Source organism: Leptopilina heterotoma, unplaced genomic scaffold (genome assembly GCF_015476425.1).
Source record: "Leptopilina heterotoma isolate Lh14 unplaced genomic scaffold, ASM1547642v1 Lhet_31, whole genome shotgun sequence".
Taxonomy (NCBI): Eukaryota; Metazoa; Arthropoda; class Insecta; order Hymenoptera; family Figitidae; genus Leptopilina; species Leptopilina heterotoma.
The window spans coordinates 1,692,684-1,961,326 of NW_025111011.1; the positions used below are offsets into that span (position 1 = coordinate 1,692,684).

Genomic DNA, 268,643 nt, shown 5'->3' on the forward strand with positions numbered 1-268,643 from the left:
ATTGCATTTTTCGAGAAATTTGATGAAAATTGTATAAAAAATAATTGAAATTTTGCCAAGAATTTTATAAAAAATTTTGAAAATAATTGAATTTCGGAGAAAAATGTTATTATTTATAAAGATAATTGAAATTTTGACGAGAATTTTTGTAACTTTTTAAACATAATTGGATTTCTGCGAAGAATTTTATTTAAATTATTTTGTAAATAATTAAATTGTTACGCAAAGAATTTCATTAAAATTTTTGAAAATAATTTTATTCTTTAAAGAAATTTAATTAAAAATATATTGTAAATAATACTTAAATTCTAATAAATAAATTGTATCTAAGTTTATTAAAATAATAATATTTCTTTCATAAATTTTAATAAAATTTTTAAGAATAATAACTTTTTTCGAGGAATTCCATTAAAAATTTAAAATTGTATTAAAAATAATTGAAATTCAGCATTGAGTTTTATTATTTATGAAAATAATATTTATAATATACAATATATAAAAATAATTTGTAAATAATTGAATTCCTGTGAAATTTCTATTATTTATGATAAAAATTAAATGTTTGTGTTGAATTTTATTAAATTTTTTTTAAATAATTGAATTTCAGCAAAGAATTTTGCTGTTTATAAAGATAATTGAAATCATGACAAGAATTTTTTTTAATTTTTGAAAATAATTGAATTTCTGAAAAGAATTTTATTATTCTTGAAAATAATTTTATTCTCGTGATTAATATAAGAAAGATTAATATAATAAAGAATTTTATTAAAATTATTGAAAACAATTGCATTTCTGTGAAGAATTTTAATACTTTTGAAAATAATTGAATTTCTCCAATAATCTGTAATTACTTCAAAATTCAATTTGTTTTAATGTTTAAATAATAATATATATAAATATAAGTTAATAATATTATCTAATTTGTAATATTATATGTCACAATATTATTCAATATTTTTATATATAATAATTATAAATATTTATTTTGAAATAATTTAAACAATTTTTGTTTCTAGCATATGAGAATGAGCTTGCGAGGCAAATGCTGAGAAGAAAGAAATGTAATTATCAAGGTCAGGATGTCATTATCACGTGATAGTAGTATAACAGGACCGCGAAATTACGATCAAGGTCGGACTCCTGCTTTTTTTCAACTCAACTTTATACAATCACATTAAGTGATGACACGTGGAGAATCTCAGTTACATACATACAGCAGGCCTGTACAAATAATTCTTCAAAACCCAGAAAAAAACTATGTAATAAATTTCGAAATCAAGAGAGAAATATTTTCGAAATAATTTTAACAACACTTTTTGTGAAAAATTTGTTTTGAATAAATATTTATTTCTTTTTAATTTTATCTCTAGTTTTCTAATTTAATGATAATGTTTCTGAAATATTTTTCTTTAAGTCTAATTTTATTTAAGTATAATTTATAAAATAATCAAATTATAATTATTATTTTATAATCAATTTCAATACTATATTAAAGAAATAGGAAATAAAACTTTTTAGCAGAAGTGGAAAAAAAATTTTCACTTATTTTACTACCTACACTTCAGGTTAATTTTATATTTAGTTTTCGTTATATCCGAAATATTCCATAAAATCTTTTTTTTGTTTTTAGAAATATAAAGACTTAATTAAAATATGAAATAATAGTAAACATAACCTGTCATTTTTTGTTCCTTTTTTCAGAGGCTTAATATTCTAACCTTTTTGTTGAAAACTATATTCAATAACTAACCTAGAAGTTCTTGTTGTTTGTCCTCTCCTGTTCCTTCTTTTCCTCGGGCCTTTAATCCAATCGTTGTTTTCCACCAATTCCATTGTTGGCACTATATTTGATACTTGTTTACACTATTCTTGCTTTCCTTATGCAGCAATTCTTTAGATTCACAGGATTCACAAGATTCACAATCACAATTCACTGTTTTGTCTCTTTTACACAAATCTCCTTTGCGAGGTATTTTAAATTTAAAAATTACAGTCTTTCCACCATTGTAATATTTCCGTCACTGTAGACTAATTTAAACCGAGAAAGAATTGAAAAATACTCCGTTACTGTCTTTGTCTCAATGTTCACGAACCGAAGGATACTTGATTATGTTATTTATTTCAAATTCATTTAACATCAGATGAATCAAATTTGTAAAAAAAAACGTTTTTCCACATTTGATGAAAAACAAAGAAAATTAAAGTACAAAACAAGAGCTACCAACAGAAGGAAAAAAAACAACTATCGGTTTCGTTCACTTTCCAACAGATGGCGCACAAGTGCTTCTAGAAAAGCGCGCCAAAAGTTGCCATCAACCGCGACCACGCGACAATTTATCAAATTTCAACTAAAATTCTCAATTAATATTCGATTTTACTCAAGGACTTTATAATTGAACAATTTTTCCAAGTGAAACAAATCTTCACCTACTTTAGAGACAAACAAAAAATTGTTAGACTCCAATTTACTCCAAATATTGTAAAATGCCGAGTCTGCCGAGTTAAGAGACATGTTCGACGCGTACCTTCCATTATACGAATTTTATTAATAAATCTCAATTATTACCGTCATAATTACTGTAATATTTTCACGACAATGTTAAATTAATGAAATAACGCGAAAAACACGTGACCAAATAACAATCAGAAAGCTACTCCGGGTATTTAGACGAATTTGAACATGGCAACCTAACATCACTTTTGACTTGACCAATTTTTCAACTCTTTTGAAACAAAAAAAAACATAATTTAATACCTTTTTTACGAAAATCTTGTTCGGAAACAATAATAGAATATTTCGAATATTAATTTGTAGGCTATTAACATGAAAATAAATTTTTATGAGAGAAAATTACAGAGCACCATGTGCTTTGCGGCGCGCTACTTGCGAAACTGGAATTGAACCAGAATGCATTGCGCATGTTGAGCGTCGCTCTCACACGCCCGCGAAATTCAAATTCAAAAATTTGAAAATTTCCACATTCAGTCGTTATATGCTAGTACACATTATTATAATAATAATAATTATTATTATTATTATTATTATTAATATTATTAATATTGTTATTATGAATATTTTATTATAAATTATTATTAGTATTATTATTGTTATTAATTATTTCCTATTATGATTTTTATTATTAAAGTATTTGATTTTATCACTCGGTTGTTTTAATTATTTAATAAAACATTGAATTTAACGATCATTCCAAGTCAGTAAATATGTAAATAAAAAATAAATATTAATTAAATATTAAATCTTAAATATTATTAAATAAATATTAAATATTTTTATTATTGTTGTTATTAATTATTAACTATTATTATTACTATTTTTATTATTTTTATTATTATTAAAAATATTATTAATAAAATGTTAGCTATTATTTTAATATTTATCTTTAATTTTCGATTAATAAATAATTTTTAAAAAAGAAATAAAAGATTAAAAAATTATCTCTTTAAAAGAGATTGAACAAAAAATGTTCTTTCTTTTTTAATAATATTTCCCAAACAAATAAATAAAAAAATCAATATAATTAATTTTTTCAAATGAAAATAAATATTATTTATAAATTACTTGACAAAATATGTTATAAGGTTTTTTGTAATTATATTTATTTGTTCAAGATGAACTAGTAATTGCTATACGCTTAAATACAGGATTTCTATTACAGAGAAAGAATATAGGAAACTTATTAATGTACATACTATTGATTGATCTTTTTTTTTAAATAGAATATTTATCTTAATCGATTACATCTTCCGATGATTGGTGGCATTATTATATATTAATTTTCTCATAACGCACTTTGCATTTGAATTATTCAAACGCAAAGGATATTATTGCGTGACAAAAGTACAAAAAGAGGGGAAGGACTTGGTAATTTCTACTATACAAGAATAATCTGTAACAGAAAAAACACTATCGATGAAAATTTCCTTAGAAATTTAACACATCCTATTGTACAAGTCGTCAAGATAATACTTTTCTTTTTTCTTTTTTTTTTTTTTATTAATTTTAAGGGGAGGATATTACACACTACAAAAATCATTCATTCATCGTTTCTCTTATTTTCATGTTTCCCCTCTCATTTATTCGACAAACACTCACAGACACTTGCGAGATTCACGTCTTGTACGATAATCGCTACCATACACTAAAAAAAAATCTTATAACAATTTTGCTGCATAAACAAAAAAGAAACAGAAAACAGCATTTGAAACGATTAAACGCTAAATGTCATGCGGTACGCGCACTGTGTTCGGCAAAAAAAGAATATTTTTTGCCGGTTAATGAAAACTTTTCATTTACAATTATGCCTTATTTTCTTTTTTCTTCTATTTTCCAAAATAAAAAGAAGAAAGACATTCAAAAAAACTTGTGTAAATGAAAAGAAACTCTTTAAAGAATTCTTTAGTAATAATTTTTCTTTTTTTGCAATATTTTAATATTATTTTATTTATAATATTCTATTTATTATTATTATTATTACTATTATTATTAATATAATATTTTAATATTTTTTAATTATAATATTATAATAATACAATAATAAAGAATTCTTTAAAAAAGTTGTCCGATGAAATTGAAAAATGACACAGGCAGTGAAATATCTTACACGACTTTTTTTTCCTTACAATTCTATAGAGAAAATTTAGCAAAATTTTTACCCATTCAAAATTTGAAAATAGACGATTAAATTCAAATATTAAATATTTTTAAATTAAATTAAAACATTGAATTTTAATTTAATCCTAAGGATTTAATTTGAATCTAATCTCAATTTCGATTCAATCGTAATTTAATTTAAATCCTAATTTAAATTAAATGTTTACAAATTTTGTATAAAATTATCGATAAATAAAGGGAAAAATTCTGCTAAATCTACAAGGAAGAATTCTCTTTTATCTTTGGTAACAACTACGAAATAAATATTTTTATCGCATTTAGAGTATATTCGCTTTGATCGAGACGATTATTTTCATTTGTTTTGTCCCTAAATTCCGAGTCGAATCTTCTCTCTCTATAATTTCGCTTTTTTTTTTAATAAGAAAGAAAAATAAAAATTTAATACATTTGCTTTGCTAAATCATGGAAAATTCTTTTGAGTATTAAGTTTTACATGTTTATATTACGGAGATTCAACGACATAATAATATTGAAATATTGTGCGTTATAGGTGCTAAATATATTTATATACAACAAAACATTCTTTCACTGACTATATAATATATAATTCTTAGCTGGATAAATGAAATTTTCCAAAAAAGAAAAAAAATTTCCTTTCTTTTTATCAAAATTTGACTAAATTTCTTTTTTTTGTAATTAAAAGCAAATTTTGTTCCAACAGATCATTTGTTCACTTGTATTAATCGCGACAACAAGTTTACGTAGAACGAATTGTGTCACTCAAAGGACGGTCGCAAAAAATCTCAAAAAGTCGTATGTGCCTAACTCTAATTGACAAAAATCGTTTCTACCTATTGTTTATAATTTCACAGGTAGCCTCTAAAAATTGTCGAGGCTTAAACACGTCGGCGATATAAAAAAAAAATTAAAAATAAAATTCAATAAAAATTGAATTAACATTAAAACAATAATTGTCTCATTGTGTTGCCAAAATTCAAGATAAAAACAAAAAAAAATTCTTTTTCGGGAAAAAAAAATCCCCTTGGAATAAATAATTTTTTAAAAAGTGTATATAAAATGAGACAATTTCTTTTTCTATAATCATTCCCAGAACGAAAGAACGTAAGTTCTAATTTCTAGGTTCTATAAACCTAGTTAACAAACGTTTTTTTTAACATAATTTATACAAAAAAAAAAAGACTGGAGAAAAAATATCGTTCTCCAGATATGAGAAAAAAAGTGAAAATTAATAAAATATTTGGAAAATTCTACAAGAATCGAGAGCTATTTTTTTTCGTCGTTTTCTTCTTCTCGTGAAAAGCTCAACATGAGGAGCTTTTTAATTCGCCGATATCGGCGATATTTTGAAGAAGTGACGCTGCTTCATTATTGGGCTGGGCCTTGGTATTGTAGCGTTGCTTGAGGGAGGTTAATGCGGACAACAGTCTTGTATTCGACGACATAAGGCGATTGTTTGCCGCATCCAGGGCAGCTATTTGCTGTTCCTGCGCGTCGATCACGCGCTGCTTGTACGACAATGCCGCCGACATCTTCTGTTGTTCGCGACGTAGTTCCTCCTCCACAGAGATTAACCTAATTATGAAAAAAAAGAAACAAAAAATACTTTAGAATCATTTTTTGTAGAAAAAAATTTATTTTATTCAAATTGCAAAAAAAATCCTCCTTTTTTTTGCAATTTCGCTGAATATTTAAAAGGGGAAGCAGAATTTTTCAAAAATAAAGCTGAAAATTGCAAAATACTTTTTTTTTTCTTTTGACTAAACTCGCGAATTTTCACTGCAAAATTCAGCCTCGCATAAACTGGAAAAATAGCAACTAAAAAAAAGCAGTAACATTTCTGGTGCAAATTATTCGTAAAATATTTTTTTGCGACTGTGTTAATTAATTAATTATTAATTATAATTTTGTGATTATTCGTGAATAAATTTCGACAATGAAGTGTGTTGAGCGTGAATATATAGATAATTAGCGACAAGGATTGATGAGTCCAATTGGCAGAAGCGATGAGTACCAGATCGTTTCTTCTTCTTCTGTTTTTTTAAAAATAATTTTCTTTTTTTTTTAAATCAAGCGAGTGGAACTGGCGCGATAAATGAAAGTATACAATCAACGGCTAAAAAGTCGTGTACGTAGAAAAAAGCTTAGAAATATAATTGACTCTTACACCAAGATCCAGATCAAGCAGCGGAAAGAATGCACAGGAACACACAATCAATTAAACATACATATTAGATTAGGATTTTCACTTGAGAAAAAAAATATTAAAAAAAGAGAGAAAAAGAGAGAGAAAGAGAAACAAAAATTAAACCCAAAAAAAAATCTACCACTTAAATTAACAATTACTAAATATTTCGACTATTATTTAAATTCACAATTTCTACTCTCGAAAAATAAATTTATATTTTCCTTCTTTAATTATTACAAAAATTAAGACTTAAACTAAACAAAACTAAACTAAAAATTTACAATTAATTTACAGAATTTACAAAATTAAAAAGCAAAATTACAAAATTTATTACAGGAAATTCCGAATATAATATTATACAGAAAAATAAAATTCTCCACATGCGAAATTTGACAAAAAACGCTGAAACTAAATTCGGAATTCCTCGAATAGAAGTAAAAAATAACGTAAATTCATAATCGAACTTAAATTTAAATAAAAATTGAATATAAAAGTAAAAAAAAAAATATTTTCAATCCTAAAGCGCTAGAAAATTCACTTATAGAACTCCTAATTGTTTTTCTATAATATAGAAACTTAATTTAATCGAAATTGTCTTCACTTGATTATAACAATCAAAAAATTGCACAACTCACAATAAAAACAAAAATGAGATCCAATTTTAAAACTCTAAAAAAATCATAAAACGCAGTCATTAATTTTGCAAAACTACAGAAATCAAAAATATCCACAGAATTCAAAAACTCCTCGATGATCACGCAGGTCCTAAAGTTGGAGCAAAAAAAGTGTCGAGAATTGCAAAAAAAAAAAAAAATCATAAGAAAGAAAAATAAAAAAAAAGATGGAATAAAAAAGGAATGTTGAAAAGAGAAAAAAAAAATTCACAAGAGAAAACGATTCTGATCCGCGGCAGAGATGATGACATTCAGGCAAAGATTCGTATATAACTAGCGTAATTGCGAGAGATAGAGAATTATGATCATGATGATGATGATGATATACCTGGAGATGATGCTCTTCATTTTTGTATCGGGACCAATGCCATCTAATTCCGTATCATCAGTGGCGGCTAATCGCGCTCGCAAACGATCCACGTTGCTCTGTAGCCTTTCAATTTCCACCTCGTACTGGAAATTAATTTTTTTGTTAGTTACAAAAGAGAGAACAATTATTAGATAATGATAATGACAATGATAATATAATGATAATGATAATTACAATGACAATGATAATACAATTAACAAAATTAGCAAAATGAATAGAATGAATAAAATGGATAAAGTAAATAAAATGAATTTACAAAAAATGATCGTTTTTCTTTTTTGTTATAAGTTTGTAAAATTCATTTTTAGTTTTGTTATTAACATGATCATTGGCACCATCAAATTATATGATCTGTCAAGAGAGAAAATTTATCACTAAAAAAGAAAAAAAATGTTCCTAAATTTCTAAAGACTCAAATAAAAAAAATTTATTTCTTATTCGAATTACAAATTTTATTATTTTATTGTCGCCAGTAACAAAAATTAAATTATAAAGGTTTTGATTGTTTAATTTACGCTTTTGCTTTCTATTGCAGCCAGTAATTTTGTTCAATAATTACATATATAATTATAATTATACAATTAATTAATTATAATTAAATTATAATTATACAATTAATTAATTATAATTAAATTATAATTATACAATTAATTAATTATAATTAAATTATAATTATACACTTAATTAATTATAATTAAATCATAATTATACAATTAACTATAATTAATTACTATTGAATCAAAATTATATAATTAATTAATTATAATTAATTATTAGTGAATTGTAATTATAAAATTTTCTTTCATATAAAAATGAAAATAAATAAGTAAAAGTAAAAAATTTCGTTCATTTGGACCTTCAGAAATTATGGCTCATACAAGAAACAAATAAGTGAAAAATTTTATACAAATAGATAAGGAAATAATTTAGAGAAAATATAAATAACGAATATTTACAGAAGATTAAAATTTGCAATCTTTTGATTTTTAATTGGAGTGCTTGAAAATTACTGTTTGTCAAAATTGGCAATAAATAAAAATATAAAATAAATCAGGTGTTCTTAATAATTTTTCGTTTTTTAAAACAAATTGTAATTTTATAATTTTTATAATTATAATTTTAAAACGATTAATAAATGACTAATATTTGTGAATATAACTAAATTGTTTAGAAGAAATTCAATTAAAATTTTACTGAAAATAATTAAATTCTTATAAAGAATTATTTAAAAATTTTTTATTATAATTAAATTTCTCTAAAGAATTCAATTCTTTATAAAAATAACTGATTTATTTATTTTCGTTGAATTATATTCAAAATAATTGAATTCATATGAAGAATTTTATTATTTTTTGGAAATTATTTATAAAAATACTTAAATTTTTGGGAACAATTTTATTAAAATTTATTAAAAATAATTCAATTGTTTTCGAGAAATTTCATTAAAAGTGTATTTAAAATAATTGAATTCTTATATATAGAATTTTATTAAACTTTTTGAAAATAATTGAATTCCAATGAAATTTTTTTTTCTTTGAAAATAATTGAATTCTTGCAAATTTTTTTATTAACGAATTTAACTTAAATTGCATTGAAAACAATTTAATTCTAAAAAATACAGAATTTTATTACAATTGTATTGAAAATAATTGAATTCCTGTGAGAAATTTTTATTTTTCACGAAAATAATTGAATTCTTGCAAATTTTGTCAATAAATTTAATTAAAATTTGTAATTTAATGGAATTTAATTGAAAAAAATTCAAATCTTGAATAAAACTTCATTAAAATTGTATTAAAAATTATTGAATTCCTCTGAAAAATTCAATTATTTTTTACGAAAATAATTGAATTTTTGCAAATTTTATCAATAAATTTAATAAAAATTTGTAATTTAATTAAATTTAATTGAAAAGAATTCAAATCTTGAATAAAATTTTATTAAAATTATATTAAAAATTATTGAATTCCTCTGAAAAATTTTTATTTTTTCCGAAAATAATTTAATTCTTGCAAATTTTGTCAACGAATTTAAACAAAATTGTATTGAAAACAATTCAAATATTGAATATAGAATTTTATTAATAAATTTTAAAATAATTGAATTTCAGCCAAGAGTTTTATTAAAAATTCAATTCTTATATAGAATTTTATTAAAATTTTCCAAAATAATTAGATTTCTGCGAAGAATTCTAAAAAATGTCTTTCTTTCGAGAAATTTTACTAAAATTGTTTTGAAAACAATCGAATTTTATTGAGGAAAAATTTTATTAAAATTTGTGAAAAATAATTAAATTATTCTGAAGAATTTTATTTTAAATTTTTGGAAAATAATGTATAATAATAATTTATTAGTTAATAAATGAATTTTAAAAAATTTTAAATCATAAATTATTCAAAAATTGAATATTTGAATATTTTAAGTTAATAATTTAATAATATATTTGAAAATAAAAAATTTTATAATTTACATAGATAATAATAAATTAAATTCTTCGTTTTGCGTGTAACATTCACTGTTTTTTAAAAAATTGTAAAGGCAATTCTACTAAAATTAAATATTATTTTCTAAATTTTTAAAGAAAAATTATTCGCTAAATAATTTATAAGTAATTTTATGATAATTTTTCAAGAATTGAATTATTTAAAATAAATTTAACATTCTTCAAAATTCAATTATTGTCAGAAATTGAAAGAACTGTATTAAAATTTGTGATTTTTAATTTATAAAAACTTTAGCAAAACAAGAAAGAAAATTCAATTTTTGTCAAAATTTGTATTGAAAATTTAGCCTTTTTCAATTAATAGAATATTTTAATTTAGTAACTTAATAATATTTGAAAATAAGAAATTTTGTAATTTACATAGATAATAATAAATTAAATTCTTCGTTTCGCGTCTAAAATTCACTGTTTCTTAAAAAATTGTAAAGGCAATTCTACTAAAATTAAATATTATTTTCTAAATTTTTAAAGAAAAATTATTCGCTAAATAATTTATAAGTAATTTATTTTATTATAATTTTTCAAGAATTGAATTATTTAAAATAAATTTAACATTCTCCAAAGTTCAATTATTGTCAGAAATTGAAAGAACTGTATTTAAATTCGTGATTTTTAACTTATTATAAAAACTTTAACAAAACGAGAAAGAAAATTCTATTTTTCTCTATTTTCATCCTCTTTCAATTAATTGAATAAATTTTGATAAAATTCTCTGAGTTTTCTTTTATTCTCTTGACATAGTTTTCCCCTCTGACAACCCTGTTTAATTTTTATTTCTTTTTTATTTATTTATTTAATTTACTTTCTTTAATTTTAATGTTTCAAATTTAATTCGTAAATTTCCTTTATTTCAATTTAAAAAATACGGACTTGTGACAAATATTTAATTAATTTTCAAGCGCCCCAATTTATTTTCTCTTTAAAATGATCTAACCTGATCTACCTGATCGATACTGCGATGACTGCGCGATTTACTCCTCCTCGTGGCGCAATTCTCCTCCTCACTTGTATCGGACAAATCCCTCGTCGAATCGAGTGACAAACGTCGTCTCAATTTAGTGCAACAATTTTGCGTTTGCTCAACATTCGTACGATGTCCCGTATTATTCTGCCGCCATTGATTCTGTCCATTCCTCTGAATGACATTCCTCGAATTTTGCTGCGGTGGCGGCGATGGACTCAAATCAACACCGCGAACCGTCTCAATACCAACGCCCCTCTCTCTCTCCTCGGAACTGCTACTTCCACGACGACCACTCCGACTCGATTCCATATGATAAACTGGATTTGCAAATGCAAGCGGCGCCGCACTTATGATATGAGTATTCGCATTATTGCTACTCAATTCCACTGGACTTGAACTTTGACTATAGGCGGCGAAACTCTGATAACCCGATGAGGCGACATTACTCAATTGTGAAATGGATATTTGCGAGCCTTTTTGGGACTTTGATTCGGAGACCTCGTCGTCGGCGTAGCGTAATAAATCGGAGAGATCGTCGAGATTTCCATTTGTTGTTGTATTTGTTTTGGTGTAATTATTATTGGGTAGGTGATGATTAATCGAGAGGGTGAGATTTGTCGTTGGATTTGCGTTCACTGTCGTTTTCGAGACATTGTTGTAATTTTGCTGTTGGGTTTGATTCGCGTTCTCCTCCTTGTGGAAATGATTACGATTCGACGATTTGGAAATATTGTAGTTGTGATTGTAGGTGTCGTCGGTTCGTGAATCGTGAATGTCGAGATTCTGTAGCCTTGTGATGTTGTGGCGGAGATGTTGATTCACTTGGTTGCCGTGGATGTTGATGTTGTAGTTGGAGTCCTTGAGATTGCTGTGACTCTCGGATCGTGTGGGACTTGTTGGGTGGGTTTGGCAGTGATTCACGTTGGCTAGACTTGCGCTGGCTGTGAGTCGATAGCCAACGCCGGTGCGATTGTTGATGACGGGCCTGTGTTGGCGGACGATTGGCGTTGGTGATCTTGAGACGAAGGCTGGCGGTTCTAGGGGATAGTCGTCGGTGTTGATTTGCAGCTGGAGTTTGCCGTTGGTGGGGAGGTAGGCGTTACGTGGCAGTGTCGCGGCGCGGACGACGTTTGGACTCCTGGTGTTATTGTGTCCTAGGGTATTTGTTTGGAGGACTTCGTTACTGTCGCGAATGGTGCCATTGAGGGTGCTGTGATTGCTCAAAGTTGATGTGGCGGAAATTGAGAGATTTGAATTGCTGTTGGTGATTGTTGGATCGTTGAAGCGAAATATATTGTTCTGGAGATTCGGATAGCGATGGAGGGTGGATATTGGACTTGGTCCCGGTTGATCGAGAGCCGCTGAGATTTTGTCCAGTATTTCGGGGAGTCGCGATGGAGGCGAGGAGGGAGACGTTGACGCTGTCGCGGCCACACTCTCTCGAAGAAGCGCGTGCAGCAGCGAAAGTTGCTTTCCAAGGTCTATGTAGCCGTCGAATTCCAGCGAATTGTTGGCCGACGTTTCTTTCAAAAGTGGACTCTGCAAAAATTCTCTTATCAGTATTTTTTTTCTATTTTTCTAAAATTAAATAATAATTAAATAATTTATTAGCATCACATCAGGTTCCTACAGAAATCCGAATTTAAAATTCCATACCTTTTCCATGATTTCCAGGTCAAATTTTTAGGAAATTCCAGTGGAATTTTAAATTTAATTTCCACGTTGTATAATATAAATTATATCTTAAAATTTCTAATTGAATTTATATTGAAGAGAAAAAATGGAAAACAGGAAAAATTTAGAAACTTTTAAAAATTCCAGACTTTTTCCATGATTTCCCTGATTTACAGAAGCCTTTTAAAAATTCCATACCATTTCCATGATTTCCAGATTCTGTAGGAACCCTGAATTCACATATAGTTTTATCACGAAGAGAATATTTATCTTTTATTATTTTTATTATTATTATTATTATTATTATTCAGGGTTGCCACAAATATTTAATTTTATTTTTCCCTGATTTCCAGACTTTTTCCTGACTGATTTTGCCTTTTCCCCTGACCCTAAAGAATATTTTGATTCACTCTAAAAATTATTAGAAACTCAAAAAAATGTTCTATTACATTTATTTACAAATTTTATTAATTGTAAAATTATTCAAAAACATCTTCTTTTTAAATAAATATTTAATCATTATTATTTTTCCGTAGGAATTAAAATTCTTCAAAACATTCAAATTCAAACCTTTTTGAAATTCAACAACTTATAAGAATATTATTAGAAAACATGAAGAAGGCGATTACTCCAAGTCTTCGACTCGGAGTAATCGCCTTCTTCATGTTTTCTAATAATTTAAATTACCACAAAATTTTTCAAAAAAAAGTTAATTATTTACAATAAATCCTAATAAAATCCTTCGCAAGAATTAAATTATTTTTACAAGTAGTAAAATTTCTCAAAAAAATACAATTATTTAAAAAGAATGTAATAAAATTCATTGCAAGAATTCAATTATTTACATAAATAATAAATCGATTATTTGGTAATTCATTCACTGAAAAACTGTTAGGAGAGCTGTTCGCCCAATGCGGTGAACTGCTGCGTTAAAAAGAAACGCACAGCTCACTTTATTTTTGGGCGAGTTACTCTCCTTTTTGGGCGAGCAACTCTCCTTTTTGATAGAGCTGCTGCCCTTTTTGTCAAGCAGCCGCTCGCCAACGCCATTGGTAGTCAAGTTTAGGAGAGCAACTCGCCTAATTTTGATAGAGCTGTGAGTTTAAAGTTAAGTAGCGCTGCACAACAGTCAATAGCGCAACTGCTCTACCAACAGTTTTTCAGTGTTTTTAAATCAATTTTTATTAGAAAAGTCTAAAAGAATTCAATTATTATTTAAATTAAAAAATAAATAATTTGTTGAATAATTAAATGTTTGTTAAAATTGAATTCTCATAAAGAATTTTATCAACAAATTTTTAAATAATTGAATTCTTTTGAAAAATTTTAATAAAATTTTTAAGAATAATGACATTTTTTTGAGGAATTCGATTAAAATTGTATAAAAAATAATTAAAATCCTGCGATAAGTTTTATTATTTATGAAAATAATTCAAATTTTCCCAAGAATTTTATTACAATTTTTCTAAAATAATTGAATTTCGGAGAAGAATTCTTTATTATTTATAAAGATACTTGAAATTTTGACAAGAATTTTATTACTTTTGAAAATAATTTAATTCTTCCCGCGAATTTTATTAAAGTTTATAAAAATATCTGAATTTCGGTGAAGAATTTTATTATTTTTGAAAATAATTTAATTCTTCCAACGAATTTTATTCAAGTTTATAAAAATAATTGAATTTCGACGAAGAATTTTATTATTTATAAAGATAATTGAAATTTTGACGAGAATTTTTTTTAAATTTCTGAACATAATTGAAATTCTGCGAAGAATTTTTATAACTTCTGAAAATAATTGAATTTCTGGAATCATTTGTAACTTTTCTAAAATTCAATTTTTTTTTGTATTTTTAACTAAAATTCTTCTATTAATCTAGTATTTATGAAAATTGTAAAAATTATTCATTAAATAATTTATATGTAATAATTTTATGATAGTTGTTGAAAAATGAAGTTATTCGAAAAGAAATTATTGTAAGTTATAGAAAAAATTGAAGATTTTGTATCAAAATTCGTGAGAATGTTATAGTTTACGAGGCAAACAAAATAACATCAAAATTCAGAGTTTTCTCATGAATTTTAAAAATTCAATTTTTTCCAGTATTTTTACTAAAAATTGCTGACATTTCCCTGATCAATTTTACTTTCCCTGAATTTCCTGAATTTCCTGAATTTCCTGACCTGTGGCAACCCTGTAAATAAGTGCCAGTTTCATTTTAATTTTTCAACTCACGCTGATCAGTTGCAGGAAGTCTTTCATTGAAGGTGCCTCTCGTTCCAGAACATCGTTCATAAATTCCATAAAGTTCTCCTTTCCTTGGAATCTCGTGAAATTGGCCAGAGTTTGTAGAGTCTTAGCGACTAGCGTTAAATTCCTCGCCGCCTTCTCGTTCGGATATTCTAAAAGTCGACAAGAAAATAAATTAGCGAAAAATTTCCATCTATCGGAATATTTTATTGCTACGCAAAATTTTTCAACTCTCCTGGGAAAACACAGAAACTCCTCCCAATTTTAGCTACATATCAAAATTGAAACTTGAAATTAAAATCGAAAAGTATTGAAATTCAGATGGAATTAATTAATGTTAATTAATTTAATAATAATAGAAATGAATATTACCGTGAGTAATATTGAAGAGAGACGGACTGAGAATCGCCGGACAGAGGAATCGGAGGAAAATTGATGCGGAAATAAGATTATCGGCGATATCTTCGCGGCCCATTTCCGCCAATCTCTCGCGAAATATTCGGAAACATTCACGCAATTCGAGTGGAAAATGGGCGTGACTGGTGAGTATCCGGCTCCAGGCGAGTTCGACGGCAGCGCGAAGATTTTGCTGTTGTTTGTGAAGTGCAGCTACCGAGGCGACCTTCATCGGATCCACCTCACAATCACCACCTTCAACGGCGCCACGCACCACTGCCCCCAAGGTCTCTTGCAGATAACGATCACCCGTCAATTTTAAATAAGCCTCCATCGCTTTCGTCGCCAACGAGTTGCCCCTGAAGGTCAACCTCTCGTCGTCTGGAAAATACACGTATCCAAAAAAAAAGCGTTAGACAATATCAATAAAATTCTCAATAATTCTACAATTTTATCTCTCTCTCTCTTTTTCTTCTTTCCTTATCAGGGTTGCCACAAAAATTTAATTTCGTTTTTCCCTGACTTTTCCCTGATTTCCAAACTTTTTCCTGACTGATTTTGACTTTTTCCCTGACCTTCAAGAATATTCTGATTTACTCTAAAAATTATTAGATACTCAACGAAAATGTTCTATACTTTTATTTGCGAATTTTTCTAAAAGTAAAATTATTCAAAAACATTAATAACTTCTTTTTTCAATAAATATTTATTCATTACTATTTTTCCGTAGCAATTAAAATTCTTCGAAACATTTAAATTCAAACTTTTTTGAAATTCAACAACTTATAAGAATATTATTATAAAACATGAAGAAGTAGATCACTCCGAGTCGAAGACTTAATCGATTTCTTCATGTTTTTATAATAATTAAAGATAACTCAGTGAATTAATAATAAAATAAAATAAATTCTACGCAGAATTATTAGTTAAAAGTACGAAAAATTCTGATTATCAAAGATTTTAATTCGAAACCTTTTCAAAATGCAATTATTTCTAAATATTCCCCCCTAATGCTTTTTGTAATATTTAATTATTATCTAATACTTTAACTGAAATTATTCACTTTTAAATCAATTTTTATTAGAAAATTCTACGAGAATTCGATTATTTAAATACAAAAATAAGAAGAATTTTTATTAAATTTCTTTTAAATAATTGAAATTTTGACAAGAATATTATTCAAATTTCTGACAATAAATTTAATTCTTGAGAAGATTTTCGCTATGTATTTATAAAAAAAGAAATTTAATTCTAAACGGGAATTTTTAAAAAAATTTGAAAAGAATTTAATTTTCGGAAAGTATTTTATTAATTTTCAAAAGAATTGAATTCTTATGACGAATTTTGATAATTATCGAAATAATTGAATTTTGGAAAAAAATTTTATTAAACTTCCTTAAAATAATTGATTTTATGTGAAAAACTTTGTTGTTTATCAAGATAATTGAATTTATTTACAGAATTACTTAAAAATTTTTGAAAATAATTAATTTCCTTTGACGAATGAAAGTTATTAATGAAAATTATTGAATTATTTCAACGAATTCTATTATTTTATTGAATAATGGAATGTTTCTTAAATTCGAATTTATTTAAATCTTAAATTTATTTAAAATTCTATTAAAAATATTGGAAATTCTGCGATGAAAATAATTGAATTCCGAAATGAAATTCTATCATTTATGAAAATAATTGAATGTTTACGTAGAATTGTATCAAAAATTTTTTTTAAATAATTAAATTATTTGATAAATTTTATGAAAATAGAATACAAAAAAAAAAATAATTGAATTGAGAAAAACTTTTGAAAATAATTGAAATTTTGCGAAGAATTTCATTTAAATTTTAGAAAATAATTGAATTTTTGGCAAAAAATTTTGTTATTTATAAAGATAAGTGAAATCTTGACGAGATATTCGTTAATATTTTAAAAAATAATTGAATTTCTTCGAAGAATTTTATTACTTTTGAAAATAATTGAATTTTTGTGATGAATATTGTTATTTATGAAAATAATCGAATTTTGTAAAGAATTTTATTAAAATTTTTTAATATAATTGATTTTATGTGAAAAACTTTGTTGTTTATCAGGATAATTGAATTCATTTACAGAATTACTTAAAAATTTTTGAAAATAATTAATTTTCTTTGACGAATAAAAAGTTATTAATGAAAATTATTAAATTATTGCAACGAATTTTATTATTTTATTGAATAATGGAATGTTTCTTAAATTCGAATTTATTTAAATCTTAAATTTATTTAAAATTCTATTAAAAATATTGGAAATTCTGCGATGAAAATAATTGAATTCCTAAATGAAATTCTATCATTTATGGAAATAATTGAATGTTTACGTAGAATTGTATCAAAATTTTTTTTTAAATAATTAAATTATTTGATAAATTTTATGAAAATAGTAACTAATGAAAATCATTGAATTGCGAAAAACTTGAAAACAATTGAATTTCTTCGAAGAATTTTATTACTTTTGAAAATAATGGAATTCTTGTGATGAATATTGCTATTTATGAAAATAATCGAATTTTGTAAAGAATTTTTTTTGAATTTCTAAAATTAATTGAATTTTTGTAAAGAATTTTGTTATTTATCAAAATAATTGCATTAATACTTTTGAAATAATTAAATAATATTAAAAAATTCATTCTAATCAGAATTAGAAAAAAATTATGAAGGTTTTGTTTTAGAACTCGTGGTAATTTTTATAGTTTATGACGCAAACAAAAAAGGAAAAAGTCACAAAAAATTCAGAGTTTTCTTATGAATTCTACGAATTAAATTTTTTTCAGTACTTTTAATAAAAATCCCCGACTTTTCCCTGATTTCCCTGACCTCTGGCAAACCTGAATTTATAAAAAACTCTTGTTTTTACAAATCTGTCAAAAACTATCAAATTTGTTTTCACTTTATGACAAAAGAATATATTTTCTGCAACGAAAGTTGTTTCAAACATTGGTAAAGACCAATTGGTCTTTACCAATGTTTGAAACAACTTTCGTTGCAGAAAATAAATTGTAATTGAAATTTAAATTAAATTAAATTTAATTTAATTCAATTGAAATTAAATTCTTGCTAAATATTTGGCCAGAGGAATATTCACCTATTCTGTGAATGTCCATCATGACAAGATCGGCAAGAAACTGGGGAGCCTTCTTTTCACGTTGCATGACAGCGACCAAAGCGGTGGCAATGTCCTCCTTGGCCTTGACGCCAATCACTGGCTCCAATTTTTCGCAAAGCGACGCGTAATCAGTCTTGAGATACTCGAGGAATTCTTGGTAAACCTGAACCGGTAAAATGTCAACCGATTGAAAGCGACACTTGACACGAAGTGCCGGTGGCTCTTTCAGTGGTCCCTTCTCGCCGACGACCGTGTACCATTTTTCCGTGAGATATCGGGACGTCACATTATGAACCGGAATGCTCACCGACCCTGAAAATATATACAATAATATTCAATTATTTGGGGAAAATAATTAAATTCTTGGGAAAAAAATTTCTTACAATTTTTTAAAAATAATTTAAATCATCCAAAGAATTTTATTTATTTATGAAAATAATTAAATTCTTGCACTGAAATTTATTAACATTTTTTTTTTCAAATAATTAAATTTCTGAATTTTATTAATATTTTTTTAATTGTTTCTAAGAATTTTATTAGAATTTCGGAGATTAATTTTTTATTCCAAACAAATTAGCGAATTTAAAATAGTTGCAAATTCTTAAAGAAAAATGTAGAGTTTAGTGTAAAAAAATCTAAATAATAGCAAATAGTAGGTTTTAGTAGATGAAGTTGGTTCGAATTTTTTTGCCACTTGGAAATTTTAATTTATGGAGTATATCAAAAAAAAAAAAAATTTTATAAAAAAGGGGGGAAGGCGTGATTTCCCTTACCGATCAACACGTTTTTGTCCCTCTTCTTTTTTCTGTCGGCCTCACGGTAAAGATTCACCTGGATGGTGTTAACGGATGGCAGGTGATGAAAGTCGAAGTGCTCTCCCCAAAAGCAAAGATCTGCCTTTAATTTTGCAGTAGTTCTTGCGTACAATGTACTGTCCAAACAAACTTCACAAAAATATCGTTTCTTCACTGGCACGCCTTTTGCCTCTAATAACCAAATTTGCAGTGAATTGTCCGTGCGACGTGTTTGCTCAGCATCCGGTTGGACCGATTTGCGTAAACTGGAGAAAAAAGACAAGAAAAAAATTAATGAAATGTAAGAAAAATTTGTGTGTGGAAAAATATTTTTTAAAAATTATTAATAGCAATCAAATTTTATTAATTAAATTGAAGTTCGATAAAATGGTGGCTCAATTCTTCCACTTGAGAACGCCAAGGCCACCACCAGATGGCAGTGAAAATTCCAAGAATTGTGAACTGCCATCTAGCGGTGACCTTGACGTTCTCAGGTGGAGAACATCATCTCCATATTTAATCTCAATCTTTTCGTAAAGTTCATAATTTTCGTAAATTCTTTTAATTATTTCCAATCGGAAAAAATCCACTAATTTCGAAGTTTGACAGAAAAATTTAAAAATGCCAGCAAAATTTATTTTCTTTTTCATTTACTGACCTTTGAAGCCATTGATCTCGCTCGTGGGCAGTTCTGCAGCTGAAATATTTCGGTCCACCATTGCTGGGTGTGACCTGAAAACAATGGGGACGTCCAAGAAGACTTGGATGCAACGGTGTGACCGCGGCGAGATCCATCGAGGTCACGGCCTGACCGCATAGAAGAGATTCGTGCGATCGACAACCACGGAGACCGGCACCACGTTGTTTCTGTCTCTCCAGTTTTGTCACGCTTTTTGTCCTCTTCAACGGATTCGATCGGAACGACCTTTTCGAGAAGAAGTTCTGCAAAAAAAAAAAAAGAAACCAGTTCTTTCGTTAATAAAACAAATTTACTAAACAAAACATTTTTTATATTTTTAACAACAAAATAATATTCTACAAAATAAATAATAATTCAATTATTTAATCATTAAAATTATTTAAATTATTAATAAAATTTGTCATTATTCTCTAATTAAAAGGACTAATTTGCGTCTTTTTATTACAAAACAATTACAAAAAATGGTTTTAACGAAAATTATTATTAACAATAATAAAGTACACGTTCCGGTAATCTGTTCGCAGTTTGAAGTTAGTTGTTGTTTGCTTTTTTGTTACTTAACATTTTTATAATTTTTGTTTTCAAATATTTTTAATTTTAAAATTAATGTTTTGAAAATTACGAAGTCGAAGTCCACAACGTTTATCAACGAAAAAAATGTATTTAATGCATTCAAGTATTATTTTTCATTTAATATTTAATTGTAAAATAATTATTATCAAAATATAAACATCAATCTTTTTTTTATAAATATTTTTGTGTCAATATTCTCGCAAAGAATTTTATTAAAATTTTTAAAAATCCTAATTAAATTCTTTTGAAGAATTTCTTTGAATTTTAAAATATTTTAAAATATTTGAATTCATCCGAGGAATTCAATTAAAATTGTTGTGAAAATAATTGAATTCCTGCAAAGGATTTTACTATTTATGAAAGTAATTGAATTATTGCGAAGAATTTTACTATATTTATAAAAATAATTGAAATATCTTCAGAATAATTGAATTATTTTTAGAGAATTCTAAATTCTTATTGAAATTGAATTTTAAATTTGAATTAAATTTTTGAAAATAATTAAATTCTTTCGTGTAATTTTATTTAAAATTGATTAAAAATAATTTAATTCATGCAAAAAATTTTAGTATTTAAATCAAAATAATTGAATTGCTTAGAAAAATTTATTAAAATTTTATGAAATAATTGAAATTTATGGAAATATTTAAAAATATTCAAAAACTTTCGAAGAATTCAATTAAAATAATTGTTTTAAAAATAATTGAATTCCTACAAAGATTTTTACTATTTATAAAAATAATTGAATTATTGCGAAGAATTTTACTATTTTTAAAAATATTTGAATTTGTTAGAAGGATTTATTAAAATTTTAGAAAAACTTGAGATTTTTTCAAAACGTGTTAAAATTTTTTTAAAAAATTGAATTATTTTTAGAGAATTCTAAATTCTTATTGAAATTGAATTTTATGGAAATTTTTGAAAATAATTAAATTCTTTCGTGTAATTTTATTTAAATTTGATTAAAAATATTTTAATTCATGCAAAGAATTTTAGTATTTAAATCAAAATAATTGAATTCCTTCGAAGAATTTATTAAAATTTTAGGAAATAATTGAAATTTATGGAAATATTTTAAAATATTTAAATTCTTTCGAGGAATACAATTAAAATTGTTTTGAAAATAATTGAATTCCTGCAAAGGTTTTTACTATTTATAAGAATAATTGAATTATTGCGAAGAATTTTACTATTTATAAAAATAATTGAAATGTTTCGAAAAATTTATTGAAATTTTAAAAAATAATTAAATTTCTATGAAGAATTTTATATAAATATTTGATAATAATGAAATTTTTTCGAGAAATTCAATTAAAGTTCTTTCGAAAGTAATTGAATTTCTTTAAAGAATTTTATTAAAATTAAATATATATTCAATATAATTGAATTCTTTCAATTTTTTTGACGAATATATTTAAAAATTGCATTGAAAGCAATTCAATTTTTATATAGAATTTTTTAAAATTATTTTGAGAATAATTGAATAATTTTCAGAGAATTTTAAATTCTTGTTGAAATTGAATTTTATGGAAATTTTTGAAAATAATTAAATTCTTTCGTGTAATTTTATTTAAATTTGATTTAAAATAATTTAATTCCTGCAAAGAATTTTAGTAATTTAAATAAAAATAATTAAATTCTTTCGTGTAATTTTATTTAAATTTGATTTAAAATAATTTAATTCCTGCAAAGAATTTTAGTATTTAAATCAAAATAATTGAATTGCTTCGAAGAATTTATTAAAATTTTAGGAAATAATTGAAATTTATGTAAATATTTAAAAATATTTGAATTCATCCGAGGAATTCAATTAAAATTGTTTTGAAAATAATTGAATTTCACTGCAAAGGTTTTTACTATTTATAAAAATAATTGAATTATTGCGAAGAATTTTACTATTTTTAAAAATAATTTAATTTTTTCGAAGAATTTATTAAAATTTTAGAAAAAATTGAATTTTTTTTAAATGTGTTAAAATTTTTTTAAAAAATTGAATTCTTCCCAGGAATTTAATTAAAATTGTTTGGAAAATAATTATTCTTTCGTGAAAATTTATTAAAATTTTTTAAAATAATTGAACTGTTTAGAAGGATTTATTAAAATTTTATACAATAATTGAATTCTTTCATGAAATTTTATTAAAATTTTTGAAAATATGAACAGTAATAATTAGTTTTGTATTTAATAAGTATGTATTTTTAAATTTTGATTATGAAATTTTTAAAAAAATTTATATTTTTGAAAATAAAAATTTTGTAAGTTGCATAACAAAAATAAATTAAACACCACGTTCCACGCGTAATATTTGCTATAGTATTATAATAAAATTAGTTACCTACTATTTTTTTATTTTTATTAAAATATTTAACAAAATTAATTGCACCTAATATTTTTTTTTAATATTTAGTATAGAATTTATTTCTCCATTTTATTTATTCCAAAAAGAAACTTCATTATTATTATTTTTATTATTTGTTATTAACATATTATCATTATTATTAAATTAAAAAGTGTTTCATTAAAAAAATAATTAAATACAATGAAATAAAATTTGATAAAAATAAAATTAACAACAATATAATTATAATTATTGTTGTTCTTAACATATAGTAAACATAATAAATAATAATAAATGTAATAAATATAATTAATATTGTAATTATCATAATTGTTGATATTATAAAAATATTATTAATACAATTAAAATTTAAATACAAAGTGACTCACTGTGAAGAAGGGAACAGATTATTGATTAATTTTATAATTTCTTTTTCTTAAATTAATTTTGAAAAATTAATTTTTTTCTCTTTTAAAAATGGGAAAATTGCGGATCTTTTTTTCTATGCACATTACCCATCGGGCAAAAGATGACACTTGACTGAACGCGCGGGAATCAGAAAATATTTTCAATTACATTGCGAGTGAAAGGTTTTTGTCGGGGATACTTTCGTTTACAACATTTATTTTTTTTTAAATGCACACACATGCCATTCGAAAGTGAGTCAAGCGTAAAAGTTATTTGTGACCTTGAAAAAAAAATTCAAGTTTATTTTTGAATTTTTTCTATAAACAAAAGTATCTTTTTTCCCCTCAACAACGATTTACGCGATAAATACAACTTTCACTTTATATTTTACCATTTTCAGTTCATTTTTATTATTTTTCCTTTATTTATTTTATAAATTTATCAAATTATTCCAAAAAACTTTCTCTAAACTGAAAACGATTAGAAAATTTAAAGAAACAAACAAAGAAAATGAAAACAATGTACAAAAGAATATAAAATTTAATTTCGTTTCTTTTCAAATATCTTTCTTTTTTTTTAAGTCCGTTTAGCTTGTAAATAAATAAATAAATAAATCGAAATATGTAAATACAAAATTTATTTATTTATAAATAATTTAAATATTTTATAAACCCGTTTATCTTTTTAGTAAATAAATAAAAAATAAAGTGAATGAAATAAAACATAAAGTAAATGAAATGAATAAAAAATAAATAAACAATAAATTAAATAAATTTATAATAATAATAATAATAATGAACTATTATAATTATTTAAATTTAATCGAATCCAAAATTTGTAAATTATTTTTTTGAATAAATAAATCAATTTTAAATAAATTGTAAATAAAAACACTCGAAAAAATAATACAGTTGAAAGAAAAATTCTCAACTAGTTACGAAAATGTAAATAAAAATGATTTACCCTCGTGGTAAAATAATTAAGAATAGCGCTAACGACTTTTTCATCTTCATCCTCGTCCATTTCCTTTAGGCACATTCTCTTCCCTCTCATTTAGAGGGAAAAGAGTAGAAATTAAATTTAACCGACACAATATTAATTTTAACATGAAATTAATTTTTCACTAAATTCTTCACTATGATTTTTTAATTCCCCAATTAACACCAATGTTTTTCTTTTTATTTTTCACACTATATTCTTCTCTTTTTTTTTTTTTTTGCCACACAAAGAAATCAATTTATTTATTGAAACGGAAAAATCGTTTAATTTTGTTTATTCACTGTGTAGTAAATTGCAGACTTTTTTTTATTCCAATAACTATATATAATTTCAAAGGGTTATTTATTTTCTTTTTGAATGATAGCTGTTTAAAAATCCTAAAGAGTCGTTGGGACACTCCTCACTTCCGGTTTTTACGTTGCACTCACACATTGACAATTTTTCGTCGTTTCACAAAAGACACATGACGTGCTTGTGTTGCTTTGTCATGCAGAATTAACGAAAATAAACCACGTTTTGTAAATTTTAACCGAAAACAATTTTCCGTTTTTTGTCAAATTATCCCCACTTTTCCTTTTTTTTGGATTGTAAACGTATTTTAATTTTCACTTTTTGTTTCTGTAATTCAAATTTACTTTTTTGTTTTAATTTCCACAATATTCTGTATTTTTAATTTCTACGTAAAATTTGGATAATTTTTTTTTTCAAGGGAAATATTTAAACAGAAAATCTGTTTTTTTTTTAAATTTGTTTAGTCTTTAATTTACACTTTTGTTAAAGTTTTTTTGACCGACAAATTTTGTTATATTAATTTACAATTTAAATAATGTATTTAAATATTTTTAAACAAATTTTGATATTTTAATAGACAATTACCGTTGTTTTTAAAAAACAACTTTTTTTTAATAAATATAATTTTTAATATTGATATTAAATTTAATATTTGATATTAATATTTAATATTAATAAATATTTTTATGTAATTTTAAATAACAATTATTTTTTTCAATTTCAATATTTTTCTTTAGTTAGTAGTATAACACTTATTCACAGAATTAATTAACTTTTCAAATTATTTTAATTAACAATTTTTGTTAATTAGTTTTTCTTTATTTTTATATTTATTTAGCACTATAGAATTAAATATATATATATATTAAATATTTTTATATAGATTTCGAATTAATAACACAACACTGTATAATTAATAACAAAGACTTGAAAAAAAAAATTGTTTACAAATTAATTAAATTAATTAAATTTTTTAGAAATAATTGAAAAGTCGCACTGTATTTTATATACATAAAAGTTGTGAGCCCGGCAAAATCTCGTGGACGACTGGTGCAGATGGTTTCTGCTGCTCATCCGGGTAGTAGAGTTGAAGTCAAGGGATCCTGAAGGGGGGAAACTCAGGGCGCGCCACCTTTTGTGCTACCGAAAAATTCTGCCCTTTACAATATTCAGGTGAGAGAGAGAGTGAAAGAGAGACAGAGAGAGTCCCCCCTTTATGGGCCCTTATTTCCAAGGACCAACCACTGACGATATGCCAGGGTCCCAATTTTATTTTACTATATAAAAACGTCTTCGAGGGGTTCTCAAAACGAAAAACGTGTATTTATTCAAGGGTACACGCGTGTTCAGATTATCCTTCAAAGATTTTAACGTAACATTTAAAGATATCCCGTGTGTTTATTCTCATTCACAAGAAAGAGAAATAGGTAAAAAAAGAAGGTATTTTTCGAAAAAGAAAGAGAGAGAGAGAGAGAGAGAAAAAAAAATAAAATTATGTTCAATAGGATCGTAAATATCGGTTTAAATGGACACGAGATTCTTTAAGTCCGTCTTATTTTAAATATCTAAATTTATTCATTTTACATCTTCCTCTATTTACTTTATTTCTCCAGGAGGTTTTTTTATTCTTTTTTCTATTTTTCCGCAATTGTTACTAGCAGTGATTGTAACCACCTATATATTTAAATTTATTCATTTTTTTTTTTTATTTAATTTCCCTAGGCATTTTTTTAATTTTCTCCATTATTGCGCAATTACCAGTAATTGTAATTACCAGAGATTGTAATTACCAGTTATTGTAACTACCAGCGATTGAAACCATCAACGATTGTAACCAACGGTGATTATAATTGTCAACAGTAATAATTGCTGGTGGTTTCAATCGCCGGTAATTAAAATCACTATATAGTAATAATTATAATCGCTGGTAATTAAAATTGCTGGTAATTATAAAAACTATTAGCGATTTTCATTACCGACGATTGAAACTACCAACAATTTTATTTACCAGCGATTGAAATTACCCAGCAAGTTTAATTACCAGCGATTTTTTTTTTACCGATGATTACATCTGCCAGCGATTTTAATTACCGGCGATTGAAACTACCAGCAAGTTTAATTACCAGCGATATTATTTACCGATAATTGAAACTACCAGCAATTTTATTTAGCAGCAATTTTAATTATCGGCGATTGAAACTACTAGCGATTTTAATTACTAGCGATTGAAACTACCAGCAATTTTAATTACCAGCGATTTTATTTATCGACGATTGAAAGTACCGGCGATTTTAATTACCAGCAATTTTATTTACCAGCAATTTTATTTATCAGCGATTTTATTTACTGGCAATTAAAACTACCAGCAATTTTATTTATCAGTGATTTTATTTACCGACGATTGAAACTACCAGCGATTTTAATTACCAGCAATTTTATTTACCAGAGATTGAAACTATTTGCAATTTTAATTACCAGTAACTGAAACTACCAGCAAGTTTAATTACCAGCGATATTATTTACTGATAATTGAATCTGCCAGCGATTTAAATTTCCGGCGATTGAAACCACCAGCAATTTTAATTACCAGCGATTTTATTTACCGACGATTAAAGCTAAAAGCGATTTTAATTGCCGTCGATTGAAATTACCAGCGATTATTAACGTTTAAAATTTTAATTATTGTTTGTTATAATCGCTGGGGACAATAATTGCTGGTAATTACAATCGACGGCAATTAAAATCGTTTGTAGCTTTAATCGTCGGTAAATAAAATCGTTGATAATTAAAATTGCTGGTAGTTTGAATCGTCGGTAATTAAAATTGCTGGTAGTTTTAATCGCCGGTAATTAAAATCGCTGGCAGATTCAATCATCGGTAAATAAAATCGCTGATAATCAAAATTTCTGGTAGTTTCAATTGTCGGTTAATAAAATCTATGGTAATTGAAATTGCTGGTAGTTTCAATCGCTGATAATTTTAATTGCTTGCAGTTTCAATCATCGGTAAATAAAATCGCTGGTAATTTTATTTACCTGCGATTAAAAGTACCGGTTATTGAAACTATACCAGCGACTAAAACTATCAGCAATTTTAATTTTTAATTTTTTCTTTACCTTTGATTAGAATAATTTTAGAAAAAATAAATATATAATTAAATTAAAAATGGTAATTAAACAAAAAATTATTCTTCATTAGCTTAAATGAAATGAAGAAGAAGAAGAATCATAGAATAGATTCCTTGAAATTTTAATAATGGTCATGGAATTATAAAAAATGAAAAAAGAAAACAAAATATACAGTATGTACATATATAAAATTGAGATTCACCAGGAATTAAAATTCTTCAACTCTATAAATTTTATAAATCATGAAGTGTATGGTTAGATTGTCTGAGGAGTCGCATTGCACGTGTTTCTTGGTGCATAATGCACGTTCATAACGGCCTGGCTATATAGTAGACAGTTGTCACAGGGCTCCGATCGAAACCAGTTCGCTCCATTCTTTTGTTTTTTTTTCTTTCTTTTTTCGTTTTCTTTTTTCTTATATATATATATATATATATATATATTTTCTGGTTACTTGTCTAGAGGAGCGAGAGACCGCGCCAATCCAGGACAAGGAATCCAGATTCGTTCATGTTGCTGTTTGTTGTTGTTGTTGTTGTTTTTAAAGAGGCAATTAGAATTCGGAAACTCTTAGAACTTCTTTATGACACAAAGAAACAACCGACGATTGTATATTTTTTCTCTTGCGTTGTGTATATATACAACAACAAAAAATAACATTATGCGTTTGGAAATATGTTTGTTTTTCACGACTAATTAAAAATTAATGTTAAATATATAATCGTAAAAAAGTTCCTTTTTTTATTAAAGGGAATTTGTAATTTTTTTTTTTTTATTTCAAAACACGAGAAATTGACCAGTGATTTTCTAAAACTACCAGCAATTGAAATTGTTAATAATTCTAAATTCCAATAATTATAATCATCAGAGATTGAAACCAGAAACGAATGTAATTATCATAAGTACTAGCAATTATAATTACCAGCGATTATTATTTTTTGTGATAACAAAATCATTATAATTACCGGGGATTGTAATTACCAGCGATTGTAATTAGTAGCGATTAAAACTATCAGCAATAACTACCAGTGATTACAATTACCGGTTAATATAACTACCAGCGATTGAAACTACCAATTGTTTTAAATACCAGTAATTATATAACCATCAACGATTTTCACTGTCAGGAATTTTTAATCGCCGATAATTAAAATCTCTGGTAGTTTAAATGATAATAGTCATTAATGTTTGTAACTACCAGCGATTGTATAACAACCAGTGATCATACTGGTTACAACCAATTCTAAATTCGACTCGAAATTATGACTATCAATCATTCCAACAACTAACTATGATTTTCACCAACACCACCAACAATAATAATAATAATGATACTTGAAAATTGTAAGTTAGAAATGAAAAATGAGAAATAATTGTAAAGCGTTAGTTGAAAGTATATATAATAAGAGAACTCATAGATGAATAGAAAAAAAACACCCTTTTTCGTGAGTTTAAAGGAACACTTTTTGAAGAATGAGAAATGAGAGCAACTGTCGAGTATTTGAGAAACACGATCGATATTCGCATTCATTCATCTTTGAAAAATCGAGGTCCTTGAATTAACCGCAATTTATAATATATATTCTTTTGAAAATTTGTCACGCGCTCTTATTCTTTCCGCGTCAATAATAAAATAAAAATTTTCCTTTTCTTGAAAAAACAGAAAAAGTTGTAATAAAAAAAATTAAAAAAATAAATTAATTAAAAAAAAAAAAAAAAATAAAATAAAATAAAATTTAAAAAAAAAATAAATAAATAAATAAAAAAAATAAAAATAAAAAAATAAAAAAATAAATAATAAAATATATATATATTTATATATATATATATTTATATTTTATATATATTTTATTTATATTTTTATATATATATATATTTTAATAATAAAATAAAATTAAATAAATTAATTAATTAAATTTAAGAAATAAAATATAAACGAAATTATAGCTATAATAATTTAAATGTTCTTTCATTCATTCACTTCTTCTGTCCCTCACACTCTGAAGTTGTCGTTTGTTTATAATTTCTTTTTTATTATCTTTATATAAATTGTACATTATATTATTGTTTTATAAAAATTTTAATTTTCATAAAATTTTTCAAAAAGGTTAAATTATTTACAAAAATTATAATAAAATTCTAAGCAAGAATTCAATTACTTTCATAGATAATAAAATTCTTCACATATGGTTTCAATTATTTTTAATACAATTTTAAATAAATTTCTCGAAAAATAAAATTATCTTCAAAAATTTTTTGCAAGAATTAAATTAAAGGTACATTTTACAAATAATGAAATTCTTCGCTGAAATTCAAAAATTTTCAAAATTTACATTTTTAATACAAGTTTTCAAAAGAATATATAATTATTTAAATAAAATGTAATAAAATTCATTGCATAAATTCAATTATTTTTACAAGTAATAAAATTTTTCACATGAATTCAATTATTTAATAAAAATTGATAAAATTCGTTGTAAGAATTCCATTATTTTCATAAATTATAAAATTTTTCTGAGGATTTCAATTATTTATAATACAATTTAAAGTAAATTTCTAGAAAAATTAAATTATTCTCTTAAATTATTTGTAAGAATTTAATTACATTTCACGAATATAATTTTATTAAAATTCTTCGTTGAAATTCAAATATTTGCAGAATGTACTATTTTAATAAAAGTTCTCAAAAGAATTCAATTGCAAGAATTCAATTACTTTCATAAATTAATAAAATTCTTCACAAGGTTTCAATTATTTTTAATACAATTTTAAGTAAATTCTTCGAAAAATGTTTCAATATTTCAATAAATAAATGTTTTTCGAAACTAAGTTATCATAAAGAATTTTATCAACAAATTTGAATTTTTTCGTGAAATTTTAATAAAAATTTCCGAAATAATTACATTTTTCGAGGAATTCAATTAAAATTGTATTAAAAATAATTGAAATTCTATAATTAATTTAATTATTCATGAAAATAATTGAATTTTTGTAAAAAAATGTTATTATTTATGAAAATAATTGAATTATTACAAAGTTTGCTTAGAATTTTATCAAAATTTTTGTTATTGAAATAATTGAATTCTTTTGAAAAATTTTATTAAAACTGTAGATATTGAAAATCATTGAATTGAGAAAAAATTTTTGAAAATAATTGAAATTTTGCAAAGAATTTTATTAAAATTTTTGAAAATAATTGATATTTGGAGAAGAATTTTATTATTTTTAAAATTACTAATTTTATTTAGAAAAGGCAGCAAGAAGTTAGTTAATTGTTGCTACTATATTTAAATTCAAATATTATGTAATAAATAATACATTATAATAATCGTAAGTTTCCTTTCCGTTAGCAAATTATCTGCATTCATTTTTTTGCTTTGAAAATTAATTTTTGTGGGTTATTGTCATTTTTTTTTGTTTGTCAAAAAAAAACTCGTTTTATTCACTTCACAAAATTGACAAAAATTCCATTTTATATTTTTATTGTCCTGGCTTTTTCCTAATTTTCATCAAAAATATTTACTTTTTCTTATCCTGCTTATAAATTTCAATTACGAAATTTATACTACGAATTTTATTATTATTTATTATTCATGAAAGAATTTAAAATATATAAAAAATAATTTAATTCTTGCGAAGAATTTTATAAAAAATTTTTAAATAATTGAATTCTGTTTGGAAATAATTTTATGAAAATAGTAGATATTGAAAATCATTGAATTGCGAAGAGTTTTTAAAGATAATTAAATTTTACAAAGAATTCTATTAAAAAAATTGTCAATAAGTGAATGTTTGTGGGAAATTTTATTAAATTTTTTTTTTTGAAAATAATTGAATTCTTGCTAACGATTTTTTTTCTGAATTTTTAAAATAATGTAATTCCAAGAGAAAAATTATTACCTACTTTAAAAACTAATTGAATTATTGTTATGAATATTCTTATTTATGAAAATAATTGAATTTTCGGGATTAATTTTCATATTCGACATAACTGAATTCTTAGAAAAATTTTAAATAATAATTGAATTATTTAATTAAAATTGTATTTAATTTAAAACAATTAATTTCTTTCGAACAATTTTATTAAATTTTTGAAAATAATTATTCAATCCTTTCAAAAAAATATTTTAAAAAAAACAACATTTTTTTAAATAATTGATTTTCTTGAGAAATTGAAATTAAGTTTTTAAAAAAATAATTACATTTTTGATCAATTCCTGTAAAATTCTATTAAAAATAATTGAAATCCTGCTATGAATTTTATTATTTATGAAAATAATTGAATAGTTGTTAGGAATTTTATTGTAATTCTCTAAAATAATTGAATTAAAGCGGAAAAGTTTATTAAAATATTTAAAAGAACTGAATTTCTGTGAAAAAATTTTTTTTATTATGTTTAAAAGTAATTGAATTCTTCACAAGAATTTGATGAACATTGTTTTAAATAATTAATTTTTTTTGATATATAATAAATATTATGTAAATTATGTTAGTTTAAACAATTTGAATTCTTGTGGAAAACTTTATTTGTGATAATAACTGAATTTTTCGATTATTAATTTAAAATAGTAATAAAAAAAAATTGAAATTCTTCGATGAGTTTTATTATTTAGGAAAATGATTAAATTCATGCTTAGAGTTTAATAATTTTTTTTATTGAATTTTCATGAACAATTTTATTATTAGTGAAAGTAATTGAATTATTGTGCAAAATAAATTGCATAAAATTTTGTTAAAAAAATTGATTTTTTTGAAGTTTTGTTTTTGAAAATTAGCGAATTAAAAGTAGTGGAAATTCTCTAAAAAAAAAATTTATTATTTATATTCTTTGTACAGAAAGTCAAATATATAATCATTTTTTTTCTTTCTCTATTCTTCAGAATAATTAAAATTTTCGTAATGAAAATTATTTTTAATTTACGTATCAAATAACAATTATTGCATAATTCAATTTTCCTTGTTACACTTTTACAAATAAGAAAGTTTAATTATTTTCAATTTTGAAAATCTGATGACAAATTTGAAATTATCATCAAAATAATTGTTAACGTTTTTTTTATTATACTTTAAAGTTTGAAAATATAATATAATTTGAAAATTTAATTCTTTTTAGTTTTTCAGTTATGTGTCTTAATAAGTATTTTTTAAAAATGACTTGAAATTGTTTACAATAAACAGCGCAACACAACATTCCCGCGCGCTTGCGCGCGGATAATTTGGCTAGTACGTAATAATAAAGTAAGGCATAAAAAAAATAAATATAATGAACAAAAATGTATAAATATAACAAATAATAGATTATAATATTATTAATAATAATAATAATAATAATAATAATAATAATAATAATAATAATAATAATAATAATAATAATAATAATAATAATAATTTTATTATTAATATTTATCTTATTATTATTTTTTTTATTATTATTGTCATAAATAAATGTTTAAATACTCGTGTAATAATAAAAAAGAAAAGAAGAAGTTTTTCTTTTTTTCCCTCGACGTAAGTCAGACTATAACTTCCGGTTGAGAGAAAAGATTCTTTTAAATCTTTGAAAAGTTACGCGGGATGAAATGAAACGTGAGAAGAAGTTGAAAATTTGGATTCGTGCTTTGCCCACTAAATATATAGAGAATGAAAAAGGTATACATAAGTCGAGAAAAGGAATGCAAGGACGATTTTTGTTGGAACGGAAATATAATGACAGGTATAACACTTCCTGTTACCTTTTGATAGTTTACCATTCATAGAAAGAATAACCTATTCAAATGGTTTTGCCATTCATAAGAAAAAATGAATTTCACCCGCAAAAAATTTACATTTCTAATTCTTTATTTTTATTTTCTTTGTTCTTTATCCTGTTCGATTGTTTTATTCACTTTACTATTATTATTTATCTAACATTTTATTGTTATTTTTTCATGTATTTTTTTCGAAGTGTATTTTTTCACTGTAAAGACATTTTCATATTTTCTATTTTTACATTTTCTATTTCTCTACTTTTCCATTTTTCTATTTTTTTACTTTTGCAATTTTTCCATTATTCTACTTTTCCAATTTTTCTACTTTCCCATTTTTTAATTTTTCTATTTTCCCCCTTTTTATTTTTCTACTTTTTCATTTTCCAATTTTTCTACTTTCCCATTTTTGAATTTTTCTACTATTCCGTTTTTCAATAAATTTTTCTATTTTTCTATTTTTCTATTATTCTACTTTTCCCATTTTTCTACTATCCCACCTTTTAATTTTTCTACTTTTCCCCTTTTTATTTGTCTACTTTTTCTTTTTTTCAATTATTCTACTTTTCCAATTTTTCTACTTTCCCATTTTTTAATTTTTCTACTTTTCCGTTTTTTATTTCTTTACTTTTCCATTTTACAATTTTTCTATTATTCTACTTTTTCAATTTTTCTACTTTTACATCTTTTAATTTTTCTACTTTTCCCTTTTTTATTTCTCTACTTTTTCTATTTTTCAATTTTTCAATTTTTTTATTTTTCTATTATTCTACTTTTCCAATTTTTCCACATTCCCATTTTCCAATTTTCCTACTTTGCCATATTTTTCACTTTTCAATTTTTCTACTTTTTTATTATCAAATTTTTATTTTTATTATGGAAAAGTAAAAAAAATGGAAAATTTTTTTACCTTTCAATTTTTCCAATTTTACATTATTTTTACACATTTTTCTTTTAAATAAAACGTGATTTAATATAATACACGTTAATTAATAGAAGCGGAAAAAAAATAATCTATCATCATTGTGTCTGAAGAGAATGACGGGAAAATGAAAATAAGAAGAAAATTTGTGTCTATATCCCTGTTATATAACAGTGTTAATTAATTCGAAAGTGACGGGGAAACGATGCACTGTAAAATTGACAGGACTAAATCAATTAGTCGCTCGCTATATTCCTGCGATAATTAACCGTTCTCGATGCCCTGCGACCCTGTTTCATTTCAGTCAGAATCAACGGGTCCATTGACCCATCAAGTTAAGTATTCAACGTTTAAACTTATAATAATAGACATTTTGTTCTAAAAAAGAAATATTACAAAATGTCAGAAGGAAATTCCTTAAATAAATTCATAATTTAATAATTAATTTAATTTTTAATTAAAAATATTTAAATTAATATTTATTATAATATTTATAATATTAATTATAATATTTCAATTCATAATTAAATTAATTGAAAATTCAGTAAATTAATTAATTTTTGCAGAGTATTTATTTTTTATTATTTATTTACTATTAAATAAGTACACACTTTCTTCATTGGAATAAATTAGGCCATTTATAAGGTACGCTCATAAATAATAAATTAGCAATTTTTTCTAGAGCATCTCTTTTTTGAAAATTTGCATAATAAAGAAGATTTTTTCTGATAGAATCTGCGAGAAATTTAGAGGATTTAAAGTACAGATTTAAAGGAGATTATAATAACCTGATAAATTTTTTTTTTATTTTTTGTTTTTTTAAGGGGAGAGAATATAGTGAAAAATGCAGAAGGTTAAAAAGGGTTAGAGGAGATGTGACCTGAGAAATAAACGTAATTTTTCAGTCTTTACTCATATATAAGAATGCAAATGTGCGATAAGCCAATCTATTAAAAAAATCATTCGGGTTTTTCTGGGGTCGATCCCTTATTCCTTTTTGAACTTTTGTGAAACTAGTTTTGTCGTTTCCAGTCTCATCGATCAGTATCTCTCACTCTCCCCATTTTATTTGCAACGTCTGCCTTTTGAATTTCGTCTACAATGATGTTTTTCTTAGCATTAAATTCCTTTTCATTTCAATTTTCCGTTTTAATTCTTTATTTCACATTTCGATTTCAATTTTTTTTTTCAATTTTCTATTTCAATTTTCTATTACAATTTTCAATTTCAATTTCAATTCTTAATTTCAATTCTTTATGTAAATTTTCAATTTCAATTTCAATTTTTAAATTAAATCTTTATGTAAATTTTCTATTTCAATTTTCGATTTCAATTCTTTATTTCCATTTTTGATTCAAATTTTTAATTTCAATTTTAATTATAATTTTTTACGTTAATTTTCCAATTCAATTTTCTATTAAAATTTTTAATTTCAATTATTCTTTTTTATTTTCAATTTTCTATTCCAATTTTTTATTTCAATTTTTAACTTAAATTTTTTATTTCAATTTTAATTTCAATTTTTAACGTTAATTTTACATTTCCATTTTCTATTTAACTTTTTAATTTCAATTTTTGTTAATTTTCTATATTTCAATTCTATATTTCAATTTTCTATTTCAATTTTCTATTACAATTTTAAATTTCAATTTTTTATTTCAATTTTAATTTCAATTTTTTACGTTAATTTTACATTTCCATTTTCTATATTTAACTTTTTAATTTCAATCTTTGTTAGTTTCCTATATTTCAATTTTGTATTTCGATTTTCTATTTCAATTTTCTATTTTAATTTTTTATTTTAATTTTTGATTTTAATTCTTTATTTCAGCTTTTGATTTAAATATTCAATTTCAATTATAATTTTTTACCTTAATTTTCCAATTCAATTTTCTATTAAAATTTTTAATTTCAATTATTCTTTTTTATTTTTTATTTTCAATTTTCTATTCCAATTTTTTATTTCAATTTTAATTTCAATTTTTTACGTTAATTTTACATTTCCATTTTCTATTTAACTTTTTAATTTTCTATATTTCAATTCTATATTTCAATTTTCTATTTCAATTTTCTATTACAATTTTAAATTTCAATTTTTTATTTCAATTTTAATTTCAATTTTTTACGTTAATTTTACATTTCCATTTTCTATTTAACTTTTTAATTTCAATTTTTGTTAATTTTCTATATTTCAATTCTATATTTCAATTTTCTATTTCAATTTTCTATTACAATTTTGAATTTCAATTTTTTATTTCAATTTTAATTTCAATTTTTTACGTTAATTTTACATTTCCATTTTCTATATTTAACTTTTTAATTTCAATCTTTGTTAGTTTCCTATATTTCAATTTTGTATTTCGATTTTCTATTTCAATTTTCTATTTTAATTTTTCATTTTAATTTTTGATTTTAATTCTTTATTTCAGCTTTTGATTTAAATATTCAATTTCAATTATAATTTTTTACCTTAATTTTCCAATTCAATTTTCTATTAAAATTTTTAATTTCAATTATTCTTTTTTATTTTTTATTTTCAATTTTCTATTCCAATTTTTTATTTCAATTTTAATTTCAATTTTTTACGTTAATTTTACATTTCCATTTTCTATTTAACTTTTTAATTTTCTATATTTCAATTCTATATTTCAATTTTCTATTTCAATTTTCTATTACAATTTTAAATTTCAATTTTTTATTTCAATTTTAATTTCAATTTTTTACGTTAATTTTACATTTCCATTTTCTATTTAACTTTTTAATTTCAATTTTTGTTAATTTTCTATATTTCAATTCTATATTTCAATTTTCTATTTCAATTTTCTATTACAATTTTGAATTTCAATTTTTTATTTCAATTTTAATTTCAATTTTTTACGTTAATTTTACATTTCCATTTTCTATATTTAACTTTTTAATTTCAATCTTTGTTAATTTTCTATATTTCAATTTTGTATTTCGATTTTCTATTTCAATTTTCTATTTTAATTTTTCATTTTAATTTTCGATTTTAATTCTTTATTTCAGCTTTTGATTTAAATTTTCAATTTCAATTATAATTTTTTACGTAAATTTTCCAATTCAATTTTCTACTTAAATTTTTTAATTTCAATTATTCATGTTTATTTTTTATTTTCAATTTTCTATTTCAATTTTTTATTTCAATTTTTCTTGTTAATTTTTTACTTTCAATTATTAATGCTAATTATCTATTTAAATTTTTTATTTTAATTTGTAAGTGATCTTGGTTTTCGTACAGTAAAAAAATAATAGGCACACATAAAAAATGTTAACAGAAAATATATTTTTTTTCATTATTAAAGGACTAAATTAAATTCGAATTAAAATTGTAAACGGTTTGGAAGTGAATAAAAAAAGAAAATTTATCATGATTGATGAAAGTGAAATTGATGGATAAGTGTGTAAAAATAAAATTTCCATATTTTATTTTCTTCTTAAATTACTTTCGTAATTTGAAATCTATTAATAAAAAAAATTTTTAGACATTATTTTCATTCTGTTATTCACTGTCACTCATTTTATCAATATTATTATATTAAAATGATAGACATTTAGTTATTAATACTTGGGGTGAATGCCCTGAAAATTCATTGAAATTAGAGACTGACAGAAAATCAGTATAACAAAAATAATATGAAAGAAAATCGATCTCTCTATTATTTTTTTAAATATATTCCTAATTTCTCTATTTATAAAAAAATAATAATTATAATATTAATTATAACAACTAACGAGTAAATAATAAATTTTGTTATTATTTTATATTTTACAATTGTTTATAATACAATTTATAATACAATTGTAATAAAAATAAATTAATAACTATTATTTTTATTTCCACTCATTTTTATGACTATTTTATTTTATAAACAATTTTTTTATTTTATTACCTATCTATTTATTTTTTTATTTTATTTATTATTTTGTTATTGATTTTATTTATTATTTTGTTTTCTATTTTATTTTTTATTTTATTCGTTATTTTGTTTTTTATTTTATTTATTATTTCGTTTTTTATTTTGTTTTTATTTTATTTATTAATTTTTACATATTTATTTATAGAAACAGGGCCATTTTATTTATTTTATATTTTAACAATTATTGGAATTTTTTTATCGATATTTTTAGGAGAAGAGAAGAAATCAAGTGGTACTTACGACAATTCGATTGGGAGTGACGTCGAGGGGTCTTGCACCCAGAACAGGAGTGGCTGGTGCACTTCCTCTTCTGCAAGCCTTTTCATACGAGGTATCTGAAAATTAAAAAAAACAATTCATTAAAATTTATTTCGCGAAACAAGAATTTACTATTTTTTTTTGACAAAATTTACTAAAATGTACTGGTTGCTACAAAAAAAAAAGAAAGGAAAATTAAACAATTGATAAATTTTTTATTATTTAAAACCAAAATTTTTAATAATAAATAGAGAAAAACGATTTAGGGGAAATTATTTTCTAAAGGAAAAAAAGAAAAGGCGAAATGATACATTTAACCTGTTTGTGTACAAAAAAAAACGTTTTCATATTTTTTCTCACTCTAAAAAGTCAAATAATATTTCAGAATCACATCATTGATCATATATAGATATATAGATTTCTATTCAATATTAAACATATTTAAATAGGGAAAAAAATGATCGATATATTTTTTGGGGTAAAGGGAGAAATGTTGTTTAAAAAAAAAAAATTCTAAAAAAAGGGGGGGATGGAAATTATTTACAAATATAGTCAAAAAAAAAAATTAAGCACAAAACCGTTTTTTTAAATTTATATTTATATGCTGGTTTTTTTGACATCTTTTTATACGATCATTATAGGAATACATTTTAAATGCTGTAATATTATCGACTATGCGGGTTGTTCTGAAAAGAAGAAACAATGCGGTCCTCAGGAAGAAATCGACAAAAGAAGGGAGAATCCTGCGATATGTGCGACACTAACTCTGCTCTAAATGGTAAATTTTTTCGGAAGTGAAATAAATAAAAATAAAAGAAAATAAATGAAAATAAAAGAAAATAAATGAAAATAAAAGAAAATAAATGAACATAAATGAAAATAAATAAAAATAAATGAAAATAAATAAAAATAAATAAAAATAAATAAAAATAAAATAAATAGGAAAAAATGAAGAATAAATAAAAAACAAAAAAAATAATAAAAAAAATAACTAAAATAATAGAGAAATAAAAAAATAAATAAAAAATGTAAAAAAATATAAACCGTTAGAAAATATAAGAAACAATAAAAAAAACTAAATAAATAAATACAAGAAACAATAGGAAAGAAACTAAAATAGAAAAAAAAATAAAAAAAACATGATAATAAAAAATAACCAAAGAGAAAATAAATAAAAAACAAGAAACAATAAAAAAATTAATAAAGTAAGAAAAAAAAATGTAAAAGAAAAAATGAAATACGAAATGAATCACAAAATATAAAGAGTAATATATGAATTAAATAAATATAATAAAAAATAAAAATTATAATACTTATATGCTTACAATTAAAAGCAAAAAAAAGTGAGCAAAAAATTATTCGAAGCATTGTTATTGTGAGAGTATGCAAGGAATGCAAGTATTTTTTTATCATCATTGGCATGAAAATTCCACCGAGTTAAAGTGTATATTTAAAAAAAAACACAGACTTTCTAATTTTCTAATTGATTATTTGTTTCTAACTTTCTAAGCCGGGGTCACTTGCAATTAGTATACGAAACTGAACAATTTTGCGGAATCTTAATAGAAACAAAAAAAACCAATAATAATTGAATTGCGAGAAAAACATTTGCAATTCTAGTGGTTAGAAGTCGGTTAACAAAAAATTTGCTTGTTACTGCGATCATTTTCAAATGAGTGTAAAAAACGTGTCGAAAAAACTATTATTTTTGCAAATTACAATTTATTCAAATTATTATTTTTTCAAACAAAAATTTATTGTAACTATCATTTTTTCGAAATAGAATTTACTCAAACTATTATTATTTTTTCAAACTAGAATTTATTGAAATTAGTCTTTTTTCGAAATTAGAAATTATTAATTTGTCGAACTAGAATTTATTCAAACTATACAATTTTTTTAAACTATTATTTTTTCAAACTACAATTTATTAAAAGTATTTTTTTTTCAAACAAAAATTTATTTGAAACTATTACTTTTTCGAAATAGAATTTACTCAAATATTATTGTTTTTTTCGAAATAGAATTTATTGAAATAAGAATTTTTTCAAAATACTATTTTAATATTTATTCAAACCATTATTTTTCTAAACTAAAATTTGTTCAAAATAGAATTTACTCAAACTATAATTTTTCAAACCACAATTTATTCAAACTATTGTTTTATCGAAATAAAATTTATTGGAACTACATAATAGAATTTAAAAATTTTCTAATTTAAATTTTTGTTGAAAACACTAAAAAAAAATTCAATTTTGAAGAAATTACAAATAATTACAGAAATTCAATTATTTGCAAAAAAAAAAATAAATAAAATTCTTCTTATAAAATTCAACTATGTTCAAAAATTGAAAAAAAATTCTCTCAAAAATCCCAATTATCTTTATAAATAACAAAATTCTTCTCCAAAGTTCAATTATTTTCATAAATATGTCAAAAAAAATCTTGTCCTAATTTCAATTATTTTCAAAAATAAAATGCATTTTTCTAATTTCAATGATTTTCAATATCTACTATTTTAATAAAATTTCCCAAAAAGAATTCAATTATTTAAAAAAAATTTTTAATAAAATTGTATGCAATTTATTTAATTATTTTCATAAATAAGAAAAATTTCAGAGAAATTCAATTATTTTTATAAAAAATAATTTAAAATTCTAGAAAATAATAATTGAATTAAAATGATAAAAATAATTTTGATGTAAAAACATCACAATAACTATACAGTAAAAATATTCTTATAATATAAAATAATGATTTTATCTCTCGGTCATCTTCAATTATTAGAAAGTAAATAACAATTTTCTAATTTTGTTTAGAAGTAAAGAACAAAAATCTGCATAATTTCAATTTGACAAAACATAATGTTTAACAATCTTTTAGTCTTTCAATGAAAAGAAGTGAAAAAAAATTCTGATTATTTCTATTTGTCATTTCAATTTTGAATTAATTATAAAATATAAAAATAATTATAAACATAATAATAAAATATACAATTTATCTAAAGTTAACAAAAAAAACAAAATTATAAGCAAACGACAACTTCAGAGTGTGAGGGACAGAAAAAGTGAATGAATGAAAGAACATTCAAATTATTATAGTTAATTAATTAATTTTTATTTATTTAAAAAAATTTTTTTTATTTATTTTAATGCAAGAATTGTCATGTGTTTCAATATCACAAAAAAAAGTCTCGTTAAATTTACGAGAATTCTGGTTAATCTAATCATAATAAAATGTTAAATATACCCTTACAACATTTTTTGATTAAAAGTTTTAAATTTATTTTTTGATCAGAAACAGTATTAGTAATCTGGATTAAAATTTCTAATCAATTATCGTTAAGCGTCATTTTTGGAAATTTCTCGGATTACTTAGAAATTAGAAATGGAAAGTGAAAAATCGAAATGTATTTTTTTAAGTTATGGAATTTATTTTTTAATATTAATGTAAAACATTATTTTATTTAGATACAGTAAACAATAACATCTTTTTTAGTTTACAATTGTTTAAGTTCTTCCATACATTACTCATTTACATTTCATGAAAAAAAGGTGAGTAAGGACTCACAGAAATATAATACTTCACATTTGTTAGTTATTATTTTTAAGTTCTTGGAATCTTCAACTTTTTTCTAAATTCATTCTTTGTTATTTCATTTAATTTATGTGAACATGTTGTTAACAATGAGCGGATTTTTGCTTGTACGCCATTAACAAGACCATTTACTACAGTAGCTATATAACTCATTCTCTTTGTTTTAAGTATAGAATCAATAAATTTAATTAGGCTTATTTTATTCTCCAATTTTTCGTTTTTGATGTAATTTTTCAAATTATCATTAATCATTTTCAGAATTTGAATTTTAACCTCTGCAACAGAATTATTGTCTAAAGAAGTTTTCAAGCTTTCGTTGATTCTATTCAAATCGGCTTTATTGGTTTGTAAAGTATTAGTATCATTGGATTGACAAAAAGCAGAGAACGAGTTGTTCAGTGTAGTCTCAAATTTCAAAATTTCATTTAAAGACATCAACTCCTCATTCGCACTTAGTAGGCAAAGTTTTGATTCTTGTGAAATTGTTAAACCTATATCCTGATGAGATGGCTTTTTTATGCTATCGCAGTTATTAATAGCTGGAATAATATTATCATCGATGTCAGAAGTAACTCTCCCTACTTTTTTCACTTTCCTGAAGAAGGCTACTTGTTGGTTATGTCTTATTATATGACGTTCAAAGTCTTTTAAAACTTCGGATACAGACGATTGTGAGTTTGATAATAAACTCGTATTTAATTTTTTATTTATGTATTCATAATTGACTAGAAATTGAAAATCATTCACGTGAGGTGCTTCTGAGATAATTACTGATATACTTGGAAAAAAGTTTCTAAACCTATCAGTAAAATAACTTTCTAAAGTATTTAAAAGTCCTTTAATCCATTCAATATTGTCAGTATCAATGTCATCAAAATTGATAACTAAAATAAATTTCAGAGAATTAACTTTTCTTGTCAAATGATACAGATGAAAGGAATTATTAAAATCTTGCATTACACCTCTATTGTCCGCAAATCCAGCAGTATCCCAGATGTCCAAATTCTGTAATGCTGACCTTTCTGAGTTCCATCTTGTGGGAATTGTAGTCACTGACACTGATCCAGCACCAATTTCTGGTCCTCTGACATTATTGTTAGCTTTTTTTATTTTTATTTCACGTTTCTCTTTATAAGCAATCAATGCATTTCCCATCAAGTAATTAATTAATGTACTTTTGCCACTTCTTGCACTGCCTATGACAATTGCCGCATTTCCACTTTGACCTCGAGTTGCTGCTTCCATTCGACGTTCAGAATCATGGAAAAGTTGTCTTAATTCATCTACTTCATCAATATTGAAAATACATTCTTCGCTTCTGATCATCGAAATTAGGAAGCAGATTATTGCTAATCTTATCATGATTTTAAACAGTATATTGCAACTTTTTTCAGTTAATACTTAAAGCTCTGAAAGTATAAAAAGTTATTGACTAGATTAATTGTAATTAAATTTCAGTTTCTATTGAGTAAGAGAAAATTAATAATAAAATAAAAATTATTAAAAATTGGTACAAAAAAAGGAGCACTGTTTCTGTTATGTTAAGCAGTACTAATTTACAATCTGTAAATATTACTAATAAAATAATTGGAATAAATATTAATTTGATTGTTAAAATTATATTCGCTTACCTTCTTGGTGTCAAACACAGGAATAATCAGACGAACTTCAAGATTTCTTTTTTGTTTCAAACTTAGTGCCACGTAACCAAAGACTAAATGTAACGCAATTTGCCAACTTTTGTTATTTGTCATATTTGGTATTATAAATTTAAAATATCTCTAAATTTAATGTTCTATTCGCCAGTAGAAAAACTACAGGTGTAACGAGTTGAGCTTGAAAGCAAATTCTTTATCAGTGAATAGATTCACTGTTGACCAATAGGAAGAATACAAGTGCAACGAGTATATAGATTCGAAGAGAAAAATATTATGATTTAGAAAGAAGATAAAAAGTTTTTTCTTCAGTTAATTTTAATATATCAAAAAAATTATTTTTCATATCCAAAAGAGGATTTTTAATTAAAGAAATGTTTAATTTTAATTATTTTTCTTTTTGGTATCACTATAATTTTTTGAAAAATATTTAAAGAGAAAAAAATTTTTGATCATTTAAACGAACGAATCATTTGATTAAAATTTTAGAGACCAAACATTTTTGGTCTTCTAAAATTTTAAAATTTTTATTGTTCAAATCATTTTTACAAAAAAATTAAATGATTTCAAGAATCACCTAAGTAATTAAAAGAAATATTACAAGGATCATAGGCTTCACACTCATTTACTAAAACCAACTAATTACTACTTTTTTTTACGATTTGCTACTATTTGAATACTTTTTTTTAGATTTGTGACACTAAAAGCAACTTTTTTTTCTTTTTTCTTTAGAATTTTCACTGCTTTAAATCAGCTAATAATTAAAATAAAAAATTATTCTCAAAATTTTTTTTAATTTCTTTGAAACGATTCAATTATTTTCAAAAATTTTAAGAACATTTTTCGTAAAAATACAATTACTTTTCCAAATAAAGAAAATCTTCGCTGAAATTAAATTATTTAAAAGAATCTTAATAAAATTCTTTGTGAACATTCAATTATTTTCATAAATAATAAAATTTTTATAGGAATCAATTATTTAAAATACAATTTTCATTGAATTTTTTCGAAAAAAAATCAATTATTTAATTTAAAAGAATTTTTATAAAATACTTCTCGGGAATTTAATTATTTGAAAATTTTAATGCAACTTTTCGAAGAAATTCAATTATTTTAAAAAAAATTTTATTAAAATTCTTTATATAAGAATTGAATTATTTTCAATAAAATTTTAATTAAATTCGTCGAAAAAAACTTGTAAGAATTCAATTAGTCAAGTAAATAATAAAATTCTTCGCTGGAATTCAATTATTGTCATAAATAATAAAATACTTTAGATAAATTCTATTATTTTGAATATAATTTTAATAAATTTCTTCGCAAAAATTTAATTATTTTCATAGATAATAAAATTTTTACAGGAATTCAATGACTTAAAATACCATTTTCATAAACTTTTTCTAACACAATCAACTATTTAAAAAATTTTATTCTTTGCAAGACTTAAATTATTTTTATAAATTATAAATACGTTTCACAAAATTTATATACGTGTATAAATTTTGAATTTTAAATAAATTCCTCGAAAAAATGCAATAATTTTTAAAAATGTTGTTAAAAATCTTTATAAGAATTCAATTTTAAGAAATATTCCATTATTCAATCAATTATTTATTTTTATAATTAAATAATTGAATTTTCTTAGAACTTTATAAGAAAGAGGTGATTTAAAATTGAATTTCAATTTAAAATTTAGTTCATAATTAAATATTAGAAGTGTTATTATATTATAAATTTTTAGAAATAATTAAATTTCAAAAGATTTCTAAATTATAATTTTTGAAAATTTTCCAGAAAAATCTAATTATTATAAAACAGTACCAATATTCAAGTTTTTATTTTTTTTTAAAATGTAAATTTATTTTTTTCTTAAAAAATTATTAAAGTTTTGAATAATTTTAATTAGAAACCTCAATAAAAAAAAAATTATTGAATTATGAAAGAATTGCAGCTGCAATTTTTAGAAATTGTTATATTTCAAAAAAGTATTTTACACAGTAATCATATTTAAAAAAAATTGCAATTTCTGTGGATAAATAAATAAGTATTTAAATATTTATTTAACAAAAATTATTCAAGTTTTGAGTGTAATTTAATTTGAAAATTATGAAAAATATTTGTCTTTTGAAAAATTGTAATTAAAAAATGTTTTCAAGATAGTTGAATTCCCGTACATTATTTTAAAAAGATTAAATTATATTTTCAATTATTTAGAAATATTGTCAAATTTAATTGAAATAAATTGTACATTGAAAAAAATTTTGTTTTCTACATTTAAAAATTATTTTTAAATATATAATTGAATTTTTGTTGAATTTAAAATTAAAATTTAGAAAATTATTGCATTTTGTAAAAATTAAAAATTTACATTATTAGCAAGAAAAAATGTAAATATTTTTTATGGTAATTATAAAAAAAAAATGTAGAATTAAATTTTTGTGATTTTTCTGAATCATTTACGAGTTGTTTTTTATAATTATAAAAAATTAATTGACTTTGAATTTTTTTTAACAATGAAATTAATTTTTTTACAAGATTGGAATTATTTTCTTCTCTTGTTTTTTTTTTCGTCTGTTAAAATAATTAATCGGACTCTTTTGTGAAAAATTTTCAAGTGACTTTGAATAAAGTGAGGGGCTATTAGAGGGTAAAAATATGAAAAGTCGAGGACGCACGTGCGTTCGAATGTGCACCATTTGAATATATTATTTCTTTTTTTCAATTGGGGTGCGATATTATGTAAGTTGGACGCACCCGTTGCATAATATGACCATTCGAATCGAGACCTTGCACTCACGGTCGATCTTTATCTGAAAGAAAGGGGCCTAAAAACACTTATTTGCTCTCATTCCAAAAGTATATCAACAGAAATCAAACAGAGAAAAAAAAATAAAATGAAAAGAAAAAAATTAACTCTATAGAACAAAATTTCCACTGAACATTTATTATTCATTCTAACCGACTATTCTCATACTAAAATAATAATTTTTTTATTATGACAATTACAATAACTATTATTGTTATTATTATAAAAATAATTTTATTTATTAAAAATTTTTTTATTAAAACCCAAATATAATTTATATTTGAATTAATTACTAGTATACTTGTCTCAGAAACTAAAAAATAAATTTTTTTGGTTTAAATACAAATTTTATTCCGTAAGTGTAAAATTTTCAAAAAAAAAAAAAAAAATGTTATTCGATAAAAATAAAATTTTTATTTAAAGCGAAATCAATAATTTTGAAGGTAAATAAAAATGTTATTTAAAACAAAATTGTACTATAATTTTGTAGGTAAATAAAAATTTTATTTTTACCAACTAAAATTTTCATACGAACCAAATGGAATAGAAAAAAATAAAATATACAATTTTCTTTTTCCGAATAAAGATATTAGACATATAAATGATTTCCTTATAATTAAGATATATAAAATGATTTTAAAATAAAAAAAAAAATAATAATTGTAAATAATTGCTCAGCGCCTAATAAGCGGCAATGTGATGAACGTGAATGCCAAGAGGGTTCTCCTCATATAGTTGACCGAAAATTTTTTAAGAATGACGTCCTTCGCGCGTCGTACTGCAAAAAAGAAAATCAAGATCAACGACTTCTTTATTGTCAAAAAAATACCGCCAAGCACGAGATTACACTGTCTCTCGACAGTAGCATTATAAGAAGCTTTGCGTTTCGTTCTTCCTTTTTTTTGCACGTGTTTCAACTCTTAAAAGCTCTTTTAATGATATTTATGCTTCTACGAATTCATACAGTGCGAATAAAAAGAAATTTGCTCGATTTTCTTTCGTCTCTTTTGTTTTTTTTATCCTCTGCGTCTAAAAATAAATATATAAAAAAAATATTTATTTTTCTATTAAAGTTTCTTTAAAGTTGTCAATTTAATTTATTTTATTGATATTCTCAATTATTGTCTTTCTTATAAATAATAATAAATAAATATTGTTATATTTTTTTAAAAATTTTAATTTATTTTTTCATATTTTTATCAAATTTTTTTTACTACTTTTACATTTTTATTACTTCCTATATTTTTATATTTTTTCATATTTTTATCTTTTTTCGTATTTTTATTAATTTTTTTATTTTTCTACATTCTTTTCATATATATATCTTTAATGAATTTTTTTATTTTTCTTCATTCTAGATTTTATTTTTTTTAATACTTTTTTGTTTTGCGTTTCTATTTTTTTATATAATTTTCTAAAAAAATAATTTAACTAATTTTACACTATATTGAATTAATATTTTTTATTTAAACATTTTTATATTTTTAATTTTTAATTTTTAATTTTTGCAATATTACAATATTTTTGTTATATAAATTCCTCATATTTATGTGTTTTTTTTATTTTATTTCTCATTCCTTGTCTTCTTCAAAACTAATTTAACTAATTTTCGATTTATACAGCAAAAGTATAAAAATGAAAAAATTAATATTTTTATAAACTTTTATCTAAGTGTCGAATTTCTCTATTTTTATAATTTTTTGTTTTCTACACTGAAAAAAATGCATTCGATTCAAACAATCAATTAATTTTGTCTATTATCAAATAAATATTTATTTGAATCAAATAATTTTCATCTAAATCAAATAAATTGTTTTTCAAACTTTTAATTTCAAATATTTAAATATTCGAAAATTTCCGTATTTGAACGAATAATTACAAATTTAAATTAATAATTTCAGTATATATTTGAAGCAAATACGATTTAATTGATTTGATCTTTAAAGAAAAATTATTTGGTACAATTATATTTGATTAAAAAAGTAAACATTTCAAATAATCATTTAAGAAAACATTTAATTTAAGTCAAAGTAATCGGTTATTTGAATCAAATAAATTTTTTTTTTCCATGCTCAACTAATTGAATTAATTTTACAGTACATTGAATTAATATCAATAAGATAAGTTTATATTTATCGCTGAGAAGACTCAAATACCAAAAAAAAGAGAAAAAACCTCAAATACTCTTAAAATATATTTCTATTTCATTATCAAGTTTTTTAGTCGATAGTAAGGGGAGATAATGCAAATGTAAATTCCACTGAAAGGAGGTCTCCTTGAAATCAACTTACGTTTCAAATGTTGCTACTACATATATACCTATATATACCTACTAACGCACTTAACCGAACATGATTTCATTTATTTCGAATGTTATCACTTACTATACATTGATTTCAGTTTTTTTTCTTTTTTTCTTTTTTTTAATAAATTTGTAATAATTCGTTGGCCTTAATCGATGGCCTACACTTAAAAATAATACTCCTGTGTTACATTATTTAGTCTCTAAATTTGAATTAGTAAATTTTACTAATAAATTTGTAGAAATGACTCTTTATTAGTGAAATTTACTAATTCACTTACATTTTACCTTTGAATTTGTAAATTTTACTAATAAATTAATAGAAATTACTATTTATTAGCAGAAATTATTATTTGTTAGTAGAAATTACTGTTTATTAGTAAAATTTACTAATTCGAAAGCAAAAATTCAGTCACTAATTCAACTTACTTTTTAAATTTGAATTGGTTAAAATGTTTAATAATTTGAATTAGTGCAGGGTTGCCACAAAAATTTAATTTCGTTTTTCCCTGATTTCCAGACAAAATTTTGACTTTTCCCCTGACCAAAAAAGAATATTCTGATTCACTCCAAAAATTATTAAATACTTCAAAAAAATTCTCTTACATTTATTTACGAATTACTTTAATTGTAAAATTATTCGAAAACATCAACAACTTCTTTTTTAAATAAATATTTAATCGCATTATTATTTTTCCGTAGCAATTAAAATTCTTCAAAACATTCAAATTCAATCGATTTCTTCATGTTTTTATAATAATAATTAAAGATATCCCAGTGAATTAATAATAAAATAAAATAAATTCTACACAGAATTATTAGTTAAAAGTACGAAAAATTCTGATTTTCAATAAGATTTGAATTCGAAACCTTTTCAATATTTAATTATTTCTAAATATTCCCACTTAATGCTTTTAATATTTAATTATTATCTAAAATTTTAACTGAAATTATTCATTTTTAAATCAATTTTTAATAGAAAATTCTACGAGAATTCAATTATTTAAATACAAAAAAAAATTTATTGAATATTTAAATGTTTCTTAGAATTTAATTTTTACACAGAATTTTATTAACAACTTTTGCAAAATAATTAATTTCTTTTAAGGAATTTAATTAAAATTTTACCAAAATTTATCATATTAAAGAATTTTATAACAATTTTTTAAAATAATTAAATTCCTAAGAAGAATTTTCTTAATAATTTATGAAAATAAGTGAATTCATGCGATAAATTTTATTAAATTTTGTTTAAATAATTGAAATTTTAACAAGAAGTTTATTAAAATTTTTGACAATAATGTAATTCTTGAGAAGAATTTCGCTATTTATTTACAAAAAAGGTAATTTAATTCTTAACGGGGATTTTTAAAAAAATTTAAAAATAATTTAATTTTTGGAAAATATTTTATTAGTTTTCAAAAGAATGGAATTCTTATGATGAATTTTGATATTTATCGAAATAATTGAATTTTGGAAAAGAATTTTATTAAAATTCCTTAAAATAATTGATTTTATGTAGAAAACTTTGTTGTTTATCAAAATAATTGAATTCTTTTACAGAATTACTTAAAAATTTTTGAAAAACAATTAATTTCCTGTGACGAATGAAAAATTATTCATAAAAATTATTGAATTATTGCAACGAATTTTATTATTTTATTGAATGATGGAATGTTTCTTTAATTTGAATTTCTTTAAATCTTAAATTTATTCAAAATTGTATTAAAAATATTGGAAATTCTGCGATGAAAATAATTGAATTCCTAAATGAAATTTTATAATTTATGAAAATAATTAAATGTTTACGTAGAATTGTATCAAAAATTTTTTTTTTAATAATTAAATTATTTGATAAATTTTAAGAAAATAGTAAATAATGAAAATCATTGAATTGCGAAATACTTTTGAAAATAATTGAAACTTTGCAAAGAATTTCATTAAAAGTTTGGAAAATAATTGAATTTTTGGCATAAAATTTTTCTATAATTATAAAGATAATTAAATTATTGACGAGATATTCTTTCAAATTTTTAAAAATAATTGAACTTTTTTGAAGAATTTTATTACTTTTGAAAATAATTGAATTCTTGTGATGAATATTGTTGCTTATGAAAATAATCGAATTTTGTAAAGAATTTTTTTTTTAATTCCTAAAAATAATTGAATTTTTGTAAAGAATATTGTTATTTATCAAGATAATTGCATTAAAACTTTTGAAATAATTAAATACCTAATATTAAAAAATTCATTCTAGTTAGAATTAGAAAAAATTGTTGAATGTTTTATATTAGAATTCATGGTAGTTTCATTGTTTATAAGGCAAACAAAGAAGAAAAAAGACGCAAAAAATTTCAGAGTTTTCATATGAATTCTACAAATTGAATTTTTTCCAGTACTTTTAATAAAAATTGCTGACTTTTCCCTGATTTCCCTGAACTGTAGCAACCCTGTTAGTGACTGACTGTTTGCTATTGAGTTAGTAAATTTTACTAATAAATTAGTAGAAATTACTATTTATTAGTAAAATTAACTAATTCGAAAGCAAAAAGTCACTCACTAAATTAGAGAAAATTATTATTTATTATAGTAAAATTTACTAACTTAAAAGCAAAGTCAGCCACTAATGCAGAAAAGTAAGTTTTACTAATTTAAAATTAAGCGAGTATTTACAATAATTCTATACTTCAACAGAAAAAAATTACTCTAAATTATTCATTTAAAAATTCACAAAATTTCCATTTTTCTATTAATACCTCTTTTTAATTTTCTTTTATTACTTTATTTAAATATTTCTTTATTTATTATTTTAATTCTATTAATATCTATTATGACGAACGCGAATGCGGTAAAATACGAGAAGAAAAAAAAATACTCAACTGGAAGAGAATAAAGAGAATGGATAATTTAGAATGTGGTCTAGTTGAAAACGTGACTAAAGCAATTAATAAAATTATTGAACATTGGCAAATTATGGTTTCTGATTGGTTAATGATTTACTGGTTCCCTTCAAATGATCATAAATAATATTCATGCGATTGACTGTATATGATAATATAGTTTAAAATCTATAACCGGAAAAGGGATTAACAAGCATTATTATATACCTATATATGTATAGGTTTCATTATAAATGTATATATGTATATATGTATACGTTTGAATGTCAAACGTTTACGCATAGATTCGAACTGTAATTTATTAACGAGCTGCTTCCGAAGTGCCTTTTTTATGATCCTCATAAACATCCATAGTAATTTCTATACAGTCATTTCTTTTTTCTCTCTCTCTTTTTTTTTTTTGTTTGTGCGCTACCTGATAATTAATTTCAATTTTACGATCGCGCAAAATAAGGCGAAACTATATTCAAAACAACTGCATATTTTCCCACGGAGTTTTTTTTTATGAATAATATACTTTAATGGGTGATTCTTCACTCAGTGGTCACTTTTGATTTCTCCATTGTTGTTCCCTATTTGATAATTTTAAAAATTATTTTCAAATCGAAAAAAATATTTTTTTAAACGAAAGTTATGATTTAATTAGAAATGGTTTAAAAAAGCACTTTCTTCTATATTATATTATTGGCATTTGAAAAATTAGAAATTTTGAAAAAATAACTTTTTGTGGATTATTGGTTCTAAATTTTCAATAATGCACGAAAATAATGCAATACATAAAATTCATAAAATATCATTTTTACGAAGAAGCAAAGTGTTCATAAAATGAATACCAAAATTAGAATTTTAACTTTGCAGCGATTTTTATTTTTGTTTTTAAATAATTAACTTTTCCCAGGATTTTCTAGAAAGAATTGATTAAAAAATAAATGCAGTTAAAATTTTAAATAATAATTGAATATTAGAAGTGTTGTAGTATTATAATTTATGGTTAGTCCTTAAATTGTAAATAATAAAATAATAAAAGAAAAGCATAAGAAAGAATACAATTTTTAATTTTTTTAAAAAAAAGTTTTAGTTGTACTAAATGTTTAAAAAAACATTTTAAAAAATTATTCAGTTTTCTCAACTAAATAATTTGGTTTGTTAAATACCGACCATATTTTTTTAATCCACTGGCAAAATTTTTTTCAATTGTATTATTTACGAATACAGTACCGGCCAAAATTGTCAGTCCACCCATTTTTGAAGTAATGAAAAAAATTTTTTAACATAAAATTTATGAAAACTCAAATTTTTTTTGGTTTATATTTTGAAAGACGATAAAATTTTGAAAAGAATAAGACCTCACAGAAGTCATTTGGCAAATATTTTTTCAAGATATTCTTAAAAAATCGTCATTTTCAATGTTTTACAAAAATTTGAATAACTTCTAAAATAATGAACGCTTTTTAATAATCTTAGGCTTATTTTAAAGGTCATTTTCTACAGAATAAGAATTACTTATAGGCATTAACCTGTCATTTTTAACTTGGAATAAGCATGACGTCAAAATTAGACAAAAAAATTGGAAAAATTTGAAATCAATTTTTTGTACTAAAAACTATTCTAGAACATATATAAAACATGATATGGTGTAGATTCTTCAAGAAAATTTAATAAAAAAATATGTTTGAATTTCAAAAATTATTTTTCTTTTAATAATATTGTTTCAAATTTTTTTGTCCAACTTTGACGGCATGCTTATTCCAAGTAAAAAATTACAGGTTAATGCCTATAAGTAATTCTTATTCCGTAGAAAATGACCTTTAAAATAAGCCTAAGATTATTAAAAAGCGTTCATTATTTTAGAAGTTATTCAAATTTTTGTGAAACATTGAAAATGACGATTTTTAAGAATATCTTCTACAAATTTTGGCCAAATGACTTCTGTAAGGTCTTATTCTCTTCAAAATTTGATCGTCTTTTAAAATATAAACCAAAAAAAATTTAGTTTTCATGAATTTTATGTTAACAAATTTTTTTCATTCCTTTAGAAATGGGTGGACTGTCAATTTCGGACGGTACTGTATATACTTCATTTTTTATTATTTTGTTTTTCATAAAAATTTGTATCTAGGGGATTATTGGGGCTTTGATTAAAAATAATTCGAACATATTTCTAAAAAATATATTTTTCACATAGCTTTCATAAAGTATTGTTTCTAAGGATTTTAGAGTTATTTATTAGAAATTCGAACTTATTTCTAAAATTCAAAATATCAGTTTTAAAATAATATATCATTTAATAGACCAATAAAAATGGTTAAATGTTGTTTTCAGGAATTTTTAAGGTTGGTGATTGTAGATTAGAAATAAAAATTGAAAATGTTCTTTTTTGAATTATGGAATAGATATTTTAATAAAATGATTGTTTGTTTGTTTAAATGCTTGTTTATTTAGATGTTTGTTTAGATACAGTAAACGACACTATTTTTTTTAGTTTATAATTATTTCATTTATCCCCTAACTGCAGCAGCTGGGTTTGCACGAGCACATTCTGCATAAAGACGAAAAAATCTTCTCCAAAAGCCTTCTTCTTTTTTAGGTTTTTTTTCGTTCCTTATTCGTTCTTCCATTTCCTTAATTCTTTCTTCTTGCAATGTTTCGAATTCTCCCTGTCTTCTGTTAAGTTCATCGATATCAATTCTATTCTCCTTAAGTTCACACGATGAAATTAAAAATGATGTTCTGTCAACTAGTAATTTAACAATAGCCTCCAATAGAATGTTTATTCGTATTATTTTTCCTGACATAATTATGCTATCAATAAATTCAGTTAGGCTGATTTTATTCTCTAAATTTTTGTTCGTTATGAAGTCTCTAACAATATTATCACTCTCTTCCAGAATTTTAATTTTAAACTTTGCATCAGAATTATCCAATGAAGAAATATTAATTCGACTGTAGATTTGCTTAAAACTGGATTTTTTTTGCAATAATACACTTTTATCTAACGTCCTGTTCAAATCATTGTAGTTATCAATGTACCTGTTATTCACTTTTAAAGTTAAATCTGTAAAATCATTCATGTTCAGTAAATCATCATTAGTCCTTTGCAGGCAAAGTTTCGATTTGACTGAAAATGTGAAACCTATATCCTGATGAGATGGCTTGCGTATGCTATCGCAGTTAGTAATAGCTGGAATAATATTATCATCGATGTCAGAAGTAACTCTCCCTACTTTTTTCACTTTCCTGAAGAAGGCTACACGTTGGTTATTATTTATTATATGCCGTACAAATTCTTTTGAAACTTCGGATATATCCAATTCTGGACTTGATAATAAATTTGTATTTAAATTATAATTGAGGAATTCAGAATCGACTGGATAATCATTATTAATTTTGTTAGGTGCTTTTGAGATAATTACTGATATACTTGGGAAAATATCTTTAAACGTGTTATTAAAATATCCTTCTACAGTTTTTAAAAACGTTAAAATCTGATTAATATTTCCACTAGTAATCTCACCATAGCTGATTACTAAAATAAGTTTCAGAGAATCGACCTTTTTTGTCAAATGATACATATGAAAGGCATTATTTATATCTTCCTTTTCACCTCTATTGTCCTCAAATCCAGCGGTATCCCAGAAGTCCAAATTCTGTAATGCTGACCTTTCTGAGTTCCATTTTGTGGGAATTGTAGTCACTGACACTGATCCAGCACCAATTTCTGGTCCTCTGACATTATTGTTAGCTTTTTTTATTTTTATTTCACGTTTCTCATTATAAGCAATCAATGCATTTCCCATCAAGTAATTAATTAATGTACTTTTGCCACTTCTTGCACTGCCTATGACAATTGCCGCATTTCCACGTTGACCTCGAGTTGCTGCTTCGATTCGACGTTCAGAATCATGGAAAAGTTGTCTTAATTCATATACGTCATTAATATTGAAAATACATTCTTCGCTTCTGATCATCGAAATTAGGAAGCAGATTATTGCAAGTCTTATCATGATTGTTAAAGAATATACTTTTAATTTTCCCAGTTGATATTTAAATGTAATCGACCGCAAACACTAATACAATCTGTAAATATTACTAATTAAATAATTGGAATAAATATTAATTTGATCTTTAAAATAATATATGCTTACCGCCTTACGGTGTCAAACTTATTCGTATGTGTAATACACAGGAATAATCAGACGAACTTCACTATTTCTTTTTTGTTTCAAACTTTAATGTCACGTAACAGAAGGCTTTAAAATAGCGTTTAAAAATCATACGCGATTCTCCAACTTATATACTGTTCATGTTGAATATTATTTAAAATATCTCAGAAATTTTATGTACTGTTTTCCAATAGAAAATGTACAGGTACAACGAATTTAGATTTGGGGGAAAAAAATATTATTTATCAAAAAATAGATGTACTGTTGACCAATAGACAAACTACAGGTCCAATGAATGTATAGATTAGATTATTTATTAGTGAATAGATAGAATGAACAAAAATAATTAAATTTTCACATTAGAAATTGAATTATTTAAATAAATTATTAATTTAGAATCATACAATTTTTTGAACGAAATTAATTATTTGGAAATTTTTTTTATAAAATTCTTCGAGAGAAATTAAATCATTTTTAATAATTTTTATAAAATTTATTTATAAGAATTAATCGACTTTCAATACAATATTATTGTAATTTATTTTTCTCAAAATAATTTTATTATTCTCAAGGTTTTTAAATAACAATTTTTCAAAAAAACATTTTGTTATTTATTATAAATAAATTTTTAAAATAATATAGTATTATTTTTAAATTTAATTATTATTATTATTATTGTCATTATTATTATTATTATTATTATTATTATTATTATTATTATTATTATTATTATTATTATTATTATTATTATTATTATTATTATTATTAAAATAAATTTTTAAATTATTCGTTGCAAGAATTTAATAAACAGAAGACTAAATGTATAACGTTTTTAAAAATATTATACAATTATCAAACTTTAGCATTGTGCATATTTAATATTATGTATTTCAAATATTTCTATTGTGAAAGAACAAATTGTGTATTTATCACGATACTTCACAAATTATAACTTTTAACAGTATGAAAAAAATATTTTTTAATTCCTTATTTCTTCAAAATATAGTTTATGATAAAATAATAGATTTAATATGCAAGTTATTTTTGAAAATAATTTTTTAATTTTTTGTCAGGTTATGAACATGACAAATGAACGAAGCATAAACAGAAAAAAGGTTACAAGTTTCAGGTGCAATTATAAATAATATTTCTGTGTGCATAATCAGGAAAATATAAACATATTTTTATAAATATCTTGAGATCATAAAGAGTTTTAGGGACAAATTTTTTTTTAAATTAGGTTTTTAATTAGGTTTTTGAACCTAATTCAATGATAAATTTTGAAATTATTGATATTTTAAAAACCAAAAATTGTGGAAAATAATATTTTCTTAACTTTTTTATTTGAAAACTTTTCTTTATCTATTAAACTATTATAATTATCTTGTAGAGTATTAAAAAATACGTCGATTTTTCTAAAATTTAATCACTTTAATCATATTTATAAAAAGTTATTCATATATTTCTACTATTATTATTATCTTTATGAGGAAGCAACTCATTAAAATTCTAAATATTAATTATGGTATATTTATAAAATTTGTATCATAGGCTTCAAATTCTATAGGAATTTTGCTATTCAAAGCATATATTTAAAACAAAATTCATGAATGGTAATTAAAAGTAAAAAATATCGAAAGTATATCTGTGGAAGAAAGGCATAACAGCATAACTGACATTTTTATCAAATTTGAGATAACATCAGATTTGTATATATTTAATATTGCTCTTCAAAGTTCAATATAGCTGAAAAATCATTAAAATGGTTATTAATGTAGAAAATAATGGAAAACATAATCGCATAATTGCGTTTTTGACAAAAGGAGACCAGCATAATAACATAACTGCATTCAGCTTAAAAAACAATTGACATAATTAAAAATGAAAATAACCTTTATGAATAAAAACAATAAGAATTTTGTAATAAAATGTTTTTAGTAAAATACATTTTTCGTACTTTAAATTAAATATATTTATTTTAATAAAACTGTAACAAATTTTTTATAGCATAAATTGTGCATTTAATTATGTACTAATTTTTAAGGGTATTTCTGTTCTAAAAAATTTTGGAAAGTATTTCAAAAAATAAATTGAAAAATTCTTCAAGTTCAACAGTAAAGTAAATTTTTTCTTCGTTTCAATAAATTAAAAATATTTTATAAAAAAATAAATTTTATAACTAAATAAACTCTTATAATTTTTTCTAACGAATTAATAGTTTAATTTGTCTTTGTATGAAAAATTTTTTTATTATGACAAATCAAACCAAAATAAATTGTGACATTAAAAGTGTCTGAAGTTAGACTCATATACAATCTGAACTTGCATAACCACATAAGTGCAATAAAACTCATGATTCCGATGAAAAATTATCAAAATTTATATCAAATCGTGTGTTTTATTAAATGTTATAAAAGAATTTTGAAAATATATTAAATAATAATACTAAATGAAAAAGACCGAACAAATCTGTTGATTTTCTGATTCTTTGAGTCATTCATTATACAAATTTGGGCTTCTAATATTCAAAATATTCAACAAATAGAAATTATTACATGATGTGGTTTTTAAGAATTTGTAATAAGGTTGATGATTACCGAAATATGCCAACTAAATTGAAAATAAAAATCAAAATGTGTTTTTTGAAATTATGGAATTTATTTCTTAAGAACAATGTAAAAACTTTTGTTTAGATACAGTAAATAACAACATCTTTTTTAGTTTACAATTATTATAATGGATTCAAATTATCAATTTAGTGAAATCACCAATTATGAATTAAAATATTAAATATGTAAAATTAAAAAATGTAATTTGAGTAATTCTGAAAGATTGTATTTTAAGTCATGTAAAGTTGGCACTACTTTTTTGAAAAATTAAAAATTTTACAAGAGTTCTGGGCACTTTGACAATAGTTCTAAAGTTCTCTAACGATTATTTAAATAGTTCTGATAATTAACAATAAAAAAAAGCGACAATTGAAAAATCATAGTGCTAACTTTGCATAGCACTATGATTTTTGCAAAAAAGAGTTCTGACCTAATATTCTGAAAGAGAATAAAGAGTTCTAGAGTTCTCTACCAAAAAAACAAGAGTTCTGCAAAATTTCAAAAGTTATTAACAAATTAAAAAAAGTTATGAAAATAATATTTTGCAAGTTCTAAATAGAGTTCTGGCATCCTTGCGAAGAGTTCTATAAGTATGTCTAATGACATTTTGTTCTAAATCAAAAATCAAAAAAGTTACGGGACTTTGAAGTTTTCTAAAATTTTCAAAATTTAAAATTTAGAGTTCTGAGAGTTTTGTAAAGAGATCTGGCATCGTCATAAAGAGTTCTATAAGTATTTCTAATCACATATTTTGTTTTAAATCCAAAATCAAAAAAGTTACAGGACTTTGAATTTTTCATAAATTTTCAAAATTTTAAAATTTAGAGTTCTGAGAGTTCTGAAAAAGGTTCTGGCATCATCATAAAGAGTTCTATAAGTATTCCTAATGACATTTTGTTTTAAATCCAAAATCAAAAAAGTTACAGGACTTTGAAATTTTCATAAATTTTCAAAATTTTAAAATTCAGAGTTCTGAAAGTTCTTATTATTGTTCTGGCATCATTGCGAAGAGTTCTAGAAGCAATTCTAATGACATTTTTCTCTAAGCCCAAAATCCAGAAAATTACAGGACTTTAACCTCTTAACTGTTTGAGGAAAGTGCAACATGATTGTCCCAAAATTATTAAACATTATATTCTCAGAATTCAGAATTTTTAATTTTTTAAATTTCTTGAAATCTTCAAAGTCCTCTAACTTTTAGTATTTTGCGTTCAGAGTAAAATATCATTAGAAATTCTTATAGAACTCTTTATAACGATGCTACAACTCTTTTCAGAAATCTCAGAACTCTAAATTTTAAAATTTTGAAATTTTTTTGTAATTTTCAAAGTCCTGTAACAATTGGATTTTTTGTATAGAGAAAAATGTCATTAAAAATACGTGTAAAACTCTTTATGATGATGCCTGAACTCCTAATCACAACTCTTGTTTTTTTTGGTAGAGAACTCTAGAACTCTTTATTCTCTTTCAGAATATTAGGTCAGAACTCTTTTTTGCAAAAATCATAGTGCTATGCAAAGTTAGCACTATGATTTTTCATTGTCGCTTTTTTTATTGTTAATCATCAGAACTATTTAAATAATCGTTAGAGAATTCTAGAACTATTGGTAAAGTGCCCAGAACTCTTGTAAAATTTTTGATTTTTCAAAAAAGTAGTGCCAACTTTACATGACTTGTATTTTAACTTTATAAAAAAATATGTTTATGTTTCCAGATTGCGATTTTATGGACAAAATTTTAAAACAATAAAAATTGTATTTTCAAAATATTTTCAAAAATATTAGTAAAGGACGATTGAAAAGTTGATAAATCTAACGAAGCATAAAAATAATATTCGACTTTTATCAATACATTGCTTAGAATATAAAAGTAGTTCTTTTAATGTTCCTAATGCTTTAAATGTTCAAATAAAACGACAATATTTTTTTACTGTTTTAAATGAAAATTGTTTTTTTACACAAAGTACACTCGAAGAATTAATTTTTAACTAATTAAAAGTTTAATTATAATTATTTTTTTATAATATTTTTTTTAAATAATTTTTTATAGATATATTTAAAATTTCTAAATAGACAAATAATTTCGTTCATTTGAACTTTCGAAACATAGGAAAATTATTTATAAAACTTTACGATTGCTTCAGTCATTTTATTCTTTTAGTAAAATCCCATAAGAATATTAAAAATATTATTATGTTAAAAACTTTTCTATTTATTTGTTTTCCACAAAAGTGTTTAATTTATTTTTTCTACCATAAATCGTTAAAAATTGATTTGTGTTTAAATATTTTGTAATATTACTTAATTGTCACAATAAGCTTATTGCTCAGAATAAATTTTATTCGTTTTTCTAAACTATTTATATTATTAATGGACAAAACAAAATAATTATTTTCAAGCTTTATTAAAAAGATCTGCATAGGAAATTTAAAGAAAAAAATTATCTTCATAGAGAAAGGATTGTATTTTAATTAAAAAAAAAAGTTACGACTTTGTAGAGAGTAAGTTTTGATACATTGAAATTAGCTGTGATTGGATAAAACTTATCATTCTTTTATTCAGATTCAAGTGCGGTCCGTTTCGGTTATTGTATAAGCAAGAGTAAAAAGGGGGAAAAAATAATATTATTTTTTTCAGAACAGTATAATATAAGAGATATTTAGAAAGGGTATCTCTATATAGTTCTCATTTTGAAGTGAGGGGGTTAAAATATTGACATACAACCACCCATTGTGAATGTGGAACATTAGCCCCGCGCACTATATGATGTCCTATCATAGGGCGCAAAAATCCATAATAGGAACGACAAAATGTGAAACGTTACTCTCCGGGTATTTTTGCAAATACAGCTGGCAACCTCCTCCCTTTGCGACAGAGTCAGCGACGACGAGTGACAATCACAGAAATAGGTTGTCGTCTCGCTTTCATAGTCGTGCCAAATGTACAACCCGAAACAGAATATGGCATTAATTTAGCAACAATTGAAAAAAAACCATCAATATTTTCATAATTTATACATTTTTTTCCACCTTTTTCATTATTCGTGTCAATTTTATTTGATTCAAGTAAATTTTGATCTATTCAAGTAAATTTTATTTGGTTCAAGCAAATTTTGCTTAATTCAAGTAAATTTTATTTGGTTCAAGCAAATTTTGTCTTATTCAAGTAAATTTTGCTCCGATTGTACTTATGAAGCTGAAGTCCGCAACGTTTTTAAAAACGAAAAATCAAAAAAGAATTCTTTTCCAAGTTAAATTCAACTCTAATTTTCATGTTTCTTAATTTTTAAGAAATTAATTGTTGCTTAAGATACAGTTATTAGAAATTAACATGATTTAGAATCAAAAATAAAAAAACCGTCCCTTTATTTTTTCGTTTTCGTTTTTAAAAACGTTGCGGACTTCAGCATCATTTGTACTTGATATAATTGATAAAATATCCAAATAATACTGTAAATTACTATAATTTGTTTAAAATAAATAAAATATGAATTTATTTCTAGTAAACAATTTTCCAGCTTAGAGCGAGGTTTGTTTTTCGTTTTTTTTTTTATAATCTATAATGCACGTGCCGTTATTGTTTCAGTGCGTGATGGTATTTTCTGATGATCTATTAAACGATCGGAAGCCAATTAAATGCCGCTTGGTATGTGATAAAAGTTTCTTTTTCTTTTTTCTTCGACAGATTCTCACGCGAATTTTTATTTTCTTCTACTTTGACAATTATGGTTTAATTGAACTTTTAACAAAATTACTCAATAATAAGCGAACAGGTGACATACTTGCGGAGACGGAAGTTAAGAGTCGTTAAATTACGTCTTGAATCGTTACGTGTTTTGCAAGATATATTAATAACCGTTATATATCTATATATAGTGCTTTCATACTTGAAATGCGAAATCACAAACTTGAAAATTCGAGGGCAAAAAAATTTGCTTTTTTAATTTAGGAAACATTAATTAAGAGTGATTGCCACCTGTGGAGTAATATTATTTTATTCGAAAATTTTATTTGTAACAAGTACAGACTACGCACTCGATAATTAATTTTTAAAAAATAGCTTTCAAACTAAAAAAAGTGGTTATCGAAAAATTAAATTTGATGACCAAAAAAACACGTTTTAGACACTTCACAAAACTGACAAAAATTTCATTCTATATTTTATTTTTATGACTTTTTCCTAATTTTCATCGAAAATATTTACTTCTTTCCTATCCTACTAATAAACTGAATTCCTACAACAAATTTTATAATTCATGAAGAATTCTATTTAAATTTTTGACTATAATTGAATATTAAATTTTTTTGAAAATAATTGAATTCCTAAAAAGTATTTTATTATTTATGTAAATAATTGAATTCTTAGGAAAAATTTGATTAAAATCTAAAAGAATAATTAAATTATTTAAAAAAAATGTAATTAAAATTGTATTTAAAATAATTGATTTCTTTCGAACAATTTTATTAAAATATTATTGAAAATAATTGAATTTCTGTGAAAAATTCTAATATTTTTGTAAATAATTGAATTCTTCAAAAGAATTTCTATAAAATTCCTTGTAAAATTATGCAAAAAATAAGTGAAATCCTGCGATGAATTTTATTATTTATGAAAATAATTGAATAGTTGCTAAGAATTTTATTAAAATTTTCAAGAATAAAATTATTTCAAACAAATTTTATTTAAATTATATTTTAAATAATTGATTTCTTTCGAACAATTTTATTAAAATATTTGAAAATAATTAAATTCTGGTGAAAAATTTTATTATTTGAAAAAATAATTGAATAATTGTAAAGAATTAAAGAAAGAATTCATCAATTATTATAAAAAAAAAATCAAATTTCTGAGAAAAATTTTATTATCTATGAAAATAATTGAATTCTTGGGAAGAATTTTATTAAAATCTAAAAAAATAATTGAATTATTTTAAAAAAAGTTTAATGAAAATTGTATTTAAAATAATTGATTTCTTACTAACAATTTTATTAATTTTATTAAAATATTTGAAAACAATTGAATTTCTATAAAAATTTCTAATATTTTTGTAAATAATTCAATTCTCTCAAAGAATTTAAAAAAAAACATTTTTTTAAATAATTTATTTTTTCGAGGAATTGAAATTAAATTTTTAAGAATAATTACATTTTTTTAGCAATTCCTGTAAAATTATATTAAAAATAATTAAAATCCTGCGATGAATTTTATTATTTATGAAAATAATTGAATAGTTGCAAAGACTTTTATTAAAATTTTCAAAAATAATTGAATTTATGAGAAGAATTTTATTGTTTATGAAAATAATTCAATTATTGCGAACGATTTTATAAGAATTTTTAAAAATAATTGAATTTCTGTGTAAAATTTTGTTATTTTTAAAAATAATTGAATTCTTGCTTAGAATTTTAATAAAAATTTTTTTAAAATATTGAATTTCCATGAAAAATGTTATTATTAGTGAAAGTGAAGAATTGAAGAATTGTTTAAAAATTTTGTTAAATAATTGATTTTTTCGAAATTCTTTTGAAAATGGTTTTTTTAATTAATTGTATTCCTGTTGAAATTTTATTATTTATAAAAAACCGCTGCCAAGTTGTATATTTTTTTTATAATTTTGGTGCTCATTTCATGAACACTTTTTTTCCTCATATGGAGATAAAAATAATAGAAATATATGAATAACTTTTTATAAATATGGTAAAAGTGATTGAATTTTGGATGAATTTTATCAATTTTTTTTTAAATAATTCAATTCTTTTGCGAAATTTTATGAAAATACTAGATATATTGAAAATAATTGGAGTTTCTCATATTTTCTGAAAATAATTGAATCGTTTTAAAGAATTTGATTATAATTTTTGAGAATATTTTTTTGATTTCTAAGTATTAGCGAATTGAAAGTAGTGGAAATTCGGAAAAAAAAACTTTTAGTGGTTGATATCTAAAAAAAACATTACTTAGTCACAGGTGAGAAAAATCATATTCTTTAGGGTCAGGGAAAAAGTTTGGAAATAATTTAGGATCAATAAAGAAAGAAATTTGAATTTCGAAATTTATTATTCCTCATACTCGGCGTGTAAACCACGCACGCCGAAAAAGTTACGAAACAAGCATTATAAATATAACCCGAAGAGAAAATAATTGTACCGCAATAGAAAAAAATGGGAAAAATTCATTTTATGAAACGTGTATATAATATGAGAGTCTGAGGTTTTTTCTTGCATTCGTAACGATTGGCCTACATTCTGCATTAATGATCATGATCGTTGTTATTTCTCCCGCTGTGAATTTTTTCTCTCTCATTTTCAACTCTCCGGATACGCAATATATGCAGCTGCAAAAAAAAAAGTATCCAAGGGAGGCCGACTGCACCACACACGTGAGAATGAAACTCTATCATATATAAAAATTTATATATACATTTGTACTTTGAATTGAAATTGAAACGAAATGGAATTCAAGAAGGTATTAATAACTACTGTATATGACCACTGAGAGGGAGGTTCTAGAAGTCTCCCCTTTCTCCCTCATTTTCAATAGTGAAACGTAAAGCACTATCATTAATGACATTTCTTTTTATACTTTCATTTTCTCTTCAATGTATATGTACATAATTCCTTCGTCTTTTCATTTACCATTGAATAATAACTTCAAGATTAATATCGTTAAATAACGTTTATTGAAATCAAGAGTTGGGAAATAAAGAGGTCTCGAAATAAATTCACAGATGGATTTGATTTTAATATGATTGTCGATTAAAATAATCTTTTCTTACTTGAATAGAAATTAAAATCATAAGTTTTACTTCCAACTGAACAAATTAATTCTAAGACTAAAAATTAACCCCTAAAAATAAATAAGTAAAAATAAAATTAGACCATAAAAATAACAAATTAAAGTGACTTCAAAATTTAAATCCATATATTAATTGTCAAACTCTCTAGATTCATAAAATCAGTCATAAAATTTATAAAATCAAAAAAGTAATAAAAATAATAATAATAATAATAATAATAATAATAATAATAATAATAATAATAATAATAATAATAATAATAAAATTATGATTATTGACGAATAGATTGAGATTCAATATGGAGACACAATTCTCCACCTGCGAACGCCAAGGTCACCGCTAGATGGCAGTTTACAATTCTCGGAATTTTCACCACCATCTGGTGGTGAACTTTGGCGTTCTCAAGTGGAGAAATTAAACACCATTTTATCGAATAATTTCTTTTAGTTAAAAAATAGTATTTTACAATAAATAAAATAAATAAAATAAATAATTCGAGAATCAAATAAATAAAATTAGATGATATAATATAGATAATAAAATAAACAGAAAATATTTGAAGTAATTTATTTATAAACCAGTTGGATGGTGTAGAAATAACGGAATATAAGATTAATTAAAAAAGATGACGTTTCATTTAAAAAAAATTTTTTTAATTCGCTTCTGTGTGAGAAGTATATTTTCCACCCCGCGATATCAAAGAGGGTACCTCGATGATTTATGACGTGTGAGAATGAGCTTCAAGTACATAAAAGGACATGTAAAGGATTGTATAGAGTCGTTGGTTATCTCTCACCAGATTTTTTTTCTTTTTTTCTCTAACCTACGAGATATAATGACTTAATCCCACAACGACAAGTTTTCTATTTTCATTCATGTATATGACATCTTATTAATTCGGAATTTTTAATTCAATTTTAATCGAGAACCATAATTGAAAAATCAATAGTTCTCTATGACGTGTAACCAAAATCTCATTTAGATAAAGATGTAAAAATGTTTTATTTACTTATATTTAAATAATATTATAAATATTTATTTATTTTTAATTTTTTATAATTTTTGGCAAAATTTGTTATTTTTATTATTATTATTATTATTATTATTATTATAAATTTTTTAAAGTTATCATAAATGAGATTTTGGTTATTTACGAAAATGTGGTAAAAATACGGTGAAGTATGATATTTATTAAAAATAAAATTTAAATTAAAAATTCTCTTGTACAACAAATCGCACGAAATGACTCGAATAATTCGTGATTGAAATATAAAATTCAAGGTTGACCATTTAAAGCATTCCACAATATTTTAGTGACGTAATTGGAGCTCTCTGAAGTCGTATTTCATTTTTCTTCGACATCTTGGGCGAAATACATTTTCGAAATACAGAAAATTGATTTCGAAAATTAGAGACGCAAAAAAAAGGGGGAAAAAATGGAAAATAAATAAATAAAAATTCAATCGATCGAAGCTTAAAGTATTTAAGTTATTTTCAATAATTTCTCGATATTTAAATAAATTTCTCGATTAAAAATTATCGAACGACTATAATTATGTTAGTAAAAAAAATGTGTTATTCACGATAACATTTTTTAAATAAAAAAAAAAAATGTTATAATAAAAAGGTGGCCTAATTTCTTCACTTGAAAACGTCAAGGTCACCACCAGAGGGCAGTAAAAATTCCAAGAAGGAACTGAACTGCCATCTATCGGTGACCTTGACGTTCTCAAGTGGAGAATAACGTCTCCATATTGAATCTCAGTCTGTTTGTAAAATTTTCATAATTATTTATAATAATTATATATTATATAATTATTATTATTATTATTATAATTATGAAATTTCAAGTTTGACAATTAATATAAACGGATTTCAATTTTTAATTCAATTGAATTTACTATTTTTACAGATGGTAACATTAAATAAATATATTTCTTTTTTCCAAACATATAACTGATTAAATTGTCTTATCAAAAACCAAATACCTATTACTTTCACAAAAAAGTATAATAGTAGTAGTAACATTTATTTTTCAAAAAAGTTGCAAATGACATTTTGAAATAATTTACAAAATCAAATAGAAACGATTTTTTATAGATTACTATCTAAAATGAAAAGAATTTATATACTCTTTATTGAATTTCAATCTCGTAAGACATATATATATGCGTAATACTTTTTTTTTCTATGCGCGAGATAAAATAATCTGAGAACTCCGATGTTGAAACATGCTTTTCATATATCAACACAATTCGTTTTCATAATACAATTCTTGTGTGTGAACACACAATTTCCGGGATAAATGTTGCGTGAAAATTTTACTGACTAACATACATGAAACTTTTTTTTTCTTCCAAATAATAAAATATTTTTTTACCAACTTCTGAAAAATTGCTTCATTCAGTTTATTTATTGTCGCATTATTAATATTACTCACGATATTATGAAAAATTAATCTCCTTCAAATTCGATAAAAAATTTCTAATTTGAAACTTTTCAAATTTTTACAAAATACAAGGAAAAAATTTTACTCAAAAAAAAATGTTCTGTTACATTTATTTACGTATTTCTTTAACTGCATAATAATTCAAAAACATCAATAACTTCTTTTCTAAATGAAAATATTTAATTATTATTCTTTTTCCATAGGTATTGAGATTATCAAAAATTTTGAATTATTTTTTATGAAAATAATATTGAATTATTGAGAAAAAAATTATCAAAGATTTGTGTAAATAATTGAATTTCTGTGAAAATCAAAATTTTTTATTATTTATGAAAATAATTAAATGTTTGCGTATAATTTAATTAAAATTTTTTTTAAATAATTAGATTCTCTTTGGGAAATTTTATTAAAATAGATATTGAAAATAATTGAAATTTTGCCAAGCATTTTATTATTTACAAAAATAATTAAAATTTTAAAAAGAATTTTTTTTTAATTCTTAAACATAATTCAATACTTTTGACGAATTTTAATGCAAATCTTCAGAATGTTTACATTTTTCGAGGAATTCAATAAAAAATTGTACTAAAAATAATAATTAAATAATTGGAATTTTGCGATGAATTTTATTATTTATGAAAATAATTGAATTATTGCGAAGAAATTAATAAAAGATTTGTGCAAATAATTGAATTTCTATGAAATTTTTATTATTTACGAAAATAATTAAATGTTTACGTACAATTTTTTTTTAAATAATTAAATTCTTTTTGGGAAATTTTATTAAAATAGTATAGATATTGAAAATCATTGAAATGAGAAAAATTTTTGAAAATAACTGAAATTATGACAAGAATGTTATTGACATTTTTGAAAATAATTGAATTTCGGAGAAGAATTTTATTATTTATAAAACTAATTTAAATTTTAACAAGAATTTTTTTTTTAATTTTTGAACATAATTCAATACTTTTGACGAATTTTAATAACATTTTTTAGAATGTTTACATATTTCGGGTAATTATTGATTAAAATTGTACTAAAAATAATTAGATAATTCAGTTTATTTATTGTCGCATTATTATTATTATTCACGATATTATGAAAAATTAATCTCCTTCAAATTTGATAAAAAAATTTCTACACACAAAGTAAACTGAATTTGAATTAGAAAAGAATTGAGCAATTAATTGACATAGTAATTTTTCTGGAAAAATTTTAATAAAAAAAGTTGAAAGTAATAAAGTATTACTATTAATTGAGAACAGTATTTATAATTAATAGGTATTTTAATTATCAGTAGTTTCAATTAATAGTAGTTTTAATTCAGTGGTTTAAAAGTAACCTTAATTATCAATAGTTATAATTAATTAACTTGGAGTAGTCAATTAATAATTAATGATTAATTATCAGTAGTTTGAATTATTAGTAGTGTTTAATTACATTACCAATATTGATATCCTAGGCCTTCAATTTTTTTTCATTAATAAAAAAATTGATTCTCACCTGAAACAGAAAAAGAATTTCATTAGTTAAATATTCCTTGTAATTTATTTTTTAAGAAAAATTTTTTACAATATAAAAAAAATTTCAAGAAGTGAATTTAAATTAACTAATGGATCGAGGGAATTCGAGAGGTAAAAATGAATCAGTATAATAGATGAAAATTTGAAGGGGGGCAGTGGGACACGCGTCTAATATCAAGGACCCTGAAAGACCATATAATTTCTCAATGACCATACAGTGGACCCCAAATTTTTATTTGTCGACGGTTTTATATTCAATGAAACCTTTTCCTTCACCTTAAATCTCAACTGAAAAGCACGCAATTAAATGTCACGAAAATAACCTAAGGGCTAAGATCAAGTCCCAAACTATAAAAATTTTTACCCGACGCGACGCATGACTCATAAATTTTTTTTTCACATTCTTATTTTTATTTCTACTTTTTTATGATTTTCTTTGTCAGTTTTTAGCTTTAGTTAACTTTAGAATTTTAGATAAAATTGTTTTTAGATTTTTTTTATATAAATTGCAATTTTATAAAAAAAATTATTATTTATACACAAAGTGGAATTTTCTAAAAAATTATTATCTTTACATAAATTGTAATTTCACTCTTTTACATAAAATAGTAAAAATTTTACTTTTTTTCTCCATAAATTGAGATTTCATGTAAAATTATTTTTATAGAAAATTATTCTTTAGACGAAATAACAAATTCGAATTAAAAAAAAAAATTTTTTCTCATTTTTCGTATTTTACTATTTTTTTTACCCATTTTCCACTGAATTCTTTTTTTTCGATTTTAATACCAAAATTTTATTCCCTCATCTTCGACGAAAAAAGAACAGAAGATAAAAAAAGTTACATAAATTCATGTCCAGAGATTTGAAAACTTTGGGACGTGACTGAGAAATAAAAAAGTGATTTTCAAAAAAAAAAAAAAACCTGATTTCATGTAGAACTGGAAAAATTGAATTGTGATGGAAATTGGAAGTTTGGAATGTGGTGTAAAAAAAAATTCTATAGAAAAAAGGCAAAATTTGTTATGGCACTCTCGTATATATAGTGAGATTTTCCTCTCTCACTCACATGATGCAGGTAGATTTTTGTCACGATCATATAACGAGACAGTGAAATCGTATAATGCCACTCACATAAAAGTGAACTCGTAAAGAAATAAATGACGAAGTTTAAAATGTCATTTCTCGTTCATCGAGATTCATGGCAAAAACATGCGCTCATCATTTTAGTTTTATATTAGAATTCATAAAATATAAGTGCAATATGTTTGAAGCATTTCATAATTTATAATAAAATAATATTTGAAATTAAAAAATTTTAAAAAATTATTAACAAATAAATTTTGTTTTTTTCAATAATTTTTTTATAACAAATTTTCGTTTGACTGATCTAAATTATGCAAATTTTTCTCCTTTCTATTTATAAAAAATGTAATTGTTGATTGATTTAAAAAATAGGAAATAAATACTCATTTTATGCATAATTTTTATTTCTCAATAATATTGATCGAAAACTGATTCTTTTCTTTGGAGGAAAAAATATGTCATATTCCCGTTTCATAATATTTTTGTAGAAAATTTTCAATTTTCATATGAAATTTGAATCATTTTTATTTCTTAATAATTACAATTGTTTAAATAAAATTCAAAGTTTTTTAAAAAAAACAGTAAAAAATGTTTATAAATTCTATATGTTAATTACAAATTTTAATTTAAAATGAAACTTTTTAAATCTTTGGAAAATAAAGGGAAAAATTTTACTCAAAAAAATTTTCTTCGTTTTAATTCAATTATAATTTTCTAAAATTTTTAAATTATTTTTTATGAAAATCATTGAATTATTGCGAAGAAATTTATAAAAAAAATTTGTAAATAATAAAATTCCTGTGGAATTTTTATTATTTTATGAAAATAATTAAATGTTTGCGGAGAATTTTATTAAAAAATTTTTTAAATAATTAAATTCATTTTGGGAATTTTTAATAAAGTAGTAGATGCAATTGAAAATAATTGAAATGGGATAAATTTTTTAAAATAATTAAATTTTTGGCAAGCATTTTATTATTTATAAAAATAGTTAAAATTGTAACAAGATTTTTTTTTTTATTTTTGAACATAATTCAATAATTTTGACGAATTTTAATAAAATTTTTCGGAATGTTTACATTTTTCGAGGAATTTGATTAAAATTGTATTAAAAATAATTAAATTATTGGAATTCTGCGATGAATTTTATTATTTATGAAAATAATTAAATTATTGGGAAGAAATTTATAAAAAAAATTCGTAAATAATTGAATTCCAGTGGAATTTTTATTATTTTATAAAAAGTAATTAAATGTTTGGGTCTACAATTTTATTTATTAACATTTTTTGAAAATAATTAAATTCTTTTTGGGAAATTTTATTAAAATAGATATTGAAAATAATTAAAATTTTGTCAAGCAGTTTATTATTTACAAAAATAATTAAAATTTTAACAAGAATTTTTTTTTTCAATTTTTGAACATAATTCAATAATTTTGACGAATTTTAATAAAATTTTTCAGAATGTTTACATTTTTCGAGGAATTCGATTAAAATTGTATTAAGAATAATTAAATTATTGGAATTCTGCGATAAATTTTATTATTTATGAAAATAATTGAATTATTGCAAAGAAATTTATAAAATTTTGTGTAAATAATTAAATTTCTGTGAAATTTTTACTATTTATGATAATAATTAAATGTTTGCGTACTATTTTTTTAAAATAATATTAAATTTTTTTTAGGAAATTTTATTAAAATACATAATTGAAAATAATTGAAATGAGAAAAATTTTTTGAAAATAATTGAAATTAGGACAAGAATGTTATTGACATTTTTGAAAATAATTGAATTTCGGAGAAGAATTTTGTTATTTATAAAGATAATAATTGAAATTTTGATGATAATTTTTAAAAATTTTTGAACATAATTGAATTTCTGCGAAGGATTTTATTACTTCTGAAAATAATTGAATTTCTGCAATTATATGTAATTAATTAATTTTTCCAAAATTTAATTTTTTAGTGTTTTTAACAAAAGTTTGTAATAAAAATTTTTATGTTCTATTATTTTACAAAATTGCTAAATTTATTTTTAAAAAGTAAGGACGAAATTAGCTAATTTTGTTGCTAGTTTTAGATAAATCTAATAATATTTGATAGAAAAAGGACAATATTAATTTATATTAAACTTTAATAATACAGAAACATAGAAAATCGTTATATCTATGTTACAGTAATAGTCTACTTCTAAAGAAATATGGTGTATCATAAAAGAAATTTATTTTAAATTTAAAAGTTTATTCAATTCACCGTGAAATTGTTTTAGAGTCAAGTAAAAATATCTTTAGCGCTTTTTTCCAACTTTTTTTGACAAGTTTTATTAATAACAAGAACAACCTTTTATTAATTCTAATATAATTTTTCTTTATTACTCACTTTTACATTAAATCACAAATTATTCTTCTCTGCGCAAAGAATTTATTTAAATAATTTTTTCCTCCATGTCATTAGTTATACTGACAACTGAAATTATTGTCAGTCAGAAAATTATAAATATATAATTAGAAAAAATCGATAAATAATTTTTCTTTTTTTGCGGTAAATCCGAGAAATTTTTTTTTGCATGTAATAATTATTATTTCAGTGCACAAACCAGTTTCCACTGGACTGAGTTGAACTTTATACGCAAGGAAGGCGACATTCACGGGCCATTAACCCCATGATGACTGTTAACGCGCCCAAAAAGCGATCTGGTTCAAAAACTTGTAGTCACCTATGCTTTAAATGGGGGTTATTTTTAAGCTACATACATACCACTCTCTTAATTTATTGCTTTATTATTACGCCTTATGGGGCGCTTCAAAATTACAATACACGAACCATTAACGCACTGCCGGGCGCAAAAAAAAAATGAAATAAAAAAAAGTGCGTGTCAATTGCAGTACTGATTTAAGACGTCATTAAAATATGCTTTAGTTTGTCAAATACTCTGAAAAACATTTTGTCGTACAATAAGAATTTTAATTAATTTTTCTTCAACAGATATATAATATAAACAATAAATAACATAAAAATTATCACGAATTATGAAAAAAAACTTCAATTTTTTCTATTCCTGACAATAATTTTGTCTTTCAATAACTCAACTCTTGAGGAAATATATCATAAAATTATTACTTATAAATTATTTAATGAATAATTTTACTCAAATATTTCTGAATTAATTAAATTTTAAATTAAATTTTAATTCGTAAATTTATTAGTTATAAATTATTTAATGAATAATTTTAGTTAAATATTTCAAAATTAATTAAATTTTAAAATAGTTGTTAAAAGTTAAAAGAGCTGCGTTTAAAATTTTCATAAATAGCTGAAGGTTTTAATTTGAAATTTTAGAAAATTTCTATTTTGAATACATTTAATTTGAAATTTTAAAGAACTTAGATTTTTGAAAAATTCCAATAAATTAAAATTCTTCTGAAATTAGTTTAATCTTTAAATATATATTTAATTAATTATTAAAAATAATGGAGTTTTAAAAGAATTTTAGTTAAAACTATACTAAAAAAAAAATTGAATTTTGGAGAAGTTTGCAAAAAATTGCAGAAAATCAATTATTTTCAAAAATAATAAAATTCTTCGCAAAAATTCAATTATATTCGAAAATTTTTAAAAATTATCGTCAAAATTTCAATTATCTTTATAAATAATAAATTTTTTTTTCAAAATTCAAAAATTTTAATAAAATTCTTAGCAAAATTTCAATTATTTTCAAAATTCAAAATTATTATCCTCAATCAATGATTTTTAATATCTAGGTACTATTTTCATAAAATTTTTCAAAACAATTCAATTATTTAAAAAAATATTTTGATAAAATTCTACAAGCAAATATTTAGGAATTGATATCACAAATAATAAAAATTTCACAGGAATTCAATTATTTACAAATTTTTTTTATAAATTTCTTCACAATAATTCAAATATTTTCAAAAATTTTTCTCAATTCCAATATTTTCAATAATCTATTATTTTAATAAGATTCTATGCAAGCATTTAATTATTTTTATAAATAATAAAATTCTTTTTAGAAATTTCAATTATTTTTATATATAATAAAATTCTTTTTAGAAATTTCAATTATTTTTATATATAATAAAATTCTTTTTAGAAATTTCAATTATTTTTATAAATAATAAAATTCTTTTTGAGAATTCACTTATTTTCATGAATAATAAAATTCATCGCAGAATTCCAATAACTTAATTATTTTTAGTAAAATTTTAATTGAATTCCTCGAAAAGTATAATTATTCTTAAAATTTTTTTCAATATTCATCAAAAGAATTCAATTATTTAAAAATTTGTTAATAAAATTCTTTATGAGAATTCAATTTTAAGAAAAATTATTTATTTTTGTAGGTATTTAAATAATTGAATTCTCATAGAATTTTCTAATAAAATTTCATTTAAAATAGAATTTCATTTTTTTTTTAAATTTTAGATAATAATTGAATATTAAAAGCATTATTGCATGAAGTTTTAGAAATAATTGAATATTGAAAATCTGAATTTTTTCATACTTTTAATTAACAATTCTGTAGAATTATTAATGTTTTTGAAAAAGTTTAATTGAATTTTTTTTTCAGTTATTTGAAGTTTTTATTTCCTAATGTATATTTGATTGAAGAAGTTCCAAATAATAGAAATTTTGTAAAATTAAATTGTAAACAATTGTATTTGAAAATTCTCTAAGAACTTATTTAAAAATTATAAAAAAAATAATTTATTTAAAGAAGAATTTTATTTAAATATTCTAGAAAATAATAATTGAATTGAAATGATGAAAATTATTTTGAAGAAGTTTTTTTAATCATTTTTAGAGTGAATCACAGAATGTTCTTGAAAGTGAGGGAAAAAGGCAAAATTTTTTCTGGAAATCAGGGAAAAACAAATTTTTGTGTCAACCCTGAAATTGTTATCCGAAAAAAGTCTAAATTTAATTAATTTCAAAATTCCTTATGGTATTTTTCTCACTTTTACCCTTGAAAAAATCGATTTTGATAAAATATTTTTCAAATTTTTAGTAAATTTTCCTTTATACTGGCCTTCCGACTAAAATTTTAGAACCCTTTCCAGTATCGAATTTTAAATATTTGGATTTAAATATTAAATTCATGTCAAAATAAATTTTGAACTCCTTATGTTCTTAACAGTAATTGTTTCATAAGTTTTAATTTTTGGTCCGTGAAGTCTTTATTTTTAAATACTCTCACTTGGTTCAAAAGCCCTGGCTGTTCTAGATAAATTTTCCCTTTTCCGAGTTCAAGTATACCAATTGTTATAGTTAAAAAAAATTTCATACTTTTGTTATTGTTATTAACGAACGACGATTAAGCAGTGGTAGTTTAAAGATAACGAGAATTTAGGGTTGGAACCTAATTTAAACGTTGGTTAGAAAAACCGATTCGAGTTTAATGGTCCGGCAGACCGCTCTTGTGAAATGCACAATCCGAATTGTGAAGGGTTTTTTCGATGTCTCTCTCTCTCTCTCGTCTCAATTCGTGCGAATCAACTTGAAGAGTATGTATATATGGGCACAACACAAAAGGATCTCGAGAGTCCTCGCTCTCTCACCCTCTTCTATCTGGTTATATATTGTATATGTATAGGTATACACTCTTCCATTTTCTCTCGGAAGTGAGAGAGCCATTCGTGTCCTCGAATCGAGTCCCGTATATATATATGTATACCAATCGGCTGTACAAAGTGCCAGTTGCCCGCGGGGTGAACATTGAACGCGATAGCCTTATGTTAAATGACTTATATTATAGAGCTTCACCACAAATTACTCTGCAATATTCCTTACATTGTTCATTCGTAAACTATTTATCTTGTATTTCATGAAAATATTAGAAAAAGCATTTAGCGGAAATCTAATGATTTTACTACAGGAATCAATATAAAATAAACATTTTGTTTTTTGTTTATAATTGCTTCCTCATAGAGGAAGGATTTTATTAGCAAAATTTTCGATTGTGATTTTTTGACATATTTATAAACTTATTTTCATTATACCTACTCTTTTAATACTTTATGTACGAATAGGCACTGCCCGTATAAATGTTAGAAATAAATAAAAATTTCGATGTAATTTGTTCTCAGAAAATTTTGTTGAATAATGTAAAAGTAACTTTAAAAGTATCATTACCAACTTGTAGATCATTAACAAACGCTTCGATTGACCTATATTTTTGAACCTGATTCGGTCAGAAATTATGAAATTATTGGTATTTGAAAAATCAAAAATTGTGGAAAATATCATTTTTTCAACATTCTTGTTTATTAACTTATGTGTAATTATTAAACTATTATTACCATCTTATAAATCTTGGTAAAAAAAAAACACATTTTTTGGACCAGGATTTAATGATTTTTAACCCTTTTACAAAAAGTAATTCTTATATTTCAATTATTATTATTTCTATGAGGAAGCAAAGTGTTCATGAAATGAACACCAAAATAATATAAATGTACAACTTGGCAGCGTTTGTTTTTCTCTTCTAATCTACAATATTGTTGCACCTGTTGTATTTTTATTCGTCAGCAGAACATAAAATTTTATGAATTTTATGTATTGCATTATTTTCGTACATTATTGAAAATTTAGAACCAAGAATCCACAAAAAATTATTTTTTCAAAATTTCTAATTTTTCAATTGTCAATATAACTTTGGCTAACATTTCCAAAAAATGAAAGTAATTATAATTTTGAGAAAAATTTTATTATAATTTTATTTTAAAATAATTGAATTCTTTTTAATATATATAAAACATTAGGTTTTTAGAATATTTGATAATTTTTTAGAAAAATATTTTATTTATGTTCATTCTATCAACTTATAAATAAATAACATTTTTCTTTACAAATCTATAATACATTCGTTGCACCTGTAGTTTTTCTATATTGGTCAACAGTATGTACATCAATACACTGATTAATAATAATAGTTTTTTCTTCCAATCTGTAAATTTTCTATTGGTTAACAGAACATGTATTCACTGATAAATAATATTTTTCTTTTCGAATATATGAACTTGTTGCACATGTAGTACTTCTATTCGTCAGCAGAACATAAGATTTAGAGATATTATAAATGTACAAAATTACGACCTAGTACGTTATTTATTATTTTCTTGAAATTTAAGTTAACTGATAAAATAACAGAAATAAAATTCTCAGCAAGGACCTTAACATACCGTAAATTTGTACATAAAAAAAATTTTTAATTAAAAAAAAAAATTAAAAAAAAAAAAAATTAAAATTTAAAATTTTTAAAAATTTTAAATTTTTACATATATCCATTATTTGTAGACATATTATAATAAAAAAAAATGTTCTTATCTAATCTGAAATTGTTACACCTGTAGTTTTTCTATTGATTAAAAGTACATCTATTCACGATAAATAATATATTTTTCTCCTAATCTTAATTCGTTACACCTGTTAATTTTATATTGGGTAACAGTACATAAAATTTTGAAATATTTTAAATAATATTCAACATGAACAGTATATAAGTTGGAGAATCGCGTATGATTTTTAAACGCTATTTTAAAGCCTTCTGTTACGTGACATTAAAGTTTGAAACAAAAAAGAAATAGTGAAGTTCGTCTGATTATTCCTGTGTATTACACATACGAATGAGTTTGACACCATAAGGCGGTAAGCATATATTATTTTAAAGATCAAATTAATATTTATTCCAATTATTTTATTAGTAATATTTACAGATTGTATTAGTGTTTGCGGTCGATTACATTTAAATATCAACTGGGAAAAGTAACTGTATATTCTTTAACAATCATGATAAGATTAGCAATAATCTGCTTCCTAATTTCGATGATCAGAAGCGAAGACTGTAACTTCAATATTAATGACGTATATGAATTAAGACAACTTTTCCATGATTCTGAACGTCGAATGGAAAGAGCAACTCGAGGTCAAAGTGGAAATGCGGCAATTGTCATAGGCAGTGCAAGAAGTGGCAAAAGTACATTAATTAATTACTTGATGGGAAATGCATTGATTGCTTATAATGAGAAACGTGAAATAAAAATAAAAAAAGCTAACAATAATGTCAGAGGACCAGAAATTGGTGCTGGATCAGTGTCAGTGACTACAATTCCCACAAAATGGAACTCAGAAAGGTCAGCATTACAGAATTTGGACTTCTGGGATACCGCTGGATTTGAGGACAATAGAGGTGAAAAGGAAGATATAAATAATGCCTTTCATATGTATCATTTGACAAAAAAGGTCGATTCTCTGAAACTTATTTTAGTAATCAGCTATAACGACATTACTAGTGGAAATATTAATCAGATTTTAACACTTTTAAAAACTGTAGGAGGATATTTTAATAACACGTTTGAAGATATTTTCCCAAGTATATCAGTAATTATCTCAAAAGCACCTAACCAAATTAATAATGGTTATCCAGTCGATTCTGAATTCCTCAATTATAAATTAAATACAAATTTATTATCAAGTTCAGAATTGGATATATCCGAAGTTTCAAAAGACTTTGTACGGCATATAATAAATAATAACCAACGTGTAGCCTTCTTCAGGAAAGTGAAAAAAGTAGGGAGAGTTACTTCTGACATCGATGATAATATTACTCAAGCTATTAATAACTGCGATAGCATAAGAAAGCCATCTCATCAGGATATAGGTTTCACATTTTCAGTCAAATCGAAACTTTGCCTGCAAAGGACTAATGATGATTTACTGAACATGAATGATTTTACAGATTTAACTTCAGTAGTGAATAAGAGGTACATTGAAAACCACAATGATTTGAACAGGACGTTAGATAGAAGTGTATTATTGCAAAAAAATTCCAGTTTTCAGCAAATCTACAGACGAATTAATATTTCTTCATTGGATAATTCTGATGCAAAGTTTAAAATTAAAATTCTGGAAGAGAGTGATAATATTATTAAAGACTTTATTACGAAGAAAAAATTAGAGAATAAAATCAGCCTAACTGAATTTATTGATAGCATAATTATGTCAGGAAAAATAAAAAGAATAAACATTTTATTGGAGGCTATTGTTGAAATACTATATGACAGATTATCATTATTAATTTCATTATGTCAACTTATGCTAAACAATATTGATAGAGTTGAATTTAACCGTAGAATGATAGAACTTAAAAGATCGCAAGAAGCAGCAGTTAGGAAGTTGGAAGAAAAAATACGAAATATAGAAATACCTGAAAAGGAGAAAAGCATTTGGGAAACAATATGGCAGTATATTTCTGGTGCACTGTCAAATCCAATAGTATTAGGATAAATGAAATAATTGTAGACTAAAAGAGATGTTGTCATTTACTGTATCTAAACAAACGTTATTTTACGTTGATATTAACCTGCGGTTTTATCATTTTTCAATTTTGCAGGATATAAATGTATAATTTTGTTAAAATTAATTTTGACTATTTTATTTTTACTCTGATATTAAATACAACTATTTGGCTTCAAGTTACACTGCGAGTTTTATTTATATGACTCTTGAATTAATTTTTTTTAAATAAATAAAAGATACACCCGAGTATACTCATCGGGTTAAAATGTAGGGAGGTTAAGAAAGAAATTCGATAATTTCAAAAAATAAATTTTTATTTTTATTTCCAATTTAGTTGGCATGTTTTGGTAATCATCAACCTTATTACAAATTCTTAAAAACCACATCATGTAATAATTTTTATTTGTTGAATATTTTGAATATTAGAAGCTTAAATGTGTATAAAGAATGACTCAAAGAATCCTTAGATAAAAGTAAAAATTATAGTCGTGAATGAAAAATAAGATTATTTCATGAGATTGACAATTTACTTAATAGAATACAATAATAATCGAAACGGATCCTCTAATTATGTATATTATATATACATAATTTATACACTAAAAGTAATTCATTACATTTATGTCATTGATAATTGGTCGCGTGGCCGGCACGTGACATTGCCAAATGGTGTGCGGTTGTGTAAACTAATAACAGGGCAAATGTTACTTTAAAATTCCATATTATAGTAAACATTAATAATACTTATTTTTTACCGGACAAGAGAAATATTCATTTTTCAGTTTATCGAACCTTGACACATTTTATAATTCGCAACAGCAATATGAATACGCACACGACTTCCGCTTTTATTTACAATGCACATTATTTTATATTTAGAGGCAACAATTGTTTAAGCATTAATTAAAAAAGTTTGGATGAAAATTGAAAAACAATATAGACAAATGACAATAATTGAAGAATAATAGTTTTTTCAATTAATGCTGTCATTTCTTTTGGATTTTTTAAATTTAAACTTAATTTTTATTATGTATGATGTAATGAAAAAATAAAAAAAAAATACTGTATAGATTTAATGTTAGTATTAAAAAAAAATTATGCTAATAAATTCAGACTAAAGCAAGTGCTACAATTTTATCTCATAAGTACATGTACGGTATAAAGTTGCATCTGCTCTTCAGGAAGTGTTTCTTTTTTCAAAAAAAAAAAAAAATTAATCTCGTCACGTCATTATTTCCATGATACGTTGATATTTAACGTGTGTAGCAATATTTTTACACACTTACACACGAGTATCTATCTATCTATACATGAGACCCGAAGAACAAGTTTTTGTTGTTTATCGCATATGAGAAACTTCCTTCTATACATTTGCTATAGCGGCTTATCACTCTTCCTTTTTATGCAATTCGCTTTAGTCAAACAGCTGTGTGTGGGAGAAGAAGCATTTTTGTTGTAATTGCAAAAAATTAAGAGAAAAAAAAAATGGGGAAAAAAAGGAAAAGTTTGAGAAAAAAAGAAGGGAATTCCTACAAAGAAGCAAAATATTCAAACCGAAGACGCTCGACACGTTTCTTTTTTATCCATTTTTTACTATACGCGTTATACACTCTCGTGTAACAGTAACTCCGATCCCACGCTCTTTTGCTCAACGTGACTGACCTACCACACTACACCTAATGCCATGTTCCAATCGTAAACCGAGAGTTTGTTATTTCTTTCATTCAATTTTTTCCTCTGCGTGTAGTTTTCAATAATTAATCTTTCTTGTTTTTTTTCTACAACCAGTGGATGCAAATATCATTAGTTGAAGTGATTATAGTTTGCAATTAAAGAGTTGCGACAAACATTTAATTTTGTTTTTCCCTAACATTTCCCTGATTTCCAGACAAAATTTTCATTTTTTCCCTGACCCTAAAGAATATTCTGATTCACTTAAAAAACGTTTACATAAATTCAATTATTTAAAAGAATGTAATAAAATTCGTTGCATGAATTCAATTATATTCATAAATTAAAAAATGTATGAATTTAATAAATTTATTTATTTATTAAATTTTAATACAATTTTAAATAAATTCCTCGAAAAATAAGATTATTTTCAATAATTTTCTGCAAAAATTCAATTACATTTTACAAATAATGCAATTCTTTGCTGAAATTCAAATATTTTCAAAATCTACTATATTTTAATAAAATTTCTCAAGAGAATTCAATTAATTAAAAAAAAAAAAATGTTATAAAATTTCTTGCAAGAATTAAATTATTTCCATAAATAGTAAAACTCAGGTCAGAATTTCAATTATTTAATAATTAAATTTTTTTTAGGACAATTTTAATCAAATTTCTCGAAAAATGTAAATATTCTGAAAGATTTTATTAAATTTCGCCAAAATTATTCAATTACATTCGAAAATTTAAAAAAATTCTCGTCAAAATTTCAATTATCATTATAAATAATAAAATTCTTCTCTGAAATTCAATTATTTCTAAAAATTTTAATAAAATCCTTTGCAAGAATTCAATTATTTTACAAGTTACAAAATTTTTCACATAAATTCAATTATTTAGAAAAATTTAATAAAATTGGTTGTATGAATTCAATCATTTTCATAAATAATAAAATTTTTCATTGAATTTCAATTTTTTTTAATACAATTTTAAATAAATTCCACGGAAAATATAATTATTTTCAAAAATTTTTTGCAATAATTCAATTACATTTCACAAATAATGAAATTCTTGGTTGAAATTGAAATATTTTTAAAATTTACTATTTTAATACGCAATTTCTTAAAAGAATTTAATTATTTTTAAAAAAGGTAATAAAATCCTTCGAAAGGATTCAATTATTTTAACAAGTAATAAAATGTTTCACATGAATTCAAATTATTTAAAAAAATGATAATAAAATTCGTTATAACTTATTTTCGTAGGATTTCAATTATACAATTTTTAAAAAAATTCCACGAAAAATATAATTATTTTAAAAAAATTTTTGCAATAATTTAATTACATTTCACAAATAATGAAATTCTTGGTTGAAATTCAATTTTTTTCAAAATCTACTATTTTAATAAAATTTCTCAAAAGAATTCAATTATTTAAAAAAAAATGTAATAAAATTATTTGCAAGAATTTAATTATTTTAAAAAAAGTTATAAAATTCGTTGCAAGAATTCAATTATTATTTTCATAAAAAATAAAATCCTTCACAGGATTTCAATTATTTAAAAAAATGTAATAAAAATTTCTAGCAAGAATTCAATTTATTATTCTTCTAAATAATTAAATTATTCACGGGATTTCAATTATTTTTAATACAATTTTAAATAAATTCTTCGAAAAGTGTAGGTAATTATTTTTAAAAATTTTATAAAAATTCAATTTACAATTTATTTTAATTTTTTTATTAATTTTTGCAAAAGTTCCTTGAGAATTTTTAAATATATTTTCTTACATTTCAATTTTACGAAATTTGGATTATTCGACAATTTTTAAATTAAATATTTAGAAAATAAAAACTTGAAATAACTTTTAAAAAAATTCAATTAAACTTTTTTCAAAAAAATTAATTCTGCAGAATTTTCAGTTAAAAGTATGAAAAATTCAAATTTTCAAAGATTTAAATTTAAAACCTTTTCAAAATTCAATCATTTCTAAAAAATGATTTGAAAATTGAAATTTTGCTAAGAATTTTATTAAAATTTTTTAAAATAATTGAATTTTGGTGAAGAATTTTAGTATTTTTAAAGATAATTGAAAGTTTTACGAGAATTTTATTATTTTTTAAAGATAATTGAAATTTTGACGAGGATTTTCTTTAAATTTTTGAACATAATTGAATTTCTGCGAAGAATTTTATTAAAATTTTTGAAATAATTGAATTTCTGCGAAGAATTTTATTATACTTTTGAAAATAATTGAATTTTCGTGAAGAATTTTATTATATTTAAATATAATTGAAATTTTGACGAGAATTTTTTTAAATTTTTGAACTTATAAATGAATTTCTGCGAATGATTTTATTATACTTTTAAAAATAATTGAATTTTGCTGAAGGATTTTATTATTTTTAAAGATAATTGAAATCTTGCCAAGAATTTTATTAAAATTTTTGAAAATAATTGAATTTTGATGAAAAATATTATTATTTTTAAAGATAATTGAAAGTTTTACGAGAATTTTATTATTTTTAAAGATAATTGAATTTTGGTGAAGAATTTTATTATTATTTTTAAAGATAGTTGAAATTTTGACGAGAATTTTTAAAAATTTTTTAACATAATTGAATTTTTGCGAAGGATTTTATTAAAATTTTTTAAAGTAATTGATTTTCTGCGAAGGATTTTATTATACTTTTGAAAATAATTGAATTTTGGTGAAGAATTTTATTATTTTTAAAGATAATTGAAATTTCGAGGAGAAAATTTTTAAATTTTTTAACATAATTGAATTTCTGCGAAGGATTTTATTATACTTTTGAAAATAATTGAATTTTCGTGAAGAATTTTATTATATTTAAAGATAATTGAAATTTTGACGAGAATTTTTAAAAATTTTTTTAACATAATTGAATTTCTGCGAAGGATTTTATTATACTTTTGAAAATAATTGAATTTTGGTGAAGAATTTTATTATATTTAAAGATAATTGAAATTTTGACGAGAATTTAAAAAAATTTTTTTAACATAATTGAATTTCTGCGAAGGATTTTATAATACTTTTGAAAGTAATTGAATATTTGCAATTATTTGTAACTTCTCCAAAATTCAATTTTTTCCAGCACTTTAATAAAAAAAATCCCTGACTTTTCAGTTTTCACTCAATTCCCTGATTTCTCTGACTTGTGGCAACCCAGAACTACTATCAGAAGCCTCGGATTCAAGCAACTATTGATACTTTTTTCATCATATACAAATAATTTATAGAGAAATTTTTTTTCGAATTGAAATAATCGTAAAATTAAATCAAGTCGTAAATAGGATGCGTTTTATTGTAATGTTCAAACTTATTCTCTAAACAGTGTGTTAACATATACATTTAAAGAAAAGGACGACAATGTAAACTGGGATACTGTATGACTAATGCTCTTATAATCTTGTTTTTTTATTTTTTTATTATTCACCCTTTTTTTTTATAGTGACTCCTGGGTCAGTCAATCGAAAAATAATTCCGATGAAACGAGTCACATACAGTTCTCTTTGGTGACGGTGGTCGTCGAGCGTTCTGTGCGCAGTTTTAAGGGCGTTCAGCTGTCCTTACATCACGTCCATTGTCCTGAGAATATTTATAGCCAAAGGATGACCAAACAATTTAGGTTTGGATTTCCATTTCCTGGTGGAAGAGCTTTGTAACAATCAAGTATGTGTAATAAACGACTACCCGAATTTTTATAGATATCTTTACGCGTGTCAATGAAATGCACCCGATTTTAGCTTGTTTACAAATTTTAATGTCTGGGGAGAGGGGAAGAGACAAAAATGCATCAACGAGCGGGAGAGTTCATTCATTTAAAAACGCTTACTGACTTTTATTTACTGGGGAAACTCCAATGCTCATTTGTAAACGATAAATTTACCTCTTCCCCTCCACGAGTATAAGTGATAAATAAATAAATTCACAACTTTGGGGAATTTACTCCTATTTTCTTTATTTTTACCTTTTCCTAATAGTTTATTGAATTTTTATTTCATTTTATTTTTTTATTTTATTAATTCAAATTTTTCTATTTTATTCCTTTTTTTAAAAAGTCTTCATCATTGTTAAATTAAAATAAATAATTTTTAATAGTCTTCATCATTGTTAAATTAAAATAAATAACCACTTACAATTAAATTTTTATTTTACTCTTTAAAAATTGTTCGATAAACATACAAAAAAAAATTTTTTTTTAATTGTTTGATAAAAAAGGAAAGGAAAAAAAAATTGCAACAGATTCTTCGTTAGGGAGGGAAAAAAATATGAATCCATTGAGTTTCCCGCGCCCTTAGCTTTCAATCTAAAATCATTCGTCTGTAAATGAAGTTAAATTGCTTTCTGACGCAAATCATTCGTGTCAAATCATTACACTTTTCGTCCTACCGCCATTATACCAGTATTTAATACAAAAGACCGCGAATTGATCATGCCTCAATGAATTCATAGAAATCGCGGCAACAATACACATACGTCGCTTATGGATACATATTTCAATAACGCTGTAGTAATTTTTGTCCTCTTCCTTTTCCCCATTTTTTTTTTTTTTGTCTTTCGTATCAAGTGGGTCAACAATAACTGCCAATCAAAATGCAACAACTATATTCAATTCCAGTCGTTTAAAGAAAAATATAATTATTAACAACTAAAATCAGAAAATACTATAACAACTACTACAACTTTAGAAAAATAAATATATTGTTCAAATGTTGCAGAATTATATGAAAACTGATAAAATAAAAATTAAATCTCTCTGTAACGACAAAAAAAATTTTTTTCACTGAATTAACCTTACTCCCCTCCCCCTTAATATTTCTGTACGGAATTTCTGCAAATATTTCACATGGTGAATTTTTTTTTATTAATTTTATACGAAAAAAAATTCTTAGCTGATAAAAAACTGTTAAATTGTTACCAACTCCAATATTGGAGTTGGTAACAATTTAACAGTTTTTTATCAGCTAAGGTTTTTTTTCTGTGTAAAATTAAAAAAATTGAAAATTGAAAAATATAAAAATAAGGAAATATTAAAAATTACAAAAAAACTGTTACCAATTTCAATTGGAGTTGGTAACAGTTTAACAGTTTTTTATCAGCTAAGGATTTTTTTCCGTGTAAAATTAATAAAAAAAAAATATAATAACCATACAGATGAAGTCGAAATGAATGTCAGTTTAATAATTTTAACCTGCATAGTTTTTCTATTGGGTAAGAGAAAATAAAATTTAGAGATAATTTTAATTATATTGAACATGGAAAATATATAAGTTGGTGAATCGTGTCAGATTTCTAAACGTTATTTCAAAGTCTTTCGTTACGTGACAATAATAAGTTTCAAACAAACAAAACAATATATTGAGATTCGTCCAATTTTTCCTGCATATCAAATATACGAATAAGTTTCACACCAAGACGGTAAAAATTTACAATATTAAAGATCAAAATACTTTTTCAAATATACACTACGAATTTTTATGCGATTTTATTAAAAAAAAATAAACTGACACAATCATACATTTTTAAAAATAATTTGATTTTTAATTGTTAATTGTTAAAATAAAAAGAAATTTTTTTCTATTGAAAGAAACAATGTATTAAATACAATATATTTAAATACTAGATTTAAAAAATAAATCTACTAAAGTCCTAATTCTTTAAATATTATATATAATAAACATTCTTATATTCATAACATATGTCAAATATCCAAATAATAATTTATAAACTGACACATTTAAAATTAAATAATTTTAAATAAATATAATAATATTTGATAAAAAAAAGGACAATATTTGAGTAAAAATTCCTGAAGTGTGACAGCAAATTTTGAGATTTACTTTATGTACTTGGTAATACATGAAAATGAAACATAATTATGAGATAATTAAATGCCAAGAAGGATTTTTCAAAAAAATTAAATTTCACTTAGTTATAAACAATTGAAGTTTATATACAGCTGTTGACGTAATTCTAAAGCCATTAGAAAAGAAACAAATTTTGTTCTACTATAAACAAGCGAGCTATTCATTTCTTAATTTAACTTAAATTAAAAGTTGCTTAAAATTATAAAAAAAATTTTTATTGTCGAAATATCGTTTTTTGTCCTCCATAAGTTTATTACTCATAAGATTTACGCAATATCGAGAAGAAACAATTTTTTTCCTAATATAAGAGAAGAAAAGCTATTAAAGTCATCATTTATTTGTTATTTGCATTAAAATAATAATAATAATAAAAAATCGAAATTCTAAAAAGTGCTTCCTTATGTTTCTTAAACATTTATTTTTGAGTGTGTGCCCAGCAGAAAAAAATGAATTAGTTTGCTCCTAATTGCAGGACACTAAATTTGAATTGTTTATAACTAAGAACAATTTACAGGGTTGCCACGCAACCTAGAAACCTGGAAAACCTGGAAATGTCAGGGAATTTTCTAAACCTTGAAAAAACCTGCAAAAGTCAGGGAATTTTGATCGGAATCCTGGAAAATTATTGTTTTCTAAAGTAATTGTGCTTATTCTTGAAATCTAATTATTCATAAATATTTCAAAATTAATTCAATTTTAATATAATTCAATTATTTTCGTAAATAATCAAATTTTTTAAACAGATACAATTATTTTTATAAATAATAATACTCATCGCAGAATTTAAATTATTTTTAATACAATTTTAATCGAGTTCATCGAAAAATGCAATTATTCTTAAAACTTTTATTTAAATTCGTCAAAGGAATTCAATTATTTAATAATTCGTGGTTAAAAATCTTCACAAGAATGTAATTATTTTCAATACAATTTTAATTAAGTTTGTTGAAATAATTTAATTATTTTTAAAAGTTCTTAATAAGTCTTCAAAACAAATCAATTCTTCTTAAAAATTTTAATAAAATTATTCCAAGAATTCAATTATTTGCAAAAGTTGTAACAAAATTCTTATCAAAAATTCAATTATCTTCAAAATAACAATTTTGTGCAAAAATCACATTATTTTCAAAAAATTTAATAAAATTCTTCGAAAGAATTCAATTATTTTCGTAATTCATAAATAACAAAATTCTTCGCAGAAATTCAATTAGGGTTAAAAGTTTATAAAAATTCTCTTCAAAATTTCATTTATCGTTATAAATAATAAAATTTTTCTCCAAAATTCAATTATTTTCAAAAATGTTTCAAAAATGTTAATAAAATTTTTTTGTCAAAATTTCAATTATTTTAAAAGCTTTTCTCAATTCAATCAAATTTTTTTACAGAGATTCAATTATTTTTAATACAATTTTAATTTAATTTTTTGAAAAATGAAATTATTCTTAAAAATGTTATTAAAATTCGTCAAAAGAAATTTAAATATTTTAAAATTTTGTTGATTATAAAATTCTTTATGAGAGTTGCATTTTAAAAAACATTTAATTCTTCAATAAATTATTTATTTGCATTTTATTTGTATTTAAATAATTGAATTCTCGTAGAATTTTCTAATAAAAATTGATTTAAATATGAATTTCAGTTAAAATTTTAGATAATAATTGAAAATTTAACTCTCTAAATTTGAATTAGTAAAAATGTTTTTTAATTTAAATTAGTGACTGACTTTTTGCTTTTCAATTAGCAGATTTTACTAATAAATAGTCGTTTCTACTAATTTAATAGTAGAATTTATTAATTCAAAAGTAAAAAGTCAGTCACTAATTACAATTATTTAATAAACATTTTTACAAATTCAAATTTATCAAAAAAGTATTATAGTGTGAATTTTTAGAAATAATTGAATTTTGAAAAGGTTTCAAATTACAATCTTTGAATGTTTGAATTTTTCATCATTTTAATTGAAAATTGTGTAGATTTAATTTTTTTTTAAGTTATTTGAAGTTTTTATTTTTTAATATATATTTGATTGAAGAATTTCCGAATAATCGATTAAATTTCATAAAAATTGAATTGCAAACAAAAGAATTTGGAAATTTTCAAAAATGATTAAAAATAATTAATTTAAAGAAGAATTTCAGTTAAAAATTCTCAAAAATAAAAATTGAATTGAAATGATGAAAATAATTTTGAAGAAGTACAATATTCTTTAGAATATAAAATAATGATTTTAGCAGTCAGTCATTTTTAATTATTATAAAACATGAAGATATTGATTGCTCGATTGAATGATCGATTTCTTCATGTTTTATAACAATTTTTTATAAATTGTTTAATTTCAGAAAGGTTTGAATTTGAAATTTTTGAAAATCTTAATTCTTATGGAAAAATTATAACTTAATTATTAAATTTTGTAACATATAAATGTAGTTTTAAAAACCTGGAAAAATTCCGTTTTTTAACCTGGAAAAGTCAGGGAATTTGAAATGAGCAAAAGCGTTGCAACCCTGAATTTAATTTTTTTTTAAATTCTTCTAGGCATTTAATTATTATCTCATAATTATGTTAAATTACCAAGTAAGTGGGGTTTAAATTTCGACTCAGGGAATCATCCATATATAAATGTCCGGTATGGCAAAGATTTTAACATAGACTATAGTCTCATTATTGTTCTATAGCCAATAACTTTGTATACTTTTCAGATCTTTGAATATCAACTGGGAAAAGTAACAATATATTTGTTAACAATCATGATAAGATTAGCAATAATCTGTTTTCTAATTTCCATGATCAAAAGCGAAAATTGTAACTTTGGCATTGATGATGTAATAAAATTGAGACAACTTTTCCATGATTCGGAACGTCGTATGGAAGAAGGAACTCGAGGTCAAAGTGGAAATGCGGCAATTGTCATAGGCGCACAAAGTAGTGGTAAAAGTACACTAATTAATTACTTAATGGGAAATGAATTGAAAGCTTATAAAGAGAAAGGTGAAATAAAAATAAGAAAAGCTGACAATAATGTCAGAGGACCAGAAATTGGTGCTGAATCAGTGTTAGTGCACTGAAAAAAAAAGTTCATTGAATCAAGTAAATGCATTTTCTTGACCTGATTTATTTGAAACAAACCCATATTTTCTTATTGGAAGAAATTTATTTTCTTGTGTCAAGTAATTTTGAGCATTGATCAAAGTTATTGGAATAAGAAAATATGGGTTTGACATAAGTAAATATCTTACAGTTTCAAACGAACTGTTTTACATGCGCCAAGTCTCGAAAAAGTATTGAATCAAGAATATCATGTTCTCACGTCAAGTAATTTACCTTGAGTCATTTGGTATCTTGAGTCAAATAATTTTTTTATTTCCTTTAAAGCAACTATTTATTTCATCCAACACCCATAGTCTTGAGCCAAGAAAATGGGAAGATTAATACAAGTTAATAATTGTTTCAACTCAATTAAAAATTATTTTGTTTCAAAGAAATATTCATTAATCTAAGCATTTCTTTTACTTGAAGCATTTCTATATTCTCATGTTTCAAAATCATTAATTTCTTGCGAGAATGTTATATTTTCTGGAATGAAATATTTTATTTATTCAATTCAATTAAGTGTAAGATCTTGAATTAAATCATTCTTTTGTTTCCTTTAAAAAAGTTTTTACTTAATTCAACGCTCATATAATCCTGATTCAAGAAAATACGAAGGTTAATATAAGTAAATATTTGTTTCAAGTTGATTAAAAATTATATTCAATTAATCCCATATTCATTTGAAGAAAGAAATTCATTTTCTTGTGTCAAGTAATTATTAGCATTGAACAGAATTCTTGAATTAACAATTTAGTATTTGGCAGAACTCAATATGTAATTATTTCAACCAAATATTTTACTTTTCCGAAGTACCAAAAAGTATTGAATCTAGAATATCATGTTCTTAAGCGAAATAATAAAGAATTGTCTGGAGAATTCATGTTTCTTGAATCGAATCATTTTATTTATTTGCTTTGAAACTTTTTTTTACTTAACACAATGCCGGTGTTCTTGATCCAAGAAAATATTTTTCTTCAAATGTATATGCAACTTAAATATCAGTTTTTGAAAACTGTCCATTGAGGCTAGGATGGCATAGTAGTAGCGTGACGGCTTCTGGTGCGTGCAACCCGAGTTCAATTCCTCCGACCGTGGAAAATTTTCTTTCAAGGTATATTTGTTGTATTTGTGTTAAGTAATAATTAAATGTAAATATATATGTAAAATAACAATTATTTAATTATTTAAATAAAAAATATAAATGTTAATTAATTAAATAATAAAAATGTTTGACCTAAGTATTAGAAAAGATGGGATGGGGGTAAGGGGGGGGGGGGGTAATTTAAGTAAATAATTTACTTGTATTGAGAAAGTATTTTTTTGATTGAAATCTATAAATTTTCTCAAATCAAGAAAATATTTTCTTGGACAGAGAACATACTTTCTTGATTTGATACATAAATGATTTTGAATTAATATATTCTGCATTTCTTACATGCTACTTAACTTCTTGATCGAATTCCATATTTTCTTGGATCAAGAATATCTGCGTTCTCTCACAAAATAAATGTTTTCTTCATTTAAATCTTGAATTACTTGAACGAACGTTACAAAAAATTGAATGAATCAAATAAAATAATTCAATTAACTATATATATTCTTAGAACAAGAAAATATTTTATTCATTTAATACATTTCATACTTCGTATAAGAAGACTAACTTCTTGGTCGAATTCCATATTTTCTTGGATCAAGAATATATGTTCTTCTCCCAAATATCCTATGTCAAGAAAATCGTTTTCTTGAATCAATACTTTAATAGTCTTGGCCGTATTCAATCCCACGATTTGCTTCAACCAAGAAAAATTTTCTTGGTTCAATACTTTTTTTTTTCAGTGTGACTACAATTCCCTCAGAATGGAGCTCAACGAGGCAAGAATTAAAGAATTTGGACATTTGGGATACTTTGGTTCATTGAAAATAGCGGCATATCCTCACTCGTTGACGCTCGTTCGGTTGTATTTAAACTTATTTGTTTTTACTTATTTGTTTTTATTTATTTTAGCTAAGTAAATATTTACTGGACATAAATATTTTAATTTTTAGTATATCAAATAAATAGTTATTTGTACCAAATACGAATTTTAAAATAAAATTATTAAAGTTTTGTATATAATTTTATTTAAAAATTTCAACAATAAAAAAAAATTGTTATTTAATTAAATTTCGTTAAATTAACTAGGAAATAATGAACAATTTTCATAGTCATGCCTCTAGGCTTCCTTATACTTTCTTCGGTATAAATATATATAAATATACAGAAGGAGCACGATAGTAATCGAGAAACATGAATATAGATTATAATAATAGTAATAATATATATTCTGACAGACAGTCTAAAATTCACTTTTATGCAATGTATCTCTCGTGAGAAACTGTAGCTCATGCAATCATAAAATGTTGAATTAGCATCACATCACATATAGTTTTATCACGAAGAGAATATTTATCTTTTATTATTTTTTTTCATTAATATTCAGGGTTGCCACAAATATTTAATTTGATTTTTTCCTGACTTTTCCCTGATTTCCAGACTTTTTCCTGACAGATTTTGACTTTTTCCCTGACCTTCAAGAATATTCTGATTCACTCTAAAAATTATTAGATACTGAAAAAAAAAATGTTCAATTACATTTATTTACAAATTTCATTAATTGTAAAATTATTCAAAAACATCAATAACTTCTTTTTTAAATAAATATTTAATCATTCTTATTTTTCCGTAGCAATTAAAATTCTTCAAAACATTCAAATTTAAACTTTTTTGAAATTCAACAACTCATAAGAATATTATTATAAAACATGAAGAAGGCGATCACTCCGAGTCGAAAACTCGGAGTGATCGCCTTCTTAATGGTTTCTAATAATTTAAATTACCATAAAATTTTTCAAACAAAAATTAATTATTTACAATAATCCTAATAAAATCCTTCGCAAAAAAACAATTATTTTTATAAGTATAGTAAAATTTCTCAAAAATTCAATTATTTAAAAAAAAATGTTATAAAATTCGTTGCCATAATTCAATTATTTTCATAAATGATAAATCGATTTTTCGGTAATTCATTTTTAAATAAATTTTTATTAGAAAATTCTACTAGAATTCAATTATTTAAATACAAAAAACACAATTTATTGAATAATTGCATGTTTCTTAAAATTAAATTCTCACAAAGAGTTTTATAAACAAATTTTGAAATAATTGAATTCTTTTGACGAATTTTAATAAAATTTTTAAGAATAGTTACATTTTTCAAGGAATTCGAATATATCAAAAATAATTAAAATCCTGCGATGAGTTTTATTATTTATGAAAATAATTAAAATGTTCCCAAGAATTTTATTAAAAATTTTCTAAAATATTTAAATTTCGGAGAAGAATTTTACAATTTATAAAGATAATTTAAATTTTGACAAGATTTTTTTTTTAAATTTTTGAACATAATTGAATTTTTGCGAAGAATTTTATTACTTTTGAAAATAATTTAATTCTTCCAACGAATTTTATAAAAATCTTTTTAAATACTTGATACATTTCTAAAAATTTTATGAATTTTAGTATATTAAATAATTGAATTCCTGTCAAAAATTTATTATTTATGAAAATAATTGAATTATTTCGAAGAAGTCTATTAAAAATTTTGTAAATAATTGAATTTATGTGAAATTTTGCCAAGAATTTTATTAAAATTTTTAAAAACAATTGAATTTCGAAGAAGAATTTTATTATTTATAAATAGATAATTGAAATTTTGACGAGAATTTTATTATTTATAAAGATAATTGATAAATTCTGCGAAGAATTTTTATAATTTTTGAAAATAATTGAATTTCTGGAATCTTTTTTTGTAACTTTTCCAAAATTCAATTTTTTTGTAGTATTTTTAACTAAAATTCTTCTATCAATCTAGTATTTATGAAAATTGTAAAAATTATTCATTAAATAATTCAATTTTTTCCAGTACTTTTACTAAAAATCCCTGACTTTTCCCTGATTTCCCTGACCAATTTTACTTTCCCTAATTTTTTCCTGAATTCCCTGACCTGTGGAAACCCTGATTATTCCATATTAATTTTTACAAATTTAAAAAATTAATTTTTTACATACAAGATTTAAGAAAAATATTTCAGTTACGTGGAGTGAATATGTTATACACCCGATTGTATAGTATAGGAAGCTGTTTTCTAAGGTCATGGGTGATGCAATTTTCCGTTAGACTATTTTTATCTCCATTAATTACAGATAACAATTTTTGTTATTCAATTTCAAACTTTGAATATAAATTCTAAATTTTTCGTATTTTATTTTTTCTATTTATTTCTTCACTTGCATTTTGTTTATAGAAACAAGGAATTAACAACAAGTTGGATTGTCAATTGAGACACAGACTGAAACAAAGGATCAATTGCAAAATTTTCTAGATTCCAGTTGTTTTTTTTTTTTTTTTTTTTTTTTTTTTGTTAGAGAAGAAAAATTTCTTTACATGAAAAGAAGAATTTGAAAATTTTCAAGAATATACTGAAGATATTGAACTCTCTATAGAGAGAAAGAGGTTTTATATTTGAAAATCGTTTATGGAAAAGCCGTTATCTATACACGTTACTCAAGCGTTTGTCACTATAAAAGTTGAAAGTATGTTAGGTATAGTTTCTAGAAGTGGAATCAACTATTACTCTGAGGTCAAGAGAGTCGGAGGCATTCGAGGTCAAGATAACCCAATTGCTTGCTGTATAAACTATCCGATCATTTCTATCCTTGATAATAATTAGACGCCAATTTGCTCCTTTATGAATCATTTTATTTCTTCATTTTGATTCTTTTATTCTAACTTTTTAACTACTATATACATGAAAATTAACATTATTGGTTTTGAATTTTAATTATGAAAGAAAACTTTCAGTGTAAACTATATTATGTAACTGTATCAATTCGACATAATAATATAATTTTTATTTCATAATTTGTAACAATAATTAATTCCTTAATTGTTTTTTTCTTCTTTTTCTGAAATTCTTATTTTTCTTAATTCTCCATCTAATTTTTGCTATCTGATAATAAGTTTTGATAATTAAGTTATTATTTCATTGTCCTTTGCCATCAATCTGATAATTTTAATAATACTAGACAATAAAGAATATTAGCAGAAAAGAGAAATAGCAGGAATTTTTTCCCAACCAACCGGTTTTTAACCCTTTCGTCACATACAGCATCCTAATCCCAAAAAGCATCTGCATAAAATCCCCATTCGAATTATCAGCTTATAACCCAAAGTGTATTTATTATATTCAAAATCAAGGACCTGAAGTTTTGACAGACAGTTTTTTTTCTGAATCGCCGAACAATAATGATAGATATACACATAAATATGTATAAATGCGATTTAATATTAAGGGATCAATCAAAAATGAGACTACAAATGTATGTTTTCTGTCCACGATTTACCTTACATAGATTTCAAGTTTTAAATAGATTTCAAAAAAAAAAAAAAAAAATGTCAAGATGGAGGAGAGGAGAAAAGAAGAAAAGTGGTTAAATTGTAACTTTTTCATCGGATAATGTCAATAGAAAATGAAACATCTGCCTAGGTACCGAGTCCGCTCTAACGTTGTCGGTGTAATGTATATTCCAGCAAGGGAGACAGAGAGAGAGAGAGAGAGTTCGCCTTTGCTCATTTGAATGCACTTCACGTACTTAATTCATTGCAAGCATTCTGCGTACACACTGATACCACCACAGGCTTTTAAATATACACCTTTAAAATAATGTATACCTAAAACTAATGCTGCCATTATATTGATGCGTATTCATTTCAAGAATATACTTTAAAAAAAGGGTTTTTTTGGCAGTTTTATTATGGTTGTTTTACTCTTTGGTAGTTATAAAGTTAAATTTTAATATTTTTTTACCCGTTTCAATTTTTATATAATGCTAAATAACATTTACTTTAATTTTTAATATTTTTTTACCCGTTTGAATTTTTATATAATGCTAAATAACATTTAGGAGCTTTAATTTTTATTTTAACATTCTGCTTTCTGTTTTTTAAGAAAGGATATTATTATAATCACAGACTTCGCACTCGATAATTAATTTTTAAAAAGTAGATTTCAAACTAAAAAAAGTAGTAAAAAATTAGCTATCGTAAAATTAAACTTGACGACCAAAAAAACTCGTTTTAGACACTTAACAAAACTGACAAAAATTCCATTCTATTTTTTATTTTTCTGATTTTTCCCCCTAATTTTCATAAAAAAATATTTACTTCTTTCTTATCCAGGTAATAAATTCAATTTCTGCAACGAATTTCATTATCCATGAAAGAATTTAAATATTTATAAAAATAATTTAATTCTTGCGAAGAATTTTATAAAAATTTTTGAAAAATTGATTTCTTTAGACAAATTTTATGTAAATTCTAATTTAAAATTTTAAATAAATGACTTCCTGAGACATTTTTGTTATATTCATGAAAATAATTGAATTCTTATGAAGATTTTTACAAGAAAATTTTACATTTTAATTTACATTTTAATTTACAATTTAATTTTTACAAAAAATTTTGAAATAATTCAATTCTGTTTGGAAATTTAATGAAAATAGTATAGATATTGAAAATAATTAAATTGCGAAAAGTTTTTAAAAATAATTAAATATTACAAAGAATTCTATTCAAATTCTTGACAGTAATTCAATGTCTGTGTGGTTCTTTATTAAATTGTTTTTTAAAATAATTAAATTCCAAAAAAGCATTTTATTATTTATGATACCTAATAATTGAATTCTTATAAACGATTTTATTAGAATTTTTTTAAATAATTGAATTTCCAAGAAAAAATGTATTACTTTTAAAAATAATTAAATTCTTGTGATGAACATTGTTATTTATGAAAACAATTGAATTTTGCAAAGAATTTTATTAAAATCTAAAAGAATAATTAAATTATTTAAAAGAAATTTAATTAAAATTGTATTTAAAATAATTAATTTCTTTCGAACAATTTTATTAAAATATTTGAAAATAAATAAATTCCTGTGAAAAATTCTCATATTTTTGTAAATAATTGAATTCGTCCAAAATATAAAAAAAATTTTTTTTTATATAATTGATCATTTCGAGGATTTAAAATTAATTTTTAAAATTACATATTTTGATCAATTCTTGTAAAATTATATTAAAAATAATTGAAATCCTGCGATGAATTTTATTATTTATGAAAATAATGGAATAGTTGCAAAGAATTTTATTAAAATTTTCAAAAATAATTGAATTTCTGAGAAGAATTTTATTATTTATGAAAATAATTGAATTATTGCGAAAAATTTTATTAAAATGTTTAAAAAGAATTGAATTTCTGTGAAAAATTTTTTATTTTTGAAAATAATTAAATTCTTTATAAAATGTTTATAAACATTGTTCTAAAAAATTAATTTTTTCGAAATAAAATAAATATTATGAAAATTTTATTTCAAATATTGAATTCTTTTGAAAAAATTAATTTGTGAAAATAATTGAATTTTTCGATTAATTAATTTAAAATAGTATTAAACATAATTGAAATTCTTCGATGAGTTTTATTTATTATGAAAATAATAGAATTCTTGCAAAGAATTTTATTAAAATGTAAAATAATTGAATTATTTCAAAAAAATTTAATTAAAATTGCATTTTTCGAGCAATTCTTGTAAAATTGTATTAAAAATATTTAAAATCCTGGGATGAATTTTATTATTTATGAAAATAATTGATTTCATCATAAGAAGTTCATTAACATTGTTTTAAATTAATTAATTTTTTCGAAATAAAATAAATATTATGAAAATTTTACTTAAAATATTGAATTTCTTGAGGAAAACTTAATTTATGAAAATAATTGAATTTTCCGATTAATTAATTTAAAATAGTATTAAAAATAATTGAAATTCTTCAATGAGTTTTATTGATTATGAAAATAATTGAATTCTTGCTTAGAATTTTATTAAAAAAATTTTTTAATAAAAATTGAATTTTCATGAAAAATGTTATTATTAGTGAAAGTAATTGAATATTATTGTGATGAATTGTATAAGAATTTTGTTAAATAATTTAATTTTTTCGAAATTTTTTTTGAATATGCTATTCTAAATTAATTGAATTCCTGTTGAAATTTTATTATTCATAAAAACAATTGAATTTTGGATGAATTTCATCAATTTTTTTTTTTAAATAATTAAATTCTTTTTGCAAAATTTTGTGAAAATATTAGATATTGAAAATAATTGAATTTCGAATATTTTTTTTGAAAATAATGGAATCGTTTTAAAAAATTTGATTATAATTTTTGAGAATAGTTTCTTGATTTCTAGTATTAGCGAGTTTAAAGCAGTCGAAATTCTCTCTCTCTCAAAAAAAAAAAAAACAGAAATAGTAGCTTTTAGTGACTGAAATCCAAAAAGAGAACCCAAATAGTAGGTTTTAGTAGATGAGTTCAAAGCCTGTGATCAAAGTTTTTACCGAAAGAAAAATTAAATTATTCTCACTGTAACATTTTTTAACTAAAATAAATTATTCGATAAAATGGTGTTTAATTTCCCCACTTGAGAACGTCAAGGTCACCACCAGAGGGGAGTAAAAAATTCCAAGAAGAAACTGAACTGCCATCTAGCGGCGACCTTGACGTTCGCAGGTGGAGAACAACATCTCCATATTGAATTTCAATCTTTTCGTCAATATTATTAATTAATTAATTAATTAATTTTACTATTATTTATGATCAGATATTGAATCCTAGAAAGTTTTACAATTAATATTGTATTTCATATTGGATTTTAATTTTGAATTCTTGCTATTTTTATATTTATGGTTTTATTTTTCTTTTGGGTTTATCTTTCCTTCCTGTTTTTAATATTAACATCTAATTATAGGTACTTTACCCTCCAGTATTGAAGAATATTTGCCGCGAAAAAGAACAGTGATTCTTACCTGAAACAGAAAAAAATTAGAAATTAGTATTTAGGATAATTTTTTTTTTTGGTACTAATTATTAATTATAATATAGTCGCATGAGTTTATTAATTATTTACATTTATTTCCCCTCCTGTCTCTTTTCTGTGCCAATAGAATTGAATAGACTTAGAATAAAGTATTCCAAGCCTCAAGAATTATATCATTTTTAAGACTAACGATGGCGATTTATTCGCAAACTAAGATCAAGACGATGGTTAGGCTCGAATAATGTACATCAAAGAATTGAAACGTATGTAATAAGATTGCAATATTCGTGACGCTTTTTTTTGTATTTAAACGCTGTGAAAAAAAGGGGAGAGGGAAAGATGCGTATATGATATAAAGGCTCCTTTATACAGAGACGACTAATAATTTCCTGTAATTACGCATAATGAAATATTATGGAATATTACGGAATGGCGACTCGTAATTTATTTTCACTGTAAATTACAGTTTCGAGAGAGTATGTATAAGACGCACTTTCCTGGGGCACTTATAAGTTTCGTGAAACTTGTAAATCAGTTCGAGAGCTTTATAACGGAACTTTTCTGTATTTTCTTTTTCATTATCCACTGTTCCCTATTTGATAACTTTAAAAATTATTTTCAAATCTGCTTCAAACCCATATTAGGAGAAAATTTTTTCAAAAACTCAAAATATTTTTGAAAATATATAATATATTTTTAAAAATATTTTAAGTATTTGAAAAAATTTTCTCGTTTAGTATAATTCTTTTAATTTTCTCTGAAATATGATAATTTCTGTAAAGAATTTTAGAATTTCATACACAAGTTTTATGAGATTTATATATAAATAAGGAATTTGATGGGAAATGAAATATATTAGGAAGTGAATTTTGTTTTTATAATTATATAGACTTTCTTTAATCGAGAAAATGAATGCCCAATATTTCAAATAAATATTGGAGAAGAATTTTAATTATTTGAATTACGATTTTATTTCCAAAGGATTTATTATGGTAATGATTTTATTCTTAAGTGTTTAATAATTAATTTTAAAAAAAGTATTAAAAAGTAGCTTTAAGACCAAAAAAAGTAGTTAAAAAGGAGCTATTGAAAAATTAAATTTAACGACTAAAAACTCGTTTTAAATGATTCAGAAAAATCCGAAAAATTTAATTCTGCATTTTTTTCCAAATTTTCATCAAAAAAATTTACATTTTCTCTCATACTGCAAATAACTTGAATTCTAAATTTTTACAAAATTCAATAATTTTCTAAATTTTAATTTTAAATTCTACAAAAATACGATTATATTTAAAAATAATTTTTAAATTTAGAAAAAAAATTTATTTCAATGTACAATTTATTTCAATTAAATTTGACAATATACTTTTAAATAATTGAAATTGATAATTTAAACTTGTGAAAATAATCTATGCGAATTCAATTATCTTCAAAACTGTTTAATTACAATTTTTCAAAAGACGAATATTTTTCATAACTTTCAAATTAAATTACATTCAAAACTTGAATAATTTTTTTTAAATAAATATTTAAATACTTATTAATTTATCCACAGAAATTACAATTTTTTTTTAATGATTACTGTGTAAAATCTTTTTGAAATTTAACAACTTCTAAAAATTGCAGCTGTAATTCTTCCAAAATTTAATAATTTTTTTTGTTGATGAATTTAATTAAAATTATTCAAAACTTTATAATAATGTTTTAAGAAAAAAATAAATTTACATATTACAAAAAAAATGAAAAGTTAAAAATTGTTACAGTTTTATAAAAATTAAAATTTTCAAAGCGATTACGATTTAAAATTCTTTTGAAATTTAATTATTTCTAAAAATTCATAATATGACACTTCTAATATTTAATTATGAAGTAAATTTTTAATTAAAATTTAATTTTAAATCAATTCTTCCTAGAAAGTTCGGCGAAAATTCAATTATTTTTAAATACAAAAATAAATAATTTATTGAATAGTTGAATATTTCTTAAAATTTGAATTCTTATAGAGAATTTTATCAAAATTTCTTAAAATAATTCAATTCTTTCAAAGAATATTAATAATATTTTTAAAAATAATTGCATTTTTTTAAGGGATTCATTTAAAATTGTATAAAAAATAATTTAATTTCTGTGAAACGTGTTATTAATTATAAAAATAATTTAAGTCTTTCAAAAAATAAAATTTTTTAAATAGTTGATTTTGTTCGAAAAATTTTATGAAAATTGTATTTTAAGTCATTGAATTCCTCTAAAAATTTTATGATCTATAAAAATAAATCAATTTCTGCGAAGAAGTTTATTAAAATTTTATTCGAAATATAATTGAATTTCTCTCAAGTATTTTATTATAATAAAATACTTGAGATAAATTCAATTATATTCTGTGAAGAGTTGCATTAAAATTTTCAAATAATAATTGAATTCCAGTAGAAATTTTATTATTTATGAAAATAATTAAATGTTTATAAAGAATTTTATTAAGATTCTTTTAAATAATTGAATTCTTTTGAGAAATTTGATTGAATAATAGTAGATATTGAAAATAATTATATTAAAAATAATTTAAATCTTGGGATGAATTTTATTATTTATGAAAATAATTAAATAGTTGCTAAGAATTTTATTCAAATTTTCAAAAAGAATTGAATTCCAGCGAAAAAATTTGATTATTTTTGAAAATAATTGAATTACAAAGAATTTTATTAAGATTCTTCTAAATAATTGAATTCTTTTGGAAAATTTGATTAAAGAATAGTAGATATTGAAAATAATTGAATTTCTGCGAAAATTTTCATTATTTGGGAAAATAATTGAATTTTTACGAAGAATTTCATTAAAATTTTTGAAAATAATTCAACTCTGTCAAAGAATATGAGTAAAATTTTTAAGAATAATTGCATTTTTTGATGAATTTATTTAAAATTGCATTAAAAATAATTGAATTCCTGCGATTAGTTTCATTATTTATGAAAATAATTGAATTCTTGCAAGAAATTTTATTCAAATTAAAAATAATTAAATTCCTGAGAAGAATTTTATTAATTATAAAAATAATTGAATTCTTGTTAAGAAGTTTATTATTTATAAAAATAATTAAATTCTTGTCAAGAAGTTTATTAATTATAAAAATAATTGAATTCTTGTCAAGAAGTTTATTAATTATAAAAATAATTGAATTCTTGTTAAGAAGTTAATTAAATTGTTTTTAAATAATTGAATTCTTGTCAAGAAGTTTATTAATTATAAAAATAATTGAATTCTTGTTAAGAAGTTAATTAAATTGTTTTTAAATAATTGAATTCTTTTCGGAAATTCTTCATTAAAAAAGTAGATATTGAGAATAATATTGAATTTCGAAAAAATTTTGTTAATAATTTAATCATTTGAATGGATTCTATGAAAACTTTTGAGAATAATTTTTTTATTCCAACTACCCAGGCGCGAGCTGACAGTGAGTTCAGGCTTTACGAAGCTTGATTGAGACTTGGTCAGTATTGGTTGAAGATTGGTGGGACAGCGAAAGCAAGGCTACTTGAGTCCGGAATAGTAACATCGATGTAAACCTGACGCTCAGTCTTTGTTGAAGACTGGCGTTCAATCTTCAATCAATGCTGCGGAAACCGAAAGCAGGACTGAACAAGACTGCTTCCACTGTTCCCAAATTTACACGCTTCTCACGCGTTCATTCAATATAACGTGAATATATTAATTATTATTATTAATAATAAACAGTATTGTTATTAATATATATGTATTTACATATTTAATGACAATAAGTTATTATTATAATAATTATATTATTTTCATATAAATATTATATGACTAACAATAAATGTCATTTAACATAATAATATTGAAAAATAATTTTAGCAAAAAAAAAACACAATTTGTGATAATTTGTACATTTTTTAACTTCATTTTTGACAGACTTTTAATATTATTTACAAACAAGTTCACAAGTTTTTATTCACAACACTTATTAAATATACAGATTAAATAGTAATTTTATTATTTTATGTAACCGCTTATAATGAAAAAATCCGCTCGCATGTGGGATCGAACTCACGTCCCCCCGCCCCAAACGCATTCCGGAAGTCCTAGACGCAACCACTTAATCCGCACGGCCACTGAGTCTCGATGAGACCTCGGGCTAATGTAATATATTAATGCCAGTGCCGTATACTTTGTTACTTATAAGGGCAAAGTGAAAACTATGACTAAAAATTTTACACATACTAATCCTGAATTATTTTACATAATTATTAAAAATGAATATTAAATAATTCATAATAAAATTGTAATCATTACAAAATTCAACTTTTAAAACATTTTACAATTAAAAATATTTAATGCATAGGTAATTTAATAAACATCGATAAATAATTGATATTTTTTATTATTCAGTAACAAAATTATTAACATTTATTATTAGATATATTAATAATATATTATGTAAATAAATATAATTTGGAATAATAATGAATTATAATGTTAAATATTATAATTATTATTAATTATAATAATATTTATTAATTGAATAATAATTATTAAAATTATAATAATTAATAAATAAATAAATAATAATTAATTAAATTAATATTAAAAGTTAACATAATTAATAAAATGATTAAATATGATGCAGTGTCAGGAATATTTATTGCACATTTTAATTATTATTTATTAATTATCTATAATAATTTTGAAAACATTTATAAAAAAAAATTTTCCATTTAACTTTCTTTAAATATGGATGTTACAATTAATAATATATTTATTTATCAATTGATAACTTAATGTTAATTATTATTATTATTATTTGAAACAATTATTATAATTATAATTATTATAATATTATTTAATTAAGTGAACACGGTAATAAATAAAGATAAACTGAATATTGAGTAAAGATTGATTCAAGCTTGAATCAAGATTAGATGTTCGAGCTTCACTCATAAAGACTGACCGAGTCTTGAATCGAGCATGGGACGAGCATTGGGTCCAATGTTGAACCAATATTGAACTAATATTGATTGACAGTGATGTAAAGACTGCTTCTACTGTGAGTTACCCACACTGAGCGTTCAAGACTCAATCAACCTTTAATCTATCGTCAGCATTGGTCTTTCGCGCCTGGGTATTAGCGATTTTAAAGTAGTGCAAATTCTGAAGCATACAAAAAAGTAGTAAACATTAGCTTTTAGTGTCACAAAACTACAAAGAAAAAAATATCCAAATAGTAGCAAATCGTAAAAAAAAGTAGTAAATAGTTGGTTTTAGTAGATGAGTGTGAAGCCTATTATTGTAATTACCAATATTTGTGAATACTTTATATAATTAACAGTTTAATTGTTTACAATTAAAATAATATTTAGTAAAATTATTCAAAGCAATTATTTCCATGGGAAAAGCGCTAAATTTTCATTTTTGCAAAAATTGCTATTTATCTCGGCTCTCTATCGGAATTCCGCTCCAATAATGGTGAGTATCTTAGTAATTAGACGTAATTGGAGCAAAGCTTGGCACGCGACTCATAACACAGTGGCAGATGCAACCGCGTTCAGAGGACAAGTAGACTTTTTAAAATAAAAAAAAAAAAAAGAAAAAGGATAAAGAAAGGGGGGAAAACGAGCGGTTAGTGGTTGGAAAGACTGCAGGTGCTGCAGCTGCAGTCTCACAAACATTAATATCAAATGTACACACATCACGACACTACGAGTGTGCAATATTCTAAGACTGTTTGCATATATTTTCTTTTTCTTCCTCTCTCTCTCAAGTCACTTTGCTTTCATCGCGAATTTATTTTCAAGGGATGAACCACGTGAATCCGCTTTTCAATTTTCACGCAGTCTGCAACACTTTTTTTTTCTTCAGTCTCTTTTTTACAATTTCGTTCACTGAAATTTACTTCATAATAAATATTACACTTTTTTTTAATTTTGTTCATTAAAATTTACAACAATAAATATTTTTTTCTCTTCTTTAACTTTCGTTCATTGAAATTTACAACAGTAAATATTTTATTCTCTTTTTTAATTTTCGTTCATTAAAATTTACAACAATAAATATTTCATTCTCTTTTTTAACTTTCGTTCTTTGAAATTTACAATAATAAATATTACCTTCTCTTTTTTAAATTCCATTCTTTGAAATTTACAATATTAAATATTATTAATATTAATTATAACAATTATTATCTATAATATTAATATTACTAATATATTTTATTTTTTTTATTTATTATTTACTCACAAAAAAAAGAAAATTGGCAAAAAATTTCAAACCAACAAAAAAAAAAGACAGGGGAAAATAAATCTCTACCTTCGAGACACGGAAACTTGGTGCATTTAATTGCACAAGTTTGAAGCGATTGACCGATAGTGAGTGGCAGGAAATTTCGATTTTTTTTTTCAAAACTTGCCTTTATATTCTTCTATTTTTTCACTGAACAACATTTTCATTTCTTCCTTATTTTCCCTCTATACTGTAGCAATTTTCTCCGCTATTTTTATAATTTATTTATTTATTTTTTTTTTGTTAATAATAATTTAAAGAGCTCCGCACTTCTTTACCGAAATCGACGAATAAATTTACTGGCGGCAATATTTCATTTCTATTACATATAGTTGCAAAAAAAAAAAAAAAAAATGCAAAAAGTTGAGATCATCGACTCGTTTACTTCCTTCGATTAAAGAAATTTCAAAATAAATGCTAAGTCTCTTTATCAATATTTATATTTATTCTAGCAATGAAATTTTTTTAATCGCGATTGCGTAAAAAATTGGGTTATCATTTCTTCATTGACACAAACACAGAGAGGTGATAAGACTTGTAAATTCAAATTTAAATAAATCGATAATATACAATGAATGAAAATAAGATTAGAAACAAAATAATAGCGAAGAAAAAATAGTAATAAAAGAAAAATTAATAACAAAAGCAATAATAACAAAAATGAGTAAATAAAATAATAAATAATAATTAATTAAAATAATTTCTGTTGGGTAAAATAAATATAAGAAAATTTATAAATAATAGCAATAAATAATAGCAATAAATAATTAAAAAATAATTAAAAAATATAATTAAAAAAATTAAAATATATAATTACAATATAATACAAATAATAATATAATAATAATAAATATTGGTAAATAATTTCAATTGAAAAAAGTAAAAAGAGAGAATAAAATAATTGTAAATATAATTAAACTTGAAAAAAGTAAAAAGAGAAAATAAAATAATTTTTATTTGCTAATTTTTTCAGTTAATTTTTCACCATTATTTTTTATTAGCCCTTTTACTTTATTATAAAGTTTCTATAAATAAAAGATCCCATTTGCTTTACGTCCTTCTGTAATCGGTGCACTACGAAACGAGTCATGCGCAAATTGGTTAACTCATAGTGTGGAAAAATTCTAAATTAGCGTAGCCGATGATACGTCTTTTAATTTAGATGTTGAGGAAAGATCGGCTCCAATGAGCACGATGGGAGAAATTTTATCTCTTTTAATCTCGCGCTTTTAAACAAGGCGCAAAAGAGCGAATAATTAAGATAACACCCTTTCCATTTCAACAACAAATAAACACACATTATATGCACAAAATAATAATTTAACTTAATAATAATTTTTCTAATAATAATAATAATAATAATAATAATAATAATAATAATAATAATAATAATAATAATAATAATAATATTAAATAAATAAATAATAAATAACGAAATAAAAACGTAAATGTAAAACATAATAAAATAAATAACGAAATATAAACTTAAAAGTAAATAATAAAATAATAAGTGAAAAAAAGAAAAAATTTGAAGAATAATCTTCATTTATTTACTTAATTTTATTTTAATTTTTAAATATTACCTAATAGAAATAAAATAAAATAAATATAACGAAATAAAAACGTAAAAATAAAATAACAAGCAAAAAGAAAAAAAACAAAATAAAAATAAATAAAATGAACAATAAAAAAGTAAAAATAAAAAATAACAAGCAAGAAAAGAAGAATATTGTGAATAAAACAAAATTAATAGAAGAATAAGTAAAAAAATTAAAAACGAAAAATAAAAAGTAGTGAAAAAGAAAAAAGTTTAGAAGAAAAAATAATATATAAAATAAACAATAATAAATCTAAAAATAACGAAATAGAAAAGTAAAAATAAAAAATAAAATTACAAGCAAAAAAAAAGAAGAGAAACATTGATAAGAATTAATAACAATAAACAAAATAAACAATAATAAAATAATTGATAAAATAAAAATGTTAAAGTAAAAAATAAAATAGAAAGAAAAAAAATGAAGAAGAAAAAAAATAAAGAAAAAAAAAATCATAATTATTAAATAAACAATAATAAAATAAACAAAAAACAGTAATGAATTAAACAAAAAAAGAAAAAATGAAATAAAAATCAAAGAAAACGAAAAACGTCGAGAAGAAAAATAAGAATAGATAAAATTAATAATAATAAAATAAAAAATAATAAAAAAAAGTACAAATAAAAATAGCAAAAAAAAAATATATTTTTAAATAGAAATTTAACTAGAAATTAAATGAAAAATAAATTAAAATTAAATTAAAATTAAAAATGAATTAAACATTATAAAATATTATAATTATCGATAATTTTCGAAATGTGATAAACATAGTAAAACACAGAGAGTTAAAACAATAATCAGAGCATAAAAAAAGGGGATGAAAAAATTGAATCTCAAAGAGAAAAAAATTGATTATAAAATAGATCACAAGACTCGTTGTTAACGAGGTACTTTGTAAAGTTTTATCAAAACACTAAAACATCAGGGGCTCTTTGAAATTAAAAGCATCCACGCGGCAAAGGTATAGGAGACAAATTTGTTTTTAAAGAAACGATGAACATCGTTTCTCTACCTTTTTCACTTTTTTCTCTCTCTCTCTTTACTCCACATAAAAGAAAATAATTCACTTTTATCGTTCAGGAAATTAGTCGTTTTAATTCCATTTCTCGTCAAAAGTGCTTATACGAAATTTTTCTCAAAATTTATTGCAAAAGAGAAATTATATTGGAAATTTTTTAATCTTTAATTCATTTTTAATTTAATTTAACTTTCTAATTCAAAATATTTTTTTACTTTAATTTTAATATAGAAAATTATAAAAATTAAAAATTGTGCTTATTTATTAACAAGGGGTTTAATTATAATAATATATTTATGAATAATTCAGTCTTACAGAAATTATTTTATTTCAACCAAACATAATTTATGAAATTGAGTTAAATATAAATTAATATTTGTCAAAGAATCTATTTTTTCTATTAATTTAACATGTTATTTAAAAAAGAAAATTTATTCGAAAGAGATAAAATTTTAATTTGAATCAAACAAAATTTATTCGAAACAAATAAAATTTTTAGTTTTCTATACCAAACAGAATTCTATTAGAAAAAAATAATTTATGTGGAACAAATAAAATTTGTGGATTTAAATAAAAATTAATTTTACTTTGAAAATGTATATTTTTCTTTTTTATTTCTATTCTTTCATTTTTATATTTTAACTTTATAAATTTAAATATTTTTTTCATTCGACTATTTTTTCAATTTAAACACAAAAAGTCATGAATTTTTTTTTTTAAAGTGAAATTTCAGTTTTCGTTTTCATTGTGATATTTTTTTTTCCTGCCTGCTACATACAAATACAAAACAATGGCAAAATAAAAGGAAAAGTACATTGGCTTTAGCGTTAATTAATAGTTTATTCGCTTAACGAACTCATGCTCTCATTAATTAACCGATTGAAGATTGGACTAACCTCGTGCAACTATTATAGTCATGAAATTGTTCGCGAATAAAATTCATCACTTGACACTACAAAATAATAAAAAAAAAATAAAAAAATAAAAAAATAATGTACATAAATTGAAAATAAAATAATAAATAAATATTAACTATATAACTATAAAAAATGTTTATAAATTATATTTGTCAATTAGAAAATTTAATTGTAAATGAAACAGAAAATTTTGGAATTTTAAGAAAAAAAAGGAAAAAATTTTATTAAACAAAATTTTTTTATAATTTATTTTTAATTGTAAAATTATTCGAAAACAATAATTTCTTTTTTAAATATTTGTAACGTTCCTGTAGATTTTATTTTCGCATATATTTCTAGATTATTTTTAGTATTTTTATTATTTCCTTCCTAAATTTATATTATTTTAGTACATCACAGAATGGTGAACTTTCTCTTTTATTATACCAATTTTACTTCCTTTATGATAAATACTTTTAGTTTATTTTATGTTTTTTTAGCTTAGGACCTCGGGTTTTTAGATCTCTTACACATTTTTCTAACCCCTAAACAATTTACATTTCTATAATCCGTTTCCTTAAAATTTTCTCACGAAAATATAATAAATTTTTACAACTTAATCTGGTGAAGATGGGCTCGACAATATGGGAATCATCTGGGAAGGTACAGCTAATTGCAGCAAGACAACAATCAATGTTGTAAAGCAAAAAATATACTTTTGCCGAATAAACCGATGGTTTATAATACTCAACCCCATTATAGCAACCCTGAAATTTCTAAGAAATAAGGCTGCCTGAGTACCGCACCCCAGCCCCTTGTCGTACCACCCAATCTCAAGTTCAAGACCCAAAATTTAACTTTACAAATGACCATTTTTCCCTTTCCTCCTAAAACTCCCAAAAATCCAATTGGTTAAAGAAAAATGGTAAGGGAAAATTTGGGAACGCCCTGGTCCTCAGAAACTCAATCATCTCAATCTTTGCAAAAAGGGTACTTCAGTCTTTTCTCCGATCTCGATCCGCGAAAACCAAAGTTCAACCTCTTGGTTATGTGCACATAAGTTTTTCCTCTTTACTGATATTAAATTGTGTAACGCGTAATACTAAGTGCTAGCCGGCTGAATGCCATAAGACTTTAATCATTTTGTGAATACGAAACAATTAATCGGTTAATTGAGTCGATTACGTGCACATACGTGGATTAATCGTTTAATCTTCGTGAACCGAGGTTTTAGTGGTTTCGGGATCGCGAGTGAGGCTCCACCTGCTTTGTGCCCGGGAACAAGTGTCCCGGTAGTTTTTAAATAATACAAAAAGTAGTTTAATTTATAGTTAAAATTTTAGTGAAGTTTACACACTTATAATTTGGATTAATAACAGGGAATCATCATTCAGTGAGTAAGCGCATTATTTTAGAGTTTAAATTGTCCTTTTGATTCACGCTTTACTGTACTCATCGAAAATAAATGAATAAATAAATGTTAAAAATACATATAGTTGGAACCTTCCTTAATACCCGAGCTATCGCACCTCACACTATTCTTTTCTGCCGCTCGAAAAGAATAACATTAATTAAATCATATAATTGAAATGAAAAATGATATTTTTCTCTGCATTAGCTGCCCGTGATACGTAACAGAGAAAAACAAATGGTGACAGCGGTGGGATAGCTCATTTTTGTACATTATGTATTTTTACACATAATTCCAATTTTGTTTGTATATTGGTCGATGTGCGATTTTGTGTGGCTTAAATTGACAATCTTCTGTCAAGTCTGTCTTAACCCGAGAAAATATTATATTTGAATGAAAACTTAAAAATATTGCAGATTAAATATTTAATTGAGCTGTGATTGTATTAGTTTCGAAAATATTAACTTTTTAAAAATTGTGATTCATTCAAGTATATATTGTGTTTTGGTTTTAAAGAAAGAATATATTATATTTGATTAAACATCTAGATAGACCTAGTAGACGTAGAGTTATTAAAATAATAAAAAAATTTCCATATCTTTTCTTTCTACCAGGCGATGAGTTACCTGGAACATCCTTGGTCACCCACAAAATTCCGACCACCGACGATGTCCCAGTCTGCACAAAACAATATCGATATCCTCCAATTCATAAAAAAGAAATCCATAAGCAAATAAGCAAATTACTCGATCTCAAGGTTATAGCAAACTCAACGTCACCTAACAATTCCCCCTTGTGGATCGTACCAAAAAAACCTGATAGTCAGGGAAACAAACAATGGAGAATGGTTATAGATTTTCGCGCTTTAAATGCGAAGACAGTTGGCGATGCTTATCCGCTACCCAACATCGCTGAAATCCTAGATGCCATCGGAAACGCAAAGTTCTTCTCAGTCTTCGATCTAGCTTCTGGTTTCCACCAAATTTTGATGAATCCGGAGGATAGAGAAAAAACTGCCTTTTCAACCGATAATGGTCATTATGAATTTCTCCGTATGCCTTTTGGTTTAAAGGGCGCACCGCCTACTTTCCAAAGGTTAATGGACCGCGTACTGACTGGACTCAACGGAACCGAACTATTTGTATACCTTGACGATATTGTAGTTTTCGCTTCTTCTCATGAAGAACACGACAAAAAGATAACTAGACTTTTCAATCGACTGTCCGACGCAGGTCTCAGACTGCAATCCGAGAAATGCGTTTTTCTATCCCCTCAGATTTCTTATCTTGGACACGTTATCTCTGAGGAAGGGGTAAAACCTAACCCTCAAAAGATTAATGCTGTAAAAAACTTTCCTGCACCAAAAACTCAGAAAAATGTTAGAGAATTTTTGGGCCTCGTTGGGTATTATAGAAAGTTTATACCTGACTTTGCTCGCAAAACAAAGCCTCTAACAGAATTATTAAAAAAGGGTAAGAAGTTTGAGTGGGGCGAAGAACAGAAAACTAGTTTTGATATTATGAGGGACGCGCTTTGTCATGAACCCGTTTTGCAATGTCCAAAATTCGACGAGCCTTTTATCCTTACCACCGATGCTTCCGATTTTGCCATTGGCGCAATACTCAGTCAGGGAAAAATCGGAGAAGACCGACCTATCGCGTATGCCTCTCGATTACTTACTTCTGCAGAAAAAAATTATACTACGACGGAAAAAGAATGTTTAGGAATCGTCGAGTATATTAAATATTTTCGGCATTATTTGTATGGTCAAAAATTCACAGTCGTTACTGATCACCAAGCATTAACCTGGTTGCAAAACACAAAAGATGCAGGATCTCGGTTAATGCGTTGGAGATTACGACTGTTGGAATACGAATATGACATCAAGTATAAGCCGGGGATAATTAATAAAAATGCTGACGCTCTATCTCGCAATCCAATCGTGGAAGCAGATAGTAAAGTTGTTTTAGTCGCTACACTAACTCCAAGAAAACGAGGTCGTCCCAAAAAGAGCGAAAATGTACCTTCAGTACCCGCGACAAGCCAGTCATCTTCCGAGGCGCTTGAAGAAACAGTCTCAGAACCAGAAGACATTGGTATAGGTAGTCGAGTACGCGCACGTCACCGTGCAAGTCGATCAACTTCCCCCTCTCTTAAAATCACTCCTAAAAGAAACTTAAAAAAGAGAAACCGTGGCAAGGGAATAAAAGATATTGATAACAATTCTTCTGACGACTCAGAAGAATTGGACGTTTTTCCATCTAATTTACGAAAACGAGCTGTTAGATTTGACGATGAAGACGAATACCTACCCCCTAGAGTTTTAAATCGCAACCACAATACTACAGATAATTCTTCCGTAATTGTTTTACCACCCATGGCTAATGAATCCACATCAGAATCTGAAGACGACAATACTTTGACAAACGACATTAATGCAACAGTTTTAGAAAATACTTCATTTGAAATAATAAACGATCCTTTACCTTGCTCTTCCCATTCAACACCTGTTCCTCGAGTATTTAAAGAGACAGTTAAAGCGACAATTGATTTAAGTGCTAACGCTCAATCTCCACTACCACCGAACACAAAAGTAGGACTTTACGAGACAATACTACCTGCAGCCTTACCTGAGAACCCGTCGTCCCACCTTGCACCGCACGAAGATCACCAAATAATGAAACGCCATCGTCATAATGATTGTATTGTCAAAGAAACTAAGGATTGTCTTCTCATGTCCCGAGATAACTATTTACATTTTATTTCTGCTGATTGCGCAATCCCCACTCCTATAGGATCCTCCCTATCTGAGTTAGGATTCATACACACACAAAAATTCCAGGACAGGAAACTTGAAAAAAATCAAGTAATCGTGTCACAGTCGAGCAGAATTAAAACATTTAGTGTCATATGCAAAAATAAATTTTGCGATACTGCATCCTCATCGGATGTATATGAAGCTCTACAAGCTTTAAAACTCGCTATAAAAGAAACAGGTATTAAAACTATCAGAGTTTCGAGAGTTAATGACCGACTTGATCATCTCCCACAAAATACCATTCGCGATGCTATTCGGCAAATATTCGATAAAGAAGATTTAATATTTACTATTTGTCATGGGCAGGTGGCAACACCTCTTCCAGAGCAAAGGAAAAGTATAATTAAAGAATTCCACTCAAGTCTGACTGGCGGTCATAAAGGTGTTACGAAGACTTTCCGTAGAATTCGTGAACGTTTCCACTGGTCAGATATGAGGCGTGATATCCAAGATTACATACGATCATGTGATAGTTGTCAATTACAAAAGTTAGTTCGAATAAAGACCCGTCAACCAATGATTATTACGGACACGCCTACAGATGCTTTCGATAAGGTATCTCTGGACCTTGTAGGCCCTCTCCCTACCACCCCAAATGGAAACCGATATGTATTCACAATGCAAGATCAATTAACTAAATTTTGCATCGGAGTCGCAATTCCTGATAAACGAGCATCCACTGTAGCCGACGCACTTGCTCAAAATTTAATTGCCAAACACGGATGCCCTCGTGCAATTTTATCCGATTGCGGTAAAGAATTCGTGAATAACATTTTGTCTAATCTCGCGAAAATATTTAAAATACAACAGATAACCACATCTAGTTATCACCCCCAAAGCAATGGTGCACTAGAGCGTAGTCACCAAGTGCTCACTGACTATCTGAAACACTATATTAACGATTACGAGGACTGGGATAAATTGATTTCATTTGCAATGTTCTCATACAACACCGCGGTACATGAAGGAACTAAATTTACTCCCCACGAATTAGTATACGGTAAACCTGCGCGAATCCCATCCGCGTTTCCTTCAATTGATCATATTGAAACATACGGAAGTTATTTAATCGATCTTGTCTCTCATATTGATCAAATTCGAACTATCGCCAACGAAAATTTGAAAACCGCTAAACTTCGATCTAAACAACATCATGATAAAAGGTTGAACGAACAACAGTTCAAAATTAATGATATAGTATATGCTCTTCGTGAACCAGCAGGGCATAAATTAGACAGTCAATATTTGGGACCTTACGAAATCGTAGAAGTATTAGAGAAAAATAACGTCATTCTTGAAAATGCGAATGGTAAAAGAATGCTTAAGCACATGAATAAATTGAAGCATGCCCATTTTTCGGAACAGACAGATTCTGATTCAGAAGCGAACTCAGAATGCGATTAACCACTGAAATGTTATTCGTATTATTTATATTTTAAGTTTTACTTCTTTTGCTTTTTACTTTTTACTTCTTTTATAAAATTTTCATTACTTTTAATCGAATATAATATCAATCAATGATAACTCTAACACTTTTAATGTTTTGAACAAAATAAATGCTAAATTCTTTCTATACTATAAGAACATTATGTTAAGAGTAATAATTATTGCAACGTTAAGAAATTTGTGTTCAATTTTTGCAACGAATCATATCTCTTTATAAACATTAAAACTACTGTACAACTAATCTTATTAAAAATTAGGTAAATAAAAATCATGAATGTAACTTATAAGATTAAACTCTTAAAAATTAAAGGAGACGTTCACCCCGTTTCGAATAGTATTGTTAGCGAGATGCACAAACTGACATGAGAAGTTGCACTCAACCACTGATCGACACCTAATAAAGCAGTTGGAAGAAAATAATAATTACAACTACCAAAAAGCAAGAAGAGAAATGCAAAAACTCAATCTTCTGGATCTCCATTCACCGAACCGATCATGTCAGTCCCTGCCAAGCTCGCCGGTAACAAAACATCTCTTGCAGAATATGTTTAGTCTAAGTAGGGGGGTGTAACGTTCCTGTAGATTTTATTTTCGCATATATTTCTAGATTATTTTTAGTATTTTTATTATTTCCTTCCTAAATTTATATTATTTTAGTACATCACAGAATGGTGAACTTTCTCTTTTATTATACCAATTTTACTTCCTTTATGATAAATACTTTTAGTTTATTTTATGTTTTTTTAGCTTAGGACCTCGGGTTTTTAGATCTCTTACACATTTTTCTAACCCCTAAACAATTTACATTTCTATAATCCGTTTCCTTAAAATTTTCTCACGAAAATATAATAAATTTTTACAACTTAATCTGGTGAAGATGGGCTCGACAATATGGGAATCATCTGGGAAGGTACAGCTAATTGCAGCAAGACAACAATCAATGTTGTAAAGCAAAAAATATACTTTTGCCGAATAAACCGATGGTTTATAATACTCAACCCCATTATAGCAACCCTGAAATTTCTAAGAAATAAGGCTGCCTGAGTACCGCACCCCAGCCCCTTGTCGTACCACCCAATCTCAAGTTCAAGACCCAAAATTTAACTTTACAAATGACCATTTTTCCCTTTCCTCCTAAAACTCCCAAAAATCCAATTGGTTAAAGAAAAATGGTAAGGGAAAATTTGGGAACGCCCTGGTCCTCAGAAACTCAATCATCTCAATCTTTGCAAAAAGGGTACTTCAGTCTTTTCTCCGATCTCGATCCGCGAAAACCAAAGTTCAACCTCTTGGTTATGTGCACATAAGTTTTTCCTCTTTACTGATATTAAATTGTGTAACGCGTAATACTAAGTGCTAGCCGGCTGAATGCCATAAGACTTTAATCATTTTGTGAATACGAAACAATTAATCGGTTAATTGAGTCGATTACGTGCACATACGTGGATTAATCGTTTAATCTTCGTGAACCGAGGTTTTAGTGGTTTCGGGATCGCGAGTGAGGCTCCACCTGCTTTGTGCCCGGGAACAAGTGTCCCGGTAGTTTTTAAATAATACAAAAAGTAGTTTAATTTATAGTTAAAATTTTAGTGAAGTTTACACACTTATAATTTGGATTAATAACAGGGAATCATCATTCAGTGAGTAAGCGCATTATTTTAGAGTTTAAATTGTCCTTTTGATTCACGCTTTACTGTACTCATCGAAAATAAATGAATAAATAAATGTTAAAAATACATATAGTTGGAACCTTCCTTAATACCCGAGCTATCGCACCTCACACTATTCTTTTCTGCCGCTCGAAAAGAATAACATTAATTAAATCATATAATTGAAATGAAAAATGATATTTTTCTCTGCATTAGCTGCCCGTGATACGTAACATATTTAATTATTATTTTTACATAGAAATTAAGATTTTCAAAACATTCGAATTCAAATCTTTTTAAAATTAATCAACTTTAAAAAAATTGTTATAAAACATGAGGAAATCGATCACTCCGAGTCTTCGACTCGGAGCAATCGATGTCTTCATGTTTTATAAAATTAATTAAATATTCAATTACTTAAATACAAAAGTAAATTATTTATTGAATAATTGAATGTTTCTTAAAATTTAATTCTTATAAAGAATTTTATGAACAAATTTATTAAATAATTGTATTCTTTTGACGAATTTTAATAAAATTTTTTAGAATAGTTACATTTTTCAAAGAAGTTTGATTAAAATAATTGAATTAAAAATAATTGAAATTCTGCGATGAGTTTTATTATTTCTGAAAATAATTAAATTATTCAGAAGAAACTTATAAAAAATTTGTCTAAATATTTGAATTTCTGGGAAATTTTTGTTATTTATGAAAATAATTAAATGTTTACGTACAATTTTATTAAAATTGTTTTTAAATAATTGAATTCTTTTGGGTAATTTTATTAAAATAGTAGATATTGAAAATCATTGAAATTAGAAAAATGCATTTTATTTTTGAAAATAATTGAAATTTTGACAAGAATTTTATTAAAATTTTTGAAAATAATTGAATTTTGAAGAAGAATTTTTTTATTCATAAAGATAATAATTGGGATTTTGTCAAAATTTTCTTGTAAATTTGGAACATAATCGAATTTTGTGATAAGAATTTTATTACTTTTGAAAAAAATTAAATTTCTGCAATCATTTGTAACTTTTTTAAAATTCAATTTTTTTTAGTGTTTTTCAACTAAAATTCTTCTACAAATCTATTATTTTTAATAATTAATTAAATATATATTCACAAATTTAACTAATTTTAGAAAATTTTGAATTATTAAAATTTTTCAAAAATCTAAGTTCATTAAAATTTCTAATTAAATTCATTCAACATTGAATATTTCGAAAATTTCAAATTGAAACCGTTTGAAGTTCATTTATTCATGAAAATTGTAAACGCAACTTTTTTAAAATTAAATTAATATTGAAATATTGAAGTAAACTTATTCTTTAAAAAATTTATTTATTTTATGATAGTTGTTCAAGATTTAAGTTATTTAAAAGGAAATTTTATTTTTGTCAGAAATTGAAGAAATTGAATTAAAATTCGTGGTAAAAAAAAATTTGTACGTTCTATTATTTTTAAAGTTGCTAATTTTATTTTAAGAAAAAGTGAGTGAGAAGTCAGCCGCGCGCAAATTGTTGCTAGTTAATTAGTTATACAATAATTATTACTCAACAAATAAAAAAACGGATGTAAAAAATTACAAACAAATTAGTTGTTTTTTATTTATTATTTTTTAGTTTATTTATTTATTATTTTCTTTATTATTTTTTATTGATTTATTATTATTTTTTTTTAATTTGTTTATATCGTATTATTGTATTATTTATTTTATTTTCATATTCGTAATAGATAATAAGGAAATGTAGCTATTTTCGTATAGAAAAATGCATACTTTATTTAACGATTTGATAATTATTGGAAAATAAAAATTCTTTGAAGATAAAAAATTGTGGTTAATGACTCGCGCTTTCTTAAAGGATATGCTTTCTATAAAAAAGGAAGCGTTAAATAATAATAATAATAATAATAATAATAATAATAATAATAATAATAATAATAATAATAATAATAATAATAATAATAATAATAATAATAATAATAATAATAATAATAATAATAATAATAATAATAATAATAATAATAATAATAATAATAATAATAATAATAATAATAATAATAATAATAATAATAATAATAATAATAATAATAATAATAATAATAATAATAATAATAATAATAATAATAATAATAATAATAATAATATTATTATTATTATTATTTTATTATTTTACATTTAAATAATAATATAAATAATAATTATTATTATTATTTTCTAATAATTTTGTTTATATATATTAAAAAACGGTTTTAACGATTTATTATTATTAATAATAATAAAAATTACAAAAATAATAACAATTAAAATAATGAGAGTAATAATAACGATAAACAAAATAAAATAATAATAATGATAATAATAATGAATATTATATTGACTAAATAAAAAATTAAGAAATAAAAAAAATTAGTAAAAATAGTAAATAGAAATAGCAATAAAAAATAAAAAAATTAATACAGTAATAAAAATAATAATAATTAGTAATAATAAAAATAATAATAATAATTTACGACACATTCTATTTGACGACTGTTTGTACGCTAAAAATTTCTCACATCCTTATTGTCTGGAGACAATATAAGTTTGTGGACATTTATTCAGAAAAGCAGCATCAGCAGTGTCTAATGAATCATCGCGGTAAAAGAGAAATACAGCTTCTTGTAAAGAAATTTGAATAGACTTTGTTGGATGCTGCGTGTGGAGATTTCGCCTCGAGCTAAAAGCCACATATCCTCTTCGCGTGAATCATTTTCTAGGAAGGGACAGATTCAACTGACCCGGAATCTAGATTTCATCTTCTCTCCTCTCGTCTATATTTATTTACATAATATTTTAAACGTAATCCAAGCTCGATTTCTATTAGGAACATTCTAATATTTCTTTAGACATTTCTATTAATTTATTTATAATATTCAATAATTCCGAGTTTTTATTTTTTTAATTTTCACCTTTTTTTATATATATTTAATAAAAATATTTTTATATTATAATATATTTATATTAATTTTATACTAAATATAGTTTTTTAAATATATTTTTTAAATATATTTTTTTAAATATATTTTTTGAATACATTTTTATAAAATTTTCATATTTTGCTCTTGATCGTTAAAATTTTTTAATATTATAAAAACATTTCTGTGTTAGAAAATGAAAAAAAAATTTAATAAGGAAAGAAATCTCCATTAAAAACTTCTGCGGTAAAAAGAAAAAATAATTATTTTTTTGGGGGAAAGAAATTATATTATTTACGAAGGAAAAAATTGAAAATTATTTTAAAGGCCTTTCGTGAATTTATTTTTATGCATTTCTGTTTCGTCGACGAAATTGCAATTCGCGATTTTGTATTCGCGACCGGAGGTATGAAAATAGACGTGAAATTTAATCTTCACGTGTCTCTTTGGGACCGAGAAACTGTAAACGTGTATATATAGCAGTAAAAAAAGTTTTTTTCTAAAAAGAATTTTTTTTCAGAATAATTTAAAAATAGTAATTCAAAAATTAAAAATGTTTTTCTAAATCAAGTTTGAACTATTTTTGCATAATTTTAAATTTTCTAACTTTGAACTTTTAATTTTAAGCTCAAATTCTCAAAACTTAAAAAACTAAAAGTAATTACAAAATATAACTTTAAACAATGAGAGTTCAAAATTTAAATAATAAGGGCTAATAAAAATAAATAAATAATAAATAAATAAATAATTTTTTAATTCCATAAAAGATAAATAATTTCTTTGTAAAATTAAAAATAAATAGTTAAGACTCTAGTGGAAAAAATTGAGAAACTACTTTTTTTTAATTTACAATAAAATTTCTAAAGATTTAACAGTGGAATATTATTCGTTAAATATTAAAAATTCTCCTTGAGAATGATTTTAGGGGGATTATGAAGAAAATTGCTTTTTTGCCTGTAAATATAAAATCTCAAACGTTCATGATGGACAATTTGATAAGAGGCTTAAATTCTGACTCATTTATTTAAGCCATTATTTCGATATCGATATCGAATGTACGCATACATACGAATATGTTCTAAATTCTTGTTTTGCCGATAAAAACCACTTAGAGGGAATTAAGTGAAAAAAAAAATTTCTATAATTTCGTAATAAGAATATAATATATCTCAAATCATAAAAAAGATTATGGAAATAATTTTATCGACCTACATAAGTTTCTGGGACTAAACACATTTTAGATAATTATAAAAACAAATAAATAAGGAAAAAAAGTACCGATTTATGAATATTATGAATATTTATAATTAAAAATATTTAATATTAATTTTATTTAAGTTAAATTAAATTAAATTTAAACTTAATTTGAATATTTAATTTGGATATTTAACATTTAATTTGAATATTATTTTAATTTGAATATTTAATTTGGATATTTAATTTGAATATTTAATAATGCAATTAATTTAAAAAAAAAATTTTCAATGACAATTTTTCAAAAGACTAACCTTTCCAGAGATATTAATTAAAATTATTAAAAATTGAAGTTTTCTAAAATTTCTACATGAAACCTTTTGAAATTCAATTATTATTATTAAAAATTGTGAACGCAACTCTTGAAAAATTCAATTATTTTTAAAAAAATTTTAGGAAATTTCAATTGTGATTTGGAAAAAATTATAAATTTCTGTTTATAAACATTCAATTATCTTTAAAAAATAGAACTGAAATATTTTAAAAAAACCTAATTTTTCAGAAGTTTGAACAAAATGTTTCAAAACTTCAATTTTTTAAAAAAAATTCTTTTAAAAAAATTTTATTTAAATATTTTTAAAATTAATAAGTAATGAAATGAATAATTTGAGATGCTAAGACTCTTTAATGCTACTTTTTTACACTAATTTCGAATTCATTCAATTGTGACTTCTCTTTTAATTATTTACTAATTATTAAATTTAAATACTTCTAAAAATCAGTATTTTGTTAAATCTCTAGTGAAATATTTTAAGAAATTTAATTAATTTCCATTTGATTTTGCAAAGTTCCGATCATAAACTTTTAAAAAAATTGAATTGCAATTTCTCAGAATTCAAATTTTTTTCATAATTTTAAATAAAAGTACCTAATTGAAACTGAAATAATTTTTTAAACAAGTATTTAATTATTATTAATTTTTGCACAGTGATTGATATTTTCAAAAATTAATTAAAAACCTTTTTTAGATTTAAAATTTTTTTCTTGAAAATTGCAACTTCTTTTAATTATAATAATTTCTAAGTTAATTATAATAAAGAATTTTTAAGCTCGTTTTTAAGAAAGTTAATCTACAATTTAAGTTATTTAAAATTTATTTACTAACAAATAGTAATTTCTACTAATTTATTCGTTAAATTTACAAATTCGAAAGCAAAAAGTCAGTTATGAATTCAAATTGAAACAGATAAAATTAGTAAACATTTTTACTAACTCAAATTTAGAGAATATTAAACTATGCAAAAAAAAAAAAATTTTTCTTCCTTCTACTAATAAAAATACTACAATTTAATTATTTTTCTTTTTTTTCTTTTTTCGTACTTGAGAAAAATAATTTTTTATGACTCATATCACGTAGTGCACGCTCTATTTCTTTACCATCTCTCTCTCTCTCTTTCTTTCTCTGTTGGTAAAAACATGACGCACGGCCTCACCTATTCACACACAATATCTGGACCGGTAGAAAAGAGAAAGGGCAGGGAGAACTCTTACGTTTGCAAAATGCTCGCAGTTTTACCAGTCAATTAACTCCAATTATGTAAATGTTGGGAAAAAAATAGCTTTGCACTTATTTACCATATATATATATGAAACAGTTTCAAACACTTTTATTTTATACAAAACAGTTTTGTTTCAAAAGTTTATGAAACGCATCGAAAATAAATGCATTTTAAAAAAATGAAAATTACTCGTGAAGGAAATTAGAGAAAAATTATTGTTAAGAGTATAAAATTTACTGTTACTAAAAAAACGGATTGTAATATTACATAATAATTAATTATAATACTAGCAACAATTCGCGCGCATCTGACTTCTCACTCACTTTTTTTATAAATAAAATTAGCAATTTTAAAAATAATAGAACGTAAAAATTTTTAATTCAAATTTATTTTTTATAAAAATAGAATATAAATTGAAATATTTATTTTTAATATTATTATAATTATAATCGCATATATTCTATTTTATAAAATTTAAAATTTGAATGAACTTAAATTTTTGAAAGATTTTAATAATTCCAAATCTTCTAAAATTAGTTAAATTAGTCAATATGTATTTAATTAATTATTAAAAATAATGGATTTATAGAAGAATTTTAGTTCTCGACAAAATCCCAATTATTATCTTTATAAACAAAAAAAATTCTTCTTCAAAATTCAATTATTATTTTCAAAACTTTTAATAAAATTCTTGTCAAAATTTCAATTCATTTCAAAAATTTTTCTCTTTTTTATCATTTTTAATATCTATTTTATAAAAAAATAAAAGAGTGTTTTTCTTTTACCTTTTACATACGTCTTCCAAAAATCGAAAAAATTAATTTATTAAATAATTGTGGAAGAATTTACTAAATATTTAATTAAATGTTTTTCTTCCCAAAAGAAAAAAAATGAGCTTGTAAACAATATTGTTTCAAAATATTTTCAATTTTAAAATTAATGTTTTGAAAATCATTGAATTGTTGCAAAGAATTTTATCGAAAAATATGATAATAATTGAATTCCTTCAAAGAATTTTATTATTTAGGTAACTAATTATTAAATCAATTGATTTCTTGCAAAGAATTTTACTATTTATAAAAATAATTGAATTGTTTCGAAGAATTTATTAAACTTTTAGAAAACAAATGAATTTTATGTTAATATTTAAAATTTTTAATTCTTTCGAGGAATTCTATATTAAAATTGTTTTGAAAAGAATTGAATTTCTGCAAAGGATTTTACTATTTATAAAAATAATTGAATTATTGCGAAGAATTATACTATTTATTAAAATAATTAAAATGATTTGAAGAATTTATTAAAATTTTGAGAAATAATTAAATTGTTATGAAGAATTTTATAGAAATATTTTAAAAATAATGAAATTTTTTCGAGAAATTAAATTAAAGTTGTTTCGAAAATGATTGAATTTCTTTAAAGTATTTTATTAAAATTAAGTATTCTCAAAATAATTGAATTCATCACAAGAATTTTATTATTTTTTGAAAATAATTGAATTCTTTCAAATTTTTTTGTTTACGAATATTTTTAAAAATTGCATTGAAAGTAATTTAATTTTTATACAGAATTTTTTAAAAATATTTTGGAATAATTTAATTATTTTTAGAGAATTTTAAATTCTTGTTGAAATTGAAATTTATGGAAATTTTTGAAAATAATTATATTTTTTTGTGTAATTTTATTTAAATTCGATTAAAAATTATTTAATTCCTGCAAAGAATTTTAGTATTTATAAAAATAATTGAATTGTTTCGAAGAATTTATTAAAATTTTAGGAAATAATTGAAATTTATGAAAACATTAAAAAATATTTAAATTCATCCCAGGTATTTAATTGAAATTGTTTTGAAAATAATTGAATTCCTGCAAAGAATTTTACTATTTATAAAAATAATTGAATTTTTTCGATGGATTTATTAAAATTTTAGAAAAAAAATTAAATTTTTCCGAAATGTGTTAAAAATTTTTTGAAAAATTAAATTCTTCTGAGGAATTTAATTAAAATTTTTTTGAAAATAATTGAATTTATGTAAAAATTTTACTATTTAAAAAAATAATTCAATTGTTTAGAAGGATTTATTAAAATCCTTGCAGTATTTCAGATGTCTGTTTATAGATTCAAGTTGTTTTTTCTTGCCTTTTTGTTTCCTAATTTATTTCAATAACTTTTCTTGATGATTTGATTTTTAATGCTTAAATTAATCACAGTGTTTCTAAGGATATTAAAATCAAGACAAAAAAAAATCAAAATAGTTTTGATACGATTTTTTCTTAGAAAAACTGTGATAGAAAATTAAATGTTGTTATTGTTATTTTAACGCACTTTGTGAGGACCATTTAGAGATTAAAGAAATAACGAGTTAAAAATATTTCATTTAAATTTTCAAAAATAATTGAATTCCTGAGAAGAATTTTATTATTTATAAAAATAATTAAATTCTTTTCAAGAAGTTAATAAACTTCTTGAAAAGAATTTAATTATTAAAATAATTGAATTCTTGTTAAGAAGTTTATTAAATTGTTTTGAAATAATTGAATTCTTTTCGGAAATTCTTCATTAAAAAAGTAGATATTGAGAATAATATTAAATTTCGAAAAAATTTTGAAAATAATTGAATCATTTGAATGAATTTTATGAAAACTTTTGAGAGTAATTTTTTTATTCCAACTATTAGCGATTTTAAAGTAGGTAGTGCAAATTCTCAAGCATAGAAAAAAGTAGTAAACATTAGCTTTTAGTGTCACAAATTTAAAAAAGTATCCAAATAGTAGAAAATCGTAAAAAAACTCAGTTTAAAAAATAGTAAAATTTAAGATAAATTTAAAATAATAAAATGATGTTAAATATATTAAATTTAAAAAAATAAAATAAATAAAATGAAAAAAAATAGTAGGGGTTTTAGTATAGATTAGTACGAAAAGCCTGAAATAGTGAAAACAAAGCCTGTTACGTAAGCAATTAAGATTCGCATTTATATATATCCGCCTCTTGTCTGCGGCCTGTCAGAATTGGAATCAAGTTTCCCGCGAATGAAAACAACAAGAAACAAGCAAGCAATGTTTCAAGTCATGTTGACTGTGTGTAAACGCTTCCAGCTAAGACTAACTAAAGCTGACATGATAGAACTGGGACATCCGGGGCAAATATGCAAAGGAAAGCGCTCGTAAATGGGCACATAATGCAATGCTAATTCCCCCGACATCAATAGACTAGACTCGATATCGTGATATATTGTATGCCTTTGGGAAAAGTAGATCGATGCATAAGGAAATCATTTTAAACACATACATGCATTCATACATTTATATACATATTATACTCGGGGTGGTCCATTTGATGCAGCTTTCAACTATATTTCAATAATAATCTCTACTATTTGCATAATGCTCAACATATATTAACCACAAGACCCGACATTAGAAATTCTCCACAATTAGTCACGTGAAAAAAAATTATTTTTCCAAATAAAAAAATTCTTTGCAAAATTTCAATTTTTCATAAATAATAATAAAATTCATTGCAGGATTTCAATTATTTTTAATACAATTTTAAATAAATTCCTCAAAAATTTCAATTATTTTTTAAAAATTTTAGTAAAATTCTTTAAATTAAAAGAATTCAATTATTTTCAAAAATTTCAATAAAATTCTTCGTAAAAATTCAATTAGCTATTTTCCCAAATAATAATGAAAATAATAATAATAAAATCTTAAAATCCAATAATGAAAATCTTCGCAGAAATTCAATTATTTTCAATATCTATACTATTATTAATTTAATCTTTCCCAAAAGAATTCAATTATTTAAAAGAATCTTAATAAAATTCTTTGTAAACATTCAATTATTTTCATAAATAATAAAATTTATACTGAAATTCGCAATTAATTAAAATACAATTTTTATTATTGAATTTTTTCGAAAAACGTCAATTGTTTAAAAGAATTTTGAGGAAATTCTTCTTGGAAATTCAATTGTTATTTGAAAATTTTAAGCAACTCTTTCACAGAAATTCAATTATTTTTAAAAATTTTATTAAAAATCTAAAATATAAGAATTGCATTATTTTCAATAAAATTTTAATTAAATTAGTCGAAAAAATTTTGTAAGAATTCAATTAATTTAGAATAACATTTTCAAACAAATTTCGAAAAAATCAATTATTTAACAAAATTTTTTTTACAATTCTTTACAATAATTCAATTACTTTCACTAATAATAACATTTTTCATGGAAATTCAATTTTTTTTATAAAATTCTAAGCAAGAATTCAATTATTTTCATAAATTCAATTATTTAACATAAGATTTTTATAATACTTGTTATATTTCGAAAAATTTAATTATTTAAATAATATTTATAATATTCTTATAAAGAATTCAATTATCTTTAAAAATAACAAAATTTTTCACAGAAATTCAATTCTTTTTAAACATTTTAATAGAATTTTTCACAATAATTCAATTATTTTCATAAATAATAAAATTCTTCTCAGAAATTCAATTATTTTTGAAAATTTTAATAAAATTATTTGCAACTATTCAATTATTTTCATAAATAATAAAATTCATTGCAGGATTTAAATTATTAATACAATTTTAAATAAATTCCTCAAAAAATGCAATTATATTCTTAAAAGTTTTAGTAAAATTCTTTGAAAGAATTCAATCATTTTCAAAAATTTTAATGAAATTCTTCGTAAAAATTAAATTATTTTTGAATAATTTTGATGAAGTTCTTAATTCTTATAAGAATTCAAATTTTAAGAAACACTAGCAACAATTTGCGCTCTAAAGCCATTTTAAAAATAATAGAATAGAAAAATTTTCTAATTTAAATTTTTGTTGAAAACACTAAAAAAAAATTCAAGTTTGGAAAAATTACAAATAATTGCCGAAATTCAATTATTTAAAAAAAAAATAAAATTCTTCTTATAAAATTCAACTATGTTCGAAATTTGAAAAAAATTCTCGTAAAAATCACAATTATCATTATAAATAACAAAATTCTTCTCCAAAGTTCAATTATATTCATAAATGTAAAAAAAATTTTTGTCGTAATTTCAATTATTTTCAAAAATAAAATGCATTTTTCTAATTTCATTGATTTTCAATATCTACTATTTTAATAAAATTTCCCAAAAAGAATTCAATTATTTAAAAAAAAATTTTTATAAAATTGTATACAAACATTTAATTATTTTCATAAACAATAAAAATTTCACAGGAATTCAATTATTTTCATAAATAATAAATTTTTTTTAAGGAATATAATAAATTGCTAAAAAAAAATAATTTCAAATTCTAGAAAATAATAATTAAATTAAAATGATGAAAATAATTTTGATGAAGTTACAGTAACAATATTCTTATAATATAAAATAATGATTTTATCTCTCGGTCATCTTTAATTATTATTATATAAAACATGAAGAAATCGATCACTCCGAGTTTTCGACTCGGAGCAATCGATATCTTCATGTTTTATAACAATTTTTTATAATTTGTTTAATTTCAAAATGGTTTGAATTTGAATGTTTTGAGTGTCTTAATTCCTGTGGAAAATCCTGTTCCAAAAATAAGATTAAAAATAGGAATTTTGCAAATATTTTTCTTCTTTTTCTAAAACAAAATAATAATTTTGTTAAAAAAATTGTGATTCACAAACAAAAATAATGCAAAATAAATAAATTTTCTATTTCTTAATCACAGTTGTTTACCAATTTTCTAATTTTGCTTAGAAGTAAAGAACAAAAATCTGCGTAATTTCAATTTGACAAAACATAATATTTAACAAAATTTTAGTTTTTTTATGAAAAGAAGTGAAAAAAATTCTGATGATTTCTATTTGTCATTACAATTTTGAATTAATTATAAAATAATAATAATAATAATTATAACATAATAATAAAATATATAATCTCTCTAAAGTTAACAAAAAACAAAAGTATAAACAAAAGACAATTTCAGAGTGTGAGGGACAGCAAAATTGAATTATTTATATTTGTATTTAAATAATTGAATTCTCGTAAACTTTCTATTAAGAATTGATTTAAAATTGAATATTTTAGTTATAAAATTTTAGAAAATAATTGAATATTAGATACTTTATAGTTTAAATTTGTAGAAATAATATTGCAAAAGATTTTTTAATAGAAATCTATGAAAATTTTAATTTTTATAAAACTGTTATAATATTTGAATTTTTAATTTGAAATAAAATGATTAAAATTTTGGAAGAATTTTATTTCAAAATTTCAACAATAAAAAAATTTTAATTTTTGAAAATTTGCAGTTGTAATTTTTAGAAGTAGTTAAACTTCAAAATGGCTTTACATTAAAATCATTTACAATATTTTAATTCGTATCGAAAAACAAATACGTACCTATTTAAATATTTATTTGAAAAAATATATTCTATTTTTAAAGGTAATTTAATTTATCAAAATGATGAAAAAATTCAGTCGTCAAATTTAATTTTTCCAAAAATGTCGATCAAAAAGAAATTTATCCTAATTTTAAGGAAACAATTTGATCCACTTGGGTATTAATTTGATACTTTGAAGAAAATTTCTAGAAATTTCTAAACAAAAGAAAGAAAAAATTGCACCGTATTGCTACCAAAAATACTGGATCAAAGAAAAAATTGATCCTAACATTTGATATCAATTTGATCCACTTGGGTATCAATTTTGATTCTTTAAAAAAAAACTGTCAGCTTCTTTTATTTTCCATATAAATCTAATTCGAAGTTTATAAAGAATTTGCCCAGTTTTAATACAAACCCAGATTCTTGAAGATATTATCGAATTTTCAGTTAGGAAATACAGAAAGAGAATCAACGGCGGAGGTTAAACCAGTAGAAAAAATATTAGTTCAAGGGTTCAGATTCGTGAAAGGGTGGAATTCTCAGTGGGGAAACGGAAGCTTTAAATAACAAGAAATGTCGTTGAACTGAGACACGCACCAACACCGGTATAATGCAAACCCATCGTTGAGCAAATAAATCTTAACGAAAAAGGGAATAAAGGGGAGCGAATCTATAAATATTATTATCATCCCTGAATTTAGTGACGAAGACTAATTTTTGGGCCTTTTAGCGATGAAAGTAGAACATTTGGAACCATTCTTCAACCAATAGTTATAATCTATAGAAACAAGTTTTTTTGAAAACAAAAACAGGCCTCGCACTCATCTACTAAAACCTACTAATTTTTTTACGATACTTTTTTTTATTTTTTACACTAAAAGCTACTTTTTTCCAAGTTTGCACAGAAAAAAATAAGTGTTAAATGTGTTGCGTACAGTTTTCAGATAGTGTATTGTTTTAACATAATTTGGGTGTTATTTTAACCCCATTTAAAATGTATATTAATTTAACACCCTCGAGTGTTAATTTAACACACTCTATTGTTATTTTTTAGCACTAAAAGTAGTGTTAAAATCACTCAAATGTTAAAAATGGTTAAAAATGTTGTATGTAGTTTTAACACTACTTTCAGTGTTAAAATAACACTTCTTTTTTCCTATGTGAGAATTTACACTAAAGCTACTTAATTAATTATCGAGTATACGAAGCCTAAAAAAAGTAAAATTCCAATTCACTTGCGAATTACGAAAGAAGAATTCTGACCCTTTGGCATTTTACTCTCCTCGTCTCTAGAGGGAAAGAACTAATGACCAGCGTATAAAATCGAAAACAAGCGGAAGTGAATGCCAAAGTCAAGTTTTTAAGAGATAGGGTGTAAAGAGCAAATATCGCATATATGCGAATAGAAGCTGAGGAATTATGCAAATTTTCCATTTAAGCAAAGTGGAGCTCCATTCGAGAATTTATAAAAGGTGATAGGGGGAGAGGGGGGGGGGGGTGTTCAGTATAAACAAGCTTGATAAAGAAAAAAAAACTAACTTTTATTATCATTTCTCCCATCACTACAGGATACTCTGCTTAATACCGATTTTTATCTCGAACACCGATTTTTTTTTTTGTTGATATTCTTTTATTTTTCCCTCTAGTGTTAAAAAATTTTTTGTTTTCTTTTCGGGGATAAGCTCTTATATACGTGGACGAAAATCTGACGTGCACGTATCATAAACAAGCTTTTAAGGGATTGCAAAACTATATATATAAGATAGGGGGATGCTGCAGTACAATGCCCACATTTTTACGGATTAAAAATTCTCATTGTCATCACCATTGTCGTTTGGAAATTTTAACAAGCTACCGAAGAATTGAGCTATTATTTAAAATAAGGCACCCATTAGAATTATATACAGATGTCCCTATATAATACAGATTATGAGGTTAAAAATGTTGGCAGTTGTTATTTTTGAAAAAAAAACTTTTTAAAAAACAAAATATAAAATAATGATATTATCAATCGGTCGTATTTTAATTTAATCAATGACAATGTCAATCTCCATGTTTTATAATAAATTAAAGACGAAAATTGAATTTAAAAAAATTGTTTAAAATTATAACTTTAAATGTTTCTGTTGTCAGGGAATTAGGATTAAACAAAAATTTGTTTCCTATTTGCGCAACAGAGCAATTTACACTCCTGATTTGAAAGTAGAAAGCACACGGAATTTTATTAAAAAATTGCGCACTAATCATTAGGCTAGTGTTATAAAGTTGAATTTGTGTTGAGAAACATTCGTTATACAAATCTTTAATGCACTATTCGCTCATTCGCTGCGACTTTCCCCAAAGCATATTTGCATAGAGAATAAATAAAAGTTTTTACAACTTATTCCCCACTTTTTTTATATTGTATAACAAAAAAATAATAATTATCGCATAAAACCTTCTGAAACTTAATAATAACTAAAAATTACCTTTCAAAATTCAATTATTTTTATTATCATTTTACGAAAGTTCTTTTTTTTTTTTTTTCTTCGGAAGAATTCAATTATTTTTATAAATAATAAAATAACTAGCAGTAAAAATCTGCTTCTATTGTTCCGCTATACTGATAAATTTATCTTCAATGAATGTAACAGTAGAGAAATTAATTTTATCACCTTGAAAATATTGAGATTAAGATTAAATTACGAAAATTTTCGACGTAGGATTAGCAGAGAGTTAATTTCCCAAGTGCATAAAGAAATTAACGCGCGCGAGAATTTGTCATAACGACGCATATTTTTGACGAAAGAATAAAATCGTGGGTCGTGTGTGTGTGTTCATGGCTAGATTTTAATGACATCACGTCCGGAGGAATGTTGAACTTGATAAAAGTCGGAAAGCCTTTTTTCGCTTTACATCTGCTGTTTGTCTGCATATACATATATATGTGGGTTAATAAGAATGCGAATTCACGCTATGCTCATTTAAATATTCAAATGCATGTTCTACATATGCAATCGTTTCATCAGAAATCAAAATCAAAGATATTTTGTTTCTTTCTCATAAATAGAAATTAATAGAATTTTATTTGAACTCAAAATTCATTTTCCCGACTTTTAACCATTTTTTTAAAAATCTTTTTATTAACAACAATACATTTTTCTAGAATAGCGAAATTTTTAATTGAAACCTCTAAAAGTATTTAGCTACTAAAGTAGCATTTAGATTAAAATTTCTTATACAAAAAAATTGTAATAAATTTACCTCCTGCATTGAAGACATCTGTTGAAAAAGAACACTGATTCTTACCTGAAACAGAAAAAAATAAAAATTAGTATTTCGAATTTTTTTTGTAATTTTTTTGTAATTTACGGACCAATTACTGTCGAAAATATAACCAGTCCGAATCAAATAAGAAAATATTTTATTTGAAGGTATAAATTAAATTTTTCAAAATTCTATAAAACATGAAGAAATGGATTGCTCCGAGTCGAAGACTCGGAGTGATCGATTTCTTCATGTTTTTTAATAATTAAAGATGTCAAATTGATAAAATCATTATTTTATATTATAAGAAAATATAATATAATAATATAATAATATTCTTTCAAAATTATTTTCATGATTTCAATTCAATTATTATTTTTAAGAATTTTCAACTATAATTCTTCTTTAAATTATAATTAATTTTTAAACAAGTTCTTTGACAATTTTCAAATCCATTTGTTTACAAAATTCAATTTTACGAATTTAAATTATTCGTAAATTCTTTAATTAAATAAATATTAGAAAAAATATCTTAAAATAATTTTAAAAAAATTGATTTCAAAATTTAATTATTTCTAAAAGTTCAAGCTATATTTCTTCTAATATTCAATTATTATCTAACCTTTTAAATAAAATTCATTTTTAAATCAATTTTTATTAGAAAATTCGACTAGAATTCAATTATTTAAATAGAAAAATTAATAATTTATTCAATAATTGTATGTTACTTAAAATTGAATAATCATAAAGAATTTTATAAACAAATTTTTAAATAATTGAATTCTTTCGACGATTTTTAATAAAATTTTAATGAATAATTACATTTTCCGAAAAATTCGATTTAAAATTGTATTAAAAATAATTGAAATTCTGCGATGAGTTTTATTATTTATGAAAATAATTGAATTCCTAAGAAGAATTTTTTTATTTAAGAAAATAATTAAATTCCTAAGAAGAATTTTATTATTTATGAAAATAACTGAATTCCTAAGAAGAATTTTATTATTTATGAAAATAACTGAATTCCTAAGAAGAATTTTATTATTTTTCAACAATATTTAATATTTGTGAAAATAATTGAATTTCTGCAATAATTTGTAACTTCTTCAAAATTAAATTTTTCTTTTAGTGTTTTTATCGAACATTTTGGTCAGGGTATAGTTTTTCTAAAATTTTCTAATATTTTATTTTCTAAACAATTTTTTTTTGATAAAGGTGAATTTCTAAAAAACTTTTTTCTAATGAAGACGATTTTCTAATTTTCTTTCTTCTAATAAAGGTAATTTTCTAAAAATTTCTCTCTCTTTCTCTAATAAAGTTCATTTTCGAAAATTTGTTTTACAACAATATTCAATTTTTGTAATGACGATCAAATTAAAAAATAAAATTTACGAAAATTTTCTAATTCTAAACAAAAAAAATTTTTGAGATTTCGTTAAAATTTACAGACATTTACAAACTTGTAAGAAAAACTTTTTTTAGAAAACAGATTTCATTAGAAATTGATTTTTTTAGACAAAAAGGACCAGAAAATATTTTTTAGAAAAAGTGACCACCTACCAAAATTTTGTTATAAATTCATTATTTTTAATAAGTTCTGAAAAAGTTTTCTTAGAATTTTCAAATTTATTTGTTTTTATCAGAAATTCATTTTTAAATCAATTTTTATTAGAAAATTCTACTAGAATTCAATTATCTTATGCAAAAAAAATAATTTTATTGAATATTCGAATGTTTCTTCAAATTCAATTCTCATAAAGAATTTAATCAACAAATTTTTAAATAATTGAATTATTTTGATGAATTTTAATAAAATTTTAAAGAATATTTACATTTTTGATGAATTCGATTAAAATTTTATTGAAAATAATTGAAATTCTGCAATGAGTTTTTTAATTTATAAAAAAAAATTGAATTCCTAAAAAAAATTTTATTGTGCGTACCTACGAGAATAATTAAACGCCCCTATAATAATTTTATTATTTATGAAAATAATTGAATTATTGCGGAGAAATTTATAAAAAAAATTTGTAAATAATTGAATTCCTGTGAAATAATTTTTTTTTATTTATTAAATTTTTTTAAAAATAATTGAATTCTTTTGGAAAATTTTATTAAAATTGTAGATATTGAAAATCATTGAATTGAGGGAAATCTTTGAAAATAATTGAAATTTTGCCAACAATTTTATTAAAATTTTTGAAAATAATTGAATTCCTTTTGAAATTATTTTTTATTTGTTAAATTTTTTTTAAATAATTGAATTCTTTTGAAAAATTTTATTAAATTAGTAAATATTGAAAATCATTGAAATTAGAAAAATGCATTTTATTTTTGAAAATAATTAAAATTAGGACAAGAATTTGTTTGACATTTATGAAAATAATTGAATTTTTGCCGAAAATTTTATTAAAATTTTTGAAAATAATTGAATTTCGGAAAAGAATTTTATTATTTCTAAACATAATTGAAATTTGTAAGAGAATTCTTTTTTTATTTTTGGAAATAGTTGAATTTCTGCGAAGAATTTTTTTTATTTTTTTTTTAAATAATTGAATTTTCAAAAAAACTGATTTTAACGGACTTGAAGCAAATTTACGAACTTTTACGGGATTTACGGACCCAGTTCGAGCCCTGAACACAGGGATTTTTTTTCTATCGTTTCAATAATATAAATCACTTATTTAATATTTTCTGGCAAAACAAACATTAATCTCCATCAATAGATTTGAATATAATAAATAATCCCTCAGAAAGGTATAGTAATAATTTTTAATCTAAAAAAAAAATTGTTTCCACAGAGTTAAAAAAAAAGGATGGAAAAAATTCCTCTTTCTGAACGTAAGGGATGCTGGTGGGCATACTGATGAGTAAAATAATTTGCCACGCTTTAGGGAGAATATAAATAAATATACAGTGGGAGTTTGGTATAAATCATATATTGTAGAGCTGAAGAAAAGTGAGTAAAATTTGCCTACGAGGCGTGGAGTCATGTCAAAATGTTCGACGATCCCTTTTTAGAAAAATGTCCTAAATACACAAACAGAACATCCCTTCGCTGCACGCCGTCTATTGTAGATCATAATGGAGGGGATGTGCACGGAACGTGTATAAACATTAAACAAACTACAATTAGACAGTTTTCAATTCATTTCAACGCATAAGTCACACATTTTAATTTTTAATGGATGCGCGTCTGTCACACAAGCCCCAATATATCCCTAAATAGTAATGAAAGAAAAATGGTGGAAATTAAATCAAAGACATTTATTTACATGGAATAAATGAACGATATAATTATTTGGAATCGCTGCTAATTATTAGTGCTATTGATGATTAAATAAAACCTTCAAATAATATAAAAGAAAATTTAATTAAACTTTTTCAAAAAAATTAATTTCAAAATTCAATTATTTCTAAAAATTTACGCTACATTATTGCTTCTAATATTCAATTATAATCTAAAATTTTAACTGAAATTCATTTTTATGAAATGAAAAACAATTTTTATTAGAAAATTCTACAAGAATTTAATTATTTAAATTTTAAATGCAAAAGTAAATAATTTATTAAATAATTGAATGTTTCTCAAAAATTCAATTCTCATAAAGAATTTTATTAACAAATTTTTAAACAATTGAATTCCTTTGTCGAATTCTATTAAAACTTGCATCAACATTATTACTTTTGCCAAGGAATTCAATTATAATTGTATGAAAAATAATTGAAACGCTGCGATGAATTTTATTATTAGTAAAAATAATTAAATCCTTAAGAAGAATTTTATTACTCTTGAAAATAATTGAATTTCTGCAAAAATTTGTAACTTCCCTAAAATTAAATTTTTTTCTACTGTTTTTAACTGTAAATCAATAAATAAATAATAAAATAAATCAATAAATCCATTATTTTTAATAATTTTTTTTAAAAAGTTCTTTGAGAATTTTCAAATTCATTCGTTTACAATTCAATTTTACAAAATTTCAATTATTTGAAAATTGAAAAATAAAAACTTGAAAAAATTTCAGTTATTCGAAAATTAAAAAATAAAAAGTTGAAAAAATTTCAATAAAAATCCTATTAAACTTTTAAAAATAATTAATTCTACAGAATTGTTTGTCAAAAATATGAAAAATTAAAAATTTCAATGATTTTAATTTGAAACTTTTTCAAAATTTAATTATTTTTAAAAATCCACGTTATAATGCTTGTAATATTTAATTATAATCTAAAATTTTAACTGAAATTCATTTTTAAAACCATTTTTATTAGTAATTTCTACGAGAATTCAATTATTTAAATACAAAAATAAATAATTTATTAATTTCATGGTTCTTGAAATTAAATTCTCATAAAAAATGTTATCAAGAAATTTTTTAAATCATTAAATTATTTGGACAAATTTTAATAAAATTTATAAGAATAATTACATTTTTCGAGGAATTCGATTAAAATTGCATTACCTAAAAATAATTGAAATTAAGCAATGAGTTTTATTATTTATGAAAATATTATTGAATTCCTATAAAAAAAAATTTATTATTTATAAAAATAATTGAATCCCTGTAAAAATGTTATTATTTATGAAAATAATTAAATTATTGCGAAGAAATTTATAAAAAAAAATTTGTAAATAATTGAATTCCTGTAAAAATTTTTATTATTTATGAAAATAATTGAATAATTGCTAAGAATTTTAATAAAATTTTCAAAAATAATTGAATTCCTGTAAAGAATTTTATTATTTATGAAAATAATTGAATTTTGCAAAGAATTTTATTAAATTGACTCAAAATAATTGAATTTACGGGAATAATTTGTTATTTATTATCGACATAATTGAATTGTTTCGAAGAATTATTTATTAATTATTTATTAATTATTTATGTAAATAATTCAATTCTTGGGAAGAATTTTATTAAAATCTAAAAGAATAATTGAATTATTTCAAAATAATATAATTAAAATTATATATAAAATAATTAAATTCCTGTGAAAAAGTCTCATATTTTTGTAAATAATTGAATTTTTCCAAAGAATTTTTTAATTATCAATTTCTGTAAAATTGTATAAAAAATAAGTGAAATCCTGCGATGAATTTTATTATTTATGAAAATAATTGAATAGTCGCTATAAGAATGTTATTAAAATTTTCAAAAATAATTGAATTCCTGCGAAGAATTTTATTACTTATGAGAATAATTGAATTATTGCGAAAAATTTTATTATTTATGAAAATAATTGAATTCTTCCAAAGAATTTTGAAAAAACATTTTTTTAAATAATTAATTTCTTCGAGGAATTAAAATTAAATTTTTAAGAATAAATTACATTTCTCGAGCAATTCCTGTAAATTTGTTTAAAAAATAATTGAAATCTTGCGATGAATTTTATTATTTATGAAAATAATTGTATGGATGCTAAGAATTTTATTAAAATTTTAAAAAATAATTGAATTCCTGAGTAGAATTTTATTATTCATATGAAAATAATTGAATTATTGCGAAAAATTTTATTAAAATGTTTAGAAAGAATTGAATTTCTGTGAAAAATTTTATTATTTTTGAAAATAATTGAATTCTTTATAAGAATTTTATAAACATAGTCTTAAATAATTAATGTTTTCGAAATATAATAAATATTATAAAAATTTTATTTTAAATAATTGAATTCTTGTGGAAAATTTTATTTGTGAAAATAATTGAATTTTTCTATTAATTAATTTAAAATAGTATTAAAAATAATTGAAATGCTTCCATGCGAGTTTCATTATTTTTGAAAATAAATATTGAAAATCATTGAATTTTAGAAAACTTTTGAAAATAATTGAAATTTTGACAAGAAGTTGATTTAAATTTTGTAAAATAATTGAATATTATCAGAGAAGAATTTTATTATTTATAAAGAGAATTGAAATTTTCACGAATATTTTTTTAAATTTTTGAACACAATTGAATTTAGTAACAATTTTACTAAGTTCGTTAGTAAGTTACTAACTAACTTACTAACTAACTTATTAACTTATTATTCTCCCTGGAGAAGCTAAATTCGTTGATTTTTTACAAATCGTTGACTTTGGTGTTTTATTTAAAGTAAAATTTCATTCATAGTTAAAAATAACACCAAAATAGATTATTATTTTAAAATTACATTGTAAAAAAAAATTCAAAAGTGATTTTACATAAAAACTGGCCCTCTACCCTATTTTCGTTTGATTATACTTTAAAATTATTTTTTAGGGTTTTGCAAAGAATTTTAACTATGGAAATGTAAAATAACCGAAAAGTTGTAAAAATATAAAAAAAAAATACAAAAAAACGTCAATCTAAACGTTAGACTTCCATTTTTGGGTATTAATTACCAAATAAGCAATATTTCACAATAAAAAAAAAATACCACTATATTTATTTAATAAAACAAAAAAATGAAGAGTTGAATTGTATTTTGAATGAAGGAAGCATCTTTTGACTATACAGAGGATTTACTTACACGCTTCACTGAAAAGAATAAACACGTGCCTTGTCTATGTAAACCAATTGATCACTCGCGTAGACAGTTCCAGCTTCGGGTTTTTTTTCCTTTTTTATATTAGATAATATTAGACAAACTTGTGCTTTTTGGGGTGGATCTATTAGAACCCTATTTATAGCGTAAATGCCGATATTATATACACTATGGAATTTTGATGTGGGGTGAATCTGCTTCGAGTTTGGTAAACTTGAAAAAAAAAATTGAAAGAGCAGGGTTCTCCCTGTTCTTGTAAATAATCTAATGACTCTTTACTCTAAAACTCTGGAACCATCTGAAATAACAGAACACAGTATTTGTGATTTCCATCAATTAAATATATTCCGTCACATTTTTTTTAAATTTCCGAAAAAAAAAATGCTTTTTCGCCAAACGAGGGTTGCCACGCTTTCAAAAAAGAAAAAGGGGAAAAAAAAGAAATTTCCCTGACTTTTCCTGGTTTTCCAGGTTAAAAAACGGTTTTTAAAACTACATTTATATTTTCCAAAATTAAATAATTAGTCATTATAATTTTTCCATAAGATTTAAGATTTTCAAAAATTTTAAATTCAAACCTTCTGAAAATTTTTAATTTCTTTTTTTTCTTTTAATTTTTAATTAATTAATATTGTGGATTAATTTTTGAAAAAATAGAAAATACAGACGTATGGCTATAAGAATAGGAATTGACCCAAATTCCCCCTGTCGAAATAAAAAACAAATCCGTTTTCTATAAATAAATAGAAATAAAAATCCTATTAAGTATAGAATACTCTATCGAAATTGGAAAATATGGCAGGATTTTATACACATTTGACTAAACGCGGCAATAATTCATTCGGTCCTTTCGCACTGACAACATTGTCACTGGAATATAGTAATGATGGTTTGATTTTTGATTTTGTAGGAGGGAGGAAATCTATATATATATATGTATGCATCCTATAAATCCAGGTGTGACATTTACCACGTGCCCTAAATCCCCAGAATTATAGTTCCGCCCGCAGGTACAGTCATAGATTGATGTTTGCATTGTCCTTCAGCACAAAACTTGATTCATTGCATTCGTATCCAACTGCGAAATTTATCCGCAAGTCAGCGAATTTCAGGAAAAATATAGAAAGAATTTTGTCGGGAGAAAAAATGCATTTTCACTTGGGGGTGGAAATTTAATGATAATGACTCACACAATGTTCACAAGAACATGTTGCAAGAAAAGAAATGTCTGAATGAAAATGTCAAGTTTACAAATTGGAAATGACAATCTGGAAAATTACGACTATTTCAATTTTAGTTTTTAAAAGTTCCTCTCTACTGGAAAATGGGAAAAAATTTTTTTTTTTTTATTTCAGTTCTTTATTTTCTGCTTTTTTCTCGTTATTTTTATTTATTATTCAATCTTAGTTTTTTTATTTTTGTGTTTTTATTAAAGATATTTTCTTTCTCTTTTTCATTTTAGTTTTTTTTTCATTTTCGTTTTTGTTTTAGTTTTTTTTTCATTTTTGTTTCTTTATTTTATCAGGGTTGCCACAAAAATGTAACTTTGTTTTTCCCTGACTTTTCCCTGATTTACAGACAGAATTTTCACTTTTTCCCTGACACTAAAGAATATTCTGATTCACTCTGAAAATGATTAAAAGCTCAAAAAAATTTTCGAATATTTGCGAATTTCTTTAATTGTAAAATAATTCGAAAACAATTGTTTTATTTATTATAATTATTTAATCATTATTATTTTTCCATTGAAATTAAGATTTTCAAAAATTTCAAATTCAAATCTTTTGAAATTTAATAACTTCTAAGAATATTATTAAAAACATGAAGAAACCGATCACTCCGAGTCTTCGACTCGGAGCAATCGATTTCTTCATGTTTTTATAATAATAATTAACGATAATAAACCAGGAATAAAATTATTATTTTATATAAGAATATTGTTACTCATAACTTCTTCGAACTTATTTTCATAATTTAAATTCAATTATTATTTTCTAGAATTTTTAACTAAAATTCTTCTTTAAATCAATTATTATTTAAAAGAACGAAAAATTTAGAGTTTCAAGGATTTGAATTTGAAACCTTTTCAAAATTTAATTATTTCTAAAAATCCATGCTAAAATACTCTTAATATTAAATTATTATTTAAAATTTTAACTGAAATTAATTTTTAAATCAAATTTTATTAGAAAATTCTACGAGAATTCAATTATTTAAATACAAAAATAAATAATTTATGGAAATAATTGAATTTTATAACAATTTTTCAAAATAATTGAAATCTTTTTTAAGAATTTTATGAAAATTTATAAAAATAATTGAATTCCACAGAAGAATTTTATTAATAATTTATGAAAATAATTGAATTCATGTGATGAATTTCATTTAATTTTTTTTTTTAATAATTGAAGTTTTGACAAGAAGTTTATTAAAATTTTTGACAATAACTTAATTTTTGAGAAGAATTTCGCTACCTATTTATAAATTTAATTTAATTATTTAACAAGAATTTAAAAAAATTTTGAAAATAATTTAATTTCTGCAAAGTATTTTATTACTTTTCAAAAAAAATTGAATTCTTGTGATAAATTTTGATATTTGGGAAAATAATTGAATTTTGGAAAATAATTTTAATATTTTATTGAACAATTGAATGTTTATTAAATTTGAATTCTTTCGTCAAGCTTTAATAAAATTTTTAAAAATAACTGCATCTTTCGAGGAATATATTTAAAATTGTTTTAAAAATATTTCAAATTTTGTCGTGAAAATAATTGATTTCCTAAATAAAATTTTATTATTTATGAAAATAATGAAATGTTTTCGTAGAATTATATTATCAAAAAATTTTTCCAGTAATTAAATTTTTTGAGAAATTTTATTGAATATTAAAAATTATTGAAATGCGAAAAACTTTTAAGAATAATTGAAATTTTGCAAAGAATTTTACTTAATTTTTTTGAAAATAATTGAATTTTTGGCGAAAAATTTTGCTATTTATAAAAATAATTGAATTCTTGACGAAATAGTCCTTAAGATTTTTAAAAATAATTGAATTTCTCTGAAGAATTTTATTATTTTTTAAAATAATTGAATTCTTGTGATAAATTTTGATATTTATGTAAATAATTGAATTTTGGAAAAGAATTTTATTAAAATTCCTTTAAATAATTCATTTTATGGGGAGAATTTTGTTGTTTAACAAGATAATTAAATTCTTTTGCAGAATTAGTTAAAAAAAATTTTTAAATAATTGATTTCCTGAGACGAATTAAAAGTAAATTATGAAAATAATTGAATCATTGCAACGAATTTTAATATTTTATTGAATAATTGAATGTTTATAAAATTTGAATTCTTGCGTCAAGTTTTAATAAAAAATTTTTAAGAATAACTGAATTTTTCGAGGAATTTATTTAAAATTGTATTAAAAATATTTCGAATTGTCATGAAAATAATTGAATTCCAAAATAAAATTTTATTATTTATGAAAATAATTAAATGTTATCGTAGAATTTTATCAAAAATTTTTTCCAATAATTAAATTTTTTGATACATTTTATGAAAATAGTGAATATTGAAAATTATTGAAATGCAAAAAACTTTTAAAAATAATTGAAATTTTACAAAGAATTTGATTTAAATTTTTTGAAAATAATTGAATTTTTCGCAAAAAAATTTGCTATTTATAAAGATAATTGAATTCTTGACGAAATATTCGTTAAAATTTTTAAAATTAATTGATTTTCTTCGAAGAATTTTATTACTTTTGAAAATAATTGAATTCTTGTGATGAATGTTGTTATTTATCAAAATAATTGAATTTTGCAAAAACTTTTTTTTGAAATTCCTAAAAATAAAATCTTTGTGAAGAATCTTGTTATTTATCAAAATAATTGCATTAAAACTTTTGAAATAATTAAATAATATTAAAAAATTCATTCTGGTCAGAAATAGAAAAAGATTTTGAAGGTTTTGTATTAGAATTCGTGGTAGTTTCATAGTTTATGAGGCAAACAAAAATTGACACTAAAAATCAGAATTTTTTTATGAATTACAAAAATTAAATTTTTTCAGTACTTTTAATAAAAATCCCTGACTTTTCCCTGATTTCCCTGACCTGTGGCAATCCTGTTTAGTTTTTTCATTTTTGTTATTTTATTTTAGTTTTCTTTTATTCTTGTTATTTTATTTTAATATTTTTATAACTAGAAAAAAAAATTATTTCTCTCCATTCGAAACGGTAATTGTACGTTTTGTTAGTTATGAAAAATTGCGAATCATAAAAGAGTGGAGAAAGGAGAGACATTCATGATGGGCAATTTTGCCTAGATAAATAGGAACTAAAAGAAGTGCAATTAAAATTTATTATTGCTGGATAGAATCAGCATTAATTAGCCAATATTGATGATGATGATCATGATCATATTCTGTCATTCTGTGAAAGCGCAATTTATAATGAGAGGCCTACATATTAGATTTAAACGCGGCCTGGAATCTCTTTATGCTGATTTTATACTCCTAACTATATATAATCGCAGTTACATATATACAGACCGAAGAATTAGAAATCAATTTCAATTCAAATAAAAATTATATCTTCCAGCAAATAAAACATTTTCGACTTTATTTTCCACACTGAAAAAAAAATTATTTGATTCAAATAATTTTCACTTAATCTTAAATCATATTTGAAGCAATAATTATATTTGAATCAAATAAATTTTTTTTCATTGCAATTAGAATCAAAAATTGGTTAAAATTGTTATTAAACAAAAGTTTTAAAAAATTCTTTAATATACAACTTGTTTTCTTATTTCAATAATAATTTCAATAATAATAATTCAATAATAATTTCAATAATTATCGAAAAAAATACTCAGACAATAAATACAAATGTTAAGCATACAGATTTCAAAAATAACCCTTTTTTCTATACAGAATCTTATTCTTTTTTCCCCCAAAAAAACTTGTCGTACCAATTTAATACAATGATTGAACACCTCCTCCCTTCCTTCCTTGTATACTATATATTTATACACTCTTTTCTCAAAAAAAAAAAAAAAAACAAGAAAAAAGAAAGGAAAAAAATGAATCGAAACATTTATAAAAGGAGTAGCGCATCTGTTTTAATCACGCACACGCACAATATCCCTAAAAACATACTTTCTTTTTCCCCCTCGAAAAATCTTTTGTCGAATTTTTCCTCTTTTACGGAAGCGTCGTTTTGATATAGAGATGTATGTCACTAAAAAAAAAACGGTAATCGCGAAAAAATTGCGATTAAATACGGCCGATAATGAAATAATTCGTTGAGGAATTTCGTAACGGTAGATTGTATTCCTATAAAGAATCATTGAATTATCATGATGGATCTCAACGGACGTACATATGGAAAATTGATAACAGATGTGTAACATCTCATTTCCAGATGATTTGTATCCTGCGTGAAAAATGATGCAGCATGATAATTTGATTTCACGTTTTCTCGTGTGAATTAAATGCTTGAGAGTTGGGTTTTTTTAATTTGAACGAGGAGAGGAGAATAAAATTGTAAAAGTGGGTTATTGGAATAATTTTATAAATGAAGATGAAAAGAAAAATGGAATTGACAATGTTGAGATAATTGCTGCAAAGAGTATTGTTATTCGGAAGTGATGATCATTGGGAAAAAAATGGGAGATGTAACCAGTGGCAGTTGTATGACTAATGGTAGTTCGAACTAATGATGGTTTAAACTTATGATAGTTTAAACTAATGATTGTATAAACTTATGATAGTTTAAACTAATGATTGTATAAACTTATGATAGTTTAAACTAATGATTATTTAAACTGATTGTTTAAACTTAAGATAGCATTGAATAGTTAAAAATACTATTAATATTAATATTAACAAAAGCTTCTAATTATTATTTTAGCTGCTATTATTAATTACTATTAACTACTACTACCAACTATAGTTGGTATAGTATACTTTATACATTAACTGACAATGGTTTTAACTACCAACAACCAACATAGATAAAATTCATCCAAAATTCAATTATTTTCATAAATAATAAAATTTTCACAGGAATTCAATTAATTTAGAATAGCATTTTTAAAAAAATTCGAAAAAGTCAATTATTTAACAAAATTTCTTTATAAAACTCTACTTTCACTAATAATAAAATTTTTTATGAAAATTCAATTTTTTAAAACAATTTTTGATAAAATTCTAAGCAAAAATTAAATTCTTTTTAAACATCTGAAAAAAAATTTTCGCAACCTAATTCAATTATTTTCATAAATAATAAAATTCTTGTCATGAATTTTATTATTTTTGAAAATTTTAATAAAATTCTTTGCAACTATTCAATTATTTTTACAAAATAATAAAATTTATTGCAGAATTTCAATTATTTTTAAGGGCATTTGAACCTTTATGACGTCACAGTTTTGAGAATACATATACCTTTGCACAATGTGTGATGACATAAATGTTACAAAAACGCCCTTAATACAATTTTACAGGAATTGCTCCAAAAATGTAATTGTTCTTAAAAATTTAATTTCAATTCCTCGAAGAAATCAATAATTTCAAAAAATGTTTTTTTTAATTCTTTGGAAGAATTCACAGGAATTGAATTATTTTCAAATATTTCAATAAAATTGTTCGAAAGAAATCAATTATATTAAATACAATTTAAATTAAACTTTTTTAAAATAATTCAATTATTCTTTTAGATTTTAATAAAATTCTTTGCAAGAATTCAATTATTTACATGAATAATTCTTCGAAACAATTCAATTATTTCGATAAATAACAAAATTATTTCCGAAAATTCAATTATTTTGAGGCATTTTAATAAAATTGTTTGCAAAATTTAATTATTTTCAAAAATAACAAAATTTTTCGCAGAAATTCAATTCTTTTTAAACACTTTAATAAAATTTATTATTTTAAAAAAATATTTTTTTAAAATTCTTTAAAAGAATTCAATTATTTCCACAAATAAAAAGTTTCGCAGTAATTCAATTATTTTCATAAATAATAAAATTCTTCGCTGAAATTCAATTATTTTTGAAAATTTTAATAAAATTCTTAGCAACTATTCAATTATTTTCATAAATAATATCATTTTACAAGAATTGCTCGAGAAATGTAATTATTCTTATAAATTTAATTTCAATTCCTCGAAGAAATCAATTATTTAAATAATGTTTTTTTTTAAATTCTTTGGAAGAATTCAATTATTAACAAAAGTATTAGAATTTTGCCCAGGAATTTAATTATTTTCAAATATTTTAGTAAAATTCTTCGAAAAAAATCAATTATTTCTATAAATAACAAAATTATTTCCGAAAATTCAATTATTTTGAGGCAATTTAATAAAATTCTTTGCAAAATTCAATTATTATCATAAATAACAATATTCATGACAAGAATTCAATTATTTTTAAAAGTAATAAATTTCTTCTTGAAAATTCAATTATTTTAAAAAATTCCAATAAAATAGTTTGCAAGAATTCAAATATTATTTACATAAATAATTCTTTGAAAAAATTCAATAATATCGATGGATAACAAAATTTTTCCCGAAAATTCAATTATTTTGAGGCATTTTTATTAAATTCTTTTCAAAATTCAATTATTTTAATAAATAACAATATTCATCACAAGAATTCAATTCTTTTGAAAAGTAATAAATTTCTTCTTGGAAATTCAATTATTTAAAAAAATTCTAATAAAATCGTTCGTAAGAATTCAATTATTTTCATAAATAATAAAATGCTTTTTAGGAATTCAATTATTTTCAAAAAAAATTTAACAAAATACCACACAGACATTCAATTATTGTCAAAAATTTTAATAGAATTCTTTGTAAAATTTAATTATTTTTAAACCAATTTCTATACTATTTTCATGAAATTTCCAAACAGAATTGAATTCTTTTAAAATTTTTTTGTAAAAATCTTCATAAGAATTCAATTATTTTCATGAATGATAAAAATGTCTCAGGAAATCATTTATTTAAATTAGAATTTGCATAAAATTATTAGTCTAAAGAAATCAATTTTTCAAAAATTTTTATAAAATTCTTCGCAAGGATTAAATTATTTTTATAAATATTTAAATTCTTTCATGAATTATAAAATTTGTTGCAGGAATTCAATTTATTAGTAGGATAAAAAAGAAGTAAATTTTTTTTTATGATAATTAGGAAAAAGTCAGGAAAAAAATTATATCAATTAATTTTTTTGGGAAAACATATTCATTAGAATCTTTTTGATAATTTTTCTTAAATTTTTGTAGATTTTCACAATCTTTTTAAGGAAAAACATTTTTTCCAGAAATCAATAGCATATTTTTCTGCAGATATCAAATTGAGACAATAAACGAATCAAAAATGTTGCATCGCAACATTTTTGATTCGTTTATCGTCTCAATTTGATATCTGCAGAAAAATTGTCGAAGTTGACAAAATTTTTTTTTTTGCAAACACGTTTAAAAAATCGAATATCGACAGAATTTATTTTTTTTCTTTGTAATTTTTTTGAAAGGCAAATAGTGCGCAAAGACGCTGCTGATTGTGAGTATTATAAACATGAGAGAAGGATTCGAGGCACGTGATAGAATCAGTTTCTTGTGAACTGCTCAGCAACTGCAGTCTGAACCAATCAGGAATCTGATTCAATGGCAATTTATATCCTCATGTTGTTTGAAAGAACCAAACTTGCTTTTCACGGTAATTTTTTTCTCCTTCCTTGTTTTTTTTCGTTCCTAACTTTAAAAAAAAGGTTGATTTAAACTTTTAAAGAAACCGAAAAGGAAAGACTGGTTACAAAGAGAAGGGAGAAAAAGAGAAAAAGAAAGCTCTATGGAAAATATTTCTTTTAAATTACATTTTGAAAGATTTTCTCTCTTAAAAGAAAAGGTTTTTTCTTCTTTAAAAGATTAACTTTTAACTTTCTCTATAGAAAGAATTTTATAAATAAATACCATATATGTATTTATTCTCATATACAATTATGTATATGATTCAAAAACCTTTTTTTTTAGTCATTTAATCTTCTTTCAGAAATATTCATTTTTCAATTGTGATTAAATATATTAAAAATTAAAATCGTTGTTTGGAGAAGAAAAATAATTGTCACCACACTTGTAAAATAATTATTTTCTTTTTACAACAAGGTGTGAATATGAATAATGATCTGTTGGGAATAGAGAAATTTACAGATCATAAATTTAAGTATTAAAATCTTTTGGATCATAAGTCTTCTTCTTATTCCTTTTCTATTTTCTCTTTCCCTTTTCTTTCTTTTTTTTTGTGTGTGTGAATGTCTTGAAAGTGCTCTTAAAGAATATGTATATACAGTAAATGACAGAGATAGAGATAGATAAAGATAAATAGGTAAAGAGAGTGAGGTGGGGGGTAAGGGGGGAGTGCAGTGTGAGAAAAGAAGAATTGTAAGGAAGCGATGAAAAGGTATTTTCTTGGCTCGTTTATGAAAGACATATAATAGAAGGAACCCCTTGGTTTTTTTGAAAGAGAAAAAAAGCCGCGCTCGCTTTGTAGACTGAATAACACTCTTGTTTCGCAGCTCTCGCCTATGCAATTCGATGCAATCCAATACGTAACCCTCTTAACATTTTTTTTTCTACTAGAGCCATTCATATTTTTGAAAAATTGAAAAGTTCTTTTAGGTTCAAAAAACAATTGGCAAAATATTTTTTAACTACCACTATAGTGGTATGTAGTTAAAAAATATTTTTGCCAATAAGCCATAAGTTACAACTATATTTGTAACTTATGAAATTTTTAACTAACAAGTATTTTAAAAATATTGATTATTTTAACAAAAAAACTATTTGTAAATATCTATTTTAAATCCAATTATTTTAACTGTACCAGTCCTTTTTAACTACCAGTAGTTAAATAAATTAGTGATTACTACTGGTAGTTGTAAATACTCTCTGAATTTTAATTACTAAAAATATTTTGACTTGTTGCTTTTGAATTAGTAAATTTTACTAGCAAATGGTAATTTCTACTAATTTATTAGTAAAATTTGCTAATTTCAGACTTTGCACTCGATAATTAATTTTAAAAAAGTAGCTTTCAAACTAAAAAAAGTATAGTAAATAGAAGCCATCGAACAATTAAACTTGACGACCAAAAAAAACTCATTTTAGGAACTTGACAAAACCGACAATAATTCCATTCTATATTTTATTTTCCTGATTTTTCCCCCTAATTTTCATCAAAAAATATTTACTTCTTTCTTATCCTGGTAATATATTCAATTTCTGCAACGAATTTCATTATCCATGAAAGAATTTAAATATTTATAAAAATAATTTAATTCGTGCGAAGAATTTTATAAAAATTTTTGAAAAATTGATTTCTTTAGACTAATTTTATGCAAATTCTAATTTAAATAAATGATTTCCTGCGAGACATTTTTATTATTCATGAAAATAATTGAATTCTTCTGAAGGTTTTTACAAAAAAATTTTAAAAGAATTCAATTCTGTTTGGAAATTTCATGAAAATGGTAGAAATTGAAAATCATTGAAATGTAAAAAGTTTTTAAAAATAATTATACAAAGAATTCTACTAAAATTTTTGACAATAACTAAATGTCTGTGTGGTATTTTGTTAAATTGTTTTGAAAATAATTGAATTCCTGTAAAAAATTCTAATATTTATTAAAATAATTGAATTCTTGTGAACGATTTTATTAGAATTTATTAAAATAATTAAATTTCCAAGAAGAAATTTATTACTTTTAAAAATAATTGAATTCTTGTCATGAATATTGTTATTTATGATAATAATTGAATTTTGCAAAGAATTTCATTAAAATGATCCCCAAATTTGGAACGTTCAAATGAACGAAATATTTTTTATTGCAGATATTTTTATAAATTACTAATTACAAAAAAATTAAAAAACTGAAATTTTACGTTTAGGAACTCAAAAATTAATTTTTTGGACAATGGCACAAAATAATAAATTGCAATAAAAATTTAATTTGTAGAAAAAATAAATAAATTTCGTTCATTTGAACGTTCAGAACTTTAGGATCTTTTATTAAATTGCCTCAAAATAATTTAATTTTCGGGAATAATTTATTATTTATTATCGCGACATAATTGAATTGTTTCGAAGAATTATTTATGTAAATAATTGAATTCTGGAGAAGATCTTAATTAAAATCTAAAAGAATAATTAAATTATCTCAAAATAATGTAATTAAAATTATTTATAAAATAATTAAATTCCTGTAAAAAATTCTAATACTTTTGTAAATAATTGAATTTTTCCAAAGAATTTTTTAATTATCAATTTCTGTAAAATTGTATAAAAAATAAGTGAAATCCTGCGATGAATTTTATTATTTATGAAAATAATTGAATAGTCGCGCTATAAGAATGTTATTAAAATTTTCAAAAATAATCGAATTCCTGCGAAGAATTTTATTACTAATGAGAATAATTGAATTATTGCGAAAAATTTTATTATTTATGAAAATAATTGAATTCTTACAAAGAATTTTGAAAAAACATTTTTTTAAATAATTAATTTCTTCGAGGAATTAAAATTAAATTTTTAAGAATAAATTAAATTTCTTGAGCAATTCCTGTAAATTTGTATAAAAAATAATTGAAATCTTGCGATGAATTTTATTATTTATGAAAAAAATTGTATAGATGCTAAGAATTTTATTAAAATTATAAAAAATAATTTAATGCCTGAGTAGAATTTCATTATTCATGAAAATAATTGAATTATTGCAAAAAATTTTATTAAAATGTTTAAAAAGAATTAAATTTCTGTGAAAGATTTTATTATTTTTGAAAATAATTAAATTATTCATAAAAAATTTATTTAAAAAATTTTTTTTTAATTTTATTTTAAATAATTGAATTCTTGTAGAAAATGTTATTTGTGAAAAGAATTGAATTTTTCTATTAATTAATGTAAAATAATATTAAAAATAATTGAAATTCTTCGATGAGTTTTATTATTTATGAAAGTAATTGAATTCTTGCTTAGAATTATTTTATTAAAAATTTTCTTTTAAATAATTGGATTTTCATGAAAAATGTTATTATTAGTGAAAGTAATTTAATTATTGTGAAGAATTGTATAAAAATTTTGTTAAATAATTGATTTTTTCGAAATTTTTTTGGAAATGCCATTCTAAATTAATTGAACTCCTGTCGAAATTTTATTAATTTATGAAAATAATTGAATTTTTGGATTAATTTTATCAATTTTTTAAAAATAATTCAATTGTTTTGCGAAATTTCATGAAAATACTAGATATTGAAAATAAAATTGAATTTCGAATATCTTTTGAAAATAATTGAATCGATTTAAAGAATTAGATTATAATTTTTGAGAACAGTTTTTTGATTTCTAATATTAGCGAATTTAAAGTAGTGGACATTCTAAAAAAAAAAAACGGAAATAGTAGCTTTTTAGTGGCTGAAGCCTGTAATTCAAAAGCAAAAAGTCAAAATATTTTTTAATTCAAAATTAGAGAGTTGGTAATCATAGCCAAAGGTTGTTAAAATTCTCTATAGTTACAATGAATGATCCACAAGTTTTGAACCTTCAAATGAATGAAATATTTTTCAAAGATATTTTAAAAAATTACTGAGTACAATAAAAATTAAAAACTTAAATTTAACATTGAGAAACTTTGCAATTCAATTTTTTTTATATGAGACTTAAAATTATATTGTGATAAAATAAAAAATCTTTTTTTATTGCAACTGAAGTTGCAGCATAAACGTGGGTTATTTAATTATTTTGAAAACGTTGGGAAGTATGGTCGAGGGGAGTGTAGAGTATTTTCGTTTGGGTCCGGTGTAGCAGAGAGTGGCGAGGCAGGTGCCTCGTGTTTTCTATGGAGATGCTGGTTCTCAGTGCATATAAGTAGGTCCCTGAAAATCTTGATGAAGGTCCACGACCCGATCGAAAGGATTCGAGAGACAGGACACATTAATGTATCTCTCTGATTGGAATGGGATTTTCTTTCTCTCTCTCTCTCTTGCTCTCTTGTCGCGTGGCCTCAACCCGCAAGTATTTATTTCTCAAAAGAAAAACAACCGTGAAAGCCTCATTTATACGCTGCATGCTCCCAACTAATAACTCTATATGCACTAAAGATCAACCAAGCATCGAAAACTTTCATACGCGCACGCTATTCGAACGCAAGAAAAAAAAAGGAGAAGAAGAAAAAGTTTAAATAAAAGATATTATAATATCGAGATTCACGGAAAGTACCTCACTAACTGCTTGCACATATTTTCACTTCATTATGATTGTTTAACAATGTACTCGATTTATACGCTCATTAGTTTAGATTTGGATGAGGAAAACAAAAACCCTTTTTTTTATCTGATTTCCCTCTCTGTAAATTTGAATTAGTAAATATATTTACTAAATTGAATTAGTGAATGACTTTTTGCTTTGGAATTTGTAAATTTTACTAATAAACAGTAATTACTATTAATTTATTAGTAAAATTTACTATTAGTAAGATTTACTAATAGTAAATTAGTGAATCTTACCAATAAATTGTAATTTCTACTAATAAATAGTAATTTCTACTAATTTGTTAGTAAAATTTACTATTAATAAGGTTTACTAAGAGTAAATTAGTAAATCTTACTAATAGATTGTAATTTCTACTAATTTATTAGTAAAATTTACTAAATCAAAAGCAAAAAGTCAATCAGTAATTTAAATTAATATTAATTTACATTATAATTATTAATAATACTGTATAAATCTGAATTAGTAAAAAATAACTAATTATTAGTAAAATCGTAGCTGACTTTTTGCTTCAAGTTTTAATAAAAAATACAACTGTTACTAAAAAATTACTAATTCTCAATAAGAAAATAAATATCAAAAAGAATTGTCAAATTTCACTAATTAAATTAGTATAAATAACTTTAAGACTAAAAAAAAGGAGTAAAAATAAAAAAAAATAATTTGACGACTAAAAAAACACTTTTTATTCGGTTTAGAAAAATCACAAAAATTTTATTCTGTATTTTCCTAAATTAAATTCCTGTAAAATTTTTATTATTTTATAAAAATAATTGAATTATTGCACCAAATTTAATTAATTTTTTTTTAATTTAATTATTGCAACAAATTTTATTAAAAATTTTTTAAATAAATGAATTATTGCAACAAATTTTATTAAATTTTTTTTAAATAATTGAATTTCTGAGAAAAATTCTATTATTTGTGAAAATAATTGAATTTTTGAAAAAATTGTATTAAATGTTATGCAAAATAATTGAATTAATTAAAATAATTTAATTAAAATTGTATTAAAAATAATTAAATTATTGCAACAAATTTTATTAAAATTTTTTTAAATAATTGAATTTCCGAGAAAAATTCTATTATTTGTGAAAATAATTGAATTTTTGAAAAAATTGTATTAAATGTTCTGCAAAATAATTGAATTATATTAAATAATTTAATTAAAATTGTATAAAAAATAATGGAATTCATACGCTAAATATTAAAGTTTTTTTAAATAATTGAATTTCTATAGAAAATTTTATAATTTATAAAAATAGTTGAATTCTGTCGAAGAATTTTATTTAAATTTTTAAAAATAATTCTATAATGGAATTTTTGAAAAAATTTTATTAAATTTTTAAAAATAATTCTATAAATGAATTTTTAAAAAAATTTTATTAAATTCTTTGAAAATAATTAAATTCTTTCCAAAAATGTTATTAAAATTAAAAATATTACTTTTGAATTATTTTGATTAATTTTAATAAACCAGTATTAAAAATAATTAAATTCTTATGCCATAAATTTTATTCTATTTATGAAAATAAATAATAATACTTTCGAGAAATTTATTAAAAATATTGTATTGTAAATAATTAAATTCTTATAAACAAAATTTCTCTAAAACTTCTGTTAATAATTAATTTCTTTCAAAGAATTTTATTAAAATATTCTAAATAATTGATTTTTTCCAAAAAAAGTTTATGAAAATTGAATTTTAAATAATTGAATTCCAGTAAAAATTTCATTATGTACGAAAATAATTGAATCCCTGTAATGATTTTATTGTTTATGAAAATAATTGAATTATTACGAAGAAATTTATAAAAAAAATTTGTAAATAATTGAATTCTAGTAAAAATTTCATTATTTACGGAAATAATTTCATTACATTACATTTGTAAAAATAATTGAAAACTTGCAAAAAATTGAAAGAAAAATTTGAAAATAATTGAATTTTCTTTATTTTAATTATTAACGGATTTCAAGTAGTGTAAATTTGTAATTGTTGCAAATAGTCGCATATTATGTAAAATAACATTTTTTAATTGAAAAAAATTTCTTGATAAAATGGTGATTTAATTTCTCCACTTGAGAACGCCAAGGTCGCCACCAGATGGCAGTGAAAATTCCAAGAATTGTGAAGTGCCATCTAGCGGTGACCTTGGCGTTCGCAGGTGGAGAATAACGTCTCCATATTAAATCTTAATCTGTTCGTATAATAATTTTACTATTATTTCTGACGATTTTTTTTACGATTTTATAAATTTTTTGACTAATTTTATGAACCTGGTGATTTGGTGAACACTCCAAATAAATATTAAAAAGGAATTTAAATTTGAATTCACTTCAATTTGCCATTTTGCAAGAAATTAAAAAGACATTTTCCTATTCAATTAACAAATTTTTTTTTTCCAGGGGAAAAAAAGGAGAATGAGAAAAAGAGAAATTACAACATTGGAAATGAAACAATATCTCAGGAATTTTCCGGTTGGGAAAAGTATGTATAATATTTTTGAAGGAATGCTTATAAAGAAACGAATTCTCATTGTTATATAAATTATTTAAAAAAACAGGAAAAGGGGAGCCGAGAGAGAAAGAAAGAGAGCCACAATGGAGATGGAGGGAAAAATCGGTATTCAGTATTCGCAAATCGGATCCCGTTATATTCGAACGGAAACAAGAACGGTTGAACGCAATAAAACTTCCTTCTTTTAATTCTCGTCGTATTTTCGCACTCAGACCATTGTAATTAACGTATTCCTATTTTCGTGTCTGACATAATAATTGTCAAATGATTTTTTTTAGTCACGGTTTGCTGGACGAAATTCCAACGAAAAGCTATTTAAGTCGATAGACAATCTTTATACTAATAATAGTAGAAAGTGTCGTCCAACAATTATTATCTTTTCCCATCAGGTCATTATTTCAAGTCTTTTTGAAAAAATATTTTCAGTTTTCATATTCTCGTTTCAGTTGCATTTTCATTTTTTATTTATTTTATATTATTTATATTTATTTTATATTTTTATTTCATTTCATTTTCATATGCACAATTTTTCTAAGGACATCAAATTGAGACAAAAAAAAACGTATCAAAATTGTTGCGAACAATTTTGATACGTTTCTTTGTCTCAATTTGATCCTAAAAAAAATGGGTAAATAAATTTTCAAATATAAATAAATATTTAATTTTCACTTTGTTATTTTTCGATTCTACGCATTTCTTTAAAATTCAGATTTAAATTTCAATAGACTGTTTTAAAAGTCCGCCCTTCGATAAAAGAGACGCATTTTTTCGCTCGGATTTATTTTTTCTTTCTTTCTTCGTCTTCTTCTTAAATTGATGAAGAAACGGTGCAAAGTGATGAATAAATAATAAGAATTCGCCTCTTCGCAGTCTTGTATGTAATACCTTGTCCTTAAATAATAACGAGCCCACGGGAACAGCTCATACATTATGGAACAACTCTTTCGCCTACTTTTGACTCCCCTTATAAACCAACATGCAATATCTTCCAAAGCCCTACTTTTTTCCCACGTGTATATTTTATTATTACTATTATTATTATTATTTTTATCATCATTACTATCAATTTTTACTACTTTTTATTTACTATTTTTATTTACTATAAGAAATGAATTAAAAAAAGAAGAAGGATTAAAGATAATTTAATTTTAAATTTTATTAATTAATCATTCATAATTGTGAAAATAATTATTATTTAAAATATTTGGCTCTTATTCCTAAATTATAGTGTCATAATTCAAATTTAAAGAGTGAAAAATTTTTTCTCACGCAACATAAAATTTTTTGAAAATTTTACGTTGCTATACTTTTTTACGAGGGGCGCGCACATGGCATAATTTGTAATTATAAAGAACAAAAAATTATACACTCCACAATTTAAACGTATTGAGCCCTTCGTTATTTCGTAAACAAAAATAAATACCCTGGTGAGTCAATATCTTATTTTTTTTTATCTTCAAGAAAAATGCGCTGGGACAAGATAAAAAGTTTCAAAAGAAAATTTTACTTTGAATTCGTTGAAAAATAAAAAAAAAAAAATTTCTCCAAACAATTCCAACTGTATTAGTCATTTTATATTATTACAGATTATCTTTTCTTGTATATTTTTGCAATTTATCTGAAATGTGGAGAAATATTTTACATTCCCATTGCAATCGATCGTGAGAAAAATGAATCACTTGAGAATAAAAAGGAAGAAAAGGGAAAATGTGTAAATGACATTCTTTCGTAATATATATAGTGTAATACCATTTTGTTTTGTCCAAAGAAAAAGAAAAATGATTTATGAATAACATTTTTCACACGAATTTTCTTGTCCTACTAAATAAAAATAATATAATTCTCAGCTTTATCATTCAAATATAATCAGTCCGAATCTTCTTCAAAATTATTATTATCATTTCAATTCAATTATTATTTTTAAGAATTCTTCTTTAAATTAATTAATTTTCAAAAAAGTTGTTTTTTAAAATTTTAACTGAAATGTGTTTTTAAATCAATGTTTATGAGAAAATTCTACTAGAATTCAATTATTTAAATACAAAAATAAATAATTTATTCAATAATTGAATGTTTCTTAAAATTCAATTCTCATAAAGAATTGTGTAAACAAATTTTTAAATAATTGAATTCTTTCGACGATATAATATAATAATTGAATATCTGTGTGGTATTTTATTAAATTTTTTTTTCAAAATAATTGAATTCCTAAAAAGCATTTTATTATTTATGAAAATAATTGAATTCTTGCGAACGATTTAATTAGAATTTTTTTAAATAATTGAATTTAAAAGAAAAAATTTATTGCTTTTAAAAATAATTGGATTCTTGTCATGAATATTGTTATTTATAATAATGATTCAATTTCGCAAAGAATTTTATTAAATTGCCTCAAAATAATTGAATTTTCGGGAATAATTTTGTTATTTATCTTTAATAATTGTATTCTTTCGAAGAATTATTTACGTAAATCATTCAATTCTTGGGAGGAATTTTTTAAATTCTAAAAGAATAATTGAATTATTTCAAAAAAATTTAATTAAAATTCTATTTAAAATTATTAATTTCTTTCGAACAATTTTATAAAAATATTTGAAAATAATTGAATTCCTGTGGAAAATCCTAAAATTTTGTAAATAATTGAATTCTTCCAAAGAATTGAAAAAAAACATTTTTTTAAACAATCGATTTCTCCGAGAAATTGAAATTAAATTTTTAAGAACAATTACATTTCTCGATCAATTCCTGTAAAATTATATAAAAAATAATTGAAATCTTTCGATTAATTTTATTATTTATGAAAATAATTGAATAGTGGATAAAAATTTTCAAAAATAATTGAATTCCAGCAAAGAATTTTATTATTTATGAAAATAATTGAATTATTGAGAAAAATTTTATTTGTGATAATAATTGAATTCTTCCAAAGAATTTTAAAAAACATTTTTTTAAATAATATATTTCTTCGAGGAATTGAAATTAAATTTTTAAGAATAAATTACATTTCTCGAGCAATTCCAGTAAAATTAAAATTAAAATTGTATGAAAAAAAAATTGAAATCTTGCAATGAATTTTATTATTTCTGAAAATAATTGAATAGTTGCTAAGAATTTTATTAAAATTTCCAAAAAATAATTAAATTACTGAGAAGAATTTTATTATTTATGAAAATAATTAAATTATTGCGAAAAATTTTATTAAAATGTTTACAAAGAATTGAATTTCTGTGAAAGATTTTATTATTTTTGAAAATAATTGAATTCTTTTGTATGGAATTTTATTAAAATTATTAAGAATAATTATATTTTTTGAAAAATTCGATTAAAATTTTATTAAAAATAATTGAAATTCCGCCATGAGTTTTATTTATTTATGAAAAAAATTGAATTCCTTAAAAAAAATTTATTGTGTACGAAAATAATTGACTGTAAAAATTTTATTTTTTTGACAATAATTGAATTATTGCGAAAAAATTTATAAAAAATTTGTAAATAATAATTGAATTCCTGGGAAATTTTTATTATTTTATGAAAATAATTTAATGTTTGGGTAGAATTTTATTACATTTTTTCAAAATAATTGAATTCTTTTAGAAAATTTTATTAGAATAGTAAATATTGACAATCATTGAATTATTGAGGAAAATTTTTGAAAATAACTGAAATTTTACCAAGATTGTTATTAAAATTTTTGAAAATAATTGAATTTTGGAGAAAAATTTAATTGAAGATTAAGAATTTAATTCAAAGATAATAATTGAAATTTTGACGAAACTTTTCAAAATTTTTGAACTTAATTGAATTTTTGCGAAGAATTTTATTACTTTTCGAAATAATTGAATTTCTCCAATCATTTGCAGTTTCTCTAAAATTCTCCAAATTATATCGTCAAATTTACGAATTTTTCGTATAAAAAGAGACTAAAATAAACAAAAATTACGAATTACTGCACTTTTCACAAATCAAATTTTAGAGACTGAGCATTAAAAAAAATATTCCTTTAGAATAATTTTCCCTTTATTTGATATTTGAAAAATAAATAAATATATATATTGTATATACAAATAAGACGATTTTTCATTATGCTGATGATATGATAAATTATGTATTACTTCATCATTCATCGTATAAATTTTATTGCATCATTTAGAATATTATTAGAATTATCGTTTTCTCTCACAACATCCTTGAGAATCCTGCATAGAAATTAAGCGTTAAAGGAAAATGATAGCATAGTATGTATATAAGTTTTCGAAAAACCGCGCATACAGAATAATGTGAAATTATATATAAATATGATAATTATGAAACAACTACTTTATGTAGTTTTGTTAGACTTAATTGTAAAATATGGAGAAAGATGTTGCTCTTAGATCCTCTATTGTTGAAATTATTATTACTTATAATGACTTTTATATAATAAAAAAGTAACAGTAGTGGCAAGAGAAAAACAGAAAAAATTAATGAAACAGCAGTGGCAAAATTAGAACAGTGGTAAAATTAAAGTAGTCACAAAATCAAAATAGAAATAAAATTAAAATTGTAGAAAAATCAAATTAAAATAGTAATGAAAACAATAGTTTCAAAATTTAGTAATAATAATAATAATAATCTAAAATTATGAGCAAAATATCTAGTTCAAAAATACCACAAAAAACAAAAAGTGCTATTCTCTACAATTATTTCAACGTTTGTTTTTCCCAAGAAGCAGAAACCGTTTCTAAAATAACTTCCGATTGCTATGAGAAAATCCGAGAAAAGAACAAGTAGCACTAAAAATATTGATCAATTATTATAGAAGTCGAACGATAAAAAGAGAAACTATATAATTTTCGTGAATTGATGAAAGAGCTACAGCACAAAACATCTGTTTGGCAATACTACAACTAAACAATAACTTTCAAGAATCATTTGCAAACTGTTTTGCGTACGGCAGAATAAAAAAAAAACTATAGCTTACTGAATTTCTATTTTTAAATTTGAAAATTGCAACGATTTTTTTTTTAATCAGTTTTGCTTTACCTAATTTGCAAGTTAATTAGTTTTGGGAAATCAAAGCAACATTATTTATGGATCCAATGATCATTTAAAATTTTTGTGTCAATTTCATTTTTGCGATTTGGTACCAAGATTCTGTTTTGTAAAAATTTGATTTCATTTGGTACCACTTTGATGCACTTTTGGTATCAAAGTTTCTGTTCGGTTCTGTTTGGTAGCAGTTTTATTCAATTTGGTACCATGTTACAATTTTAATTAATCAGTAATTAATTAATTTAGTAGCAGTTTGATTCGTATAAACTGGATTTAATTTGGTACCAGTTTGATTCAAATTTGTAGCAAATTGATTCCATTTGGTACCAGATTGATTCAGTTTTAAGTAAATTTGCTTTAATTACCAGTTTGATGCAATTTTAAATCTGTCTGGTACCATTTTGGCAAAGTTAAACCAAAAATTTTGCCAATTTGATTGATACCAATTTAATTCAGTTCTGTAACAACTACATTCGATTTGGTACCAAATTGATTCAGTTTTGTACAAATTGGATTTAATTACCAGTTGGATACACTTATGCATCTATTTTGTATCAGTTTGATACAAATTGGTACCAGTTTATTTCAATTTTCCGCACTAATTTTATTTCAATTTGGTACCAATCTGCTTCCAATGTCATCAAATCACTAAAAATTTTGGTTCAGATTTGGTACCAATTTTTTACCAACTGAAAGAAGTACCAAAAGATTGGTACCAAATTTCTTAAGAAGAAACAAAGAAGAAAAAACTGAAAGAAGTACCAAACAATTGGTACCAAAAAGTGAAGGAAGTACCAAAAAATAAAACAAGTGCCAATGATAAAAATACAACTGTTCAATTATTGTTTCCTAAAATTCAATTTTCAATTAAAAAAAATCATCACCTGAATGAATCCCGGCATCGACATCAGTCTCCTTAAAAACACATCCATCTGGACACTCATTCCTCCCAATGGTATCATCGAGACTATCCTTTTCATGATCACCCGAAAAATCCTCATGATTACCAGAATCATCAAGAGTATGCTGCCTCCCAGCTCTAACCAAAGCACTTGTACTCCTCGCCAATTTTGTACTATGCGTCCTTCTTATTAAATTCGCGAAAGTCGTACTATTATTCCCACCACATTGTTTTGACATTTTCTGCTCGACAATTGATCTCGATTCCCTAGTTCTCGATTTAATCTTCGGCACAGTTGTTCTCCTTTCAACATCCTCATTATCATCCTGATTCTGATGCTGATGACGATCGTCACTTCGATTTTTACGTCTAGCATCATCATTACAATTCTCAGTATCAATGGAACCTAAACTATTATTCAGTCTGTTGTCCTTTCTCGCAGCATCTTTCTTACCGGTAAACCGGCTCTGAAATCTTTCTATCGTCTTAAAGGACCTGGTCCTCTCAACCTTCTTTTTCTGTTGTTGCTGCTGCTGTTGCTCCAAACCATCATCCACTTTCGATGTCTCGAAAATTCTCGTCAACGATTGCACCTTACCGCGTGGCTCAATCTTCTCACTACTTGTCAGATTATCATGATTACTCAAAGTGCGTGTCAAATTATTCACCACTTTTGTACTCGTACCAATTGGAAATGTATTACAATATTTCTCCGAATTGGGGGAAATTGTTATTGTCCCTTGACGCGATTCTCCATCAAGTGAAACATAGAATGTCGATCTCCGCTTTGGAGAATCCTCCTGCTCGAGCATTTTGACTCAATTACATTTCAAATTTCGGCAGAATTTGAACCATTCCAAATGTTCCCAATGTTTCTTTGGGATTATTTTCTAATCGGGAAATTCGATGTTAAAACAGGATGCTGAAGGATGCTAAAGATTGTGAAAGGATCTTAAAGTTTGAGAAAGGTTGTTAAAGGATTTGTAGAGTTGTAAGATGTTAAAGGTTGTTAAAAGATTTAAAAGATGTTAAAGATTGTTAAAAGATGTTAAACTTGTTAAAGAATGATGAAACGTTTCATCAGTGAGAAATTGTACGCTCCTGATATAGGGACAGGTTAAATGCTAAGAAGGTAGAGAGAGAAAGAAAAGGTCGCCTTTCCTCTTGGCCAATCGTGAGAACGCTATAAGAAAAAGGGATATCTCTTTCTCGCTTGACTGTCAGATCAATGGCTCTCAGGAGGACATATATGTGAACTATAAAACTTCTCAACCAAGAGTGAAATATCGTAAACACACTGTGGCACAACTCCCACCCTAAAATGAATTCAAGTAGTGCTAAAAGCACGTGGATGCATCACACGAATTGACATTCGTCGTGGTTTAACTCCTTCGAATCAATTCAAGTTCAAAACAAGTTTCAAACAAGTATTTTCTCCTCTCCTGTCTCAAGATATCCTTCTTCACTCTCCACGACAAAGTATTTCGATTCAAACATTCAACTTCTTCGGCACACAAAACACTCAACTTGTCACATTTCCTTTTTCTATAGACACTTTATTTATTTGTTGCATTTAACATTTAATCGATTTTACTATTTATAGTTTAAAAAAAAAAGGGAAAGAAAATAGAAAAGAAATTATGTTGGGTAGGTATTGTAGGTGGTATTGTTGGGGTACTAGTGGTATATACTAGTATTTTGCTAGTATTTTTCTAGTGTATTACTGGTATTTTGCTCTACAAGTATCACTGGTATATTAGAGTAATTTTTTTTGAACTGGTATATTGTTAGAGTATTACAATAATTCACAAGTAATTCCTCTTTCGAAAAAGAAAATACAGATTCTTTATTCGTTTAAGGACTGGTTTTCTCAAGAGGACAGGTTTTCAGATTGTAAATTCTCTAATATATTTGCAAAGAGAATTTTTGTTTTTTTATCCGCCGATGTGTAAAACACTAGAGGAATTATTGTCTAAAATTTTTTTTAACGAAAAAATATTCCTGTTGTTGTTTTTTTTTGAAAATTAAGTGAAAAAGCGTGCACAATCGCGGATACGAGAGCGCGATATAGACAACCTCTTGCCGAACGAAGTCACGACTATCTGCTCAGGAGTGTCGACTTTTTCCTACTGAACACTCAGCGCCTCTGATGGCAGGCCGTTAAGACTCGCGACGCATTTCGTTTACTACGATGCACTCCTCCAGACTTCCATTGTATATTATTATATTATGAGATTTCTCTCTCTCTATCTTTATCTTTTTTTCTATCTTCAATTTTCTCTCCAATTTTCTCTGGATTTACTCCTTTTGATATTTTTTGCTGCAGTGGGCTCGTTGATTTTTGTTAATTTTAAATAGGCAAAATATTTTTTTAAGAACAATTTTTTTTACAACAGGAACAATAATAATAAAAATTGTATGTTAAAAATAAAAAAAAATAAAAAATAATAATAATAATAAAAATAATACTAATAATAATAAAAGTAGTAATAATCATCATACATTTACAAATTGAATTTTTAAAAAAAACTTTATTACATTTTGTAAAAATAATTAATTTCTCTCGAAAAAAATTATTAAAATTTAAAAGAATAATTAAACTATTTTTAATAATTTATCTCAAATTGTATTAAAAAATAATTAAATTCTTAAGATGAATTTTATTAAAAAAATTTCACGGAGAGAGAATATATATTAAATTTTGTAAAAATATTTTCAAATTGGGGAAAAAGTGCGACAAAGCGAAATTTTGATATAAAAAATACTAAACTTTAAAAAAACTTATGTGAAATTTAGTATAATTATATCAAATATCAAGAATATTAATTAAATTCTAATATAACTTTAATAAATTTCACAAAACTTTTTTTAAAGTTTAGTATTTTCTATATCAAAATTTCGCTTTGTTGCACTTTTTCCCCAATTTGTAAAATACTTTTACAAAATTTAATATATATTCTCTCTCCGTGTTCAAATAATTGAATTCCTGTAAGAAATTTTATTATTTATAAAAAATTAAATTGAATTTCTGCTACGAATTCTATTATATTTGTGAAGGTAATTGAATTGTTGAACAAAATTTTCTTAAATTTTTTAAAAAATAATTAAGCTTTTTCAGAAAAATGTTATTAAAATTTAAAAGAATAATTGTATTTTATTTGTTTAATAATTAAATTAAAGTTTGTATTAAATATAATAAATCAGGGTTTCCACAAAAATTTTATTTCGTTTATCCCTTAATTTTCCTTGATTTTCCAGACAAAATTTTAGCTTTTTCCCTTACTAGAAAAAAATTAAGATTTTCAAAAATTTCAAATTCAAATCTTTTGAAATACAATTGTATTTCAAAAGATTTGAATTTGAATTGAAGAAAACCCAGTGAATTAATAATAAAATTAATTCTACGTAGAATTATTATAGTTAAAAGTAAGAAAAATTCTGATTTTTAAAAATTTGAAAATCGAAACCTTTTCAAAATCCAATTATTTCTAAGTATCCCCCCCCCTAATGTTTTTAATATTTAATTATTATCTAAAATTCTAACCGAAATTCATTTCTAAATCAATTTTTATTAGAAAATTCTACGAGAATTTAATTATTTAAATACAAAAATAAATAATTTATTCAATAATTGAATGTTTCTTAGAATTTAATTTTTACAAAGAATTTTATTAACAACTTTTGAAAATAATTAATTTCTTTTAAGGAATTTAATTAAAATTTTACTAAAATTTATCATATTAAAGAATTTTATAACAATTTTTGAAAATAATTGAAAACTTTTGGAAGAATTTTATTAAAATTTTTTTAAATAATTAAATTCCTGAGAAAAATTTAAATATTAATTTATGAAAATAATTAAATAAATTCATGTGAAGAATTTTTATTAAATTTCGTTTAAATAATTGAAATTTTCCCAAGAATATTATTAAAATTTCTGACAATAATTTTAATTCTTGAGAAGATTTTCGCTATCTATTTATAAAAAAAGGTAATTTAATTCTTAACGGGAATTTTTAAAAAAAATTCGAAAATAATTTTATTCTTCGAAAGTATTTTATTAGTTTTCAAAAGAATTGAATTCTTATGACGAATTTGGATATTTATCGAAATAATTGAATTTTGGAAAAGAATTTTATTAATATTCCTTAAAATAATTGATTTTATGTGGAAAATTTTGTTGTTTATCAAGATAATTGAATTCTTTTACAAAATTACTTAAAAAATTTTGAAAATAATTAATTTCCTGTGACGAATGAAAAGTTATTTATGAAAATTTTTGAATTATTGCAACGAATTTTATTATTTTATTGAATAATGAAATGTTTCTTAAATTTTAATTTATTTAAATCCTTAATTTATTTAAAATTAAAATTATTTAAAAATCATTGAACTGCGAAAAACTTTTGAAAATAATTGAAATTTTGAAAAGAGTTTCATTTAAATTTTTGAAAATAATTGAATTTTTGGCGAAAAATTTTGCTATTTATAAAGATAATTGAATTCTTAACGAAATATTCGTTCAAATTTTTTAAAATAATTGAATTTCTTCGAAGAATTTTATTACCTTTGAAAATAATTGAATTCTTGTGATGAATATTGTTATTTATGAAAATAATCGAATTTTGTAAAGAATTTTTTTAAAATTCCTAAAAATAATTGAATTTTTGTAAAGAATTTTGTTATTTATCAAGATAATTGCATTAAAACTTTTGAAATAATTAAATAATATTAAAAAATTCATTCTATAGTCAGAATTAGAAAAAAATGTTGAAGGGTTTGTATTAGAATATTCAAATATAAATGAAAAATAATTGAATTCTTGCGATGAATTTTATTATATTTATGAAAATAATTATATTATCGAGGAATTTATGAAAAATTGTATTGAAAATAATTAAATTCTTGTAAAAAAAATTCTATCAATTTTTTTTTTTTTGTAAATAATTAATTTCAATCAAAGAATTTTATTTAAATATTCTCAATAATTTTTTTCGAAAAGGTTCATGAAAATGGAATTTTAAATTAGTGAATTCCAGTGAAAATTTCATTATTTAATTGAATTACTTACGAACAACGTGAAATTCAATATGGAGACGTTATTCTCCACCTGCGAACGCCAAGGTCACCGCTAGATGTCAGTTCAGTTCCTTCTTAGAATTTTCACTGCCCTCTGGTGGCGACCTTGGCGTTCTCAAGTGGAAAAATTAATTCACTAAATTTATTATTAAACGCTGAGTTAAAAATCGCATTTTTAACGCATGAATGAAAAATATAAAACTATTAGTTATATAAATAAAAATATAAAAAATGTCTCATCTTTATACAAACAAACAAAAAAAATTTTAAAAAAGGTGAAGTAAAAAATCAGCGCAGTCTCTCTAAAAACTATTGTCAGCGGGAGGTGAAACAAAAAGCAGAACGTGTCCGCCCTTCGAAATTTATTATTCATAATGTTGATATATGTTGGCCACTAAATATCAGCATAAAGAGTTCTTTATGTCGAACATTTTAGCGAGACTAATGATGCCGAAAACGTTAATGTATTTAACATTCAGAAAGAGAGAAGTTATTTAATTACAATCATCAAAATTTCGATTATCTCGTTCAAAATAATAATTTCGAATAATTATCTCGTTCCTCATTTTTTTTCAACAAAATTTATTTATGCAATTGTGTAAATTTTACCATTTGCAATTATTGACAAAATTTATTTATTGGATAAATTTTACCACCTGTATTTTTTGTACAGGTGGTAAAATTATCATTATCTATTCCAAAAAGAATAGATAATGATTAGTAAAAAGAAATTATTTCTCAATCCTTCAAGAAGGAAAGGTTTAAATTTGCGCTAAATTATAAATTAAAGAAGTTCGTGTCGAAAATGAGACGAAGTTTAAATTTACGAAAGCTTTCCCCACGAAAAAAAAATGTTCTCGAGTCATTTAACTTTTATATGATATATTGAAAAACTTTACGAAAAGAAGACCCGCGTGGAATTTAAAATTAGCAGCATAGGCTTCAAGAAAGGCGTCTTTTCATCCGCAGGATGAACGCACATATTTTGATACTTTTTAAAGTGCTTCCGAGATAAAAGTGTGTCTATACATATATATATACAAAAGGGGGATAATTTTTGTACTTATGCACTGCACCTACTATCTATTTATACATGTCACACTAGACGCCAATTTCCTGTCTGAATTTTGTGAATTTTGTCTTTTGGCTTCAAAGTAAGTAAAACGGGTATATATTGGTATATACACAGTGAATACTTATACAAGTCGAAAGACCGCGAGTCTTCCTGCATATATATAAGATACAGTGAGAGAGGAGAGCTAAAAAGGGTAAAAAAAAAAATGAAAAAAAAAGTCGACGCCCAACTCGCGACAAAGAAGCAGGATTCGTGCCAGCCGGTCATTCAAGATCTCGTTACAGCTTTTTTAAACGATTTTTCATTCCTTTTTTTCTTTTCTTCATTCCCGGCATTTTAAGTGATGATCTACCTACCCTGTTGAAAATATTACTGAAATCTTGCAAAAGAACGGAGATCCAATTAACAGTTTTAAATGACGACGTCTTTATTGAGAAAAAAATTGAACCAATCTCCCGAATATCAATTTCTTCGCTGGGAGAAAAAAAAGATCATATATAATTACTTTTATTATCGCAGTTATTTACAAGTAATTTTTGGTATTTTTCTGAGTAATTATTTATAATTAATAATTATTATCTAATAGTTATTATTTACTATACTATATTATTAATTATTGTTGTTTATCATTACATTCTCCAGGGCTTGAAGTAGGTCCGTAAATACTGTAAAAATCCGTTTTTTTGAAAAAAAATCCGTAAAGCACGAAAGAATGAAAAGTTATGGTAAATTGTACGATTTAATTTGGATAATTTTAGAGAAATTACAAATGAAAATTACAAAATTTTCCTCAATTCAATGATTTTCAATATCCACTATTTTCATAAAAATTTTCCAATAGAATTCAAATATTTAAAATTTTTTTTATAGAATTCTACACAAACTTTTAATTATTTTTAAAAGATAGGTAATAAAAATTTCACAGGAAATACATTATTTTCAATTTTTTTTTATAAATTTCTTCGCAATCATTCAATTTTTTTCATAGATAATAAAATTTTTGCGGGGATTCAATTATTTTCGTAAAGAATAAAGTTCTTTTTAGGAATTCAATTATTTTCAGAAATAATAAAACTCATTGCAGAATTTCAATTATTTTTTATACAATTTTAATCGAATTCCTCGAAAAAATTCTTAAAAATTTTATTAAAAATCGTCGAAAGAATTTAGTTATTTAAAAATTTGTTTACAAAATTCTTCATGAGAATTGAATTTTAAGAAACATTCAATTATTGAATAAATGATTTATTTTTGTATTTAAATAATTGAATTCTAGTAGAATTTCTCATAGATATTGATTTAAAAACACATTTCAGTTAAAATTTTAGATTATAATTGAATATTAAAAGCATTAAAAAGTAAATTTTTAGAAATAATTGAATTTTGAAAAAGTTTTAAATTAAAATCATTGAAATTTTGAATTTTCTATATTTTTTACTAACAATTCTGTGGAATTGTTAATAATATGATTAGGGATTTGATTGAGTAATTTGATTAAGAAAAGACGAAAAGATTTTAAATTGGACGATATAATTTAGAGAATTTTAGAGAAATTACAAAATGCTCGCAGAAATTCAATTATTTTCAAAAGTAATAAAATTCTTCGCAAAAATTCAATTATGTTAAAAAATTTAGAAAAATTCCCGTAAAAATTTCAATTAGTTTTAGAAATAATGAAGTTTATCTTTGAAATTTAATTATTTTAAAAAATTTTAATAAAATTCTTGGCGAAATTTCAATTAGTTTTAGAAATAATTAAATTCATCTTTGGAATTCAATTATTTTTAAAAATTTTAATAAAATTCTTGGCAAAATTTCAATTATTTTCAAAAATTTCCCCCAATTTAAAGACTTTCATTAACTACTATTTTAAAAAAAATTTCCTAAAGAATTCAATTTTTTTAAAAAAACTTAAATAAAATTCTACGAAAACCTTTCATTATTTCCATAAAATAATAAAAATTTAACAGGAATTCAATTATTTACAAATTTTTTAAAAATTTCTTTCCAATAATTCAATTATTTTTATAACTAATAACTTTTTTACAGGAGTTCAATTATTTTCGTAAATAATAAAATTCTTTTTAGAATTTAAATTATTTTCATAAATAAATAAAACTCATAGCAAACATTTTCAAATATTTTTAATTTAATTTTAATCGAATTTCTCGAAAAATGTAATTATTCTTAAAAATTTTATTAAAGTTCGTCAAAAGAATTCAATTATTTAAAAATTTGTTTATAAAACTCTTTGTGAGAATTTAATTTTAAGAAACGTTCAATTTATTCAATAAATTATTTATTTGCATTTTTACATTTAAATTTGTATTTAAATAATTGAATTCTAGTAGAATTTTCTAATAAGAATTTATTAAAAAATGAATTTTGTTGAAAATAAATGAATTTGAAAATTCTTAAAATACTTTTTCAAAAATTATTAAAAATAATGGATTTATAGAAAAATTCAATTATTTTTATAAATAATAAAATTTTTACAGGGATTCAATTATTTTCGTACATAATAGAATTCTTTTTAGGAATTCAACTTTTTTCATAAATAATCAAACTCATCGCAAAATTTTAATTATTTTTTATACAATTTTAATGGAATTTTTCGGAAAATGTAATTATTTTTAAAACTTTTATTAAAAATCGTCAAAAGAATTCAATTCTTCAAAAGTTTTTTGATTAAATTCCTTTTGAGAATTCAATTTTAAGAAACATTCAAATATTCAATAAATTATTTTTTTTAGGTATTTCAATAATTAAATTCTAGTAGAATTTTGTAATAAAAATTGATTTAAAAATGAATATTTTTTAAAAACAAATGAATTTGAAAATTCTTCAACAACTTTTTTAAAAATTATTAAAATTATATGATTTATGAAAAAATTGTAGTTAAAAATAATTCTTCTTAGGAATTCAATTATGTTCATAAATAATAACAACTCATCGCAGAATTTCAATTATTTTGAATACAATTTTAATCGAATTCCTCGAAAAATGTAATTCCTAAAAAATTTTATTAAAAATCATTGAAAGAATTCAATTATTTAAAAATTTGTTTATAAAATTCTTTATGAGAATTTAATTTTAAGAAACATGCAATTATTCAATAAATTGTGTTTTTTGTATTTTTTAAATAATTGAATTCTAGTAGAATTTTCTAACAAAAATTGATTTAAAAATTACTTTCAATTAAAGTTTTAGATAATAATTGAATATTAAAAGCAATATAGCGTGAATTTTTAAAAATAATTGAATTTTGAAATTATGTTTTTTGAAAGAAGTTTAATTAAATTTTTTTTTATTATTTGAAGTTTTTATTTTCTAATTTTTATTTAATGGAAAAATTTACGAATAATTGAAATTCATAAAATTGAATATTGTAAACAAATGGATTTGAAAATTATCAAAGAACTTTTTCGAAAATTATTAAAAATAATCGATTTAAAGAAGAATTTTAGTTAAAAATTTTTGTAAATTATAATTGAATTGTGAATGATTTTATCACTCGGTCATCTTTAATAATTATTTTTTATAAAAAATTTAATTTATATAGTTTGAAGTAAAATGTTTTCTTATTTAATTCTGACTTATATTTTTGTCAGTAATTGGTCCATAATTTTTCATTTTTGGCCCGTAAAGTCCGTATTTTTAAATACTTTCACTGATTCGAGCTCTGATTCTCTCTAAATTCGGATTAGTAAAAATTACTATACTTATTCAAAAGCAAAAAGTCAGTCATTAATTAAAATTTAAAGAGATAATTAAGATAATTATAATTAAGATAATAAGACAATAAGATAATAATAATAAGATAATTATGATTAATTATTATTGCTATACAATTATCTTGATTATTTAAATAAATTTAAAGATTTAGGTGTTTTAATTTAGTTTTGATATTAAATTTTATATTTGGTAATTTGAGTATTATGGAACATAATTATGTTCCATTGTCGTTGACTCATTAAATTGTGAGACATGTCTATATAAACGACAAAGATTATATTTCTTCTTATTTAAAAATTGCTCCGGCGGATGTTTCTGACTTCCGCTTCTCTTTCTCTTGTAAGTAATGTTATTGACAGTAAAGAGTAAATGCCCTCTCTCTTTACACGTGGATAAAAAAAAAACTAGAACGCAACACGAATACCTCTGAATGTTTATAAGATTCATTTAAAAACCGCATGTGTCATCTACTTGACGAGTGTGCTCTTTTTCTCCTTATCGAATTTTTGATCAAAAATATAAATTATTATCTTTTTTCAATTGCAAATCTTAAGCTTTTTAATATCTTAATTTACTATGTATATTACAGTTGAATTTTTAATAAAATTTCTTTTACGTATTTCTAATTCGAAAGTAATTCCAATTCGAAAGTTAAAAAGAAAAAATCCACTCGGGAATAGAGAGAAATATTTCTAATTCTTTAGGTAATATTTTTTATTATGTCTAGTGGAAAAAAAAAATGTTTTCAACTTAAATATAAAAGCCAAAATATCCGCAGGATTACTATAGGGTGGGTTTCGAAAAGATTTAAGGGCCATGAACGTCTAATTTATGAGAGCGTTCACCAACGCAACGGAAGAACAAAACCTGGAGGAGCGCAAATTATTTACTTCTTGTTCTTCCTTTTTTCCACAATACACGCTTGTAAATAGTTTAAAATACCAGTCTGCAGAGTTAAAAAATAAAAACAAAACACAAAGTTCTAAAAATGTAAAAATAAAGTCAAATAAATTTTTCCCCCGCAGTCTAATCGAAAAAAATTAAATTTGACAATTGAAAGAAAAAAGAGTGCAAAAAAAAAAAATCACCAAAGCACAGGGACAATTTGAATGCGAGAGAGACCTGTAATATTCTCTCTCGTGAATTAAAATGATTACAATGTGCCCTTTATGCGTGTGTCAGAATGGAAGCAATTGCAGAATATGCACAAGATCTAAGTAGTAATAACTGCATTACGACACGAGTAATTTCTTTGAACGTGAATAATGGACGCAATATCGAAGCCAGGACCAAGAGGAAGTAGCAGATGTAGAATGCCACTTTCAATTGGGGGAGCTTGATGTTCCATTTGCATATAAGGTTGACGGACGTTGGTCAGCATACTTATTTTGGATTCAGAAATGACGGATGTCCCAAAGCACACAAGGTATACATTTTAACTGACCAAATTAGTTACAGTTGATTTTTTCATTCTCGTCCCATGCAGAAGAAACTAAATCATTCAAATTTCACCTCACATTTTCTCTAATAGTCTAATTGTAATTCTTTTTACAGATTTTTATGTGAATTGCAATTTTAAAAATTATGCTGATAACAGAACTCGAACTAGTGAAAGTATTTAAAAATACGGACTTTATTGACAAAAAATGAAAAATTACGGAACATTCAGTGACCAATTATTGCTGACAAAAATATAACCATTCCGAGTCAAATAACAGAACATTTTACTCAAAACTGTAAACTAAATTTTTTATAACTATAATTATAAATAAATAAATAATAAATAAATTATAACTAATTATAAATAATTACTAAAGATGACCGAGTGATAAAATCATTTACAATTGAATTATTATTAACTAGAATTTTTAACTAAAATTCTTCCTAAATCAATTATTTTTAATAATTTTCGAAAAAGTTCTTTGACAATTTTCAAATCCATTTGTTTACAATATTCAATTTTACGAATTTCAATTATTCGTACAATTCTTCAATTAAATAAATATTAGAAAATAAATCTTCAAATAATAGAAAAAAAAATTCAATTAAACTTTTTCAAAAAAATTAATTTCAATTAAAATTCAATTGTTTCTAAAAATTCATGCTTTATTTCTTCTAATATTCATAATTTTTATGTAAAACAAACAGAAATTCATTATTAAATCAATTTTTATTAGAAAATTCTACTAGAATTCAATTATTTAAATACAAAAATAAATTATTTATTGAACAATATTGAATGTTTCTTCAAATTCAATTCTCATAAAGAATTTTAGCAACAAATTTTTAAGTAATTGAAATCTTTCGAAGCTTTTTAAAAAAATTTTTAGGAATAATTCCATTTTTCAAAAATTCTATTAAAATTGTATTAACAATAATTGAAATTCTGCGATGAATTTTATTATTCATGAAAATAATTGAATCCTTAAGAAGAATATTATTATTTTTGAAAATCATCCAATTTTCTGCGAAGAATTTTCTTACTCTTGAAAATAATTTAATTTCTTCAATATAGTTTGTAACTTCTCAAAAATTTAATTTTTTTTAGTGTCTTTTAACTAAAATTTCTCTATAAATCAATTATTTTTAATAACTTTTAGAAAAGTTCTTTAAAAATTTTAATATTCATTTGTTTGTAACAGAAATTCATTTTTAAATCAATTTTTATTAGAAAATTCTACTAGAATTCAATTATTTAAATACAAAAAAAAATTCATTGAATATTTGAATCTTTCTTAAAATTGAATTCTCGTAAAGAATTTAATCTACAAATTTTTAAAAAATTGAATTCTTTTGACAAATTTGATTAAAATTTTTATGAATATAATTACGTTTTTCGAGGAATTTGATTAAAATTGTATTAAAAATAATTTAAATTCTACGATAAATTTTATTATTTGTGCCTTCAATTAAATATATATTAGAGAATAAAAACTTGAAATAATTTCAGGAATTGGAATTTAAATTTTTCAAAAAAATTAGTCCTACAAAATTTTTTAATTAAAAATATGAAAAATTCAGATTTTTAAAGATTTCAATTAGAAACTTTTTCAAAATTCAATTATTTCTAGAAGTTTACTCTCTAATGCTATTAAAATAAAATTTTTAGGAATAATTATATTTTTCGAGAAATTCGATTAAAATTGTATTAAAAATAATTAAAATTCTGCTATAATTTTTCATCTTTATGAAAATAATTGAATTCCTAAGAAGAATTTTATTACTTTTGAACATATTTAAACTTCTGCAAAGGAAATTACTGTTGAAAAAAATTCAATTTCTGCAATAATTTGTAGCTTTTCCAAAATTAAACTTTTCTTTCTAGTGTTTTTAACTAAAAATTTTCTATAAATTCATTACTTTTAATGATTTTTGAAAAAGTTTTTTAAGAATTTTAAAATTCATTTGTTTTTAACAGAAATTCATTTTTAAATCAATTTTTATTAGAAAATTCTACTAGAATTCAATTATTTAAATATAAAAATAAATAATTTATTTAATAATTAAATGTTTCTTAAAATTCAATTTTCATAAAGAATTTTATAAACAAATTTTTAAATAATTGAATTCTTTCGACGATTTTTAATAAAATTTTTAAAAATAATTACATTTTCCGAAAAATTCGATTAAAATATTAAAAATTAAAAATTAAAAAAATGAAAAATATTATTACTAAAAAAAATAATCTTTTTGTTAACAACAATACATTTTTATAAAATAGCGAAATTTTTAATTGAAACCACCAAAAACTTTGCTACTAAAGTAGCATTTTGGTTAAAATTTCTTTTCGTAATTCCAAAAAAAATTGTAATAAATTTACCTCCTGTATTGAAGACATCTTTTGAAAAAGAACACTGATTCTTACCTGAAACAGAAAAAAATAAAAATTAGTATTTTGAATTTTTTTTGTAATTTTTTTGTAATTTACGAACCAATTACTGTCGAAAATATAACCAGTCTAATAAAGTTCATTTTCAAAAATTCGTTTTATAACAATATTCAATTTTTGTAATGACAATCAAATTAAAAAATAAAATTTACGAAAATTTTCTAATTCTAAACAAAAAAAATATTTGAGATTTCGTTAAAAAATTATAATAAAAAAAAGAAATTATGGAAATTTTTTAACGAAATTTTTAAATAATCTAGTAATTTTATAAAAATTTTTTTATTTTTCCAAAAAGAAACATAATTTTGTAAACAAAATTGTGATTGAGAAACAGAAAATATGCAAAATAGTTTCTATTTCTTAATCTTAATGTTTTAAAAATTTTCTAACTTATTTATCAAAATTTATAGAATTTTAAAAAATTTTAGGAAAATAAATATTAGGAATCATAACTTTTTAAAAAAAACTTTTTTTAGAGATTAAAACTTGTAAGAAAAACTTTTTTGAGAAAACATATTTCATTAAAAATCGATTTTTTTTTAGACAAAAAGGATTAGAAAATATTTTTTAGAAAAAGTGACCACCTACCAAAATTATTCTATTAATCCATTATTTTTAATAATTTTTGGAAAACTTTCTTAAGAATTTTCAAATTTATTTGTTTTTAACAGAAATTCATTTTTAAATCAATTTTTATTAAAAAAATCTACTAGAATTCAATTATTTAAATACAAAAAAAAAACAATTTATTGAATAATTGCATGTTTCTTAAAATTGTATTCTCATAAAGAATTTAATCAACAAATTTTTAAATAATTGAATTCTTTTGACGAATTTTAATAAAATTTTTAAGAATAATTACATTTTTTGAGGAATTTGATTAAAATTGTATTAAAAATAATTGAAATTTTGCCATGAGTTTTATTTATTTATGAAAATAATAATTGAATTTCTAAGAAGAATTTTATTATTTACGAAAATAATTGAACTCCTGTAAAAAAGTTATTATTTATTATAATAATTGAATTATTGGAAAGAAATTTTTAAAAAATTTGTAAATAATTGAATTCCTGTTAAATTTTTATTACTTTATGAAAATAATGAAAGGTTTTCGTAGAATTTTATTTAAGTTTTTTTTTTAAAAAATTGAATTCTTTTGGAAAGTTTTTTTAAAACAGTAGATAATGAAAATCATCGAATTGGGGGAAATTTTTGAAAATAATTGAAATTTTGACAAGAATTTTATTAAAATTTTTGAAAATAATTGAATTTCGAAGAAGAATTTTATTATTTCTAAAGATAATTGAAATTTTGACTCGAATTTTTTTTTTTTAATTTTTGAACATAATTGAATTTTTGCGAAGAATTTTATTACTTTTGAAAATAATTGAATTTTTGCAATTTGTAATTTCTCTAAAATTCTCCAAATTATATTGTGCAATTTACGAAATTTTCGTCTTTTCTCAATCAAATTACGAACATTACGGACTTCTTTTTCAAAAACACTGACTTTTACGGACTTGAAGCAAATTTACGGACCTTTATGGGATTTATGGACCTGGTTCGAGCCCTGTGATAATTGATTAACTGAAATTATGCCCAAACTCGGTTTCAACTTTTCGGTAAAACTAAAGATTGGTTATTTTTCAGAAAATCTAATTAAAAAGAAAGGGAAAAGTAGAATGATATTCGGAAAAATAATGAATTCTTAAAGTCTCTATTAAGCATGTGTTGTATCATTAAAATTTTCAACACAACTGTCTGATCACTCATTTGAGATGTAATTTGATTCTGACAGTCACGTGATCCATCGCAGCCCACCTGTTGTTCCACTCACGATATCCATCAGGAAGTATACTGTTCAAGTGTCATCTTGACGATAAACAACTAATGGTCCATGTGATCCGCACGCCCACAAATTCTACACTCTTGATGAAAACGAGACACCTCGAAACTTCCACTCCCAAGAATAATAATTATAATCACAATAATTATGAATTTTAATTAAAAATTCAAATCAACAAGAAATATGTTCATTTTATTTGGATACATTTTTAGAAATAAGAAAGGAAATACTTTTCTTTTGGTCCGAACAAAAATCAGAATAGCTTCTACAGTATGAAAATAAATCTTTTTGATTTTAGGAAACATGGTATTTTAAATTTGACTTGACAAAGTTTTATATCGTAGTAGGTTTTCTCTATTATACTTTAAGAGGTAGAAAGAATACGAAAACTCTTGAGAATCTTCAAAAGGACAACATAACAAATCTCCTGTTCTTTTAAAATTCCATTATTTTTTGATGTTTCCAGAAAAAAGGGATTCAGTTCGGGCAGGAGAAAAAAGGTATATAAATCGCCGCCGAGCTGGGAAGTAAGTCACACACACACATGTAACCTGATATTTTCCATTGTTGACGGTTGAATTTGAGAAAAATGCCAAGACCACACCTTCTCGAGTGAAAAAAAAATAAGTTCTTATCATCTCAAATCTCAGCCGAGGACAAACGACCAACGGTAGTCAATAAGGTACTTTCATCGGATTATTTTGTCAATTTATTCTTCCGGTCAGGACCACCAACAAAGTCTACACAATTTATACTATTTATTGACACAATTCTATTGGTTAAATAAATTATAATTTTCGTGTCTTTTTTATTTTACTCATAAACTATATATATAAAATCACCACGAATTCTAATAAACATTCAATTTTTTTTTCTATTCTTGACAACAGTATATTTTTTGTAGCAACCTGCAACTCTGAAGTAATTATTTGAAAGTGTATAATTTCATACAAAGTATATCCTATAATTTACTAAATCAGAAAATTGAGAATATATATATATATATTGAGAAGTTTACAGAAAATTTTTAACTTTGATGTCGAATGCAACTCTTTCGCCAAAGTCACGCAAAGTACAACAGACAAAGAAGCTGTTAATCAACTCGCAGTTTCCAACACGTGCTTGCAAAATCCCGTGAAATATGACGACAGCTATCCTATTGCTTCTGCCCTTACGGAGAATTTATTTTCATCTCAAAAAAATTCATCCTTTATGAACTTTTAAGTCATATTCATCCACGCATTTATTTCTCGAAAAACTTTTCCATATTTTTATATTTATTGTAAAAAAAAGCGTAAAAAGGAGGAAGTACAAAAATTAATTAATTATTTACAAATTAATTTATATATTTGATAGATAATATTATACCTACTTCTTTATTTTTTTTACTATTTTTTCATTTAATAATATTATTTTTATTTTTTAAATAATTCAAAAATACTTTTATTCATCTAAAAAAATTATTAATGTTATTATTCATTATTTCTTTGTTTCTAAAAAAAAATAGCATTTTCTAACAAACGTTTTAGGTAATTAACAAATGTAAATTCTGCAAAATATTATCCTTTTTTTTAATATGAAAAACTTAATTGTTTGAAAAAAAATATTTACAAAATTTCTATTTGTTAAAACTTAAAAACGATTTTAAAATTATTCGAAAACATCAATAACTTATTTTCTAAATAAATATTGAATCATTATTATTTTTCCATAGGAATTAAAATTCTTCAAAAGATTCAAATTCAAACCTTTTTTTTTTATTTATTTATAATAAATTAAATATAACCGAATAATAAGATTATTTTATATAAAAGGAATATTTTAACTGTAATTTTTTAAAAATTATTTTCATCATTTTAATTCAATTATTATTTTCTAGAATTTTAAAGTAAAATTCTTCTTTAAATCAATTATCTTTAATAATTTTTAAAAAAGTTCTTCTTTGAGAATTTGTTTACAATTAAATTTTACGTGAAATTTCGATTATTCAGAAATTCTTCAATTAAATACGTATTAAAAAATAAACACTTCAAATAATTTCAAAAGAAAATTCAATTAAACTTTTTAATAATTAATTAATTAATAATTAATAATTTAATAATTAATTCCACAGAATTGTTGGTTATAAGTATGAAAAATTAAAATTTTCAAAGAATTTAATTTGAAACCTTTTCAAAATTCAATTATTGAATTCTCATAAAGAATTTCATCAAAACATTTTTAAATAATTGATTTCTTTTAGCATTTTTTTCTTTACATTTTTCATCCAATTTCTAAAATTAAATTTTTCAATTTAATGTTTTCAACTAAAATTCATCTTTTAATAATTTTCGAAAAAGTTCTTTGACAATTTTCAAATCAATTTGTTTACAATATTCAATTTTACGAAGTTTTAATTATTTGTAAATTTTTCAATTAAATATATATTAGAAAATAAAAACTCAAATAATATAAAAAAAATTTTATTAGACTTTTTCAAAAAAATTAATTTCAAAATTTAATTACCTAGGTATTTCTAAAAATCTAAAATTTTAACTGAAATTCATTTTTAAATCAATTTTTATTAGAAAAATCTACTAGAATTCCATTATTTAAGGGCATTTGAACCATGATGACGTCACAGATTTAAAACTAATGCTTTGCACAAACTGTGACGTCATCAAGGTTCAAATCCCCTTAAATGAAAAATAAATAATTCTTGGAATAATGAAATATTTCTGAAAATTGAATTCTCATAAAGAATTTCATCAAAACATTTTTAAATAATTGATTTCTTTTGACGATAATAAATAAAATTGTTAAGAACAATTGCATTTTTCGAGGAATTTGATTAAAATTGTATTAAAAATAATTGAAATTCTGCGATGAATTTTATTTATGAAAATAATGGAATTCCTAAAAAGAATTTTATTATTTATGAAAATAATTCAATCCCTCTAAAAAAATTTGATTATTTATTTAAAATAATTAAATTATTGCGCAGAAATTTATAAAAAAATATTGTAAATAATAGAATTCATATGAAATTAAGAAAATTTTTTTTAAATAATTGAAATTTTGCCAAAAATTTTACTAAAATCTTTTAAAAAATTGAATTTTGCCAAGAATTTTATTAAAAAATTTTTAAATAATTTAATTTTCGAAAAGAATTTGATTACTTTTGAAAATAATTGAATTTATGCAATCATTCATATTTTTTCCAAAATTCAATTTCTTTAGTGTTTTTGAGTAAAATGCGTCTATAAATCGACTATTTTTAATAATTAATTAAATATATATTAAAAAATTTAACAAATTACCGAAGAATTTGGATTGTTAAAATGTTTAAAAATCTGAGTAATTTTGAAAATTTCTAATGAAACTCATTGAAAATTGTAATTTTATAAAATAAATTTCAATATTCATCTATTTATGAAAACTTTAAGAAATTGAAAAAAAATAAAGGTACAACGACCTGGACCAATTGCTTCGTAGTTGCATACTGCCGGTCAAGTCAGAAAGCGAGAAAACTTGTTGAGTCATAAAACGTCAAAAATGGTGAATCGGGAAGAGAAAGATGAAATACAAAATAGTAATAATACAACAAAAGATTGAAAAGTACATTAAAATTATACTTTACCGCATATTCTATTTTTGTACGGGATAAAAATATACAGTAACATTTTTCTTTTTATTTACAGCAACAACTATCTAAATATCACCTTCAAATTTGAATTTAATTTTAAATCATAATTGTAAAATTACGAACAACTTGGGATTCTTCTCCACCTGCGAACGCCAAGGTCACCGCTAGATGGCAGTTTACAATTCTTGGAATTTTCACCACCATCTGGTGGTGACCTTGGCGTTCTCAAGTGGAGAAACTTAACCACCATTTTATTAAAAAATTTCTTTCAACTAAGAAATGTTATTGCAATTATCTTTTAAATCTTTTCAAAATTAAAAAGTATTCAAAATTCTTGTAAAACATTACAGAAAGAGACTTTAAAATATGAAAAGAGAAAAAAAATACAGAGATACAGAACAGAACGAGGCAAAGAATATAAATGAATTGAAATAAAATAAATCCTGTAAATTTGGCAAAACAAAATTTTAGCAAAATTTCCTTATTTTCTTGTATAATCATAAAAGTTACAAGAAAAAAAAAACAAAAAAAAGGAAACATAGCCATTCATTGTGGGGTGAATTTTTTATTATAATGTACTTTCGTATGGGGGTCACGACATTGCCAATAATATGTATGAAAAGAGCAAACAAACTCTTTTATACTGACGGCAGGAAGTTGTTGCGTTCCATTGGGAATTCTCGAGCAGTGTTGGACTGCCTCCAGGATAAAAGACAAAAGAAATAAATTCGTCAGGAGTGAGAGCGGGAATTAAGAAGATTGCCAAGCATTATAATTAAAAACTATATTTATATCACAAAAAAAAAGATTGGTAAAAAAAAGAAATTTTTTTTCCAAAATTTATATAAAAAAAACCTTTTTTTGCTTTATTGATAATTGTAATAAACAAACAAAGATTTGTTCAGTAGTTTTTTAATTTTTATCTGTTTCTTTAATTATATTTATCCCCTATTTATTTTATTTCGTATTAAACAAAACAAATAAATAAATTAAAATGATAAATAAGAAAATAAATAGAAAATACAATAATAAATAATAATAAATAAAAAAAATCATTATTTATTTTACTTCGTTAATTATTTTGTTTCAAACAAAAAAAAACAAATTAAATGATAAATAAGAAAATAGATAGAAAATTCAATAATAAATATAAAAAATAATAACTATAATAAAAAAACAATAAACGATAAATAAATAATAAATAATAATAATAATAATAATAATAATAATAATAATAATAATAATAATAAAAATAATAATAAGAAGAAGAAGAAGAAGAAAAAGATATAATAAATAAAATAAAGAAAGAAATAAAAACAAATTTTATTTATTTAAGCTCAATTATTTTATTAAAAAAAATCTAAATCAGAAGAGAAGTAAAAAAAGTGAAAATATAATAGAAAGTAAAAAAATAGAAAACAATGTAGAAAAGAACAAATAAAACTAAAAGTACAAGAAAAAAATGAAAGAACAATATAAAATAAAACAATTTTTTTTTTAACGAAACGGTAAATTTTGAAATTATGAAAATTACGTAAATAAATGTAAACTACTGCGAAGGCATGACTTTAGAATGATTTGCTTGACAGAACGGAAGTAACAAAACGTGATTTGTACACACGAACACGCGACTTCCGTTCGTTTGACACGGGGGGGAGTGAGGGGGCAGGGTATTTAAATGATGACTATATACATACTGTTGGAATCAGCCATTTTTCACCAGTCATACTTCCGGTAATAAACAAATTACAAAATATGTGCAAAAAAAAAATTTTTTGTTCCAATTTTAAAAAATAGGCAAACTACTCTCTAGAAATTAAGAGAAAAGTCTGCAGTCACTAAATTTCTAATTATTTTCACTTATATTTCAGTAAAATTTTGCTAATTAACATATTTTACTAATTTTAGTTAAAATAAAATTGTTAAAACAAATTTAACATATTTTACTAATTTTAGTTAAAATAAAATTGTTAAAACAAATTTAACATATTTTACTAATTTTAGTTAAAATAAAATTGTTAAAACAAATTTAACATATTTTACTAATTTTAATTAAAAAAATTTGTTAAAAGTATTGCAGAAAAATAATTTAGGAAGCAGGAACATAACGGACCAGCTTCCTTATAAATCTATAATTGATTTTTTTGTTGTTGTTGACTATTTAAAGACTTCTGCTTCCTCTGTAGATATCGACGGAAATTATTTCCGTAGGAAATAAAAATAATTAATGAAATAAAATAAATTGGGGGACGAAAATAATTAAAATAAACAAAAAGATAGAAAAAATATAAAAAGAAAAAGAACAAAAAAAGAAAACAATTTAATAATCTATCTTTAAAATAAAAAAACCAAAAATACAAAAAAACCACTGACAAAAATTTATTTGATTCAAATAACCGATTACTTGATTATTATCAATTAAATATTTACTTGAATCAAATAATTTTTTTTTATCAATTCAATTTATATTTGCTTCAAATACTGAAATTATTGGTTTAAATATACCATTTAATTGATTCAAAAAAAAAAAATATTTGATTCAAATAAATATTTATTTGACAATAGACAAGTTGTCCGTTATTTGAATCAAATACATTTTTTTTCATTGTAAAAATTGAGTCTCAACACAAAAAAAAATATAAAAAACACAAAAATACAAAAAGAGATAAAAAATAAGGTCTCAAAGTTATAAGAAAAAATATAAAAAGGCACAAGAATACAAAAAAAAGATAAAAAGGTACAAAAGTATTAAAAAAAGATAAAAAATAAATCGGCGTAAAAATACAAAAAAGAGATGAAAAAAAGGAAAAAGGTGTAAAAATACAAAAAGAGATAAAAATGTGAAAAGGCGAAAAAATATACAAAAGGAGATAATAAATAAAGAGATTTCAAATATTTAAACAGATTAAAATGTATAAGAAGAGAAGTTAAAGAAAACAAACAGAAAAAAACGAAGAATCTCAAGAGATAGAAAAGGAAATCCAAAATAAAGAATAAACTAGTAATAATTCACACGGCTAACTTCTTACTGCTTTTTTTAAATAAAATTATCAATTTTAAAAAAAATTGAATTTAAAAATTTTCTAATTAAAATTTTTGATGAAAACACTCAAAAACTTATTCAATATTGGAGAAATTACAAATAATTCCAGAAATTCAATTATTTTCAAATAAAAAAAATAAAATTCTTATAAAATTCAACAATGTTCAAAATTTGAAAAAAAATTCTCATAAAAATACCAAATTATTTTTATAAATAACAAAATTCTTCTCCAAAGTTCAATTATTTTCATAAATGTCAAAAAAATTCTTGTCCTAATTTCAATTATTTTCAAAAATAAAATGTATTTTTCTAATTTCAATGATTTTCAATATCTACTATTTTAATAAAATTTCCCAAATCCTGTTCCAAAAATAAAATTAAAAATAGGAATTTTGCATTTATTTAAAACAAAAATTTAATTTTTTATTTAAACAAAATAATAATTTTGTTAAAAAAAATTATGATTCTGAAGCAAAAATAATGCAAAATAAATTTTCTATTTCTTAATCACAGTTGTTTAACAATTTTTTTATTTTGTTTAGAAATAAAGAACAAAAATCTGCATAATTTCAATTTGACAAAACATAATATTTAACAAAATTTTAGACTTTTAATAAAAAGAATTGAAAAAAATTTTGATGATTCCTTCAATTAAATACGTAATAAAAAATAAACACTTCAAATAATTTCAGAAAAAAATTCAATTAAACTTTTTCGAAATAATTAATTCCACAGAATTGTTGGTTATAAGTATGAAAAATTAAAATTTTCAAAGAATTTAATTTGAAACCTTTTTAAAATTCAATTATTTCTTAAAATTCCCGTTATAATGCATTTAATATTTAAATATTATTTTAATATTAAAATAATTTGAATAATAAATATTCAAATCTAAAATTTTAACTAAAATTCATTTTTAAATCAATTTTTATTAAAAAATTTTACGAGAATTCAATTAGTTATAAAAGCAAAAATAAATAATCTATTGAATAATTAAATATTTCTTAAAATTGAATTCTCATAAAGAATTTCATCAAAACATTTTTAAATAATTGATTTCTTTTGACGATTTTTAATAAAATTGTTAAGAACAATGACATTTTTCGAGGAATTCGATTAAAATTGTATTAAAAAAGATTGAAATTCTGCGATGAGTTTTATTTATGAAAATAATGGAATTTCTAAAAAGAATTTTATTATTTATGAAAATAATTCAATCCCTTTAAAAAAATTTATTATTTATTGAAAATAATTAAATTATTGCGAAGAAATTTATAAAAAAAATATTGTAAATAATAGAATTCATATGAAATTGAGGAAAATTTTTTAAAATAATTGAAATTTTCCCAACAATTTTTTTATAAATTTTTAAAAAAATTGAATTTTGCCAAGAATTTTATTGAAAATTTTCAAAATAACTGAATTTTGGAGAAGAATTTAATTACTTTTGAAAATAATTGAATTTATGCAATCATTTTTAATTTTTTCCAAAATTCAATTTTTTTAGTGTTTTTGAGTAAAATGCGTCTATAAATCGACTATTTTTAATAATTAATTAAATATGTTTTAAAAAAATTTACAAATTTACGAAGAATTTGAATTATTAAAATTTTTAAAAACCTAAGTAATCTTTTAAATTTCTAATGAAACTCCCTGAAAATTTATAAAATTTTAATAAAATTGTATCCAAACATTTTATTATTTTTATAAATAATATAAATTTCACAGGAATTCAATTATTTTCATGAATAATAAATGTTTTTTAAGGAATCCAATTATTATTTTCATAAAAAATAATTTATAATTCTAGAAAATAATAATTGAATTAAAATGATGAAAATGAATGTAAATGATGAGTCTTCGACTCGGAGCAATCGATATCTTCATGTTTTATAAGAATTTTTTTTATTTTGTTTAATTTAAAAAAGGTTTGAATTTAAAATTTTTGAGTGTCTTAATTCCTGTGGAAAATCCTATTCCAAAAATAAGATTAAAAATAGAAATTGTGCAAATATTTTTCTTCTTCTTCTATAAAACAAAATAATAATTTTGTTAAAAAAAATTGTGATTCATAAACAAAAATAATGCAAAATAAATAATAAATTTTTCTTTTCAAATATTTTCAATTTTTAAATTAATATATTAAATATCATTGAATTGTTGCAAAGAATTTTATCAAAAAATTTGATAATAATAGAATTCTTTCAAATAATTTTATTATTTAGGAAAATAACTGAATTCTCGCCAAGAATTTTATTAAAATTTTTAAAAATCCTAATTAAATTCTTTTGAAGAATCTCGTTGAATTTTTTTAAACTAATGGAGTTTCTTTAATAATTTTAATTTGAAAATTTTGAAAGCAATTGAATTTTATGAAGAAAAATTTTATTGAAATTGTATATTGAAAATAATTGAATTCTTGCGAAGAATTTTACTATTTATAAAAATAATTGAATAGTTCCGAACAATTTATGAAAATTTTAGAAAATAAATAAATTTTATGTTGATATTTAAAAATTTAAATTCTTTCGCGAAAGAATTCTATTAAAATTCTTTTGAAAATAATTGAATTTCTGCAAAGGATTTTACTATTTATAAAAATAATTAAAATGTTTCGAAGAATTTATTAAAATTTTAAGAAATAATTAAATTGTTATAAAGAATTTTATAGAAATATTTGAAAAATAATGAAATTTTTTCGAGAAATTCAATTAAAGTTGTTTTGAAAATAATTGAATTTCTTTAAAGAATTTTATTAAAATTAAGTATATTCAAAATAATTGAATTCATCACAAGAAAATTTTAGTCGTTTAATGGAAAAGAATTGAAAAAAAATTCTTTTTTTCGAAATGAAAAATAAATCATCTAATAAATTATTTCCGAAAAATTGCCAAGTTTCATAAGTGCGCTAATCATATAGAGAAAAAAACACTACGAGCGCATCACTCAGTCTAGGGACAGGATTGAGAGAGAGAGAGAGAGAGAGAGAGAGAGAGAGAGAGAGAGAGAGAGAGAGAAATAATAAATGTAAGATTAATCCCAGACAAGAAAGAGCAAGAAAGAAGGATGCTGTCCGAGAAAGGGAGACACACACACATAAAAAAAAGTGAATGGAAAGAGAGAGAATACATATAAGATCGCCATAAGAGAATAAGGATGCTGTATAAGGGAGTAGAAGATGAGTGCAATGTTTATACTTTAAACACAGAGGGATCAGACGTAAAACAGAAAGAGATAACAAGATATAGACGGAGAAAGGGAGAAAAAAAAGGGAAAGGAGATAAAGAGAGAAGGAGAGAATTGCTTGCGGTTAGAACGGGACAAAGAGAGAAAATATACGTGACTCTGCAACCGCAGGCACGCTCGACTCGAAACAAGTTCCAAGCGAAAAGGTTCTCTCTCCTTAGGGTCATACTTTCTTGAATGTATATCAAGTTAGCAGTGCAACTTCACAAAATTCAAAAATGAACAATACTATAATTTGCCGTTAATTAATCGCTAATTAATTGTGAAAGAAATAATTTTGTCGTTTAAATATTTTTTTTTATACAGGGTGCCCTGCTAACTTGATGTCAAGTTAGCAGGGCACCCCCTTGAAACTGTTAAATCAATATATTTCGCAGAATTTCTTGCGCAAGAATTTACCGTTTTTTATCCGTAACAAATCCCATTAATCCTTTTGAAAAATAATTAAAGTTGCGAGGGCAAACAAAAGTTTTCGGCTTTAGAAGTGTAGAATAACCACTTTAACCGCACTCATAGGGTTATTCCTGTGTTTTAAATTTACCGCTTGTCGAATTTAAATTAATTGTGTCCGGGAAAAAATCGTATGATTATTTTCAACTTAACATTAGATAATATCAAGTTAAGCCAACCTCCTATCTCAATTTTTTATATTTGTTTTCATTTTTATAAATTCCACACTTTCGCCACTAGTTGTGCAATGTACTATTGTACCAAATGATCAAAATATTAGTGTACGGAACCCGCTATTTCAGTGCAAGTGAAATTCGCACTTGCCCAGTTTTTTTAAATGCCGTCTAACATAAAAATAAACAATTATGAAAAGATAAAAATTACTTCGGAGGCGAGGGAATATTAATTTAGTTAAAATTTCTAAAATTTTTGTAAGATCCTGGAAAAAAATTTCAAATATAGTGTTTTTCCTACCTTGGATCCTCTTGCAATTTTTTTTAATTACTTCATACATTAAAATTTACAATTATCAAAAGAAAAAATTGTTTCTAAGGCATGAAAATGATAATTTAATTGAATAAACAATTTAATTTAATACCGAGATTTTTTAAAAAATCATAACTATTATAAATGGTACAATATAAATTAAATTTATCAATCTTTTTCTGTGAAAGTCAGGTGGCAGATTGCACCCGTAGTAATTTCTTAAATCATTAATGCGCGCATAGAATTTTACTAGTAAATTGAATAAGTTAATAAAATATCTCTGAATATCTATAATATATTTAAAATATAAGTAAATAACGTAAATATTTTTTCCCATTGACTATAAACGTTGTAAAAATAATCTCAGGGCATTCTAGCGATATTTTTATTATATCCCTAGGATATCCTGTGAATATCCTCTAGATATACCAAGGACAGCTATAAGATATCCCTACACTGTAAAAAATTTATGGAGTTAACGGACTCGGGAGTTGGGAGTGAAATTTTTTGAGTTAAAAATCAACTCTAGAAGAGAGTTAATTTACTAACTTCTACTAACTCCCTTTATCACAAAATTTTATTCACAACCATTGTTTACATGATTCTTTATGTTTTTTTATTATTGTAGATTATGTAAATGCAATATTATAAATAAAAAACCAAACGGTCCGGTTTACCCCAGGGGGTGGGGCAAACCGGACCGTTTGCAAAATTTTTTAAAGTTAACACAGCAACTTAACAATAAAAGATAAGGTATATGTGTCTCTGGGAAAAAGTTGCGCAATTAAATGATCATTCAAACAAGCCATCGAAAAGTGAAATCAGTTGATTCGTTTGGTCACAAGAGTCAAAAAACCGTTAGGGGGTCCGGTTTGCCCCACTCTACCCTATTAATTATTTTTAAGAAATAATCTTCTAAAAATTGAAAATTAAAGATTTTTAAATTCAAAAGTTAATAAACTAAAATAAATAAAAAATAAGTATAAACCAACTATTTACTACTTTTTTTACGTTATGGTACTATATATTTAAGTACTTTTTTTTAGATTTCAGCAACTCGAAGCTACTATTTCTTTTTTTTTTTGAGAATTTGCACTACTTTAAATTCGCTAATACAAGAAATAAAAATATATTTTAATAAAATTTCGCAAAGAAATTCAATTATTCAGAAAAAATTGATAAAATTTATCCAAAATTTAATTATTTTCATAAATAATAAAATTTCTCCATTTTAAACATTTTAATAAAATTCTTCTTAGGAATTCAATTTTTTTTAAATTTTAATAAAATTCTTTACTATTACTATTTCTTTTCTAATACTATTTTAATTGAAATTTTGAAAAGAATTTAATTATTGTCCGAATTTTAATAAAAGGCTTCGCAGTAATTCAATTATTATTCAACTCATTAACAAAATTTCTGCAAGGCATTTAATTATTGTTATAAATTTGAATAAAATTTTTTTTAAAAATTCAATTATTTTCATGAATGATAAAATACTTTACAGAAATTCAATATTTGTGTTGTTACTTAAAATAATAAAATCCTTTGCAGAAAATAAAATATTCTCGTATAAATAACATTTTTACAGGGAATCAATTATTTTTATAAAAAATAAAATTCTTTTAGGAATTCAATTATTTTCATAAATAATAAAACTCATTGCAGAATTTCAATTATTTTTTATAAAATTTTAATCGTATTTCTCGAAAAATGTCACTATTCTCAAAAATTTTATTACAATTTGTTGATAACGATTCTTTATGGGAATTGAATTTTAAGAAACATTCAATTCAATTAAAATTTTAGATTAACAATTAAATATCAAAAGCAATATAGCGTGAATTTTTAAAAATAATTGAATTTTGAATAAATTTAATTGAACTTTGTAAATATTATTCTAAGTTTTTATATTTTAATATTTATTTCATTGAAGAATTTAGGAATATTTGAAATTTTGTAAAACTGAATATTGTAAACTATAATGGATTTAAAAATACCATCCTTCTAATTTTAGGTTAGGATTTTTGTCAAAATAATTGTGCGAATAAATTAACCGAGTTGAGTTGTACAATTCGAAACTCCGATTTTCGAATTGGCTAGTTTGATTCGAATTTACTTTCGAATTGGTAGTTCGATTCGAATTTTCTTTCGATTCGAATCGGCCAATTCGAAATTGAACACTTGAACAAAAGGAACTTCAAGCGTATAGAAATATGGATAATAGATATATACTGCCCAAAAAGAAAAATTGATATTCTAAAATTAAGAATTTAATCACCGACAGATTAGCTCAGTCGGATAAATGCCTCGCTCGGCGAGATGGACCAAGGGTACTTGGTTCGCGCCCATTAGCCTGGGATTTTTCCGGCACGTGAGATAATCTGAGCGGGCGATTTGAACGTCGAGGACTTGGTTGTGTAATATTCGAGACTTCGAATTTATACATCCAAGACTCGGCGTCGATAAATCGGCTGTACTCAGTTAAAGGTTTTCCGTAGTTTCCCTTAACTATGGCCAGAGAGGGCCATGTGAATACGAGTACTTCTAATAAAAGTCGGCTGCGGACCGCAAATAGGGGGTATTTGGGGAAATCTGGGGAAATTTGGAGAATAATAGGGGGGTTGTCAGATATGTAAAAACCCGAATGGGGTATACATGAAGAGCAATTATATACTATAAAAAAAATATAAACAATAAAGAAAGAATACAAAGTCATTTTATAATTAATTAGATTTAAAAAATTATATTTTTAGGAAAACATTTTTCTTAAAATTTAGAAAATTTTGAATCAAAAAAGTTAATTTATTACAATTAAAATTTATTTGTAAAAATTATAATTATTTACTTGATTTAAATACAACTTATAATTTTGTTATTAATTTAAAAAAATTTTATTTAATTTATTTAATTTAAGAAAACAAATAATTTACATTACTATAAAATAAAGAACACATCTAAGTATTTTTTTATGATAATATAAAGAAGTTAAATAAATAAAAATATGCTGAAATATTATTGTATATTTAAAATTAAATTTATAATAATAACGTAACTTTATAACCATGGAAATTTCTAAAAATTTAATTTTATAATTGCTTATTTTTGAAAATTAAAAATAAAATGAATTCTTCCTCTATAATAAATATACATTTATTTTTCTTTATTAACTTTATAATTTTCAAATTTTTAATTTTCAATGTTCAGAAAAATATTTGTTATTACTTAAAAATAATTATTAATTATTAATAAGAAATATTAAAAATTATTGGTATTTGTATGTTGTTTATATATTAAAATTATAGAATTAATAAAAAATATATAGACAATTTTTAAGAAAAAGTTTCAAAGTACTATAGATAGCTGTATTATGAATATCAGCCTACTAATTTTAGGTTAGGATTTCTGTCAAAATAATTGTGCGAATAAATTAACCGAGTTGAGTTGTACAATTCGAAACTCCGATTTTCGAATTGGCTAGTTCGATTCCAATTTACTTTCGATTCGAATCGGCCAATTCGAAACTTCGAATTCGTATTTCGATTCGAATTTTCTTTCGATTCGAATCGGCCAATTCGAAATTCGAAACTTCGAATTGGTATTTCGATTCGAATTTTCTTTCGATTCGAATCGGCCAATTCGAAATTCGAAACTTCGAATTCGTATTTCGATTCGAATTTACTTTCGATTCGAATTTTGCACTACACCTCTATTAAAAACATTTAAAAACTTTTTTGCAAAAGCAAGGAAGATTTTTTTTTATTAAAACAAATTTCATCTTCAATTTAAAAAGGGATTTTAAAAAAACAATTTTTCTTTGTTTTAAACAAATTTTTTCTGGGTGCAGAGTTAAAAAGGTGTTATTTAAATGACTTGCAATGCAAAGAAAATAGAAAGGTTATTTTAATAACGAATTTGGTGTTAAAATAACAAGCAACAACCCTTACAACAAAAGGATATCTTTAGGATATCCTCAGGATGTCCTGTATAAATGTAAGATATCCCGAGAAAGTAAATTCGAATCAAACTAGCCAATTCGAAAATCGGAGTTTCGAATTGTACAACTCAACTCGGTTAATTTATTCGCACAATTATTTTGACAAAAATCCTAACCTAAAATTAGAAGGATGGTATTTTTAAATCCATTATAGTTTACAATATTCAGTTTTACAAAATTTCAAATATTCCTAAATTCTTCAATGAAATAAATATTAAAATATAAAAACTTAGAATAATATTTACAAAGTTCAATTAAATTTATTCAAAATTCAATTATTTTTAAAAATTCACGCTATATTGCTTTTGATATTTAATTGTTAATCTAAAATTTTAATTGAATTGAATGTTTCTTAAAATTCAATTCCCATAAAGAATCGTTATCAACAAATTGTAATAAAATTTTTGAGAATAGTGACATTTTTCGAGAAATACGATTAAAATTTTATAAAAAATAATTGAAATTCTGCAATGAGTTTTATTATTTATGAAAATAATTGAATTCCTAAAAGAATTTTATTTTTTATAAAAATAATTGATTCCCTGTAAAAATGTTATTTATACGAGAATATTTTATTTTCTGCAAAGGATTTTATTATTTTAAGTAACAACACAAATATTGAATTTCTGTAAAGTATTTTATCATTCATGAAAATAATTGAATTTTTAAAAAAAATTTTATTCAAATTTATAACAATAATTAAATGCCTTGCAGAAATTTTGTTAATGAGTTGAATAATAATTGAATTACTGCGAAGCCTTTTATTAAAATTCGGACAATAATTAAATTCTTTTCAAAATTTCAATTAAAATAGTATTAGAAAAGAAATAGTAATAGTAAAGAATTTTATTAAAATTTAAAAAAAATTGAATTCCTAAGAAGAATTTTATTAAAATGTTTAAAATGGAGAAATTTTATTATTTATGAAAATAATTAAATTTTGGATAAATTTTATCAATTTTTTCTGAATAATTGAATTTCTTTGCGAAATTTTATTAAAATATATTTTTATTTCTTGTATTAGCGAATTTAAAGTAGTGCAAATTCTCAAAAAAAAAGAAATAGTAGCTTCGAGTTGCTGAAATCTAAAAAAAGTACATAAATATATAGTACCATAACGTAAAAAAAGTAGTAAATAGTTGGTTTATACTTATTTTTTATTTATTTTAGTTTATTAACTTTTGAATTTAAAAATCTTTAATTTTCAATTTTTAGAAGATTATTTCTTAAAAATAATTAATAGGGTAGAGTGGGGCAAACCGGACCCCCTAACGGTTTTTTAACTCTTGTGACCAAACGAATCAACTGATTTCACTTTTCGATGGCTTGTTTGAATGATCATTTAATTGCGCAACTTTTTCCCAGAGACACATATACCTTATCTTTTATTGTTAAGTTGCTGTGTTAACTTTAAAAAATTTTGCAAACGGTCCGGTTTGCCCCACCCCCTGGGGTAAACCGGACCGTTTGGTTTTTTATTTATAATATTGCATTTACATAATCTACAATAATAAAAAAACATAAAGAATCATGTAAACAATGGTTGTGAATAAAATTTTGTGATAAAGGGAGTTAGTAGAAGTTAGTAAATTAACTCTCTTTTAGAGTTGATTTTTAACTCAAAAAATTTCACTCCCAACTCCCGAGTCCGTTAACTCCATAAATTTTTTACAGTGTAGGGATATCTTATGGCTGTCCTTGGTATATCTAGAGGATATTCACAGGATATCCTAGGGATATAATAAAAATATCGCTAGAATGCCCTGAGATTATTTTTACAACGTTTATAGTCAATGGGAAAAAATATTTACGTTATTTACTTATATTTTAAATATATTATAGATATTCAGAGATATTTTATTAACTTATTCAATTTACTAGTAAAATTCTATGCGCGCATTAATGATTTAAGAAATTACTACGGGTGCAATCTGCCACCTGACTTTCACAGAAAAAGATTGATAAATTTAATTTATATTGTACCATTTATAATAGTTATGATTTTTTAAAAAATCTCGGTATTAAATTAAATTGTTTATTTAATTAAATTATCATTTTCATGCCTTAGAAACAATTTTTTCTTTTGATAATTGTAAATTTTAATGTATGAAGTAATTAAAAAAAATTGCAAGAGGATCCAAGGTAGGAAAAACACTATATTTGAAATTTTTTTCCAGGATCTTACAAAAATTTTAGAAATTTTAACTAAATTAATATTCCCTCGCCTCCGAAGTAATTTTTATCTTTTCATAATTGTTTATTTTTATGTTAGACGGCATTTAAAAAAAACTGGGCAAGTGCGAATTTCACTTGCACTGAAATAGCGGGTTCCGTACACTAATATTTTAATCATTTGGTACAATAGTACATTGCACAACTAGTGGCGAAAGTGTGGAATTTATAAAAATGAAAACAAATATAAAAAATTGAGATAGGAGGTTGGCTTAACTTGATATTATCTAATGTTCCCAAGTAGAAATGTCCGGAGTTAGGACGGAGTTAAACACCGACATGGTACTGACTCAGTACTGACCGTCGGTACTGACTTTCGGAACCCGATCAGTACTGGGAGTATACTGACTCCAAAACCGAATCAGTACTATGTCGGAGTTAGAAAAGTTCTAAAATCAGTACTGGCAGAAAACTGGCTTAACACTAAATCAGTACTGCGAAGGAGTTAAAAAAACAATCAAAATTTGTTATAATGTAATTAAACATTAAACATCGTTTTATTTATTAACAATTAAAATATTTGCAAAGATTTGTAAAAACATTATTCATCAACAATAATATCAAACATTTTATTAATTTATTATTAACTAATAGATATATTTTAATAATATAATAATAAATTATTATTAATTAATTATTTTTAGAATTATTACGTATTATTAATAATAAAAAAAATTTTATTTTTTAAAGCTGTATATATATTTTTATTTATTTACTTAACAAAAATTTTTCTTAAATAAATTTTTTTTTATTATTATTTTAATAAATAATTAGATTATAAATAATTTATAAATAATTATATTAATAATTTTTACCATATTATTATGATGTATCTATTAATTACTACATAATGACTTGATAAAATGTATATAAAGATATATGTATAATAATTTTTCTTGAAATAAATATAATATGCAGTGGATTTATTATTAAAGCACTGTATATATCGGTCCCACAATTCAAAAGGAAGTTTATGCGAGATAACTCCCGAGCTTGCGTGGCTATGCGGTATGTGTATTCGACTTGCGTCCTCGAGGTCTAGGGTTCGGTCCCCCGTGCGTGCGATATTTTTCCGTCTTAGTTTTAAGTGTTTTGTGTATAATTCTTAACAGTGTTACATAAAGTATAAGTTTAAATAATTAATAACCAGTAATAATAATAATTTAGTCATTAATTTAAATAAATAAGATTTAAATAAATAATGAAAAAATAAGAAAAATATTTTTTTAAAACTTATTTTAATAAAAGGAATTCTAATAATTAATTAATAATAATTAATACTAATAATAATTATTAGTATTCAATAAATTACTCCCCATGCTTTAATAATTAAATAAGGAGCTTATACTGACCGCCGGTAAAAATCAGTACTGGACAGCGTTACCAGCCAGGGTTTTCCCAGTACTGACTTAGTACTGGAGTCAGTACTGCAATACTGGCAGTCAGTACAAGATCAGTACTATGCCAGTATTACATTTCTACTTGGGTTAAGTTGAAAATAATCATACGATTTTTTCCCGGACACAATTAATTTAAATTCGACAAGCGGTAAATTCAAAACACAGGAATAACCCTATGAGTGCGGTTAAAGTGGTTATTCTACACTTCTAAAGCCGAAAACTTTTGTTTGCCCTCGCAACTTTAATTATTTTTCAAAAGGATTAATGGGATTTGTTACGGATAAAAAACGGTAAATTCTTGCGCAAGAAATTCTGCGAAATATATTGATTTAACAGTTTCAAGGGGGTGCCCTGCTAACTTGACATCAAGTTAGCAGGGCACCCTGTATAAAAAAAAATATTTAAACGACAAAATTATTTCTTTCACAATTAATTAGCGATTAATTAACGGCAAATTATAGTATTGTTCATTTTTGAATTTTGTGAAGTTGCACTGCTAACTTGATATACATCTTTCTTGAGACATTTAAACGTTGTTCTCTGGTCAGTTCACGTCCAATAAATCAAGTGAACGATTGCATAATACGATAATAAAACATGATCGATTATTGATCCACGGAACCAAGGAGAGAGTGAGAGAGAGAGAGTTTCATTGAATGATATTGTTTTATTTTTTTATTTATTTATTTTTGTTTTTTTAATGTCAAATCGATTGTGTCACTTATCGGGAGATCATTTGTGTTATAAATGTCAAGTGACTTATCAAAATTTCATTCACTGTCTATTTCATTCACCTGTTCTTTTCTCTAATTTAGATTATTTCTATTTTTTCTATTTTTTATTTTTTTATTTTCTGTTGTCTTTGCATTAATTTTCTAATTTTTGTCCATTTTCTTATTGTTTATTGTTTATTTCTTGTCCAGTTGTTTATTAATTTATTTTATAATTTTCTATTTACTTTCAATTTTCAATTTTATTTTATTGCTTGTATTTTTTTCATCGAATTTTCTTTCTGTATTTTATTTGATAGTTTTTGTAAATTTTTGTATTGTTTCTTTCAAATTTATTTATTTCATAATTTATTTTGCATTTTTCTATTTACTTTTATTTTTTTAAATTTTATTTTATTGCAATTTTTCGGTTTTTACTTTTGCATTTATTTTAAAGTTTTTGTTTATTAATTAATTAATTAATTAATTAATTAATTAATTATTTTAATAAATATAAATTTAGATTATTAATTTAAAATTAATATTAAATAATTCAATACGAAATAAAATTAAAGTAAATAAATAAAATTATACTTATAATAATGATCCACAAGTTTTGAACGTTCAAATGAACGAAACACTTTTTATTAGAATTAATGTTTTGGTAATTTATTGTTTGCAATAAAAATTAAAAACTTAAATTTTACACTTAGAAACTTTATAATTCATTTATTTTATATCGACAAAAAATTATTTTAATAAATATTTAAATTAAAGAAGAAAATAAATAAATTTCGTTCATTTGAACGTTCAGAACTTTAGGATCATTTATAATATAAAATTCCTCTAAATTTATAAGAAAATAATTATAAAAAATTAAAATAGAAAAAAAATTGTAACTTTCCAATTCGGTTCTAATTATACCATTCCGATGGTATAGTTGCAATTAAACGGCAGTTACTTTATAAGTAGGTAGCAGTAAAAGAGAATATAAAACTATAGTAGAAAGAATAGTGGTGAATAATTTTCCCCTCTGTAATTATTACCTATGCGGTTTGATAGTTTAGTGAATGTACCTATATATGAGAGCATTGTTGAGGTTGATAAAAAATTCATAGCACAAGAGGTATTATATAGTATGCGTGTAACACATGTTTTTTTTTTGTGAATCGATAAATTTTAGTGCTAGTGCTTTAGTTTCAAGTGACAATAATTTGAGAACATAATTTCATTAAAAGCCCCTTTGGTTTTAGTTCCGATAAAATTTTTTGCGTCGCCTTGACAACAATGTGTAAAACAACACTTACTATGTAAAGTCGATATTCTACATTTTAATTATGTATAGCGTTTGAAAAATAAGAATAACAATGTTTTAACACCTGATACATATTTTTCATCTATTTCTATTGTATACTTGGTAAGAACTTTTTTACTAGTAGTCCAAAATTTATAATGTAAATAAAATCCATTTCTAATGTTTATTGTAGATTTTATTATTTATAATGTCAATTTAAATTATTTAAACTAATATTAATTATTTACGTTCAATTTATTGTTTACTTTCGTTTTATTGTTTATTTCAATTTTATTTGTTTACCTTCGTTTTTTTGTTTAAATTAAATTAAATTAAATTAAATTAAATTAAATTAAATTAAATTAAATTAAATTAAATTTCAATTTAAAACTTTCGTTTTATCGTTTATTTTAATTTTATTTGTTTACCTTCATTTTATTGTTTACTTTAATTTTAATTATTCACTTACATTTTACTGTTCACTTTAATTTTATTCATTTACAAATTTTTTAAGTTTTTCAAAAATATTTTTCGACACAAACAAACAATTTATTGGATTATCTTTTTTCTCTTTAAAGTTCGAGTTAAATTTTGAAAGTGGAATAGTTTAGTTATTAGTTGACAACCACTGATCGTGTAGTTGAAGAAAAATTACAAAGGGGGCACCACTAGAAAGAGAATCTGTTTTATCGGCGCACTCGCAAGTAAACTGGATTTCTACAGAAAAATGGTAACGGATAACAAAGATTCCTGTCCCATAATTACGTATTTTAAAAAGTATTTTATCTAAACTTAAAAATTATTTTTTATTTTTTGTATTATTATACTATTTTTATTACCTAATTTTATAATTTATTATCACCTATTTTTATTCTTATTAATAATTATTTATTTGATAAACTGTCTCATGAAAAATTAATAAAATATAAAAAAAAGTACTACACACTATTAATTGCTTCTGTCAATTATTTTCTAATAAAAAAAAATTATTCGCATTCACTTAATACCTATTTAATAATAACAAATACAATAATTTTCTTTCTACACAAACCTAGTCTAAAATTTTTGTTTTATAAATTACAAGACAAGATAAGTAACAAAATTATGTAAATTTTTTTCAATTATAATTTCCGTTCTAATTTTACCTAATATTTTTAATTAAACTCTATATTCTCTCGAGTCTTGTTTTCTTTCGAAAGTCGTATTATTGTATATAAATCGGAGAAAAGGCAACAATATCAAAAGGCCTTTTTGTTACAGTTGATGAATATTTACAAAAAAAAAAAAAGAAAGAAAAAAATTGTTGACTCTAGTTACATTTGGCCAGGGTATCATACAAAGGTAATTAAATCCTCGCCACGGTCATGTGAAAGGAAGTAGGGATATATAGTGTAATGCAGAAAAGAGAGGCGGAAAAAGTAATTAAACGTCCACTCGTAAATTCCATGGCTCGTGTCAGGGTCATCTCTCTTTCTCGTCTGCGAATGCCCATAGAGAAAAAAAGAGATGAATCAAGGGTGTGACAAAAAAAGGCGTTTTGTCAGACTTGGATCATAAAATATGATCAGAGCAAGAGGATATGCGCAACTACCATATTAAATATTAAAATGAACAAAAATAAACGTTCTTCACACTATCAAGAACAATTGAGTTAAATCAATTCCTAATTATATTCACTTTTTTAATTTTCGAAGGATTTAAAACGTAATCACAATTTCTTAATTGAAAGAAAATAAGAAATTGAACAGGGTTTGAATCAGTGAAAGTATTTAAAAATACGAACTTTACGGACCAAAATTGAAAATTACGGACCAACTACTGATAAAAATATAACCGATTCGAATCAAATAAGAGAACATTTTACTTAAAAGTATAAATTAAATTTTTTCACAACTATAAAACATGGAGATATCGATAACTCCGAGTCTTCGACTCGGAGAGATCGATTTCTTCATGTTTTATAATAATTAAAGATGTCAAATTGAAAAAATAATTATTTTATTTTATAAGAATATTGTACTTCTTCAAAATTATTTTCATCATTTCAATTCAATTATTATTTTCTACAATTTTTAACTAAAACTCTTCTTAAAATCAATTAATTTTCGAAAAAGTTCTTTGACAATTTTCAAATCCACTTGTTTACAATATTCAATTTTACGAATTTCAATTATTCGTACAATTCTTCAATTAAATAAATATTAGAAAATAACATCTTCAAATAATAGAAAAAAAATTCAATTAAACTATTTCAAAAAAAAAAAAATTTCAATTAAAATTGAATTATTTCTAAAAATTTGAGCTATATTTCTTCTAATATTCAATTATTATTTAAAATTTTACCTGAAATTCATTTTTAAATAAATTTTTATTAGAAAATTCTACTAGAATTCAATTATTTAAATGGAAAAATAAATAATTTATTGAATAATTAAATATTTCTTAAAATTGAATTCTCATAAAGAATTTCATCAGAACATTTTTAAAATAATTGACTTCTTTTGACGATTTTTAATAAAATTCGTTAAGAACAATTACATTTTTCAAGGAATTCGATTAAAATTGTATTATAAATATAATGGAAATTCTGCGATGAGTTTTATTATTTATGAAAATAATTGAATCCCTAAAAAGAATATTATTATTTTTGAAAATCATTAAATTTCTATAAAGAATTTTCTTACTCTTAAAAATAATTGAATTTCTGCAATAATTTGTAACTTCTTCAAAATTCAGTTTTTTAATTTAGTGCTTTTAACTAAAATTCTTCTTTTAATAATTTTCTAAAAAGTTTTTGGACAATTTTCAAATCCATTTGTTTACAATATTCAATTTTACGAAATTTCAATTATTCGTAAATTCTTCAATTAAATAAATATTAGAAAATAAAATCTGCAAAAAATAGAAAAAAAAAATTCAGTTAAACTTTTTCAAAAAAATTAATTTCAATTAAAATTCAATTATTTCTAAAAATTCATACTTCATTTCTTCTAATATTCATAATTCTTATGTAAAACTAACTGAAATTCATTATTAAATCAATCTCATAAAGAATTTTAGCAACAAATTTTTAAGTAATTGAAATCTTTCGACGCTTTTTAATAAAATTTTTAGGAATAATTCCATTTTTCGAAGAATTCGATTAAAATTTTATTAAAAATAATTGAAATTTTGCGATGAATTTTATTATTCATGAAAATAATTGAATCCTTAAGAAGAATATTATTATTTTTGAAAATCATCCAATTTTCTGCGAAGAATTTTCTTACTCTTGACAATAATTTAATTTCTTCAATATAGTTTGTAACTTCTCCAAAATTTAATTTTTTTAGTGTTTTTTAACTAAAATTTTTCTATAAATCCATTATTTTTTATAACTTTTGAAAAAGTTCTTTAAAAATTTTCCTATTCATTTGTTTGTAACAGAAATTCATTTTTAAATCAATTTTTATTAGAAAATTCTACTAGAATTCAATTATTTAAATACAAAAAAATAATTCATTGAATATTTGAATGTTTCTTAAAATTAAATTCTCGTAAAGAATTTAATCTACAAATTTTTAAAAAATTGAATTCTTTTGACAAATTTGATTAAAATTTTTATGAATATAAGTACGTTTTTCGAGGAATTTGATTAAAATTGTAGTAAAAATAATTGAAATTCTACGATAAGTTTTATTATTTGTGCCTTCAATGAAAAATATATTAGAAAATAAAAACTTGAAATAATTACAAGAACTGGAATTTAAATTTTTCTAAATAATAAGTTCTACAGAATTTTTTAATTAAAAATATGAAAAATTTAGATTTTTAAAGATTTCAATTTGAAACCTTTTCAAAATTCAATTATTTCTCAAAATTGCATAATTATTTTGTAACTTCTCCAAAATCTAATTATTATCTAAAACTTTAACTAAAATTAATTTTTAAATCAATTTTTATTAGAAAATTCTACTAGAATTCAATTATTTAAAAAGAAAAAAAATAATTTATTGAACATTTGAATGTTTCTTAAAATTGAATTCTCATAAAGAATTTAAGCAACAAATTTTTAAATAATTAAATTTTTTTGACGAATTTTATTACAATTTTTAAGAATAATTATATTTCTCGAGGAATTCGATTAAAATTTTATTAAAAAAAATTGAAATTCTGCAATGAGTTTTATTATTTATAATAATTGAATTCCTAAAAATAATTTTATTATGTACGAAAATAATTGAATTATTGCGATGAAATTTATGAAAAATTTGTAAATAATTGAATTTCTAAGAAATTTTTGTTATTTTATAAAAATAATTAAATGTTTGCGTAGAATTTTATTAAAATTTTTTTAAAGAATTGAATTATTTTGGAAAATTTTATTAAAATAGTAGATATTGCAAATCATTGAATTGAGGAAAATTTTTGAAAATAATTTAAATTTTGCCAAGAATTTTATTAAAATTTTTAAAAACAATTGAATTTTGGAGAAAAATTTAATTATTTCTAAAGATAATTGAAATTTTGAAGAGAATTTTTTTTTAATTTTTGAACACAGTTGAATTTCTGCGAAGAATTTTATTACTTTCAAAAATAATTGAATCTCTGTAAAATATTTTATTATTTATGATAATAATTGAAATATTGCGAAGATATTCTTTTAAAAATTTGTAAATAATAGAATTTCTGTAAAATTTTTTTATTATTTATGAAATTAACTAAATATCTACGTACAATTTTATTAAACATTTTTTTGGAAAAAGCTTTTTTACGTTACGAATTCGAAAAGTTGTTCTCTTACCATTTTTTCAAAATTCTACAGAAAAAGAAACTTTACTAAAAGTTTTCTTTTAATTTGAAAATAGAAAATTAAAAAATCGATGAAAGTTTTTACTGAAAATGGTTTAATTTCTTCACTTGAGAACGCCAAGGTCGCCACCAGAGGGCAGTAAAAATTCCAAGAAGAAATTGAACTGCCATCTATCGGTGACCTTGGCGTTCGCAGGTGGAGAATATCGTCTCCATATTGAATCTTAATCCATTCGTCAATATTCGTAATTTTACCATTATTTATAATCAAAGTTTGCCAATAAATAGGATTTAAATCTTCAATTCACTTTCATTTGACATTTTTTATCATCTATTCTTTTTTATAAATTCCTCTTTAGTCTTCGAATTAATTTGTTTACCAAAAAAAAAGTTCTGAAAAAGAATACTTCTTGTGTTCTAGAAAAACTTTTTTTTAATCACTAAAAGAAAAAGAACGATAAGCAATTGATTGTCATAAATAGAAATTATTATATGAATTAATTCTGAAAAAATTATTATTATCGCGCGCCCACTGAATTCCACTTTAGCCAACCTTGCAATTAATAACCACGGCGGTATCTAACGGTTCATGCATACGTAACAATACTCTGCTCAGAATTATTCATGAATATAACGTCTAAATAAGAAACAAAGACTATGGGACAAGATCCGGTATACAATAAAGTGTAAAATAAAAAAAAATCGTCAAACAAATCAATTTGAAATAAAATCTATGAAAAAAAAAATTTATTCAATTTTATATAATCGCATCTATTATTGATTCGAGTTATATTTTTTCCAAAGTGTTTCGTAATTGTTATTATTTTCATATTTACTGCGTTTTAAATAGTATTACGTATTATTACTATTATCATTTTTTATTTACTGTAGAGAATTATTACGATTTTTAATACAATAATTTTTTTTTGTCTTTTTATTTCATTTTTATCTTAATTCATCGATTATTTAGTAGATTATTATTATTATTATTATTATTATTATTATTATTATTATTATTATTATTATTATTAGGGTAGAGTGGGGCATTACTATTCGCGGGGCGTAACTATTCTTTGTCCTGGAGAGAAAACTATTCAGCCGATTAAAGTTTTTTTTACACTGTATACTTGTCATGTGAAATAAACATTGTATGCCACATTTGAGCTTCTAGCGCCATCTATCATAGGAGTTAGGTACCCAAATGTGATTTTGATATACTCGCTTACTTGTTTTCACTCATTTAGTCTGCCATTGTAAATAGTGATAAACGGTCGAAAAAATTATCGGAGAAAATATTTCCAAAGTCAAATTTAGTGCTGAACACGAATATCATAATAGATTTTTGATATTCTATTGTTCAAAAATTTTACAAGTGTTTTTTCAAAAAATGAGCGGATGGGGCGTAACTATTCTTCCACTGATGACAGCAAAAACTACAAAACAGTGTATTTTTTTTTATTCTCCTTGTTTCTAGGTTAGAATGGTAAGAAATTGTCAGAAAAAAACCAGACAAAATCCTTCAATTAACAAATTATTTTTTATATTTTTTTAGTATTATATCATTAATAGCTGCAAGAATAGTTACGCCCCTCGTTTTTTTCGACATCAAAAAAAATTTTTTTTCGTAAAATCGCTGTAGTTCGGAATAGAATCGAGTTACAGCAAAATGATACATGGCAAAATTGTAGCTAAGAAGTCAAGCTTTCAAACGGTTCTACTCATTTTTTTATTTTTTTTTAAATACATTTTCTAGACTCAAAAATCCAAAAAAGAATAGTAATGCCCCACCCTACCCTATTATTATTATTATTATTATTATTATTATTATTATTATTATTATTATTATTATTATTATTATTATTATTATTATTATTATTATTATTATTATTATTATTATTATTATTATTATTATTATTAATATTTATGTCAGATTTCATAAAATGCTAATTAGTAGTATAAATTTTAATGGTGAAACGAAACAAATAGTTTATTGATTATGATTAATCACCTGCTGTGAATAAAGCAATCTTTTTTTTTATTTTTTTTTTATTCAATATGTATGCGGGCAGAAAACTATTTTTTCGAATTTAATATGCGCAATAATATTATTATTATTGTAAAATCGTAATATTTTTCTCGGCTGTATTCCATTTTTTAGTTCAATTACTGGGGACAATGACTCAATAGTCGGGCAATAATCTACCGGTTTAGTTTCTCAATCGAGAGCATTGTTTGTTAGTTGAGTCCTCCCTTTAGAGAATATTATAACCGCGTAGGTCTCGCACCAAGGCGTCAAATGCAAAGGATGATATGGTGTGCTTTTGCCACAAAATATATTACGAAAAAATATATTTTATTCATTTGTCTATATGTAATGTAGTAAATAAGATATATTTATATTTTATTTATTTTTTTCATTGCAGATATAATAAATTTTAATTTTTCTAATTTTTAAATTTTTTTTGGAAAAATTAAAACTCTGCTGAGGATTGAAACTAAAAAATGAATTAATAATAATAAAATTCATTATGAATTTATTTATTTGTTACGCTTTTTTCTTTTCTTCAAATTTATAAGATGAGTCAGTGGAAAATTTGTATACGTGACAAAAAATTTAATGACTTCACTCCTTATTTAAATGCTACAGAATATTATAATTATTTGGAGTCATACCTTCTGCATTACGATGTAACTTTTCATATTTTGAATTTCGAGGAAGAGATTTTGCTTTGGACTCACCTGAAACAAAGAGAAAATTACACCATTAAAATTTTTTTGTTCAATTTAGATTTTCTTTGCGTATAGAAACATTGAAAATAAACAAAACCATTATTTAATTTAGTATAGCATTATAATTCATTCATTACAATCAATTAATTTATTATTTAATTAATTCATTACAGAATTCATTCATTACTTAATTAATTTATTACTTAATTAATTATTAATAAATAATTATTGTAAAATTAATAATTAGTAACGAAATGTTAAGAATTATTTATAACTAGCTAAAATAACGCGCGCTAATTCAATTATTTTTAAAATTTTTAATAAATTTCTTAACAAAATTCAATACTTTAAAAATTTTTAATAAAATTTTTGCCAAAATTTCAATTATTTAAGAAAATTTTTCTCAATTCCATATGAATTTTATTACTTACAATTTTTTTTATAAATATCTTCGCAATAATTTAATTATTTTCAATAAATATAATAAATTTTTTTAAGGGATTGAATTATTTTCATAAATAATAAAATTCTTTTTAGGAATTCAATTATTTTCATAAATAAAATTCATCGCAGAATTTCAATTATTTTCAATACAATTTTAATCAAATTCCTCGAAAAATGCAATTGTTCTTAACAATTTTATTAATAATCGTCAAAAGAAATCAAATATTTAAAAATGTTTTGATAAAATATTTTATGAGAATTCAATTTTAAGAAATATTTAATTATTCAATAAATTATTTATTTTTGCATTTAAATAATGGAATTCTAGTAGATTTTTCGTATATATATATATTGATTTAAAAAAGAATTTCTGTTAAAAACAAATGAATTTGAAAATTCTTAAAAAACTTTTTCATAAATTATTAAAAATAATGGATTTATAGAAAAATTTAATTTTGGATAAGTTACAAATTATTGCAAAAATTCAATTATTAAATAAATTATTTATTTTTGTAGTTAAATAATTGAATTCTAGTAGAATTTTGTGATAAAAATTGATTTAAAAATGTATTTCAGTTAAAATTTTAGATTTTTAGAAGTAATTAAATTTTGAAATTAATTTTTTCGAAAAAGTTTAATTGAATTTTTTTTCTATTATTTGCAGATTTTATTTTCTAATATTTATTTAATTGAAGAATTTACAAATAATTGAAACTTTGAAAAATTGAATATTGTAAACAAATTTATTTGAAAATTGTCAAAGAACTTTTTCGAAAATTATTAAAAGAAGAATTTTAGTTAAAAACACTAAATTAAAAATTTAATTTTGGATAAGTTACAAATTATTGCAGAAATTAAATTATTTTCAAGAGTAAGAAAATTCTTCGCAGAAATTGGATGATTTTCAAAAATAATAATATTCTTTTTAAGGATTCAATTATTTTCATGAATAATAAAATTCATCGCAGAATTTCAATTATTTTTAATACAATTTTAATCGAATTCCTCGAAAAATGTTATTGCTCTTAACAATTTTATTAAAAATCATCAAAAGAAATCAATTATTTTAAAAATGTTTTGGTAAAATTCTTTATGAGAATTTAATTTTAAGAAATATTTATTTATTCAAAGAATTATTTATTTTGCATTTAAATAATGGAATTCTCGTAAAATTTTCTAATAAAAATTGATTTAAAAATGAATTTTAGTTATAATTTTAGATTTGAATATTTATTATTCAAATTATTCAAATATTCAAATACTATTTGAATATTAAAAGCATTAGAGCATGAATTTTAAGAAATAATTGAATTTTGAAAAGGTTTCAAATTAAATTCTTTGAAAATCTTAATTTTTCATACTTATAACCAACAATTCTGTAGACTTAATTATTTCGAAAAAGTTTAATTGAATTTTTTTCCAATATTATTTGAAGTATTTATTTTTTAATACATATTCAATTAAAGAATTTCCGAATAATCGAAATTTCACTTAAAATTGAATTGTAAACAAATGGATTTAACAATTCTCAAAGAAGAACTATTTCAAAAATTATTAAAGATAATTGATTTAAAGAAGAATTTTATTTTAAAATTTTAGAAAATGATAATTTAATTAAAATGATGAAAATAATTTTAAAAAAATTACAGTTAAAATATTCCTATTATATAAAATAATGATCTTATCACTCGGTTATATATTCTTATAAGTTGTTAAATTTCAAAAAGGTTTGAATTTGAATCTTTTGAAAAATTTTAATTCCTATGGAAAAATAATAATGATTAAATATTTATTTAGAAAAGAAGTTCTTGATGTTTTTGAATAATGTTACAATCGTTTTTAACAAATAGAAATTTTGTAAATATTTTTTCCGAAATAAATTTAACATTTCTGAAACAAAATTTGATTTATAACATTTTCCTTTACTTAAAACTTGTACATTGTTTATGAATTGTAATTGAGAAGCAGAAAATGTGCGAAATATTGTCCACTTTCTAATTTTACTTTTCCAACCATTTTTCAATTTTTTTTTAGAAAAAAAGGAAAAAATAGCTGCAAAAACTATTTGTCAAACAATTAAGTTTTTCATATTAAAAAAAGGATAATATTTTGGAGGATTTACATTTGTTAATTACCTAAAACGTTTGTTAAAAAATACTAATTTTTTTTAGAAACAAAGAAACAATGAATAATAAAATTAATAATTTTTTTAGATGAATAAAAATATTTTTAAATTATTTGAAAAATAATATTATTAAGTTAAAAAAATAGTAAAAAATAAAGAAGTATAATATTATCTATTAAAACTTTAAAAAATCAAAAGCATGCACAAAAGTCTAAACTTCAAATGTGGACAGAATACAACGATTATTATAGTTAATTAACACTGTAAATTTGCGATGTTCATCATTTTCACTATTGAAAAAAAACATTTTCCATTTAGAAACTTTCCGAAAGAACATAAATCAAAACATTTTTGTGACAACACTCTCTCACTGGACATTAAAAAAAAAAAAGAAAAGAAAAGCACCCCATAAAAATGCAGAAGCACTTCCCACGGTAATACTGTATCTCGTTATAAACGAAGATTACAAAATAGTCGTAATTGGCAAAAGAATTCTTGTTGTTGTTGTTGTTGTACACTATCTATATATATAAATTTCAAGAGTTTTGCTTGCTCATACATATATTGCCTTACCTTCGAATGTAGCGTCTGACATAACAAAAAAACTGCAAAAAAAAACAGTAAAAACCAAAAAAAAAAAAAGAAAAAGAAAAGTTTATAAATAAATAAATAAATAAAAATAAACTTCAAGTGTATACAGTTTCAAGTATCGCACTGGGGGCGCCTGAATGAAAAATAAAACACCATACAGCGAGTCTGCATATATTGTACGCTAGTAAATAATTGACAGAGAAAACAAATTACGAGTCGAACTGTATTACATGTATGTATTGCCGTAGGTGTAATTATGACGTGCGAGCGGGGTAAGAAATATATATATATTGTACCCAGCAAATGTATAGCAATAATCGAGAGGCACACAAGGTGCCTGCCTTTGTATATAGTATAGGAAATAATCCTAGGAAAAAATTTTCCTATTCTCCGACTCTTAATAATTTTTATTTTTTACCATAAAAATTCAGAGAAAAAGAAGTAATCTTTCTCCGTAGATTATTATTTTCACTTATACCATATGTTTATTATCCTGAAAGAATTTTTTTTAAATAAATATTATTTCAAATATTTCCTTATTTTATTTGCAGGTCCTAGAATATTTATACTACAATTATTGCAGAACAATTATTTACAAATTATTACAATTTTTTTATTATTTATTTCAATTTTTTACTATTTACTATTTACTATTTTTTTTTACTATTTCTTACAATTCTTTATTATTTATTGCAATTATTTATTATGAATTACAATTATTTATTATTTACTGCAACTGTTAATTAATGATTATAATTATGCATTGTTTATTGGAATTATTTAGCTCAATTATTTTTGAATCATTGCAATTGTTTATTATTTATTTTAATTGTTTATTACTTATTTCTTTAATTGTTTGTTACTATTTATAACAATTTTTTGTTGAAATGAGTTTAAAAATTAGTTGAAACGAACGATTATATTTACTAAAATTATTTATTGTTTACTGCAATTATTTACTATCAGTTTACAATTTTTTTATTATTTAAAGCAATTATTTATTGCAATTGTTTATTATTTATACAATTATTTTTCACAATTATTATGATTATGATCACAATTATTATTATGATGATTATGATTATGATTCACAATTATTATTATGATCCCCAAGTTTTGAACGTTCAAATGAACGAAATATTGCAGATTATTTTAATTAATAATTAATTTATTGCAGATATTTTTATAAATTACTAATTGCAAAAAAATTAAAAAACTAAAATTTTACGTTTAGAAACTCAATAATTAATTTTTTGTATGACACAAAATAATTGCAATAAAAATTTAATTTGTAGAAAAAATAAATAAATTTCGTTCATTTGAACGTTCAGAACTTTGGTATCTTCAATTATTTACTATTCATTGCAATTGTTTATTAAACTATTTCAATTGTTTATCACTGATTACAATTATTTATTTATTTACAATTATTTATTGGAATTAGTTAACAAATTTTTCAATTGAACGATTTTGTTTATTGGAATTATTTATTATTTGTTGCAATTATTTACCATTTGTTACAATTATTTATTACTTAGAGCAATTATTTATTAGAATTCTCTATTATTTACAAAATTATATTTACTAATCATTGCAATTAAATATTATTTATTTCAATTATTTATTACTGATTACAATTATTTATTTCAATTAGTTAACAAATTGTTCAAATAAACGATTTTATTTATTGGAATTATTTATTATTTGTTGCAATTATTTACCATTTGTTGCAATCATTTATTATTATAATTTTTTATTATTAACACAATTATTTCTTCGCAATTATTTACTATTCATTGCAATTGTTTATTATTTGTTGCAATTATATACCATTTGTTAGAATTATTTATTATTTGTTGCAATTATTTATTAGAATTCTCTATTAATTACAAAATTATTTACTAACCATTACAATTGTTTATTATTTATTTTAATTATTTATTACTGATTACAATTATTCATTTAAATTAGATAAGAAATTGTTGAAATGAACGATTTTATTTATTTATTAGAATTATTTATTACAATTATTTACTATTTCTTACAATCATTTATTATAATTATTCACTGCAATTGTTTATTATGTATTGCAATTATTTATTATTTATTGCAATTATTTGTTAGAATTATTATTTATTATTATTAATTACTTGTCTTAACTTAATTTATTTAATTATTATCAATTACTGTGACGATCTAGATTTATATGAAAGAAAAATAGTATTAAAATTAAGTAGAAAAAATCCAGACATGAAGAATCGAACCCCGCTCTTTTTGTCAGGAATGCAGAAAGTTAACCCTTCGGCCATCTCACAAGCCTTTTTTCTTCGAATTTTATTTCGATTTTTCTTTTAGTCATCACGTCCAAATAACGACACTCATACAGTAATTATATCACAATTATTATATTATTATAAATAATAAGAAATACAATTATTAATTATAATTGATAATAATAAATATTTTCAAAATAGTATATTAAATTTAAAATTCCATAATTATTATATTATTTTACCTATAATTATATTGTACATAAAAATAATAATTACAATACTAAAAATAGTAATAATAATGCGTGCAAAAAAAAGAAAAAAACTAAAAAGAAAGCAAAATAAATTCGTGATAATTACTATTCGGAGAATACTCAAAAAAAAAATACTAGTGAAAATTTTTCGAGAAAATAATTTTGAATTTATATTAACAATATTTCTTAATAATAAATGTAGGATATTTCATGAATATATCGAGAGTGAGATTGGAGATCAGTTATTGTGTATGTGAAAAATACGAGTCCTATCAAGAGGCAGCATCAACGCACATATAGTGGTGCGAGACGAGAGTATTACATGAAAACCCAAGGAGTAAAACACCATAATAGTCTCGAGTGCGCATTAAAGGATTGGCAATGTAAAACGAAAAATAAAATCAAGAGAAGAGAAGAGAAGAAGAAGAAATGAAAATAAAAATAATAATAAGAGTCATAAAGTGGCGTTTCGAGAGGCAAGAAGGTAACTATTAACCTAAAATAGAGAACTGCAATGATAAGAGTATAATCACAGCTCCAATGACCAGCAATTCACATTCTTGTGAAAATTGACATTAGTCTAACTACAACAACGAACATAAAATTCTCTCAGGAGTTTATAATTTTTTCCTACCATTTGTATAATATGACGCTAACTTTAAATAATACACTGTGATGTCACTATTTATTAAAATTAAGAAATTTTCACCAATTTCAACATTTTTTTCCTCCTTAATTCTTTATTTTTTTCTAATAACTAATTTTATTTAACTAAACAAAAATTTTTATGTATGTAAAAACATCTAAAATTCTTTTATATCCAAAACGAAAATTTTCTGGTTTTTAATTAATTTTACTTTTATTTTAGATTTATTTTTACTTATTAATCAATTATTATTATTAATTAATTACTTATTAATCAATTATTATTATTAATTAATTACTTATTAATCAATTATTATTATTAACTAATTACTTATTAATTATTTTTACTAAACAGAATTTTTTCTACGTGAATTTTTCGAAATGAAACAATTTTGTGAATAAATTTCTATTTACAAATTTGTTTTCAAAAATATAAAAATAAATAAAATAAAACAGAAAGATTATATTGAAATTGTGAAAAGAGAAGATGGAGATGAGTACTTTTTTTCTTTTCTCCTTTCAACTTTCACTTCCTCTCTGCTTTTTTTTCCATCTCTCTTAATTTTTCATCATCATTTCCTTTTCTTTATTTTCTCCTGACAGTTTTTTAAATTAAAAAAAAAAAAATTCCTGTAGAAACTAACCTATTTTTCTTCCTATCGATTTAAATTGATTACGAGTAAATTAATTCATTAACATATGAAAAAAAGTTCTTATAGAAATAAACGTAAAGTTTTAACAAAACTTAAGTTCCTCCTCTTTCAAGAGAAAATGAGTCAGAATTTTTTTCTCCTCAACAACGACATCAATAAATGTCGTCATCAATAATTTAATGACACACCAACAATTTTTCACGTCACTTTTATATTTACTTTTTCCCCATGCAACGATTTTAGAAAACAAAAATTCACTTTCAAATTTTTTAATTAATATTTTTTCTTTATTTCTTTTTTATTAAATAAATTAATATACAGAAAAAGAGGTGAAATTCTTTCATTTTAAAAACCTATCAAGAAAAGGAGAAAAGGAGAAAAGGGAAAAAAGAGAAAAAGAAGAGAAAGGGAGGAAAAAAATGAAAAGGAAAAAAATAGAAAAGGAAAAAAAGAGAAAGGGAGAAAAAAAGAGAAAAGGAAAAAAAGAGATAAAGAAGAAGAGAAAAAATACTCTTCTAATTAGACTTCAAAAAAGGGACTAATAATAATTAAAAATTCCAAAGGATAATAATTAATAAATTAATGTAATGATAGCGAATAAAATTTAATCGACCTAATATACTAATATGAAAAATGTGATCGATTTTTGTTGTTAATGAGCATCGTTTATTTAGAGTGTGTATAAAAAAATATAAAAATTCGACTGTGGACATCGCGCTGGGCCTTATGGTTTATTACGCGAGTTTCGGCGAGCAAAGAGAAAAACCTGCGAAACACATGTACCGGAATAACGGCCAGTTTCTTTTACGAGGAGAGACATACGGTACTTTTTGAAATTCATCGTCCACCCCGTCATAACAATCTTTTTGTTCATACACTTGATTTTGTTTTTCTTTTCTCTCAAAAACTTTCGACGATTATTTTTCAGATACTTTAAAGATCATATTTCACAAAAAAAAAAAAATAATAATAAAATAAACAGAACAACATTTACATGCGAATTCTATAATAATTATATAATTTTAAAATATTATAATAATTAATAAAATAATTATTATAAAAAAATTGTTATAAAAAAATTATTTTAAAAAATAATTTTTATAATCATTTTTTTCATAATTATTTTTTTATAATTAATGAATATTTAATTTAAAAAATAAATTTTTAAATTTAATTTAATTAATTTATTTAAACAGTTTTGCAAAATTTTTGCTCTAAAAATTCAGTTTTCTCAAGTGAATTTAATATTTTTCCACTATAAATACTTTTTTAATAAAACATTTTCTTTCAATATAAATGCTTCTTCAGTATAAATCAATTTTTTCAATATAAATATTTTATCAATGTACCTAAATATTTCTTCAATATAAATATTCTATCAATATAATTATTTTTTCAGTATAAATATTTTTTCAATATAAATATTTTCCAAAATTTTTTCGAAACAACTATTTTTTTAAAAAAATACAAAATTTTGTCAAATTTTAAACTATTTAATTTACGTTTTTAATTTTTATTCCAGTTGGAGTATTTTCTTTTTTTGGAAAAAATATTTATATTAAAAAAATATTTCTACTGAAAAAATAATTGTATTGAAAGAATATTTATATTGAAGAAATATTTGTTTTGAAAAAATTTTGAAAAATATTTATATTGAAAAAATATTTCTACTGAAAAAATAATTGTATTGAAAGAATATTTATATTGAAGAAACATCGTTAAAATATTTGAATTGAAAAAATATTTGTATTGAAAAAATATTTATACTGAAGAAGCAATTATATTGAAATAACATTTTTTAGGTATTGAAAAAGTATTACAATTAAAAAAAAATATTAAATTCACTTGAAGACTGAATATTTGGAGCAAAAATTTTTCAAAACTGTAAAAATAAATAAATTAAATTTATTTATGAAAATTTTCTTCATTAAAATAAAATAGATAATAATAAAAAAAAATAATGAAAGAAATAAACAATGAAAATAAATAACAAAAAAAAGAAGAATACTTTAATATAATAAACAACTTTGTAAAAAATAAATAAATAAACAAATTAATTAAAATTAATTTAATAAACTAATTAATTAAATAAAAACCTAAGTGAAAACTAAATAAATAAACAAATGACATAATTAAATAAACACCGAAGTAAAAAATAAATAAATGCATTAATTAAGTAAACACCTTAGTAAAATCTAAATAAATAAACAAATGAATTAATTAAATAAACACCGAAGTAAAAAATAAATAAATGTATTAATTAAGTAAACACCTAGTTAAAAAATAAATAAATGAACAAATAAATTAATGTATTAATCACATAATGAAAAAATGAATAAATTCCAACAACTGAGCAGAGGAGGAAAAAAAAATACGTACGCTTGTAACAATTACTAATATCCGGTGGTACGTATCTAATCCTCATTTTTGAATATTTTAATTTTCCACTCGATTTCCTCAAAAAAACACTCACCCCCGAGGAATTTACAGTAGCTCCCTTTAAAATTTCGCACTTGATCATTTTTTATTACTTCACTCGTCATTATTTCTCCCAACAATGAAAACTCACATATCTTTTTTTTAATTGAAAAATTAATTATATTCATTTAATATTAAGTCAAAAATGAACTATTTTAGTTAAAAGCTATGGAAATAGAAAAAACTGATAATAACAAAAATTAAGAAAACGAAAAAAGGGAAATTAACAAAAAATTACACTGTTCTTTTTTTGAGGGGGGGGAATGAATTCCGATTGGTTTTGCGCAAAGTCGGTTAGATACCGAACAGTAATACCGTCAGAAAGGAACTGTGGTTTGCAGAGGCTGTGTTTGAGAGTAAATATTAACGCGTTGCAGTTTTGCACTTGTGTGTAACATATATAGTCACCTTTACATGAATGTAAAAGCCACGTGGGTCGTGCGTGAGCGTGTCATCAGCTACCGAAAGGTAGCGAAATATCCCCCCCCCTCCCTCACCCTCTCTATACGTTATGTACCTCAATCGAAAATCCCCCTCTCCCCCCCTCTTCCACCAAAATTGCACCACATACCCAAATTTCATGAATATTTATAACAAATTGCCAATTCAGCATTTTTCTTCCTCCTCACTAATAAACTATATATATATCCAATGTAAAAAAAAAGTATTTCATTTCCATTTCAAAACAACTTTTTATAGGGGAAAAAAAAGTATTTTTTGCATATAGTAATTTACATTTAGTCAATTTATCATTTGGTTTTTAAATTTTTCTATATTTTAAATTTATTTAGTAAATTTTATTTAAAAACAATTTTCAATGTATTTTGTCGAATATTTAATATTCAAGTAATAATATAATGTTTAAATAATAATAATAAATTATAATAATTAATAATTTTTAGAATTTTCCCAGAATTTTTCTACGAAAGAATTTTTAATTAACTATAATAATAATAAATTAATATTTCTCGAAATAATTTATAATCGGAAAATTTAATATATTATTTTAACATAATTTCCCAAATTTAATATATTTTTTTAAATAATTTTCCAAATTTCATATACTTTTTAATATAATTTTCGGTTTTTCAGTATAGGAGGTCACTTTTTCTAAAAAATATTTTCTACTCCTTTTTGACTAAAAAAAAAAAAACAATTTCTAATGAAATCTGTTTTCTAAAAAAAGTTCTTCTAACAAGTTTTGATTTCTAAAAAAAATGTTTCTAAAAAGTTATGATTTCTAATATTTATTTTCCTAAAATTTATAAAAATTCCATAATTTTTGATAAAAGTTAGAAAATTGTTAAAAAACTAAGATTAAGAAATAAAAATTATTTTGCATTTTTTCTGTTTCTCAATCACAATTTTGTTTACAAAATTATAAGTTTCTTTTTGAAAAAGAAGAACAAATTTTATAAAATTACTATTTTTTATCACAATTTGTTTTTCTTGTAAGAAAAAATAATAATTTGCATCATTTATTTATTTATTTAATATCATTTATATTAAAGTTTCAAAAATTAATTTATTTATAAAACACTTTTTTAGTAAATTTTAAATAACTTGAGGAAAAAAATCCCTTTAATTTCTATTTGTTAATTACGATTTTTAACTACATTATTTTAAAGTTTTGTTAAAAAATTTGCATAATTTCTATGCAAATTTTTAAAAAAAATCTCAAGTATTTTTTTTAAAGAATTAAGAAATGTTTGTAAATTTTATTTTTTAATCATATATCTATTGATCGTCATTACAAAAATTGATTATTGTAAAAAAAATTTTGAAAATTACCTTTATTAGAAAAAGAAATTTTTAGAAACTGATCTTTATTAGAAGAAAGAAAATTAGAAAATCACCTTCACTAGAAAAAAGTTTTTAGAAATTCACTTTTCTTAGAAAAAAAATTTTTAGAAAATAAAAAATTCGAAAATACATTTTAGAAAAACTGTACCCCAATAATTTTCAAAATTGAATATATTTTTTTTTTAATTTTCTAAATTTAATATATATTTTTTAATACAATTTTCTGAATTGAATATATTTTAAAAACAATTTTCCAAATTTAATATATTTTTAAATGTAATTTTCCGAATTAAATATATTTTTTGAATGTAATTTTCCAAATTAAATTTATATTTTTTGAATGTAATTTTCTACATTTAATTTTTTGGGTGTTTTAAATAATTTTCTGAATTGAATATATTTTTGAAAATAATTTTCCAAATTTAATATATATTTTTTAATACAATTTTCTGAATTGAATACATTTTGAAAACAATTTTCCAAATTTAATATATTTTTTACGGTAATTTTCCGAATTAAATATATGTTTTGATTAGAATTTTCCACATTTTTACTATAATTTTTATTATATTTTCCCAAATTTAATACAATTTTTCATAACAATTTTCCAAATTTAATATATATTTTAATAGAATTTTTCGAATAAATATTTTAAATGTAATTCTCCAAATTCAATATTATATTCTATTAGAATTTGTACCTGATTCTTGATCATCGTTATCTGCACCTCGAAGACAGGAATGAAAACTTCGCGAAAGTCTTCGTCCACCTGGCGATGCAGATTCTGTCGACGTGGATTGATGCATTTTGTTTAGTTTTATTTTTTGTTATTTCGAATTTCAAAAAAAAAATTGATAAATTTTTGAAAAACTGTAATTTCAAATTAAACTTTTTTTGTTTTATTCACATTTTCTCTTTCACTGAATATTCACAAAAAAAATTGCGGCACTAGTTTATTTTTTTTTTCTTCGTAACCCTCCCAATAAAATGTGTGTCACGAAAAATATTAGCCAAAATTCTCAAATCTGAAAACAAAAGAATTGGAAAAATATAATTGCAATAATAATCGCAAAATAGTTTCCTTTCTCCAAAAAAAAAAAAAAAAAATCGGGTCGGCTCATTTTCTCGTTGATTGAAAAATTGCAAGAATTAATTAGAAATTAATTCACCAGAAATTAATTAATTTGAAGTTAATAAACTAGAAATTCATAAACGAAAAATTAATTAATTAACTAGAGATTAGTTGACTAAAAATTAATTAATAAATAATTAATCAACTATTTGGAAATTAATTATTTGTAAATATCTACAGTAATTTATACAATCGTTATAAACTATTAATAACGATTGAAAAAAATTTTTACTGTTTTGACATTTAAAAAAAAATGCGATCGCATTTAGTAGATATGAATTTAAATTTCAAAATAAATATAAATACTAAACAAATTAGTCATTTCTATTTTCAACTTTATGATTACGCTATTTATCAATGACAATTTTTTTTCCTTCTGCTCATTAATTCCTCATTTGTGAACAGAATATTGGAAAAATGAAAGCGTAACCGTCAATTACAAAATTTCACAATCGATAGACCATTAATTAGAATATATTTAGCAAAAATTTTTTCGCGTAGGAAATTTAATGAGATAAAGTAAAAAAAATATTTATATTCAATGAATATCAAAATTATAAAATAAAACAAAAAAAAAGTTTTCTATAAAATAGCATATTGTACAAAATAATAAAATGCAAAACGAAAAAGTTGTATATAAAAGAATGCATACAAATAAAAATTCATAATTAAAAATAAAAAAAACTAAAATGAAAACCAAAAAAATGAAATAAAATGTCTAAATATAAACACGAAACAAAATATAAAATTTTTAAAATAAAATAACAAAAATATTTCTATGAAAATAAAAAAAAATAATAAAAAAAATAAAAAATAAATAAATAAAAAAAATTGTAGGTATTATATAAAATTGGTAAATAAAAGGAAAAAAATAGAAAAAATAAAACAAGTTTAAAGAAAAGAAAAATAAATGATGTACATTTATTTACTTCCGCGTACGACGCTTACTCATCGCTAATCGGTTTATTTCACGACTCTATACGGAAGCCGCATTAGAAATGGTTTTGTATTAAATGCAAAAGCTTCTCCACAACGAGGTTTCTTTGCTTCAGGAAACAAAGTCGATGACATTAAGGCACAGTTGTCTCAATTTACCCCCTTTCATCATTATCATAATAATTATCATAAAAAAAAATCTCCAATTCTCTCCAACTTTCAAATTGCACTATACAATTAACGAAAATTAGGTACAAAATTACCAAATACTAAAAATCACCATCGAAAGCACCATTATCAATAATATTTGTAAATTTAGTATTTTGCATTTTTCATATTTTTTATTTTACTTTTATTGTTTAATTTTTTTATTTCTTTTTTTATTAATTTTATTGTACAATTTAATATACACGAAATAAATAAATAGAATGAAAAATAAAACAATAAAAACAAATAAAAAACATATTTTTAAAATAATAATTTATAGTCTTTATTGTTTGGTATTTTTTAATTTTTATTTTTTAATAATTTTTTCTTTTATTTTTAATTAATGTTTTTTTACAAAAACATTAATGACGATTGTAAGAATTTTGAACCTTTAGACAAAAAAAAAAATAAATAAAAATCTCCATAAATCGAACAAAACTCTTTTTTCCAGAATAAATGAGAAGTGAAAAATAATTTATTTATCCACTGATGTAGAAGTCAACATTCAACGTGTAGGAGTGCGTGGGTATCACGCAATATTAACTGGGACAAGGGATTGATTTATAATTTGAAAAAAGCTCGCAATTAATTTCGATTGCTCTATTTCGACGACGCTGTAAATACTTCACTTACACTGACGTACGTCAAAATTAATTGTTACGTATATTGTTTAGAAGAACCTTCCTCCTCTCCCGAAAAGAAAAAAACACAAACAAAAAAATATCATAAATTTCAAAAAAAAATTTTTTTTTTTAAATCTTTTATATATTTGTTGGCATATAGACAGTTTTACTTAATTTATTTCGAAAAATAAAAGCTTCGAGATTTTTTGTTATTACAGCTAAATTATATGTTTAAAAATATTTCTCAGTATTTAAAAATTTTGTATTGAGAAAGGTCTAAATATTCCTTGACGAAGAAATATTATTTAATAATTTACTGTTAATATTATTATTTATTAACTATTATTTAGTAATGTAATATTAATATTACTGAACTTTTAATATTAATTAATATATTAATAATTAAATTGCTGAGAAATATAAAAAAAACTTTTTTTTAGTAATCAAATTTTTTGAAGAATTTTAATTATAGGTAAATAATATGATATCTCCGAAATTTTATTTATTTTGACAAATAAATATTTAAATATTTATTTGTTCTCTCAAGGGAAATAAAATTTTTAAAAATTTTCCATTTAAAACCTGAAAATATTTAAATTTCTAAAAATTACAACTATAAGCCTTTTAAAATTCATTTATTTTGTCCAATTTTTAACTTAATTTCGTTTTTAAATCAATAAAGTTATTTTAATAATTTTCCGAAAGTTCTCTGAGAATTCAATTATTATTCAAGTACAAAAACCCAAATTTTTATAATAAAAAATAAATTTTTTTTTATAATTGTACAAATTTTTTTTTTAAAGTTATTAAGGTATGATATTTCCAAAAAATTAAAATAAAAAAATTCTTAAAATTAATTGTTCAAAAATATTTTAAAATATTTTTTGCAAGTTAATAGGTTTTCAATTATATTACAAATGAGAAATTTCCAAATGATTGAAATTTGGTAAAATCTTTTAAAAGTAATTAAAATTTGGTAAAATCTTTCAAACGTAATTATAATTTCGTAAAATGATTCAAAAATAATGAAATTTTTGAAAAATAAAAAAAAATCATAATTTTTAAGAATTTTAATCCTATTAATTATTAATTATTTTAATATTTATTTACATATGAACATGATTTCTCTGAAATTTTAATAAATCTGAAAGAAGTAAATTTTTGAAAACTTTAATTTGCTTTGTTCGCAGATAATTAAATTTTAAAAAATTATAAATAAAAGAATTCTGACAATTTGCTTTTTTCAAATATTGTAATTATTTTTTGCATGTATTCTATTTCCAAGAATTATTTTTTTCAAAAATATTTTACTATTATTTTTAAAAACTAATTTTAATAAATTTTAATTTTCTAAAATTTACATTTTAAAGATTTTTGATTAAAATTTACGAGAATTCAATTATTTTCAAATTTTGCAATTAAAATTCTTCAAAAGTTGAGTTTCAAAAAAGTTATAATAAAACACTTGAAAAAAATCAATTATTTTGAATTAAATTTTACAAAAATTCATTGATTTAAAATCTTTTTAATTCTATATTTCGAAAATTTAAGGGGAGGGTACATCTATATTTTTAACTATATTAAAGAAATAATTTAAATATTCAAAAAAATTATTTTTAAAGTAATTTTTTGTGAGGAATTCAATGGTCATAAAATATTTTGACCCTTTTTGAAGTTTAAAAATTGGTGGTGATTTTGAAATACATACGTAATTTTGAAGAAAATATGTTTTTGAATCCACATAAAAATTTCCAAATAAAAAAATTGATTTTCATAATTTTTATAGAATTTTTTTGAAAAAAATCTCTGTTTTTAGGCTAAAAATGCTAAAAAAATACTATTATTCTTCATTTTTTTAAAATGAAAATTCATTTCCTTATTTTTCTAACTAATTTCAGATCATAATTTTTATTTATAAAAAATAAAAATACAAAAGAAATTAAGATAATATTGTGATCTGAAATTAGTAAGAAAAATAAACGAATGAATTTTCTTTTTGAAAAAAAAATGAAAAATAATTGTATCTTTTTGCATTATCAGCCTAAAAACAGATTTTTTTCAAAAAAATGCCAGAGAAATTATAAAAATCAATTTTTTTTATTTGGAAATTTTTTTGTGGATTAAAAAACATATTTTCTACAAAATTACGTATGGCTTTCAAAATCGAACAATTTTTAAGAAAGATAAAAATTCAAAAAGGGTAAAAATATTTTCCGAACGATATTTTATTTTATGACCATTGAATTCCTCGCAAAAAATTACTTTAAAAATAATTTTGTTGAATATTTAAATTATTTCTTTAACACAGTTAAAAATATAGATGTACCCTCCCCTTAATAAAAAAAAAAGATTCAAAAATAATTTTTTAAACATTGTCTATTTGTTATTTTTCACAAAATACAAAAATCGAAATAAGTTGCATTTTATACTAAAAATATGTTATTTTCTTGCAAAATTTGGATGAAAAGTCAAAGAAGTGGGAAAATTTGAAAATAAACCGAAAAAAGTCGTTTTTTTAAAAAATAGTTGGAAAAAATCGAAAAAGTTATAATATCCAAAGCGTAAAAGAAAAAAATGTAAAAATTTACAATGTCAATAAATAGTCGACATAATATCGTTTTTAAAGACGAATTTTTTAAATTGAAAACTAATGGTTTCAATGGACTATTAATGTAAGTGTATAAAGCTAAAAACGAACGCTTATCTAGATGATCAAAGCCGGAGTTTGTTAGTAAAGTAGTACTCCAGAACTAATTGCTGCGTTGAAACGTCAATTAGAATCAAGACGCAATTTATGAAAAAAAGAAGCGTACAGTCTGCGCATCGTACCCGTTAATCGTTAAATACATAGTGCAGTTTGAAAAAGGAAACTAGCCACTCATGAGTTTCAATCTAAAAAGACAGTAATTTTACTTGACCCGAAACAGGTCACTGGAGTTTTTATTCTACTTTCTATATTTATAGAAAATTATCCACATCGGTGGTTCACAATTTTTCCAATTTAACCAAAAAAAAAAAAAATTGAAAATTTCCATTTGAAATATTTTTTATTACTTTCTGTTTATTTATTTTTATTTTTTATTTATTTGGATTTTTCTATATAAGAAGAATAATTATTTTCGAAATATTTTTGCAAAATTCCAAGTCTGACTTGACCGACTTTTTACTACTTTGAACTAAAATTATAGTTTAAAGATGTCTGACTAAAACTTTCCTTCACTACTTGTACTAAATTTAATTCTAATTTTTTAAACAAATTCCAAAGCTCTTGTCTGAGTAAATATTTTATAGTTTATATTTTTATAAAATAAAATTATAAAAACTGAAATTATCACGTCTGACTAAAACTGTCTTTAACTACTTTAAACTTTAAACTAAAATTATAGAAATTTAAAGATGTCTGACTAAAACTTTCCTTTACCACTTGTACTAAATTTAATTCTTATTTTTTAAGGAAATTCCAAAGTTCTTGTTTGAGTAAAAATTTTACTACATTAAAATAAAATTATAAATACTGAAGTTATCATGTCTGACCAAAACTGTCTTTTACTACTGATACAAAAATTAACTGAACACCAAATCGATTTTGTCTGACCAATACAGTTTCTTACTACTTTACACTAAAATTACTCTAAACTTGTAGTTTTTCTTCGGGTAAAATTGCAATTTATAGTAAAATTTTTTATGTTAATTTTTATGTAAAATTAAAATTCAGAAACTGAGACAAAAAATCGAATCAAAAATGTTGCTTCGCAACACTTTTGATTCGATTTTTTGTCTCAATTTCATATTTGCAGAAAAAATGTGAAAATATTGATGAAAAAAAATGTGCGGTCATAAATAAAATTGCGTGTGAAGTAGACGATATATTCAGACAGAGAGAGAGAGAGAGAGATGATTTTTACAAATATATAAAATATATTATCGACGAGTGAAGAATCGTGGGCGCGTCTCTATAAGCATCAAGTTCAAAGGCCCGAATTTGCTTGTCCTTAAGACAGTATATAGCAGTTAGTTGAAAGGTTGCATTTCGCGGGGTGAACTATTCATGGCAGTGGGTTCGCGAAAGATGGTCGTGCTCTTAAAATAGCTGATCACAATTTATAAGGAGAGCGCGACGCGTACAGTGCGCTCTTTTTACCACAGAAATACAAGAAAGAGAGATACGAACGAGAGGAAAACACTTTATATCCCCGCATATATATAGTTGGGTGGCCACCATCTATATATTTTCGAAATTAAATTCCAGACATTTTCACAAAATTTAAATTATTCAAAAGCTTTTCAAATTCTATATTTCCAAAATTTAATTAGAAAAATTATTCAAAATTATTCAAAATTATTCAATTATATTCAAAATTTTGGAAAGATTTGTCTATAGTTATTTTCCACACCATAAAAATCGAAATAAATTGCATTTCATACTGAAAATGTGGTAATTTGTTTAAATATTTGTAAGAAAAGTTGAATAAATCGAGATCTTTAAAAATAAATCGAAAAAGTCGTATATTTTTTAAAACAGTCGAAAAAAGTCGATTTCCTAGGCCACGGTTGCCACGAAAATTTAACTTTTCCCCTGACTTTTCCCTGATTTCCAGACAGAATTTTCACTTTTTCCCTGACCCTAAAGAATATTCTGATTCACTATAAAAATGATTAGAAGCTCAAAAAAAATGTTCGAATATTTGCGAATTTCTTTAATTGTAAAATAATTCGAAAACAATTGTCTTATTTATTATAATTATTTATAATCGTTATTATTTTTCCATTGAAATTAAGATTTTCGAAACTTTCAAATTCAAATCTTTTGAAATTTAATAACTTATAAGAATATTATTAAAAACATGAAGAAATCGATCACTCTGAGTCTTCGACTCGGAGTAATGATCGATTTCTTCATGTTTTTATAATAATTGAGTCTCCGGATCTTAAAAAGGCACTTTTTCCATTTAAAATCAATGCTGAAAGTGCCCTTTTAAGATCCGAAGCCTCAATTAACGATATAATAACCCAGGGATAAAATTATTATTTTATAAAAGAATATTGTTACTCCTAAATTCTTCGAAATTATTTTCATCATTTAAATTCAATTATTATTTTCTAGAATTATTAACTAAAACTCTTCTTTAAATCAATTATTATTTAAAAGAACGAAAAATTTAGATTTCCAAAGATTTGAATTTGAAAACTTTTCAAAATTCAATTATTATTTCTAAAAATCCATGCTAAAATGCTTTTAATATTAAATTATTATTTAAAATATTAACCGAAATTTATTTTTAAATCAATTCTTATTAGAAAATTCTACGAGAATTCAATTATTTAAATACAAAAATAAATAATTTACGGAAATAATTGAATTTTATAACAATTTTTGAAAAAAATTGAAAACTATTCGAAGAATTTTATAAAAAAATTTTTAAATAATTGAATTTCTAAGAAGAATTTAAATAATAATTTATAAAAATAATTGAAATTTTGACACTCTCTAAATCTGAATATGTGAAAATTCACATATTTGTACGTTATAAGTCGTCTTCTCGATCAATAAGTGCATATACACTTATAATAAGTGAAATTTCACTCAGAATAAGTGAAAAATTCACTTATTTATAAGTGTATATGCACTTATTGATCGAGAGGACGACTTATAACGTACAATAAGTGAAATTTCACATATTCAGATTTAGAGAGCAAGAAGTTTATTAAAATTTTTGACAATAATTTAATTCTTGAGAAATTTATAAAAATAATTTTTATTATTGACGAGAATTTTTTAATTTTGAAAATAATTTAATTTCTGCAAAGTATTTTATTACATTTCAAAAAAATTGAATTCTCGTGATAGATTTTGATATTTATGAAAATAATTGGATTTTAGAAAAGAATTTTATTAAAAATCATTAAAATAATTGATTTTATGGGGAGAATTTTGTTGTTTAGGAAAATAATTGAATTCTTTTGCAGAATTACTTAAAAAAATTTTGAAAACAATTGATTTCCTGAGACGAATTAAAAGTTAATTATGAAAATAATTGAATTATTGCAACGAATTTTATTATTTTATTGAATACTTGAATGTTTCTTAAATCTTTATTCTTTCATCAAGCTTTAATAAAATCTTGAAGAATAATTTCATTTTTCAAGGAATTTATTCAAAATTGTATTTAAAATATTTAAAATTCTGTCGTGAAAATAATTGATTTTCTAAATGAAATTTTATTATTTATGAAAATAACTAAATGTTTTCGTAGAATTTTACCAACAATAATTAAATAATAATAAAAAATTAAATAATTAATTAATTAATTAATTAATTAATTTTATTATTAAATAATAATAATTTTTTTCAATAATTAAATTTTTTTTATAAATTGTATGAAAATAGTGAATATTGAAAATTATTGAAATGCAAAAAACTATTTAAAAATATTGAAATTTTGCAAAGAATTTTATTTAAATTTTTTGAAAATAATTAAATTTTTTCGAAAAATTTTGCTATTTATAAAGATAATTGAATTGTAAACCAAATATTCCTTAAAATTTTTAAAAATAATTGAATTTCTTTGAAGAATTTTATTACTTTTGAAAATAATTGAATTCTTGTGATGAATGTTATTATTTATAAAAATAATTGAATTTTACAAAGAATTTTATTCAAATTCCTTAAAATAATTGATTTTATGGGGAGAATTTTGTTGTTTAACAATAAGATAATTGAATTCTGTTGCAGAATTACTTGAAAATTTTTTGAAAATAATTGATTTCCTGAAACGAATTAAAAGTGATTTATGAAAATAATTGAATTATTGCAACGAATTTTATTCTTTTATTGAATAATTGAATGTTTCTTAAATTTGAATTCTTTCGTCAAGTTTTAATAAAATTTTTTGAAATAATTGCATTTTTCAAGAAATTTATTTAAAATTGTATTAAAACTATTTAAAATTCTGTGTTGAAAATAATTGAATTTCTGAATGAAATTTTATTATTTATGAAAATAATTCAATGTTTTCGTGGAATTTTATCAAAAATTTTTTACAATAATTTAATTTTTTGATAAATTTTATTTCATAAAAATAGTGAATATTAAAAATTATTGAAATGCGAAAAACTTTTAAAAATAATTGAAATTTTGCAAAGAATTTTAATTAAATTTTTTGAAAATAATTGAATTTTTGGCCAAAAATGTTGCTTTTTATAAAGATAATTGAATTCTTGATGAAATATTTGTTAAAATTTTTAAAAATAATTGAATTTCTTCTCCGAAGAATTTTATTACTTTTGAAAATAATTGAATTCTTGTGATGAATGTTGTTATTTATGAAAATAATTGAATTTTGCAAAGAATTTTTTTAAAATTCCTAAGAATAATTGAATTATTGTGAAGAATCTTGTTATTTATCAAGATTATTGCATTAAAACTTTTGAAATAATTAAATAATATTAAAAAATCATTCTGGTTAGAAATAGAAAAAAATTTGGAAGGTTTTGTATCAGAATTCGTGGTAGTTTCATAGATTATGAGGCAAACAAAAAAGACACTAAAAATCAGAATTTTTTTATGAATTACAAAAATTAAATTTTTTCAGTACTTTTAATCAAAATCTCTGACTTTTCCCTGACCAATTCTACTTTCCTTGACTTTTCCTGATTTTTTCTTTTTCTACTTGAAAAACTATTTTATTTACTTTTTTTTTGTAAAAATGTTCTCTGTTAAAAATAGTATGTAAATTATTAGGTATATAGAAATAAAAACGCAGTGTATATATAATTAAATGAAAATCAGAGCATTCATTTATCTTAATCTACTTTTGCGATTGTAAAGTCATTTGAGGTTATTACTGTATGCATATTTAATTCAGCGGCTAATTGCCGTCATCGGTAATTTATTAGGATAATTGAGGAGTTTCTCAAGTAAATTCAACGCTCTTGACCTTATCAAAAATCGAATATATTTGAATTACAAAAAAAAAAAAAAAACAATCGTGTAGGCAAAAGTGGTTCTCAACTCCCATTTATTTCTTCACTTATTTCCAGTTACAAAACTCAAAAATCACTAAATTGTTTTTTAATTAACTTTATTGTATCGTAATTTAATTTTCATTCCACAAGTCAAAAAAGATAAACAAAAAATTATCTCCGATAGTGATAATAAAAGTAATCAACATTTTTCTTCTCTTTTGCTACTTTCGAAAAAAAAATGTTTTCAGGTGCTCTCTTTTTTCCACAATGGGACAGAATGAAAAATAATAGATCAATATAGAGAAGAGACTATTTTCTTTATAGTGCGAAAGTTCAATGAACCGGCCTAGATCATTGTCGTAAAATCACAGTGGCGTTATGCCTCTGGTCACGTTTATTAGTTTTTCAAAAGATAGAAAACAGGTAAAAGATTAAAAATAAAGAAAGGAAAAAAGGAAAAAGTGGAAAAAGGGAAAAAACGAATAAAAAGCATTGAGAACTACAAAAGGAAAAATTGGTTAAAGGACAAAAATTTTTTTTTTTTTTTTTTTTTTTTGTTCACTTGTTTGTATTCATATACTCATGCATATGGAGAGAATAGATTCTGTCAATCAGAAGAAACTTCGCGTAAAAAAAAATAATCCAAGGTCTCTGATTATTCAGTCAGGCAGATAATCTAAATCTTCATTCTTCTCTCTAAATAAGATCGGACAAGTTTTGGCGCTATTATGTAATTCGACACGAAAAAAAATTTATATAATAAAAAGTGGGCTACTAGAAGACAAAGAGCCAATCCGTACAAATACGAAAAAAAATCAAATAAAAAAAAAAATTTTTCTTTGTCAATTTTCAAAAATTATTATTCTACTGGGTTGCAACAAAAATTGAATTTCGTTTTTCCCTGATTTCCAAACAAAATTTTGTCTTCTACAAAATATTTTAATTTTAAATATTTAAAAAAAAATTAATTAAATTTTTTCAAAAAAATTAATTCTACAAAATTGTTGGTTAAAAGTATGAATAATTGATATTTCCAAAGATCCTAATTTTAATTTTCAAAATTCAATTAATTCTAAAAATTCATACTATAATAATACACTTTTAATATTCAATTATTATTTTAAATTTTAACTGAAATTCATTTTTAATTTTTTATATCAACTTTTAGTAGAAAATGCTACGAGAATTCAATTATTTAACTACAAAAATAAATAATTTATTAAATAATTGAATTTTTCTTAAAATTTAATTCCCATAAAGAATTTAATCAACAAATTTTTAAATAAATTGAATTCCTTTGACGATTTTCAAAAAAAAATCTTAAGAATAATTACATTTTCCGAAAAATTCGATTAAAATTGTATATTAAAAATAATTGAATCCCTAAGAAGAATTCTATTATTTTTAAACAATATTTATAGAAGAATATTATTAATACTTTTGAAAATAATTGAATTTCTGCAATAATTTCTAACTATTTTGCAAAATTAAATTTTTTTTCGTGTTTGTAACTGAAATTCTTCTACTAATGCAATATTTTAAATCATTTTTAAAAAATTTTATTGAGAATTTTCACCAAGTTGAAGTCCACAACGTTGATCAACGAAAAAAAATTGTTTACTTAGTAAATTAATTAAAAATGTGCAGCAATATTGACACAAAAATATTCAGAAAAAAAAGATTGATGTTTATATTTTGATAATAATTATTTTACAATTAAATATTAAATTAAAAATAATACTTGAAAGTATTAAATAAATTTTTTTCTCAAAAATAATTAATTCCACAAAATTGTTAGTTAAAAATATGAAAAATTCATATTTTCAAAGATTTTAATTTGAAACTTTTTCAAAAGCCTTTTCAAAACCTTTTAAGAAAAAATTTCACGAGAATTCAATTATTTAAATACAAAAATAAATAATTTATTGAATAATTGAATGTTTCTTGAAATTGAATTCTCATAAAGAATTTTATTATTTATGAAAATAATTGATTTATTGCGCGAAGAAATTTACAAAAAATTTCTAAATAATTGAATTCCCGTGAAATTTTTATTATTTATGAAAATAATTAAATATTTGCGAAGAATTTAATTAAAATTTTTTTTAAATAATTGAATTCTTTTGAAAAATTTTATTAAAATTTTTTTTAAATAAAATTGAATTCTTTGGGAAATTTTATTAAAATTTTTTTTAAATAATTGAATTCTTTTAGAAAATTTTATTAAAATAGTAAATGTTGAAAATCATTGAATTGAGTAAACTTTTTGAAAATAATTGAAATTTTGACAAGAATTTTATTAAAATGTTTGAAAGAATTGAATTTCGGAGAAGAATATTGATTCAAAGTTTTCAATTTCAAAAAAATTGTGATATATTAGTATTTTGAACCCAAGAAAATTAAAAATTAATTTTCACTGGTTAAAATTGAGAATTTTATTCAGAATTAGAATTGATTTTTAGAAGCGTTTTTAAAAGAAAAAAAAAGTAAACCATGAAAGTTGGTTCTAAGGCAAAAGTTAAATGTGCCAGAGTCGATAAGCTTCCAAGTTTATATTATAGCAAATCTCGATTCTGAACACACAGTGATCGCTTTGTGAATTATTCGGACCAATGCAATCATTAAGAATAGTCTGCTTTTGATAAATTTACTTCCTAGTCACGGAAATCCTTGGGAATAAATTTCCCTTCATCCCCCACAAAGAATGTGTAAAAGATTTAAGAAAACACTGCAGTGCCTACTGCAAAATTTAAAAGTAAAAAAATGATTATCATAAATATTTTTATGCACAAAATTTTTTTTTCCAAAACTACATTGAAAAAAAAATTTATTTGTTTCAAATTACCAATTACTTGACAATCAATCAAATATTTACTTATCAAATAATTTTTATTTAAATTAATTTAATGGTTCAATTCAAATTTACTTCAAATACTGAAATTATTGATTCATGTACAATTTATTTGTTCAATTAAACAAATATTTATTGTTTAATTGATTAATTGAACAAATATTTATTGTTTAATTGTTTAATCGAACAACTATTTATATTGTTGAATTTAAATAAAAATTATTTGATTCAAGTAAATATTTATTTGATAACAGACAAGGTTTATTAAATTTGAATCAAATTTTTTTTTCAGTATAATGTAATTTAAAATAGAACAAAATTAGAATAAACAATAATTTAGAGGTAGTACTTTTAGAAAGAAGAAAGAAAAAATATTCCGTCTGACTAAAACTTTGTTAAACTACTGAAAAAAATTACTAAACATTTTTTTCTCTCTTCTTTTATACAATAGACAATACTGATGGAAAAATTTAAAGTCTTTTTTTTATTTTATCATTTTATCCTTTGCTATCTTTTTCTATCTCTCCTAAATAAATATCAAACCATCAAAAAATTTCACGGTGATTTTCAATAATTTAAAATCTTTGATCTATATATCTCGCTCCTTGGAATGTGAACACGTCATCTACAACTATTTGGACATATTATCTCACGAGATAATGAGTAAACTTTGAGGGAAAGTTTCCCACTGGATACGTCATTTGCGTTCTTATTGGTCAAATTCACTATCTGGAACTTTGGAGCAAATATCTATAGGAAAGCAAGTTTATCAAGAAGACTCATAGTGAGAAACTTTGGTAATTTCTCTGTCTTCGGCTGTATTTCAAATTCAAATTCCAAATTCAATAATAATAATAATGATAATAATAATGATAATAATAATAATAATAATAATAATAATAATAATAATAATAATAATAATAATAATAATAAAAATAAATAAAAAATTTTACCTCTAGGTTTGAAAAAATTTTATTAAAATTTATTGAATTGTTTCTAAGAATTTTATTAAAATTTTTGAGAATAATTTTTTTATTCCAATTATTAGCCGAACAAATAATTATTTAAACCAATTCTTAGTTTAATTTTAATAATTGTCTCTCTATTGTTAAACACAGAGTTCCTAATTGTAAGTAGGTTTTTTCTTTTTTTAAAAATGCGTTGCTGTCAATATCATTACAAACTTCCTGTTCTATGTTACGAAACTTGTCTCTGTGAAAAAGACTCGCAATATATTACACAAAATGCTTACAAAATTTTTCCGTAATATTTTTCTTTTTGCTGTAATTTTGACACAATTTAAAAATTATTCGACAAAGAATTCAAAAACAAATTTTTAAATTCTTTTAATTATTTTTTTCATTTCTTTTTTTTAATTTTATTCATTGAAACTGGTTTTTAAAAAATGAAAAATATTAAAACAATAATATAATAAGTAACAAAATAATAAAATTATAATAAAATAATAAAATTATAAGAAAATAAGAAAATTATAAAAAAATAAGAAAATTATAAGAAAATAAGAAAATTATAAAAAAAATAAGAAAATTATAGGAAAATAATAAAATTGTACCAAAATAATAGTAAAATAACAAAATAATAATAATAAACTAATAGTAATAAAAAGATAATTAAAATATTATGGAAAGGAAACATTTAGTCAAGATTTTCGAATAAACACCGCGCAATGGACCACTTTTTCGGAGATCAAAATAAATACCTTTTTTATGAGATCTAATCAAACCGGGAAATACCATATTAAAGAAGTTATTCATCTCAATAAAAATTCTCATTTAAAAATTCGAGCGTCAAATTCTAAAGTGTATATAAATATATAGAAGAAAATGAAGAGGGGAAATTTAGTATTACGTGGGGTCTGAGAAGAATTATGTCAGCGATCTTACAAAGGGCACATGTGGTATTCGAAAAAAAAGTTTAAGAATTGAAATTTATGCTTCAATTTAGCTTCTACTCTTAATTACAAAATATTTTCTTATTCTCTTATTATTAATCACGCTAAAATCTAAAATTAATATTATAATTTATGCCTTTTGTCTTTTATTAATATAACTATAATTATTATTCTACTTTTTGTATAAAATAATTGTAAAAACTAATAATAAAAAGTAATAATAAAAATTAATAGTAAAAAGTAATAGTAAATAGTAGGTAATATATTTACTACTTCTAACTTCTTGCCGGCTTTTTTAAATAAAATTAGCAATTTTAAAATAGAATTTAAAAATTTTCTAATTTAAATTTTTCTTAAAAAGACTTAAAAAAATGCAATTTTGGAGAAATTACAAATAATTGCAGAAATTCAATTATTTTCAAAAAAAAATAATAATAATAAAATTCTTCTTACAAAATTCAACTATGTTCAAAATTTGAAAAAAATTCTCGTAAAAATCCCAAATTTATAAATATTAAAATTCTTCTCCAAAGTTCAATTATTTTCATAAACATCAAAAAAATTCTTGTCCTAATTTCAATTATTTTCAAAAATAAAATGCATTTTTCTAATTTCAATGATTTTCAATATCTACTATTTTAATAAAATTTACCGAAAAAAATTCAATTATTTAAACAAAATTTTAATAAAATTGTATGCAAACATTTAATTATTTTCATAAATAATAAAAATTTCACAGGAATTCAATTATTTTCATAAATAATAAAATTTTTTTTAAGGGCATTTGAACCATTATGACGTCATAGGTTCTGCAAAGCATGTGTTTTAAGGCTGTGACGTCATCATGGTTCAAATGCCCTTAAGAATTCAATTATTTTCATAAAAAATAATTTTAAATTCTAGAAAATAATAATTGAATTAAAATGATGAAAATAATTTTTAATAAAATTTGATAAAAAAATTGTGATTCATAAACAGAAATAATGCAAAATAAATAAATTTTTTACTCCTAATCACAGTTAATTCAATTATTTTTAAAAGTAATAAAATTCTTCGAAGAAATTCAATTATTTTTAAAAATTTTAAGGAATATTTGGTTTAGAATTCAATTATCTTTATAAATAGCAAAATTTTTCGCCAAAAATTAAATTATTTTCAAAAAATTTAAATAAAATTCTTTGCAAAATTTCAATTATTTTAAAAAGTTTTTCGCATTTTAATAATTTTTAATATTCACTATTTTCATAAAATTTATCAAAAAATTCAAATTATTGACAAAAATTTTTGATAAAATTCTACGAAAACATTTAATTATTTTCATAAATAATAAAATTTCATTCAGGAATTCAATTATTTTCACGACAGAATTTTAAATATTTTTAATACAATTTTAATTAAATTCATCGAAAAATGCAGTTATTCTTAAAAATTTTATTAAAACTTGATGAAAGTATTCAAATTTAAGAAACATTCAATTATTCAATAAAATAATAAAATTCGTTGCAATTATTCAATTATTTTTATAAATAACTTTTAATTCGTCTCAGGAAATCAATTATTTTCAAAATATTTTCAAGTAATTCTGCAAAAGATTTCAATTATCTTGTTAAACAACAAAATTCTCCCCTTAAAATCAATTATTTAAAGAAATTTTAATAAAATTCTTTTCCAAAATTCAATTATTTTCTTAAATATCAAAATTTATCACAAAAATTCAGTTTTTGTGAAAAGTAATAAAATATTTTGCAGAAATTAAATTATTTTCAAATTTTTTTTTCAATTCTCGTTAATAATTAAATTATCTTTATAAATAGATAGCGAAATTCTTCTCAAGCATTAAATTATTGTCAAAAATTTTAATAATCTTCTTGTCAAAATTTCAATTATTTAAACAAAATTAAATAAAATTCATCGCATGAATTCAATTATTTTCATAAATTATTAATAAAATTCTTCTCAGGAATTTAATTATTTTTAAAAATTTTAATGAAATTCTTCAAAAAAGTTTTCAATTATTTTCAAAAATTGTTATAAAATTCAATTGTTGAATAAATTATTTATTTTTGTATTTAAATAATTGAATTCTCGTAGAATTTTCTAATAAAATTTGATTTAAAAATGAATTTCAGTTAAAATTTTAAATAATAATTTAATATTAAAAGCATTTTAGCATGGATTTTTAGAAATAATTGAATTTTGAAAAGGTCTCAAATTCAAATCTTTGGAAATCTAAATTTCTCGTTCTTTTAAATAATATTTTATTTAAAGAAGAATTTTAGTTAATAATTCGAGAAAATAATAATTGAATTAAAATGATGAAAATAATTTTGATGAAGTTACAGTAACAATATTCTTATAATATAAAATAATGATTTTATTACTTGATGGTCATTTTTAATTATTATCGGAGCAATTGATGTCATCATGTTTTATAACAATTTTTTAAAATTTGTTTAATTTCAAGAAGGTTTGAATTGGAAATTTCTGAATGTCTTAATTCCTGTGGAAAATCCTGTTTCAAAAATAAGATTAAAAATAGAAATTTTGCAAATATTTTTCTTCTTTTTCTAAAACAAAATAATAATTTTGTTAAGGAAATTGTGATTCATATAGAAAAATAATGCAAAATAAATAAATTTTCTATTTCTTAATCACAGTTTTTAACAATTTTCTAATTTTCCTTAGAAGTAAAGATAAAAAATCTGCATAATGTCAATTTGACGAAACATAATATTTAACGAAATTTTAGTCTTTTAATGAAAAGAAGAAAAAAAAATTTTTGATAATTTCTATTTGTCATTACAATTTTGAATTATTTATATAATAAAAATAAGTATAACAATAATATAATTTACAATCTATCTAAAGATAACAAAAAACAAAAGTTTAAACACAAGATAACTTTAGAGTGTGAGGGACAGAAAAAGTGAACGAATGAAAGAACATTCAAATTATTATAGTTAATTTTAATCGAATTTTTCGGAAAATGTAATTATTCTTAACATTTTTTTTTAAATCGTCAAAAGAATTCAATTATTTAAAAATTTGTTGATAAAATTCTTTATGAGAATTGAATTTTAAAAAACATTCAATTAGTGAATAAATTATTTATTTTTGTATTTAAATAATTTAATTCTAGTAGAATTTTCTAATAAAAATTGATTTTCATTTCATAAAAATTTGAATTTCAGTTAAAATTTTAGATAATAATTTTATATTAAAAGAAATATAGCATAAATTTTTAGAAATAATTAAATAATTTTGAAATTAATTTTTTTGAAAAAATTTAATTGAATTTTTTTTTATATTATTTGAAGTTTTTATTTTCTAATATATATTTAATTGAAGAATTTCCAAATAATTGAAATTCGCAAAACTGAATATTGTAAACAAATGGATTTGAAAAATTGTCGAAGAACTTTTTCGAAAATTAATTGATTTAAAGAAGAATTTTAGTTACAAAAGTTTAAAAATAAGATGAAAATATTAAATACTTTCACTGGTTCGAGCCCTGTAATAATAATGATAATAATAGTAGTACATCCGGAGAAAAGTGTTGAAGAAGTACTGCAAGGTGCGTGTCTACTACTCGGTGTTATTTTCTCTTTTATCCCTATTTTTTGATTCTGTTATTTATTCATCTCGCTGTCCTCTGTCAAGTTTCATCCCAACCCACCCGATCTCCGTCGCCTCTGGGTTTTTCTCTCGGCGTGCGTCGACGACAGTTATAAACTCTCCTATAGCAAGAATCCCACGACAGAATATAAGCGACTTTTGCGCGAGTCTCGCACTGTCGCGAAGGATTTTGTCCATGTTTCTTCTTTTCTTCCTCTTCTTCTTATTCTTATTTTTCTTTCATGAGATGAAAAACCCAACGAAATTCGATGTAGATTCACGGATGAAAGTTTCTGCGCGACAGTTGAAAACTTTAAGCTTCCAATTCGTAACGAATGCACTTGTTTTGAAAGTTGAATTTTCTTCTCCTGTTTTTCTTAACTTTCGGAAATATTCTTTTTTTTTTGTCACTGAAATAAGATCGTATTTGCAGGGTTGACATAGGTCAGGAAAATGTCAGGAAAAATGAAATTGATCAAGGAAATGGAATTTTATCAAAAGTAAACGGAAAAAATTCCAAAATTCTAGAATTGTTTTTAATTTTGGTTTTTACTGTAGAAAATATTTTTGAAAAACTCAACCTTTTAAATTCTTTTTGATTTTCTCAATCGTAAAAACTTTTTATAATCGAAATGAATTTTTTATGTTCATTGTGAAAATGATTTTGTTTTCTATGTAGAAAAGTTATGTTAGAATGATTATTCGTTTATGGGACTGAAGTTTAAAATCAATTTACGTTCATTATGCTTTTATTTTCTGTTTTTTTTTTCTCGGTCGATTTGATCTTTTACTTAGATTCCTCGACGTTATACAGGTATGTCGTGCAGTCATTAGATGCACGCGCCGAGAGAAGTTAGATGTAATTTTCTTGATGCCGTTGTATCGTGCACTTATTTACATCGTTTTCACAGCATGCAAACTTTTTATTACACCTTATCTTTGTAAAAGTCAACCCGCATTTTGCAACTAAGAAAAACGAACCTCCGCAAAGAATGTATATAATCAAATATCATTTTTTTTTTTTTTTTTTTGCTAAAAGGAGAATAATTTTAAAACAAACCTGAAAAAAATTTTCTTAAGAATAAAACCATTTAGTTTTATTCTATTCATCTATTATTATAATTATTTATTTATTCAGAATATTAACGGGACAGATCCTTTTATATTTATTATTATATATTATATTATATATTAATTATAATTTATATCTACAAATTAAGAATATTAATAATAATTTAATTTATAAATTAATAATATTAATAATTATTTATAGATAATTTAATAAAAAAATTAAATTTTAAAAAAGGAAAGTATAAAAGTTATAATTTCATGTTTGAAGTGCAGAATGTTTTCTTTGGTTCGAGCAAACGAAATGAGTATTGTGATTTTTTTGTTGAAACGTTTTGAAGAGATGAAGAGAGGGGATTATCGGAGGACACACAGGAAGTGGCTGCAAGCAGGTAGCGGCTATAAAACTTCCGGTGTGGATAACGTATCCAACAAAAGAGGATATATCCTTCCATTTTATTACTAACCATGAAAAAGCCTCTTTCATGTGTGTAGCAAATATGTTGAATATTTTATTATAAAACACGGGAAAATAAATTTTCTCAAAATGAGAATAAATAGTTGACATCACCTTCGGAATTAACTATTAACTATAATAATTTAAATGTTCTTTCATTTTATAATTTATTCACTTTTTCTGTCCCTCACACTCTGAAGTTGTCTTTTGTTTATACTTTTGTTTTTTGTTAACTTTAGATAGATTGTATATTATATTATTATGTTAGAATTATTTTTATATTTTATAATTAATTCAAAATTGTAATGACAAATAGAAATCATCAGAATTTTTTTTCACTTCTTTTCATTAAAAGACTAAAATTTTGTTAAATGTTATGTTTTGTCAAATTGAAATTATTTTTTTCTCTACTTTTAAAGAAAATTAGAAAATTGTTAAACAACTGTGATTAAGAAATAGAAAATTTATTTATTTTGCATTATTTTTGTTTATGAATCACAATTTTTTTAACAAAATTATTATTTTGTTTTAGAAAAGAACAAAAATATTTGCATAATTTCTATTTTTAATCTTATTTTTGAAACAGGATTTTCTACAGGAATTAAGACATTCAAAACATTCAAATTCAAACCGTTTTGAAATTAAACAAATTCAAAAAAATTGTTATAAAACATGAAGATATCGATTGCTCCGAGTCGAAGACTCGGAGTGATCGATATCTTCATGTTTTCTAATAATTAAAAATGTCCGAGAGATAAAATCATTATTTTATATTATAAAAATATTGTCACTGTAACTTGATCAAAATTATTTTCATCATTTTAATTCAATTATTATTTTCTAGAATTTAAAATTATTTTTTATGAAAATAATAATTTAATTCCTTCAAAAAAATTTATTATTTATGAAAATAATTGAATTCCTGTGAAATTTTTATTATTTATGAAAATAATGAAATGTTTGCATACAATTTTATAAAAAAATTTTTAAATAATTGAAATCTTTTTGGGAAATTTCATTAAAATAGTAGATATTAAAAATCATTGAATTGAGGAAAATTTTTGAAAACAATTGAAATTAGGACAAGAATTTTTTTGACATTTATGAAAATAATTGAACTTTGGAGAAGAATTTTATTATTTCTAAAAATAATTGAGAATTTTACCAGAATTTTTTTCATATTTTGAATACAGTTGAAGTTTATAAGAAGAAACAATTCTAAGAATTAGTTTTTAAAAATATTTTAATGTTATTTTTCAAAAATAATTGAATTTCTTTAATGAATTTTTGTATAATTTAAAAAAACTAATTAAATTTTTTATGAATTTTAATTAAAAATTTTCAACATGATTTTTTTCCAAATTGTTAAAAATAATTATAAAATTTTATTTTTTTTTTTGTAAGTATTTAAATTTTCGGAAAGATGTAATTGAAAATACTGAAAATATTGAATATTTAAAAATTACTAGAAGCTATTAAAATTCATTTCATTTCATTCATTTTTATTTTTTAAAATTTTCATTTAAAGATTTTTCATTAAAATTTTTGATAATTCAATTATTTTCCATATTTGAAATTAAAATTCATAAAAACTTGATTAAAAAAAAATTGTAACAAAATACTTGAAAAAAATTAATTATTTCCAATTAAATTTTACAAAACTTCAATTATTTGAAATGATTTTTATTATAGATATATTTGAAAAATTAAATTCTCTTAAAAAATAATTCAAGAATAATTTTTGAAAGATTTGTTTATAGTTATCTCAATTTTCTTAATTTCCCTATGACAAAAAATTTTTTTTCCAGACATTTCCCTGATTTTACTTACAAGAATTTTGTTTTCTGAAAACAATTAAATTTCTACAATAATTTGTAACTTCTCCAAAATCAATTTTTTTTTAGTGTTTTTAACTAAAATTCTTCTATAAATCCATTATTTTTAATAATTTTTGAAAAAGTTTTTTTAAAATTTTCAAATTTATTTGTTTTTAACAAAAATTTATTTTTAAAGCAATTTTTATTAGAAAATTTTACTAGAATTCAATTATTTAAATGCAAAAAAAGTAATGTATATTCAATATTTGAATGTTTCTTAAAATTGAATTCTCATAAAGAATTTCATCAACAAATTTTTAAATAATTGAATTCTTTTGAAGAATTTTAATAAAATTTTTAAGAATAATTACATTTTTCGAGGAATTCGATTAAAATTGTATTAAAAACAATTGAAATTCTGCAATGAGTTTTATTATTTATGAAAAAAATTGAATTCCTACAATAATTTTATTTTGTACGAAAATAATTGAATCCCTGTAAAAATTTTATTATTTATGAAAATAATTGAATTTTATTATTTCTAAAAATTAAAATTTTGAAGACAATTTTTTTTTAATTTTTAAACATATAATATTATAATATTAAATTGAGACAACAACCGATTTAAAAGTGTTGCGAAGCAACATTTTTGATTCGTTTTTTGTCTCAATTTTAATATCCGCAGAAAAACGAAGTTATTTTTAACTATTTTCGATTTAGAAAGTAAAACAAGAATAACATGAGAATAAAAAAAAATAAAGATTAAAAAGACAAGAAAAATTTAAAAAATAAAAAACTCATTTTTCCCTACAATGAAAAATCACAAATTAACCAACAAGTGGAAAACGAGACCAAGATTTTTTAGAAAAGCCAGATTGAGAAAAAAAAGTGTAATGAAAACAAAAAAAAAAGCGAAGAACAGTAAAAAGCCGAAGTTATTACAAAATTTTACGGTGGAAAAAAAAGGATGATAAAAATGAGGACGAAGCGAATTCAAGTCTTAAAGTAAGCAGCTTTAGTCGGAGCTTTTGAAAACTGAGAAGATAATCCCTTACACTGCGTATCGCAGAAATTTTGCCATGCAAATCCAAACGAAATGGTTCTGTTTTAGTAAAGAATACAAAGGGTGAGTTACTAAAAGCGTCTCAGCAAGCTGGGTTGCCTGGTCCCAGGGGAGAAGTTGTAAATTTACACTTTTTGCATCACTTAACCCTCTGACATTTTTTTCGTTTGTAAATAAACAACACCTGACATCAAAATATTATTTTTTCTCCCCTTTTCTCCTCTCTCTCACTCTCTTTCTCTCTCTTTTATCTCTTCGCCAAAACAGACAAAAAACTATTTTCCAGATTTAAACACACTCCTATATATTTTTCCTCTATTCTTTTCTTTACTCTTCTCTTTTCGTCCTTTTTTACAAATTTTACTTTTTTGTATATTTTACTTTTTTTTGCAATAAGTAATAAATATTTTTTCTTTTTACGACTTTTAATAACTATATAACGAAATGCTTTGTTTATATGAAATAACTTTTTCCCCATTTTACAATTGAATAATCTATAAAAAGATTTCTTCTTCTCAATTAAACGTGGAATATAATTGAATAGAAAGTGTAAACATTAATTAATCAGAGAGGGAGAGAGAGAGATAAAGTAATCTCTTCATTTAAACGAATTCCTTTAATTTCAATAATAAATATTCTATTAAAAAAATAAATTCTTTCAATGGATAAAAATTATTTTTAGTAAAAAAAATTACTGAGTAAGAAAAAAATTGTTTTTTTTTCCAAAAGGTATTTTTCGAAGTAGGTATATAAAAAAAAGAGTTGATAAAAAAAAATTGTCCCCTGCGTGTGGAATTTTATGCACTTACGAAGCGTGCGAGGTTATTAAACACGCAATTTTCATATGCGATTAAACCGTAATTGAAACACATTTATACAGGGTATGTGCTACACCCAGAGAAAAAAGTTATTTATTTTAACTAAAAGTGTATATTTAAGAAAAATTTATTTGTTGCAAATAAATATTTTATTTAAAATAAATAAACTAATATTTATTTCAAATAAATGCACTAATTAATCTAAAATAAAGAAATATATTTGCAATTTATGAAATAGTATATTTGTAGCAAATAAAAAATATATTTGATTCAAATAAATGTTTGTTTGACTTATAAGTAGACGCCTGCGCATATTGCATTGCTATAGTAAAACAATAAGATGTTTTGCTTTTAACAGTTTAACGCGTACAATTATAAGAGGTTTATTCATCATGAATAGTTAACAAATTTAATTGATTTAAGTACAGAATTTTTCTTTTTAAGTGAAAATTTTAATTAGTACAAAGTAACAGATTTGTATGTGATTTCATTTACATTTTAGTGTCTTATTTGAGATTTTGTGAGAAAAATGTGACAGTGGACTTTTACATATGAAGTGAAAAAGTAAAGTAAAATGACTAACAATAAAAAAACCTGACTTTATTTAACAAATATTCTTATAAAAATAAACATTTATTTTAATGAATATTAAAAGTTCCATTAGTGATTGTGATTGTTAAATTTATTTGAAGGTTATAAGTGAATTTTAATATTTTAGAATGCTTACAGGATTTATTAAAATGAAAAGTGTTTTTTATTTGTTCTAAATATAAAATATATTTAAAGAAAATATAAAATTTTTTTCATTTAAATAAAAATGGATATTTAAACGAAATATATTAATTCAAATAAAAAATATTATTTGAGCTAAATAAAAGTTTAGTTGGTTCTGTGACAAATATCCTTTTTTATTTGTTTGAAATAAATTTTATTTAATTCAAATAAATCATTTCTCTAGGTGTATATGAGATAAATGACAAGATCGTAATTTAATCGGTTGTGCGCCATGGCGATACGTAATGAAAATGAATTTAATGGAACTCATGCATCACAAATATATATATATATATATATATATATATATATATGATAACTTGAAACTTTATAATTGACTTCATATCACTTTCCCAAATGAAAAAGTAAAAATAATTTTTTACTCTTCTTCATTTTAATAAATTAATTTTTAATGAATTTAAAAATAATCTTCTACTCTTCTTTATTTTACCCCCATAATATTAACTCTCCTATTTTTCTTTCCCTTAAAGTTTTCAACATTCAAACCAGTTTTTTATTTTAAATTTTCTTTCCTAGAAAATTACAAAAATTATGCTCCTAAACTATAATTGTTTTATTTATTATAATTATTTGATCATTATATTATTTTTCCATTGAAATTAAGATTTTCAAAAATTTCAAATTCAAATCTTTTCAAATTTAATAACTTATAAGAATATATATTTAAAAACATGAAGAAATCGATCACATGGAGTAATCGATTTCTTCAAGTTTTTATAATAATTAACGATAATAACCCAGGGATAAAATTATTATTTTATATAAAAATATTGTTACTTCTAACTTCTTCGACATTATTTTCATCATTTACATTTAATTATTATTTTCTAGAATTTTTAACTAAAATTCTTCTTTAAATCAATTATTATTTAAAAGAACGAAAAATTTAGATTTCCAAAGATTTGTATTTGAAACCTTTTCAAAATTCAATTAGTTCTAAAAATTCATGCTAAAATGCTTTTAATATTAAATGATTATTTAAAATTTTAACCGAAATTCATTTTTAAATCATTTTTTATATGAAAATTCAACGAGAATTCAATTATTTAAATACAAAAATAAATAATTTTTTTTTGATTTTGATATACTTATGAAAATAATTGAATTTTAGAAAAGAATTTTATTAAAATTCCTTAAAATAATTGATTTTATGGGGAGAATTTTGTTGTTTAAGAAAATAATTGAATTCTTTTGCAAAATTACTTAAAAATTTTTTTAAAATAATTGATTTCATGAGACGAATTAAAAGTTATTTATGAAAATAATTGAATCATTGCAACGAATTTTATTATTTTATTGAATAATTAAATGTTTCTTAAATTTGAAATCTTTCGTCAAGTTTTAATAGAATTTTTAAGAATAATTGCAAATTTCCAGAAATTTATTTAAAATTGTATTAAAAATATTTAAAATTCTTTCGTGAAAATAATTGAATTCTTAAGTAAAATTTTATTATTTATGAAAATAATTGAATGTTTTCGTAGAATTTAACCAAAAATTTGTTTCAATAATTAAATTTTTTGATAAATTTTATGAAAATAGTGAATATTTAAAATTATTAAAATGCGAAAAACTTTTTAAAATAATTGAAATTTTGCAAAGAATTTTAATTAAATTTTTTCAAAATAATTTAATTTTTGGCGAAAAATTTTGCTATTTATAAAGATAATTGAATTCTTTACGAAATATTGGTTAAAATTATTGAAAATAATTTAATTTCGTCGAAGAATTTTATTACTTTTAAAAATAATTGAATTCTTGTGATGAGTGTTGTTATTTATAAAAATAATTGAATTTTGCAAGAACTTTTTTTTGAAATTCCTAAAAATAATTGAATTTTTGTGAAGAATTTTGTTACTTGTCATGATAATTGCATTAAAACTTTTGAAATAATTAAATAATATTAAAAAGCCATTCTGGTGAGAAATAAAAAAAAATTTTAAAGGTTTTGTATTAGAATGCGTGGTAGTTTTATAGTTTATAAGGCAAACAAAAAAGACACTAAAAAATCAGAATTTTTTTATGAATTACAAAAATTAAATTTTTTTCAATACTATTAATAAAAATCCCAGACTTTTCCCTAATTTTCCTGACCAATTCTACTTTTCCTGACTTTTCCCTGACTTGTGGCAACCCTGAACAAAATTATTTTGGACAACAAATTTTTTACAACAAAATTAATTGCTAAATAATTAAATATTTTATTTACTTTGTTTTTAATTTCTAGCCTTTCGTAATTTTAATTATTTTTAATTTCCAGCCTTTTGTATTTTTAATTAATTTTCAATTCCTGGTCTTTATGAAAATTTTCGAATAGAAACAAAAATTTATATTGATTTCTCATCCAGAAGATAAAAAATTAATGCTACAAATTTTTATTTTTACAAACGAATAAAACGAGCCGATTTTTTTTTTTTTTGGAGAAGGACAACAAGGTAGTAATAATAATAAATAATTACCGATATAAATAAAGGAATAAAATCCAAATTGTCAAGACGAATGTATAATAAAGTTGTCTTGGCCACTTCACTTTCCTCGAAGCACAATTTCACGAATTGCACGTGGTCATTATGCGAACGTCATCTCATTTGTGTTTCTACAGTCACTCGCTGTCATAAAGACGTGTGTTTTCATTGACGTTGAATGAACCATCTGGCAGAAAATCATGCTTGGGGTTAATTTTAGTGTCAACTCAAGAAGCTTAAATCCATCTCATAAATAAGAAAACCCAAAGAACGTAATCGACAATATTCTCGCCACAACCTTTCGCCTCTAAAACCTGTACGAATATAATTACCCAATCTTTTTTTTTTGTTCTTTTTTTGTATTTCGAACAAGAAAATAAATTTCGAAATGTCAGGGGAAAAATATTTTATAGCCTCTCCTCTCGTTTATCGTAAATAATGCATTGTAAAAAATAAATAAAATTTGGTCCGAATAAAATGGACTTGTGTAATATATTCTATTTTTAGAATTTTTTTCTTTTTTTTAAAATATTTTTCATTTTTAACACTATTTTCTCTGAAAGCTAATTATTTTTAATTAGCTAAAAATAAATAATTAGCTTAAATAATAATTTTTAATTAAAATATTTTTTAAAGAAAATTGCTTCTTATTAATTAAATTAAAATTGAAATTATAGTGAAGGGAGAATAAAACAAAAACATAAAATTGAAAAATTAAAATAAATAAAAAACTATTTTCTTTAAAAATTTTGTAGAAATTATTTATTTATTAAAATAAATAAAATATTTTGAAGAGAAAGAAATAAAGCGAGTTTCTTATTAAAAATAAAAAAAACAAAGAATTAATTTTCCTTGAATTACGAAAAAAACATTTCTAATACGACACGAAAAAAAATAAATCTCTTACGTAAACATATATAATTAAATTCTCAAATAAAAATCTCGGAAAATTCATCATATTAAGAAATTTTATTCTTTTGTTCGGTAAATTCGCGTAATTATACACACGAAAAAAATACGTAACCATCACTACTCCGAATGTGTGTGTGTGTGTGTGTGCATACAACACTCAATTTTTATCAATTTTCCCTCAAACTATAAAGTCTAAAGAGAAAAAAAAATATAATACGAATCTTCCCACGCCTTTTGCACCTTTTTAAAATTAATTATAAACTCTCTCCAAACTATATTTATATATACACATATAATATATGACCGAATTCACATCAGACTATAACAGGTGTTCCCCTAAAACGAATAATGAATTTTCAGGTAAACTCTGAATTGAGCTCGCTTAAAAAAAGAAGTGAGGAAAACGAACACTCGTGGCAAGAAACACACACGTGTTGGGTTGAAGAAAAATACCGTGAAAAGGGACAGTTAAAAAAAATGCCAGCAAACATCCGCCCTTTTTAACCAAGGTAAACCTATAGTTACTAAAGTCCTTCACATTTCTCTCTATTATATACCTAAGCACCTATACAAAAATTGAACGAAAAAGATTTTACATTCAAAAAATCGCGAATCAAAAATTTTCCCAACTTCCAAAAAAATATTTCCCATACTTTTCCCAAGTATAAGAAAATTTCTTCCATTGATTTACATAAAACTATTTTAAAAATAAATCCAAATTTTCTGCCCAGAAATTTTGTCTGTTTTATTGTATTTCATTTTTGTTTTCATTTTATTTATTTAAATTTCTTTCTTTCAATAAAGCAATGAATAAAATAAATAATAACATAAATAAAAGAAATAATAATAAAAATAATAATATAAATCAAATAAATAAGAATAAAAATAATAATATAAATAAAATAAATAATAATATAAAAAATAATATAAATAAAATAAATAATAATATAAATAAAATAAATAACAATAAAAATAATATAATTTATTAAGATGAAGATAAATTATTCTCTACAATGAAAAAAAAAATTTTTGATTCAAGTAAGTAATTAATTAACTATAATAATTTGAATGTTCTTTCATTCTTTCATTCGTTCACTTTTTCTGTCCCTCACACTCTAAAGTTACCTTTAGATTAAACTTTTGTTTGTTGTTATCTTCAGATAGATTTTCTATTATATTATTATGTTAGAATTATTTTTATATTTTATAATTAATTCAAAATTGTAACGACAAATAGAAATCATCAGAATTTTTTTCACTTCTTTTCATTAAAGGACTAAAATTTTCTTAAATATAATGTTTTTTCAAATTTAAATTATGCAGATTTTTGTTCTTTACTTCTAAGGAAAATTAAAAAATTGTTAAAAACTGTGATTGAGAAATAGAAAATTTATTTATTTTGCATTATTTTTCTATATGAATCACAATTTCCTTAACAAAATTATTATTTTGTTTTAGAAAAAGAAGAAAAATATTTGCAAAATTTCTATTTTTAATCTTATTTTTGGAACAGGATTTTCCACAGGAATTAAGACATTCAAAAATTTTAAATTCAAACCTTTTTGAAATTAAACAAATTAAAAAAAATTGTTATAAAACATGAAGACATCGATTGCTCCGAGTCGAAGACTCGGAGTGATCGATTTCTTCATGTTTTCTAATAATTAAAAATTACCCAGAGATAAAATCATTATTTTATATTATAAGAATTTTGTTACTGTAACTTTATCAAAATTATTTTCATCATTTTAATTCAATTATTATTTTCTAGAATTTAAAATTATTTTTTATGAAAATAATAATTGAATTCTTTAAAAAAAATTTTATTTATTATGAAAATAATTGAATTCCTGTAAAATTTTTATTATTTATGAAAATAAATAAATATTTGCATACAATTTTATTAAAATTTTTTTTAAATAATTGAATTCTTTTTGGGAAATTTTATTAAAATAGTAAATATTGAAAATCATTGAAATTAGAAAAATGCATTTTATTTTTGAAAATAATTGAAATTAGGTCAAGAATTTTTTTGACATTTATACAAATAATTGAACTTTGGAGAAGAATTTTGTTATTTATAAAGATAATTGGGATTTTTACGAGAATTTTTTTCAAATTTTTAACATAGTTGAATTTTATAATTGAAAAATTTTATTTTTTTGAAATAATTGAATTTCCGCAATTATTTCTAATTTCTCCAAAATCGAATTTTTTTAGTGTTTTCAACAAAAATTTAAATTAGAAAATTTTTAAATTCTATTATTTTTAAAATATCTCATTTTATTTAAAAAAAGGTAGTAAGAAGTTAATTGTTGCTCGTTGTCAATTACTATAAAAAAAATTACTTGAAACAATTTTTATTTAAATCAAAGAAAATATGTTTGAATCAATAATTTCAGTATTTGAAGCAAATACACTAATAAAAAATTTATTTGATTCAAATAATCGATAACTTGACTATTATCAATTAAATATTTAATTTTATTTAATTTAATCAAATAATATTTATTGGAGTTAATTAAATAGTATTTGCTTCAAATACTTAAATTATTGGTTATTAAAATACCATTTAATTGAGTTCAATAAATATTATTTGATTCAAGTAAATATTTAATTAATAATAGTCAATTAATCGGTTATTTGAATCAAATAAATTTTTTTTTAGTGTATGGACTAAACCATTTATTTTTAATTTATATTCAATTGATTTAAATAAAAATTATTTATTTATAATTTTATATTATAGGTATTTCTAATAAATATAATATATAAATATATATTTCAAATAAATAAAAACGGATAAATTTTTTTTTCAGTGTAAGGTAAAAATATATTTTTTTTTACTATTTGTTATCATTTAATATTATCTATTATTATTTGTCATTATTTACATGATTTTCTGCATTTAAATTTGTGAAATTCTTTTGGTTTCGTTTAAGAAAACAAAATATTCAATTAAATTGATAATAAAATCTTATCTGAAATCTGTAGCTAATAAACAAAATTGATTGTATGTTTTTGCAAATAATTGGCAAAATAAATTTCTGTATTAAATTATGAAAATACTTTCTCATTTGCATATGAATGGGGAAATAATTTTTATATTTCAATCATTTTCTCAGTACAAGAACAATAATAATAATAATTATTAATATTTCTTTCTTTCTCTCTTTCTCTCTCTCTCTCTCTCTCTCTCTTTGTCCCTTTCTTTCTTGAAATTCTCAAGGATTTTCAAGTTTACTGCTAAAGAAATATTTCTCATTTTTCAAATTTTTATGCTATTTAAGAGATCTGCTTGTTTACTAAAAATAACTGTAGGAAAAATTTGAATTCATAAATTTTATTGTACTTTAACTTTTAAGGAGATATTATTTTTAGTGTAAAATTTTTTAATAAATATCTATTATATTTAATTTATATAGTTTATTTCCATATCTTTTCTCGATGGTTTTTAATTGTTCAGATAAATATTTTTTTTCCTAAAAAATATTTTTTAGGAAAAAAAAATAAAAATGGTGAAGAAAAAAATTCGATATTTTTCAAAATAAAAAAATATTTTCAAAAAATTATTTCCCACGTTGAAAACTATTGAAAAAAAAAAATTGAAAACCATAAAAAGCAAGAATAGAGAAATTATTTTTTTTTCACCTGAAAAGTTCTGATCGATTTTATTTATGAGGACAAAATGTGGGGCACAAGAGAGGTCCTTCGTGCACGCGAACACAATCATTCAACCTGGGAAAGTAAATTTTCTAATACAATTTTTTTTTTTTTACTATTTTTTGCTTTTCGTTCATAGCAATAAAATTTATGCAAAACAATAAAAACCTATTTAAGGAACGAACGTTTCGAGTGGAAATAAATTTATACAAATATTTATTTTTCTCATATTTTAAAAAGTGGACGATTGTAAAAATATTAATTTGTTATTAATTAATAAAATGTTAATTGAATTAATTTTTTTTAATACGAAATACTACTTTTCAAAAAGAGAAATTATTTTCTTATTTTATTTTTCAAATTATTAAAAGTAATAATTTATTGAATTTAATTAAAATAATTTGTTTCATACAAAATTTTGTTTCTTTCTTGTATAGTAAATTTGCAAATTCCGGGAATATATTCGTATTGTGAACGTAGAAAAATCGAAAAATCTGTGAATTTTATTCGCTTTTCGCGGTTATTTGTAAGATATGTGATATGACGATTTTATAATGATGCTGAAGTCCGCAACGTTTTTAAAAACGAAAACGAAAAAATAAAGGGACGGTTTTTTTATTTTTGATTCTAAATCATGTTAATTTTTAATAATTCTATCTTAAGCAACAATTAATTTCTTAAAAATTAAGAAAAATGAAAATTAGAGATGAATTTATTTAACTTGGAAAAAAATTCTTTTTTGATTTTTCGTTTTTAAAAACGTTGCGGACTTCAGCTTCATATTTTATAGACTCTAAAATCTGAAAAGTATTTCTAAATAAAAGTGTAAGAGAAGACAAAAGTTTATCGCAAACTTTTATAGTGAAAACATTCTCCCCTGTTTAGCACCTGTTTTTCTACCTTGTTCCGGTGTGGCTAAAAAACAGAGGGTCGCAATGGTAATCCATACCATCGGAGCGTATAGAATATATGAAAATAAGCCCTTCACAACAGTTAAATTACTTTGCAAACATTAATTTTCCTCTTTTGAAACTAATTAAAATTCAAAACATATAATTACCGCCTTCTTTACTTGAAATATTTTACTTTTTTTTTCTCTTATTTTTCATTTTTATTTTTCTATTTTTTATGCTTTTATTTATTTTTTTCTTTCTTCTATTTTTATTTTCCGGGCGAAAAATATTCTTTTTCAACCGTTGATAATAAACTTCGCAAATTTAACTAACGGGGAAAATTTTTTCTTAAGGCAGAAAAAATATTATCGAAAATTTTAAACGAGAACGGATACAGAAAAAAATCTGTTTTAAATTTGAAAAACAGTTAGTAAAAAACTAAAATTAACCTAATTAATTAATTAATTAAAATAATGTTAATATATTTAATTAGTTAAATAAAATAACATTAATATTATACTTAATTAATTAAATAAAATAATATTAATATATTTAATTAATTAAATAAAACAATATTAACATATTTATTTAATTAAAATATTCCAATTTTTCCCCCTTTGGGTAAAAAATAAAAACACTTGAAAATTTGCCTTTGATCTATGCGCGACTCAAGAAAAAGTTTTCGATAATAAATATTGTTTCTGTCATTTTTTTCAAATATGTCAGGTGTTGTCATTATATTCGGAAAGATGAATTAAAAAAAAAAAGAAAAGAAATAAGCGCGCTCTTAAAAAAAAGTGACAAGAAAGAGAATTCGATATGCGGACGACTCGTCTTTCACCTCCCACTCTTTCAGAGTTTCTTTTTCTATGAACATTAGTCATTATTATCATCTTTCAGTGACTGTCATTTGTTGTGCAATTGTCTCGGCAGACCTTACACACAAACACACACACACATTCAGCACACAACTGCACCCATGAAATCTAATCTACCTAATCTAGCCTCTGGAGAGTTTGGAGCGCGTTCACCACATTTACCAGACCGAATTCAACGATTCATTTTGAAAATGCCAACGGCCACATTGCTTTATCGAGTTCCTGTCACTGGCGAATTCACGTAGTCCCTCTAAATTCTGATCTACTTCCAATGGCAATTACCATACTGTGTAGAAAAAAAATTTCCCCTGGCGCGAAAAAATTAGGAAAACGTTTTCTTTTTGTGATTAAAAATGTTTTTTTACTTTTGGTTTTATTTTTCTTCTTTAGTTTCTTTTTTACAATTTATTTTTTAATTTCTTTTTCACTTTTCTTTTTTGGTTTCTTTTTACATTTCTGTTCTAACTTCTTATTTACTTTCCTTTCTTAATTTCGTTTTCTAATTTTTTTTTTTGTTCCTTATTTCTTATTTATAACTTTATAATTTCTTATATAAAACTTTATAATTTCTTATTCACTTTTCTTTTTGAGTATTGTTTTTTATTTTTTTCCAATTTCTGATTCACTTTCCTTTTTTAGTTTCGTTTTCTACTTTTTCCTTTTTTTCAACATTTTTTTTTTAGATTCTTTTCCAAAAATAGTATTTTTAAATAACAATACTTTAATGAAAAATGAATTAAACTTTTTCTTATAGTGAAAATTACACTGAAATATATGAATTTTTTCAATAGTTAGGTACTTTTTTTTAATAAAATAATTAACAGAATAATAATTTCTTAATAGAATAATAACATTCTATTAGATAAAAAATTATAAAAAAATTAAATAAAATTCTAAAAAATATTCTATTAAACAAAAAAAAATATAAATAATAATAAAATTTTAATAGAAAAATAAAAATTAACAATTAGAAATATTTTTCATCAATAGAATTTCAAAACTTTAGCAACAGGTAAACGAAAAAAGGCCCAAATATAAAAATCTAAATTACAGCGTCAAGTCGTTTATTAATTTTAAAACAAAGTATAAAAAAAAGAATATTAAAAAAAAATTTTTTTTTTAATTAAAAAAAAAATTCCTTATTTTAAATAAGAGCAAATTTTTACAAAAACAAATTACGAGTCGAAAACTATTTCCGCAACTAAATTATCCAAGTTGATAACTTATATTATTGTTAAACTTAATGACTCCTTGTTTACAATGCGTACAATTATTTTTTCCTTCCACTTTCCAAGCACAATTTTCTGCCAATTTACATAATATTATTCTCACTGTCATTCAACAATCAGTGAATAAAAAATTACAACAGTAGTCAAAATTCTCAAGAATGAAAAACATATTTTTATTAGAAAATAAAAGTGTTACTTTAATTTAGAAACAAATTTACTAAAAAAAATATTCGAAAAAAACAATTGTCAATTGAGAGTTAAAATGTTTACTTTTAAAAACAATTGTCAAGTTAGAAAAAAATTTTTTACTTTAAAAAAAACAATTACTTTAACAAGAGAAAAATTTTTACCTCGAAAAGCAATTGTTACTTAAAAAGTATTAATTTTTTACAAGGAATTGTTACTTCGAAAAAATAAATGTTACTTAAAAACTATTGTAAAAAAAATGTTGCTTAAAAAAAGTATTACTTCAAAAAACAATTACTTTAGCATAGAAAAAATTTTACCTTGAAAAACAATTGTTTCTCAAAAACTATTGTTAGAAAAAAATTATCACTTTGGAAAATTGTATTATTTGTTTATCTATTATTTTCTAACAATTGTTAAAGAAAAATAGTTACCCCCCAAAAAAATTGTCACTTAAAAATAATATTAGAAAAAAAAATTGTTACTAAAAAAAAAATACTTTATAAAAAAAAAAAAAAAATTCTACTGTAGAAAAAATGTTCACCTTAAAAAAATTGTCACTTTGTTTCACAAAAAAAAAAAATACTGCCACTTTGTTTCAGAAAAAAAAAATACTGTCACTTTATTTAAACAAAAAAGAAAACTGTCACTTTACTTTTTTTTAAAAAAACGAGCGACTTGCACATTTTGATGCCGCACCGTCGCGCGGGAATATCGAAACAGAACTGGTGTAGAAACGCTTGCAGTAGAATAAAGCTTCGGCAAGTGTCCACTAAACATAGGCGCTCGTGTTCCTCTCATGTATATCGTATCGTATATAAAGCGAAACGTCCGATTATTCTCCTCAACCATACACATTTTCACGCAATGATACAGTTATATTCTCTCAATGTCTCGATTTGGAATGCACTTACTTTTCACCTTTTTGCAACGACAAAACATGAAAGACTTTTTTCTACACTGCTATTCTATACCTACACAACATTTATTTCTGGAATGAAAATTTTTCTTTTAAAAACAAGGCAATAAATACCGTGAATCGCGTGTCAATTTGAAGAAAAAAAAATAACAGTGCAAAGAATAAATAGTAATACAAATAAATAGTACAAAAAATAAATAATACAAAAAAATTGCAACAAATTGAATTTTTTCGAAAAAAAGTCAATTATTGAAAAGAATTTTTATAAAATTCTTCTCGGGAATTCAATTATTATTTGAAAATTTTAATGCAACTCTTCGTAGAATTTGAATTATTTTTAGAAATTTTATTAAAAAATAATTATTTATAAACAAAAAAAATAACAAAAAACTTTACTTTCAAGTAAAGGAAATATTTTCTCAATATAAAAATATTTTCAAAGGAATTACTGACCAAAAACATTGGCGCGAAATTCAAAAAATAAAACTTATCATTTATTTGAATTAATAATAATATATCAATATTAAAATCTATACAAATACTTTCGCGACTGGGTTATTGTGATAAATAGGAAAACTTTTTCTAAGGCATATTGTAAGGAAATTAAAATTTGGCACGACTCCTGAAAGCGGAAGTGTGCCCAAGGTTGTGAGCGGCTTTTGTGTGGAGAACTTTAAAAGAAAAAACCTTTGGAGTTATCGCGATTTTTGCCTTTTCGGTGAGCCAGATTGGCGAAGCATTGTTAACGTTGTATTTATGATGCAGCATGGCGATGCGCCAGGTTAATGCGCCAAAGGAACGTGTCCTCGGAACATATTCATTCTCCGCGAGCATAATTTATATACACATGGATGTAGAAATTAATTTTATATTGCCTTATAATCCGAAAATGGAATCATATTAAAAGGAAGACATCTGCCGAGAGAGAGAGAGAGAGAAGGGGCGGAGTTCATTGCACCTGTTTTATGATTTATTAAACGTCACTCACATTTTCCAAATTTCGCATGTTTATAATTTTCCTTTCTCAAGTATTTAGCGACAAAAACTTTTGTTTAATAACAAAAAATAAAAAAAAAATTGTTACTAGGTACTTTTAATTTATTGTATTTTGTTAAAAGAAAAATTAACTATAATAATTTGAATGTTCTCTCATTCTTTCATTCACTACCTTTTTTAAATAAAATTATCAATTTTAAAAATAATAGAATTTCAAAATTTTCTAAATTAAATTTTTGCTGAAAACACTAGAAAAAATTCAATTTGGAGAAATTACAAATAATTGCAGAAATTCAATTATTTTCAAAAAAAAAAAAAAATTCTTATAAAATTCAACTATGTTCAAAATTTGAAAAAAATTCTCGTAAAAATCCCAATTATCTTTATAAATAACAAAATTCTTGACTAAAATTTAATTATTTTTATTTCATAAATGTCAAAAAAATTCTTGACCTAATTTCAATTATTTTCAAAAATTGTTCTAATTTCAATGATTTTTAATATTTACTATTTTAATAAAATTTCCCAAAAAGAATTCAATTATTTAAAAAAAAAATTTTAATAAAATTGTATGCAAATATTTAATTATTTTCATTAATAATAAAAATTTCACAGGAATTCAATTATTTTTATAATAAATAATAAAATTTTTTTTAAGAAATTCAATTATTATTTTCATAAAAAATAATTTTAAATTCTAGAAAATAATAATTGAATTAAAATGATGAAAATAATTTTGATAAAGTTACAGTAACAAAATTCTTATAATATAAAATAATGATTTTATCTCTCGGTAATTTTTAATTATTAGAAAACATGAAGAAATCGATCACTCCGAGTCTTCGACTCGGAGCAATCGCTATCTTCATGTTTTATAAAAATACTTTTATAAGTTGTTTAATTTAAAAAAGGTTTGAATTTAAAATTTTTGAATGTCTTAAGTCCTGTGGAAAATCCTGTTTCAAAAATAAGATTAAAAATAGAAATTTTGCAAATATTTTTCTTCTTTTTCTAAAACAAAATAATAATTTTGTTAAGGAAATTGTGATTCATATAGAAAAATAATGCAAAATAAATAAATTTTCTATTTCTCAATCACAGTTTTAAACAATTTTCTAATTTTCCTTAGAAGTAAAGAACAAAAATCTGCATAATTTCAATTTGACAAAACATAATATTTAACAAAATTTTAGTCTTTTAATGAAAAGAAGAAAAAAAATTTTTGATAATTTCTATTTGTCGTTACAATTTTGAATTAATTGGAAAATAAAAATAATTATAACATCAAATATAAAGTACCCAGTGGGCACACTTGTTCAAAAGACATCCTGAAGATGTCTTTTTCGGTACGTCTTTTGGACTTTGTCAAAAGACGTCCTTAAGCCGTCTGTAAGATGTCCATAACTTGTCCTTGCGTAGTATATCCGAAGGACGTGCATAAGACGTCTTAAAGTCGTTTTAAAATTGTCCTATGTCCGGACAATTGTCGCCTTTGGGATGTCGAAATGATAATTTTTCACGCTATGTCAATTGACGTCTTTAAGTCATTTTTTGGACAAAAAACTATTTCTATAACTGAAACTTTCAAAACTGTGTAATATTAAATAATTTAAAAAATTTTGTATATTTAGGACAAATTTTTTACAAGGATTTTTAAAAAAACAAAATTTTTGAAAAATAAAGCATTAAAATTCTTTTATTAAATTATATTTTCGTCTTTTTGTCATTCTAATTTTTAGATATAAAATAAAAAGAAAATAAAAATTTGTTGACATATCAAATTATAAAAATTCGTTACAAATATCGATTGTAAAATTATTTCGAAGCTTAAAAAAAATATTAACTATATTAAATTGACTTCTTTGGGTCGTTTTTAAGACACCTTTATTAAAAAAATAGCTTTCCAAATTATGAGGGTGTGTAACAAGAATTGTGAAAAACTTCCCTATCTTTTTCATACTTTATCCTTGACATTTTACAAACAATTATCCTACAAAAAAATTGCTATGCATAATATCTAAATAACGTCCCCCGAACGTCTTTTGGGCATAAAACTTAGAAAATTTTGTATATAAGATTGCAATATTTATCAGAATAACAATTTAGAGATAATTTCAGATTAGAAATGTTTATAAAACAGCTTTTTGCATAATTACAGCTTTTAAGTTGAGAAATTTTTTATTTAGGATAAAAAAAATTACCCGAAAAATTGCTGTTTATAATGTCTTAATGACGTCTTTAAGATGTCTTTTGGATATAAAATGCAGAAATTTTTCCTATGAGAAATAAGATTGCATTATTGAACAAAATATCAATTTCGAGTTTATTGTAGAGACTAAGAATGTTTACGAAAAAAAATTTTTTATACAAGCTGTTCATTTAAAAAACCTCTTTAATTTAGCATGAAAAAATGTACCTGAAAAACTGCTGCATATAATGTCCCATTGACGTCTTTAAGATGTCTTTTGGACAAAAAAATTAAAAATTTTTTGCTACGAGAAATAAGTTTGCAACATTAAGCAGACCAATAACTTTAAATATGACAGTTTCATTGAGGATACAAATATTAAAAAAGATAGTTCATCTAAAATACTTCTAAAATGTACTTGTTTGCAATTCAATTATAAAATTTCCTATTAGTGTCTTTAATACCAAAAGTTTTAAAAAAGTAGTTTTCGACACAGAACTTCCTGCAAGTTAAGTGATTTTATTCCGAACCTCAAGAAATGTAAATATTTTATTTCTTTAAATATTTACTTTGATAATTAACAAAATTAAAAAAAAACATTTTAATTGTTACATAGAAAATAATCAATTGCTTTTATCAGAAAAGTACAAAAAATTCGATAAAAGCGTTTGAAAACTTTTCCTTATTTTTCCATTTTTTATTAGATTTAATTAACTACATTTTTAGTAATTAATAAAACTGAAGCATATATCATCTAAAAATTTATTGTTATACACAGTTTGTTTTGACAGGGCGTGTGGACATGAACTATAGACAAATAAGAATGGATCCCATGTGAAGCAGAAAATCATTATGGGGAATCCACACTTCGATCTAAGATGCATATAAGCGGGACCATCAGGGTACGGTCCCATGTTGAGCAGAAAACACAATGAAAAGCAGAATTTCGTGAGAGTGGAAAGGATAGTGATATCTGACTATCTCTCTTGCACTCACGAAATTCTGCTTTGCATTCTGTTTTCTGCTCAGAATGGGACCGTACCCTGAAGGGGTATTCTATACCTCCGGTGGATTGGTCAAGCAATCGGCTCGATGAATTTTCACGGTCGGAAAATGTACTTTCATTGCGGGTATTTTTGAATAAGTAAATGTTGAAAAGGTTTTTACTTGCAAATTTATTTAAAAAAATGATTTTATCATAGAAATTCTTTTGAAAGTAATGTTAAAAAACATGTTTTATTTTAAAAGTTATCAAATTTTAATTCAAAATGTTTTAATTTTCCAAAGAAGTGTAAAAAGCCTAATGTTTTTGAAATGCTAGTACATACGGTACAGACTGTTTGTTATGAATGTACATAACCTAGCGTTGTGTTGTCTGTTCATTATTATTTAATATAATAATAATTAAATCATTAAATTTAGAATATAATAATATCACAAGCACGACAACACAACGCTAGGTTATGTACATTCATAACAAACAGTCTGTACCGTCTGTACTAGCATTTCAAAAACATTAGGCTTTTTACACTTCTTTGGAAAATTAAAACATTTTGAATTAAAATTTGATAACTTTTAAAATAAAACATGTTTTTTAACATTACTTTCAAAAGAATTTCTATGATAAAATCATTTTTTTAAATAAATTTGCAAGTAAAGCAGAAATCGTGCGATAGAAAGAGATGAACAGATATCAGGTTCTCACTCACTCACATGGTTTACGCTTTACGCCGACGCTTTCACGCCATCATGGGACGGTACCTTTAGGCTTTTTTCCTACATCGAGATATTTCGAGTTCGAGTATGACGTCAGAAAGCTGGAGGGAAAACAAACAGACGACCCAATGTAATTCTTATGGGAGGGAAAAATTTTGATACATTTTTTCAATGCTTTGCAGATTTTATAAATTTTAAACACTTTATATTTACATATATGGAATTTAAATGAATTCTATAAAATAATAATTGTAGTGGAATTAACACTTTACACTTCACAGGAACTTGAAAATATGCTAAAATGTATGTTTTTGAGGTTAGAAACGTTTGTTTACAACTATTTTATACATAGAGATAAGTGGTAAGCAGACGTTCCTAACCTTAAAAACATACATTTTAGCATATTTTCAAGTTTCTGTGAAGTGTAAAGTATTAATTTCACTACAATTATTTTACAGAATTCGTTTCAATTACATATATGTAGATAGAAAGTGTTTAAAATCCATTAAATTTTCAAAATATTGAAAAGAAAATGCCAAATTTATTTCTCCCATAAGAATTGCATTGCGTCGTCTGTTTGTTTTCCCTCCAGCTATCTGACGTCACACCTGAAATCGACTCTGACGTCACAACTGAAAAAGCCTAAAGGCCAACGCAGAATAGATCTGTAACCGGAACCGCAATCGTAAGCGTAACCGTAAGAATGAGTTAAAGAAGGATAGGTATATTGTTTATCCTTCTCTAACTCATTCTTACGCTTAAGGCCAACGCAGAATAGATCTGTAACCGGAACCGCAATCGTAACCGTAAGCGTAAGAATGAGTTAGAGAAGGATAAACAATATACCTATCCTTCTCTAACTCATTCTTACGGTTACGCTTACGATTGCGGTTCCGGTTACAGATCTATTCTGCGTTGGCCTTTACGGTTACGATTGCGGTTCCGGTTACAGATCTATTCTGCGTTGGCCTTTATGAGGTCTGTTCTCGTTGCCTGCTTTTTCTTATGGCACGGTCACACCTCGGCTCCCTGCCTGCGCAGGTAGACGCCACGAGAGTAAGAGAAAGAGAACAAATAATTTGAATTGTCTGTCTTTTTCACTCTTATGTGTTATCATGACGATCTGCAGGCAAGCAGGCAGCCGAACTGTGGCCGTGCCATTACATGAGATAGAAAAGGGCGCAAAAATATATATCTGTCCTTTTCTAACACATACTAAGCGTTTGTGAACGACGTTCGCAAAGCAGTTGCGCTTAGGCCTTTACATTTCCTGCACTAGATGGGACTGCACCATAAGTCAGAGGAGTTCCCCATGCAATTTGATTAGACGAATTTTTATGGTGCTATTACTAAATTTGATTGGTTGTGATAATTAATCCATTTTTACTGACTCTGAAGTGAAAATGGAAGATTTCTCGTAGCCAATCAAATTTAATGATACGACCATGAAAATTCGTCGAGATTTAATCAATTTAGAACATGACTATTTGAACTACGGGGACTAAAAGGCCAATAACCAAATCAAACAAAATTGCTTGACCAAAATACCGGAGTTCCCCGTTTCTGAGTATATTCAGAAACGTGAAGCAGTTTTCTAAGTTGAAAACGAGTTTTCTATCTTGGAAGCCATTGGAAGTCATGCTAGAAAATTATTATTATGGCGGGATTATTTGAATGTCATATTTTCTACCAATCACAATTTATTACAATCTGACATTCAAATCATCCCGCCATAATAATAATTTTCTAGCACGACTTCCAATGGCTTCCAAGATAGAAAACTCGTTTTCAACTTAGAAAACTGCTTCACGTTTCTGAATATATTCATAAACGGGGAGTTAAACAAGCGCCTTAAAGAAGAATCCAAATAAGGGTGCGATCCCATGTGAGCAGAATACGTCGACCAAAAGCAGAAAATCATGAGAGTGAAAAAAACAACAATATCTATATATCTCTTTTGCACTCATGATTTTCTGCTTTAGGTCGACATATTCTGTTCACATGGGATCTCACCCTTCCTTCCCGGGACCCAGTTTGATGTGCAGAGACTGAGCATGGCACAAGATATTATTATTATATTATATACTATTATTGTTATTGCCCTACATATACTTTTAACCTTGTTACACTCACTGATCAACGCAAAACACAGCTTTTGAAAGTAAACATGTTAATACATCCTCATATTTAGCACCATATTGTGCTTTCTTTTATTCTAACGATGCTCATCTATTAGTGGGGGTCTAACAAATTAACTATTAAAAACTTTCATGTTCTTTGTTAGGTTGGATCTACATGTCAACGAAAAAATAAAAAACACGATGCGCAAACGCGAGACAAATCTAACACATTATCGAAACTTTTCTAAAAGTTGAAATTACCTTGAATGCAATGTTCGGAATCTTTAACTTTGGCTGCTTCGCAAAATAAACATTGTAAACGAACTCATTCACCCAAGATTAACAACCTCTCGATACGTTTCGTATTCTTTTTATTGGAGTGTCTTTGAGTCGGTAGTGTTTGTTGTGTTGTAAGAAGATTCCAGAAAGAAATGAATGTGACATGTCTGCTGATTTATGCGGTAAGTTTATTTTAATTCCTTTCTTATTAAAAACAGATATACGAACACAATACGCCGCCATGGGACTCCACCCCAGTAAAAAAAGAAGTATTGAGTGGAGCGTTTAGGAATTGAGTGAAGCTCTGAGCCAATACGGATTCGAGTAAAAACCGTATTGGGACGTTTGACTCAATCTTTTTTTCATCCGCCGAATACGGTCTTATTTTAGCATTAAAATTAAAATCACATGAGCAGAGTACACATTATAAATTGAAAGCACATGTGCTTTCAATTTATAATGTGTACTCTGCTCATGTGATTTTAATTTTAATGCTAAAATAAGACCGTATTCGGCGGATGAAAAAAAGATTGAGTCAAACGTCCCAATACGGTTTTTACTCGAATCCGTATTGGCTCAGAGCTTCACTCAATTCCTAAACGCTCCACTCAATACTTCTTTTTTTACTGGGACCCTCACTGCAGGTTTTTGACATAAAATACCTGGTCAAAATATGGGATATTTTACTGAATAAAACCACGTAATTTACCTGATATATTTTACGCGCCCAACCCTGCGTTATGTTTATTTTATTTATTTATATTTATTCATCCAGTCGATGGTTTGACCAAAACACCAGAGGTATAGAAGCACCTTTATTATAGGTCTACCGAGATTTGCGAGAATTTTCTTGTAGAAGTACCATACAGCCATCACCTATGAGGCCGCAGTCCCATGACAGCGTTTTGCGTTGCGTCGTAATGGGAGAGAAAAAGACGCAAATATACGTTTGCTGCATTCACTCTTATTACAACGTAACGCAAAACGCTGCCATGGGACTCCAGCCTTATGCTGATTCCACACTTACCCAATCGCTCCGCTTTTCCGTGGCGCTTCGCGTGAGACAGAAAAAGATAGAGATAGTCTATGTCTTTTTCTATCTCACGCAAAGCGCCACGGAAAAGCGGAGCGCTGGGTAAGTGTGGAATCAGCATTAGGGTGTAGTCCCATGGATGGCAGCGTTTTGTAACTAGGCCATGAGGGTGGAGTCCCATGACAGCGTTATGCGTTGCGTCTTAATGGGAGAGAAAAAGACGCAAATATACGTTTGCTGCATTCTCTCTCATTACGACGCAACGCAAAAGCTGCCATGGGACTGCGGCCTGAGTGCAAATATAGCGAACGTATATCTCCATCTTACGGAAGCTTCTACGCGCCACCCTGCGGCACTCACTCGCTTTACGAGGCACAAGGCAAATGTCGTTTGAAGCACCCTGCTAGTGAATGCCTTGTACGATGCCTCGGTGTGTGCCTCGTAGGGTGCCTCGATGCGTGCTTTGTGCGACCAGTAGTAGACCAGTGTTTTGAAATTTTAAACGGCTTTAAATGTAAATCAGAATTCTCAAAAAAAAAATTGACTAGTTCAGGTTAAATTAATAGCTAATTGCTGTTAATATTTTTAAATTAAAAAGTGTAAATTTTAGAATAATTGAAGGGTGGCATGACAAAAGGGAGTCAGCAACAATTTTTCGAAATTGAGATATTTTTAGAAAAAAATCAGGTAAATTCTTTTACACAGTTCTGTAAAAGGATTTTCTTGTAAATTGTTTTTTAAACTCGTTTTTAATAAAAATAAGAATAAGACAATAGCCTACATATTTTTACTTACAATGCAATTCAGTTAAAAAACAAAAGAAATGAATATTATTATGAATAGATTAATATCGTTAAAAATATTTATTTCTTTTTTATATCATTAAATATATATTAAATTTCTCTGAAAAACTGTATGTCTATTTAGAAATAATTTTTATTCTTTATCTAATTTTCAATAATTTAAATATTATTCTTCTGTTAATTTTTAAATATTCCTGTTTGTAGTTTACATTTGATAATTTCTATACTTTTTACTTTCAAAAGTTAACATTAAATTAACAATTTTCTTGAAAACAAACAACTTTTTCAAAGCAAACTTTTTTGCATTCAATTCGTCATTTCAATATTAAAAAACTAATTTTTCAGTTTTTCTTTAAACTGTATATTTTTTAACAATTATAATTTTATAACAAAATATGCGCATTTGACGTAACCACAAAATAGTACACTTTTACTTATTTTTCTCACTAATATGTAGGTTGTAGGTTTATCTTCATAAATTTTATTTCTACTGATTGAGCGAAATAGTATTTCCAAACGGTTTTTTTTAGATTTTTCTTTAATGATCAGAAAAAATTTTTATTGTGTTATTTTCGTTTCCTGTAAAATCGTTAAATTGTTGCTTGACCATTTTTGTCATGCCACCCTTCAATTACAAATTTTGTTGAATCTTGTTTTAGATTGTAGTGAGGGTGTTGAAATGTTTCTTTTACTTGAGTATAAAATGTCAAGGTTATGTTTTCACCATTTTCACCTACCAAAAAAGTTATTTATGACAAGCTGCAAGTACGATTCAATATATTTTTATATATGAGGATTGAATTCAATAATTATTCAAGATGTACATATTTGCTTAAAATTTTTAAGACAACTAGAGGTTATATAACCTATCTCTCAAGTAAAAATACATTTCAACACCCTCACTACAATCCAAAAAAAGATTCAACAAAATTTGTAATTATTCTAAAATTTACACTTTTTAATTTAAAAATATTAACAGCAATTAGCTATTAATTTAACCTGAACTAGTCAAATTTTTTTTTTGAGAATTCTGATTTACATTTAAAGCCATTTAAAATTTCAAAACACTGGTCTACTACTGGTCGCACAAAGCACGCATCGAGGCACCCTACGAGGCACACACCGAGGCATCGTACAAGGCATTCACTAGCAGGGTGCTTCAAACGACATTTGCCTTGTGCCTCGTAAAGCGAGTGAGTGCCGCAGGGTGGCGCGTAGAAGCTTCCGTACCATCTCTCTCACACGCATGGCCTAGTTACAAAACGCAACGCAAAACGATGCCATGGGACTTCAGCCTTAGGCTTTTTCAGTTGTGACGTCAGAGTCGATTTCAGGTGTGACGTCAGATAGCTGGAGGGATAACAAACAGACGACGCAATGCAATTCTTATGGGAGAAAAAAAATTTTGCATTTTCTTTTCAATGTTTTGCAAATTTAATGGATTTGGAACATTTTTTATCTACATATATGTAATTGAAACGCATTCTGTAAAATAATTGTAGTGAAATTAACACTTTACACTTCACAGAAACTTAAACGCTGCCATGGGACTTCAGCCTTAGGCTGAAGTCCCATGGCAGCGTTTTGCGTTGCGATTTGTAACTAGGCAATGAGTGTGAGAGAGATGAAGATATATGTTTGCTATATTTGCACTCATGGCCTAGTTACAAAACGCAACGCAAAACGCTGCCATGGGACTCCACCCTAAGGAGACCGAACGACATGTATTGAAAGTGGACCTGATTTCGGTTCCCTCTTAACATCGTGAAAACACCGAATGCAACACTAGCGCTACTCGCGGGAAAATGAAGAAATAAACTGCATTTTTTTAATAATCACATGCCAGTTTACTATTTACACTTGGCGAATAATAAATATTTATCACTATATTTGACTACGCTATAACCATACTACGCTGCACGTTGCTGCACATACATAATTGTAGGTTATATTATGAATTTCCATGACAGTTACCACTTTTCTCACAAGTAGCGCTAGTGTTGCATTCGGTGTTTTCACGATGCTAAGCGGGTACCAAAAAGTGGTACACTTTCAATACAGATTTCGCACGGTCGTTCGGTCTCCTTATACTACTCCATGGCTAAAATGTATGTTTTTGAGGTTAGGAACGATTGTTTACCCTTATTTTATACATTTTATACATAGAGATAATAGTGGTAAATAGACATTCCTAACCTTAAAAACATACAATTTAGCATATTTTTAAGTTTCTGTGATGATGTGTAAAGTGTTAATTTCACTACAATTATTTTACAGAATCCGTTTCAATTACATTTATGTAGATATAAAGTGTTTAAAATCCATTAAATTTGCAAAACATTGAAAAGAAAATGCAAAATTTTTTTCTCTTATAAGAATTGCTTTGCGTCGTCTGTTTGTTTTTCCTCCAGCTATCTGACGTCATACTCGAACTCGAAATATCTCGATGTAGTGAAACAGCCTAATTGTCGCAGTTTGGATGTTTCACTCTATGTGGATAAACCTTAATGTTGAAGGTTGAACTAGTAACGATACACCGGAACGGCGGAACCGGAAACCTGTCTTTTCTGTCGAGTCATCAATGGAAGCCACATCCAGCTCTTGCCAAATTATCGGAATTTTATTTTATTCCAAACAATTACATAGTGGTATGTAATTCATATTTTATGAAAATAGTGTTATTTGAAATTATATTTCGACAAATAGTTTTTTATTCATTATTTTAACAATCATAGTGTCCGACTATATAGATATAAAAAGTTAAAGATTCTGAAAATTTGGAAAATTCGTCCTTCATTTTATTTTCTGTTATTTTTGAATATTTTCGATATTACATCATAACAATTTTTAAAAGAAAAATGTTTATATAATTACAATTTCTATCAAAATTTTAATTTTTGTTTTTAAAAAAATGAATTCAATAAGATTCTTTTTTGAATTTGATAGGAACAATTGTTTTAGAGAATAAGTCTAATTCGATGAACTTTTCTTTGCAAGAATTGAATTTTTTGTAAATAATAAAATTTTTTGAAAGAATTCAATTATTTATTATACAATTTGTATGTAGTTCAGCGAAAAATTTAATTAGTGTTTTTAAAAAAAATTGTATTATATTAAAAAATTTTGATTAAATTCTTCGCAAAGAATTCTGAAACTAAATTGAAACTAAAAAGTCTAAACTAAAAAACTAACTTACTAAACTAAATTCTGATATTAGACATATTTAATTATTCATCCACTCTCCTTCAGATGATGGTGATTTATGCGAGCAATTCAACTCAATTCAGTCTACAATTCAAAAAAATATTGCCGGCGATTTAGAAAAAAACATCGTCTGAAGTTTCGAAGAGATTGGAGGATATTCGAACGCGTTACGCCTTCTAAAGACTTTTGTTTATGATCTCTGCAGATTTGTTTACTTTTCGTTTTTAATACTAGGAAAATTCCGTTTGGATTTGAAACTGATAATAAGGTAAACAAAAAATATTTATGTATTTGTAAGTTAAAAAATCTTTTTTTGAAGTTAAGTTGTTTTTTAAAATACGATAAGATTATAATTTGTTTTCGTTAAAGAAATAGATGAACGAAATAGATAAATGCAAGGTATTTAAATACGCAAAATTATTGTATTGAATTGTTAAGGATTTTTTTATCCTTTTTATCAATATTAAGATGAGATTTTTAATGTCAAAGATATTTTTAATTAAAGATGAATTGTGTGATTTAAAGGGATCAAAAGTTTTTCTCTTTGAGAGATAAAGTAGTTGACAACCATTTTTTAAGTCAGTTTTTAAACTTTTGTGTACTTTCATTATTTAATTATTCTATCGATTATTCGTTTTTGAACATCACAACACTATTGAGGAAGTAATTTTTAGAATTTTGCTCCCAGATATAAAAACTGAAATATCTTAAGAAAAACGTATTCATCAAAATTTTTAGAACATTTTTTTCTTATATGGCATTAAAAGTTTTGAATAATCTTGTAATTAAGGAAAAGACAGGATTTTAGAAAAGTATAATTAAAATTTTTTAGGCCTTTGCACTTATCTTCAAAAATCTATTTACTAATTCAGAGTTGCCACGCAACCTGGAAAATTGGAAAACCTGGAAATGTCAGGTAATTTTATAAACTTTGAAAAAACCTTGTAAAGTCAGGGATTTTCAATCGGAATCCTGGAAAATTGTTGTTTTCTAAAATTATTGTGTTATTCTTGAAATCTAATTTCACTTAAATGTTTCAAAATTAATTCAATTTTAAAAGAATTGCGTTTACAATTCAATGATTTTTAATATCTACTACTTTAATAAAAATTCCTAAAAGAATTCAATTAGTTAAACAAAATTTTAATAAAATTCAACGGAAACATTCAATTATTTTTCATAAATAATAAAACTTAATTATTTTTAATACAATTTTAATGGAATTCCTCGAAAAAATTTATTATTCTTAAAAATGTTATTATTAAAGAAATTTAATTATTTTAATAACCTTTGCTACAATTTATTTATTAGAATTTGAGTATTATTTTTAATGAATTATAATTAAATTTCTTTAAAGAATAAAATAATTTTCAAAAGTTTTAATGAAATTCTTTGCCTAACAATTGAATTTTTTTCAAAATAATTTTAATAAAATTCTTCTCAGAAATGCAAGTATGTTTAAAAATTTACAAATATTCTTGTCAAAATTTTAATTATCTTTATAAATAATAAAATTTTTCTCAGCAATTCAATTATTTCAAAACTTTTAATAAAATTCTTAGCAGAATTTCAATTATTCAATTGTTTAATAAAATAATTATTTTTATAGTTAAATAATTGAATTTCATAGAATTTTCTAATAAATATTGATTTAAAAATGAATTTCAAATTAAAATCTTTCAAAATTTTTTGTGCATGATTTATTGCACCCTAATTATTATGTTTCTTTATCTAATGTTTAATTCAATGTCGTTTATTTAAGTCCCAATTTAATAACCAATAATTGGTTTATGTTATTATTTTATTATACTCGTTTTAAAATAGATGGTCCACTTTTTCGAACAAAATATTTATAATGTAGTTTCTTGCTTTTGTTAAGTACATATTTTTGTAGTTGGTAGTTCAAACGGTTTTAAGTTTTCGAAATTCAAAATATCATAAAAAATTTCCAATACAAAGTTTGTAATAAGCAAAAAGCTTTTTACGTAATCGCTTTTTTAGTCTCTGTAATAATATCGAGTTTATCATTTTCGTTAAAAGTTAAAACCGGAATCTCATTTCTCGGAGGAAAAATTTCTAAGTTCTATGTCCAAAAGACGTCCCTAGGACGTCCCGAGGACGTCAATTGGACATTATACATTGCAATTTTCAGTTACGCTTCTTCATCTTAAGTAAAAGGTTTTTCCAAATAAAAAAATTGGTAATAAAAAGCTTTTTTTCGAAAACCGTTTTAGTCTCTGAAATTATATATGAGTTTATCATTTTCGTTAAAACTTAAAACTGGAATCTTATTTATCGGAGGAAAAATTTCTAAGTGCTATGTCCAAAAGACGTCCCTAGGACGTCCCGAGGACGTCAATTGGACATTATACATTGTAATTTTTCAGTTAATCTTTTCATCTTAAATAAAAGGTTTTCCAAATAAAAAATTGGTAATAAAAAGCTTTTTTCGAAAACCGTTTTAGTCTCTGTAATTATATTAGAGTTTGATATTTATATTAAAAATTAAAACTGGAATCTTATTTCTCTAAGGAAAAATTTCTAAGTTCTATGTCCAAAAGACGTCCCTAGGACGTCCCGGGACGTCAGTTGGACATTATACATTGCAATTTTTCAGTTAAGCTTTTTCATCCTACAGGCCTCGGATATCTTGAAAAATTGTCAAAATTTCAATTATCTTTATAAATAATAAAATTTTTCTCGGCAATTCAATTATTTTCAAAACTTTTAATAAAATTCTTGGCAGAATTTCCAATTATTCAATTGTTTAATAAAATAATTATTTTTATAGTTAAATAATTGAATTCTCGTAGAATTTTTCTAATAATATTGATTTAAAAATGAATATGAAATTAAAAATCTTTCAAAATTTGAACTTTTCATATTTTTAATTAGAATTCATAAATTTAATTTTTCTCAATAAGTTTAATGTAATTTTTTTCAATATTTAAAGTTTTAATTTCTAATATATTTAATTGAATAATTTCAGAATAATCGGAATTTCGTATAATTTTAATCAATTCTTTAAAACGATTCAATTATTTTTATAAAAAAATTAGAAATTCAATTATTTTCAATATCTAGTATTATCCATAAAATTTCGCAAAATAATTCATATAAAAAAAAAAAATTTATTCAAAATTCAATTATTTTTATAAATAATAAAACTTCCACAGGAATTCAATTAATTTTGAATAGTATTTAAAAAAATTTCGAAAAAATCTATTCTTTAAACAAAATTGTTATACAATTTATAATTTAATTACTTCACTAATAATAACATTTTTCATTAAATTTAAAAACAAAAGAAGCACATATTTTTTGGAAATTCAATTTTTTTAAAAAATTTTTGATAAAATTCTAAGGAAAAATTCAGTTGTTCTCGAAAACTTTTCGCATTTAAATGTTTTTCTATATTATACTACTATTTTATAAAATTTCCCAATAGAATTCAATTATTTGAAAAAAAATTTTTGTAAAAATCTTTGTAAGATTTCAATTCTTTTAATAAATAACAAAATTTTTTTATGAATTAAATTATTAAATTAGAATTTAAAAACATTATTCCAAAGAAATGAATTATTTAAACATATTTTATAAATTCTTCGCAAAAATTAAATTATTTTTATAAATATTTAAATTCTTTCATGAAAATTAAAATTCCAGGAATTCAATTTCTTAGCAGGATAAGAAAGAAGTAAATATTTTAGATAAAATTAAGGAAAAAGTTAGGAAAATAAAATTTAGAATTATTATAAGGATATGAAAAAAAAGTTAATATTTTTTACGATAACAGGCAAAGCGAAGGGGTAAATAAATAATCAAATTTTTGTGGGCAAATTTAAATTTTCTACTTATTAATTTTAAAGTTACTTTTTACTACTTTTTTAAAATTAAATTTTTGGTAAGGAGCCTACTGGTATAACGTACGGAAAAACGACGGAATTGAAAAATATATCCGTGAAATTTTTGGAAAATTTCGCTAATTCTTTAAAAATCTAATAAAACCCAGAGAAAAATATTATTTAACAAAATCTATATTTTATTTGAGTGCGATTCCATGAGAGATCACATCGAACTAGCAGTTTCGAGGAAGACAAGCCATGCTTATCGAGCTATGGGGGACATCCCAAACGTTAGTGTCGTGAAGAGCAGTCCAATCGACCTAATTGGGGGAACCAATCGAAATAGCAGTGTCGTGAAGAGCAGTCCAGTCGACCTAATTGGAGGAGCCAATCCAAGTAGCAGCTTCAGGGAGACGAGCCATGCTAGTCGAGCTAGAGGGGACATCCCAAACGACAGTCGTGAAGAGCAGTCCAGTCGACCAAATGGGGGGAACCTATCGAAGAATAGCAGTGTCGTGAGAGCAGTCCAGTCGACCTAATGGGGGGAGACAATCCAAGTAGCAGCTTCAGGGAAGACCAGCCTGCTAGTCGAGCTAGAGGGACATCCCAAACGACAGTCGTGAAGAGCAGTCCAGTCGACCTAATTGGGGGAGCCAATCCAAGTAGCAGCTTAGGAGACCAGCCAA

The 268,643-nt window shown here is 23.0% G+C and overlaps 5 protein-coding genes across 13 annotated transcripts; 2 read left to right on the forward strand and 3 right to left on the reverse strand.

Moving 5' to 3' along the window:
- Positions 1–3,596: 3,596 nt before the first annotated feature.
- Positions 3,597–243,586, reverse strand: LOC122504672 (disabled homolog 2-interacting protein). Of its 8 annotated transcripts, XM_043615874.1 has the most exons (12): positions 243,088–243,586; positions 216,070–216,394; positions 204,050–204,115; positions 38,889–38,983; positions 20,266–20,549; positions 19,587–19,873; positions 18,793–19,125; positions 15,648–16,052; positions 15,261–15,427; positions 11,321–12,889; positions 7,842–7,966; positions 3,597–6,226 (listed from the first exon to the last, which is right to left on the reverse strand). In XM_043615874.1, the coding sequence occupies exons 2-12, from the start codon at positions 216,173–216,175 to the stop codon at positions 5,956–5,958; spliced, it is 3,708 nt and encodes a 1,235-aa protein (XP_043471809.1). In that variant the 5' UTR covers positions 216,176–216,394; positions 243,088–243,586; the 3' UTR covers positions 3,597–5,955. The 8 variants fall into 8 exon arrangements, with proteins under 8 accessions (XP_043471809.1, XP_043471810.1, XP_043471807.1 ...); XM_043615875.1 differs by lacking the exon at positions 204,050–204,115; XM_043615872.1 differs by lacking the exons at positions 216,070–216,394; positions 243,088–243,586 and adding an exon at positions 213,468–213,674.
- LOC122504676 lies at positions 42,317–44,292 on the reverse strand. Its single transcript, XM_043615880.1, has 2 exons — positions 44,135–44,292; positions 42,317–43,912 (listed from the first exon to the last, which is right to left on the reverse strand). Exon 2 carries the CDS (start codon positions 43,863–43,865, stop codon positions 42,513–42,515), a length of 1,353 nt encoding a protein of 450 aa, XP_043471815.1. The 5' UTR covers positions 43,866–43,912; positions 44,135–44,292; the 3' UTR covers positions 42,317–42,512.
- On the reverse strand, positions 54,584–56,472 carry LOC122504673. Its single transcript, XM_043615877.1, has 2 exons — positions 56,312–56,472; positions 54,584–56,243 (listed from the first exon to the last, which is right to left on the reverse strand). Exon 2 carries the CDS (start codon positions 56,168–56,170, stop codon positions 54,665–54,667), a length of 1,506 nt encoding a protein of 501 aa, XP_043471812.1. The 5' UTR covers positions 56,171–56,243; positions 56,312–56,472; the 3' UTR covers positions 54,584–54,664.
- Positions 78,304–80,294, forward strand: LOC122504675. 2 transcript variants are annotated; one of them, XM_043615878.1, is made up of 2 exons: positions 78,304–78,464; positions 78,533–80,294. In XM_043615878.1, the coding sequence occupies exon 2, from the start codon at positions 78,606–78,608 to the stop codon at positions 80,100–80,102; it is 1,497 nt and encodes a 498-aa protein (XP_043471813.1). In that variant the 5' UTR covers positions 78,304–78,464; positions 78,533–78,605; the 3' UTR covers positions 80,103–80,294. The 2 variants fall into 2 exon arrangements, with proteins under 2 accessions (XP_043471813.1, XP_043471814.1); XM_043615879.1 differs by having other exon boundaries at positions 78,337–78,464; positions 78,521–80,294.
- LOC122504677 lies at positions 86,979–154,899 on the forward strand. Its single transcript, XM_043615882.1, has 4 exons — positions 86,979–87,227; positions 90,376–90,604; positions 154,435–154,516; positions 154,593–154,899. Exons 2-4 carry the CDS (start codon positions 90,424–90,426, stop codon positions 154,732–154,734), a joined length of 405 nt encoding a protein of 134 aa, XP_043471817.1. The 5' UTR covers positions 86,979–87,227; positions 90,376–90,423; the 3' UTR covers positions 154,735–154,899.
- Positions 243,587–268,643: the final 25,057 nt, after the last annotated feature.

Coding starts and splice junctions, on each gene's coding strand:
- LOC122504673 (XM_043615877.1), bottom strand. CDS start 56,170: ATGATAAGACTTGCAATAATCTGCTTCCTAATTTCGATGATCAGAAGC.
- LOC122504672 (XM_043615869.1), bottom strand. CDS start 161,290: ATGCTCGAGCAGGAGGATTCTCCAAAGCGGAGATCGACATTCTATGTT. Junction 19,874..20,265: donor CGAGATCAATGGCTTCAAAG/GTCAGTAAATGA, acceptor TTTTTTCTCCAG/TTTACGCAAATCGGTCCAAC. Junction 12,890..15,260: donor ACTTCCTGCAACTGATCAGC/GTGAGTTGAAAA, acceptor GAATTTTTGCAG/AGTCCACTTTTGAAAGAAAC.
- LOC122504675 (XM_043615878.1), top strand. CDS start 78,606: ATGATAAGATTAGCAATAATCTGCTTCCTAATTTCGATGATCAGAAGC.
- LOC122504677 (XM_043615882.1), top strand. CDS start 90,424: ATGATAAGATTAGCAATAATCTGTTTTCTAATTTCCATGATCAAAAGC. Junction 90,605..154,434: donor CATAGGCGCACAAAGTAGTG/GTAAAAGTACAC, acceptor TTTTTTTTCCAG/GGGAAAAAAAGGAGAATGAG. Junction 154,517..154,592: donor GAATTTTCCGGTTGGGAAAA/GTATGTATAATA, acceptor TTAAAAAAACAG/GAAAAGGGGAGCCGAGAGAG.
- LOC122504676 (XM_043615880.1), bottom strand. CDS start 43,865: ATGATAAGATTAGCAATAATCTGCTTCCTAATTTCGATGATCAGAAGC.